General features: G+C 25.8%; 18 protein-coding genes and 1 long non-coding RNA gene across 33 annotated transcripts; 9 read left to right on the top strand and 10 right to left on the bottom strand.

The window, feature by feature from the left end:
- The first annotated feature begins 2,089 nt into the window (after window positions 1-2,089).
- On the top strand, window positions 2,090-5,232 carry LOC127291336 (uncharacterized). The gene is made up of 3 exons (XM_051320409.1): window positions 2,090-2,491; window positions 3,464-3,573; window positions 4,827-5,232. Exons 1-3 carry the CDS (start codon window positions 2,380-2,382, stop codon window positions 5,055-5,057), a joined length of 453 nt encoding a protein of 150 aa, XP_051176366.1. The 5' UTR covers window positions 2,090-2,379; the 3' UTR covers window positions 5,058-5,232.
- Window positions 5,233-5,235: 3 nt separating this feature from the next.
- LOC127291337 (uncharacterized) lies at window positions 5,236-6,226 on the bottom strand. The gene is made up of 2 exons (XM_051320410.1): window positions 6,049-6,226; window positions 5,236-5,952 (listed from the first exon to the last, which is right to left on the bottom strand). The coding sequence occupies exons 1-2, from the start codon at window positions 6,224-6,226 to the stop codon at window positions 5,804-5,806; spliced, it is 327 nt and encodes a 108-aa protein (XP_051176367.1). The 3' UTR covers window positions 5,236-5,803.
- Window positions 6,227-11,886: 5,660 nt separating this feature from the next.
- LOC127291339 (uncharacterized) lies at window positions 11,887-38,591 on the top strand. 3 transcript variants are annotated; one of them, XR_007844591.1, is made up of 5 exons: window positions 11,887-12,026; window positions 16,508-16,632; window positions 32,921-33,165; window positions 37,032-37,252; window positions 38,238-38,591. It is a non-coding gene; the product is annotated as an uncharacterized LOC127291339 (long non-coding RNA). The 3 variants fall into 3 exon arrangements; XR_007844593.1 differs by lacking the exons at window positions 11,887-12,026; window positions 16,508-16,632 and adding an exon at window positions 32,216-32,262; XR_007844592.1 differs by lacking the exons at window positions 11,887-12,026; window positions 16,508-16,632 and adding an exon at window positions 32,568-32,840.
- Window positions 38,592-43,028: 4,437 nt separating this feature from the next.
- On the bottom strand, window positions 43,029-54,377 carry LOC127291333 (vacuolar protein sorting-associated protein 51 homolog). Of its 2 annotated transcripts, none has more exons than XM_051320406.1 (10): window positions 54,210-54,377; window positions 53,995-54,129; window positions 53,679-53,900; window positions 49,813-50,408; window positions 48,781-48,994; window positions 47,705-47,929; window positions 47,137-47,471; window positions 44,975-45,152; window positions 43,420-43,532; window positions 43,029-43,325 (listed from the first exon to the last, which is right to left on the bottom strand). In XM_051320406.1, the coding sequence occupies exons 1-10, from the start codon at window positions 54,288-54,290 to the stop codon at window positions 43,214-43,216; spliced, it is 2,211 nt and encodes a 736-aa protein (XP_051176363.1). In that variant the 5' UTR covers window positions 54,291-54,377; the 3' UTR covers window positions 43,029-43,213. The 2 variants fall into 2 exon arrangements, with proteins under 2 accessions (XP_051176363.1, XP_051176362.1); XM_051320405.1 differs by having other exon boundaries at window positions 43,030-43,325; window positions 44,975-45,155.
- A 266-nt stretch (window positions 54,378-54,643) lies between these two features.
- Window positions 54,644-62,589, top strand: LOC127291334 (uncharacterized). The gene is made up of 2 exons (XM_051320407.1): window positions 54,644-55,757; window positions 59,982-62,589. Exons 1-2 carry the CDS (start codon window positions 55,069-55,071, stop codon window positions 61,321-61,323), a joined length of 2,031 nt encoding a protein of 676 aa, XP_051176364.1. The 5' UTR covers window positions 54,644-55,068; the 3' UTR covers window positions 61,324-62,589.
- A 1,592-nt stretch (window positions 62,590-64,181) lies between these two features.
- On the bottom strand, window positions 64,182-69,253 carry LOC127291342 (charged multivesicular body protein 3). Its single transcript, XM_051320415.1, has 4 exons — window positions 69,098-69,253; window positions 68,967-69,027; window positions 67,299-67,693; window positions 64,182-64,843 (listed from the first exon to the last, which is right to left on the bottom strand). The coding sequence occupies exons 1-4, from the start codon at window positions 69,140-69,142 to the stop codon at window positions 64,679-64,681; spliced, it is 666 nt and encodes a 221-aa protein (XP_051176372.1). The 5' UTR covers window positions 69,143-69,253; the 3' UTR covers window positions 64,182-64,678.
- An 11-nt stretch (window positions 69,254-69,264) lies between these two features.
- LOC127291341 (DCN1-like protein) lies at window positions 69,265-74,723 on the top strand. 2 transcript variants are annotated; one of them, XR_007844594.1, is made up of 6 exons: window positions 69,265-69,411; window positions 69,978-70,191; window positions 70,343-70,511; window positions 70,665-70,878; window positions 73,751-73,993; window positions 74,578-74,723. XR_007844594.1 is itself a non-coding variant. In XM_051320414.1 (5 exons), the coding sequence occupies exons 1-5, from the start codon at window positions 69,409-69,411 to the stop codon at window positions 73,913-73,915; spliced, it is 765 nt and encodes a 254-aa protein (XP_051176371.1). In that variant the 5' UTR covers window positions 69,265-69,408; the 3' UTR covers window positions 73,916-74,137. The 2 variants fall into 2 exon arrangements, 1 of the variants encoding a protein (XP_051176371.1); XM_051320414.1 differs by lacking the exon at window positions 74,578-74,723 and having other exon boundaries at window positions 73,751-74,137.
- Window positions 74,724-76,177: 1,454 nt separating this feature from the next.
- LOC127291340 (uncharacterized) lies at window positions 76,178-78,738 on the bottom strand. 2 transcript variants are annotated; one of them, XM_051320412.1, is made up of 5 exons: window positions 78,195-78,738; window positions 77,724-77,962; window positions 76,733-76,827; window positions 76,546-76,611; window positions 76,178-76,471 (listed from the first exon to the last, which is right to left on the bottom strand). In XM_051320412.1, the coding sequence occupies exons 2-5, from the start codon at window positions 77,725-77,727 to the stop codon at window positions 76,277-76,279; spliced, it is 360 nt and encodes a 119-aa protein (XP_051176369.1). In that variant the 5' UTR covers window positions 77,728-77,962; window positions 78,195-78,738; the 3' UTR covers window positions 76,178-76,276. The 2 variants fall into 2 exon arrangements, with proteins under 2 accessions (XP_051176369.1, XP_051176368.1); XM_051320411.1 differs by having other exon boundaries at window positions 76,262-76,471; window positions 76,733-76,894.
- A 2,559-nt stretch (window positions 78,739-81,297) lies between these two features.
- Window positions 81,298-82,375, top strand: LOC127291343 (uncharacterized). The gene is made up of 2 exons (XM_051320416.1): window positions 81,298-81,571; window positions 81,717-82,375. The coding sequence occupies exons 1-2, from the start codon at window positions 81,509-81,511 to the stop codon at window positions 82,023-82,025; spliced, it is 372 nt and encodes a 123-aa protein (XP_051176373.1). The 5' UTR covers window positions 81,298-81,508; the 3' UTR covers window positions 82,026-82,375.
- A 243-nt stretch (window positions 82,376-82,618) lies between these two features.
- LOC127291347 (NADH dehydrogenase [ubiquinone] 1 alpha subcomplex subunit 2) lies at window positions 82,619-83,498 on the top strand. The gene is made up of 3 exons (XM_051320423.1): window positions 82,619-82,831; window positions 82,927-83,033; window positions 83,256-83,498. Exons 1-3 carry the CDS (start codon window positions 82,749-82,751, stop codon window positions 83,342-83,344), a joined length of 279 nt encoding a protein of 92 aa, XP_051176380.1. The 5' UTR covers window positions 82,619-82,748; the 3' UTR covers window positions 83,345-83,498.
- Window positions 83,499-83,664: 166 nt separating this feature from the next.
- Window positions 83,665-91,135, bottom strand: LOC127291345 (pseudouridine-5'-phosphatase). 3 transcript variants are annotated; one of them, XM_051320422.1, is made up of 5 exons: window positions 90,919-91,130; window positions 90,381-90,432; window positions 89,495-89,713; window positions 85,472-85,704; window positions 83,665-84,061 (listed from the first exon to the last, which is right to left on the bottom strand). In XM_051320422.1, exons 2-5 carry the CDS (start codon window positions 90,394-90,396, stop codon window positions 83,882-83,884), a joined length of 648 nt encoding a protein of 215 aa, XP_051176379.1. In that variant the 5' UTR covers window positions 90,397-90,432; window positions 90,919-91,130; the 3' UTR covers window positions 83,665-83,881. The 3 variants fall into 3 exon arrangements, with proteins under 3 accessions (XP_051176379.1, XP_051176377.1, XP_051176376.1); XM_051320420.1 differs by lacking the exons at window positions 89,495-89,713; window positions 90,381-90,432 and adding an exon at window positions 89,213-89,431 and having other exon boundaries at window positions 90,919-91,135; XM_051320419.1 differs by lacking the exon at window positions 90,381-90,432 and having other exon boundaries at window positions 90,919-91,132.
- A 155-nt stretch (window positions 91,136-91,290) lies between these two features.
- Window positions 91,291-100,864, top strand: LOC127291344 (protein lifeguard 1). Of its 2 annotated transcripts, XM_051320417.1 has the most exons (6): window positions 91,293-91,530; window positions 92,890-92,949; window positions 93,340-93,492; window positions 95,164-95,314; window positions 97,171-97,441; window positions 99,028-100,864. In XM_051320417.1, the coding sequence occupies exons 2-6, from the start codon at window positions 92,901-92,903 to the stop codon at window positions 99,385-99,387; spliced, it is 984 nt and encodes a 327-aa protein (XP_051176374.1). In that variant the 5' UTR covers window positions 91,293-91,530; window positions 92,890-92,900; the 3' UTR covers window positions 99,388-100,864. The 2 variants fall into 2 exon arrangements, with proteins under 2 accessions (XP_051176375.1, XP_051176374.1); XM_051320418.1 differs by lacking the exon at window positions 92,890-92,949 and having other exon boundaries at window positions 91,291-91,530.
- A 2,519-nt stretch (window positions 100,865-103,383) lies between these two features.
- On the bottom strand, window positions 103,384-107,498 carry LOC127291348 (ras-related protein Rab-10). The gene is made up of 5 exons (XM_051320424.1): window positions 107,252-107,498; window positions 106,564-106,624; window positions 105,824-105,962; window positions 105,651-105,740; window positions 103,384-104,212 (listed from the first exon to the last, which is right to left on the bottom strand). The coding sequence occupies exons 1-5, from the start codon at window positions 107,376-107,378 to the stop codon at window positions 104,027-104,029; spliced, it is 603 nt and encodes a 200-aa protein (XP_051176381.1). The 5' UTR covers window positions 107,379-107,498; the 3' UTR covers window positions 103,384-104,026.
- Window positions 107,499-109,139: 1,641 nt separating this feature from the next.
- Window positions 109,140-114,317, bottom strand: LOC127291349 (diphosphoinositol polyphosphate phosphohydrolase 1). The gene is made up of 3 exons (XM_051320426.1): window positions 113,853-114,317; window positions 111,334-111,489; window positions 109,140-109,731 (listed from the first exon to the last, which is right to left on the bottom strand). The coding sequence occupies exons 1-3, from the start codon at window positions 113,949-113,951 to the stop codon at window positions 109,432-109,434; spliced, it is 555 nt and encodes a 184-aa protein (XP_051176383.1). The 5' UTR covers window positions 113,952-114,317; the 3' UTR covers window positions 109,140-109,431.
- Window positions 114,318-114,615: 298 nt separating this feature from the next.
- On the bottom strand, window positions 114,616-122,252 carry LOC127291350 (E3 ubiquitin-protein ligase UHRF1-like). 2 transcript variants are annotated; one of them, XM_051320428.1, is made up of 9 exons: window positions 122,173-122,252; window positions 121,933-122,061; window positions 119,827-120,398; window positions 119,325-119,679; window positions 118,969-119,175; window positions 117,746-117,902; window positions 117,315-117,513; window positions 116,827-117,225; window positions 114,616-114,926 (listed from the first exon to the last, which is right to left on the bottom strand). In XM_051320428.1, the coding sequence occupies exons 2-9, from the start codon at window positions 122,014-122,016 to the stop codon at window positions 114,707-114,709; spliced, it is 2,193 nt and encodes a 730-aa protein (XP_051176385.1). In that variant the 5' UTR covers window positions 122,017-122,061; window positions 122,173-122,252; the 3' UTR covers window positions 114,616-114,706. The 2 variants fall into 2 exon arrangements, with proteins under 2 accessions (XP_051176385.1, XP_051176384.1); XM_051320427.1 differs by having other exon boundaries at window positions 121,933-122,239.
- Window positions 122,253-122,849: 597 nt separating this feature from the next.
- LOC127291351 (E3 ubiquitin-protein ligase ZNRF1) lies at window positions 122,850-133,634 on the bottom strand. The gene is made up of 4 exons (XM_051320429.1): window positions 132,749-133,634; window positions 131,735-131,830; window positions 131,532-131,637; window positions 122,850-124,395 (listed from the first exon to the last, which is right to left on the bottom strand). The coding sequence occupies exons 1-4, from the start codon at window positions 133,119-133,121 to the stop codon at window positions 124,338-124,340; spliced, it is 633 nt and encodes a 210-aa protein (XP_051176386.1). The 5' UTR covers window positions 133,122-133,634; the 3' UTR covers window positions 122,850-124,337.
- Window positions 133,635-138,671: 5,037 nt separating this feature from the next.
- LOC127291335 (uncharacterized) lies at window positions 138,672-140,111 on the top strand. Its single transcript, XM_051320408.1, has 2 exons — window positions 138,672-138,952; window positions 139,354-140,111. The coding sequence occupies exon 2, from the start codon at window positions 139,354-139,356 to the stop codon at window positions 139,819-139,821; it is 468 nt and encodes a 155-aa protein (XP_051176365.1). The 5' UTR covers window positions 138,672-138,952; the 3' UTR covers window positions 139,822-140,111.
- A 1,106-nt stretch (window positions 140,112-141,217) lies between these two features.
- On the bottom strand, window positions 141,218-153,058 carry LOC127291352 (protein suppressor 2 of zeste-like). Of its 4 annotated transcripts, none has more exons than XM_051320431.1 (7): window positions 151,917-152,012; window positions 151,141-151,288; window positions 148,265-148,355; window positions 148,068-148,171; window positions 147,570-147,961; window positions 144,203-147,435; window positions 141,218-141,885 (listed from the first exon to the last, which is right to left on the bottom strand). In XM_051320431.1, the coding sequence occupies exons 1-6, from the start codon at window positions 151,932-151,934 to the stop codon at window positions 144,286-144,288; spliced, it is 3,903 nt and encodes a 1,300-aa protein (XP_051176388.1). In that variant the 5' UTR covers window positions 151,935-152,012; the 3' UTR covers window positions 141,218-141,885; window positions 144,203-144,285. The 4 variants fall into 4 exon arrangements, with proteins under 4 accessions (XP_051176388.1, XP_051176387.1, XP_051176390.1 ...); XM_051320430.1 differs by having other exon boundaries at window positions 151,902-151,949; XM_051320433.1 differs by lacking the exon at window positions 151,917-152,012 and adding an exon at window positions 152,047-152,308 and having other exon boundaries at window positions 141,219-141,885.
- A 50,010-nt stretch (window positions 153,059-203,068) lies between these two features.
- On the top strand, window positions 203,069-230,165 carry LOC127291353 (polycomb group protein Psc-like). 3 transcript variants are annotated; one of them, XM_051320435.1, is made up of 4 exons: window positions 203,069-203,216; window positions 219,171-219,303; window positions 221,884-222,476; window positions 227,968-230,163. In XM_051320435.1, exons 2-4 carry the CDS (start codon window positions 219,186-219,188, stop codon window positions 229,705-229,707), a joined length of 2,451 nt encoding a protein of 816 aa, XP_051176392.1. In that variant the 5' UTR covers window positions 203,069-203,216; window positions 219,171-219,185; the 3' UTR covers window positions 229,708-230,163. The 3 variants fall into 3 exon arrangements, with proteins under 3 accessions (XP_051176392.1, XP_051176393.1, XP_051176394.1); XM_051320436.1 differs by lacking the exon at window positions 203,069-203,216 and adding an exon at window positions 203,297-203,664 and having other exon boundaries at window positions 227,968-230,164; XM_051320437.1 differs by lacking the exon at window positions 203,069-203,216 and adding an exon at window positions 203,675-203,996 and having other exon boundaries at window positions 227,968-230,165.
- The last annotated feature ends 58,193 nt before the right edge of the window (window positions 230,166-288,358 follow it).

Below are 288,358 nucleotides of genomic sequence, written 5' to 3' on the forward strand. Positions count from 1 at the left end.
GAAATCGAGTTCACGATGGGTGAATGAATTTTTCCTGAAATTGATCAGATTAAAAATAAAATCAAAAAATAAATAAAAAAAGTAAAAAATGAAATAAATACTTAGAAGGCAAAAAAAGAAAACAGTGAAAATTTGAAAGAATCATATAAAAAATAATAAATTAAAAAATAAAAATTATTTAAAATGAAAAATGTAGTAACTTTTAAATGATCGAATAAAAATGAAATAAATAAAAGTAAATTGATAAAATTAAATAGTTTACTTTTAATTTTGAATCCGGTATTAAGGAATTTTTTTGTACTCAAAAAATGTTTGGATTTCATTTAAATTCTGTAATATTTGACATTTTTCTAAAGAGGCGTTTCATTTTTCATAGATACGCTGTACATGTTGTAGCAGATTGGCTTGTATTTTTTGTTAAATAAATTTCCGAAAAGCATAGATGAGGATAAAGTGAACAATTAAAATATTGATTATAAATATGAATGCGCGTGAAGACTTGGCGATCGGAATTTATTGGAGCAAAGATCTTCGCAGACTTCTGTTAATTCCGTAATGAATGAGGGAAATCAAAATTACTATTAATGTCACTATGAGGCTCCTAAATGGCTAACTCTGCTGGGGATCGAAACCTAGGCCCCATCAATTGCCGGTTGATTGCTCTTCCACTGAGGTACAGAGGTCCACATCCAACACATTTTCATAGCTTTACCGACTTATAGTCAAGATGTTTACCTTCTTCGGTTTTAGTTTTTTTTAAATTTTCCCGGAACTTGCTATGATTGGCAATTCTGTTTGTGAATAATTCCGGGAAAATTTAAAAAACTCCAAAAAAATTATTTTTTAACAAAACATTTATTTTCAAAATTTTCATTTTTCAAATTTAATATTAAAAATTTTCATTTTTCAATATTTTAAATCATTTTTTCAAAATTTAAGAAAGTTGCCCATGAAGCAATTAATTTATTTAAAAAAAATTTTTGAAAGGAAATTGAGTAAAAAATTGCTAGAATATACGCAATTCAGGGAATGTTCTTTATTATGAAAAAAAAGCATCATGTGCTCACTTTGCGGAACAGAGGAGAATTAAATGTTGCAGATAAAAACTGTAAACTATTCTTAGAGAAGATCACTTTCAGCAGCCATTTTCTAAAATTCTATTAAAAAACATTATTTCTAATTATTGTGAGTAATGTATTTGATTATAAAAAAATGTTATGTAATAAATATTTTTCTTTCTTTAAAAAAAATCTCTGAAATAAACCTTAAATTCAGTAGAATCTTCCCCTAATAAAAGAAATAATGCACCTTCTTCAATGTAATATGATGTTTTTCCATTTTTTTATATTACAGTGATATTTTTTTAGTTGTATTTTTAAAAAAAATTCACATTTTTCTTTAAAATATTGTAAATTTCACAGAAATAAATAAATGAATGTTTTGTTTATGATTTGAAAATAGTAAATGTCAGTTGTAAGGAATAAGTCATTAGTGGGCCAGGAATAGGGAAATTATTTGAAATGTATTATTTAGTTCTATGGAATGATACAACGACAAGTATTATAGAACAGAAGGACATCTTAGAAATTGTTCATGAACGCATAACAGTTAGATGGTATGGGAGATCCTATCAAGCGAAACTTATCGCTTTTAACGGTTAGTAAGACTTTCATCTTCTACAATTTAAATTTTGACCTTTTAACTATGAAAACATTTCCTTTTGCCTCTTGGTAAACATATCCACAGATTAAAAAGATTTAGACAACAAATAAAGGTATATACTTAAAATTGAATTCATCAAATCTTACAAATTTAAGCCAAAAATTGTTAAATAATATTTATTTATTTTTTTGTTTTTTATGTTCAAATTTACTAAACAATTATTTTTATTTAAATTTTATACACAAAAAATTATTCAACATAAAAAACAGAAATTTTGTAATTAATTGGGATAAAATTTTATAGGTTTATTTATCACATGAATAAATTATATTTTACTGAAGAATTTTTAAATATAGCAAAAAGAAATCTATTTGTATTCAGCGACCTTAAAATTCAAAAATAGAAAGTTTAGTAAAAATACAGAAAAAATTTTGTCAACACATTTTTGGTTATGAATGTGAGAAACCTCCTTGAAAAGCAAGGGGTTAATTGAATATGAATTTTATTCAACTATCATTTTACATAATTTACATTTTTTAAAGTTAATATTTGATTGACATTTGATTTGACCAAATTTTAAATTATTTGTATTCATTAAATAAATTAATTATACTTAAATAATTAAATTAAATAATTAAAATAAATTAAATAAAATAATTAAATTAAATTACTTAAATTATACTTAAATAAATAAAATAATTAAATAAGTTCAAAAATATGTTCATGAAATTCAACTATTATATATTAGAGAACAAAGAATGGCTCGAATCTTTGGATATAAACAAGACGGGAGTACTGTTTGGCCAAACTGAACAAAAGATTCCAAATGGTAATTTTTAATCTTTATGAACCATTCATTTTTTTAATCAAGTAACTTTTGGATCACGGCAATTAATGAATTCTGGATTGTTAATTGAGGGCATGTGATTTCTAATTTACGTGATCACTACGTAATGTTGATTTTTTCGTAACTATTTTCTGTAAATAACCATAAAGTTAGTTTCCAAAACTTTCAGAGATGTCTTTTTCGCGTACTAAAATTTTTTTATTCGGAATCAGTTGAAGTAAAATTTAAAAACAAATTAGGAACTTTTATTTAAATTCACAATAATTCTTGTGAATAAACTTTTAAGAATCATTGCAGTAACTTTTCGTAACCTATCAAAAATTTTTTTATACCTTTGCTTTCTGAATACCTTTTAGAATTCTAATAGAACAAAGTTTTTCTGACTAAGAAAAAACAAACCTTCTCTTGAAGTTTCTATTCAATATTAAAATTTTTTAGTAAATAAGTTTTATAATAATAAGTAAATTAATTAATGAATAAATTCTAAAATAAATTAAAATATTAACTACAAACTCCTATGTTAAAACACACCTGGGAAATTCCTGGTTAATTCTTGCGATTGAATATTCTGTATATTGGCGATTCAAACAGCTACACTAGCGCCACAGTTGAACTAACTTAAGCGTGACTCGCTCTGTAGCACTCAATGAGTTTTAAATTATTTTTTTTTATTTAACGCTTAAAAATTATTTTACAAACGCAATAAAAATATCAGAATAATTAAATAATTTGAAATAAACTGTCACAACAGAGACTGCTTTAGAGCGAGTCACGCCTAAGTTAGTTCAACTGTGGCGCTAGTGTAGCTGTTTGAATCGCCAATAAAACTATTGATAATTCTATAATCATTTTTCTGAAAGTCTATTTGAAATCAAATTTTGAGTTTCTTGGGAATATTTTCTCATAGGTTAATAGTGTTGTCAATTTTCATAAATAAAATATATTTTACATTAGTGATAATACCAGATGCGATTGACTCGATGGGCAACGACACACTTAATGTGACTGCTGGCGAATCAATTTCTGGCACTGCAAACGAACCAGCTTCTGCTGCAAATGACATAGTTAGTTATAAATTGAATATTTATTCATGTTTTTTATTCATTATTCATGTGAAAATATTTTCATAAAATTTTCATTTTTTTTATTGACATTCAAGGATATAATATAGCAGTTTTACCATCTCTGTATATTTGAATTGATAAAAGTTTTGTTCTTTCAAATAACGAATCAAGTTTTAAATGAAAAATTTGTGAAGATCGCTGTTATATCATTGCAATTTTCTTCATAAGAAAAAGACATCCTAAAACATTCATAGGGTTTCCATAAGATATAGAAACCTACCACCGTGTGTAGAATATCAGCATAATATAAATAGGACAAAAGTAAAATATCGATAGAATACCCATAAGATATTCCTGCGATATCTCAGAGATATTCACAGGATATATCAAGGTTATACCAAGGTTATCACGTAGATATTTTAAAGGTCATCATTGTTTACTAACTCGGTATTACGCCGGCAAAAATATTGGTACCTGGGGGTCGATTATGTAATTTCACTTTCACTTCACTTTCACTTTCACACCATTTTCACTCGACTTTCAATTTCACTCCATTTTCACTCCACTTTCACATCATTTTCACTCGACTCTCACTTTCACACCATTTTCACTCCACATTCACTTTCACACCATTTTCACTCGACATTCACTTTCACACCATTTTCACTCCACTTTCACTTTCACACCATTTTCACTCGACTTTCAATTTCACTCCATTTTCACTCCACTTTCACTTTCACATCATTTTCACTCGACTCTCACTTTCACACCATTTTCACTCCACTTTCACATCATTTTTACTCGACTTTCAATTTCACTCCATTTTCACTCGATTTTTACTTTCACACCATTTTCACTCCACTCTCACTTTCACACCATTTTCACCCCACTTTCACTTTCATCCCATTAGCACTCCACTCTCACTTTCACACCATTTTCACCCCACTTTCACTTTCATCCCATTAGCACTCCACATGCACTTACACCTCTTTTGCACTCGACTTTCACTCCTCTTCAAACCAATTTTCACTGCACCTTCACTTATGAGACGAAAATGAGTACGCGATCAAAAAAGATAGAGAAATTTTTAATTTCACTAAAATAGTTCCATCTTTCTTAGAGTGGATTCAGCATAAGATCATGTTAAAGCCGATTTAATTTTCTGCGAAAAATTCGAGTCCGTCACATCCTGAGTTAAAATAGAACTTAATTTGAAGCCCTATAAAATGAATTTTTATTAACTTTTTGTAAAGGAAATGACTGAAATAACGAAGGGAATTCCGGTTTACGTTAAAACATCGCAGTTGAGGACTTTTGAAAATTTGCACCACAAGCCAAGGGAATTGGCCAGGAGTTTGCTGAAGGAGCTAATAAAAGTTGACGAACTTAAACAAATGACGGCACTGGGCAGGTCAGGAAAAAAGGGGGTTCCTGAAGAAATTCGAAGAGCAATTTTTTGTAATAATGAAATTAATAATAAATAATCATAAATAAAAATAATAAGTCTGAATAAGTTTCTTTCTGCAGCTTACGTAGAGCGAAAGAAAACCGAAAATGTCAATTTCACCATGGAGGAGTGGATTACTGTTATTAATAACCTCATCCAAACATTGCGCCACCCAAAAATAAGGAAAAACTAATTTTATTCAATTTCATTTATTTTTCTGCAACTCTCGATATAATTTATAATAAATAAAAATGTCTGCTTTTTCAAAATAAATTTTTTTCAATTTACTCAATTATCTTTTATCTTCTATAAAATATTTTTAAGATCAATTCCTAAAATGAATAAGTGTTTCATATTTTTCAAATTATTCAAAAGATACAAAATAAAATAAAAATAATACATCAATAATAGCAAAACCCGCGCACCCTGCTTCGCGGAGCAGTTCATTGCGGGTTTTACGCATACATATGACAACACATACAAATAACTAACTCAGGATGGAGTCAGATTAATCACCGGAAATAATTCCTTTTTGACTTACTAGAGACATCGGAATCCTAAGTTACTCCAAGAACAAAAGGAAATAATTGTAACATTACATCCAAGTTTTGGTTTTCGATCCCATATTTGTGAAGTCGATAAGTTCAACATAAGATTTAAAATAATTTGGTACTAAAATACAATTTTTTCAAATTTATTAAAAATACTGCGATGTAATTAATTGTATAAATTATTATTCACCAATAAATTGAAATGTAAATAAAATAGATTACTTGTTACAAATCATTTTTTATCACTTCTAATTTGAACAATATGTTTTAAAAAGGAAAATGTTTCCAAAAATTTTTTGTCCTCCTCTGTCTGGAATTTTTTTCTGGAAATAATGCAATACTTGTTTCTAATTTTTTTAAATAAATCTTCGACTTTTCCGCCTGTAAGAATATTTATTGATTCATGATAATAATAATAATAATTATAATAATAATTTCACTTGTAAAAATAATAATATACATTTATGTATAATTTACCTTTTAACCAAAAATAACTTGGATCTTTATTTTTAATTTCCGCAGCTGTTTCCTCAAACGCATTTGTCACCAAACGACTTCGGTTAGAATATTGAGGAATTGTGAATTGCTTGTCGTAAATTATATTCCTTTTACCAATTTCTTCACCAAGAAGCTTAATTAATTTTCTATCCTCCATGTTTACACTTTTTGGTTATATTATATTAATGCAACTTGAAGTTGATTGTTTTAAAAACAAAAGTTAAGCGTCAATTACAGGTTTTTTTTACAGGGAAAGAAAAAAAAGTAAAATTTTTATTTAAACGAATGTTTTTAAATTTCAAATAAAAAAATTATTATTATAAAAATAAATATAATATTGATAATAAAAATACACCCGCGCACCCTGCTTCGCGGAGCAGTACATTGCGGGTTTATGCAATTGAATTTAAATATTTATAACAAATGGTAAGTGATATCGATTTAAAAAATAAATCAATATTTATAGCTATAATAGATCAAAAATATAATAAATTATAAAAATATAAATATATAATAAATTAGAAAATTTAATAAAATAATTTTGATATTGATTGTTCATAATATTTTTTAAGATGAATTCATAACAAATTAAAAAATAAATAGTGGTAAAGAAGTAAACTAGAAAAATAATTCTTTTGTTTTATTTTCATTTCTATCATCATTTGTCATTTTTTTCAGCCATTTTGACTGAAGTTTGACAAATTAAAAATAAAATAAAAATTTTCTAAGCAGTAATAATATTTTAATGAATTTTGAGAACATTGAAAAGGAAAGCGAGGAAGATATTCAGAAAAACGTGTAGACCGCCCCACCAACAGTGGATCTACCTGAGAATAAAATCAATCAGATCGAGTTCTGCTTTATAATTATACTCCAAGCTTTTTTGCTTTTCTTTCACTACGAAATTGCCTGTAAAAATGGAGCGAAACATTTTCTCAAATTTAAGCGGTAAGTGTAATACTTATTTAATTATTTACTGAATTGGCGAAATTTTAATCAATGGAAATTGATGTTGTTTAAGGTTCTCAATTTTTTTCTGCCAATATTGAGTATTTAAAAATAGAATATATTGTGAAAAGTTTAAAAATAATTTGCTTACAATTTTTTAAATAAAACTCAAAATTTTCCAAAAATCAAAATTAGAACTATTCTCACAATTTTCATTATTTGTCATTGTCGAATGTTTCATACACCTTTTTCATGGTTCTAAGTAATGAAATGTATGGATTTTGAAAACATTTTGATTTTTTCCAAAAATGAAAATTTTGAAAAATTAAAAAAATTTGTGAAATAGTTAAAAATAATATTTTTTTTATAGTGGAATGTAATTTCAGGTTTTGAAAAAAATGTCAAAAAAATTGTTACTCCTCAACGAGGTCAATTTGATCGATTTAAAATTTACTGTAATTTTTTTCAAAATTTAAATGCTTTCACAATTTTCCTCATTTTTCATCGACGAATTTCTTATATGCTTTTTTCATTAATCCAATCAATCAATTGCCTGGAATTTGTAAAATTTCAATTTTTTCAAAGTCATAAATTTTCTGAAATGCCCAAAATTAATATTTTCAAAATTTTAATAGTAATATAATAATTTTAGATCTTAAAAAATGACAAGAAAAGACAATTCTTAAGAACAATTATTTCAATCGACTAAAATTTCATTGGTCTTTCCCCTTAATAATAATAAAAATAAAATGATAATAATTTTTAATAATTAATAATAATCAATATTAATAATAATAATTAATAATAATAAAAATAAAATGATAATAATTTTTAATAATTAATAATAATCAATATTAATAATAATAATTAATAATAATAATTAATAATAATGTTTATTAAAATTTTCAGAAGTAAAGCGAGGTTTGATAATTGGAATGCATCAAGCAGGGAGTAGGACTGATGAAATTTCCCAGCAAGTCGGCTGCTCCATGAAAACTGTAAGGCTTTGGATAAAAAGATATGCACAGGGCGGACCCCTAGCATTGGCCGATCACCGAAAATACAACCATCCTCCGAGGAAAACGACACTAATTCAGGATGAAGTGATAAACGAATTCTTCACTGCTCATGATCCATTTTCTTCTACGAGACGTTTTGTAAACGTTGTTCAACCAGAAGTCTGCAATGATACCATCCGTAGAAAGTTGAATGAAATGGGGATTCGGAGCCGTCGCCCAGCGATGAAATGGGAGCTTACTGAGGACCATCGAACCCAACGTCGTGAGTACGCTGAACGATATCTTAACGAACCAGAGGAATTTTGGATAAATACCATCTGTGTGGATGAGAAGTCCTTTCAATCGTCCGAAGATGGTCGAACTCTGGTTTGGAGAAGCAATGAAAGCCGGTTACGAGAGAACTGCGTTGTGAGGAAGAACAGAAGCGGGCGCATTTCTTGCAATTTTTGGGGCAGCTCCTCTGTCTACGGAGTTGGCGTATTAAGGGACGTAGGCCCTAGATTCAATTCGCAGGCATACGTTGAATTACTAGAACAAGACTTTCTGCCGTACGTAAACCGGTTGTTCCCCGAAGACGAGTATGAGGAAGTGAAGCTGTTACAAGACAATAGCAGGATCCACACGGCCAATCGGACGATGAATTGGTTTGAGCGACACCCGAGAATCACCTTGCTTCCTCATCCTCCGCGTTCGCCAGATCTCAACCCCATCGAAAATTTATGGGCAATGGTGGTCAGGAAATGGGAATCAGGAGCTGACCGAAATTTGGAAGACCTGATGAACCACGCCTGGAGAAGTTGGCAAGAAATAGGAGATACGCCAGAAGTCGTTTCAAACGCAATTCTTTCTATGCCGAGACGACTACAGGCAGTCCTTGACAACGATGGAGGATGGACAAAATATTAAGTGTCTGTCTGTCTGTCAAGAATTCACAGAGGCCACCCGACAAAAAGGTGAGTTTTTGTATTTGAAAAAAAATATTCTTCTTTTATTATTTATTTTTATAAATAAACGAATATTACATTTAAATTGAAAGTTAATAATTTAAAAAAATATTTTCCCCAGCTTCAGAAAAAGCGAAAAATCCTTGCCCTCCAATCAGCACTTCTTATGGCAGAAATAGGTAACGATCTTAAAGGATGGTTGATAACGGTACTCCAAAAAGTCGACTCTTTAAAACGGCTATTAGAAGAAGAGCAACAGAGCCACGCAACTCAGATTTAATGCCTTCAAGATAAATGATGATGGAGACGAAATGGAATCAAACTTTGCCACCGTTATACACTTTTGAATATGTGTTTCATTCTAATTTAATTTTTTTATGGAAGAAAAAAGACTTTTTAAGGCAATAATCACTGTTGAATATTTTATACCTTATTATCAACCTTTTTTTTATCTCAATTTTTAAAACAATTTGTCTAATAAAACAATCAACTGTATGCTAAACATAAAACTTTTATTTATTACAATGATTTTCCATTCTTTCTACAATGAATTTTCTTATCAGGATTTGTTTAATTTGAGACTCAAAATAAGAGTTTAAACAATTTATCACAATAATAAAATTCCTAAATAAATAAATATATTTTTCAATAAAATTATCAATTTTTTTACTACTGAATAATAAAAAAACAAATTAAAATTACGTTGAACTTTTTATAATTATTCAAAATTGTTTACAGAAATAACTTTGCAATTGAAAACCGCGATCTTTCTGATCCCACGAATTTGGCGAGTTTCACTCCTCAGACTGATTCCACATTTACCGAGTCAACTTGGCCAACGTTAAAATTTCATAATAATATCTGCGTGATTGAAGAAAGATTAATTCTTTGAAAAATGGGGTTTTAATTTTCATTCTCAATTTAAAATGAGAAAAAAATTACCGATATTTAAGTTTTTTTTAAATTGAATTTTGTTTTTGTATTAAATATTAAATGATATTTAAATCTCTTAAGAAATTCATTCTTTAAACTTTTTATCGCAAATCTGAAATAATAATTATTTTTTCAAATTAAATTTTTTGTCACGGATTTTCGACGTTAAACAAGCATGATGTTTTGATTTTCAAAAAAGTATTTAATTTTTACAAAATTTAGAAATATTAAAATAATAAGAGGACTATTTATTTTATTTTCCAAATATAAAATATAATTATTTGTTATTGTTTTTATATTTTAACCTAAATGTTGTTTACCTGCAACCCCTGCAATTGATTGTATAATCCTTTTTTAAATCACAAATATTCAATTGCCAAACATATTTTATTAGTTTAACACTCGGAATGATTTCTTTAAAATCAAATTACGCACAAAAACTGCTAACCAACAATTTTCACTCACCAAAACAAACTTTTTCAAATGATGACCGATGATGACACCTTCTATTTTGACAGCTGATTTAGCACAGAATCTGAAATTTTAAGACTCACCGCAAACATTCATCTCTTAGCAGCAACTTCAAGTGGAAGGCATTTGTACGTTTTACTGTACAATGTATTTACATTATGAAGAAAATATTCTAATTAATAATAATAATAATAATAATAATAATACAATAAGAAATGGAAATATCGACTTTTCGTGATTTTTATTTATAAAATAAAGCGATTTTTTTGTTGTTGCATCAAGTCGATCCGAAATCTGTTTAAGTATACTGGTAAATAATTAAATATGTATATTTATTATTATAAATCCCGCTAAATATCTATATAAATTGAAAATTAAAAATATTATATAATTATATTTGTATTTAATTCAGACGTATTGAGTAATGTTTTCCCGGAAGTTGGAAAATCTGAAATTCTTTCGGCAACAACTAGATGGTTCTCTGGAGCTGCCGATAGAGAGGGTGGTAAAAAATTGAGATCCATGGATTCAAATGTCCTCCAAAAATCCGAACAAATCGATGATCCTTTAGCAGTTGCTTGGGCTTTCACTAAGAAAGAAGACGAGGAATATTAATAATTATTGTATAATACATAATAAATATATATGTATAACGTTGTATATAATTTAAATAAAGTTTATTATTGAACAGAAACAAAATTCCAAGGTGTATACAAATTTCAATAAAAATCAAATTAGTTTCAATATATTTAATTGAAATTAAAATCATTCTCTCTATATGGTGGATTTTACGTGAAATAAATTAATAAAATGATTTTATTAAAAAAAAAAAAAAAAAAAAAAAAAAAAAGTGTTAAATTCGAACGTTCAGAAAAATGTAATTATTTTTACATATTGTATTTTTTTTTTTAATATTGTCTCAGTAGTAAGATTAAAATTGATTCTAAAGATTTTAATTGAAAATAAGTAGGCACTTTGGAATTGAGGTTTTTTCTTCTTTTCTCTCTTTCTAATAATTATTGTGAAAAATTAATATCGTAGAACAAAAAAAGACAAGCCTCGGATTATATGACTTTTTTTTCAATTGCAAATTTTATGATTGTTTAACTTAAAAAATAATAAGAAAATTAAAATTCCAATTCAAAATCACTTGAAATTCAATTATTTTCAAAAATTTCAATTGAAAAATTTTTTTTACACAAGTTAAAAATACATGCAACAATAATTAATAAATTCAAATTTCAATTATTTTTAATGATTTATTTTATTGTCTTAGTTCGATTCTGAAATATTCGAAATAAAGCCTTAAAGTCAATCCGAGGCCTGAAACTATTATATATATATATATTAATTCAATTAATTTTTCTAATTGTTAATTTTTGTTTTCTTTTCCTATAGGTAATATCAAAATTTATCATTGATGACGGTGTGTGTCCCGACCCATTGATAAGCACTTGAGCAGCAGGAGACATGGTAATTCTAGTCCAGTCTAGTCACTCCTGCGGCACTAGTACTTAGGAACAGGACAGGATGTTGGAATTTCTTCAATATAGAAAAAAAAAAAAAAAAACAGAAGTTGGTTTTCGCTTTTTTTCTCCTTGGAATTTCTGTCATATGGATCTGGAAAATAAAACAAATAGAGGTAAATTTATTTATATAAATATTAAAAATATCATTTAAAATTATCAATAATAATAATAATAAAAAAAAAAGAGAGTCATTGCACATCTCCGAGGGGGTGAAGGGGGAGGAGGGGAGAATTAGTAACCAGTTAAAGAAATTAAGGAAATCCTAATAAAAGTCACTCCTACGCATTTACCAATTTAAAAGATGATATTAAATAATTGACAATGTACGCTAAGAATCAAGTTACTCTCACGATCCAGAAATGGCTCAATTCTAAAAATTCAATCTGTTATTAAATATAATGAGATAATTGGAATAAAATTATGACAATTTTTTTTTTTTATATATAAAATTTTATTACGAATTTTATTATGCTTTTAATTTTCAAATTTTTTGTACACTAAATTTTTTTCATTTTGATTATTTTTTTATAAATATATATTATTCTGATAATTACGTTCATAGAAAAAAAATTTCGTTTGAAACAACTAAATTTTGATTGAAGTTTAACGAAAAAAATTTATTTTTATACATACTTAAAACAAATTTTGTATAGTTGAATCAAGCAAAAGTTTTATTTAGCTCAATAAAATTTTTTCTTCGTTTGAAAAATTTATTAAAATAAACCAAACATTTATTTAGATAAAAAATTATTTTAAATATGAATATTTGTTTGAAATATCAAAAAAAAAAAAATTCTGTTAATACAAACTAAAATGCAAAATACATCAACCGAAAGTTTATTTAAATTAAATTCAGGCCTCGGATTAAGTTTAAGAAACAAAAAAGTCGTTTTAGTCAATTTATATTCCAAAAAAAGGCGATTTTTTTTTTATTTTAACAAAATTTAATTGATTAATAAATATTTTGCTTTCGAATATTTCATAATCGAACTAATCGTAAGACAAATTTTTAAAATTTTATTTAAGTAGGACTATTAATTTATTAAAAATAATAGTCAATTAGTGAAAAAATTGAAGTGATTAAAAAAAACAAATTTTTAAAAATTAATTTATTAAAAATTCAATTATTTGGAAATTTAGTAATTTTTAATTCCAATTCTTTAACAAATTCAATTTACATACAATTTCAATTGTTTCAAGAAGTTGAAAAATTTTGAAAATTTATTTATTGTGAAATTCAATTAATTTTTACGATGCTGAAGTACTCAACGTTTATGATAAACGATTAGAAATCAATTTTTATTTAACACGGAAAATTGTAAAATCGTTTACCTAAAAAAATATTTTTTTATAATTTGTTGATTAAGGCCATGTGGGAAATATACACGTGACTCCCATGCAAAAAATATGGTATCGTATTACCAAGTTTTTTCTAAAATGTTAAAAAATTTTTGGTTGAAATTTGGAAAATATGATAAAGAATAGCATTCTCAAAATTTCAACCCGAAATTTCTTCTCATTTCCGAGAATACTTGGAACTAGCAAAAAGTGTCTTTGTCTCACATGGCCTTAATAAAAACTAGGTAGTTTTTAGTTTTGACAGTTAAACAAAATTTCAGACAATACTTAATCAATTTTTACAGATTTTTAAATAAAAATTTTTTTTTTTAAATTATAATTTTGGAAGAGTTAATAATTAATAATAATTTATCAAATAATTTAAGGTAACATTTTTTTCAAAGTAACTGAATTTAGAAAGATTTACAATTTTGATTTTTCAAATTAATTGAACTGATTTTTGATTTTTAATTAAAAATTTTTGATGACTTCTGTTACTAAAAATTTTTCTTAAAAATTGCAGACAAAAATACAATAATTTGAAAAATTGTTAAGTGAAAAATGGTTTCAGATAGTTGAATTTTCGAAGAATATTATAAAAATAATTTAAAATAATTGAATTTCAGGAGAGTTATAATTGAAATTATTAAATTTGAACAAATTTTAAATGGAAAATTTTAGAAATAATTAAATTTTAGAAGCTTTTACATTGAAATTTTTGAAAATAATTGAATTTCAAAAGATTGTGTTCAATTTAAGACAATTGTTATTACAGTAAGAAAAATTTCTAGTGATTTCTGTTGATGAAGAATTTATTAGAAATCACATAAAAAAATGAATTTCAAAAATTTTTAATTGAAAAATGCTTACAGAGAATTTAATTTTTGAAGAATGTTATAAAAATCATTAAAAAATTGAAATTTTTGCAAATATTTTGATATCAATTGATTTTAAATTAAAAATTTTTGGTAATTTTATTTGCTAATTTAAAAAAAATTTTAAGCAATTATTAAATTTTATAAAAATTTTAATTAAAAAATAGTTTAAGATACCTAATTGAATTTGTGAAGAATTTCATTAAAATTATTAAAAATAATTAATTTAGTAAAGAATTTTATTTAAAAATTTGTCAATTAATTGAAATAACGTCGGTGAAGTTTACAACGTTTATAATCAACGATTAAAAATAAAAAAAAATATTTTTTACGCAAAAAATTATAATAATTTGCATAGAATAAAAATTGTTCTTCTTATTCATTAATCATAAACATTGTGAACTTCACTGACGTTTGAAATAAATAAAATCTGAAGATCTGCATTGTATATTAAAAAAACGTATTTTTTAAAAAAATTTTGTTAAAAAAAAGTTAAAAAAAAATAAAAGTCAAAAAAGTCGCATTTTATTAAAATAAGTCGAAAAAAGTTGGAAAAAGTCGTATAATCCGAGGCCTGTAAATTCTTTCGTCGTTCGAAAAATTTATTAAAATAAACCAAACGTTTATTTAGATAAAATAAATATTTATTTGAATCAAAAAAATTTTTTTTTGAAATAACAGAAAAATTTTGTTAATACAAAAAAAAATGATATATTTGGTTCCAATAATATTTCACATAGAAATTTTTTTTCTATTTCGTTATAAAAGGAAATTTGAAAGGTTTTTCAATTATTGAAGATATTTTGATATTTTTGCAGAAATATTCTTCAAAAAACAAAAACAAAAAAAAAAAAAAGAGAAAAAGAGAGTTAGCGAATGACAAACAGTAGCCCTCATTGAACTGACCTCGGGAAGTCATTAAATCAGCCTACCACCAGATTCTCTCTTACAGCATCTTTCTGTCTCCATCTGAAAATTCTCTCCTTTTTTTTCTTTCTTGCCATCTTGGTCAATTTACCGCTTAAAAGACTATAACATCAGCTTTGCTCTCATTTTCAACTAAAATTCATTTATATCAAGTGTACCAAAAAATATCATTTTTTTTTTATTAATTATAAAATGTTTTTTAATATTCAATAATTTGCAAATTAAATTCTAAGGATATTAACAATCATATATAAGAATAATGTAAGTAATTCAATTAATTTATAAAATAATAATTTTAAATTAGTTTAATAATATTGAAAAACAAATTTTTTTTGTGTGTGGTTTTAAATGTGAGACGAGAAAAAAAAATAAAATGAAAATTTACAATGATCTTTCGCATTGTTGAGAGTAAGACCTCAGCTTTATTTAATTATCCACTATAACCGTCTGACGTTACTTGACCTAAAAGTCGATTAAATTCTTCGTGACTTATATAGACATCCAACAGGAAGTAAATTTTATAATGAACAAGTTGTTTAAAATTACAAATTTACTTCTACTAATTTCTTCTTTTTTTTCTACTCGAGAGTCTCTCTCTCTTTCTCTTTCTATTTTCATTGACTATTCATTGAAAGTCTATATATGTTTCAGAAGTCTATATTTATTGAATTATCATGATTTTCATAATGTCTTAACATTTATTTTTCTTTTTCTTCTCCAATGCCATATAATATAGGGATGAAAGATTAGTTATTTCAAGGAAAACCCATTTGAATGAGTCTCTTTGTTTTATTCTAACTGATTCTTATATTTAACTATCTCTCTTGCTCTCTTACTCTCTGCAATATAAACATGTCTTTCAAAAGTGTATTAGGGAAAATTAAAAAAAAAAAAAATTTACTTATGTTGTATTTGCAAAATCAATTAAATTTTTTATGAATATAAATAGTACTTTTAAATGTAAATTTAATGTATATATATTTTCTTTTTATTCTTTATTTGAAAAATTGAAGATCAAGAGCAAGAAAACGATGTGCAAACAATTAAGTCTTTCAATCCCAGCTTATAGTGTGTCAATAGAATCCTTGTCCTGTTTTATATTGCGAATATAAGGTCTGAAGAATTTCAAATGATTCAGCCAATTGGTGACACACCCAAAGCTTATAATGAATTTATTGAACTCTCAATTTTCCGAATTGAAATGTTTTTTTTTTTTTTTTTGTTTTTTTGAAAAATATTGAGAAAAATTCAAAAATTTTGATTTTAAAATTATAATTTTTTTTTAATTGAAAGAAATAACTTTTTTAAATAACAATAATAATAATAATAATAGAAATAATACCTAAAAATTATTATTATTTTTAAAATTTTAATAAAAGATCTATTTCTTATTTTTACTTTTTATTTTTATTAATTCTTTTTCGTGTATTTAGATAATTTTTCTTTTATTTCAGAGTTCCACAACTGAGATCATTGAAATTTCATAATTTTTAAATTTATCGTCAAAATCTGTGAAAAGGCAAACTATCAAAACACAAAACAACTGTGACGCTAACTATACTTATATGAAAAAATTAAGGTATTAAAATTTTTATATATTATTTCAATAACTATAATTTATAATGAAAATAGAATATTCTCTCAATTTTATTTTTAAAAAAATACACTGAAAAAAAAATTTATTTAATCCAAATACTCGATTACTTGACTATTATCAGATAAATATTTACTTGAAACAAATAATTTTTATTTGAATTAAATAAATTGTATTTGAACGAATAATTTATGTATTTGAAACAAATCCCTTTTTAATTGGCTCAAATATAATAATTATTTGATACAAATAAATATTTATTTGATAATAGTCAAGTAATCGTGTATTTGAATGAAATACATTTTTTTTTAGTACAATAAAGAAAACAAATTTTTCATGGAACATAATTTTGAAGCATGATAAATTGAATATATTAATTTATTAAAAATTCAATTATTTGGAAATTTAGTAATTTTTAAATCCAATTCTTTAACAAATTAAATTTACATACAATTTCAATTGTTTCAAGAAGTTGAAAAATTTTGAAAATTTATTTATTTATTATTTATTTATTATTATTATTATTATTATTATTTATTTATTCATTACTCAACGTTTATGATCAACAATTAGAAATCAATTTTTATTTAACATGGAAAATTGTAAAATTGTTTACCTAAAAAAATATTTTTTTTTGTAATTTGTTGTTTAATAAAAACTAAGTAGTTTTTAGTTTTGATATTCAAACGAAATTTCAGACAATACTTAATCAATTTTTACAGATTTTTAAATAACATTTTTTTTTAAATAATAATTTTCGAAGAGTTAAAGTTGAAATTTTTAGAAATAATTGAATTTCAAAATATTTTTTGAATTTTCAGACAATAATTAAATTTTAAAGAACTAATAATAATTTATCAAATAATTTTAGATAAAATTTTTTAAAAGGAATTGAATTTTCAAAGATTTACAATTTAGATTTTTGAAATTAATTCAACTTCATGTGAATTTTAAATTAAATATTTTGATGATTTCACTAAAAAAGTTTATTAGAAAATTGTAGAAAAAAATACAATAATTTGAAAACTTTTTAAGTGAAAAATGGTTTCAGATAGTTGAATTTTCGAAGAATATTATAAAAATCATTAAAAATAATTGAATTTCCAAATAAGAGTTATAATTGAAATGATTAAATTTCAAAAAATTTTAGAAACAATTAAATTTTAGGAGTTTTTAAATTGAAATTTTTGAAAATAATTGAAATTATTAAATTTCAAAAAATTTTAGAAATAATTAAATTTTATATGCTTTTAAATTGAAATTTAAAAAAAAATTGTATTTCAAAAGATTTTGTTAAATTTCAGACAATAATTATAAATAAGAAAATTTTTTAGTGATTTCTGTTGATGAAGAATTTATTAGAATTCACATACAGAAATTGAATTTCAAAAGTTTTTAATTGAAAAATGCTTTTAGATATAATTGAATTTTTGAAGAAAATTATCTATAAAAATCTTTTAAAATAATTTAAATTTTTGTAGAAAATTAAATTTTAAGTGATTTTAAATTAAAATTTTTTGGTAATTTTATTTACTAATTTCTTAAAAATTATAAACAATTATTAAATTCATAAAAATTTTAATTGAAAAATAGTTTAAGATAATTGAATTTGTGAAGAATTTCATTAAAATTATTAAAAATAATTAATTTAGTAAAGAATTTTATTTAAAAATTTGTTAAATAATTGAAATAAAGAAGATTTGAAGAAGATCTGCATTGTATACTAAAAAAACGTATTTTGTTTAAAAATTTTGTAAAAAGAAATGTAAAAAAAAAGTCGAAAAAATCGCATTTTATTAAAATAAGTCAAAAAAAAAAAAAAAATCAGAAAAAGTCGTATAATCCAAGGCCTCAAATTATCTAATCATAATCTAAGAAAATTTTACATATAGAATATCTGGACATAAAATTAAAATATTTATATTATTTCACGTTTCGTGATCTCAAAAAGATTTTTCGTTCAAAAAATGTTTATCATTATTATTATTGTTATTTCAATTATTATATACGAAAGCAAAAAGAACTTAAGTCAAAGAAGATTATCCAAACAGGGGATTTTGCAGATCCAGCTGTATATATATATATATATATAAATGTATATCACATGTAAGTTTCTTTCTCCTGTATATAAAATTTCTCAGTTTCGCCTGGTCATTTTATATTGTACATATATCTATATATACGGTTGTCGGCCGCACAAGAGAAGATCTCCAATTAACGTTAATTCCAGCTAATGCGACTCTCCCCCAGGCCTGTGAAACAGCTTTTTTTTTTTTTTTTTTATTTTAATTCAAAAAAATGCCTCGTCTGAGTATTCAATCCTAAAAATTAAAACTTGAGTTGCCAAATATAAAAAATAATTTTTCTATAACGATTTATTCTAAATGCAAAAAAAAAAAAAAAAAAAAATACCCCGTGCTTCATATTTTAAAATCGTAAATTTAATATTGAGAATAAATGGAAAAATAAATAATATTTTTTTTTTAATTTGATTATTTATTTTTTTTTTTTTTAATAAAAATTTGTTTAATTATTGTGAAAATTGTAAAGCTTTTTAATGAAAATGAATAATCGCGATGATATATTTAATAAAAGCCTAAAAAACTTTTGATTCAAGAGGGAAGCTAATTTTAAGACTCCTTGACCGAAAAGCGTTCTTACATATGGTATACTTTTACACATATTTGCTGCTATATTACAAGAATTTTATGTCCAGATGTTCTCAATGTTAAAAACTTGAATATAACGCTTTTAACTGGAGAAATTAATTGAATTTTTGTATTCTCTTATTTCTATACGAAATTTCATTTATTAATTAAAAAAAAAAAAAATTGAATTCTCTAAATTGCTTGTTTATATATGTATATTGCAATTATAAATTACATTTTCTTTTTTCTAAATTATTTAATGAGCCAAAAGTTTTGAACGTTCAAATGAACAAATTTTTTTTTTGTAACTTCTTTAAGTACGAATTTTATTACAAAATATTGTTTTAAATATCTAAAAAGAAGTTATTAATTTAATATTTGTTTAATTTACTGTTTTATTTTACATTGACATTATAATTTCTACTAATTTATAGATTGCAAAAAATATTTTGTTCATTTGAACGTTCAAAACTTTTGGCTCGTATTATTTAGGTAAAAAAAACCAGTCTCTAAATTTTAATTAGTAAGAATACGTTAATTAATTCAGAAAAACAGAAATTTTCTCTAATTAGTAAAATATTACTATTTGATTTAGTATTTTTTTTTTTTTTTTATACTGAAGTTTTAGTAAAAAATAACTAAAAAATAGTAGAAATTTTTACAAATTTAAATTATTGAACTAATTAATTTATAATAATTTTATTTGTAATTTATATAATTTATATTAATTTAATTACAATTGTAACACAAAAATTATAATTAAATTATTTTTTTTTTCCTAAATAATTTAGAAGAAGAAAAAAGTAATTTAGTCATAATTATTGTTTGTTCAATTCATTGATGAAAAATATTGAACGATTTTCCAAAGATGCAATATTGCTATCAGTAAAACTTTTCATTTGCAAGTCATAACAGTGTTACTATAATATGTCTTTTCTGCTTGTTCTCACTACTATCAAGAAGGTCAAAGAGTCACTATTGATATCAAGACTCGAGCGAAGCTATTGGAAAGAAAGTTCATAATATATATATTTTCAGAACAATAAATTTTCAATTTATTGCAAATAATTTTTTATTCATTTGAATATTAATTCAAAAAATTACTCGGATTTTTTTTTTATTTATTTTGAAATATTCAAGAAATTTGAAGTATTTAACATTATTCCAAAACACTTATACAATCGAAAAAAAAAATTTTCTTCTCCCAAAGTTAAATAAATAAAATAAATTTTAAAAAAATTTATTTATCACAAACAAAATTTTTTATTTGAAAAAAATATATTTTATTTGTGACAAACAAAATTTTTTTTATTCAAAATAAATAGTTTTTATTTGTGTGCCAAAAAAAATCTTTTTTTTTTATTTAAAATAAATATTCTATTTGTGCCAAAATAAAATTTTTATTTGAAACAAGTATTTTATTTGGTGCCAAACAAAATTTTTGTTTAAAATAAATAAATATTTTTTATTCAAAATAATTTATTTGTGCCAAACCAAATTTTTTGTTTAAAGTAAATAAATAGTTATATTTTTTTTTAACTAATTGAAATATAATAAAAATTTCTTTGAATAAAAAAATTTTTCTTTCAGTTGCAATAGAAAAGTTTGATATCGATTTTTATTTTTTTTTTTAATTAAATAATAATGCAAATAAAATAATAATAAGCTTCTGATTGGGTCCAAAAGATTTTTTATTACATATTAACACGTCCTATTAATATACTGATGCAATCGTTATTTTGATAAAACTATGTTATGTTTATACAAATGATATTTCAGTATCAAAATCTTCTCTTATGTCTTTACATACAACATGTATATATATATATATATATCTGCATTTATTTTAGGAACAGATTGTTTCGCTCTTCTTTTATATATTATTGCTAAGAAAAAAAATATATTTCATCTCGTTTACCAAAAAAAAAAAAAAAAAAAAAAAATGTTCAAAAAGAAAAAAAATTTCAAATTCACAACTCTCGTAAAATCTTATCAAAAATATATAAGAAGATAAAATCTTTATTGAGATTATTGTGATTATGAAATTCAGAATTGGATATATATATATATATATACATTGACAAAATTTTTTTGTGAAATTCACGATGAAATAAAATTTGAAAAATTATTCAAATTTAAAACAAATAAATTGTCGATTGATTTAAATTAAAAAAAAAAATTGAACCATTTTAAAAATAGAAATAATTCATTCAAGAAACAATGCATTCTTATTCAAAGCTTTTGATCCAGATGAAAACAGAAGTTGTTTTGCTTATTCAAATATTTTAATATTCTCTTGATTAGAATAATTTAATTTTTTTTTTATTTAAATTTAATAATTTAATTTTTTTTATATCTAAATTTTGGTTATTTAAAAGAAGATGAAAAAAAGATTATTAAAAAAGATGTTTTAGTTCAAAATTTTGAAAATTGCAAAATTTTAATTAGTTTAAATTTGAAATTAAATACTTATTTTTTTAAAAAAATCTTCTATTTCGGAGTATATAGTGAAAACAAATCAGTTTTATATAAAGATTTTTATTACATTTTTTTTATTTGTTCTTTCTGAAAAATTAAAAAAAAATTTTTTTTTTTTTTATTTATTTATAATAATCATAAATGTGAGTGTTTAATTCTAAAAATACTCACCTATCAAAGAATTGTCTCGAAAATAAAACTTTTTAAATCCAAAAGTAAAAAAAAAATATAATTAAAAAATTATTTGCAAATATTTGAATCTTACATTGAAAATTAATGACGATGCTGAAGTCCACAACGTTTATGATCAAACGATTAGAAAACAAATTTTATTTATTAAGACGGAAAATTATAAAATTTATCTGAAAAAAAAAATGTTTTTTTGCACAACTTTTTGATTAAAATAAACATTGCAAAAAAAAACTTTGAGATAAAAAATTTCATACAATTTTTTGTATTGAAAAAAATATTTTAAAAAAATCATTGATCATAAATGTTGTGAACTTCAGCAACATCGGCGAAATTTTTAAAACGATTAAAAATAAAAAATAATATTGAAAATAATTTTTAAAAAATTTTTTCTACAAATTTTTATTTTGAAAATTTATTGATCAAAAAAAAAAAAAAACGTTGCAAAATTTACTTCTGACAAAAAATTTTAATTTGTATTGAAAAATATTTTTTTTTCTTCTAAATGAACTTCATTTGATGTAAATTACATAAAATAAATAAAAAATGAGTTTTTTTTTTTAATTTCTGAAAAAAAAGTGTGAACAAAAGGAAATAATGTAATAAAAATGTCTTTTATATAGAACTCGACTGATTTTGAATTCAAATGCGATGAGAATTTAAAATTTGATTCGATGGTAGTGTTTTGGAATTTCTCTCGCTAAACCATTCTCCCCAAAAAAACACACGTTGCTTTTTAACATTGAATCAGAAGATGAAAAAAGAGATTATAAGGGTCAGAGAAGTGATCGTGACACTGGATCGTTCAGGGAGCCAAAGATTTTTTTTTTTTTTTTTTTTTTAACTTGAAAGAATAAAAATGAAACCTGAGGTTCTTACCTTTACTCTTCACAAAAGATCACTCTCACTATATATATAAGAAAAATCTTGTTTACACAATTCAATGCTTTTTGGATTTTGAGACAATTTTTTTTTTTTTATCAATGAACGTGACAAAGTGTGAACTAACGCTCGTAGTAATATTTTATCTTAAAATTTTTTTTACTCCTTTTTTTTATTAGAAGTAAAAGAAAAAGGTAAAAATTTTATTTATACACTTTGAGGAACAAAAAAAAAATTTTTTTTTTGAAAAAAAATTTTTTTTTTGAAAAAAAATTGTTTTCTTTATTTATTTTTTTGCCTATATTTTTATTATTTATCTACTGATAATAAAAAAGAAAAAATAGAAATAAAAAAAAAAAATTGTGAAATTTAAAAAAAAAATTACGTTTATTTATTTTTTATGGTATATTTAAATTTTAATACATTTTTTTTTTTTTTTTTGAAACTGTAAGCATTGAAAATTCTAAAATTAACATTAGTCTTGCGAGAATAATAAATATCTACTTCATATTCATTGCCACAGTTCTCTGAGTCATGGACATTTGGTCCATGTGAATTGATCAACTGCAGATAACATTTATTGTCATATATTAAACCAAAATTTAGAAAACTATTTATATTATATATATTTATCTAGGAAAAAAGGTACAATGACCGGAAATCTCACGACCTTTAATCTTCATCAACTTCGACTTTTAATCGAATATCTTGAATTTTCAAATTTTAATATCTTTTTTTTTCGGCAAATTTTTTTTTTCATGAAAACTAAAATTTCTCTAAAAAAAAAAAAAAAATTAATTAAAATTTAAATGTTAAAATAATCTTTCGAATAAAAAATGAAGGAACAAAAATTCTTTTCGATAAATGTAAGTTTTTTTTTTTTTTTTTTTTTTTTTTAATAATTATTGATTTAAAAGGACATAATTATTTTTTTTAATAGAAAATAATTTTTTTTTATAAAGTAAATAAATATTTTCTCGTTTTGCAAGATAATTTTGATACCATATGAATAGAAATGTGTTTACAATTTTCAAATTATATACAAAACGAAAATGAAGAAACTTTTGCAAAAAAAAAAAAAACAAAAACAAAAATACTTGATTAACGTACACTGATAGTTCATTATCTCTGGTTAAAGTTCATGATTCGGATAAACACTAAAAATTAATAATATTCCCTTGTGTTTTAAAAAGAAAATAATTTTTTTTTTCTATTTAAGAATTGTTTTTCATTCATTTTTATCAATAAAAGCGAGAATTTTTTTTTAACTCCTGACAATAAAATTATACGTTTTTGTTTATATTATTTTTTTCTACATTCAGAAACATTTCACAAAGAAATTCCAATTGCCTGATTCAATGGTTCTCAGAATAAAAAATATATAATAAATTTAAAAAAAAAAAAATTTTTTTTATAAAAAAAAAGAATGGGAAATCAAAATTTTATTACTAAAAAAACTAAATTTTTAAATAAAAATTTATTAACAAAAAAAAAATAATTTTAAATAGAAACCCAATTTATTATAAATGAAAATTCACACTGTTAATAATAATGTACTTTTAACACTGTAATTCCTCAGTTATAAATCCCGGAATATTACAAGCGTCAGTCCATCACTTGTTCATAAAGAAATTCTATTTTAAAAAACGTCGCATCTTTAAACCACACGCGCGATTGGAAGTTAAAAAAATTGTAAAAATGAATCACTGATTATGTTCGCGATGTATCGTTAATTTTTTTTTGTCACCTTTTATTTTGGGTGTGATAAAAAAAAATAATTTCAAATAAAAAAAAAAAAAAAAAAGTAAAAAATTAAAAAAAAAAAAAAAAAAAAAAATGAAAATAGTTTTATTGAAAAATTTTGAAATATTCACAAACATTGAACAATGAACCGCGCGGCACAAGAGCAGATCCTCAACTGAATGATAAACTAGCCTTGATTGGCTTAATATAGTACGGCGAGGACTGTAATTGGTCGTTCTTTGCGCGCGGGAAATGATTGGTCAATTTAATCCTAGAACCGTGTAGTGCATTAAGCATTCAACCGGCGTTCACTCCCTATTAAACGTCTGCTTCAGCCTTCCTTGGTGAACATATTCATATACATATATACACACCACATAATAACAATATATATATATATATAGTAGTTGTTTAAAGCTCACTGATGTCGTTTGCTACCGATGATGTTCTTTCTTTTATCACTTTTTTTTCATCTTCTTTTTCTTTTTTTCCCTTTTGCCTCCGTTCTAAATCAATTTACCAATTGAAATCACTGCCGGACTCGAGCAATGTCGGTTACTGAATGGTTTGAGAGTTGTGTATGCAATGACATGAGTACACTAAACTTTCTGGTGAGGATAGTTTATCAAACCATTCACCCTTTCTTCTCGTGTCTTCTTTTAACTATGCGGTATTACTAGATATTTATATATTTTTTTAGAGACGTAAATGTACACTGTGGAATAAAAATTTTTTTTTATACAAATTTTTTTTTTTTTTTACCGTTTATTAAGGGGACTTTCTGGTTTAGAATTTCAAAAAAATCGATTTTTTTTTTTGCTTAAAAATGTTCCATAGTATCATAGAATTACTGTCCCAAAACGTTTTTTAAAAAATATGTACAAAAACAAAAGTTATAACAATATTTACGACGGTATGTATTTCAACATATTGTCATGAATATCAAACAACTTTTTATTACAACAGAACTTCGTATCCAGCTGTTTTTGGGGTCGCTGATTACGAATTTGATGTCCGTTTTGGAAAATCCAAAATGGCGGATCCAATATGGCGGACGAAAAAATAAAAATTCAACCGGATTTGCTTAAAACTTGTTACTCGGGGGTTTTTGGGGTCGCAAGTTTTAAGCAAATCCGGTTGAATTTTTATTTTTTCGTCCGCCATATTGGATCCGCCATTTTGGATTTTCCAAAACGGACATCAAATTCGTAATCAGCGATCCCAAAAACCCCCGAGTAACAAGTTTTAAGCAAATCCGGTTGAATTTTTATTTTTTCGTCCGCCATATTGGATCCGCCATTTTGGATTTTCCAAAACGGACATCAAATTCGTAATCAGCGACCCCAAAAACAGCTGGATACGAAGTTCTGTTGTAATAAAAAGTTGTTTGATATTCATGACTCAATGAATTATGTTATGAAAACTTTGAATGCGTTTTTCTCGAAAACTCATTTTTCAAACTGGTACAGAGCTTTTCTCGAAATCTACAGAACCGATTTTGAAATCCTAAAAATTTTTCTATTCTTTATTTAAAAAACTGGTGCCTAAACCTCTAAAAACTCATATTTCTACCCCCTGTGTTTTTATATGGAGGTAAATTGACCCAAAAACACGGCGTTTTTGCGAGTTTTTGAGAAAAATGTACATAAAAAATAAAAAAACCTTTAAAAAAAATCGTTTTTGAGGTTTAGGCACAAGAATAAATCCTTATGAAGAGATTCCCGTTTGGAACTTGAATTTATGTATTACAGGTTGCCCGGAATCTAACGTACCAAAAAAAAGGTATCTTTTGGAAGACGCCACCTACAGCTATGAAATTGAACTAAATACACTCAAACATATTTTTTAAATTTTCTCTACGCAATGTGCTACAATGTCCAAAAATAGTTTTTACAATTTCTCTAATACTGTTCTTACAATAAAAGTTTTAAAACCTTCCCTTTTTGTCAATTCTAAACCAGAAAGTCCCCTTAATATAATTTATTTACAAATAAATTTGTAAATGGGGAATTCATTGTCAAAAAGACAACTCCCCTCTCTGCCCAGAATAGATTTTATTAAAAAAAGCTCTATATGAGCTTAAATTACGGCAAATATTGTCTATTTTTTGATGCCGTATATGGCACTTTTTAAATATTAAACATGGGGGACCACAAATATTTTTTAAAAAAAAACCTTCAATATTATCAAAAAAAAGTAAAAAAAAAATTGTTAATACAAGGTTTAAAGTTATTTTTTAAAATAAAAGTCGATTACCGGCACAGAAATGTATATTACCGACTGATGGTAAAACAGTAAAATAAAAATATAAAAAAATTACCGACACAGAAATCTACATTGCCGACTGATGGTAAAACAAATTTGAAAATTCTTCCTCTTTACCATTAGGCGGTAATGTAGATTTCTGTGTCGATAATTTTTGAAATTTTCATTTTGCTGTTTTACCATAAGTCGGTAATGTAGATTTCTGAGCCGGTAATCGATTTTTATTTTAAAAGAATAAGTTTTAACCTTGTATTTAAAAGAATATTACTTCTTTCGCTAATATTGAAGGTTTTTTTAAAAATATTTTTGGTCCCCCATGTTTTATATTAAAATTTTTTTTTTTTTTTTAAATTTGCTGTAGTTTAAGCATATATAAAGCTTTTTTTAATTAAATCTATTCTGGGCAGAAGGGGTTGTCTTTTTGACAAAGAATGACCCAAATATATTAAAAAACAATAAACTTTATTATTTGAGTCGCCGGAAAGTAAAACCACACATAAAATTCTGACGGCCATGTTAATTCAATGGGAGTCAGAATTTTATGTGTGGTTTTACTTTCCGGCGACTCATTTATGACAAATTTTTATACCTATTTTATTTTTTTGAAAAAATTAAAAGAAAGAACTTTGAAAAATATTTAAAACTACCAGAGTTATCTCAATTTAAAAAATTGAATACAAAAATTTTCAATTTTGAATATTTTCAACAAATTTTGAAAATTTTCAAAATCATCTTCACTTTATCACTTAGTACCCTTCACATTAGAAGAAAAAAAAGTTTCATAAAAATTGCTAACAACACTAAAAAAATAATCGATCAGTTCACGTGAAATTGCTTCATTTCATTTTGTGATATTTTTCATTGTTTATTGTTATACCTCGCTTAAATAGGGTCAGTTGGGGTAAATCCGAACGGGGGGTAAATCCGAACGCTAATTATTTCAGCTTAATTAAAATTTTTAAAAATAAGTTCGATATGAGAATTTTTACCTCAGATCCTCTTGAAGAGATTCTAAGTATTATCCCATTTTTTGTTTGTTAATTAGCAACAGCATAAACAAAGATAACAAGTATTGCAAAAAAGATTGAAAATCAAAGATGACACTCTTTCAGTATTTTGTCTCGTATTTGAAGAAAAAGAAGCTAAAAATTCATTTTATTATTTATAATTGTTTGTTATGAATACTAGAACAGAAACTATATTTGATTTTTGCCTTCTGTAAAATTTTATTAATAATATCAGACCGTTCGTATTTACCCAAGAAAATTGGAAAACTGGGGTAAATCCGAACGGTATTTTTAATAATTTTTTTTTACATCAAAGCCACACAAAATTGTTTTTATTTGATTACACTATTATTTTAACATTATAAAAGTACATAGAAAAAAGTTTTTCTTTCTATACGTATCCTCGTTAGTAATTAATAAGCAGAAACTTAATCTCTGTTCTCTCGAAGGAGTGTTTCAATTTTTTTGCCAAATGGTTTGTTGAAAAAAGTTTTTCAGGATCTTAATAAAATTTGGTATTCTACGGTTTTTGGGGTCGCTAATTACCAATTTGAAGTCAGTTTTTCAAAATTCAAAATGGCGGACGAGAATTAAAAAATTCATTGGATTCGCTCGAAAATTGTTACTCGGTGGGTTTCAGGGTTAGCAAATTTGATCATTTTTAAAAATAAGTTTTAGGAAAGTCCGCCATTTTGAATTTAAAAAATTTGACTTTTATTTTTGTATTTACATTCAATCACTCCAAAATACTTTTTGTAGCAAGTTTTGCAAAAATCCGTTATGATTTGATAAAGTTATTGAAGGTTTTAATTGTGTAATGCATTTTAATTTTTAACCTGTTTGATTTTTGTATTTATATATGATGCATTATTACATAATAGGTTTATTATCGTATTTTTTTTGAGTTTTTATATAATAACAATTGCAATACTTTAAATTTATTTTCCCTAAGATTTTTCTGAAATACAGTGGCGTTCGTATTTACCCCCATATTTTAGGAAAGTTGCAAAGTATCGAGGTAAATACGAACGCTAAGTTTCCTGCGATTGTAATTTATCAAAAAATTTTGCTACCCCATAAAATTGTTCTATGAAAGTAAAGTAACAACTTCATGCACCAGAATACCGGAAGTATTTTTTTTTTAAAGAAAAAACTTATGTTATTGTTGAAACTTACTAAAAGCGTTCGGATTTACCCCAGTTGACCCTAAACAATTATTTTTATTCAAAAAATTTCGTAATGGAAGGGAACAACTAGTAAAAAAGTATGTTATTAAAAATTTTGCACAGAAAGAAAGTTCAAAGAAAATATAAAAAAGTGACAGAAATAAAGATTTTACAGGTTAGAATTTAGAATAGAAATTTTTAAAAATAGAATTTTTCGTAGTTCTATTGTAAATTTTGGTGAATAATTTTCGAAATAATCCAAATCAGGATTTAATGAGTAATTAAAATTAATTAAAATTTTCACTATTAGATTTAGTTGTTAACCCAAAAAAAATTGTTATTAATTTCTAATAAAAAGAAAACGTCCAAATTTTGAATTTTTTAAAAGTGATTTATAATTATTTTTATTAATTTAATTAGTCATTTACTATGTACATAGTATACAAGAATAAATTACTACTACTACTAAAAAAAAAAAAAAGAAAAAAAAAAAAAAATTAGCCATTATTTTTATTAATTTAATTGGTTCTCATTTTTATTAATTTAATTTACCCATTATTATAATTAATTTAATTTATAATGAATTAAAATCATTATTTTATTTACTTCAGTGTAAACATTTTTTGACGTTGTTATATTTTATAATTGAATGATTTATGAATTTCCATATATAATTTGAAAATTATCATCATAATTTGAAACTTTATTAAATTTCAATCTATAATATATGCTACATTCAGCCAAATTTTGATGAAAAGAAATAATATTGATGATTAATCATCTTTGCGTGCAAAGTAATCGTGTCGAGGTGAATTTTAAATCCATCACCTACGGCACTACTACTTAGCATTCAAATCCGATAAAATTTGAAAGTCTTCCGCTCACACCGCACACATTCGGTGAAAACTTACTAATGTTTTTCTTAAAAACAAAAATATCCTTCTTTATTTTAAAAATAGTTGCACCAGGAAGGATTAATACTCAAAAATATATATATATACGAGAAAAAAACTGATAAAGTTGAAATTTTGATAAAATAATATTTAATTATAGTTATTTTACTCTTTATTTAAATTCTCGTAGTATAGCATTAGTCATTATTTGTCAAAATGCAGACATTATTATATCTGAAGGACAAAAATTTTTTTTTTGGTGATTCACACTATTTTTTGAAAGATATTTTATAGATAAGTTAATGTAATGCTGTTTGTTTTTCAAATATTTTGTTCCGCACAGTTAAAATGATAATTTATTTTTCCTATATTTGAATTTTCGATTCTAGTTTTCTTATGTAGTTTGTAATTCTTTTTATCTACAATCGAGAAAATAACTGCAATGATTATTTTTGTGATTTTTTTCTGTTGATAAAACTTAAGATGGTCCGACTCTGTGAACGCAGCAACAAGCGGTTTTATTGTTCGCCTATTGTTGCGGTCACAAATCGAAACGTCTCCAAAATTTTTCTTGATTTCACTCGTAAACAATATTCAAAAATCTTCTTTTACTGAAAAAAAATCAGAATTTAATAATTAATTTCTGTAAAGTAATTACATTTTTTTTAAATATTTTTCATAAATATTAGTTATTTATTAGAAAATTTTAATTTACAGTTTATTTTATTTTTTATTTTAATAATTTTGTATTTTAAATTATATATATATATATATTTTATAATCCAAATTAGAATTTGTGAAATAATATAACTACTTTATTTACGTGTTTAAGGTTATTTGGGAACCTCCCACGTGACCTCTAGTATGGGAAAATGTGTTTTGGTAGTATACGTTTCACTCTAAAATGAGAAAAGATTTTTGTCTAAAATTTTGAGGGATTATAGATTAGGGTACAAAGAATCTCGCTGTTCTCCGAAAAATACATAATTTTGAGTAAAATTATTAAAAAATGATGTTTAAAAAGTGGCATTTTTAAACAAAAATGAAAACAAAGATGGCGGCGCATATACAGACGTTACTTGAGTGTGTCAGTGCTCCAGTAAACAGCACCAATTCAAGGGAGTGGCCGCTGAATGAGCTATCCCAGATAGCACTTAAGCTTGTAGCAACCTTGCGGTAAGCTTGCCGCGCAATATTGCCAACCTTGCATGGCAAGTTTGTCGCAAGCTTCAAATGTCCCACCGAACCCAAGCTTACATGGTAAGCTTGCCAAAAGATTACAGTGTAAGGTTACTGCAAGATTGCACAGTAAGATTATCACAAGATTGCTCAGTGAGCTTGCACGGTAAGCTTGTGGCAAGATTGCTGCAAGGTTGCCAAATAATCTTGCTAATCAGCACAGAAGGTTGCAGCAAGCTTGCCATGCAAGTTTTATCGGCAACCTTATGGCAAGCTTTGCGCAAGCTTGCGGAATATAACAAAAAAATTTTTTTTGGGGGGGGAGGAAATTAATTTTTGTACATACATTGAGCACCAGTTCCTGGGAGGTCAAAAAAATGTACTGCGCAGCCGTAAGTGCTTATGATTGCAAGAACGCATAGTCCTTATTTTCAATGCAAACTTCTCTGCTGATTGGGCAAGGTTATTTGGCAACCTTGCACTAACCTTGCAACAAGCCTACCGTGCAAGCTTACTGAGCAATCTTGCAATAATCTTACTGTGCAATCTTGCAACAACCTTACACTGCAATCTTTTGAGAAGCTTACCATGCAATCTTGCGATAATCTTACTGTGCAATCTTACAGTAACCTTACACTGCAATCTTTTGACAAGCTTACCATGCAAGCTTGGGTTAGGTGGGACATTTGAAGCTTGCTGCAATCTTGCGGCAAACTTGCCATGCAAAGTTGGCAATATTGCGCGGCAAACATGCCGCAAAGATGTTGCAAGCTTACCTGCTATCTGGGATGATTAAATACATTATTTTACTATTTATTGCTTTATTTTTATTATTTTTGCGTTAAGTTATGGTAAATGAGTAGAATAGCGAGATTCCTTGTACCAAACAAAATCATTTCTCCAAAATTTTAATCTAAAATCATTTTTTATTTCAGAATAAGTTTCAAACCACAAAAAAACGTCCTTTGCCCACATACCCTTAAAGTGTGCTAAACTGTCGATTATTTCACGTAAAAGAATGTAATAATAGAAGTGAATGTGGCGCCATCTCTTAGTGCAAGAAGCAGTTGAGTGGCAAAGTGTGCGCCTAATTGTAGTGACCGCGTACCTAACCTATTTTACGTATTCAGAATCAGACAGCATTCCTCGTTTTATTTCAGTGATTGTAATTTATTGTGACTGTTATTAAATTATCACTGTTTATTTTAAAAAATAAGCAAAAACACTAGTTCATTAAATTAAAATTTTAGTATAAATTCATATCATTTTAGGACATTTAAAAGCCATTACTATCGTTTCCAATTTTAATCGCAATTTTTTGATTTATTTATTTCAGTTTTACCATAATTTATTAAAAACTTTTATTTGTATTTTGGAAATTTTTGTATTTTGGAACTTTTTTACATTTGAAATTTTGTATTTTGGAAAAAATATATACTTTGGAATTTTTAAACTTTGGATAATTTTAACAATCAATTTTTTTTTCTTTCAATATTTTGCAGAAACTTATTTTGGTTACTGTAGGAGTAAAAAAAAAAAACAATTTAATATTGAAAATTAAATTTGCTACTTTTAGCTAATTTGAAAAATGCTGTATTATATTAATTAATATTTTATTAAAACTCTATATTTATATACTTATTGCAGACCTTGAAAAAGTTTTTTTCACATAATTTTGCAATTATTAATTTCATTAAAAAAAAATAAAATTGACTTTGATTGCTTGAATGGACAAAAGTAAAAGTAAATGAATGAGAGAAAAAAAATATATTTATTTTCCGGTATCGCTTATATGATTCTTATTCCTATTCACATAACTGCAGGCACGAGAAAAGGATCGCCATTCACAAAGCAAATTACGGTTTGAAGACTATGAATAGGTCCTCGTTGGTAAATTGGCAAACAATGAGGGTGTGTATTGGAGCAGTTAGTTTGACGGAAGAAAAGGGCAGTTTGTTGATTAATGGTACATTGGCTATATGTGAGCCCCCATCGTCGTCATCATCATCATCATCGTCATGGAATTCTCCTGTGTGAGAGGAGATCTCTCGTGATCAAGGAAGGAGAGGTATCAAGACTTTGTATTTTATAATATATTTAATATAATTACAATGCTACATCTCACGAAAAAAAAAGTTTCTATCAATGTTTTCTCATGCGGGCTCACACTCCGAATCCCATTAAAAATTATTTTACCCTATTCCGGTTCCGCTGTGAATGCCCATACAATATATATATTTGTATATACCATATACTATATCCCTTTCTTTCCCCTAACAAACGAAAATTCACGGTCAATAAACTTATTCATATATTGTGGTGTTAAAATTCTATTAATATCCATTTAAAAGTCAATTTTTTTTGTGACTAAAGGAAATATATATTGAAATTTTTAGATACAGTCAACCGAGGCTTGTGCAATTTTTTTTTCTATCGCTGAACCAAAATTCAAAAATTTATTTGGAAAATTTTTAAACTATTTAGTCGTGTTGTGAAGATTTTCTCAGGGCGTATATGATTATCACATAAAAATCATTAATTAAAATTTTCATTTTAAAGAATTTTATTAAAAATTATTATTGTTTAGACGAATTTTCATTTTTCAAATTAGCATTTGATAGAATTTCTTTTTATACAAATTTTTACTTAAAATTTTTAGCTAACGATTTTTTACCAGAATTTTTATTTTAGAAACATTTTTTTTATATGAATTTTTATTAAAGAGAATTTTAATTTAGCAAAATTCTCATTTTAATCAAATTTTATGTTATTCGAATTTTTAAATGACAGAAATTTCAATTCACCCAATTTTAATTTGTCCGAATTTTTAAGACGCTGAATTTTTATTTGTCCAGAATTACAAATAGCTGAATAAACAATCGACAGAAAGATTTCGGTGCAATTTTTAAAATTGACCAATCACAATTTTCTTGATAATTTCTAATTATTGGTCAATTTCAAAAATTGCGCCAAATTCTTTTTGTCGATTGTTTGTTCGAACATTTGTAATTTCGGACAAATTAAAATTTGACGTCTTAAAAATTCTATCAATTAAAAATTCGGAAAAATTAAAAATCAGTGAATTAGAATTTCTGTCATTTAAAAATTCGTATCATAAAATTTAATTAAATGATAATTCTGCTAAATTAAAATTCTCTTTAATAAAAAGTCATGTAAATTAAATGACGAGAAAATAAAAATTCTGTCAAACAAAAAGTTTGGTAGCTAAAAATTTTTGTTAAGTCAGGGTAATCAATTTCAGGGAAATCAAGGAAAAATCAGGGAATTTTATAAAAAGTACTGGAAAAATATCAAATTTCGAAAAATGCTATTAAAATTATAATTTTTGAAATTTTCAATTCAAATTTTTTCTTCTAAAAATTTTATTGTCTTACATTTTTTTTTAATTGTAGGCCTCGGATCGTCTTTTGAAAGCAAAGAAAGTAATTTATTAACATTTTACAAAGTCTCTGTCCATTTTTTTATTTTCAATAAATTTAATTAGTTGATAAATATTTTATTATTATTATCAATTTGTTATTAGAAATTAAATAAAATTTATTAATTCCTTAATAAAAAGTGTTTCACAGAAATATTTTTAAAAAAATTTTTGTTTTTAAACCACCGAATTAAACTGAGACAAATTTTCAAGATTTCAATTCAGTTTCAGAACAAATTTTCAAAAATAATTTAAAGTTACATAAAAAAAGGAAAATTTTTTCAAGTCTGATTTATGCACATTATTCGAATTCAGAATTTCGAAAAATATTTTAAATAACTAATTTTCAAAGAATTTCATTTAAATATTATAGAAAAATAATTAATTTTAAATGAAAATTTGTAAAATAATTGAATTTTTGAAAATTTTTTAAAAATAATTGAATGTAAGGAGACTTTCAATTGAAACATTTATAAATTTGAATAAATCAAATTTTTTTTACAAACTTCATACAATAATTAAATTTTAGATAATTTTCAACTGAAATATGTTCTAAATAATTAAAATTTGATGAAGTTAAAATTAAGATTTTTAGAAATAATTGCATTTTTTTGAGATTTAAAAAATTATAATTTTATTGTAAACATAAAGAATTAATTGAAAAACGATTTAAATAATTGAATTTTTCAAAAATTGGATTAAAACTCTTGAAATAAATAATTAAACAAATAGAATTATAGGGTCAGTTGGGGTAAATGGGGACAAGAGGTTTTGGAGCTTAATTTACAGTTTTAAAATGAAGTTCAACGTCAATATTTTAACCTTAGATCACCTGCAAGAGGTTTTGAGTATTGCCAAGCTTTTATCTTGACAATTGGCAGCAAGATAAAAAAAGTTATCGCTCAATGCATAAAAACTTGAAAATCAAAGTCAAACTGTTTCAGTATTTTGTCTCGCATTTTAAAGAATACAGACTTAAAAATCATACACATTTTTTTTTTATTTCTTATGATTCCTATAACAGAAATTCACTTAAATTTTTGATTTTTATCAATTTGTTTAATAATGACAAAAATTAAAAATTCAAGTGAATTTCAGTTATGGGAGTCAGAAGGAATAAGAAAAAAATTTGGTATGATTTTTAAGTCTGTTTTTTTTTCAAATGCGAGACAAAATACTGAAATAAAAAAAAAATAAAAAAATTTCAATTGGTTCAACTATTATATATATCTACTACAAATTTTTTTTTCAAGATTTTTCATCCCTTAATACAGAAATATACTTAAGGAAACTTTTTTCTTAAAGTTTCTTAGAAACTATGCTGTACCCATTTACCCCAAACTTTATGAAATTTTCTAAATTTTGGGGTAAATGGGGGACAGTCAGTTTCATGCGTTTAAAGCTTATCTAAATTTTTTTCTGCTGCATAAAATTAATTCTGGGAATGTAAATAACAACTTAAAAAAAATAAACCCGCAAATATTACCTTTTAAAGGAAGAAACTTACGTAATTTGTGCAAAATAGCGATTTTGTCCCCATTTACCCCAACTGACCCTATAGATACAAATTTGGGGAAAAAATTCAATTAATTAATTAATTATTAATTGAATTTGGAAGAGTTCGAGTTAAAATTTTTTTCTAAGTAATTAAATTTCAGAAGATTTTAAATTGAAAATTTCATAAATTTTTTATTGATAAATTTTTTTTACAAACTTTAAAGATTAATAGAATTTTAGAGTATTTTTATTTAAAAAATTTCTTATTTCCCTGAATTGTTGAAAAATTGTATTAAAATAATTTTAAAAAATTAATTTAGCGAATAATTTTAAATAAAATTTTTAGAAATAATTGAATTACAGAGAATTTTCAATTAAAATTTTAATAAATTTGAATTATTGAAATTTTTTAAAAATTATATAAACAAAAATTTAATTTTAAAGAATTAATAATTTAAAAAACGTTTTATGTAATTGAATTTTTTGAAAAACTTGATTAAAGTTATTAGAAATAATTCAAAAAGAAATTAAAGTTGAAAATTTTAGAAATAATTGAATTTTGGAAGAGCAATAGTTAAAATTTTTGTATCTAACTAATTGAATTTCAGGAGATTTTTAATTCAAATTAAACTTTTTGAGAATTTTGAATTGGAAAATATTTTAAATAATTGAATTTTCGAAAATCTTGATTAAAATTTATAAAATTAAATTATTCAACAATTTCAATTTTAGATATAAAATTTAGAAATAATTGTATTTTAAAAGAAATTCGAGTTAAAAATTTTAGAAATAATAATTGAATTTCATAGGAGATTATTAATTGAAACTTTCATTTTGAATTGGTAAAATTTTTTTTATAAAAAAATATGAAAAAAAAAAATAAAAGTCTCAATTATTATAATTATGATTGTAATTCGATTTGATAATCAAATAAATATGCTTTTTTATAATAATAAAATGTTCTTATTTTTATAATAATAATGTAATACGATTTTTAGATGACAGAATTTGAAGAAAAAAATGCAAATATTGTTTAAATTGATGATGTAAGAAAAGAAGGGATTGCCTATTGCGGAGGATCATCGTCCTGAGCAGTAAGAAACTTTTAGTGGAAACATGCGGGTATAATTTTTGCTCGAGGGACACGTCATCATATATATATTCACTCACAAATGTTGGGTTAATTGATTAATTACTCGACTCGAATCGCAACACGAAGGTTTGTGATCTCTTTTCTTATTTTATTGTAGGTAGCGATATAGAATTTTTTTTTTTTCTCTAAATGTTGCATTTCAACCAAATACGAAAAATTAATGAAAGTATTTCATGATTATTAAATAATAGTTAATATATTTTTTGATATTACTATAATAGTATTGTTCTTTTTTTTAATAATTATTAGTTTAGAGATTAAAATTTACGTTTTCGATTTAACTATTTTTATTTTTTTTATAAATATTCAGATTTAATCAATGAACCAATGTTTTAAATGTGAAATTAAATTTTTAAATTTGGAAGTAAAAAATACAATTTTCTAAAATAAATAGTAATATAATTATGTTTGACAAAATTAACTAACATGTATTTAAATGTATATATTATCTTGTTTTACTATTCTTCAAGTTTACATTCTGATAGTATTAGTGTTGTAGATAAAGTTAAAAATTTCTAATTTTCATGTAGAAAATAGAATTTATTGTAAATTTTAAAAAAAGGAAAAGAAAAAATAATATTTTTCTGTCTTTATAAATAATAAGTAAATTATGATATGTATAATATTTAAAATTGAAATTGCAATTAAGGAATTTTAAATTTATTTTCTTTTAAATAATATGTTTTCTAATAATTATTTTAAAATTATAATTAAAAAGCAAAAAAAAAAAATTTTACACTAAAATTTTTCTAGATTCGAAGAGTATGTAATTTATTTTTTTTCTTATCACTAGTACCAAATATTTTATGAGTTGAGGTTTTTTTTTTTTTTTAAACACTAAAATTACATTGTATTACTCAACAATATTTATTCTTACGTTATATATACAGTGACAAATTTTAGAAAGTTTTTTCAAATAAATTATCAATTGTTTTTCATCTTATTTAATTAATTATTGAATTAAATTTTAATTTATTATTTCTTTGGAATATAATTTTAAATGTATAAATAAAAAAATTACGCTCTTTATTTATTTATTTTTTTTTGATAGGGAAAAAAAAAGAAAAAAATGATTTCTTACCTTATATATACTTAAAATGTAATGTTGGAAGTATCTATGTGGCAGCTTACGTTGGAATGGATGTCATTGGAAATTCACTCTTCTGAATGTACAGAGTACAGAAGATTCACACATGCACAGGTGTTTTTCTGAGATCACGTGTGCCATATGTTTCTTGTGCTACATTGGTCTTTATTACATGAATTTGTCTCCTCACTTTATTTCGGTATTTATTTATAAATTAATAGTTTTTTTTTTTAAATTTTAGTCATACTTTAATTTTCTTATATATATTTGATCAATTTAAACTACATCACATTATCTTTATCCTTTGGAATTGTCAAATTTTTCATTGCATAATTATTATGTTTTGTTTGCATAATATATTATAATTATTATCATTCTTATAATTTATAATAATAATAATAATAATAATAATAATAATAATAATAAAAAAATTCGATTTTTATGTTTATTGATATTTTAATTTGATTTAGGTAAAAAGAAGATTATATTATATTTAATGTGTGAATATGTAAGATATAAGTCGGAAATTCGTCCGAAACCGAAAGGTGTGGACTATGAATAAATAATAATTAATAATAATAATAATAATTCTTTGTTCTTACAAATTTTTAATTATTATTCATTCATATTATTATTATAGTAATAATAATATGAATTCGTATTTTAATAATAATTTATTTATTTACAAGTAAACGGATTTACGAAAAAAAAGAAAAATTTGTAATGACAAAAAAGAATTATTAAATAATAATAATTAAAATATTTTAATAGATAAATTGATAAAAAATTGATTTGTTAAAAAGTGGTCAATTTAATTTTGATAAATTTTAATTATATTTTTAAAAAAATAATTAATTACTGCTAAAGACATTTTTCTCTGGATATGTTCAATTATTATTTTATTATTATATAATTATTTATTAAGTATGTATTACTGTTATTATCTTCGAGTATGGAATAGATGTTAAATTTTGATTTATCAATTTGATAATTGTTTTTTAATTTTTTTTTTTTTTTTTTTTTTTTTTTTTTTATTATTATGAGAAAATGAAAGTATTTATTTGGTGTGATAATTTGAGGGTGATTCTTGTGGATTTTTCATTGAAATTCATTTGGTTCTCGACATAGCCTCGAGAGTAATTTAGAAGACTTTATTAAATTGGGTAGCAAGCGGTGCGTAGGCTTACGGGCTACGCCGGATACTCGGAGAATGAATCTCATCCAACGAGAGAGGAAGTTTGAATTAACTGAAGCCGCGCCAAGGGGGTACTACGTGAAACACGAGCTGTATCCTTTTTTATTTCATATATATATTTTTTTATTTAAAAAAAAGTCTTTGTAGCATTTCATATTTTTATTGAATATTCGTTTGTATATAATTTTTTAAAAATTATTAATTGTTTTTCTTTCAGAAATCTGTTAATAGCTGATAATATTTAAAAAAAATAAAATAATAATCTTTCAACACATTTTTGAAATTATTCGAAATATTTTCAAAATTTCTACTTTTGTATAATTCCAGAATTGTCATTCAAGTTATAGAAAATCTTAAAAATGGAAAATAAACGACGTGAATTTATAGTTGAGGAGAAAATTTTCAAAAGTTGATAATTTTTTAAAAAAGAGGAGATAAATGCAGATTTAATATATTAAAGACGTCACTAATCGATCTGTCACTGTTGAATTTAGGAAAAAACATTTTTTTAAACAAAGAAATTTCAATTTTAAAACATATCTGGCTTTGACCAAGATAATTTATAATTATAATTTTTCTTTTTGCTAGAAAAAATTAGCAAAACCTTAAAATTCTCCAAAGATTTTAATTTAAGAGTATACGTGGGAACCTCCCACGTGATCTAGCATGGAAAAATGTGTTTTAGTAGTATCCATCTTACTCTAAAATGAAAAAAGATTTTTTTCTAAAATTTTGAGATTCTTTGGGATGATAGATTTTTTGGTACAATGCATCTTGCTGTTCTCCGAAAAATACATAATTTTGCTTTAAATTATTCAGCAAAAGATATAGTCCTAGAAATATGATTTTTTTTTGATAAATTAAACCTTCAAGTAAAAAATTTTTAAAGTTCAATATAAATAAAAATAATTGAAATTATAATAAATTAATAAAATAGAATTAAATATGAAATTTAGAATTATAATTACAAAATATTTTGAATATATCGACGCGATTTTGGGATTTTATTACCTCTTTATACCTACATTCCGAGATTTTTGTTTATATTGAAATACAAAGGTTATCTTAAATTAAAGGTCATATAACAATTTTGGGATGGTAAATCCTAAAGGTAATTAAATCAGTTGCGATTCGTGTATTAACCTGTTAAGACGTTGTCAACGTGAGTGTAAATTTTGTAATTTCTAAATAAGAATTTAGTTCTGTATTTTTTTACCAGGAGTGTACGAAATTCTTAAAATCGCAATCGATTAAATTTTTAGAAAAAATATTTTATTTTTTAATTTAAAAACATGGTTTCCGCTATGTTTAAAAAATTTTAAATCGCCTGTGTTTCTAGCACATTTTATCATATGACACATCAGTTGCAGACTAAGGTTAGACATATATTATTTTTTTACAAGTATTAAATAATAATTTTATGTAATTGTTTTTCTACTAAGAAATTTTTAAATATTACATTAATTTTTTTTTTAAACAGTTGCAACGATATTTATTTATTTAATTGCGTTTTAAAGGTGCGATAGTTTTTTTTTTTGTTAGTATTACATTTTGAAATGAAGAAAATAATTTTTGCTATTTTGTAAAAGCAAATTATTGCGCTTTTATTATTTTTTATAAAAACGAAAAAAAATCGGTTTTCTTTTTCCAAATTGAGAAAATTGTTTTTTTTTTTTTTTGTTAATTTTATCAAATATACTAGAATTACAATGAAACCGTTTATGGAAGAAAACTGTCTCAATAGATAGTATAGAGGATTAGATATGAACAAAAATAGACGAGCAGTGATGTAAAATTAATCTTAAAAATTGAATGATACATTCAAAAGTCCAATGTGTGTTAGAGTGTTAAGGATGATTATTAAAATCATTTGACCTCACTATAAATACCATATTTCTATTCTTAATGGTTTTACTTTAATCGGGTATAAAAAGAGTGAAAGACTTATTTATCTTGTTGAAGAAAGAGGGAGATGACGAAGAAAAGTATGTGACTCCATGACATTTAAATTATATACTCTGACACTGTATTCAACCCCTGGTACCTCGACCTGCGTGGGAGGTCGAGACAGACGTACCAAAGTATCAAACAATTTTACAGGAAGCGTAGACATAATTTTTAATTGCTATTAAATTTCGATTCCAGGCCTCGGATCGACTTTAAAGCACCAAAAAAAAAGTCGTTTTAGTTGATTTATATTTTAAAAAATATCGAAAAAGTCGATTTTTCTTATTTTAACAAAATTTAATTGGTTCATCAATATTTTACTTTAAATAACTAATTTTATTAGATATATTAGATTTATTTTATTAATTCTGTAATGAGAATAATTCTATAATGAATATTATCAAGAAAATTTATTTCGAAATCGAACTAATTGTAAGTCAAATTTTCAAAATTTTATTTAAGTACGACAAATTTCTATAAAAAAATTCTTAAAGTTCCATTTTTTAAATTTTTTCAAGTCTGATTTAATCAATTTATTCGAATTTAAAATTTTGTCATAGTTTTTAGTTTTTTTTCTTTTTAGTAGTAGTAGTATTTTATTCTTGTATACTATGTACATAGTTTAAACATTTTCAAATCCCTTACATAAATATAAATTATGTATAAATAATTTTAAATTTAATAAAAAAAAAAAAAATTTTTTTCATAGTTTTTAATTTTGATGGTCAAAAAAAATTTCAGGCAATATTTAATCAAGTTTTACAGATTTTTAAATAATAACTTTAGAAGAGTTTTGAAATTTTTAGAAATAATTGAATTTCAAAAGATTTTTTGAATTTTCAGACAATAATTAAATTTTACAGAACTAAAAATAATTTATCAAATAATTTTAGATAACATTTATTAAAAGCAATTGAATTTTTAAAGATTTGTAATTTTGATTTTTGAAAGTAATTGAACTTCAAGTGATTTTTAATTTAAAATTTTTTTTATTATTTCACTAAAAAATTTATTAAAAATCGCAGACAAAAATAAAATAATTAAAAAACTTTTTAATTCAAAAATGCTTTCAGATAATTGAATTTTTGAAGAATATTTTAAAAATCATAAAAAATAATTAAATTTTAAGTGATTTTGAATTTAAAATTTTTGGTAATTTTTTAAAATTATAAACAATTATTAAATTTCATAAAAATTTTTTAATTGAAAAATAGTTTAAGATAATTGAATTTGTGAACAATTTCATTAAAATTATTTAAAAAAAAAAATTAATTTAGTGAAGAATTTAGGATTACAGGTCATTCGCCCGAATCCACTCACCCGAATGTACATTCGCCCGAATGCAAAATTCCCGAATTTTTTTTGCCCGAATACATTTACCCGAAAAATTTGTTAAATAATTGAAATAAAGAATATCTGAAGAAGATCTGCATTGTATAGTGAAAAAACGTATTTTGTTTAAAAATTTTTTTTAAAAAATATAAAAAAAAAGACAAAAAAGTCTCATTTTGTTAAAATAAGTCGAATAAAAATCGTATTTTTGAAAAAAAAAAGTCGGAAAAAGTTGTATAATCCGAGGCCTGCGATTCATTTATAATTTCCCAAAACTGAAAATATCTTTTTTTCTTTAAAATTGCATTTCTTATTTATTTAACGTAATTTTATAAATATAATTGTTTTAAATATAAATTTCTATTTACAATATTTTTAAATGTACAATCATTTAAAAAAAATTGTTTTATAGGGATAAATATTTGAAAATTTAATAGTAATATATAATATTAATTCTAGTGGACAGTTAAATTAATTTCTCGCAGATTATATCAACGACACTTGGTTCCATGAGGACAGCTTCTAGGCATCTGTGTGCGGCGCTTTCTAAAATTTCATCAAGCAAAAAGTACACCAAACTGAAAATAAAAGAGAATTTTTTTTTTTTTTTTTTTTTTAGAAATTTTTTTGAAAATTAATTAACAAACGTATAGAGGAAAATAAAAATATTACTTTTCATCGGCAACAAATCTCCATAAATATAATTGCAGATAATGTGTATCTACTTGAATTTGTTGTAATCCATATTTACTAAAAGTTCGTAATCTGACGCATTCGAGGAAAGTCTGAAACAGTGGGGAAAAATCTTTTAAAATTTAATCATTAACAAAAAATTTAACTTATAAACTTCAAAAATTTAATTAATTAAAAGAAATTTAACAAATTTCTCCGAAATTTCAATTATTAGCAAAAGATGTAAAACATCTACATGTAAAACATGTAGCATCAATGAAATAAATCTTATCTATCTTTAATTATTAGCAAAAAAATTTTAATTAAAAATTCTTTAAAACTCAATTATTGTTAAAAATTAAAAAAAAAATCTTCAGGAACTCAAATTTACAAAAAATTTCAAATCTTCTGAAAAATTAATTCTAAAAATCTTAACAGGAACTATTCGAAAATTTAAGTATTTATCAATGTTTATCTAAAATTCTTCGTCAAATCAATAATTTTTCAGTAATAATAATAATAATAATAATAATAATAATAATAATAATAATAATAGTTTTTCAAGAATTTGATTGTTTAAAGAAATTTTTAATTAAATAATGTCTAAAATTTAATGATTTTTGTAATTCCTAATTCAAGTCTTTTTCTCGGTTTTTTCCTAGTTTTAAAAAAAAATTTCAAGGTTTTTAAATTGAGATTTTATCACATAATTATAAATTAGTATTAAAACGAGGCTTATTTTAAGTGTTAAACAAGAATCTAGTATTTAAAACGATAATCATTTTGTTTAATATCGTTTTAAAGTTATAATTTTTTGTTTAATGTCGTTTATTTTTATACTATAAAAATTGCGTTGAAAAACCTAAGATTTGACTTAAAATTTCAAAAAAAAAAAAAATCTTTTTTATGGTCTATATAACAATAAGCGTAAAAGAAAATTGAAATTTTTTTTTTAAATATTTGAGAAATTAAAAAAAGTTTTAACAGAAATACTCTTGTTTCTATTTAAAAAAAAAAAAATTAACATTTGCGCTGTATTGTTACTTGTAATCTATTGTGACGTAAATTATTTTTTGAAAAAATTCAAATTTTACCAAAAATTTCGAAAGAAAATATTTAATATTTAGGACAATTAATCACAAGTTTCAATTTAAAAGAAAAGCAAAATGCGAATTTAAAAAAATAATTTCAAGGTAGAATTAAAAATTTAAAGCGAATTCACGGTTTTTTCTAAATTCACGTTGTTTTAAATTCCCTGACTTGTGGCAACCCTGTAATTATAAAAATGTGAAATAAAAAGAAATTTAATATTAAAAAAAAGAAGATATATATAAAATATTATCCTGTAGAATTGGTGCAACGTGAATCGAAATTTTAGTCGCGACAAAATAATGTTATCTCCACGATACAAAGTGGATAATGATCAGGTTATTTTGTCATTGTGCAGCATCTGCACCGATTATGGTATCATCACTGCCAAAAGTTGAATGTGACGCAAAATATAGTTTTTCAAACGAGAACTCATTTAAGCAAGTGTTTAATGAACGTTTATTACCTTCAAACTAATTTTGATAATTCCCGTTAAAATTGAAGCTTTATTAAATTGAACAGATGAGAAAATTTCAATCCTTTCTGAGAATAATTTGTGAATATTCGTCATCAACGATGAATCCAAATGACTCGATGTGAATGATGACCAATTTGAACGAAACTGATGTCTCGAAGTGGTACTACTACTGAAATTTAAATTACAGAAAAATTTATAAGATTAGGAAAAGAAAAATTAATTATTCAGTATAAAGAAAAAAAAATGTATATAAATAATTTAGTATAAAGCAGGGTTCACAGTGTTTTCCTTTTTTTTTCTCTCTATTTTAAAAAATTCCCCCTTTTTTTCACTCATTTCCCCTAGTTTATGTGGAAACTCGAATAATGGGATATTTCATAAAAATTAAAATTTGAACAAAAAAATTGCAAGCCTCGGATTGCACGACTTTCTCGATTTTTTTCAAGGAATGCGACTATTTCGACTTATTTTTATAAAATGAAACTTTTTCGCCATTTTTGAATAAAAATATACTTTAAATTTACGAAAATTTTGATTAAAAATCTCCTGAAACTCCTTTTTTTTAAAAAAAATTGTAACTGCAACTATTTTAAAATTTAATAATTTTTCAAATTTTTAACTTAAATTCTTTGTTGAATTAATTATTTCTGACAACCTTAATCAAAGTCTTCAAAAATTCCATTAATTAACATATTTCTCAATTAAAATTTTTTTTAAATTCAATTATCTTCTGAACTTTGTAAAAAATCTTCCTCAATTCAAATTTACCAAAATTCTTTTTGTATATTTTCTGAAATTTTAATTATATCAGAAAAACTTAAATATACCTCTTCCAAATTCAATTACTTCCAAAATTTGTATCTAAAATTTTTCGCTAAATTAATTATTTCAATCATTTTAATTCAAATTTTTTAAAAATTCAATTTTTTTTTTATTAGAAATTCTTTAAAATTCAATTAATTTTTAAAATTTTGTCAATAATTTTCAGTAATTCAAATTTACAACAATAAATTAATTTTTTTTTTTTTTTAATAATATTTTAATCAATTTCTTTGAAAATTTAATTATTTAAAATATTTGCCAAAATTCTGAATTCGAATAATTTGTACAATTACTTGGAATTTTTTCTTCGTTTAAAGTAACGTTAAATTATTATTTTTCAAAATTTGCCCTGCTGAATTGAAATCTTGAAAATTTGTCATATGTACTTTAATTCTTGAAGTAAAAAAAAAAAAGTTTATGGAAATGTTCCTGTAAAAAATTCTTATTATAGAATTAGAAAAAATTTATTTAATTTCTAATAATTAATATTAATATATAATAATGAAATATTTATTAACTAATAAAATTTATTAAAAATAAAAAATATTGACTTTTTCCGATTTTTGTTGTAATGAAAATCGACTTCTTTCTATATCTAAAGTCAATCCAAGGCCTGAATTAGGAAAATTGGAATTCTTTTTTTAACAGAAAATTAATTTTAAAATTGAATTTAAACAAATTTAATTTAAATAAATTAAAAATTTTAGTTTCCTTGAAAAATATGAATAAAATCAAGTTTTATTTATTTTACAAGACGGTTTTTTGTTTGATAAAATGAAAAATTATTTGCATTTTTCAAGAAAAAAATTAGTTTAGAAGTAATTTTCATTCTGCGGAAAATTAATTTTAAAATATGTTTAAAAAATAAAAAAAAGCGTTTATTTATTAGATGTATGCAATTCAAATTTTTATAAAACATTTAAAATGACATTAAAACAAACAAAAAAAAATTACTATACTTGGAAAATTTTTCCTTTAAATCTCACTTTTATTTATAAATTTATCATCTTTTAAAAAATTTGGAAAAAAATGTTGGTTTCTATACTTTCTATGTTTTAAGATGTTTTTTATTCATCAAAAAAATGGGTGGTCTCAAAATTTTCACCGGTAATTTAATTTAAAAAAACTTTAAAGCATTTTTAGTTAAGGAAAATATACATTTAGATTTTACCCTATTTTTCCCCTTTTTTCAAATAAAATTTCTCCTATTCCTATTTTCTTTTAGAAAATTTTATTCTGTAAAGCCTGATAAAGAGTATAAAGTAGAATTAAAAAGAAAAGAAATTGAAATAAAGAAAGCAAATTTGAAAAAATTGCATGAAAAAAACCTGTGAGCTTTTCTACTGCTATCGCTACTTCTGTCCATTTGAACATCTGAATCTTCATAGAGGGCAGTAACTTGAGATTCAATTGCCGTAATATCCTCAACAATTCGTTTCATAACGGCCCTCACATTACGTGGTTCAAGTGTATGTAACCAATCTCTAGTTTCAATAGATTTTCTCAACATTTGTGAAACGGCTAAGCCTTGAAGACGAACATAATGATTCAATAATGTTTGAGCAGCATTTTGGAAATTTTCACAAATTTCACTCTCTGGAGTTATAATATTACCAGTGCCAGAGTATTCTTCAACACTGAACATTTCATCAGCAGCAGCAAGCTAAAAAAAAAATATTTAATTAATTAAAATTATTAAAAATATAATTTTAATTCTATTTTTCTACAGGAAAAAAAATATAAATTTGAAAAAAATTAAATATTACTGGATATTAAAATTCAAATAAAATATCAATATGTACTTTTAGATGAAGATATAAGAGATTTTTTTTTAATTTGATAGTGTAGAAATATTTATTTAAAACAAATGAATGAAATAAAATGAAAAATATTTACCAAATAATTAACGCTGTTGTCTTTAAATTCCAAGCACATTTTGCTCAATAGTAACAATAATGTTGGAGGGAATTTAGGAATGTCAGATCCAGTACAAAATCCACTTGCCGTCGCTGTTAAATGATGTAAAAATCCAACAACTAAACTTTCTCTCACTTCGTCTACACAAAAGCTTTGAAGAAATTGTGGCTTTAAACTAAATGACAAATCTGATTGTAGAAATACCTAAAAAATTAAAAATTTTCCTTTTAATTCTTTGATAATAATATTGCAATTAAATTATATTTTTGTCGTTAATTTTTATATTTTTATTGTATTTCTAAACTTTTTTTTGTTAAAGAACATTAAAATGAATATTAATATTAATATCTCGTACATTGTAATTAAATAAATAAATAAATATTCAGGCTCTGGATTAAATTTAAAAAACACAAAAAAAATTGCATTACAATTACCGTAAATTACAAATAAATAAATAATCAGAAATCGTAAAAAATTTATATTTTTAATTTTTAATAATTAATCAAAATAATTCTTAAACGAATTTTTAACGGAACCGATGATATTTAAAATACTTTCTCATTTATGATAAAAGTGTAAAAAAAAATTCAGTTCTTTATCTATGTAAAAGCTTGAGTTTTGAAAATTATTCTAATTTAGATTTTTGGGCAAAATTTTTAAAACGAAATAAAAACAATTTTCATTTTTAAACAGATTTACAAAATAATTGTTTAAATTGTAAATAAATTGTAATAATTGTAATTTTTGAGTTAAAATAAATTTCAAGACTTAAAACAATTTTTTTTTTAAAGTCTAATTAAAAAATATATTTTCAAAAATTAGTCAACATTAATTATTTTTCTCTGTTAATATATATGTATTTTATAATTTCGATTTTAAATTAAAAAAAAATACTTTTCGAACTTAAAAAAGTAGATTCGCTTTACTATAACATAAAAATCGAATTTCTTTCCTTTAGTCGATAAAATCGCGACTTCGCACCCTGAATGTTAAAAAATGGAAATTTCTATTATCTAGAATTAGAATCATAAAAAAAAAATAACAAAATAACAAACCAAGAGATCTTGAAGTACGCCTTTGACTTTTTCAATAATTGGCATCACGAGTGTAGCTTGAAGTTCAGCTAATCCACCATCTCCTTCTTGAATTGTTTTTGTTGCAAGAATTTGTCTCACCTTGACTAAAGCTTCATTTAAATGTTGCTTCAATGAATGTAAATGATTACGACACTGTCTTCTTCCAGCGTTAATAACAATATCGACACTCGATCTAAAAAATTTTATCACAATCAAATTAATATTCATAAATTATTTTTTAAAAAAATAATATTAGTTGCTTTAAATTATCTTTTTTTTTTTCTCTAATTACGTCAGTGAAGTTTTTAACGTTATGATCAACTATTTAGAAGAAAAAATTTTTTTCTGTTCATAATATTATAATCTTTTGTCTAAAAAAAACAATTTTAAAACGTTTCTCGATAATTTTCAGAAAAAAAATTTCTAGGCAAAAAATTAATTATTTTCTAAAAGAAAAAAAAATATATTTTTTTTTTATAATAGTTACAAACTTCACCGACGTAATTAATGGAAAAAATAATAATTTTAAGAAAATGAAAAATTACATTTTCAACAATATGACAATTTACAAATCAATACGTGTCGGTGAAGTTCACAATGTTTATGATCAACGATTGAAAAAAAAAAAAAAAAAAAAAAAAAATTTTTATTCGAAAAATAATAATTAATTTTTCTTTTAAAAATTGATGGCCACGGATCGACTTTAAGGAATAAAAAAAAGTCGAAAAAATTGATTTTTTTATTTTAACAAAATTTAATTTGTTAATGAATATTTTTCTTTAAATAACTAATATATTAAATTCATTTTATTAATTCTATAATGAATATTATCAAGAAAATTTATTTCGAATATTTCATAATCGAATTAATTGTAAGAAAAATTTTCAAAATTTTATTTAAAATTATTATTCTAATAATAATAATTCTAATTTTATTCTAAATCATTAATATTATAATAAACGCATTGTGAACTTCATCGAAGTAAATAGTAAAATTTGATAAAATAGTTACCTAGCAAAATCAGTTTCACTGCAAAGTGAATTCATTGCTTGTAATCGTCTATGAAATCTATCGAGTGCTCTCACTAATATTGCCGTGTCTGTTACATCCTCAACACGTTTTCCAATTAATTCAAAATAATTTTTCATATTATTCATAATAAATGTATTTAAACGTGAAACAGCTTTTGTATCAAAATCATCACTAAATTCATTGTCATCAAGTGGCTGTCTATTTATAAACATATCATTATAAGATGCAACAATTAAACATAAATCGCTGAGAAATCCTGAACTTCCCATATCGACAAATTCAATAATATCATTTTCACACATATCACTAAGCAATTCCAATTGACCCGTTAATCTTATTTCGGCATATTTTAAAAATTCAGCACACAAAGAATCAGCTGGTTCATTTAATTGTAGAAGAAGATCAACACATTCAGTTAATAATTTTGTTGATGCATCTTTTTTATGAAATTGCGTACGTAATTTTGATTTTAATTCCTCAACTATTTCTTCGCAATCTGTTTGAATTCCTTGAAATGATGGCATATTTCCATATTGATTTAAAACACGTTGTGCATGCATATAATCCTGTACTGCCTATAATGCAAAATTTGCAATTTTTATTTTAAAATAATTTTCTTTTTTTAATATTGGTGAATTTCACCCTCTCAGGTTTATCACACTAATTTTTTTTTATTGAATTTGATTTGGCTGTTCTTTAGTAAATTAATATAATTAATTAATTATTTCAACAAAACAAATAAATATTTTTTCAACAATTTAAAAATCTACAAATACAAAAGAATTTTCAAAATTTTTGCAACTTTTTTTTTTTTACTGTTATTTAACTTTGGTTTTAATTAACCGATTTTAGATTTTCAAGAAAGAAATTTTTTATTTTAATCATATATTTCTGATTAAAATTAACATCGAAGAAAAAAAGTGAAAAGTACTTTTTCTTTTTAATAATTTCTATAAAATAATAAAAATCCATTTTTTAATAAACATCACCATTAATTTTTTTCAAAATTTTTACTAAATCTCTGAAACTCTTTGATTATTGAAAACTGTGTTTGTTTTTTTTAATAAACAGGATTGCCACAAGAATAAATTTTTTAATTTTAATTAGAAAAACGTGTTTTCATACTATATTTCACTGTTTTCACTAGATCAGGGATCATAGTACCTTTTTTAAAAATATGTAAAAAAGTGAATTATTTACCAAAAACAGATGACAAAAAGGTGAAAGAAAAATCAATTAACGTGAAACTTAACTAATTTGTATCCCATTTAAATTTTTAATCAATAATTGAAACATTAATAGTCAAAATTTGGGTAAATTGAATTTTCAATAAATTGAAACTTATATCAATCAAAAATTTGGATAAATTAACATTCGAATAATTCGAAAAATAGACCAATTAAAATTTGGACAAATTGAAATTAGAATAATTTGAAATTTAAATCAATTGAAATATCAATAAATTATAATTCGAATAATTTGAAACTTAAATCGATTAATCTTTAGATATATTGAATTTTCGTTAATTTTTCGTTTCGATCTATTGAATTTGCATATATATGGTAAATAAAAAATTAGAATTGATTGAAACTTGGATTACTTGAAATTTAAATTTCAATCAATTAAAATTTAAATCGAATACAATTTAATTAAATTGAAATTTGGATGAATTAAAATTTGAACAGATTTAAATTTGAAGTAAATTGAATTTTTTATTGATTAAATTGATGGTTGATTAGAATTAAAATAAATTTAATTTTAAATAAATTACAATTTTAATCAATAAATGCTCTAACTAATTTAAATTTATTGAAATTTGGCATAAATAATTTTGAAATTGATGAAATTTTTTTTTTCATAAATTCAAACTTGAGTCAATTAAATTATTTATGTAGAAAAGATAAAAATCTGTAATTTTGTATTTTCTAAATTAATACAAGTTTAAGAATATTAAACAAATTATTTTTCAACATTTCTGCGCATAAATTAATGTTTTTACATTGTAAGTTTAATAATTATATTTTAAATATTACATCCGCAAATTTAATTGAATCCTGAGAAAAGATTTTTTTTTAATTTCAGACAACAATTAAATTTTACAGAATTAAAAATAATTTATTAAATAATTTTAGATTACCTTTTTTTAAAAGTAATTAAAATTTTAAAGATTTACAATTTTTATTTTTGAAATTATCTTAACTTGAAGTGATTTTTAATTTAAAATTATTGATGATTTTTCTGTTACTAAAAAATGTAAGAAATTGCATAAAAAAATACAATAATTTAAAAATATTTGAAGTGAATAATGGTTTCAGATAATTGAATTTTCGAAGAATATTATAAAAATCATTAAAAATAATTAAATTTCAGAATTGAGTTATAATTGAATTTATTAAATTTCAAATAATTTTATATGTAAAATTTTATAAATAATTAAATTTTAAAAGCTTTTAAATTGAAAATTTTGAAAATAATTGAATTTCAAAAGATTTTGTGAAATTTCAGACAATTATTATAATAAGAGAATTTTTTAGTAATTTCTGTTGATGAAGAATTTATTAGAAATCACATACAAAAATTGAATTACAAAAATTTTTAATTGAAAAACACTTTCAGATAATTGAATTTTCGAAGAAAATCAAAATAAAATAAAAAAATAAAAGTTAAGGTTTCTAATTCCCATCATTGAAATTTGATTATTTTCAAACCTCCAAAAAGCTGAAATAAAAAAAAAAAACAATATTTATCATTGTTTTGTCACGGATTTTCCAAAAATCTCAAAATTTCAAGTAAATTGCTACTTCCTCGACTTGGAAGCAATTTTTCTCGTTTGATAATTATTTATTTCAATGCTAAAAGCCTTTTAAAAAACAGAAAAATTGCTTCCGAGGCGAGGTAATAGCAATTTACTTGAAATTTTGTAATTTCAAAATGATAAAACAATGATAAATATTGTTTTTTTTTTATTTCAAGTTTTGGAGGAGGGTTGAAAATAATCAAATTTCATTAATGAGAATTAGAATCCTTAACTTTTATTTTTTTTGTTAAATCAACGTTGGTAACTTCAGTTTCATAAACAAATTTCCATAAAAATTCTTAAAGTTCCATTTTTGTAATTTTTTGAAGTCTGATTTAAGCAATTTATTCGAATTTAAAATTTTATAATAATTTTTAATTTTGATGTTCATAAAAATTTCAGGCAATACTTAATCAAATTTTAAAGTTTTTTAAATAAACAAATTTTTTTTTTAAATAATAATTTTGAAAGAGTTAAAGTTGAAATTTTTAAAAATAATTTGAATTTCAAAAGATTTTGTTAATTTTCAGACAATAATTAAATTTTACAGAACTAAAAATAATTTAACAAATAATTTTAGATAAAATTTTTTTAAAAATTATTTGAATTTACAAAGATTTAAAATTTTGATTTTTAAAATTAATTGAACTTCAAGTGATGTTGAATTAAAAATTTTTGGTAATTTTATTTACTAATTTTTTTTTTTTTTTGAAATTCTAAACAATTATTAAGTTTTATAAAAATTTTAATTGAAAAATAGTTTTAAGATAATTGAATTTGTGAAGAATTTTATAAAAATTAATAAAAATAATTAATTTAGTGAAGAATTTTATTTAAAAATTTGTTAAATAATTGAAATAAAGAAGATCTGAAGAATATTTGCATTGTCCAATAAAAAAACGTATTTTGTTTAAAAATTTTGTAAAAAAAATGTAAAAAATTTTTTAAAAAAAGTCGAAAAAAGTTTGAAAAAATCGAAAAAGTCGTATAACCCAATGTCTGTATAGACAAATTATTTTGTACCTTTATAGATGAGAATTAAACAAACCTGATTATAATTTCCAGCATTCATTTTATCTTTGAGATTACTGGGCAATTTAAAAAGAAATTGTAATTTTTTCAATAAAGCATGAACGGACGATAATCGAGAAATTTGTTGACGTGTTCCATGTAATGTTGATGATATTTGCTCTGAAAATGAAGTGATACTTTCCATATTTTTAGCTAATAAATCCATACTTTCTTCCATTTGATTAAAATCACTCTTCATCTAAAAGAAAACATATAAATAAGGAAAAAATTATATAAAAGCATAAAATTTTCTTTTTTTTGTGCCGTAAATATGTCGGGAAACAAAAAATTACCTTTCGAATTGTATCCGTGGCTGATATAAATTTATTATAATTTTCATATACCAATGTTTGCATATCTGAATGTAAAATTTGTGTATTTTTTATTATTTCTGCCTCATGGTCCATTATTTGTTTAAGTGAACAATCCTTTTAAAAGAAAATTAATTAATTTATAAAATTATATTGATAAATTTAAACAAAATTTAAATAATATTTATTAACTAAACCTTTAATAATTTCTGCAAATACATATCATGATTAAAATTCTGTCCATTTAAATCGAACGTATTATTTATATTATCTGTCATTGTGAATTTTTTGTTTACAAAACTAATTTTTTTGACAGATATTTACGATACACTTCCCACAGTCCCACTTCTGTCACTTCACTTTGTATATATGTATTGTATTTTGGTTGATTGGTGGCGTTTTAAAAAATGCGGGTAAATTTGAATATGACTATTAATTTTTGAAAAAATAAAATACTAAGATGAAACTAATTTTATTATTTACAGTGATTTTGCAATTTTAAATTTGACAATAAAATCTAGATTTTTTATTTAGAATTAAAAAAATATTAATAAATTTCGAAGAATCCATTACAAAGATTAAAAAGCGAAAAAAGGTGAGGAGGACGCTACTGCAGCTTAAACATAACCTAGTAATCTTAAAAGTGAAAAAAAGAATATATTTTCAAAAGAATTTTTTTGAAAAATTGTTCTATATAAAGTAAAAGTTATTTTAAATATCAATATTAAAAAAAGAGCCAATTTTATTTATAGCGTGAAAACTAAAGTGTATGAAGTGAAAAATTTGCGAAAATTTTTTTATCAAATGTTTTCTATATATATATATATTTGCGACGAATGTAAAGAATAAAAATTGATTAATATTTACAAAATTACGTGCTTTATCGAAACAATATAAATAAACATTTAATGAAGTGGAAACATTACTTATGTAAAGAGTGAAAAAACGTATATAATATATAACTATGTCAGTGAATTTAACCTAAAAATGATATATTTTTATTTATTTTTTATTATTTAACCCAGAGAGACAAATTATCAAAAAAAAAATTAAAAAATGCCTCATCCATGTGTAGTTTGTGGTCGTTCACGAATGAATCCCAATAATCGTGAGGAAGAATATATGTTTTTTGGATTTCCTGTTAATGATGGAGCTCGCTGTGGTAAATGGTTAGAATTTTGTTGTCGTGAGGATCTTTATAAATTAACGAAAAAACAACTTCTACAACGTATGGTATGTTCAAAACATTTTGAAAGAAAAGATTTTCTAAATGATTATTATGATCGTTTAAATTGTACGGCCGTACCATCTTTATACGATCCAAAACAAAGTTTATACAATATATCATGTGTATTGTGTGGTCGTTCACGTAAAGATCCACCCGATGAAGATTACGATGGTGTGACATTTCATCATTTTCCTGGTGAAGAATTTCGTTGTCTTGAATGGCTTGATTTTGTTGGTGTTGATTCATATTATAGACTAACAAGAAAAGAAATTCTATTTTGTTATATATGTTCAAAACATTTTGATACATCACAATTTATGGAAAATTATAAAAATAGACTTAAAGATCATGCAGTGCCAAATATACGATTTTCCGATCAGGAAGGCGAAGAACCATTTATTATGGAATTAATTGCCGAACCAAATGTTGCAAAAGTCAGTGAGAAATTTAAAAAATTTGAACCATTGCCGTCTATTGTTTTGGAGAGTCAAGCGTGTGCCGCTTGTGGACGATCGAGGTTTTTATAATTTTTTTTTTTTTTTTAATTTTAATATAAATTATATTTTTAGATGCAAATTCGTGAATAGAATAATGTATTTTTTTAATTATTAATTCAGAATGACAAGCCTCGGATTATACGACTTTTTCCGACTTTTTTTTGAGTTTTTTTTTTTTAATACAATGCGACTTTTTCGACTTTTTTTAAACAAAAAACTTTTGTTTTTTTTTACAAAAGTTTTAAACAAAAAACGACTTTTTTTAGTAGACAATGCAGATCATTTTCAGATCTTCTTTATTTCAATTATTTAACAAAATTTTTGCTAAAATTTTCCAATCAATTAATTATTATTAATAATTTTAATGAAATTCTTCAAAAAAATTCAATTATCTTAAACTATTTTTCAATTAAAATTTTTATGAAACTTAATAATTGTTTAGAATTTAAGAAAAAAATTAACAAATAAAATTACCAAAATTTTTTAATTCAAAGTCACTTGAAATTTAATTATTTGCAAAAAACTTCAATTATTTTTAATGATTTTTATAAAATTTTTTGAAAATTCAATTATCTGAAAGGAATTTTAAATTAAAAACTTTTGAAATTCAATTTTTTTTATGTGATTTCTAATAAATTCTTTATCAACAGAAATCACTAAAAATTTCTCTTATAATTATTCTCGAAAATTTAACAAAATCTTTTGAAATTCAAATTATTTTTAAAAATTTCAACTTTAACTCTTCCAAAATTATTATTTAAAAAAAAAATTTGTTTATTTAAAAAACTTTAAAATTTGATTAAGTATTGCCTGAAATTTTTATGAACATCAAAACTAAAAATTATTATAAAATTTTAAATTCGAATAAATTGCTTAAATCAGACTTCAAAAAATTACAAAACTGGAACTTTAAGAATTTTTATGGAAATTTGTTTATGAAACTGAAGTTACCAACGTTGATTTAACAAAAAAAATAAAAGTTAAGGATTCTAATTCTCATTAATGAAATTTGATTATTTTCAACCCTCCTCCAAAACTTGAAATAAAAAAAAAACAATATTTATCATTGTTTTATCATTTTGAAATTACAAAATTTCAAGTAAATTGCTATTACCTCGCCTCGGAAGCAATTTTTCTGTTTTTTAAAAGGCTTTTAGCATTGAAATAAATAATTATCAAACGAGAAAAATTGCTTCCAAGTCGAGGAAATAGCAATTTACTTGAAATTTTGAGATTTTTGGAAAATCCGTGACAAAACAATGATAAATAATGGTTTTTTTTTTATTTCAGATTTTGGAGGTTTGAAAATAATCAAATTTCAATGATGGGAATTAGAATCCTTAACTTTTATTTTTTTCTTTGAATCAACGTTGGTAACTTCAGTTTCATAATTGTTTGTCCTACTTAAATAAAATTTTGAAAATTTGTCTTACAATTAGTTTGATTCTGAAATATTCGAATTAAATTTTCTTGATAATATTTTCATAGAATTATGTATTCTCATTTCAGAATTAATAAAGTGAATTTAATATCTATAAATAAAATAGTGTGAACTAATAATTTTTCTACATAAGAACACATGACGTTCTCAATAAATAATTTTTTTCAACTATATATATATATATATATTTATTTATTTATTTAAATTTTTTTATAATTTTTTATTATTACGATGAATTTTTATGGTACGAAAAATTCGCAACGACGAATAGCGAAAAAATTACATCTTGTCGCATAAAATGAAATTTTGTTTTTTTTAATTTTTATGACAATTGAACCACAGGAAAAAATTCAGCTTCACAGCGACAGTCGCTTTTTTGTTTACGAATTTTTCGCCACATGAAATTTATAAAAAAAAAAAAAACTTCAGTTATAATATTATATTATTTTACTGTTTCTACCAAAAGCAGGTGTAAAAAGTGAGGTTTGCAAAAAATTTGAGTGATTTGCTTTTTAAAATTTTAATAAATTTTTAGTAATTTAGATAATAAAAAATTAATATAACAAAAAAAAAATCAAATAATTTTTCATACTTTGAAAGAAATTAATGAGTTTCTTTACAAAAAATAGAAATTTGCCTTCCTCACCGCGCTTTAATATTAATTAATTTCGATTTTCAAGATATGGAATTTTATTTTTTAAAACAGAACCGTTTTCTATAAAATTTTAAATTCAAAATTTTTTTTAACCCCTCTAATTGACATCGTGTAATTTTTTGCTTCTTCTCCTACCGAGAAACTGTAAAATTTAATTTTTTTTTTTTTTTTTTTTGATCCAAAAAAACTTATTTTTCGCATTGAAACGAATTAATTAACCTATAATAAAGTTTATATTTTACCTAAAATCTATAAATTAATTCATTTTTTAATTTTTGAAAAAAAAATCATTTTTCGTATTTTTTGAAAAAACCTTTTTCTTTATGAAATTTTTTAATAAATTTTGTCAAAATTGTATTCCTGGCATCAAAATAAATCGATTGATATGTATATGTAAAGTTTACATTTCTGCCGTGTTTTCTAAAAACTTAGGTAACTGCAAAAAAATCGAAAAATGAGTTTTTTATATCGTTGGAATCGTGGAAAAAAGATACACCTGTTAATGCAAATTATTTTTAAAAATTGTTAATATTATTAATAATAATTTTTGCATTAATAATTGAAAATACCGGTAACTGCAAAAATTGATGAGTGATAATTTGAGAAACTTAGGTAACTGCTATAAAAACTTGGGTGTCTTTGGGTGTTGTGACGTATTTTGTAGGTCGTGATTTGAAGAACTTAGGTAACTGCACCAGTGCCTAAGTTTCTCAAAACACGGACCTCATTTTTCGAGCCCTCGTCGCATGGAAAACTTAGGTAACTACAGAGTGCTATCAGAGCACTGTAGTTACCTAAGTTTTCTATGCGACGAGGCCTCGAAAAAGGAGGTCCGTGTTTTGAAGGACCAAGTAACTGCAAAATCTTATACATTTCTTTAAAATTACAATGTTTTTTGTGCAATTAATAATTTATAATGACAATAAATAATGAAATAAAAAACTCCAATACTATATATATATATATTTATATATATATATATATATATATATATATATATAATTATACCTAAATAATAATTTATCAATTATTGAAAAATTAAGTATTAATTTTAATAAATAACATAAAAGCATTAATAAATTAAGAAAATGAAGTTCAGTAATATGTTTATTTCATGATTAATATATAATTAATTTAGTTCAATTATTTAAAAAATTAAAATCGTTTTTAATTATTTAAATAAACGTTAATAAAGCAGCGAACTACATTACCTACAATAATTTGACTTTAATATTGTATAATTAAAATAAATTCAATCATATAGTTTAATATTTGTAAAAAACAATAATTATAATGATAACTTTCGCATCTTATTAAATAATTACACTTTATTATTTATTATTTTTTTTATTTATTTTTATTTTATTTCATATAATTATTTAATATATTTTTACTATTTTTTAATTTAATTTAATTTATTTTTTTAATTTTTTTTATGTATTTTATTTTATTTTATATTATTTTTTAATATATTCTGAGTTAATACAATATTTGACTCTAATATTGTATAATTAAAATAAATTTAACCATAAAATTAAATATTTGTAAAAAACAATAATTATAGTGACAACTTTCGCAGCTTATTAAATAATTATAGTTTATTATTTAATATATTTTTACTATTTTTTGCCCAGAAAGATGAAAATTCTTATATATTCCCTGCAGTTACCTAAGTTTTCTGTGCGACGAGAGGCCTAATACGGGCGCTCGTAGCACGAGGGACCAAGTAACTACCAGTTACCTAAGTTTCTCGTGCGACGACCCTCGAATCAGCATACCGGTAACTACATTTTTAATAATTTATTGAATGTTTAAACAAATACAACATTTATTTTTACATAATTAAAAAGAATAAATTTAGACGAATCGAAGGAACAAAACGGCATTTAAAAATTTTAATTAGGCTTTGCGGTACATATCAATGAAGTTTAAACAGTTTTTCGCGTTTTTCTCGAAATCTTTCATTCTGCAGTTACCTAAGTTTTTAGAAAACACGGCAGAATTTAACCAATATTTAGAAAAATTAATCGGTATTATTATTTTTAACAAAAAATTGAAATTTTGAATTTTTTGAAAACTAATAATATATATATATATATATCATAATGAGAAAGCTAAATGAACAAATTTTTAATTTATTTTTTCTAGATCCGATCCAAGGAACAAAATTGAAAGGTACAAATTTCATCCCTTTCCAGCCTATGAAATTGGAAGATGTTTACGTTGGTGTCAATTTCTTGGTCGTGAGGATATTTTAAAAATGTCACCAAATCAAATAAGAAAACTTGTATTGTGCTCAAAGCATTTTCAAATAGGACAAAATATTCACAATATTGGACCATGTGACGCGGTACCAACAATAAAAGATATTCACGATTTAACACCCGAGGAGGCATTAGAGCAAATGGAAATGGAAACTGATGATATTGACGATGTGTGTAATAAAATTGGTAAACGTGGTTCACGTCCATTGGTATCGAGTAAAAAACCAAAGATCGATAATAAACCAGCGCCATTGGCAAAAAAACGTGGTAAATCAAGAAGGCCAACATTAATAAATATACCCAAACCAAAACCATTGAATTTTGAAACAGAAGAATTTATTAAAAAATTACCAATACCAGCGTCAACTAATTGGAAATTTCAATTTGGCAATCAATTTCAACCAATAACAATTGGCAACAATATTACGCCAAATTTACCAAATAATATTTCGACTGATATTAAAAAAGTTATTTTACCATTTACTGGTGATATTTCAAAATTGGGAGCACCAATTCCTGTGCATAGTCTTTCGAGTATACCGCCTGGTTTACTTATTAAAATAAATCTTCCCGAACAATCTAATAATAAAGTGGGAAAATCAGGACGTGGACGTGGTCGAGGACGAGGAAGAGGACGAGGTCGTGGTCGTAGTCGTGGTAGAGGAAGAAAAACAACGCAAAGTGAAACGAGACGTGAAAAAATTAATAATTCGAATATTGAACAAATTGAAAATGTAATACCTGAAAATTTTCAACAATTAAGAACAATTGAGAATATAGAAAAAATTGAACCAATAGGAAAAATAGAACCAGAAGAAATTGAATTTGATGAAGATTCAATGAAAATGTCCGATTTATTATCATTTGCAACGGAGGAAGTTGTTGAGGAATTTGTCGATGGTAATATGGAAATTCACAATAATGACGATGAAGAAGAGGATGAAGAAGAAGAAGAAGAAGAAGAAGAAGTTACTTTACCAAATGTTGAGAATTTTAATGAAAATCAAATACAAATGAAAAGTGAAATTATATATGATGAATTGATGGTAGAAGAGGAAGAAAAAATAATTCGAACTTCATTAAAAACACGTCGTACATTAATACCAATTAGAAATGAACTTTATTATTTTCTTCGGAAATTAAAACCACAATTGCAAAAATTGCCGAAAAATTCACGAGCCAAGGTGAAGCTTGCAATTGTCAATAAGGTGATTGATTTTTTGTAAATTTCTTCTCTTTTTTTTTACACTGTATTGTATTTTAGTTTTTATGTTTCACATAGAAGCAAAGATTTTGTCATTTGAAGATTCAATTTTTTTTTTATACGTTATCTTTTTTAGAGAAATTTTTTTGGAAATTCGACGGAACTACTCAAAAGATTAAGTGTGAATTAATTTTAGAAATTATGAAATATAAAGATTTTTTATTTTTAAAATAAAATATTTTCAAATTAAATTTTTAAAATTAGATACACAATTTTTTGTTCACTGTTTATTATTTAAGATAAATTGGGAGTATACTTAATTTTTTGAATAGTACAAAATTAATAATTACAACACAGGACAATAAAATTTGAGAATCATCAAAATTTCATTAGTTTTGTCAAAATTAACTTGAATATACATATAGAGAGAGAGGGTGATTTTAATATTCCTTACCACCTAAAAAAAAAATTTTTTAAGGGGTCCGAAATATAAAAATCACACTATTTATATACATGAAAAAAAAACGTCGGTGAAGTTTACAATGTTTTCTTAAAAAATTTTTCAAAGTTTCTCGATCAACAATTTTTAGGAGAAAAATTTGTGGACAAAAAATTAATTATGATTTTTAGAGTGAAAAATATTTTTATTTTCAATCATTGATTATAAACGTTGTGAATTTCATCGAAGTTTAAAAAGAAAAAGTAAAATTTGGTTGTGAAAATGATAGAAAAATTGAGGATTTTACAAAAAATGTGTTTGTTATTGATTGAGACGGAAAATTTTGTTAATCATTTTTGTAATGTATTTTGTGTTGTTTTTCATTTTTTTTTTTTTATATATACTTTAATTTTGAAACTTATTCAAAAGAGGTAAAAATTTATGACATTTATATTTTATACATCTGAATTGATGATGTATGTATAGTTATATATATATAATATAATATAATATAATGTAGTTAAGTGATAAGTAAAGTTTTAGAACAAATTAATATTCTTATTGTACATTTGGAAATTGTATAAAATAAATAAGACACAGTACTGTTTGCAAATATTAAAATAAAACTAATAGATATAAATGTTATAAAATGAGAAATTATTTGGTTTGAAAGTGTAAGTCACATTGTGTGATTTTAATTATCATAATAATAATAATTATTATTATTAATGTTAATAATCCTTCCAATATTTCTTTATCAAAAATGTGATTTATACTATTAAACTGAATGACTTTTCAAAAAAATTGTTTTACGAATTCTGAATAAATTTTTGATTAATAAATAATAAATTTTTTTTTATCGTAAAATTATTAATTATTTTAGCTAAAAACAATAATAACAATAATTTTAATTTATTTAATTTATTGAACTAAACTAACTGGAAAAGGTGAAGATTTTTTATTATTTTTTCCTCTATATATATTTTAAAGATCAAGTAAATTAATAATTAATAAAAAAAATATATATTTTAATTCTGTGACCTAATGGCTTTTTTATAATTGCATTTATAATTAATATTTCAAATCTTAAAATATATATATATTTTTTTTAAATGTCTTCAAGCTATTTACAATGGCCACCAACCGGGAAAACTGAGGAAATTAAACTGAAATTTTATAGATTGGGAAAAAAGTCGGAAATTATTGTCAAAAAAAGAAAATATATTTTCTAAAAAATAAATAATAATACTTCCTTAAAAAAAAATACAATTTCTAAAGTGGGCAAAAATTAGATTTTTTTGGTCACATAAATGTTTTTAGGACCCAAATAATGCCAAAAAAATATATAACTTCCTTCAAAAATCTTACTTAAAAAATAGATTTTTTTAATAAATAATATTATTTTAAATTATTGGTAAAATTTTCATTTTCTTAAAAATAATCAACAAAACTGTCACCATTATATTTTTCGTTTACAATGTGCGATGAAATTGAAATTGAAATTGAATTTAAAATTATAATTTCATAATTGTATTCTAAATGTATCGAAAAGATTTTGGGATTTTATTACCTTTATACCTGCATCCCAAGCATTTATGATTACAATTAAATTGCAAAGGGTAACTTAAATAGTCATAAAAATTTGGAATGGGAAATCCCAAAGATAATTAAAATAAAGCAGTTAAAATTTTTGTGTTGACCTATTTAGACGTGAACAACGTGAGTGTAAATTTTTCTAATTTTGAAAACAAAATTTATTAGTGTTATAAACATATTTTATTTATTGTGTTTCTCTTTCTTTGTTCCGGGAGTTTTCGAATTTTTTAAAATCGCAATCGGTTAAATTTTTAGAATTTTTTTTTTTTTTTTTTTTTAATTCAAAAACGTGTTTTTCATCTTTGCGTTACAATAAGGTTAGTACCATTTTCAAATTCACAAAATTATTTAAAAGCATTAATTAAATTTTCAATAATTTTTCGAAATTTAAATAAAAGATTCTTAAATTTCCCTTACTGATTTTTTTTTTTTAAATTTCACATTTATAAAGGAAGTATCGGAAGTATTCATGTATTTTAATTTAATAAATCAGAACTTTTTATATTTTATTAAACAACTACAAAAGCCAGCTGAAATACAGTCATAATATATTTACATTGAGAAATAAAATTTTTATTTTGAATTGTGATTTTACAAAAAGTTAAAAAAGCTATTACACTGAGAAAATTATTTTGATCTGCCAACTTTTTTGTATACATCAGTTTCTCTTTTTTCTTTATAAAGCTATATTCTAAAATAGTAAAATATTTATCATTGTTACTCCTGCTAAATTTCTAATAATAAAAATTATAATACATTAATCATCTTATAAATTAATCTATACAATTATTAAGCTTTGCTTTTTTTTCTTTTAGTAAGGCTACAATACTTCTTTTTTTTTAACAAAAAACAAAAAAAAAAAAAGATTTTAAATCTCTAAATTAATTTTTTATAAATAAAAAATTATACACGAACATATGTACAACATATGTTTTTAATTTAATGCGTTTTTGAATTTTAATATTATTTAATATCTCCTTATAGTGCTGTATTATGTAAATCGGTAAATACTTAAATTTTTCACTCAACTTCAAAAAAAAGCTAGTGTGAAATAAATTATTTAAGCAAAAAAAAAAAAAAATATATATATATATAATACGAAGATAATTAAATTCTTTACTCGGTAATTAATTAATATACTTTAATTATGGTGTTTCAATAAGAAATAAATTATATAAATTAACTTTCTGTACATTTGCAATATATATATATTTTTTGTTTCTACTAATTTGAGATCCTATTTAGATTGATCAACACATTATTGCAAATGAAAATTTTAGCTTGAGAAAGTCGATTTTTTAATTATTACATAATTAAAAATAAAAAAAAAAAAATAATTAACTTAACTTCGTAAACTTTGTAATCGACTTTTCATTTCTTCTAATTCTTTTTCGTCGATATCTTTACCGGCTTCCTCCTCTTCTTCTTTGGATGTTGATGGACCTATTGTATCCGTTACAACAGCTGGCGCTCTTCCCATTTGACCCGCAGTAATTTCCCATAAAATCTGTGAAAAAAAAATTACGAAATTTTAATTTCAAGTTGTAATAATTCAGAATTCAGAGCTCAAAGAAAAAAATATATTTGATGTTTAAAATAATTAAAATATTATTATTTATCTCCGCTGGTACATCAGATACCAATTTTCAAGGGAAAAAAAAATAATAGAGACTTACAAATATTATTTATTCATAATTTTGCAATCGCTTTCTGGAATTTTTTTAAAATCTTTTGTTTTAAATGAATTATTGCTTATTCTGAAGAAAATTTTTTTTAACATCGTCACCACTGGAATTTTTAAGCAAATTCACTGTTTTTTCTAAATATGGTTATTTGTTTAAAAAATAATTTTCACTTTTCTTCATTTATTTTTTAAACAAATAACCATTATTTAAAAAACAATGCACATGTTTAAAAATTACAGCAGTGATAATGTTAAGAATTATTTTCTGAAAAAACTAAGCCATCATTCATTTAAATCGGATCATTTTAAAAAATTATTCAAAAAAACGATACTAAAAATTTTGATAATAAATGAAAAATAAATAATTTTTTTGCAAATTTTAAATTTTTTTCTTAAAAATTGGTATCGTTTTTACAGCGGATATTATTATTATTATTATTATTATTATTATTATTATTATTATTATTATTATTATTATTATTATTATTACAGGCCTCGAATCGAATTTAAGAAACAAAAAATTCGTTTTAATCGATTTATATTCCAAAAACAATCGAAAATACTTTACTTTCAATAACTAATGTTATTAGATATTGAATTCATTTTATTAATTCGGCAATGAGAATAATTCTATAATGAATATTATAAAGAAAATTTATTTCGAATATTTCGGAATCGAACTAATTGTAAAACAAATCTTCAAAATTTATATAAGTGGCCAAATATCTAAAACAAATTCTTAAAGTTCCATTTTTATAATTTTTTAGTCAGATTTTAGCAATTTATTCGAATTAAAAATTTTGTCATAGTTTTTAGTTTTGATGGTCAAAAAAATTTCAAATAATACTTAATTAAGTTTTACAGATTTTTAAATAAAAATTTTTTTTAAATAATAATAATTTTGGTATAGTTAAAGTTGAAATATTTAGAAATAATGGAATTTCAAAAGATTTTGTTAATTTTCAGACAATAATCAAATTTTACAGAATTAAAAATAATTTATCAAATAATTTTAGATAGGCAATATTTTTTAAAAGTAATTGAATTTTCAAAGATTTACAATTTTGATTTTTGAAATTAATTGAAATTTAAGTGATTTTTAATTTTAAATTTTTGATGATTTCACTAAAAAAATTTATTAGAAATTGCAGACGAAAAATACAATGATTTGAAAACTTTTTAAGCGTAAAAACTGGTTTCAGATAGTTGAATTTTCGAAGTATATTATAAAAATCATTAAAAATAATTGAATTTCAAGGAGAGTTATAATTGAAATTATTAAATTTCAAAAAATTTTATATGGCAAATTTTAGAAGCTTTTACATTGAATTTTTTGAAAATAATTGAATTTTAAAAGATTGTGTTAAATTTCAGACAATAATTATAATAAGAGAAATTTTTATGTGATTTCTGTTTATATAGAATTTATTAGAAATAATTAAATTTTAGAAGCTTTTACATTGAAATTTTTTAAAATATTTGAATTTTAAAAGATTGTGTTAAATTTCAGACAATAATAAATTATAATAAGAGAAATTTCTAGTGATTTTTGTTCATGAAGAATTTATTAGAAATCACATTAAAAAAATTGAATTTCAAAAGTTTTTAATTGAAAAATGCTTTCAGATAATTTGAATTTTCAAAGAATATTATAAAAATCATTAAAAATAATTGAAATTTTTTGCAAATAATTAAATTTCAAGTGATTTTAATTAAAAAATTTTTGGTAATTTTATTTTCTTATTTTCTTTAAATTATAAAATAATTATTAAATTTCATAAATATTTTAATTGAAAAATAGTTTAAGATAATTGAATTTGTGAAGAATTTCATTAAAATTATTAAAAATAATTAATTTAGTGAAGAATTTTAGTTAAAAATTTGTTAAATAATTGAAATTAAGCCATCATTCATTTAAATCGGATCATTTAAAAAAAAAATTTCAAGAAAGCGATATTAAAATTTTGATCATAAATTAGAAATAAATAATTTTTTGTAAGTTTTAAAATTTTTGCTTAAAAATTAGAATCTTTTTCCAGCGAATATTATTATTATTATTATTATTATTATTATTATTATTATTATTAATAATAATATTAACAATAATTTTATTGTTTATTAATATTAAAAAATTATTAAATACCTAATAATTTTTTAATCGTAAATTAAATAATTTTTTATCTGTCATTTCTGGATATAAACGTTTTCTCAATAATTGCGTAGAGAAAAAAAAATTGTGAAAATAAATGAAAATTTTGTAAATATTAATTATATATACTTTATCAACTTCCTCATCGGCTTCTTCCTCCATTTCTTCGGAATCTTCCAATGATTCCATTGTTTCATCCATCATTTCTTCAATAATTCCTGCTTTCATCATTTCTTTGGATAATTCACGCATTGTCGCTGCAACTTCTGGTACTTTGACAAGTGCTTGCATTGCTTGCATTACTTCAGTTGATTTTGAAACAGAACCAGCAACTCTTATTGTTGCTAATTGATTTTTTAATTGCATTGACACAGAATTTAAATGTGCTTTCGATGTATGCAATTTTCCACATGTTTTACGTGCTCTAATTACTTCTTTGGCTAAAATTTTACATACATCACGATCACCCTTTTTAGCTGCTTCCTTCATACTTCGTTTAACTTTGTCCTCTTCCCTCTGAATTGCTAAGGATTAATTTATAATAATTATATTTAATTATTTTTTTTAAAAAAATTTGTTTTCAATTTCCATAAAAGGTGCGTGAATAAAAATAGAAAAAAAAACATTCACTAATAGAAGACAATGTCGTTTTTCAAGGTTTATATTGTCACTTCTTTTTTTTTTTTTTTTTTTTTTTTTATTTAAAATATGAGTAAACGATAAGATTCTTCAATATTGACCTTCAGAAATCTTTATCTTACTGATTTTATAGAAATCTTTTTTTAAAATTCTATTTTATAAAAGAAAATTTGATTTTTATTTGAAAGAAATTAAAAACTAATATTATTATTTTGAAAATATTTATTTTCAAAATCAGAAAAAACTAAATACCATAAAAATATACTCTAAAAATAGAAATGATCAATGGGAGTGCCATTTTAAAGAAATTGACATAATTCTGCAAAGTATATAATACTAAATATTATGCGAAAAACCAAATTATTGTATAAATTCAAAAAATTTTGTAATTTTTTTTTTTTTTTGGAAAATTATAATAAATTTACCTACATTTATTTTATATATTTTAGCAATATATCTAAATACATAAATTAATAAAGAAAAAATTCGGATTAGATATTAGAAATTTAATTTTATATTTAAGAACAAGAATTTTTTTTTAATTAAAAATCTTGCAAATAGGGAAATTTAATTAAATATTTGACATATTTTTATTATTAATCAATATATATATATATATACACGAAGTAGTATAAGGAGCCCCCACTGCATAGGCAATTTCAGGAAAAACATGTTCTGAGTTTTCCGACTGCCTTTCAATTTGGTAGGATAGCGATACTAGCGCGATTACCGGGAAAATTGTTGCAACTCAACTGGATAATGGCGGAAATGTATGTTTGTGACAGATTTGTCGTCTGCACTCGACTCTTCACGAGCAGATACGAATCATCACGAAACATACATTTCCGCCATTATCCAGTTGAGTTGCAACAATTTTCCCGGTAATCGCGCTAGTATCGCTATCCTACCAAATTGAAAGGCAGTCGGGAAACTCGGTACATATTCATTTTGCATAGTGGGGACTCCTTATACTACTTCGTGTATATATATAATAATTATTACACTCATAAAATGTTTCTCAAGGTTATGAGGTTAGGTGTACATAAAAATTTTTTGATTTATCAAACACAAGATCTTAAAAGAAGTCTCAAAATTATCGTTACACGAAAAAATAAATCAATTAATGATTAATTAAAAACTTTATAACAAATGACTCACCTCTAACTTGTCTATCTATTTGATAACCTTCTTTCCGTAATTTTGATGTCCATTCTTGAACCTATAAATTTTACAGTTAAGAAAATATTACTATAAACAATGTTGCATAATTTTTTAAATTATATTCTAACCATTTCTTTGGGATTTTTCTCCTGTGACTTTCCAAATAGACCCATTTTTGTGGAAAATCCAGATAAAAATTATAAATGATAACACAGTATAGATTTGACAGGTGCGATTTAGTAATATAAAATGTTTGTATGTGTTTGTAATATGACAATACTATCTACTTTATCATTTGAGTTCGATTTAGAGTCGCTCAGGTCGCTCTTGTAGTAGTTGTTCTTTTTTATCATTTGAGAACAAGACATGCGCAAGTCAAGTCAAGTGTGTGGTGTAAAGGGAAAATATTTTGGCTTTTAGGGGCCCAGAAATTATAAAAATGGTAAGATTTTTGACAAATTCTAAAATTCTAGATATATTTAGAAAAATTCCCTTAATTCTAATTAAAAATCATATTTATGCATGTCTATATTAAACAATTGATTTGAGTATTATTTCCAAATGCTAACCTTATTTTCTCTTCTATACATCTTACAGTGATTTCACTAATCTTACGTTTTATCTTGCATCATGGTTATTTAGAATTTAACTTTCTTAATTTAATATTTCAACTTTTATTATAATTGATTTATTATAATTGACAATTTTTTTTAAAAATAATTTTCTTAAATTTGGAATTTTAAACTTGTATACATTTAGACCATTTCAATTTGCTTATCATAGAGTATATACTTGATAATGGAATAAAAACAATCATTATACCATTTTAGAAAATATAAATTTCCTATTTATTGTTAAGAATGGTGTTGAAAAAAAAATGACAACTTTTTTTTAAATAACTGTTATTATTTTTTGTCAAAATTTTTTAATTGCACGTTCATGAATTGATTTTTATTTACCAAAATTTCATTCCAATTGTAACATTTTTTTTTTTTTTTAAATTTCCAGCATAAACTAAAATTTTCCCAACGGGATAAAGTGAAAAAATTCATAACCTTTACACAAACAGGAGAACAAACAGCAATTTATTGCTTAACTCAAAATGACTGGAAATTAGATTTAGCCAGCGACAATTACTTTCAGAATCCTGAGGCATATTATAAAGAGCCTAAAAATTCAGTTGACAAGAAAAAACTTGAAATATTATTTAGTAGATATCAAGGTAATGTTAAAGAAACATTTATTCTGGATAATTTAATTTAAAAATTATATTCTCAAATTACAGTCAATTTTTTGTAATTTAAAATTTTCTTTATTTGTATATATTTATATATATTTGAAAAAAAGTACATAATGTTAAATTTCTTTTTTAGATTCCTCGGAATCTGACAAAATAACAGCAGATGGTATAATGAAATTTCTAGACGATCTCGGATTAAGTCCAGAAAGTAAATTAGTTTTGATTATTGCCTGGAAATTTCGGGCAGAAAAACAATGCGAATTTACACGTGATGAATTTATGAATGGAATGATGGATTTAGGGTATGAATTATTGAATTTTTATAAAATTATTTATTTAGAAAAGAAAAACGGGGAAAAATCCCTTTCATACAAAATTATAAATTAATTTACAAATATGTAAAAAAAAAAAAAAAAAAAACCAGTGAGAAAATAATTCTCTTTTTTTCTTTGCAGTGTTGACAGCGTTGATAAACTTAAGGCTCGTTTAAGTAGTTTAGAAAATGAAATTCGTGATTCATTAAAATTTAAAGACTTTTATCATTTTACATTTAATTATGCCAAAAATCCAGGACAAAAGGGATTAGATTTAGACATGGCTATTGCATATTGGAATATAGTGTTGGATGATAAATTTAAATTTCTGCCCCTTTGGTGCCAATTTTTACAGGTAAATATCTATTTATTGTATAAAATTGACGATACTGAAGTCAGGCCTCGGATTATATGATTTTTTCGGCTTTTTCCAACTTTGTATTCAAAAATACGACTTTTTTCGACTTATTTTTAAAAAATGCGACTTTTTCGATTTTCTTTTTACATTTTTTTTTACAAAATTCTTAAACAAAATACGTTTTTTTTGGTATATAATGTAGATCTTCTTTATTTCAATTATTTAACAAATTTTTAACTAACATTCTTCACTAAATTAATTATTTTTAATAATTTTAATGAAATTCTTCACAAATTCAATTATCTTAAATTATTTTTCAATTAAAATATTTATGAAATTTAATAATTATTTTATAATTAAAAAAAAAATAAGCAAATAAAATTACCAAAAATTTTTTAATCAAAATCACTTGAAATTTAATTATTTGCAAAAATTTCAATTATTTTTAATGATTTTTATAATATTCTTCGAAAATTCAATTATCTGAAAGCATTTTTCAATTAAAAACTTTTGAAATTCAATTTCTTTATGTGATTTCTAATAAATTCTTGATGAACAAAAATCACTAGAAATTTCTCTTATTATAATTGTTGTCTGAAATTTAACACAATCTTTTAAAATTCAAATATTTTCAAAAATTTCAATGTAAAAGCTTCTAAAATTTAATTATTTCTAATAAATTCTTCATAAACAGAAATCACTTAAAAATTTCTCTTATAATTATTGTCTGAAATTTAACACAATCTTTTAAAATTCAATTATTTTCAAAAATTTCAATGTAAAAGCTTCTAAAATTTGCCATATAAAATTTTTTGAAATTTAATAATTTCAATTATAACTCTCCTGAAATTCAATTATTTTTAATGATTTTTATAATATACTTCGAAAATTCAACTATCTGAAACCAGTTTTTACTCTTAAAAAGTTTTCAAATCATTGTATTTTTCGTCTGCAATTTCTAATAAATTTTCTTAGTGAAATCATCAAAAATTTAAAATTAAAAATCACTTAAATTTCAATTAATTTCAAAAATCAAAATTGTAAATCTTTGAAAATTCAATTATTTATAAAAAATGTTATCTAAAATTATTTGATAAATTATTTTTAGTTATGTAAAATTTGATTATTGTCTGAAAATTAACAAAATTTCAACTTTAACTCTTCCAAAATTATTATTTAAAAAAAATTTTTATTTTAAAATCTGTAAAACTTAATTAAGTATTGCCTGAAATTTTGATGAACATCAAAACTAAAAATTATTATAAAATTTTTAATTCGAAAAAATTGCTTAAATCAGACTTGAAAAAATTATAAAAATTGAACTTTAAGAATTTTTTTTAGATATTTTGTCCTACTTAAATAAAATTTTGAAAATTTTTCTTACAATTCGATTCCGAAATATTCGAAATAAATTTTCTTGATAATATTCATTATAGAATTATTCTCATTACAGAATTAATAAAATGAATTTAATATCTTATAACATTAGTTATTTAAAGTAAAATATTCATTAACCAATTAAATTTTGTTAAAATTAAAAAAAATCGACTTTTTCGATTAAAACAATTTTTTTTGTGCCTTAAAGTCGATCCGAGGCCTGAATTGACGATACTGAAGTTCAAAACGTTTATGTTCAACGATTTTTAATAAAATATTTTTTTTGAATGAAAAATTCTATGAATTTTCGCTTCTGAAGATATTTTACGAAGTTAAAGTACGCAACAGTTATGATAAACGATTTTCAAAGAAATCATTGTTTGAAAATGTAGAATACTCTAATTTTTCTCATAAAAAATATTTTTTGTTCAAAAAATTATAAAAAAAATATTTTTTAGGCAAAAAATTATTTCTTTAAAAATTGTTTATCATAAACGTTGCGTACTTCAGCTTCGTGATATTTCTTTCAATGTTTATTGATCAAATAAATTAGAAGACATTTTTTTCGATAAAAAAATGTTATAATTTTCCATTTTTAAAAATATTTTGTTTTCTAATCGTTAATTATAAACGTGGACTTCAGATTCGTTAAACTTGTTATTTTTTTTTTATTTACTAATAATAGTGAGGAAAACAGTTATTTTACATGGGATTATTACCTATTCAATTTTTTTTTTACCTAATTCACATATTTTGAAAAATTATCATTTGTTTCAGTTGGCAAAATGAATTTGTTTATTATTGTCAAATTTCATTTGGTATTTTATTGTTTCTCAGGAGAAAAAAAATTATTTTCAATTTTTTCTTTAAAAATCTCTTAAATTCTCCAATTTTTATAATATTTCTAGTGTTATTTCTTGGGTCACTTTAAAAAAAAAAAATTTAACACTATTTTTTCAAATACATATTGTCAAAAGTAGAGAATGTTGATTAACCAGAATATCTCATTTTTTTGAATAAATAAAAATTTTTAAACATTTTTTGGTAGAAAATTTTTTTTTTGCAGGAATAAGTTTTGTTTTTTATAACACTGAGAAAATTTAAGCTGCAATTTATGTTTAAAGTTTACAATATGCTAAACGTTTTAAAAGAAACGTGATAAAAATTTGATTTTTGCAAAAAGAAAAAAATACCAAATGAAAATTTTATGATAATTCTGATAATATTTTCTGAAAAAGTATTTAAAAAAATGAAACAATAAGCCTAGGAACAACTAATAGCTTGAAAATTACATAAGTCACCAAATTAGTTAGGAAAATCAGGGAAAAGTAACGAAATTTTTTTTCAAAGAAACTACAAATTACATATGAAAATTTTACTTCTTTAAATAATCGCAGAAAATTAATCAAATCTTATCTGTAAAGAATTTATTGTTTTTTTTTTAAATATTTTTGCTGTATAATTTTATGGACAAATTTATGAAATATTTCAGGAGCATCATAAGAGGTCAATTCCAAAAGATACTTGGAATTTATTATTAGATTTTGCTCTTATGATTAATGCAAATATGACCAATTACGATGAAGAAGGTGCTTGGCCTGTGTTAATAGATGATTTTGTTGAATGGGCACAACCACGAGTTCGTCAAGCTCTTTAACATTTTTCACTAGAACATTCGTATCCTGTTTAAAAACTATTTATTTCGTTATTACACCACGCAATCTATAATCCCTTGGTAACTTTTGTTTGTCTCTCATTAATAATAATAATAATAATAATAATAATAATAATAATTATAATTATATTGCTTTGTACACAGAAAAAAAAGAACCCAACATTTATAAATAATAGTAGCTTGACATATATTTTTCTACTTTTTTTGTAATAATAAATTAAAAATTAATTTCTTTTTATGTAAAAAAAAAATGTATTTTACTTTATTTATTTTTTTATTTATAAGTTGAAAATTTAAATTCAACTATATAATAAAAGTAGAGACTAGCGTGAATATAATATATAAATATATAATATATTAATATGTATAAAAATTTATGACACTAGTCGATTCAGATACTTTATTTTTTAATAATGTATAAATATTTGAATAAAAAAAAAAAAAGAATATATATAAATTTATATATTCTCCTGTGTACAAAACAATATTTTCGAGTGTATAAAAAAAAGAGAAATGAGAATACAAAATTATTGCTCAATTATTAAAGCTGTACAAAGAGTGTTGCTTAACAATATTTCTATGCAGCTTAGAAATTTTTTTCGGTAACAAAAAATAAAAAAATTTGATTTATAATTTTTTTTCAGATTATGATTGCTGATATCGTATATACTATAAAAGAAATTGAAATTTCGTTGTTTTTTTTTATTATTTTGTACTATTTTTTTTTTTTAAAAAAAGTCTTCTCTTTCAATAGATTCAATCGAATTATAAAAGAAACAAAGAAAAATGAAGACTTTTATAAAAAGTAATTTTATTGTTTAATATTTAGATATGAATTTTTTTTATTTAACACAATTTTCGCTGCAAAATTTTCATGAAAATTGTTGTCCTCTCTGAGGAACCATTGTATAAATTATTAGAAATGTAAAAAACTAAAATACCACTTAGAAGCTAAAAAAAACTAATTTTTCCTGTTTATATTTTATCAAAGAAAATGAATTTTTGATAAAAAGATAAAAAAAATATTCTCACAATTTTATGTCTTTATAGGGATCACTCAAAAAAAAAAAAAAAACTGCATATATCGATGTCATTTTTCATATAGTGTATAAACGTTATAAACACGTTCTATCAGAATTTTTCTTGAAACAAATTATTCAATAATTTTTCAAGCTCTTTAAAAAATATATAAAAAGCAATATATATATTTATAGATTTAGAATTGACCATTTTCATAAATATAGTGAGATATAATCTATCTCTCTCTCTCTCTCCCCTCCATGAATTTCCAATATTATAGTTTTATTTTTTTAAAATAAAAAAATAAGTTTTTAACGATACATGAGAAATTGATAATTACAGAGAGGTAATTTGCATTTTTTCAAATGTGTGATATTTATTCGTCAGAAGACAGTATTTTTCTTCGAAAACCGAGACAACTGTGATTAAAGATTAATGCGTGTGTTTTAATAATGAAATAGGTATATTTCTGAGTATATTATTATTACTATACGAATGTAATTACAGAATTTTGAAAAATGATGAAATTTCTCAAAAAAAAAAAAAAAAAAAAAAATAGCAACTTTTTTTTTCTCAATTTTAAATATGAACAAAAATTGAAAAGTTCAACGAATTTACAGAAAAAAATATTTTCAAAATCATTCCGTCTTTATTTCTATAGAATTAAATAATTCATCATTGCGCATTTGGGAAGTAAAGAAAAAACATATTATTTTATGTATGAATCTTCATTTTAAAAAAAATTGCAAACATTTTTCTTTTTTATGGCTGCAAAAAAAATTTATACATGTAATTTTTTTTTAATATAGATCAGTTTAGTGTAACGGTAATATCAATTTCCGTAGAAAAGAATTATTGCAATTTTCGAAATTAATTATAATGTCTCATTCATGTTTTTATTTTACATATACTCTTATTTATACATTTAATGAAAAATTTCAAAATGTTTTTCCCGATAAATGCCTTTTTTTCTTTTTCTTTATAATAAAGTTAAGAAAAAAAATTTTTAAAAACTGATATTTCTTTTAAAAACTTGCAAAATAATATATATGTATAATATAAAAATTAAAATGGGAAATTTAGAGTTTAATTCCCATTTCGACATTGCTAGAAATTTGTAGAGTTTAAAAAAAAAAAAAGAAGGGCATAGTAAAGTTTGTAAATAATGTAAATAAATTCGTCGTTATATATATATATATATTAACCAGGGATAAGTTATAATATTATAGTTGATTGAAATAAATCAATTTAGAAAATAGAAAAATGTTTCTAACAATTTTCTTTTTTTTTTTTTGAAAAAAAACCCAGTGCATTTTATTTAATTTATTTATTCATTTTCTTTTTTGTATCTAATTTATGACCTCTATTGTTGCAGTTACATGATTTTAAATATTGTTTTCCATTTTCTCGTTCATATAAAAATGCTAATTCATATTGATTTGAAAAAGCATAATAACATCCATGCAAAATTGATTCAATATACCAGTGACATAAAACTTCAAAATTATCTATTGTAGTCTAAAATATAATTTTTTTTTCCATTATCGATAGATTGAAATTATTTTTCTTTTTTTTCTGTATAAATTTTTTACCTCCGCAACAATCAATCCAAATTTATTTTCAAAATTATTATGAGCATGTGAATCGAACAATAAAACCTTGAGCAGTAATTAATGATAAGATAATAAAAATAATAATTAATTTTTAATAATAAATAATAATAATAATAGTAATTAAAAAAATACTATTGAAAAATGTAAAAAAAAAATAAACTTATACCTTGTTAATTTGATTTTGAAAAATAAAAATAATTGTTCGACCACATGTGATAAGAAGCATAAATAAATTTTCAGATCTCGGATGCTTATACCAATCTTCAAGAAAATTTTTTATATTATTACTCAAGCCTTTCTCAATTTTTTCATGAATTACGCGAAATTTCTGTGAAGCACGATAAAAATATCAAAATATATAAATTGTTATCAGGAATCACATTTTATCATCAATTCACGTATTTTTAAAAATTTAACATCTATTTTGATAATTTGTAACCTTTTTCACCATATTATTTTTATTATTACTATTATTATTATTATTATTCAATTAATTTTCAGATGTAATATTTCAAAAATAATTAAATTTACAATTTAAAAAAATATTTTTTTACGCTCCTAAATTTAAAAAAATAAATAAATTCGTTTAAAAAGAATTTATTTCTAATATTTCTGAACTTATATTAATTTAAGGGAAAAAAAATTAAAGATTTTAATTTTTTTTCTATAAATGATTCAATTGATTCAATTTTTGAATTTAGTAAAATTTTTTCATCGGTTCAAAAATAATTTAGATTCAATTTGAATAAATCTTAATTCAAATTAGAGTTGAAGCATTATTATTGATTAAAATTGTAATCGATCTTATGTTAAATTCATATTATAATTTGAATATTAATAATAATTAATAAATCCAAAATTAATTTTTATTAAAATTTGAATCTTTTCAAATTTTAAATCATTCAAATTTCAATGTAATTAAATTTTATTCGATTCAAAATTTTAATCTATTTGAATTTCAATTTAATTTAACTTTTAATTTAAATTTTAAGTCATCCAACTTTTAATGAATTCTAATTTTTATTAATAATAACAAAATTGCAAATTCAATCGATCTTGAAAATTAAAAGGTACTGTGATCCCTGATATATTAAAAAAATAATTAATATTATATTAAAATGCGCATATTTATAAATTATGAAAAATAAAAACAATACCCATTCTTTTAATTTATTTAAATTATCCCCTCCATAAACGAGAGCTTCGACTGTATTCAAATATGGATGTGAAATTATTCCTTTATTTAAAATCAACGAATGCATTTTATTCCCTTCAATTATTGCTTCTGCCATTAAAATATTTAATTCTAAACATTTTTCTACTCTTAAAATTTTTAATTTTCTTTCACTTATCCGTTGAGCTAGAAGTAAACAAATTAAAGTACAAGCTTCACTTTCTGTAAAAAAAAAAAGAAAAAAAAATTAATTATGTTGTATCTAAAAAAATAAATTTTTAATTAATTAATTTTTTAAGTTAATTAATATATATATATATATATATATTAATTAACTTTATGAATAAAACAAAGTAAAATAATTAATTACATAAATAAAATGCCCAAAAAAAATATTAATAATGCCAATGTTTATATTATACAAATTACCAAATTAAAAAATATATAAATATACTTTTTTGTCCCGGTGGATATCGACTTTGAGAAAATTCAGGATGATACCAAAAAACACTGGTGCAATTATCTATTTGCTCTTTAATAAAAGAGGGGAAGCTCTCATTGAATAAAGGAGGAAGGTTCATAATTAAAAAAAAATTTATTTCATGTAAAATTTCCTTTTCATATTAATTTTTTTTCGAAATATTTGCTCCATTTTTTCAATGAAAAATGTTTTTAAAAAAATATTGTTTATCTAAAAATATATCTAAATTGTTTTAATTTAGCTCGTGAAAACATTATAGAAAGTTAATTTAATTTCAAGAATGTAGCCAAAAACTTAAAAATAATGACATAAAGTGAAGTTTGTCTTTTTACAACAACCTTCAATAAAGATCTTTGCGAAATCGAAACAAAAATATAGTAATTGTTTTCCCGGGATAAATTTAAAATGAAACAGTTTCACCAATTCACCACCATAATGAAGAAAATAAAATTGAAAAATTTATTTTTCTGTCACTCAAATCTAATTGTTATTAAATAATTAATTTTCATAAATTAGTTTATAAAGGTGCTTATATACCTCAAATTTCGATCAGATGAACATTATTTCTGGACCGTGAAAATGCGTGAAAAGTCATTTTCACGCCCGGTATTTTTGAATTGTTTTAAACAAAAAATGTTTTTTTAAGAAATATAATATTAAATAATTGTTTTAATATGTAAGAACACTTTAAAATAGTGATAGAGAGATGATTTGATTAAAAAATTTAGCAAATTTTGCTTTAAAACGTTTTCTACTACAAGAAAGTGTAAAATGACGATGTTTGTGAAATGGTTTGTACAGTGCTTCTTCCTTGTTAGTGTCTCTCAGAGTTTTGTTTATGTTATGTCGGTTCTTTTTAACTTGTAATAAATAATGAGTGCTGAAAATAAATCGGTAAGTTGAAATGTTTATCAAATAAATTTAAATTCAACTAATTGTTTCGAATAACTGAAAGAAACATGTACACATGTACACTGTACAAACCATTTCACAAACATCGTCATTTTACACTTTCTTGTAGCAGAAAACGTTTTAAAGCAAAATTTGCTAAATTTTTTAATCAAATCATCTCTCTATCACTATTTTAAAGTGTTCTTACATATTAAAACAATTATTTAATATTATATTTCTTAAAAAAAACATTTTTTGTTTAAAACAATTCAAAAATACCCGCCGTGAAAATGACTTTTCACGCATTTTCACGGTCCAGAAATAATGTTCATCTGATCGAAATTTGAGGTATATAAGCACCTTAAGTACACAAATAAATTAATCATATTTTAAATCAAAATAATCCATTATTATGTTTTATACTTCCCAACCCTGTATTCAATGAGAATAAAGGCACTTTCACACCTTTTTCGCTGCTTGCAGGTTACCATGGCAACGCATGAGAGTGAGTGCGACAGAAAATTTAAAAATTTGAATATTCAAATTTTCTGTCTCACTCACACTCGTGCGTTGCCATGGTAACCTGCAGGCAGCCAAAAAGGTGTGAGAGTGCCTTTAGGTATTTCACTTTCAAATATGGCTGCCCGATCAGCTGGAAGCCTGGAGGGACAACAAATAATTTTACTATAGTCCATCTACAGTTGGTAACGTTGAAAACTTCAAAAACTTAACCTCAAAATCACTTGTTTGACAGTTCTTCATTGTTTTTTTCGTTTGTTGTCCCTCCAGGCTTCGACGTCATCAGCCTCTGACGTCACAAGGTAAAATACCTAATAAAAGAGAGTAAAGGTACGGTCATACGACTTTTGGAAAAACCATTCTTGTCTTTCTCTCTCCTAAGACAGAGGCATAAGATTGTCTCACTCTGCATTTTCTTACATTTCCCAAAGATGGAAAATGCAGAGTGAGACAAACTTATGCGTCTGTAATAGGAGAGAGAAAGACAAGAATGGTTTTTCCAAAAGTCGTGTGACCGTACCCTAATGGAGCATTTACACCTTTGGTAAAAAAAATTTTTTATTTTGATTTTCGGAAATGCAAAGATCTGATTGGTTGTCCATTATCAATCAGATTGTGAACAACCAATCAGGTTTGTGTATTTCGGAAAATTCAAAAATAAAAAATTTTTTTACCAAAGGTGTAAATGCTCCGAAAGAGTATACAATTTGTCAGTGATGGGTTGTGACGCATCACACGAAGTTTTGTACGTATAATACGTTTTCGACGTAATATACGTATAAAATGTATAAAAATGTATAAAAATGTATCTCTCTTACTCTTACATGGTTGCCATTGGCAACTGCTCCTGCAGGCGAGGTGTGACCGCTCCATGACATTTTGACATCTATATATGATCCTCTGATTTTTGCAATAACGAATTTTTCTTATCATTCTATTTAAGGCCATGTGGGAAATACCCACGTGACCCCCATGCAAAAAACATGGTATCGTATTACCAAGTTTTCTCTAAAATGGTAAAGAATTTTTTGTTGAAATTTGTAAATTATGATAGAGAATAGCATTCAGAAAGGCGCTGTTCTCGGTTTGAAGCAATATTTTGCGTTTAAGTATTAAAAATAAAAGTTTGAAAATTCCCATTTTTGAACGAAAGTTGAAGTCAACATGGCGGGGGTACACACAGACGTTGCGTGAATGTATCAGTGGTCCAGGAACTAGCGCCAATTCGAGTTAGTGGCCGCTCAAAGAAATAACAAAAACCTATTAATTCCACTATTAATTACTTTTTTTTAATTATTTCGCATTCAATTACAGTAAATAAGTAGAACGGCCCAATTCCTTCAACCCTTTTTTATCATTCCTCAAAATTTCAACCCGAAATTTCTTCTCATTTTCGAGAATACTTGGAACTACCAAAAAGTGTCTTTGTCTCACATGGCCTTAAATTAAAGTCTTAAAATAAAATAGAAATGGTCAGAAAAAGTAAAAGAAAATCTTTTTTAAGAGGGTTTGCCCTGGGAAAAAATGGAATTTGAGCGGATGAAAGAGCTATAGGCACTGATAAAAATGTTGCTAAATGTTTAATTTGTCAAAACATTATGAAACACTGGTTTTTATTTAAAAATTGTTTATTTTGGGAGATACCAAACGACTAGACTGACAATCACGAAGTAGTATAAGGAGCCCCCACTATGCAAAACGAATATGTTCCGAGTTTTCCGACTGCCTTTCAGTGTTTGGTAGGTTCGCGACACTAGCAAACCTATAGTGAAAATATAGAAACATTGAAATTATCGTCTGCTATTTGACGCGATTACGAATATCACAACATTTATCAAGCAACTAAATGTTGAAACGGAATTGTAACAAAATTGTGAATGTTTTTTAATGTAATTCATAATTTACAAGAAAATTACACTCCCATAGTGTTGTTCAAAGCAGTAAGTATATGTTTAATGTAAAGTATTGAGTATAATGTGTCATTTTCAATATTAATTATATACGTATTTAGATTAATTATTTATAAACACAATTATGTATAATGGAAATTGATACTAATAGTTTAAATTGAATTTAATTTTATAGGTCAGAATGTCAAAATTGAATAAATGTGATATAAAAACGGATGTTTGTACGTTTGAGTTTTTGCAAACAAATATTGATTCAGTGAAACGCCCTTCAAAAAAATGGGTTTTTACAAAAGGAAATAAATCATTTTTCGGATTTCAACAAGTTGAAGATAATGGATTTGTTAGAAAAAGAGTTGCAGTACTACCAGAATGTAAAATAAAAATTTTTGTCGATGATACATTGATACCATTCTGTGAATATATTCGAATAATGAGTATTGATGAATTGGAAAGCATTTTGGATAAAGTGGATAAGTACCCCTAAAATTTGTAATTGTAATTAATACATTCTTAAATTGAATATAAATATGTATATAAAAATTGAAGACGACAACTTTTACAAGCATAATTTATTAATTTATACTGCACGTATGATAAATAAATATTTTTAATAAAAAATATTGTGTCTATTTATTAATCACATTTTTTTACTACTTTAAAAGTTAAAAAACCATTGTCAAATAAAGCACATCTTGTTTTTAAAATCATATCTTTTTGAATCATATATAATTATTATAAAATTAAATATATTATTGCTGGCGTTAACATCTACAGTAACATATGATGAACGTGTTGTGTTATATTATCTCTATTCCTCTTCATATTCCTCTTCCAATCTTCCAATCAACTTTCTCTTTCAATAGTGTAAAGTAATGAATGATGTATTTTAATGAAGAATTTAAAATTGCCGCTCTTAAATCACGTGATCAAATGTAATATACATCGTGTAGAAAACCTGGGACGTAATATACGTAGTATTATACACGTAGAAAACCACGTATTATACGTACCCATCACTGCAATTTGTCCAATTCATATCTCTTCATCTCTTTTCAATATATGTATATATATATATATCGAATTTTATCGAAAAAAATAGCAGACGACATAAAAAGCAGAAGTCAAATATTTTCCTAGAGAGAAAATCAAGACTACTATAATTTATATTCAATTGTCAATAATAAAATAAATATTATTTAAAAAAATAATGGCTGCAGTGAAATTTGGGCCACATTTAAAAGAATTACGAATTTTACTTTGTCAAACATCAAAGTCGAGTCAAGGTGCTAGGTGAGAAATTTTGACATAAAATAAAAATTCATTTTTTTTATATATAGATAAAATTTTAAGTTATTGAATATTATAAATTTTTATTATACTTTTAGAGAATTTATCGAACAACAATATGTGTCTTTAAAAAACAACAATCCTTATTTTCCAATTTTAATTAGAGAATGTTCAGCAATTGAACCCAAATTATATGCTCGTTTTGGTAAGTAAACAAATGAAAATCAAAATACATTATTTATTATTCAATTGTTTTTTTTTAATTATTCATCAAATTTTTAATAATAAAGAGTTAACACATTGACTTTAATGGTTTTTTAAACTTAAATTTTTTTTTAAATATTTAACTATTACGATAATATTATCTTCTTCTTCTGTTGTTTTAATTGCCTCTTGACGATAATATTATCATTTTTTTATTTTACAGAATATGGAAAAGAAAAATGTGTAGCATTAGCAAATTTAAAATCAGATGATATTCTCAGTAAAGTTAAGGAATTTAATGTTTCTCAATAATAGAGATCAACCATAAAGTATATAATTTATTTAGTTTATTGAATGCCTGTACAAAAAGTATGTAAGTTAAAGCAAAATTATTAAATTGTTTTAAACAAAAATATATAAACTTGTAGAATTTTTAATTAAATAGAAAATTTAAATTTTAATTATATTTATATTTTAAAAATTTTGTTTTCGTCTAATTTTACAATATAAAATTTTTTATATAATAAAATATATATTTTATTATTAAAATTAGTTATTAAAATAACTTGGAATTTGATAATTCAGATAAAATTTACGTTTCTTTGGGAATTTAAAAAAAAAGTAACTTTCAATTATATTTGAGATAAACTTTTTCTTTATTTACATATTTTTTTTTTTTTGTCAACTATATCCAGTATTGAAAAATAATTTAATTAAAAGTATTTATTACAAAATAAAGGTAATAATTTTGTTACTTTTTTTATATATATATATGTAGGATTATGTGACAATGTATTACAATATTATTTTGTCTAATTTTTTTTTATTAGTTTGTGAGAAAAATTTGTTTTAATTTTTAAACGGTGGTAGACCAAATTCTTCAGGTTTAAAATCAATTAGACTATTTATTACCATTGTTGCTTTTTCTGTAAATCTCTTTGGTAAATTTGGATCTGGCACCATAACAACTTGCATTCCTGCAGAAATTCCTGCTTCAACTCCGTTAGGAGCGTCTTCGAAGACAAGACACTTAAAAAAAAAGAAAGAAAATGACAAAATAATCAATTATATAATTATATTTATAATAATCTGACTTTTATAAAAATTTAAATAATTTAATATAAATACAGGCCTTGGATTGACTTCAAAATGCAAAAGAAGTGGTAATTTTAAAGGGAGGGACCGATGAAATTTAAACTCATCGAAATTAATGTTGTTAAGGGGTGTCAATTTTTTTTCTGACATTATTTGAGATCTAAAATTATTGTGAATTATGAAAATTTAAAAAAAAAATGTTTTAACCATTTTAGAAATTCTATTTTTTTAAAATATATTAAAATTTTTAAAAATCGCTACGATTGATTGTTCAGAATTATGAAAAAAAACCTACAAAAAAAATTACCGATAAAAAATAATAAAAATTGTAGAAGAAGTTGTAATTTTTAAGGAATAATTAATAAAAATTTAAACCAAACATAATTGGTTTGGTTTAGGGGTAGCAAATTTTCTTTTTTTAATTTTTTTTTTTAAATCTAAAATCATATTTCACTATGAAAAATAAAAAAAAAGTAATTTTTCACAATTTTACAATTTTTTTTTTATTTTTCAGAAATTTATTTTTTTTTTTAAATTTAATTTTTTCAAAATCCATACGATTGATTCTTTACAATCATGAAAAAAGTGTATAAAAAAATTAGCAATGAAAAATAATAAAAATTGCGACAGAAGTTTAAATTTTTAGTTTTTGAAAATTTCGAGTTTTATTTAAAAAAATTATTAATGAATTAATTGTTTTTCAATTTCCCATTGTATATTATAGTTTTAAATATTCAATATTAAAAGAAAAAAAAAATTGACAACCTTAAACGGCCTTAATTTCGAAATGTTAAAATTTCAGCGGTCCCTCCCCTTAACACTTGTAACTAATTTTTTCGACCCCAAATATTTGAACCACAAAAAATTTGTCTGATTACTTTTAACGTAATCATTTATCTACCAATTATTTGAATATCTTTGAATTTTCGAAGAGTTATAATTGAAATTTTTAGAAATAATTAAATTTCAGAAAGTTTTATATTGAAAATTGTAGAAGGTTTAAAATTGAAATTTTAAAAATGTAATTGAATTTCCAAAGATATCAAATTGAAATTTCTAAAATTTTTTTTTAATTACTGTGAATAATTAAATTTTACAGTAATTTTTTTTTAAAAGAATTAAATTTTGGAATGAATTATATTAAAATTTTTTTAAATAATTAAATTTAGAAAAGTTACATTGTATACTAAAAAAAATTGTATTTTATTTTTGAAATATTGTACAAAAAAGTCGAAAAAATTGTATTTTTGAAAAAAAAAAGTTAGAAAAACTCGTAAAATCCGAGGCATGTTAAAATAAATTATAATTCAATAATATATTAAAAATGTTTATTAAAAAATATACCTTCGAAGGATCTGGCTTATCAGGAAACCGATCAGCCGCAACCAAAAATATATCGGGATTAGGTTTTCCCTTTTTTACATCAGGATCAGAACCACCTAGAACTCTATGATGAAATAAATTGAAAACGTCTGTTAATTTTTTTGTTTTTAATTCAAAACTATCCTTGCTTGAACTTGTTGCCAATGCAATTGGAATATTATTTTCTTTCAAATGCATCAAAAGTCTTTCTGCGCCTATTGAAAAAAAGAATTGATAAAATACAAACATTATTTAACATATATATTTACAAAATATGGTATTTAATATCAAAATAATTTTATATAGGGTTTATAATTCAATTTCAAAAATCCTAAAAAAATTTTGTTAAGATTTATTTAGAAATTTATAGATAATTAAACAAAATTTAAACAATTATACAAAATTTCTATAAAAATTAAAAAAAAAATGGGTAAATTTTAATCAAATTTTACAATAATTAAGTGAAAAAAAAAGAAAATTATATCAGATTTTTGAAATTAAACCAAAAATTTATACTTCGGACATTCTACATGAGAAGTATGCAAAGAAAATTGTGTATTAAGAATATTGATAAAATCAGATTGAGTTTTCATGTTTAGAAAATTTTTCTTTTTTACAAAAAAAAAAAACTGCAATTTTTTTTTCTTAAGAGCTTACGATAAATTTTATCTATAAGACAATAAAAACTAATAATATTAACAAAATATTTATGAAAATTTAAGAATAAAATTCATGATTTTTCCTAGTTTTAAAAAAAATTTCAAGATTTTCTGAATTATGATTTTACTACAAAAGATAAATAAATATTAAAAAATAAAAATTTTCTTAATGTATAATTTTTCAATTCAATTTTTTTTTCTTTTAAACATATTTTACGTCAGTGAATTAAAAAAAAAAATTATAGCCAGTAATTATTTTTCGCATGAAATTTTTCTTTTCTAAAACGTTGTGGACGTAATATGTTTAAACAGTTTTTTCAAATTAATATTATTATTATTATTATTATTATTATTTTTTGAAAAATGTAAAAAGTTAATTTACTTTTTATTGGTATTAAGCTCCAATAAAAATTAAATTATCTCCCCTATCAGATAAACTTAAAGTTGTTATTCCCGTATTTGCAGTTTAATGAAAGAATCTTATTACATCATAAAAGTGTAAATTTCCTGAAACTCAGTCTGATTTACAGATTATAAGTGCATGACAAACAGCAATATACAATAATATATATATGTATAATAGTCAAACTAAAATGCAAATGACCATTAAATGTGCATTGATTGTGCTTTTCATTTACACATATAAATAAATGTTTTTGTTTTATATAATATGATACCAATAGAGATGATAATATGATTTATGTTCTTCGGAAGTCTCAAAAGATCATAAAAATGAAAAAATTTAAAAAAAACAAATTAAATATTTCGTTGCAAAAAAAAAAAAAAATTCTTTTAGGAGAAAAGAAAAATTAAAATAATAAAAATTTGTTCATTTTAAAAAAAGGAAATAGTAATACCAGGCCTCGGATCGACTTTAAGGCACAAAAAAAGTTGTTTTAGTCGATTTTTTTATTTTAACAAAATTTAATTGGTTAATGTATATTTTACTTTAAATAACTAATCTTAGATATTAAATTCATTTTATTAATTCTATAATTAATATTATCAAGAAAATTTATTTCAAATATTTCAGAATCGAACTAATTGTAAGACAAATTTTCAAAATTTTATTTAAAAAGGACAAATTTCAAAAAAAAAAAATTCTTAAAGTTTCATTTTTATATTTTTTTAAAGTCAGATTTTAGCAATTTATTCGAATTTAAAATTTTGTCATTGTTTTTTAGTTTCGATGGTCAAACAAAAATTTCAGGCAATACTTAATTAAGTGGAGGGACCGCTGAAATTTCAACTTTTCAAAATTAAGGCTGTTTAATGTTGTCAATTTTTTTTTTCTTTTAATATTGAATATTTAAAACTATAATATACAATGGGAAATTGAAAAACAATTAATTCATTAATAATTTTTTTAAATAAAACTCGAAATTTTCAAAAACTAAAAATTTAAACTTCTGTCGCAATTTTTATTATTTTTCATTGCTAATTTTTTTATACACTTTTTTCATGATTGTAAACAATCAATCGTATGGATTTTGAAAAAATTAAATTTAAAAAAAAATAAATTTCTGAAAAATAAAAAAAAAAAAAATTGTAAAATTGTGGAAAATTACTTATTTTTATTTTTCATAGTGAAATATGATTTCAGATTTAAAAAAAAATTTAAAAAAAGAAAATTTGCTACCCCTAAACCAAACCAATTATGTTTGGTTTAAATTTTTATCAATTATTTCTTAAAAATTCAACTTCTTTTATAATTTTTATTATTTTTTATCGGTAATTTTTTTGTTTTTTTCATGATTCTGAACAACCAAACGTATGGACTTTAAAAAATTTTAATATTTTCAAAAAAAACAATTTCTAAAATGGTCAACAAATTTTTTTTTTATTTTGATAATTCAGAATAATTGTAGATCGCAAATAATGGCAGAAAAAAAATTGATACCCCACAACAACATTAATTTCGTTGAGTTGATAAATTTCACCGGTCCCTCCCCTAAAGTTTTATAGATTTTTAAATAAAATTTTTTTCTAAATAATAATAATTTTGGAAGAGTTCAAGTTGAAATTTTTAGAAATAATTAAATTTCAAAAGATTTTGTTAATTTTCAGAAAATAATTAAATTTTACATAATTTATCAAATAATTTTAGATAACATTTTTTATTTTACAATTTAAATTTTTGAAATTTATTGAAATTCAAGTCATTTTAAATTAAAAATTTTTGATGATTTCACTAAAAAATTTATTAGAAATTGGAAACAAAAATATAATATTTGAAAACTTTTAAAGTGAAAAATAGTTTCAGATAGTTGAATTTTCGAACAATATTATAAAAATCAATAAAAATAATTGAATTTGAGGAGAGTTATAATTGAAATTATTAAATTTCAAAAAATTTTATATGGAAAATTTTAGAAGCTTTTACATTGAAATTTTTGAAAATAATTGAATTTCAAAAGATTGTGTTAAATTTCAGACAATAATTATAATAAGAGAAATTTTCAGTGATTTTTGTTGATGAGGAATTTATTAGTATTCACACACAAAAATTGAATTCCAAATGTTTTTAATTGAAAAATGCTTTCAGATAATTGAATTTTCGAAGAATATTATAAAAATCATTGAAAATAATTGAAATTTTTGCAAATAATTAAATGTCAAGTGATTTTGAATTAAAAATTTTTGGTAATTTTATTTGCTAATTTATTCAAAATTATCAACAATTATTAAATTCCATAAAAATTTTAATTGAAAAATAGTTCTTATTGAATTTGTGAAGATTTTCATAAAAATTAATAAAAATAATTAATTTAGTGAAGATTTTTGTTTAAAAATTTGTTAAATAATTGAAATAAAGAAGATCTGCATTGTATACTAAAAAAAAAAAAACATATTTTGTTTAAAAATGTTGTAAAAAAAAAAGTCGTAAAAGTCGTATAATTCGAGGCCTGTAATAGTCTGAAAACTATTTTTTGAAATGAATATAATGATAAGATTTTTAATAAATATATTATGACTCTCTCGCTCTCTCTCTCTCTCTCTTTCTCTAAACGAAAAAACTAAAAAAGCCACAATTTTACAACATAATACACTTTTGTTTTTTAACCTGGCATCATATTAACATGTACGAAAAGTTCTCGCTGTAATCGGTGATAAATATCTTGAAATTCAATAATAGTTATAGGTAACTTGTAATGATTTATTATAAGATCGGCCCCTACAACTTCCGGCCTTCCGAGAACTTGATAGGCCAAATCACCTCCATAGGTATGTCCATATTTAGATACTATTGTTTGATATATTTGCTTGTATACACTTTCTGAATCTGCACAGTGCAAAATAAATATCTAACGTTAATTATGAAACAAAAAGAAGAGAATAATATCACCTGGTAAAAATTGTGATTGTGGAAATAATTCCTCGTATAATTTTAAAAGTTGTTTTTCAAATTCATTTGGAGTTATTGGCAATTCCAAATGTTCAATTGTCCACAATGAGACTTCTCTTGTTTTAAAACCCATTGTTTGTGCCTTATGTTCCCATGTGAATTGTTTTCCATGAGCATTAGTGATACGATTAAATGCTTCAGTATATAGCCTTTCTGTGTCTGCGTGGAATTTTCAGTCAACTTATTTCATTATTATTCCAAAATGAGTTTCGCGAAAGAAAAAAAAACAAAAATTGTATATTACAAGAAATTTAAGGAAGAATCGAACGCAGTCAAAACAAAAATTAATCCATATCGAATTTTTAAATAAAAAAAAAAAAAAAAAGAAAATTTGACAATTTTTTTTACACTCGTTTTTCATTTTTATTTAAGTATTTTTTACATGGCTTTCAATGATAATTATCATCATTATTAATATTATAATTATCCTTTAAGGCCATGTAAAAAATAATTTTAAAAAAAAATTATTTAAAGTATACAAAAAATTATAATGGACGAATTGAACTAACTTTCGTTTCAATTGTTTGTTCGATAAGCATAAATACTCTTCAAATTTTGGACAATGAAAATTATTTTCAAATTATTTTTTGTGATTTATAAACAAAAAAGCAATAAAAAAATTTCCTTTCACCAAATTATATATTATAAAAATAATTTATTCGCTCACCAAATGAAAAACATGCAGCAAATATTAAATAGAAACCTTGTAAATTAATTTTTTTTTTTTAAACTAGTGTAACAATTTTTTTTTTCATTTTTGTTAATTAAAAATAGATAAAGAATTTACAGCGCAGTTAAAAGAAAATAAAAATACAAAATGCCAAACCTTTTACGGTTCTCATCAAGTCTAAAAATTATTGTATTCTTATAGGAAGAACCTATAAACATTCAAAAAAAATTCATAAAATATAAATATTTCACCTGAATTAGGTAATCACAAACTGCAATAAAATTGTTCGCAATGTAAAAAAAATATAGATAATAATTTTTTTTAAAGCACTTAATAGAAAATGACACAATTTAGATACAAACATCATTCACCTTGACATTGAGTAGTTTATTTGTTTCACAAAGACGAAAAAAAAATGATAAATAAACGATAAATTTTCAATTAATTATTAAATTAATATATTGACACTACATTAAATTATAAGGAATATTCTATATCCTGAAAAGTTATAACCAAATGTCATCATTCTGAAAAATTTCAAAATTACATCATCCGATGAAGAAATATTTTTTTTAGACTTTAATTCACAGAATTAGAAAATAAATTTAATAGTTGCAAATTTGTCAAATCAATTAAGTATAATACATGTGTCCTTGAAAAGAAAAATTTTAAATGACTCAATTTTTGAACTTACCAAGGAGGAGTCCATCCATGTCAAAAATACAATGTGTCACGTGTTTATAATTACAAGCCATTTTAAATGAAATTTTCAAATTTCTATTTTAATAAAAAAATTTTAATTTAATTTAAATAATAAAATCAGAAGTTCCGGTATATAGTCAGATCAAAGTCGTTCGATCCTGATTAATAATGCGTCGCGTGGGCAACGTTAAGTTTTTATCCATATATAAATGCAGCGTTGGGTAGCATTGTATTAAGAAAATTGGACAAATTTCATTTAACCAATCAAAAATTGGTTGCATTCCTTGTATTATTGAACTGTGTTTCTTATCTATAACTTTTTTTTATCTTCTATGACAAAAATCAGGTGTTCCTCTTCAGTCAGTTATAATCTTATAATTACGTGTTCGTGTACGTGCTGCTATAATACAGTTTCCGTTTACAGTACACATACTCTTGAAAAGAAAATATTTTCTTTAAAAAATAAAAGAAAACAATTTATATTCATTTATAAATAAACTTGTATATTCGCCGGTTGTTCGTTGATTTTGCAAATAAAATTCATCACAGTGATTGAAGATATTGCATTTAAATTTGAAGTAATTCATATATACAGTTTTCAAAGGTAAATAATAATTTCTATATTGTATATACATACGAATGCATGCATGTGTGTATATCGATTATACCTATTTCCAGAATGTACGAATGACGCATCACATTGATAAGTAAAGTTGTAGGCCAAATTTATTAACAGTTAATTTTTTAAAAACTAATATATTTTTTCGGTTTTTTAAAGAGAAAAAATGATTCATAAAGATATATATATATATATTTGAAAGTACCACGTATTTATAGATAATAGTCTTATCATTTTACAGTTTAATGACTGTCTTGTTAAATAACAAAATTATAATTTCACATTCATAAATACAACTATAATGAACGTGACTTGATTTTTTTATTTTATTTTTCTTTTTTTTTTTACAAAATTCTCATGTTACAATTGAATTTATAGAAAGATTATTATTTACATAAACGGTGAGATCATCTACAATTTTGATAAGAGATTAATTTTTTCTTCATTTTGACAGTATTTTTTTTTTTTAATTTTATACATTATGTTTAGATAAAAAAGAAAAACGAATGTATTACGTCAGTTGTATGTAATATATCGTTGATTATTTTTATTTACGTCTCATTGTATTTTATTATATTGACAATATATTTAATTACGTTTTTTATTAACTAAGTTAATAGTTCATGAACGAAGCCACACCTTGGCTAATTTCCAAAAGAAAAATTTAATATTGATTTCTTTTTAGAGGCAATATTCAGATTATTGAAGTGTAAAATGTGTTTCTTTTATGTTTTTTTTTTTTTTTTTTTAAATATAACACTTATTGTTTTTATTAAGTTACACGATATAACGCAATGTTTTCTTTTGACGTGAATAAATTGTCATTTGTTTGATTAGTTTAATTTTGCATTTACATAAATTAATAATTAATTAATTAAAGAGAAAAATCAATTCCTCTTTTTAATTCATTACATTTTGATTTAAACTATACAATTTTTTAAGAACGTTAAATATACATTTTTTTTAAATTAAAAAAAAATTTCAAAAAATTATTTATACATTCTATTAATCATGAAAGATAAGGAATAATAGATAAATACATAATGTATTTTCTGATTATCATCTTTACAAATAATTATTGATTCATTATTGACATAATGATTAAAAATTTGAAAATTTTCATCGGAAAATTTATTTCAAAATTCATTACTAATTAGATATCTATTTGTGTTTGTTTTTCTAATTTATGAAATTCGATTTAAATTACGCGCGTAAAATTTGTAAAAGTTTCGATTTATTTTTGTTTCTATTTTCTTTTCTTGCAAAAAAAAAAAAAAAAAAAAAAAAAAAAAAGAAAAAGAAAAAGAAAGTGAAACGTGGTTATAACGTTAGGTTCTTTTTCAGCAAAACCAAAGATGACAACTTGGCAGAACAATCCAGGTGGTGGATATCCAAGACAAGAAGGTCTAGATATATTTTATCTTGATTTTAAATAAATTTATTTAAATGGCAGTTATTAATTAAACACAATCAGATAAATATGCCACTATTATATTCTCATTTTGGTCGATGAACAATATTTTTATCGTAACATTATAAATATATAAATTATAATATATAATTGTTATATGTTTATAAATGTCTGTATATTGTAATAATAATTATTGTGATAATTTTCACACAGATGAGTAAAAAATATTCATCACAATTACCTTCATATCATGGATGATATATATATATAATTAATTTTTTTTTTTGTCCCTCACACGATGAAACAAGTGCGAGAGGTTAAAATGGAAATTAATTTTGAAATTTACTTTTTTTTCACTTAAACGTTGTAATTAAACTTTGCAGATCAGTATCCGAATCCAGGTTATCCGGGATATCCACCAAATCCGGGTTATCCACCAAATCCAGGTTATCCACCGAATCCAGGATATCCTCCAAATCCAGGATATCCTCCAAATCCAGGCTATCCAGGAGCATATCCAGGAGCAGCTCCACCAGGTAATTATTACATGAAAATACTTCTTTGGTACATTCAGAATTCGGTTTTAATGACTTTTTCAATTTTTTCTTATTTTTATCAAAAATTTGGACTATTTTCACATGTTTTACATAATTTTAAAATAAAATAAAATACAATTTTTTTAGTATACAATGCAGCTCTTCTAAAAATTTAATTACTTTAAAAAATTTTAACTAAAATTCTTCGCTAAATTACGAAGCTAAAGTACGCAATGTTTATGATAAAAGATTTTTAAAAAAATAATTTTTTAAAATGAAAAATTCTATAATTTTTTGCCTAAAAAATATTTCTTGTAGTTTTCATTAATCAACAAATTATAAAAAAATATTTTTTAGGCGAAAAATTACAGAATTTTTCATTATAAAAAATTATTTCTTTAAATATTGTTTATCATAAACGTTGCGTACTTCAGCTTCGTGCTAAATTAATTATTTTCGAAAAGTTTAATAAAATTCTTGAAAAAAAATACCAGTTATCTGAAAATATTTTTTAAATTATATATTTTTAAAAATTCAATAATTCAAAATCAATTAAACTGCAATTATTTCCAAATATCGAAACTTAATAATTTAATAATTAACAATAATTTCAACTAATAATATTCATAAAGTTTTTCAAAAAATAATTTATTTAAAATATTATTATTTTGAAATTTAATTACTTCTAAAAATTTCAATTTCATACTTTCGAAAATTTAATTAGGTACCTATTTCAAAAAATTTCAATATATTAATCTTTCTAAAATTCAATAATTAAAAAAAAAATTACTATTTTTAATTATTCATAGAAATTTAAAAAAAAAATTCATCAATTAAAATTTTCAGTAAAATTTCAATTTGAAATCATTTTAAATTCTTTTCCTTCTCAAAAATTTCAATTTAAAACCTAAAATTTTCAATATAAAACTTTCTGAAATTTAATTATTTTTAAAAATTTTCAATTATAAAACTCATCCAAAATTCAATTATTATTTTAAAATGTTTCAAATAAAAATTTTCAAAATTTTAATTGTTGTCAGAAATTAAATAAAAAACTACAGTAATTCAAAATTTCAAAAATTTATTTCAATTTTAAATCTTCTGAATATTAATTATCTAAAAAAACAATTCAATTAAAAATTCTTTAAAACTTAATTATGGTATGTTTCCATTTAAACTAAAAAAAAAAAACATCTAAATAATTGGTAGAAAAGTGACTACATTAAAAGTAATCACAAAAAATTTAGGGTTGAAATATTTGGGGTCAAAAAAAATAGTTATAAGTGTTAAAATTACCCATTGTACCAACGGAAAAGTAAGTAGCTTCTTATCATATAAATGGATAAATAGGTAGTTAGAGTGTCCATTATAATAGAAAAAATCGTTATTTTATCGATTCTATTAATAGCTACATATATTTTGATTATTTTTTATTTAAAAGAAAATTTTTTTTCTTTTAAATCCAGAATTGTTTTTCGTCTTTTGTAAAAAAAAAAAAAAAAAAAAAAAAAAATTATTTTCTATTTTTTTACTCTTTTACAATAATTTCCCTTTTTTGGTAAAAAAAAAAAATGCTCCTTTTTGGATTTTTAAACAAAAAAATAAAATTATCGTTATTACTTTATTTTAAAATTGTGATTGTATCGTTAAAAAAAATAATTTTTTTTTTAGATCCAGGCTTTATTCCAGCCCAAAGTGCATTTGGCCATCAACCACCACAAGGACCAGGAATGTACGGGTCAAATTATGCCGAGGATCCTATGCATGATGAAATCAAGGGTTTTGAATTTAATGACGAATCCATTCGAAGAGGTTTCATAAGGTAAACTAATAAAAATATTTCAATTATTCGAAATTTTGAGAAATTTAAATCCAAATGATATTTCTCACATAACCATTTAATCCCTTCATTGTCAGCAACACATACGCTGTGTCCAGGCCTCGGATTATATGACTTTCCGACTTTTTTTTTCAAAAATACGACTTTTTTTTGACTTATTTTGATAAAATACGACTTTTTCGATTTTCTTTTTACATTTTTTTTTACAAAATTCTTAAACAAAATACGTTTTTTTAGTATACAATGCAGATCTTCTTTATTTCAAATTATTTAACAAATTTTTAAACAAAAATCTTCACTAAATTAATTATTTTTAATAATTTTAATGAAATTCTTTACAAATTCAATTATCTTAAATTATTTTTCAATTACAAATTTTTATGAAATTTAATAATTGATTATAATTTTAAAAAAATTAGCAAATAAAATTACAAAATGTTTTTAATTCAAAATCACTTGAAATTTATTTCTTTGCAAAAAATTTCAATTATTTTTAATGATTTTTATAATACTCTTCGAAAATTTAATTATCTGAAAGCATTTTTCAATTAAAAACTTTTGGAATTCAATTTTTCTATGTGAATACTAATAAATTTTTCATCAACAGAAATCACTAAAAATTTCTCTTATTGTAATTATTGTTCTGAAATTCAACACAATCTTTTGAAATTCAATTATTTTTAAAAATTTCAATTTAAAAGATTCTAAAATTTAATAATTTCTAAAATTTTTTAAAATTTAATAATTTCAATTATAACTCTCCTGAAATTTCTAATAAATTTTTTAGTGAAATTATCAAAAATTATAAATTAAAAATAAGTTGAATTTCAATTAATTTCAAAAATCTAAATTGTAAATCTTTAAAAATTCAATTACTTTTAAAAAATGTTATCTAAAATTATTTGTTAAATTATTTTTAGTTCTGTAAAATTTAATTACATTATCTGAAAATTAACAAAATTTGTTGGAATTCAATTATTTCCAAAACTTTCAACTTTAACTCTTCAAAAATTATTATTATAATAAAAATAAAATTATTAAAATTCCTACTAAAATAAAATTTTGAAAATTTGTCTTACAATTAGTTCGATTCTGAAATATTCGAAATAAATTTTCTTAATAATATTCATTATAGAATTATTCTTATTACAGAATTATTAAAATGAATTTTATATCTAATAACGTTAGTTATTTAACGAAATAAATTTTGTTAAAATCTTAAAATAAAAAAAATCGTCTTTTTTCAGAATAATAAATCGTCTAAAACGACTTTTTTTTTGTGTTTTAAAGTCGATTTGAGGCCTGAATTTGACCTTTAAAATAAAAAATTCAAAATGACGAACATAATTTTTAAAATTTTAACGGATTTTAATCCGAACTTGATTTTTGCATAAATTAAAAAATATATGTCCGCCATTCAGCCATTTAGCGACCCCAAAGAGTCTTATATAAAAAATTTTATGAAATTCCCCATAAATTAAAAAAAATGTTCGACATTTTGGATCAGCCATTTAGAATTTTTTTTGAGGTCATATTTGAATTCAGAGACCCCAAAAATCCTTATATACTAAGTTTCATAAAAATTTGTCGACCAGAATTTGTTGGAAATTTTGGAACCACAGTATCAATTTTTTTTCTGTAACAGTGAAGGGGGTTAAGTCAATTTTAAGGAAAAAAATTCTAATAAATTGCATTTATTTTGCCCCTGGAATGATTCTTGTCACTTTCGATAAATTTTATCTTGCTGATTACGAATCTGCAAAAAAAAAATGCTCTAGCAACTTTTCATATTTTAAATTTTTCTTATTATTATTATTATTGTGAATTTTTATTTACAGAAAAGTCTATTCAATATTGATGAGCCAACTTCTTCTCTCAGTTGGTGTAATTGCATTGTTTTCTTATCATGAACCCACTAAGAAATGGTTTGAAAGAAATCCAGCAACGGTTTGGGTTGCACTTGGCGTTACATTTGCTCTATTAATATGTATGGCATGCTGTTCAAGTGTTCGTCGTAAGGCGCCAATGAATTTTGTTTTTCTCGGCATTTTCACAGGTGCCGAATCATTTTTATTGGGTGCAATTTCTTCAAGATATGACAGAGATGCCGTAAGTTTAAAAAAATAAATAAATAAATATATATTCAGGGTTGCCACAAGTCAGAAATATGTCAGTGAATTTAAAAAAATAAGTGCTAGAAAAAAATAATTAATTAACATTTAAATAATTAAAATAATATTTTATCAATTGTACTTTCTAAAAGAAGAAATATGAATTTTCAAGAAAAAAATTTAAAACCTACAAAATTTATGTTTATACAATTTGCATATAGAATAAAAATTTTTTGTCATATCGCTTCTACAAAATTTTTTTAAAAATGATTCAATTTCAATGTATAATGTGATTTATTTTCTTCAAAAAATGATTCTCTACAACTCCACCGAGGGGGGGGGAGGGGATTTTCAAACAAGCAAGCCATTTTAAAAAAGAAAAATTTTGATTCTTTTAAACAAATAGCCATATTAAATGTTAATTAATTATTTTTTCGAAGGTCTGCATTTACGTGGTTAAAAGTTTTTAAATTACTTTAAATTTTAAAACAAAACCTTGAATTATTAAAATTTTATAAAATATTTAGATTGTTTAAAATACTATAAAAATGTCAGTTTTTAAGAGAAAAAATTCAAATCTAAAGAATTAAATTTGAGGAATTTTAGATAAAAATTTTAAAATACGTTTAAATTTTCGAATTGTTTCTATCAAGATTAATTAGAATTAATTGAACTTCAAAAGATTTGAATATGGAATTTTTTGTAAATTTGAATAGCTAAAGATTTTTTTTTTTACAAATTTTAAACAATAATTGAGACTTAGAGAATTTTTTAATAAAAATTTTTGCAAATAATTGAAATTTCGAAGAATTTTTCTTAAAATACTTTAAATTAATTAAATTTTCGTATAGATTATAGCAGTTAAATTTTTTGTTAATGATTAAATTTTAAAAGATTTTCACTTGAAAATTTGGAAAATATTTTTTTTTTATTTTATTATTATTTATTTGGTTTCATATGTATGACCTTTCGGCCTTTTACATTTCCCTTACATAAAATACACTATTTTAAAAAATACTCTTTAAGTAACTTAAAACTAAATTTATAAAATTTGGAAAATATTTAAAAGTATAAAAAACTTTATAGATATAAATTTTTAATGTAATGAAATTTTTTAGAAAGTTATATAAATTTTTTACAATTAAATAAATTTTGTAGAAATTAAAATTAATCGGTTAAAAAGCAATAATTTTAATTTGGTATATATTATAAAATACATATAAGTTTTTTTGAAATAATAATAATTTAAATTATATTTTTGAAAATATTTGAATTTTCGAATATTATTGAATTAAAAGAATTGTAAGTAATTGAAATTTCGTAAAAGTTAATTGAAAGTTTGGAAAATAATTGAATTTTTAAAATGAATTTTATTAAAACTTTTGAAAATATGTAATTGATTTTTTTTTTTATGAATTTTAATTGTTCTTTATACGATGTCAGGGAAAAAATACAAAATATTGTTTTGGAAGTCGGAAAATTGTAATGAAATTTTTGTGGCAACTCAATATTGAAAATAATTTTTTAAATTTTATAATTAACAATAATTTAATTTTTCTTTTTCTTCTTCTTCTTCAAACACAGGTGATTCTTGCTGTTGGTATAACTGCTGCAGTATGTTTTGGATTGACAATTTTTGCATTTCAAACAAAGTTTGACTTTACGGCATTAAATGGAATTCTTTTTGTTGCATTAATTGTATTTGTCTTATTTGGATTGATTGCTATGTTTTTCCCGGGTAAAACAATGTCACTTGTTTATGCATCAATTGGTGCACTTTTATTTTCAGTTTATCTTGTTTACGATACACAAATGATGATGGGAGGTAAACATAAATACTCGATATCACCCGAAGAATATGTCTTCGCTGCACTCAATCTTTATTTAGATATTGTCAATATCTTTTTATATATTTTAACTATTATTGGCGCATCACGAGACTAGGATTAATTTTAGTTACAGTGTAGCTAAAATTTATATTATTTGAAAGAGCTCGCTGTAACTTTCATCAATCACAAAAAATAAAGTCATTAAGAAAAAAATTTAATTTATAAAAAAAAAAAAAATTATATAAAAAGTATTTCAGGCTTCTTTATAAGTGTAAAACTTTTTGGATAATCGAACCAAGAAAACAACGAGCGATTATGAAATACGATTTTTTTTTTTTTTTGATTACTTCAAATTCGAAATAATTTTCTCTTTTGTTTATCAAAATTAATCAAGTGTAGTGTCGTTGCATTAAACGGATATATTGGATAGCTTGAGGATACATTTTTTAGTCATTAATTTTCTTAATTTATTTTCATATACTCGATCATATTTTTGTATATTTATAACTCTTTTTGAAAGTATTGAAAAAAAAAGTGAGTAAGAAAAAAAAATACAACAAACTTTCTAAGTATTATACGTCAATCAAAAAATTTTCTGTATACAATAGAAAAGAAAAATCAATAATTTAGAAATTTTCTTTACTATTGAGTAATAATAATAATAATAATTTTACTCAGACAATAAGTGATTAACAATATATTTCATAATTGATTTAAAAAAATTTCTCAATGAATATTTGGAAATTTTTTTCAAAATCCAGGAAAGTTTTCTTTCAAAGTTTAAAAAAGTATTTCCATATTCTACGTAAAGAAAAAGAAATTCAATTTATTTTCTAAAAACTACGTATATTATATAAGTTAAGAAAAAAAAAAAAAACAATTTTATAGCTAAATATTTTGTAGAGTCTGGGTTAGAAAAAAATATTCTTACATAATTTAATAATAGTTATTTCATTTTATTTGAAAATACCAAATATTTGTTATTCTTTGAAAAACACATTAATGCAAAAAAAAAAGTTGTTACAGTTTAATAATATTGAATATTATGTATTAATTATATACTTTTTTTTCACTTCATTTTGAAAGCACTTAATTGTCGATTTACTGAAAAATAATGTCAATTCTTTTACAATTGTTAATATAGAGAATTAGTATATATATATATATATAGAAAAAAAAAGTTGTGAATTTTTGCAGTAAATCCTTAATTAATTGTTTATGTAATTTTTTTTCCATTTATACGAATGAATATTAATTTTAGCTAGTGAACTGATGGCAAATGAATAATAATAGAAAATGTCGCGTGCATTACACTACAATTACCTTCCCTCCCTCCCTCTCTAAATATGACAAGTCTGATGAAAAAAAATTCTTGAGAAAGTAATTATTATTTTTTTGTTTTTTAAATTCCTTTGACAGTGGATTTTTTTTTTCCCTACAATGTATTGTAGCTATTATTATAAAAAATAAAAAATGTTTCATCGGGCAATTAATGATATATTATTCTTATATATGAATCGAAGAGTTGTATCGCATTGATCGTCAAATTCTATATAATATTAATAAATTATCTATACTGTTTTTAAATAGAATTATATCTTGTCAGATTGTTAATGTGAAATTTTACCTAAGAATGTGTACAAATGTGTCTTATATATATGAAAACAAAAAAAAAAAACAACAAAGCAATATTTATCAATTTTCACCATCTTTTTCCGATAAAAGACAGCTTCGCTTGCTAATTTTTCGAAAATTATTGTTTCATTACGAATAATTGTTTAAATTACCATAATACTGTGCATAATATAACAGAAAAAAGTATCTATAATAAATATTATTATAAATACTTTTATAGTTGTTTAGCTAAAATTATATAAAAAAAAAAAAAATAAAAAAAAACCAACTTGCTAAAACAAATGTATTTTTTTTCTGTTCATTATATGAATTTACATTATTTTACTATTTTAGCTTTAAATAAAAAATGTTCCTGTTCCTTGTAAATTTAATTTGTATTTAAATAAAAATATTTGAATACCAAAATTGATTTATTACAAATTAGCGATATAATCCTCTCTCACAAAATTCTAGTTGTACTTATTAGGGTTAATATTTATTTTAATGCAGTTTTTTATATGTGTTAAAAAAATTCGTTTTTTTAAATATCCTTAATCAGAGTTGCCACAAGTCAGGGAATTAAAAAAAAAAATGCTGGAAAAAAACCTTAAAAATATTAAAATTCTCTTTGAATTTATTTCTTTTACCTTGAAAATATTTAAATCACTTTGAATTTTTTTTAAAAAAACCTTGAATTATTAAAATTTAATAAAATAATATTTATAGTTTAAAATACTATAAAAATCTCAGTTTAAGATAAACGATTAAAATTTAAATCCAAATAATTAAATATGATTTGAAAAAAATTTTCATCCTCCAAATTCATTTAAATTCATACAATTTTGTTACTAAATTTCTTATTTACAACAAAAACAATTGACACATTTTTTTACAATTTATTAGCACAGAAATGCGTACAAATTTTTTGAAAATGTATCAAAATAATTGAAGTTTTGAATATTCACAGGTGATATTTTTAGAAATAATAGAATTTTAAATTAAAATTTTTCTTTAAATTCATACTCCTGATATTTTTTTTATACAAATTTCAGATAATAACTAAATTTTAGAAAATTTTTTATTAAAAACTTTTTTATATGATTAAATTTTTGAAAAACTATTTAAGTTAATAAAAATTATTGATTTAGCTAAGAATTTTAGATAAAAATTTAAAAATACTTAAATTTTCGAATAGTTTCGTTTCTAATTAAATTTTAGAAAATTTTTGATTTGAAATTTTTTCAAATAATTACATTTTTGAAAAACTATTAAAAATTATTAAAAATTATTGATTTTTGGCAAAAAATTTTAGATAAAAATTTATAAATAACTTAAATTTTCAAGATTTTTAGAATTAATTAAATTTCAGAAGAGATTTGAATTTGGAAATTTTTTGTAAAAAAATATTGAATATTGAATAATAATAATAATTTAAATTATGTTTTTGAAAATATTTAAATTTTCGAATATATTGAATTAAAAGAAATGTAAGAAATTGAAAATTTGTAAAAGTTGATTGAAATCTTTCAAAAAAATTGAATTTTTAAAAAGAATTTTATTAAAACTTTAAAAAATATGTAATTGAATTTTTTTTATGAATTTGAATTGTTTTTCATTACAATTTTTGTTTAAAACAATTTTCATTTGATAGAATTTTCATTTATTACAATTTTTTAAAAATATATTTCACATTTGATAAAAGAAAAAGGAAAAAATACCAAAATTTCGGGGAAAAACACAAAATATTGTTTAGAATTTAAGGAAAATTATAATAAAAATTTTGTAGCAAATAATTAATTTATAAACAAATTCATGGACACATTTTCTGTAAAAACTAAAGAAATGTAAAAAATTATTCTCATTTTTTTTCATGAACCTTTTTTTTTATTGCATATTATATTAACTTCAGCTGAAATTTTCATATCTAGAAAGTAATATAAATATAATATTCGTATCAAAGCTTAAATTCTTAAAAATGATATTTTAACACATTGATAACAGCTTCGAAGTAAATAATATTTTTATATTTCTTCTAACAAATCACAATGTTTTTTTTTCTTTTTTGCAGAAAGATGGAAGCTGTTATCTTTCGATTTTTTTTTAACTATATAATAATTATACACACTTTCCTATTTCTTATTCGGGTGATGTAGGAATTTTTTTTTTTTTTTTTTTTAATGTCTAAATTAGAAAATATAAAAGAACGGCACGTATTTCTAATTTGATAATAATTCGACTCTCGGCAATTTTACATATACACACACATACACATAAGAGAAATTGGTTCATTTTAGGTTTAATTTTTTTTTTCCTTTTTTACCAATACAAATTGAAAAATGTCGAAAATTGTTCTTTTCTTAAATTATATTTATAGCAGTTATTTTTATATTCAAAATAATGAAATAAATAAATTGTATTAAGTAGAATGTATGGCCTTATGTCACAAAGAAAGTGAATTAAAATTACAAGTTTTAGAGAGAATGAAATAATGTCAGTATTAAATCGAAATATTATATTTTTTTTTAAAAGGTGCTTATCACACGTGTCAATAAACCCTCACGATTTTATTAGCGAAGAAACAAAAATTTATATATATATATATATATATATATATAATAAGCTAATAAACTGACCCTACTACGATAAATTATCGCATGTTGTTTTTTTTTCAAGTCCAAGTCGAGAGAACAAAGACAGTCTTCGTGTGTAAAATATTTGTTATTTACTCGTATAAAATAGGTATCAGTGATGAAATTTTTATAAAATCACGTACAAAATTTTCTATTCTCATCGAAAAATGATGAGATAGTTTTTCATTTTTCTATTCAATAAGATTTGAATAACATTAGAGTGTATTAATTTTTAATTATTTTTTTTTTTTTACTTTTATATAGAAAGTTGAAGAAAATCTAATAATTACATCGCGAGAACAAAAATTATTTTTTTTTTTTTCTTAGGCAGTGCTTCATATATATGTTTTATATTATATATGATCCGTCACTGATTATACAAAAAGCAGTACGAGGTAACACGATAAAGCTAATGCTATCCACGAATACAGCCTCATGGACATAGACGAAAATTGCTTATTATGCGTCCACAGAAAAATTATTATTATTATTTTTTTTTTATTTATAAAATTAGCAGCACCGATTGGAACTTCTTTCTACTCGTCGATCGACCGTTACTCGATCAGGAGCATCTTGTGGCTCTTTACCATGAGTTTTCTCCAATATTGCCTCAGCTAATTCACTAAACGCTCGATCTATATTAATATTTGCTTTCGCCGATGTTTCCATAAATTTAATTCCATGCTCTCTCGCTATCTATATAGAAAAATCAATTTTCAATCAAAATTTTAGTTTTTAAAATCATATTTTATAATTAGAACAGAGAAATTGTAAAAATTATTAAAAATCATTTTTTCAGTGTGTCTAGCAACCTGAAATTCCTTGAAAATCTGAAAAAGTCCTTGAATTTTATTTCTACCTGGAAAACCTCAAACAATTCTTAAATTTCTCATTGGGTCCTGGAATTTTTTATTTCGTGTAAGAATTTTTTTCCAACCTCGTTTATAAACACGAAATTTGATAAAATAAAAAATACATTCGACTTTTTTCAATGTATGCGACTATTTTCGACACATTTTAATAAAATATGACTTTTTCAACTTTTTTTAAAAAAACATTTTTTAAACAAAATACGACTTTTTTTACTATAAAATTGACATCTTCAAAAACTGAATTATTAAATGAGTATTAACTAGAATTCTTCGCAAAATTAATTTTATAATACAATAATTTTAATCAACTTCTTTAAAACTATTATTTAAAATATTTTTCAAATCAAACTTCTTATAAATTCAATTATTTGTCTAAATTTTTGTAAAAAAAAATATTCAATTATAAAATTTATGAAAGTTTCGATTTAAAATCTCCTGAAATTCTAAAATTCTTCGGAAAATTAATTATATACAATAATTTTATTCAAGTTTTTTTAAAAATTCTATTTAAAATATTTTTTGAATAAAAGTTTTTAAAAAAATCCAAATTATTGCCCAAATTTTGTAAAATTCTTCAGAAAATTAATTACTTCTAAAAAATTTAATCAACTGTTTCAAAAATTTAATTTTTTAAAAAATATTTTTCAATTCAAAATTCTCTAAAATTCAATTATTATTATCAAAAGCTTATAAAAAAAAAATTTTATTTAAAAATCTCAAAAAATTCAATTACTTCTATAAATGTTAACTGCAGCTTTTTTTAAATTTCAATTATTTTTAAAATTTTTTCTATAAATTCATTTTTTTCAATAATACTTTAATAGAGTTCTTCGAAAATTTTTATTTATTTAAAACATTTTCTAAACTTCTGAATTCGAATAATTTGAAAATTAATAAAACTTATTTAATTTCTAAGAAAAATTTGTTTAAATATTTATTATCTAATTGTATTAATTAAAAATAAGAAATCGACTTTTCTTGTAATGTAAATCGAACTAAAACGTTTGTTTTCTACCCCTAAATTCGATCCAAGGCCTAAAAATATCAAAAATTAAATGTATTCACTAATAGATTATAATTAAAAGAAGAATAAAAATAATTTAATTTTGTATATTTAATGTATTTTTGTCATTTAAATTTAATAAAATATTAGGTGGAAAAAAATTTTTATCCTGAAAAAGTCCTGGAATTTTATTTGAAAAAAGTGCTAGACACCCTGAAATTTTAAACAAGAGGAAAAATGAAATATTTCACAAACTTACAGCCTCTCCTCTTTCTGTGCTCACAACCCTTTTTTCATCCATATCACATTTGTTTCCTAATATCATTTTCTCCACGTCCTCATTTGCATGCTAAAAAAAAAAGAACAAAAAATTGATCAATATTCTTAAATACTTTTATAATATTATTTAAAAAAAAAACAAAAACTAATTACTTCGTCTATATTTCTTAGCCATTTGACAATATTTTCAAAGGTCTTCTCATTTGTAATGTCATAAACTAACATAATTCCCATAGCACCACGATAATAGGATGTGGTGATAGTGTGAAACCTTTCCTGTCCAGCTGTATCCCTGTAATATTATTTTAAATATAAATCTGAATATAATATTATATTATTTATGTGGTAATAATTTAAATTTAAATGAAAATTATAGACAAGATTAATCTTTACCAAAAAATTTGTTTATTAAATAAATCTCTTTTATTTAAATATTAATTGGAAACTGTAAACCATTTATTTATTATATGAAAAATTCAAGAGGTTTAGTTTCTTCATCTTTTTTCAATTTTAAGAAAAAAAAAAAAAAAAAAGGAATTTGCAGTGAAAAATTAAAAAAATAAATAAATAAAAAATTACCAAAAATGTTAAATGAAAATTTAAGAAAATAGAAAATCGTAGAAAAAAAGAAACTGAAAGAAAAATCGATAATTCTAATAATTTCCCAACAAAAAAAAATATTTTGTTTTATGAAAAGAAAGATAAATTATAGTAAAAACATTTTTTTTTAATAAAATTCCCGGTTTAACGGAAAATTCCCGACTGATTCCAACATTTTATGAATTTACTAAAACACTCTGAATAAATTATTTAGTAATAATAATATATATATATATATAATTACAACAACAGACTTTAATATTAAAAACAATAAAAATCAATTAATTTCTCACCATATCTGTAATTTAATTTTTTTTCCTCTCAACTCGACTGTCTTGATTTTAAAATCAATACCTATAAAAACAAATGTTACTTCAATTAATTTTTCAATTGAGTAAAGTGACTCAATAATTGAAAAGTCGTCAATAATAATAAAAAAAAAAAAAGAAAAAAATAAAGTATACTTATATAAGAATTCTTAAATTAGAATCAAACTTGTTTGTGACCAAAAGCAGTATATAACATAAATAAAATTTCATAAATTGTTATTTTCAAAGAAAAAAGTAAAATTGCAATGTATAGCAATTTATTTAAAAGAAATTTATCGAGACATTCTTAATGATAGTTAATAAATCTTTGATATATATATATATATATATATGTTATATATATGATGGGTTAAAAAGATACAAGCTTTTATTAACCCAAATAAAAAAGAATTAACTTCTTCAGGACAGTAGAGAACAATAGATGAGTCATTATGTCCAAAATAAATTACTCGTAAAATAAAAAGACGGATAAAAACATTTAGATATATATTTTTAATTTTTTTTTTAGATATATATATATCTTTGAAAAACAAACTAACCTAGAGAGAACAATATCATACACGCAAAGTAAACAATTACAGCTTTGTTAATAACAAATGAAAAAAAAGTCGATTTAATTAGATATATAAACGATAATTGTTATTTTTCTTACCTATTGTAGAAATAAATGTAGTGGAAAAAGCATCGTCTGAAAACCTAAATAATATACAAGTTTTACCAACACCAGAATCACCGATAAGTAACAACTTGAATAATAAATCGTATGTTTTTTTCGCCATTTTTGAGTACGCCAAATAAGTACACTAAACACACTACTTATGTATTATATATATTTAAAACAAGAAAACAAAATTCAGTGGTGGGGTTAAGGATTTGTTGAGAAGAGAGATAATAATAATAAAAGCAATGAAATAATAGAAGATAGAAATCTATACTTACAAAGAACCTAAAAAAAAAAACTTGTGTGTCTTCTTCTAGTGGTCGATTCAGGAATTAGACCGTATCTACTGCTAACTTCACTTCGTACAATTTTAAATTTATAAATAGAGAAATAATTTCCATTTTTTTTCCTAATTTTCCTTGAGAAAATACATTTGTTTGCAAATTTAGAACATGATAAATTTTAAATGTATTTTTTCAACTTCTTCATTGTATTTTATATTTAATTATTTTATATATAACAAAATCCTTACAAAAATCAATCGTGCTAAATACAACAAAAATTTCTTGTCATTAAAAAATATTTATTGATAAGCATTTTTTTTTAAATTAAATTTAATGAATTTTAATAAAAATATAATTTAATTTACTGTTTTCACTAGAGCAAGGAAATTAAAATTTCGATAAATGGATAAATTGAAATTCGGTTAAATGGAATTTCTGTTAAATAATAATAATAATAATTCGAAGAAATAAAAAATTCGGCTAAAATTAAATTCTAAGAAATGAATTATTTTCAATTAATTTGTTTATTTATTTAATTTTCAATTAAATTTGATTTTAATTTAAAACTTAAATTATAATTAAAATTTTGTTTAATTTCCCAAATTTTCTTGACAAACAATTTTTTTTCCCCTAACATTTCCCTGGCTTTTATGAAAAAAAAAAAAAAAAATTTCCCTGACTTGTGGCTACTCTAAATAAAAATTGTAAAAAATTCTCAACATATTGTCTCCTATTTTTAAAAAATTATAATTTATTTAGCATTATACACTTTCATCTTAATATACAGTTTATCTGTGAGATCCGTAGAAAGAATCTTGCATGAAAATGTATCAGTTACATACATTTTAGAATGTATCTTTTATTTTTTTAAAAAATCGTTTTCAATAGAAAGAAGTATATTGTAATTGTCATAGGAAAATTTATTTGTTTTGTTTGTTTGTTTTTAAATTAAATATGACAATTTATTTCAACTATTGAGGTAATATGATAATTTTGTTTTCAACTTAATAATAATAATAATAATAATAATAATAATAATAATAGTAATGTGCATGTACATTTTTGAAAGAAATAATAGACCATTTTTTTCAATTAAAATAAGAATTTAATTTTTGCTAAAAACGATGTCAATTTTGTTGTCTTTTTTTCTTTTTAATGTATAAACGAGTTTTATTATAATTTGGCGCTTAATGTATTACTGATATTTTTCCAAAAAAAAATCGACAATTATAAACTCAGAAACAGTACACTTTGAGTTTTTTTTTTTTGAATGTTTCTCGTCAAAATGATGAAATTTCTAAAAATTTACAAAAATCACTTAATTTTAATCATTTTTCATAGTGAATACAGATTTTTGGACTTACAAATTTTTTTAAAACTAATTTTATTTCCAATTATGCTAATCGCTTTGAAAATCGTCACAATTATTTCTCTCTATCTCTCTCTCTTTCTCTCTCTTTCATTTATTTTTCAAATTTTCTTCACTTCTCATTTTTAAAACGTTATCTGAAAAAGTAGACGATCATTTTTCTTAATTTCTCAGATGGACGTTTTTACATACACAAAAAAAATTGTAAAAAATTTGCTTCATTCGGTTATTTTTTTCTCTCTCTCTCTCTCTTGTTTAGGGGGAGGAGGAATCAGTTATTTAAGAATTCATTATATATTAATTAATTAATTATAGCGTACCTCATTATCAGTTATTACATGTATAAAATACAATAATAGTAATTAATTATTATGATTTTTTTTTTTCAGTGAGAAGCAATATTAAGAAAGATCTGATTCGGATGGAAATGTGTTTTTCACTCTCGGAAAAAAAAATTAAATAAAAATTAAAAAAAAAAAAAAAAAAAAAAAAAAAAGATATATGGATTGTCTGCATTATTAGCTATGTTTATTGAAATGAGGATTGCTACTAGAATTATTCATGAGTTGAATGGGAGTTGTTGGACTGTGTGTATGGTGTGATGGATTTGTATTCGGATTGTTGTGTCGCGGATTTGTATTGTGAAGACTGTGCAAATAAGAACGCTGTACAGGTTTATGTTGGGCGAGTTGTAACAATGCATCCGGTATTGAAAACCATTTACGTTTCCTGCCAATTGCCCGTGAATCTTCCCATTCAGGCAATTCCTCCGTAACGCGCATCACCCACACTTGTGTTCGATGTTTATGCTCTGCACTCTGTAAATTAATTTTACATCATAATTTAATAAATTATTTACATTAAATAAATACTTTAAATTAGGTACGATAATTTCTAACTCGATGTCACAAAAATTCTTTACGAATAGATAAAATCAAAAATAAACTTCAGTAAAGGGGGAAAAAATTTGTTATTTTTTTTTTAATAATTTACTTTAAAAAAATAGTATATCAGAATTGCCTCAAAATTTTCATTAAAAATTTTCTCTGACATTTCCTTGAATTCCAGATAAGGAAATGTCTGGAAATTGTGTTTTTCCCTGACATTATTATTATGTTAAACAAACATTGTTTGTTTAAATTCTCTTTAAAAATTCAATTATTTTCAAAAAAAAATATAATTTAATAAGATAAATTATATTTTTTTTGAAAATAATTGAATTTATAAAGAGAATTTAAACAAACAATGTTTGTTTAACATAATAATAATGTCAGGGAAATTAAAAATTTTTGTTATTTAAAAAACTGAATTATTTCATAATTCTTAATAAATTCTTCAATAATTATTGAATTATTTTTGAAATTTTTAGTTTAAAATCTTAAAAAAATGAAAAAGGTCAAAAATTTTTAATTGCAACTCTATTGAATTATTTTTATTAAATCCACGTAATTATATAATTTATCAAAAAAAAAAAAAGTTAACTAAAACTTTTTTGCAAATTTTATCATTTTAAAAAATTTCAATAAATTTCTTCAATAATTTAATTATTTGAACAATTACCAAATTAAAATTATTGCTTTTAATACAATAATTTTAATTTCCGCAAAATTTATTTATTTTTGAAAAAGTTATATTATAAATTTTTCCAAAATTTCATTGTATTATTAAAAACTTTAATTGCAGAACTTCCAGATATCAATTATTTACAAATATCGAAATTAAATGTTTACAAAAAATTTGTATCTATATAAAGTTTTTTATAATTTTAAATTGAAAATCTTTTAAAATTTAATTATTTACAAAAAATTTAAATGCTAAACTTCAAAAATTTTATTAATTTAAAAACATTTTAACAAAAATTCTTCAAAATTTGAAATTATTTACAAAAATTTGTAAAAAAAATATTTTAGTAAATTCAAATTTACAAATAATATCAATTTCAAAACTTTTGAGATTTAATTAATTCTAAATATATCTTTAATAGAAACTATTCGAAAATGTAAGTATTTATAAGTTTCTATCTAAATTTCTTCGCTAAATCAATAATTTTGAATAATTTTAATAGTTTTTCAAAAAATTAATCATATAAGAAAATTTTCAATACAAATTTTTCTTCTTAATTTTTAATTTGAACCGTTTATCTTAAAACTGAGATTTCTATAGTATTTTAAGATATAAATATTATATTTTATTAAATTTTAATACTTTAAAGTTTCATTTTAAAATTCAAAAGAATTTAAATATTTTTAATGTAAAAAAAATAAATTCAAGTAAAATCTGTTTACAACATTTTTCCAGCACTTTTTGTTTAAATTCCCTGACCTGTGGCAATCCTGTATTATAATTTATGGGAATGGAATTTTTTTCTTTACTATAATAATTATTTTTTTCAACTGTACTTGGATATAATTTAAACATACTTCAAATACTCCAAGACATCGTCCAAGTTGACCCAATACTCCAGCCTCTTCTCTTACTTCTCGCAAGGCTGTAACTGCTGGTTCCTCTTCGGGTTCAACACCGCCACCAGGAACTATCCAGCTATCAGGTCTGCGACTGGATGTCACTAGGAGTACCTACACATAAATATTATTCAATTAATGAAAAATTTTCTCTCTTTCAATATAATTTAAAAAAATATCTTATCATTTATCTATGATTACTTATAAGAAATTCTAATTTTTGCAAAAGATTTTACAAAAAAAAAAAAAAAAAAAAAATACGTCTATATAAATATAAATAATACTTTTAGATGGTTTTTTTTTTGGTACGAGATCACATTTTCAAAAAAAAAAAATTTTCTAATCTTTTTTTTCTAAAAAAAAGGCTTTTCTAAAAAATATTTGTAATATAAAGGAATATAATAATTAATTATTAATAATTATTATTATTAATTAATTATTTTAATATATTTAAATTCATTAGTATAAACTGAATTGTTTTTAGAAAAAAAAAAGAAATTGAACTTTGTTAGAAAAAGAATTTTAGAAATAAAACTTTGTTAAAAAATGTTAAAAAAAAAAATATTAAATTATTTTTTTAGAAAAAATGTACCATAAACGTTTTTTTTCTTATAATTTCTATAATTTCCTCCTTTTTTGATTTTCTTTATTATTTAATAAAAATTGATTTCTCAAATTCTCTTGCGAACTTGTGAAATTTCAATCATAGTTAAAGTAATAAAAATGCTAAAGTTATAAATTACTATATCGACATTAATAATAATAATTATATTTTCTTGTTTTTCTTCATATAAACTGAAATGAAGCTTACGTAATGATCCTCAATTTTGGCAGACGCCACTTATTAGTATAAGTTAAAAATATATATAAGCTAAGAAAAATAATAGTAATGAGACGTTTTGAAAGTATGTTCAAAATTTTTTTTCTTCTTTTTTTTTTTTTATCAATATTTGTGTCTCAATTTTAGAATATTCAAGAATTTTAAAATAGAATATTTTATAAAAATACTAATTTAATAATTTAAAAAAAATGTTCATCTATATATTTTGTTAAATATTCTTAAAATATTTCTAATTTTTTAAATACATATTACATGTATTACAAAATAAAACGAAATATTTGTAATTTAATTTGAATTCTTGACAAAAACATTTTTCAATATTAATTTTAATCACAAAATTTAAATCCTTTTTTTATCATTATATTCATAATTATTATTATTATTAAATTATTTATTATCTTTGTTTTTCTTGATTTGTTATTTTACGTAAATGTGAAAATATAGTCGAATTGAAAATTATATATTTTATTTAATGTTCATGTCCAACTCAAAAATGACAGGTGATCCGTGTCTAACAATGCATCTTGGCACAAAGGCAAAATATTTTTAAATACCTATTTGTCACATTATAAAATAATGTAGAAATATTTCATGAATCTGACTATAATTTTGTTAATATTATTTCAAAAAAAAAAAAAAAATATTTCTAGTACATTCATGAATTAAAAATTATGTAAATATACAAATATTTTGTAAATGAGATAAAATTTATTACAAAAAATAAATACTACAATAAAAAGTAAATAATAGATAAAAAATTGTAATTTGATTTTTGTTTATACAAAGTTTTTTTTTGTAAATTACGTAATTAAACCATTTAAAAATTCTTTTTACAACCTATTAAAAACTTGAAGAGTAATTTGCAGATTTTTTTTTTTTTTTTTTTAAATCTTACATAATTACTCTCGTGTTTTAATTGAGAGGAATTATTTTCCGTTTAAAAGATGAAAATTCTCTTGAAAATCAATTATATTTTCAGCTATGGTGAAGAAAAATAATTGTTCTTATTGATTATTCTTACTAAATAATAAATGTTATTGTTTTCAATACATAATATTAAATTTCAAATGCTTTTAACATTGAAATATATCATTATTGTCTCGAGGTTTGAATTACCCTATACACAGTGAAAATTAATCAAGGCTATAATGTTATGATACTTTACAAATAGAATCAAATAAAGTTTATATTAAACACAGACAGAATGTAATTTAAAACCATATTTTCGATTGAAAAAATTATATATAAAATTTTTTTTTTTTTTTAATCATTTTACATAATAAGAATTATAAAATGAAAAATCTAATAAAATTATCGCTAGGAAAAAAAGAATTAAATATATTTTTTTTTCTTCTAAAAGAGAAATAAAAAAGTGTAAATAATGATAAATTTTCACATTTATATATATATGGAATTTTCTAGGGTCATACGAGGACAAGTCTCCTTTTTGGAGCACAGATTGCTACGCAGGAGGGGAAACCATCTTTAAAATTGAATAGCTCGTTTTATATATATATATATATATACATAAGAGAAATTTAAAATACACATGCAAAAGAAAAAATAGAAAAAAAAAAATGAAAGCATAGTTAAAAAAAAGGGAGGATATTGAAAACCTGCCCTCTTGATTACTTACCTCGTCCTCGAGGTCGTTCTTGACGCAGATACATGCCGCTCTCCGTCTATAACCTTCAGAGTCATATATACGAATAGAATTTGGTTTTTCTTTCACCATTTTTTTTTTCTTTTCCTTCTACCACACCTAATTTAATTCAAATAAATCATAACCGAATACAAACTCAATTATTCGTCAAACATCCAAAACGGCAATACCAAACTCCCGCATTGCTCCGAAAAAATAACTTGAAGCCGACATTGTTATCGACGTTAATCGCAAACTTATAATATCAAATACTTTTTAAGTATCGGCAATTATCACAGACATTATCTTTCCAAAAAGGACGCGATTCTAATTGCTTGATTGGATCTTAATGAAAAAGATCCAACTGACAATTTTTTTTTTTTTACGTGATGCTTCTAACTCGCACCACACAATTCTCGTTATACACTTGCGACAAGATTTTTCGGAACTAACCTCAAAATGTTTGTTCTCATTAAGGAGAAATAAAGCTTCGTTTACAGGGTGTGTGCTTACTCCCATTGATTTATTATTTGTAACCAATCAAAGAAGAATTCATTTTCTCATCAACCAATCATAATTAACTCAAGTAATTTTAGGAGGCTTTTTTTAAAGTCTTATTCATTATTTACCAAAAATTAAAAAGAAAAAAAAAAAAAAAATCTAGAAAAATGTATGCAATTTTATTACAGGAAAATTTATAAGAGATAATTTTTTTTTTTTTTCTAAAATTCTATGTACAATCAATGAAAAGGCGATATATTTGTAAAAAATTTAATAAATATTTTTTAAATACATAAATAAATACATTATATGACATGTAACTTCTGAACACATTCTTTTTTAATATTTTATCTACATTTCTCGTAACCCGGAAATAGAGTTTCTAAAATAACCGATAAATTTTTATTCACATCCATTTTATAATTGGCACCCAATGTAAAGCGACAATGGGGACATGAATATATTTCGGCTTCAAAACTTTGTTTTAAACATGTCAAACACGTGTTATGAGTACATGGTGTAGTTATTGGTTTCAAAACAAGCTCCTGACAACATACGCATGTAAATCTATTTTTAAAAAAATTTAATTTTTAGATTATTTAATAATCTACAATAATATATAATTAAATATATCAGGGTTGCCACAAGAATAAAATTTTAATTTAAAACATAATTTTAAAATATTATATTATTATTTTCAACTTTCCTCACATAAATTTTTTTATTAAATTTAATAAATTTTAATAGAGCATTTTTTCTTGATAATAGATGAAGAGGTGAATTATTTACCGAAAATTGATTAAAAATAATAATAATAATAATAATAATAATAGTTAAAATCAAATAATTTGTTTCTATTCAAATTTTGGATAAATTGTAATTTTAATCAATTTAAATTTGCATAAATTGAAAGTCGATTAATTTGAAACTTAAATCAATTAAAATTTGAATAATCTAAAATTCAAATAATTTGAAACTTAAATCAATATAAATTTAGTTAATTTAAAATTTAAATCGATTAAAACTTTGACAAATTGAAATTCTGATAATTTAAAATTGAAATTTGAACAAACTAAAATTTGGATAGTAAACCAGTAAAAATTGTAATAAATTGAAGTTCGGAAAATTTGATACTTAAATCAATTGAAATTTTGTTAATTTAAAGTTTAAGTCGATTGAAAATTAGAAACATAAATCATTTAAATTTAAAAAAAAATTGAAATTCAGATAATTTTGAAAAATAAACCAATCAAAATTTAGAGAAATTGTGATATAAAATTTTATTCATTAATTTAACTCATAAATTAAAAATTTTAATTATAAAATAATTTTTTTTTAAAATTATTATTTAAATTATTGGTATATTAAATTTTAAAATCAATCAAAATTTCGACAAACTAAAATTCAGATAATTTTAAACATAAATCTATTTAAATTTAGATAAATTAAAATTTGAATAATTTGAAACATAAATCAATAAAAATAAATTTGAACAAATTATAATTTGGATAATTTAAAACATAAATCAAACAAAATTTGGATAAATTAAAATGAAAAAAAATTTATTTATTTAAAGATAATTTTAAACTAAAATTAATTAAAATTTTAATAAATAGAAATTCGAATAATTTAAAATTTAAATTGAAATTTGAATAAATTAAAACTCGAATAATTTTAAACTTAAATCAATTAAAATTTTAATAAATTGAAATTCGTATTTTTTAATTTTATGTTTTGGATAAATTAAATATGCAATTGATAAAAGTGTTAATTAATTAATTTATTTTGATCAATAAAAATTATAATTGATTAAAAATTAGATCATTTGAAATTTTAATTAAAATTTAGATTTTGAATGAATTAAAATTTGGATAAATTGAATTTTTGTTTGATTGAATTGATGATTGATTAGAATATTAAAATGATTTTAAATTTTGATCGTTTTCAATTGCTTTAACGTGTTTAAATATTTAGATTTATTCAAATTTATCATAAATAATTTTTAACCTTTTGAGAAGCAAATTTTTTCTTAAGAAACTAATTAAAGTTTCTTGTCGAAAAACCAGAATTTGAAATTAAAAATTTACTAAATTAAATGAAAAACATTATTTCAATTTTAAAAATCATAAAAGTTATGTATGAGTTAACAAAAAAAAAATTCAAGCTTGGGTTATTTATTGAAAAGATTTTGTGTATTTTTGTGTTCTCTAAATTAATGACATTGTAAGTTTGATTATTTTTTAAATATTAAATCCGAAAATTAATCGAATCGTGAAAAAGGTGAAAAAAGTAACAAATTATCAAAATAAGTGACAAAATTTTAAATAGGTGAAGAAAATTGAGTAGATGTTAACCCTGAATATTTAATAATTGTAAATTATTTCAATTAAAAATTTAAATATATATAATTTGTAATATCTAATTTTTTTTTTTTTGAAAAATTTATTATCCATGAAAAACTACTTACGTGTCTGTGACGTCTTTTAAAAATTGAATTCTACTCTTAAAAGAACGTAAACAAAATTCCTCCCAAAATTTCTTATTTAATTTATCCTTTTTGATAATTTTACAAATCACATCATCCAATTGATAATTCTCCAATTTTGTCCTCTTATTATTAAATTGTTCCTCATTATTTGTAATTGCTTTACGTTTTTTTTTAATAGAATTCTTTTTTGTTTTTTGAAATTCTAAATAACCATCAGGATAAATCATTTCTATGCCAAGTGATTCAATTCTTTTTTTACCCTCCTCTGTCCACGGTGATGGTGTAGGATCATCACGTCTTAAGAAATATCGCCAAACTTTGAATCCACTTTTTCCCAATTCGGGATAATATTTCACTACCTTATAAAGACCGTCGTATCTAAAAAAAAAAAAAGTAAAAACATGTGTTTATAAATTGTATCAATAATTTGTTTCATTGTGTTTTTTTTTTGTTTCACAATTATATACCTAATGCCTTCTTTTGGAGCAAATTTACTATGCTTGGCAAGCTTACAAGAACGCAAAACACGAACAGGTATTCCATTCATCCAATCGTCAGACGTTGCACCTCTCGTGGAATCGAATTCTGCGTTACAATTTAATGCCAATGCTTTGTTCGACAAAGTTAGAACTTGGTCGCAACTTTGAACTGCCGTTCTTTTGTTACCTATTGCGAAAAGAAACAACGGTCTTTCGATTAAATTGATTAATAGTTGTATTTAAAGAATTATTAATTTGAAAAATATTACGCACTTATAAATATTATAATAATTAGAATTATAATTTTAAATAGAAAATTTTATAAATTTTTGAATAAAATTGAAAAATAATTACATATAAATATTGATATAGTTTTATGTTTAATTAAGAAAAGTATATATATATAATTTTAATTATACCCGTCAAATCTCTTCCCCCAGAACCAGTGTAATAAAATTCTTCGCCATTGTCGACATCGTCTTCATATCCACCAGATAATACAATTGAATATGCGCAATCACTTTCTCGTCCATGTATTCCAGAAACAGGTGGTCTATGAACACCAGCCTCAGATGCCTAAAATAATAATAATTTAATTTCACCAGATTATTTAAATATACTTCAGGGTGTCTAGGACTTTTTTCAAATAAAATTCCAGGACTTTTCCAGGTACTATTTTAATAAATTTAAATGGCAAAAATACATTAAATGTGCAAGATTAAATTACTTTTAATCTTTTTTCACTATAAACTATTAATGAATACATTTAATTGTTGATATTTTTAGGTCTTAGATCGAATTTAGGGGTAGAAAAAAAGACGTTTTAGTCGACTTACATTACAAGAAAAGTTGATTTCTTATTTTTTAATAAATACAATTAGATAATAAATATTTTACTTTTTTATCAATCAATTGTTATTAGAAAATTAAATAAATTTTATTTTAATTCTCTAATCAGATTTATGCAAATTATTCGAATTCAAAAGTTTAGAAAATGTTTTAAATAATTAAATTTTCGAAGAACTCAATTAAAGTATTATTAAAAAGATGAATTTAGACAAAATTTAAAAATAATCGAAATTTGAAAAAACTGCAGTTAACATTTATATAGAAGTAATTGAATTTTTTGAGATTAAATAAGATTTTTTTAAATTTGAATTGATGAAGATTTTTTTTTTTAATAAGCTTTTGATAATTATAATAATAATTGAATATTAGAGAATTTTGAATTGAAAAATGTTTTTAAAAATATTAAATTTTCGAAACTATTAATTACATTTATTAGAAATAACTAATTTCCCGAAGAATATTAGAAATAATTAAATTTTTGAAGATTTAAAGTTAAAATTTTTTAGAAATAATTGAATTTTAGATTTTAAATCAAAACTTTCATAAATTTTAATTGAATTTGTTTTTTTTATAAAATTTAGACAAATAATTGAATTTAAAAGAACTTTCATTTGAAAATATTAATATTTTTAAAAAGTTTAAAAAAATGTAATAATAATTAAAATAAAAATACGTGTTTGTTTTTTTTATGCATGAAAATAGATATGGTAATTATTTATTTTTTAGAAAAACCTTTAATATTTCTAAACTAATTATGAGCGATTAATTTGAAGAAATTAAGTATTTTACTAACTTGTATTCTATAGCGCCAGCACATGCCAACTTCTACATTTGGAATTGCACCTTTATGATTTTCCGGTACAATCGTACAATGTTTCGTTCGACCCACACAAGCCATTCCTTTTCCCCAATCTCTTTTTTCTCTATCTTTATTTTTTCTATCTTCTTTTGCTGCGATTCTATTTTTTTTCTTCTTTGAATCTCTCAATTTATTGCCAGCCTACAATCAATTTTTTTTTTCAATAAGTTACAATAAAAATTGATATAAATATTTATAATTTATTAAATTACTTAGTAGTAGACGAAAAATTTTTATAAGATAGAAAATATATTGAAAATTTGTTTAGTTAAATTATATTATTAATTTACCATGACAATTTCGTTTTCATCATTTTTACACGATGGACAATACCAATCATCTTCCTCGGGCACTTTAGAAAGTGGTGGATTTAAACATTGAAGATGATATTCCCCATTACATTCATCGCAAAGTAAAATATTTTCTGGATTTCCTCGTTCACCGCATATTTTACAAGCGCATTTAGTACAATTTTGTTTTAAATCATCCATACAATTATCACATTGTATCGGTAATCTTCTCCTCGTATTTTGCAATTTTATTGGCGAATTTTTATTTCTATCCTTTAAGAATTTTGGTTCTTCTATTGCAAATATTTCATCCATTCGAGGATGAACTTTGCAATTTTTTACAGTCTCATAATCTCTGAAACAAAAAAAAAAAAAAAAGAAAAGAAAATTTTTACACTAAAAATATTAATCAACAAATAATAGAATTAAATTAATTATTTAATATTAATTAATAAATAATAATTAATTAAATAAATTAAATTTTAAATTAATGAATTTTTACCGTCCAATATGAAGTGATCCTGTTATGGATTTAATTGATCGCGATATTTTTTGAATTGTAAAATCGTACCAAAATCCAATTTCTTTTGGTTCTTCAATATTGTAATTGATCATTATCTTTTGACCTCGTTTAAGATCATTAAAATTTATAATTCTATATGCACGTGGTCTTATAAAATTCTCCTCAACAACAAATGGCTCTTCACGATCGCCAAATTGCCATTTTACTTGATATTGTATTTTTCCATTCATATTAAATATCCTTTGAATAATTGCTTCATACCAAGCACCACAAATTTGATCAATACAATCAATTGCATCTCCAATTTTATAAAATAAACTCTCAACATCGATAATCACTTCCTCTGGTATATCAACAATATCATTTTTCTCTTGTACTTTAGAATCAGATTTTACTGGCACATTGTCAACATTTATTTTCACATTTAACAATATTACATCATTGACATTAACATTATAATCAAAAAGTTTATAGCCATTTTCCAATTGTTTTCCACGATAAAACAATCTTTGTAGTTTAGGTTCAATGTCAAAAGATTTTTTAATTTCATTCTATAAAAAAAAAATAACGGTAAAAATAATTTAAAAATTATAAATGACCGGGTCAATCAGGCCTCGGATCGACTTTAAGGCACAAAAAAAAGTCGTTTTAGTCGATTTATATTCTTAAAAAAGTCTATTTTTTTTATTTTAACAAAATTTAATTGATTAATAAATATTTTACTTTAAATAATTAATGTTATTAGATATTCAATTTAATTTATTAATTCTGTAATGAGAATAATAATTCTATAATGAATATTATCAAGAAAATTTATTTCGAATATATCAGAATCAAACTAATTGTAAGACAAATTTTCAAAATTTTATTTAAGTAGGACAAATTTCTAAAAAAAATTCTTAAATTTCCATTTTTATAATTTTTTCAAATCTGATTTAAGCAATTTATTCGAATTTAAAATTTTGTCATAGTTTTTAGTTTTTATGGTCAAAAAAATTTCAGACAATACTTAATCAAGTTTTACAGATTTTTAAATAAATTTTTTTTATAAATAATAATAATTTTGGAAGAGATCAAGTTGAAATTTTTAGAAATGAATGAATTCAAATAAATTTTGTTAATTTTCAGATAATAATTAAATTTTACAGAACTAAAAATAATTTATCAAATAATTTTATAGATAACATTTTTTTTTAAAGTAATTAAATTTTCAACGATTTAAAATTAAAATTTTTGAAATTAATTGAACTTCAAGTGATTTTTAATTTAAAAAAATTTGGTAATTTTATTTGCTAATTTTTTTAAAATTATAAACAATTATTAAATTTCATAAAAATTTGTAATTGAAAAATAATTTAAGATAATTGAATTTGTGAAGAATTTCATTAAAATTATTAAAAATAATTAATTTAGTGAAGAATTTTAGTTAAAAATTTGTTAAATAATTGAAATAAAGAAGATCTGCATTGTATACTAAAAAAAACGTATTTTGTTTAAAATTTTTTTTAAAAGTCGAAAAAGTCACATTTTACAAAAATAAGTCGAAAAAAGTCGTATAATCCGAGGCCTGGCCAATTAATTATTTTTCATCTGTAATCGTTGCGAACTATTTTTTTTGTAAAAATTCTATAATTCGTTATCATCATTTTTGATGTCCGTAACAATTTATTTTTATAATTATTTGAGAAAATTTTTTATATTTATTTAACAATTTTTTTTTTAACAAAATTGACCAAAAAACATTTTTTATATAAAAAAAAAATACTTTTTCTTCTAAATCGTTGATCTCAAACGTTATAAACTTTCACCAAAGTTTTTTTTATTCATTTTTACGTCTGTCAAATTAACCTTTTATTTCTCTGCAACTCATATTCAAAATTCAAATTTTAAGGTAAATGTATAAAATTTTATTAAATAATTATCAAAAAGAATTGTACACATATCATTAAAAATTATGATTAAGAATTATAAAATTTTTCTAAAACTATATAGGCCGCAACGACTTTAGATAAAATACAATGGATTAACAATAAATCATGAATTCCAATTTATAAACATTTATAAATATAAAATACAATGAATTACCTTTAAATCTTCTATAAATGTTAATTTAGAAACAGTTAAAATTTGTTCCTTTTTTCCATCCACTGTTCTCACTCTTATGTACATATTTTTTGAGGTTATGCACCGTTCGAAAATTAAATAAAGACGCACCTATATTAATAAAAAAGAAATTTAATAAATTAATATCGTTTTAATTCACTTCTGATTAAGACCAATGTAATAAAAGCATTGAACTTAATTAAAGAATGCTATTTATATTACTTTAAGTTAACAAAATAATTCTCTATAACCAAAACATTGAGTTTTTTTTTTTTTTTTGACTTTTTGTTTACATTGTTCCCAAAAAGGGCGGGAAATGTTATGGATTTCATTGGTTCCATATACGCCGCCAATGAAGAGGCGGGAAATGATTACAAAATTTGAAATTATTTTATTAATTTATTTATATTAAATAAAATAATATTGAAGAAAAAAAATTAAAACAACATTTCAAGATTCTCGCGATTTGAATTCATAAATTTATTTTTATAGCAGAAAAATTAAGTTTTTAAATTATTTATTTATAAAAATATCAAATTTTTCTTCAGATAATTGAAATTATCTCCAAATAGTCAATAATTGAAATTATACGCATTTTATATTATGAAACTTAAAATAAGTCGCAATTTTTTTTTTAAACAAAAAAAATATACAATCCCGAGCCTTGAAAAAATTTTAATAATTAGAATTTTAGTAAATTTTACTTTTTTTTACTGAATTTGAAAATTTCCTTCACATAATAAATATAATTATACAAAAATATACAATAAAGGCTCAATGAATAAAAAAAAGTGACAATTCTTCTTCTTCTTCTTTTTTTTTTTTTTAAAAGGGTAAATATAATTGTAATTTTATTTACAATTTCTAATCGTAAATGAAAAAAAAAAATCACCACAATCTATTATACAAACAGCAGATTATATTTTTCTCCAGTTTTTAAAATTTCATTTGAGTAAACATAACCAGCATTGTTCAATTAATCTCGAATATATAATATAGTATACTACTTTCTAATAACACAACCTTTTTTTTTTCGTTTGCTAAACACTGCCTGATTTATAATGAAAATCCATCAAAATCATGAAATAAAAACAATCATCAAGAAAATTTTCAACGTAATAAAAATCAATTTCAAGAAAAGAGAAAAACAGTGTCACTTTTCAACAAAGAAAATAATAATACTTTCTCATACAATGAGAATGTATTTAATAAAAATGTTTTTCATTAATAAAATACTTAAAACAAAAAAATTGACAATTTTTAATCATTTGTCGACATTAAGATTTGTTTTAGAACGTTTTTTTTTTTTTTTTTTTTATACAATTGAAGTCACTTAATTCTTATACACAAAAAGCGTAGACTTTATATTACATCCTGCTACTTCGACATTTTGTTTTGTTTTTTTTTTTTATTTTCTCATAAAGATGTATAAAAATGTAAATTGTCAGAAACATTAACTTTCCACTAACAATAAGAGATGTAGTACTAAATAAATTTTGAATTAGTGTGTTTCAAAAAATCAGTACTTGTTAGAAACACAAAAAATAATGATGAAGGTTAAAATCAGAACCTTTTTTTTTTATTATTTTTATTTTAACTACAGCATTATCGCTTGTCCTTCGCTTTGAAACTCTTTTTTTCATTTTAAATTACCATTCTTTCCCCCATTTTATGAAAGTATCAAAAATATCCTTTCTAGTTACTTTTGCTCCAGCAAACAACATAAACAATCATTTTGTCTTGGTTTATTAAAATCATTAAAAAACTAACTTATCTATATATAAGATGATAGAAACCCATCCAATGTTTCAATTAGCTGATTCTTTCCATTTATCTTCACATTTCATCAATCCCCCCCCCCCAATCATTGAAAGAAATGACAAATATATGAATCATAAATGATAATCATCGCGGAGTTTAACGCAATATCGTGATGTAAAAACGTTAAACAATTTTTAAAATTTATAAATATCGTACAATTGAGTTTAAGCGATTGAACAGTAATAGTGCAACTATAGATACGTGTATTTTTAATAGCATTGTATTTTGTTAATCTTATGGCGATAGTTTCTTTTTTTTTCTTAATTTTTTTGTTTTTTTTTTTTGTCTCTTTGCTTAATAATACAATAAAAGGTCGAATTTTGGATTAATTGTCCTTAAATGTTCGATTCACTTGAGTTTCGCTCAATCATACGATCATCATATACACAAATCACCATCACGGACTAGCGGCCACCTTGACTAGTTTTTTTTTTTTTTTTTTTTTTTTTTTCTTTTTTTCTTTTTCTTTACAATCTGCCATTTCATTTATTTCGGTTTTCACCGACGCTAGCATCCTATATGGGTCAGTAGTTGATTTCACATTTATTCCAATTTCAGAGTACAAATCAGTCACCAGGATGTTCGGGGCAACTACGATTTACTTGAAACCATCTATCAATGCAACTGTAAAAAAAAGAGATATCAAAAATTAGACGCACGAATGTAAAATAGAGATTTTTTTAAAATTATAATTATAGTTTTAAAAAAAATGTATTCTAATACCAAGTGTTCAATTATAAAATTTGGAAATAAAATTTAAGATGTTTTTTTTCAGGGTGTCTAGCACTTTTTACAAATAAAATTTCAGGACTTTTTCAGGTATTATTTTATTATTTTACTATTTATTTTCTATGGCAAAAATATATTAAATATACAAGATTAAATTATTTTTAATCTTTTATCACTATAAACTATTAATGAATACATTTAATATTGTTGGTATTTTTAGGCCTCGGATCAAATTTAGGGGAAGAAAAAAGACGTTTTAGTCGATTTACATAACACGAAATGTCGAAAAAGACAAATTTTTAATTTTAATTAAATTTAATTAATTCCTCAATTTTAATCAAGTAGGACAAATTTCTAAAAAAAAAAAAAATTCTGAAAACAATTCAATTTTAGAGTTTTTATTTGAAACTTTTTTAAATACTTAAATTTTTAAAGAAATATTAAAAATTATTAAACATAATTGAACTTTGAAATTTTTAGAATTACAAATATCAAAAATTTTTGTTAAATTTCAGACGATAATTAAATTTTACATAATTGAAAATAATTTAGAAAATAATTTTAAATAACATTTTTTAAATTTTCAAAGATTTAAAATTCAGATTTTTGAAATTAATTGAACATATAAAGTGATTTTTAATAAAAAAATTTTGTGATTTCTGTTAATGAAGAATTAATTAGAAATTACAGACAAAAATTGAATTTTAAAAGTTTTTAATTGAAATATGCATTCAAATAATTGAATTTTTTAAGAATTATTATAAAAATCATTTAAAATAATTAAATTTTGCAAGAGTTATACAGTTGACATTTTCAGAAATAATTAATATTTCGGATGAGTTATAATTTTAATTATTATTAAATTTCAGAAAGTTTTAGATGGAAAATTTTAAAAATAAGTAAATTTTAAAAGGTTTTTAAATTGAAATTTTTTGTAATTTTATTTGATTTTTTTTAACAATTGTTGAATTTCATAAAATTTTTAACTAAAAAAAAGTTTAAAATAATTGAATTTTGTAAAGAATTTCAGTTAAAAATTTATTAAATAATTGAAATAAAGAAGATTTTAAGAAGATCTGTATTGTATACTAAAAAAAGACGTATTTTGTTTAAAAATTTTGTAAAAAAAATGTAAAAAAAAAGTCGAAAAAGTCGCATTTTATTAAAATAAGTCGGAAAAAGTCGTATAATTCGAGGCTTGGTAATTGAATTTTAGGAGATTTTTAAATAAAATTTTGTTAAATTTAAAATGCTGAAGATTTTTTTAATAAGCTTTTGATAATTATAATAATAATTGAATATTAGAGAATTTTGAATTGAAAAATGTTTTTAAAAAATTAATTTTTCGAAAATGTAGATTAAATTTATTAGAAATAATTAATTTATCGAAGAATTTTAAAAATAATTAAATTTTTTAAGATTAAAAAGTTTAAATTTTTTAAAAAAATAATTGAATTTCAGGAGATTTTAAATCGAAACTTTCATAAATTTTAATTGAATTTTGTTTTCATAAAATTTGGCCAATAATTGAATTTAAAAGAACTTTCATTTGAAAAATATTTTAAGTAATAGAATTTTTAAAAAAATTGATTAAAATTATTAAATATAAGTAATTTTGCGAAGAATTCTAGTTAATATTCATTTAATAATTCAGTTTTGGAAAGTGTAAATTTTATACTAAAAAAGTTGTATTTTGTTTAAAAAATGATTTTAAAAAAGTCGAATTATTTTCATTTTTTTTTAAATGTAAATTCAATTATTTTATTGTAATATAAAATTTTTTTCTTTAGAATTCAATAATTTTATTATTTATCAATGACAGGTATCATCCAGATATTAAGTAGAAACTAAATACATACATAATATTCAGGGTTGCTACAAGAATAAATTTTTTTAATTTCCCTGACATTAAAACCAAAAATAGATAAAATAATAAAAAATTGACGTGTAACATAACTAATTTATATATATTATGTTATTATTTATGTGGTCTTAATTAATAAATGAAGATTATAGGCAATTTTTATAAATTAATTTGTAGGTATATATGAAGGGTAGAATGACAAAAGGGGTCAAGCGCCAATTTATCGAAAATGAGGTTTTTGCATAAAAAAATCAAGAAAATTCATTTACACATTTCTGTAGAAGGATTTCCTTTTTTATTGCGTATTTAAATCAGTTTTTAATAAAAATTAAATTAATAAAATAGCCTCAAATTTACTTTATTGCAACTTGATTGAAAAACAAAAGAAAGTGACGAGTCAATAATATTATCAAAATAAAAAAAAATATTATTTTTTTAGGTTTTATTTTAATATTTTATTTTAATTTTATTTTAATTAATAAAATTAATAATAATAATAATGTATTTTCAATTTTAAACAATTTTAAAATCATTTTGTTATTAATTTTTAAATATTTTTATGGTTATACTAAGTGAACAATTGAATTTAAAGATGAAAGTATTGCTCAATTCCAAAGCAAGCAATTAATTCGTAATTTTCTTGAAAACAAACAATTTTTTAAAGGAATTTTTTTTTCTATTCATTTCGTCGATTCCATAGAAAGAAATTAATTTTCCAGTTTTTCTTTAAACTGTATATTTTTTTTATAATTAATGCTTAAAGAAAATGTGCGCAGTTGATATAACCTCAAGGCACCACAGTTTTTTTTAATTTTATCGTTAATATGTAGGTTTATTTCAACAAATTGTTGTTTATTTATTAAAACATACTAATATATCGAAACGGTTTTCTCAGTTTTTTTTTAAATGACCTGCAAAATTTTTAAAAATGTTTTTTTTACTTCCTGTAAAAACAGTGAATTGGCGCTTGACCCCTTTTGTCATTCTACCCTTCATATATTCACTTATCATCAATGATTGAAACATTAATAGCTAAAAATTTGAGTAAATTGAAACTTAAATCAATTAAAATTTGGATTATTAAAAATTTAAATGGGGCATTCCATGGGAAATTTTCATTCAAAATTTTTTTTTGCCCGAAATATTTTTTTCGAAATCAATATTAAAATTAAGAAAATACGTAGTTTTTTTATTTTTTATTTGATAAAATGAAGGAAGTTATAGATTTTTTAAAATTGAACGTCATCAAAGGCAGTGTATTTTTGAAACATTTTTTTATCTATTGTACTAATTAATGTACTTACTTTTTAAATTTAATTTCAACATTTTTGTTGCTTTCGTTATAGGTACATTATTTTTGAGCACATATTATATATGTTTTTGATATAAAATTTTGTTTATTAAAAATCTATAAGTTTATTATTCATAAAATTATAATAGCTGTCTATTAACCACAGGTATTAAGATATTAAGTAGAAACTTAATTCAGAATATTGAATAAAGATAGATGTTAAAATACAAATACATATCTAATGAAAATAAAAGTATAAATCAATATATTAAATATAAAAAATGTTAAAATTAGACTAATAATAAAAAATAATAATAATATTATTATAATGTTAAAAATACTAATATTAAAGATAATACGGTTAAGTATTTTTAAATCAAAAATCAATATTTTTTCTTTGACTTAAAATAGAAATTTTTTTTTTAAATAAAATTTATAATAAAAGATTTATAAGATATTTTTTAATTAAAAGAACTACTTTTTTTTTTATTAAAAGCGTGATAATATAGACAAAAATTTTTAATTATAGATGACAGTCAATGATCTGTTATTATTTTCATATTTATTATATTATAATTTCAATTATTCGCATTTTTATTGAACGAATTAAAAAAAATGAAGAAATTGCAATATTGAGAATTGTACCGCGAAAAATGCAAAATTAGTTGGAAAAAAAAATCCAAGGTTCATTTGTAATTTTGTTTCAAGACAGTAATTAAATTCACATCGTTTTCCAAGAATTCTCGCAAGAATTTCAAAAGTTATAAATGAAGAAAAAATTCTTTGCAATTTAACAATAAATGGTCTATTAATTAGATAATAAATTAAAGAAAGAAAAACACGACAAATATTTTGATAACGTCTTATTATATACGTCTCATTATTAATCTCCTTGAAAGGTCATTGAAAGTAAACATTGACGCAATATAAGAATATTTTGTTGAAGAAAGTTTAAAAAATTTATAATTAAAATTTTGCAACATTATTCCAAGGATATTTCTTAATTATTATTTATTTATTAATATACACTGTTTGCTCTTCGTACCTAAATTTTACCAATCCCCCTCCCCAAAAAGATTAATTTGAAAATCTACTCGGACCTTCGCTATAAATAATTCTGACAGTGTACAAATCTAAAATTAAAATGATCATAAAGATTAAGTCTGATAACAATAAATTACTATTTTAAGGAGACTTTTAAAAGGTGTATTTTTTAAAAAACAATTTTTCACTTTGATATTACTCAACAAATGTTTTTGGAACATTTAAGATTAAGAAACAATTGTTTGGCTATTGTTTATGTATTTAAAAAAATACAAAAATTTACCTCCATGAAGTTGGCATCGACGCTCAGCGCCGAAAATTATTTTTCATAGAACCACAAATGTCAAATTATTTCTTCTTAAGATTTTCGTTCCAAAGAATGCCTAGAGAAATACTTTTCAAGGTATTATGTGGACCCAAGAACTTTTTTAAAATTATTTTATATTTTTGGTCCCGTGAAAAACAATTTTCGACGCTGAGCGTCGACGCCAACTTCATGGAGGTAAAATTTTAATAATATTTACATAATTTTGTACAAATTGAGTTTGTTTTGTAATTTTTTTAAGAATTCAAAAACAGAATAAATATACGCGTAAAACTTTCAGAAACATTTGACGAGTGGAATATAAAAAATAAAGTAATTATTAAAATTTATCATTTTATACCTTCCTATAAAAAAAGAGTAGTTATTATTATTATTTTAACAACATCCAGGCCTCGGATTATACGATTTATCCGACATTTTTTAAACATTTTTTACACATTTTTTAAACGAAATACGTCTTTTTTAGTGTGCAATGCATATTATTTTTAGATCTTCTTTATTTCAATTATTTCACAAACTTTAAACTAAAATACTTCTCTAAATTAATTATTTTTCATAATTTTAATAAAAATCTTCACTAATTCAATTATCTTAAACTATTTTTCTATTACAAATTTTATAAAACACAATAATTGTTAAATTTTTTTTAAAATTTATTTAATAAAATTAACAAAAGTTTTAATTCAAAATTATTGAAATTCAGTTATTTTGAAAACATTTCAATTTAAAGCCTTCTAAAATTTAATTATTTCAAAAATTTTCTATGTCAAACTTTCTGAAATTTAATAATTTTAATACTTCTTTAAAAATTTAATTATTTCAAAAAGTTTCAAATCAAAACTCAAAAATTGAATTGTTATTAGAAAAAAAAAAAAATACGGCAATTAAAATTTTTAAAAATTTAATTCAATTTCAAATCTTATGAAATTCAATTTTTAAAAAAATTTCAATTAAAAACTCTTTCAAAATTAATTATTGTCCGAAATTTTTTTGACCTTTAAAACTAAAAAGTACGCCAAAATTTTCAATTCGAATAAATTGCTAAAAATAAGACTTCAAACTTTAAGAAGTTTTTTTTAGAAATTGGTTCCACTTAATTAAAATTTTTAAAATTTATCTTAGTTCGATTAAAAAAAATTCTAAATAAATTTTAACGATAATATTCTTATTGAGGAATTAAACAAATGAATTTAATATTTTACAGGCCTCGGATCGACTTTAAAGCACAAAGAAAGTCGTTTTAGTCGATTTACATTCCAAAAAAAAGTCGAAAAAGTCGATTTTTTTATTTTAATTAAATTTAATTAGGTAGTTAAAAAGTATTTTACTTTAAATTATTAATATTATTAGATTCTGACAATTCAATTTTAGAGTTATTATTTGAAAATGTTTAAATAATTAAATTTTTAAAGAAATATTAAAATTATTAAAAAATAATTCAACTTTCAAAGAGTTATAATTGAAATTTTCAGAAATAATTAAATTTCAAAAGATTTTATTCAATTTCAGACATCAATTAAATTTCATAAAATTTTTACAGACAAAAATTGAATTTCAAGTTTTTAATTGAAAAATACTTTCAAATAATTGAATTTTTGAAGAATATTATAAAAATCATTAAATTTTGGAAGGTTTTAAACTGAAATTTTTGAAAATAATTTTATTCAAGTTATTTGAAAGTAAAATTTTTTTTTGAGATTTCTGTTGCTGAAGAATTTGATTAAAAATTAAACGAAGCTGAAGTACGCAACGTTTATGATAAACGATTTTTAAAGAAATAATTTTTTAAAATGAAAAATTCTATAATTTTTGCCTAAAAAATATTTTTTTTATAATTTTTTAATTAATGAAAATTACAAGAAATATTTTTTAGGCGAAAAATAGAATTTTTCATTTTAAAAAATTATTTCATTAAAAATCGTTTATCATAAACGTTGCGTACTTCAGCTTCGTAAAATTAAAGACAAAAATTGAACTTAAAAATTTTTTAATTGAAAACTAATTTAAGATAATTGAATTTGTGAAGAATTAACATTAAAATTATTAAAAGTAATTAATTAATTTAGAGAAAAATTTTAGGTAAAAATTTATTAAATAATTGAAATAAAGAAGATCTGAAGAATATCTGCATTGTATACTAAAAAAAGACGTCTTTTGTTTAAAAATTTAGTAAAAAAAAAAAAAAAAAAAAATGTGAAAAAAAATCGAAAGAGTCGCATTTTATTTAAATAAGTCGAAAAAGTCGTATAATCCGAGGCCTGTATTTAATAAAATTAGTTATTTAAAGTAAAAAATATTTTTTTTTTTTTGAGCCTTAAAGTCGATTCAAGGCCTGAATATCTAATTTTCTGTAAAATCTATTTTCAAATTTTTCCCTTATTAGATTTCTTAAAGAAAATAAATCAAATTATAATAATAATTATTATTGTTTCCCTACTATTATATTTTCTCTTTTTATTTATATCTATATTAAAGCAACTAAAAATTTGATAATAAAAATAACATACTTTTTATGATATATGCAAAGACAAGGCAAGCGGGCTATGACATCTCCAGGTTGTAGATCCTCAAGACAAATGACACATTCGCCTTTTTCATCTGCCAATATGTCCTCTAAAATATTTTAAAATTTATATTAGAAAAAAAAAATTACAAATATTTTAAAGATTTGTTAAACTAAAATTAAAAAAAAAACGAAAAAAAAACTTACCGTTGTAACTAAGACGCGGTTTGGTCAGGCACATAACCAAATGACATTCAATGTCATCTGGCAGGATGAATTTGGAGCACACTGGACATTTTAAACCTTTAAAAAAAAAAAATAAATACATTAAATAACTTAACAATTTAATTAATTAGTTTAAATATTAAATCTATTTTTATATACAATACCATACAATACTCTTCTAATAGTGTGTGTTGGAACAACCTCAGTTTCCGTGTCATTTAAGCATGAGCTCACAATAATTCCCATAGTAATCTTGACCTAACCTAAGCCAGATCCATCCCACGCATTATTCCCTATTGTATTAACAAAATTCGCGAATCGAGACATAACCTTTTGAAATTTCCAAGAATTGAAAAGTGAATATTTTTTTTTTTTTTATAATTTTTTTATACACAATTTAAAATTTACACTTCATTTCCAGCCATCATTGATTGTATAAATAGTTACCAAGCCAACCATACTACTGACATACGTCAAAACAAACAAATAATAAAGAATAAAAACGCCCCCTATTAAATTCCCGATAAAATAATGAACTATATGCGAACTTATTGTATTAAAAAAAAGAAACAAGCTAGAAAAACGTGTATGGTAGTAAACCTAACCTATGTTTTTAGCACTAGTTCTATTTTAATGTGTTCTATTCCAAATATAAGGTTATGAACTCAAATTCCAAATGAATATACACACAAAATTCACGTCATCGAAGCAATTATATTGCAAATAGAAATGTTTTTTTTTTTTTTTTTTTAAGGGAAATTTAATCACGTGATAAAAACAATTATGATGACACATTATTGAAATGATAAAATGACATTTTTTTTTTAGAAAGATTATTCTTTTATAAATTTTGCAAAAATTTATATAACTGCGTAAATTAAAAATAGAAAATTTGTAATATTCAAAATAATAAATAATTAAATTTAAAGAAATTGCAAACTAGAATTGTATTATACTCTTTTAAAAATAATTTCTTTGTTACAATAATACACGTACCATTTAAAGACCAAATGTGCGAAGGCAAGCTGTGAGCAGCGTAGACTCTGCCGCTTTCTTCGTCAATGTCATCAACATCAAGTTGTGGTAGACCTAGTGTTTGTCCAACACCAACTCCAACAGCCGATGCAAGAGTACTAGATTCACCAGATGAAAGATCAGGAACAGAGCTTAATGAACGAGCTCTTTGTCTACTATCGCCAGTAACTCGTGATGTTTGCGATTGATTTCCCTGTTGATGTTGAAGTAATCCAACACCACCAGGAAGTGAGCGTAAAATTGAAAAACCTTGCATTGCTGTTTCATTGTCCCCTGTGGAAGATTGGCCATTGCCCCCTGCAGACTGTGCAACAGTGCTAGCTTTTGCTCCCATTCCAATCACCAATGAATACTATATATATATATAAAATGATGACAGTTTTTCGATGAGCAAAAAAAAAAAAAACAAAATAAAAAAACAAAAAAATCGTTTAACTATAATATAATAATTTTATTTAATCGCGAAAAAATTGCACACAATTTATACACATTCACAGTGTGCTTTAAAAAATATTCACTACCTCTCGATATTTTTTTTTCTTTCTTTTATTATTAAACATATATAAAACGAGAGAAGTTATATACGTGTTTCAAAGTTCGTTGATTACACAAGAAACTTTTATAACACTTTGAAATTAAACTTAGGCCGGATTATCGTAAGCAACAAAGAAGTCATTTCCATCAAAAACATAATAACTCATCGCCCAAAACATTCCCCGACATCTTGCGATAAGTTGCTTTTAGATGTACCGGATTTGGATTTACACACTGATTTACAATATGACGATTTTCACTAACACATTTCAATATATTCACATGTATTTGTATTCAGCTGATACCAGATGATGATTGGTAGAATTTTAACATCACAACTTAAAAACTTGTCCTTGAAATAAATGAAAATTCATATGTAATTTTAAAAGGTTAGTTCATTCGTGTCAACAATGACAATGGACGTGGATAATGTAGAATATCCGAAATGTAAAATATTTGGGAAAAATCATTTAAATCACTTTTGCCAGAAAAGGAAAAATTTTTAAAGAATGATTAGAACATGCACTGTAAGGGAGAGTCCAGAACACGGGTTTCTGAACGTCGATGCGTTGATAGCGACGCGTCGGTCTTATGGGACATCAATGGGAGAGACAAAGACAGAATGATACGTCGACGTTCAGAAACCACTTATTCTGGACTCTCCCTAACCATAATTATATCTCCGTCATCTTTAGAATGTGAGATGAGCTTAAAAGCATGCATGCAGAAACATTTGTCCGGTCACACTTCAACGAAATCTAGTGAATGTTTAGTAACTTTCTAGTTACAACCGAAATTTTTGGAAAATTACTAGAAAGTTACTAAACATTCACTAGATTTCGTTGAAGTGTGACCAGTCTGCAAGCATGCATAGTGCATGCATGAGATAGTGTGACCGCTCCATAAGCCTTTAAATTCAATTTTAGGCAAGGATGGGTAAAAGTGCTTTTCTGGAGGTTTTCAATGTATAATACATAAATGACGTATTATACGTATAATACTGTAGAAAACCAGGTTTTTGACATTGTAGCCGCATCAATGGCAACATAACCTCTTTTTGTTATTTACTTTGTGGTTTATTGTTGGTAAATAAGTATTAATTAATAAATAAACTATTTAAATATTGGTCAACTGAGAACATTCCGTTAAATTAAATAATATTATCTTATTTGCTATAATTTCGTAAATATAAGCTGCGGCCCCCACCCGACTTTGTCCCCCTCTCCAAGGTTTTCTTAAAATAAGCAAACGAGTTGGCCGCGTTAAGTAGTGTTTTAAAATTCTCGGTAAAATTGAAACCTGAGAAGGTAAGAAAGAAAATTGCGGTAAATTACCGAAAAAAAGAGAATTTATGAGAATATTCATTTAAGTGATTGATAATTGCCTTTTTTAAATCTAAATATGTATTTTTATAGTATGTAAGTTATAAATAAACGACCAACATGTTATTAAATGAATAATTTGAACAATGAATATAATAGACTGTAAGGGTGCAGTCCCATGTAGCAGATTAGGAGAATAGATTTCAGCCAATCAAAAGTTAGTCTCTCGCGGCAAATTTTGCATTTCCGTTAGAGACTGTTTTTTTATTGGTCAACGTCTAATCTGCTAATCTGCTCCATGGGACTGCACCCTCATTTTCTCTGTGTTCTTACTGACAAGATGACAGTCGGGTATATATGCCTGCACTTTTATCATTGTCTAACATGTGCGTCGTCATGACAACATGTGTGTTAGACAAGGATAAAAGTGCAGGCATATAAATGTACCTGATTCAATATAATAATGTAATATTATATCAATATTAATATATTAATATATATATTATATATTGTAACAAAGATATTTTTCATTATAATAATAATTGTACAGTCAGGAACATATGTCTGTACTTTTATCCTCGTCATACACGTTGTCATGACAACGCACGTGTCAGACAAGGATAAAAGTACAAGTAAAAATTCTCATAAATTCTCAGAGAAAAAACGATCCGGTAATTTACCGGTAAATTACCGTAATCTTCTTTCTCTTCTTGACGTAATTTACTGTCTTTAGAACACTAGCGTTAAGTTTCGCTCGTTTACATATTTTAAGTTGGTTCTACAATAGGCGCGTCGGACGTGGACGTGAACGTGTACCTAATAAAGTCAGCTCTACAATGAACGTGTACGTGAACGCGACGTGTTGACGTCACCCATTTGATTAACATTGTGACGTCAGGACATCGCGTTCACGTACACGTTCATTGTAGAGCCGACTTAAGAGAGAGGGGTATAGATGTATATCTCCGTACCCCTCTCTCTCATTAGGTACACGTTCACGTCCACGTCCGACGCGCCTATTGTAGAACCAACTTTAGGCCCTTTCCAGAATGGAGCTAAACAATAATCAATCCAATAAGGGCAGGCCTGAATAAGGGGTTATGTTTTGCTGCACTCCGAGTGTTTATCAGACGCCATATTTAAAATGTAAATTACCCGAGTTTTTTTACAGTTTTCTACGTAAATTACTTATTTTACGTAAACAACGTCAACAACCTCGAGTTACACGTAACTGCACAACCCTGAGCTAAACGCAACGCAAACGCGACGCATCCCCATTTGCTTAAGGCCTAAGCAGAATAGATTCTTGAACGGGAACGCAATCGTGAACGGAAACGTAAGAATTGGTGAGAGAAGAATAAAGATATTTGCTATCCTTGTCTTACACATTCTTACGTTTCCGTTTACGATTGCGTTCCCGTTCAAGAATCTATTCTGCTTAGGCCTTTAGCATTGCGATGCGTCAAGAAGACTAGAATAAGGAAGTCTAACTGAGGTAGTGGGGGTATGGTAAGTATACGTGTGAAATTGGTAGTTGCAGTAGGCGGATTTTCGAGACGCCTACTTTTTCCTCAATTTTTAAATAACCGAATTTTTAATTAACATAATTTAAAATTACAAAAGTGTTAATAAACCGAATTTAAATATTTCAGAATTTTTAAAAAACCGAATTTTTATAGTTCCAAATTTTCAGTTTACACAATAAAAAAATAATCGAAATACCATTGGTTATAATTTTTATGTTCTCGAATATTAAAATTACAGAAAATGAAAAGAGCAGAAGTTTCACTTGACAGACTTTCTGTTCAACCTAATTGCGATCGGACAAAATTTTAAGAGAACAGAAATATCAGTTAACATAATTTCAATTTTGCAGAATTTTTAGTTAACATAATTTAAAATAAACAGAAATGTCATTTGACATAATTTTTATGTTCTCGAATTTTAACTTTTCCGAAAATAAAAATAACAGAAATTTAACTTGACAGACTTTCTATTCAACCTAATTGCGATTGGACAGAATTTTTAGATAACGGAAATATCAGTTAACATAATTTCAATTTTGCAGAATTTTTAGTTTACATAATTAAAAATAAACATAAATGTCATTTGTCATAATTTTTATGTTCTCGAATCTGAAATTAACCGAAAATAAAAACAGCAGAACTTTCATTTGATAGAATAAATCCATTGTTGATGATTGTTTAAACAATGAATACACAATGGATTTGGTATGTCAAGTGAAACTTCTGCTGTTTTCATTTTCGGTTAATCTGAGATTTGTGACCATAAAAATTCTGACAAATGGTGTTTCGGTTGTTTTTCAATTCTGTAAATTAAAAATTCGGCAAAATTAAAATTATGACAAATGATATTTCTGTTTTCTTAAATTTCTGTCCAATCACAATTCGGTTGAACAGAAAGTCTGTCAAGTTAAATTTCTGTTATTTTTATTTTCGGAAAAGTTAAAATTCGAGAACATAAAAATTATGTCAAATGACATTTCTGTTTATTTTAAATTATGTTAACTAAAAATTCTGCAAAATTGAAATTATGTTAACTGATATTTCTGTTCTCTTAAAATTTTGTCCAATCGCAATTAGGTTGAACAGAAAGTCTGTCAAGTGAAACTTCTGCTCTTTTCATTTTCTGTAATTTTAATATTCGAGAACATAAAAATTATAACCAATGGTATTTCGATTATTTTTTTATTGTGTAAACTGAAAATTTGGAACTATAAAAATTCGGTTTTTTAAAAATTCTGAAATATTTAAATTCGGTTTATTAACACTTTTGTAATTTTAAATTATGTTAATTAAAAATTCGGTTATTTAAAAATTGAGGAAAAAGTAGGCGTCTCGGATTTTCGAGAAAGGCAGAGTGTGTGGTAGACTTCTGCGCATACCAATACATACAAGTTTCAGTAATTCTTGACAAGGCAACAAAAATGTATATGTATTGGTGTGCGCAGAAGTCTACCGCACACTCTGCCTTTCGGCCTACCTCGAAAACCAATTCTTTACGTACCCCCACTACCTGAGTTAGACCTCCTTATTCTAGTCTTCTTGGTCTGCGTTTAGCTCCATTCTGGAGAGGGCCTTAGGCTGCAGTCCCATGGCAGCGTTTTGCGTTGCATTTTGTCACTAGACCCTGAGTGTAAACATAGCAAACATATATCTGCATCTCTTTTACACTCATGGTCTAGTGACAAAACGCAACGCAAAACGCTGCCATGGGACTGCAGCCTTAGGCTGGTTCCACAATGGGCTCGACGCAAGGTAAACGCAGCGTTGACGCTACGCATCCCTATTTGATTAGCATTGGGTTGCGTCTCGTCAACGCTGCGTTTACCTTGCGTCGAGCCCATTGTGGAACCAGCCTAACATTGTGACTTGTGAGGTCAGCACGTTTACGTTCACGTACACGTTTGCGCAGCCAATGTAGAATCACGCAAACGTGAACATGCTGACGTCACAATGTTATTCAAATGGGTGACGTCACACGTTCACGTACACGTTTGCGCAGCCAATGTAGAGTCAGCATTAAAGTTGGTTCTACAATAGGCGCATCGAACGTGGACGCGAACGTGTACCTAATGATAGAGAGGGGTATAGATGTATATCTCTGTACCCCTCTTTATTCAAATGGGTGACTTCACACGTTCACATTCACATACACGTTCGCGCAGCCAATGTAGTGTCAGCATAAGGAAACCTTGGAGTGGGGGGAATCGGATATGGCCGAAAGTATTCTGCGGATAAAGGCCAACGCAGAATAGGAATGTAACCGGAATCGCAAACGCAACCGGAAGAATGAGTTAGAGAATGATAGACATATTGTTTGTCCTTCTCTAACTCATTCTTCCGGTTGCGTTTGCGATTACGATTCCGGTTACGTTTCTATTCTGCTCAGGCCTTAAAGTCGGGTGGGAAAAAAGTAAAGTTTTTAAAGGTAAATATTTGAGAGAATTTAAATGTCGCGCGTTAATTTTTATATAGTTGGCATCACTACCTGTTACATAGTGAAGACAACTTCTCTCTTTACGTACCTATTATGCAGTTTAGCCAAAATTTCGAGTAACCAATTCAATTAGTCGAATTTGACTGTATTTTTTTAAATAATTTTTTTTTTATTAAAAATTAGAATTAGTTCCTTTTTACTATAGAGTAAGTCGAGAGAGATCGAAAATTCAAATATTTTTCAGAATTTTCTGCTAGATGTCGCTTATTAAAAGTTAGGTTAGTTCGCATTGTTTTGTCTTTGTGACAACATAATCAAAAGAAAAAACTTGACGAAAAATAATGAAAAAGTAAGTAAAATCATTATTTATTATTTTGACTAGTTCTGAAAAAAGATAATGAGTTCACGTTCCTCACTGGTGTTATATTATTTTATAGAATAATTTTGAATTTTTTGTCATAACCTCAAATTTATCTAAGAATTTTATTTATTTAAATATTAGTTCTGTCAATCTGTCTTCTAACATTAGAAAAGATGGTCTTGTCTTCTTTTACTTTCTATCGTGGAAAATGTTATTATTTTTATTAATTTTATGCTCTTTTTTAAAAGAAAATTAACTGATTCAAAAAAATTCTCGAATTTGGGTACTTTTCAATTATTTGCTTATTTGTTATATTTTATTTATATAATTTTGCATTATTATCTTATATATATTTAAATTCATTTCAGTTTTTCTATCTTTTTTTTTAGATGCCTAATCAATATAAAAGGAAAAGTGATAATATACGAGGCAACTGGAGTGAAGAATCACTAAAAACAGCCATAGACGCTGTCAAAATTAAGGGTATGTCGGTTTTAGCGGCTTCTAAAACATATGGAATTCCGAGGAAGACCTTAGAAAGGCGCATTAAGAATAATAATGATAAAAAAGGACCTTTAGGTCCGTCTTCTATTTTCGGAATAGAAAATGAGAGGAAACTAGCTTTGCATATTATAGAAATGCAAAAGAAAGGATTTTCTCTAACTAAAACTGATGTTCGAATAATCGCATATAGTTTTGCAGAGCATTTGAGTTTAAAGCATAGATTTAATAAGGAAGAGAGAAAAGCAGGCTACGATTGGTTGAACTTATTTTTGATCAGGAACAAAGATATAAAATTAAAAAAGTCAGGAAGGGTCTCCTTAGCTGAAGACAAAGCTGTGAACGAATTGGAATAAAAAAAAGTCAACTGAAAAAATAGTTGATATATGACATGAATTTGTCACCTTTGGCTTCATGAAAATTGCACTGAATTTATTGATAAATGAGAAGACATTAATCACTTTAAATTAAGAATTCTGATAAAGCAAAAAGCCAAAGAATGATTTTATCCCGGACGCCTATTACCAACTTCTCCGGACTGAACCTAATAATTAATTTTTTTAAACAAATTCTACATTTTAAGGGTTAAAATAAAAAAAATTGTTGAAATCTTTTCATGAATAAATAATACTTTGATTTTTAAAAATTCATGATTTTAAATATTAACATTTTGCAGAGTAGGTTTTTTTTTCTACTATACCCCATTATATAATTTTAATTTTTTCTTGTTAAATTTCTTTCAAACTGTTTTTATTATAAATTTGTTAATGATGTTTAGAGGCCTTTTACAGTATTTAAGTTTTTTTTTTATTTATTACAGATTTTGTTTTACTTACGTGTTTGTCTTATGTTTGTTATACTTATACTTATTTGAAAAGTGCATTGACTTACCTGATGAGGGCTAAATAGCCGAAACATGTAAAAACTGTAAAAGGCCTCTAAACATCATTAATTAATTTTTTCTTGCTACAACAAGTATAAAATTGTAAAAATGTCATCGTGTCCCTTATCCCTATTTACATTTTAAGATTTAAAAAAATTTTAATACAATTTTTTTATTATCTAATTTAAAATTTTTGTATAATGTATAAAATGTAATGTAAGAAAGTGGTAAGTATTTTTATAACCCTAAATGCGAAATATAAAGAATTTTCCACGTGTCCACGTACATATATTTACCGATTTTTCAACTGGGATAGTAATTAAATGTTTTTAAACTATGAAGTACGATGTTAATTTGATAATATGTTAGCATAGAGAAGTGTCAAAATTAATTAAAAAATCAATAAAATAATATTTTAATAATTATATAAAAAAAACGTACATCTTCTTTTTGTCATCGTGACCTTAAGTTTATTTTAAAGGAGAACATTTTTAAAATGTAAGTAACGCATAAAAACATTTTCTAGCTTATGCATATTATTTGTGTAAATGTGCAATAGAAACTAAATTGAAGTTTTCGAGTAATATCAAAATTAAAAATTAATTAAGATTTATTAATTTATATTAATTAATAATAATATTAATTATTTCTAAATATTATATTTACAAATCATCTTAATTAATTAAAATTAAAAATTTGTCTTTATTATTTTTGTCATCGTGTCCCGTCAGACATATTTTTTTTTAAACAGTGAAGTCAGTCGTTATTAAAATAATAGAAAGAACGTTTTTTTTTTTGTTTTGTATAGTTTTTTTATATGGAAATTATTTAAATATGTGATTACTAGAAAAATTTTTATTGAGCAGAGAAGTGTTAGTCTCATATTGACGATTTTTTGATTTTTACCCTTAAATATATAGTAAAATAATAGGAATATGTATAAAGAAATAAATAACGCTATTTTTTTTTTATTTCAAATGAATGTATTTCGATTCTACTGTATAATTTCAAAAAGTGAAATTGCAACTAAATCAGTACATCTATGAGATTTGTTAGGCCAAAATTGAAAACTCAAAATTGGATTAGTGGATTACCTTAATTATTAAATATATACAACTTATAAAGGAGTAAATATAATACAAATACATGTAGGCGTCATAACAATTGTACGCCTTTTACACAATAAAAGTTTAACAGAATATAAAGTAAAAAATAACATTAATACCACTGTAACATTTAAGTTAACATAGCTCCCAAAACAGATCATATTATAATACGGAAATATTTTTAGTACATATATAATAGTCCACATTTCAGTAAATTAAATTTATAGCATTGACTCTTAAGTACTTCTTTAAAGAGTGTAATTGTTTATAACAGTTATTTTTCAAAAAATATACAACTGTTATTTGTGATTTGTTTTCTTTGAGACTTTGTAAAAAATCGCACTTTTATTATAATATGGTGAGGCTATAAGAATACTGCAAGACATTTATTCACTTTACGTCGACGAATAAGAGGGGAAATTGACCTCTTTCTAATTAAAAAAAAAAAAAAAAAAAAATTAAAAAAAACTTATTTTATTCTCTTTTCTTCATTAACTTGTTTGCAATGTAAAACATTTTGTATCAAGTTTCGCGAGTCAATTAAAATGAATTGATTACAAGAAGGTACACTAAAGAAGAATTTACAATTTATAAAATTATTATTAATGACTGCCAGTTGAAAAATTTCACCCCACTTTTTTTTTTCTTTATTTATAATTAAATACTTTGCGAACAAGTTAATACAGTAACACTGGTGTCGTTTCAAAGATTCTTAAAGTAATTATAACAATTATTTTATTATACCCTTGGTTGTGTTAAAAAATATATACGTATCATAGGTAGAATACGTTCTCAAGAAATATTCTTAGTTGAAATTTCGTGAAATTAATGTTTTTTTTTATGTACAATAATGATTGTGAAAAATTCTTTGTATTAAAGTTATGAAAAAAAAGTGTCAATATTTGTGCTTATGTAATTCTTAATTTCATCAATATTGTTTATATCTTGAGCACTATTTCATAACTTTGTTAAATTGATTTTAAATTAATTTTTAGAAAAACATATATATATATATATAACACATTCTATTTTATGAAAATAGAAATTAAATTTAAAAAAAAAAATGTTTATATGTACCAAATAAAATTAAGTGACTTAATTAAGACAGGATTATGCATTTTTGTAAACAATAATTTAAAACAATTCCTGCATTGAAGTAACATTATAATATAGATAAAAACGACAAAAATGATTTTCTTAGTCATATGTATATATGATTAAGAACAATTATGCTTAACAGTAATGTTCCTATCCCATTAATTTGGTACATAATATTTCATCACGGTGTATTGTAATTAACTTCAAATTAATGGTGTTTGCATTTTTAGAAAATTGATAAAAAATGTTCGCGAGTCAAAATTTCTCTCAATAACAAAATTGATTACTTTTAATTTCTTATATAAATCTTGGTAAAATTCGATTTTTAAAGAAATCTACCTTAAACTTTGATGCTCGGTAACTTCGAAAATTGTTGAAAAATGTTTTTCATAAAGATTTATTTTTTATAATATATTTTTACCAAGTTTCATAAAAATTAAAAGACCTCTATTCAATTTGTGTATTTTTTTTTTGAAAAATTTTGATCCTTTTGTTATTATAATTATTATTATTATTTTAGGCTAAATATAAGAAAATTAATCTGATTGAATTTTTTTTTTTTTTTAAACTCAGTAACATTTAATTATTGTAAAATAATTTTGCTTTCATTATCTCAGATAAAATTTGAATAAAAATAAATAATAATAATAAAAATAAAACCGAAGCACATAAAATTTTCGTACAAAACGAAACAAATTTATTGGTTTTATATAAATGTTAACAAGCAACATTTTAATTAAAAATTTTATCCTTTAGATTTTGTTGTTGTAATTTTTCATTTTTAAGAAATAAATTTGTTACACTTAAAAATGTAATAAATAGATATATAAAAAAATCAATAAAATTCACTGAATATCAGAGAAAAATTTGATTTTACATTAAAACTAACACTATATATAAATTTAATATAACTTAAATTTAGAAAAATTTGGATACAGTCTATTTTTTTGTTTATTACATTTTTACGTGTAACAATTTTAAAAATATTTAAAATGTATTAGTCAATTAGTCACATTTTTTTAAAGTCGAAAAAACTATATTTATAAAATTTAATTCAAATAATCAATTATATTTGACTATCATTAAATAAATTTCATTTGTTAATAGTCAAATAACCAATTATTTGAATTAAATACACTAGAAAAAAATTTATTTGATTCAAATAATCGGTTACTTGACTATTATCAAATAAATATTTAATTTAAATAATTAATATTTGTGTCAATTAAATTAATTAAATGATAATAATCAAGTAACCCATTATTTGAATCAAATAAATTTTCTTTTTCAGTGTAAATATTATTTTTTTCATTGTATATTTTATAAATAAAAAAATAAAAAACAAAATATAAAAATATGCAAAATATTATGCTAATATTTATGCGAATAAAAAAAATAAATAAAAAAAAAGTATATACACATAAAAATTATAACGTTAATAAATTATTTATCATCAATTATCAAGAAAATAAATAATTTATTTAATAATTATTTTTCAATAATTAAATATTTAAAACTATTTTCTTTAAATATTTCAAAAAAAATATTTTCATTTTCCAAATTATCGATATTTTTGATTTAAAATAATTATATTATTTTCAGCCTAAAATAATAAACGAAAAAAAATAAAAAAAAAATTGTAAAAATTACCTTTAGATATGAAGTCAATATTGTAATCCGTATGAAAATTCACATTTCAAATATTGTGTTTGTAAAATTAATTTCTTTCCAATTCAATCAGTTACTTCAACATTAGTTTTCGGTAAAATATCTTTTACACATTTTGTTGTGATAATTTCCTTTGTTTCTTTTGACTGATTTTTTTTCTCCCCTTGATCATCAGTTTGCATTGATGTTAAACTTTTCAATAAATTTCCTAAATGCTTCGCAGCAATTGGATTATTGGCCCATTCATTCGATGGAAATGCAGCCAATAATCTTTTTTGGAAGACCTCAGATGTCATTTGTTTAACATCAACTTTAATATTGTTCTCAATTTTTTTCTCATTATTACCATCATTATCATCATCATCATCATCATTATTAGTAGTCGTGTCACCAACTTTGTCATTTTTTTCCTCGGAAATTATTTCTTTTTCAGTTGTTACGGAATCTTTAGAAATTTCCTTAATTTTCTCATCTTTCGATGATGGTGCTTGATCATCAATTGGTGTTGTTACTATCGCCGCTGTTGTTGTTGTCGTTGTTGTTGTTGGTGTTACACTAGAATTTGAATTTTCATTTACAATTGAACTTGAATCGGGACTCTCAGGTGATTTAGTGCTTGTAACAATAACTTCGGATTTATTAGAAGATATTGATCCCGATGATACTTCATCTGTATGGGAAGAATTAATACTGTTGTTAATAACTGGATTCGGTGGTGGCGATGGAGAAACTGTTGAACTAACTCTTGGACTTGCCGCTTCTTGTGAATTTGAATCAATACACGATGATGTACTGGCCGCCTCTTGTTTTGAATTTGACGTTATTGGACTAGATTGTTTTAATTTTTCAATTTTCTCCTGTGTTTCTTTTGTAAGAGATGAATTTTGAATGTTATCTTCTTTTGTTTTAATTTTTGTCAATTCGGTAGTTTGTGTATTGGTAAATGTAATTGGACGTAAAGGTGGCGATTGCTTAACTATAGGAACTGCTAATGAGGCAAAGGAAGACCTTGCGGGTTTTAATGGAGCGCATTGTGCTGCCAAATGACTTTTATTAGGACCATTGGAAGTTGTACTTTCCGGTTGTTGTGGAAGTCGAAGTCGATTATCCATTTGAAATTGTTGAAGATTTGGCGCTTGACTCAGAGCATATAAACTTTGTAGACTTGGAAAAACAGAGGAAATATTATTATTGGTAGTGGTAGTGGTGTTACGATTGTTACTATTGTGTGAAAAACATGAGGGTGCATAAACAGGACCACGCGATGGTGGTGTTTGTGGATAATCACTAACGCGATGAACTGCGGGTGTTAATGAACCAGGTGGTGCACGATAATATTTTTGTCCACCTGTTAATGTTACAACTTGATGACTAGATGCCGTTGGAAGAATTGGTGATTTACTTTTAAATTTTGACACTGGTTGAGGAATTCTTAATGGATGAATATCCAATTTTCTTGTACCGCTTAAATCTAAAATATCGTCCTTCTTTCGTTTTACCGGTTGACTACGTTCTAAAATTGGTTGTTGTTTCATTTTTTGTCGACTCGATGCAACTGGCATTCGAATTTGACCTGTTTTTAATGCTTTCAATACACGTGGATCAACTGAACGATCGTTTAATGTAATACTGGGATTAACTTTGCCGGAAAGTATTGTTTGATTGTCCTTGAGATTATTGACATCTGTGGAGGATGATGATGCTGAAGATGATGATGTATTGTGATTTGGTGATTTTGGTGCTGTTAGAGTGATACTTAGACTAGCAGGAATGTTTAAACCACAACCATCAAGTAAATTTCTTGTATTATCGGAAATTGCTGTTGTTGTTGTTGTTGTTGTTGCGGGAGGTTTAATTGGAATTATATTTGATTGTGTATTATCTTTTATTGCAACTCGTTTTGAATAGACATTGTCTTGTTGTTTTTTGGCAATTTTCACTGGTGTTGGATTTGTTTTTTTACGTATTTGTCCCTGTAGATGTGGTCGTTTTCTACCCATTTCAAAAATTGGTAAACCCGGTGGACATTTTCGTTTAACAGCACCGGCTGGAAGTGTTGGCGGTTCACTTGGAAATGCATAGACATCGATTTTTGATTCATTTGTATCTAAATCTTTTACAATTCCATTGAGAAATCGTTTTGATGTTTCGGTTTTCAATGATGATGATGATGATGATGGTGGTGATAATTTTTCGGTATTCTTATTTTTTATCGAATAAATTGTATTACTATCATTCTGATTATTTTTCTTGTTCTCTTGTTTCTCGGGACTCTTTATTATGGTGTTGTCAATAATTTTTACTGTTTTATTTGAATTTTTATCATCGTTCCATGGTTGTTTGGCAGTTAGACGAAAACCGTGAAGAAATTCTTTTTTATCAGATTGTTCTGTAATTTTTTTATTTCTATCAATTTCTTCATTAATATCTTTCACTTTATTTTCTATTTTATCAATAAATGTCACTTTACGTTTATGCTTTTCTTGTTTTTCAATTAAATCTGCCTTTTGTCGATTTTTTTCGTGTGATTTTAAAATTTTTTCCGTCTGTCCATTTCTCATTAGAACATTGCTGACAATTTTTGGTTTTGATGACGATAATCCACTACCGGGTGAACATTGTTTTAATGTTATTTTCACTCCATTTGAATTTGGTCCATCGCCAATGCTTACAACGCTAAATTCTGGACTTGGAGTTTTCTTTTCGTTTACATTGCCAACAGTACGTGATGATTCAGGTGATGTTTGATTATTTGACGTTCTTAATACTTCGTAACGTCCTTCGGAATTTTTCAAAATTTTTATAGGACTTTTAATTTGTTTTGTTTCATCGTCAATTGATGATGTTTGATTATTATGATGGTGATGATGATGATGATTATTATGATGATGATTATTCACTTTAACTGCTTTGGCACTTTCTTTCGAAATGGGAGATGATGGAAGTTTTTTATCAACTTTAACACTGGTATTTGTAGAATTTGTCACTGTTAACTGATTCTTGATTTGATCATTTTTCTTTGACACTTTATTTACTTTAAGGGATTCTTCTTTTTCAATTTGTACTTGATTTTCGTCACTTTCATTTTTATTATTCCCATTATCAACTGCTGATAAACTTGCACCAACACCGGGAGTTGATGGCCTATCATTTATTGGGGCTTCCAATCGTTGTTCCTCTTGCATTATTCGATAGAAAAATCTCAACGGTGCATTCTAAAAAGAAAATTGTTTTAAATTAAAAAAAAATTCAAAAACGATTTCAAGCTCCGCTGGACATTCAATATTATTATTATAAAAATAATTGAAATTATGAAAACTAGAAAGATTAAAAAAAGAAAATTACTTACTCGTTTCCAAGCATAAATGTATGCAACGTCCATTAGAGTCCAATGTTCGGGAAGTGGTGCACGCCTGTGACAAATCTCAATGCAATATCGAGTAACGTCAACACTATATTTAAGAGCCAAAAATTTCTTCAAATGTGCAATTGTCACTAAAGCTGGACACTGCAAATACCTTCGACTGCAATCATGAGTAATTGCATCTTCATTTTTATTATTTGACTGGGTATTATTTGTATTTGACTGTATTGTGTCAGCGTCATTGGTACTCAAAATTAATGCTAAAGGATCTGCACCAGGTGGAAGATATTCCAAGCTTAAACTTATTGCATCTTCTGGTACAAAAATCAGTCTTCCACTAACATCTTCACCTCGTTGTTCTGGTGTTGCAGAATCGGCTATTAATGTGATAAAATCAAAATTTTGTAAATAAATTCCCAAACTATTATTTAAATTATATTATATATCAAAAGACAGAAATTAAAGAAAGAAAATTTTATTTACCATGTTCTGGATGTTTTTTGTAAAATTCTCTTCGTTTTCTCATTTCTTTATGATAAAGTCCTGGTACGAGTTTGTATACAATATCTTGTAAAGCTTTATCAGCTCTGCGAAAAAAAAAAATAGAATTCATTAGTTTACTGTGTATCTATTTTACAAGAATAATTATTTCAATAGTTATATTATTTATTTATACTCACTTAATGTTAGGCTTAGCTTTATTTAATAAATGTAAACAGGAAGGACATTGTGCTTTTGATCGAAGATGTTTTAGAATACAACTTCGACAGACTGGAAAAAAAAATTTTTTATTTAGGATCAAGTACGTGTAATATGATTAAACAAATTTTTATACTTAATTTAAAACTTAAAAAATAAACAATTTATTCTTGGTCAAAAATCAAAAACAAATTCATGTAAAATTTTCGTTTGAAATTTTCAAAATTTTGATTCAATCTTAAAATTCACGAATTTGGTGTAAAAAATATTTAAAGTGTGGAAAAATTTAGTTATAACAATATTTATATACGCGATGGACTAACTTTTTATAAAGGATTTTAGGAGAAAAGTGTAAAAAAAAAACAGAAAGTTCAGAATATGACGGATGTTATTGAACTTCTAAACATTCAAATAAATGAAATTATTCTTTTGGGGTATTTAAATTTTTTTTTCTAAATTATTATAAAATTACTAAACATGAATATTAATGTATTTTTGAATACAGAAAGCAACATTTTGTAATAAAATTTGAAATTAAAAAAGAAGTTAATAAATTGTTCGTTCATTTGAACGTTCAAAAACTTCAGGTACATTATGAAGGGGCTATTCTGATACAACATTAAAGTAATTATGTGAAACTTCATTTCATAATAATTGAAAAAGATTTCTATGCTTCATTCTTATTTTTGTATCTGAAAATTAAAATTAAGTCAATTAATTACGTTATATGCGAGGAATACAACTTAACTTCAAAAAGTAACTTTTTTATGTTAATATAATTAATATTTATATGTTTTTTTAAATTAATTTAAAACCTATTTGATATAAAGTGGCTTAAAAAGTTATTTTAACCAATATTAAATCGTTTAATATTAAATTGTTCTCTACAGTAACTATACAGTAAAAAGTTTAGATGTAGCTTAATAATAAAAAACAAATATTTTATTTTGTTAACACAAAAAAATTTTATACCAGAATAGCCCCAAACGGTAGGTCTTTTATGATACAAACGTACTCCCTAAATCTGAATCAGTTAAAAATAGTTAATTTTTAGTAAAATCTTGACTAACTTTTTGCTTCAGCAATTAGTAAAAAAATAACTAACTTTCAATGGAAAAATGACTGAAAATATAGTCAAAACTAATTGTAATAGTTGGCAATAATTTTAGTTATTTTAACATAACCTAAAAGTGAATTTAATAATAGTTATTTTTCTACTAAAATATTAGTAGAAATAGTATTATTTGAATCAGAAACTAATTTTTTGCTATTAAATTAGTTATTTTTTACTAATAAAAATTTATAGAGAATATAGAGGTAAACGGTACAGTCGTTATCCCCCTTACAGTGATCCCGATAAGAAGACTTTCATTAAAAAGTATTGGAATTATTCAATTCCAAACAATTTCTTTTTTGTCCAATTTTTTTTAATTCCCCAAGAAGGTATCAAAAAAAAAAAAAAAAAAAAAAAAAAAAATTTCAATTCCTCTCTATGGCAGATGTAATTGAAACATAACCTCGATTTCGACTTGATTAATATTTTAGTAAAAAAAATTTTCTCACAATTTGGGAATTAAAGTTATATATGAACAAAAAGGAAATTCAAAAGGATTTTAATTCTTAAGTTGATATGATGATGGGATGAAATTTTCTGAATACTTTTTAATACAAGCCTTCTTACTGCGGGATTGTCCACATTACCATAATTTCAAAAATATTTAAAAAATACTCTTATAATATTTTGTTTTATGTACGAATCTAAATTTTATACATATTTTTTTTTGTTTATGGTGAAAAAAGAAAGACATCATTCGATACTTTAATAATAAAATCACGAAGTAGTATAAGGAGCCCCCACTGCATAGGCAATTTCAGGAAAAACATGTTCTGAGTTTTCCGACTGCCTTTCAATTTGGTAGGATAGCGATACTAGCGCGATTACCGGGAAAATTGTTGCAACTCAACTGGATAATGGCGGAAATGTATGTTTGTGACAGATTTGTCGTCTGCACTCGACTCTTCACGAGCAGATACGAATCATCACGAAACATACATTTCCGCCATTATCCAGTTGAGTTGCAACAATTTTCCCGGTAATCGCGCTAGTATCGCTATCCTACCAAATTGAAAGGCAGTCGGGAAACTCGGTACATATTCATTTTGCATAGTGGGGACTCCTTATACTACTTCGTGAATAAAATATTAGCATTTTTTTTTTTTCGAAAACATTGCCAATAACCTCAAATTCTAACGTTAGTACATAACTCAATGTATTTTCGCATTATTATTGATTTGTATTATATCTAACAAAATATTATTCCATTTTTAAATTTATCAAAGTACTACGTAATCATATATTTCAAGATTACAATGTTGGCACTGCGGTCTAATTATGTTTTTCTTTCTTGTAATTCGATTACTTTTGTAACATTATTATTCAGGTACCTATGTACTCAAAGGTTACATCCCGTTTACAATTTCTAAATAAATGAATTTTATGATAATTATGGAATTATTTATATTATATAATTTATATATATATATATTATTATTTATATTATTGCATTAAATAATATAAATATCTCTTTTAAAAAATGTATTTTATTTATTTCTAGTTAGTATTACCAACTTAAAATCGAAGCAAAAAAAAAAAAACTTCGTTCAAATGGTATGTTTTATAAATGTCATCCGAAATGGTATGTTTTATACGGCTTTCATGAGTTGGTATGTTTTAAAACAATTTTCTGAAATGGTATGATTTTCCACTAACCCGACGAAGTATAGAATATAAAATTTGTTTTTTTGTGATCTTTGTAATTTAAATAATAATAATAATTATTATTATTGATATACTTACAAGAATGTAAACATTCAACAACAGTTGTTGCATCTATTAGATATCCTCGACATAATGGGCAAATCAAATAGGGATTAACTTCCCTAAGATATGTTCTCTTACTCATTCCCGTCATTTTGGCAGTTAATTTTTGTCTCATAAGACAAATCTGAAAAAGATACATTTTTTTTTTGATTAGATTTATATTGATTATAATTTTTAAATTAAAAAAACAAAATCACATTTTTTTTCCTCTCTTCTAAAAATTAATAAGTCGGTAAAGTAGATAGTTTTCACAAAATGTAACTTGAAAACTAATTCTAGCTTTTTTCATAACACCCCTCTCCTAAACCCCTCTTAAGTTATTTATAATTCACGTGGATAATTGCAAAATCACTTCCCTTTAAAGTACAATCGCAAATATACATATTTATTTTTAAATGTTCTACTTTTCGCTGTGTCGATAAGTCACAATGTCGTTTATTAAAGAAAAAAGAAAAAAAAAAAAAACGGTCACTACATGTAATTCTGCAATATTTCTTTGAATAGATTTAAACTTTGACATTTTGGACTTGTTATATAAATACGTGAATGGATTATTTAAAAAAAAACACAACTTTTTTAAAAGAGAAATTAAAATTTTAACATTACTAGAGCAATAAAGTACAATATTGTAGTATTTAAGATTTCTATAAATTTTCTCTAGAACCACTTTTTCTTGTATTTATACGAAAAAATTATTGAAATATTTTTTTTTGTACATTAAAACAGAATAATACTACTCTTCTTAAAAATACCAAGAAGGAAACCTGCATCCGCGTCTCATAATCGTTTCCGTTTTTGAAGGGCTCACCCCACCTTTCATGGATTATATAGCATGTGGTAGTTTTCACCACTGATGCAACGATGTGTTACAATTCAACTTACTTCCGCATGTTGAGTTGCTTTTTCGTATACCGCGCATCAAATTTTATCAAAAATTAAAGAAAAAAAAAAAAAATTATATTTCACTGTATATTTAGGAATGATTTTCTTTTTTAAAGGGCATGTACGGGTTCGTTATAAAGAAAAAATTGGGCAAAACTAAAATTTGGAAAGAAATACTTCCATTTAAGAGAATATCGTAACACCCGGCTTTTTCGCACACCCTAACGAATTTAGAATCATTTTCCTATCCGAGATATTGCACCGTGCGTTTGATACGTCGTCGTCGTCCCCCCACCCTTTTTTTTTGCATGTATGAGTAACAGAGACATGTATAACTCACCTATGTGAAGGCGGGTTAACCTCTGTACGCATGAGCCTACGTACGGAGGCCTAATGTTATTCCCTCTGGCAGTAGAGCATTTTACTCTTGGCTTTATCTCAGCCGGCTCTCTCTCTATCTCTATATACACCTCTGTGTTACAAGTACAAAAACTGCTACAGGATAGTCACACACACACACCGTGTACACTATATTACAGTCTCGACAGACTGATCCTCTTTGTGTGCGCCGACCTCGCTCCAGACATCGACATAGCCGGGCGGCCTGCAGTAGAACGCCTCTCTTGCCTTGGCCAGCAAGTCGCAAATTTACCCGATTGTCGACTTTTTCCCCCCTCTCTCTCTCTCTCTCTCACTTTCGTTACATCTATATGCTACTTTTCTAAAAATTCACTCATTTTTTCACTATAATTCCACTATAGTCACTCAATATCACGAGAAAAAAAAAACACAATTCCCTAATCAAAAACTTATCTAATTATATAGTTTTTTATGGGCAAAGCACACCACAGAAAATCCAAGGAGAGAAGCGAGACTGATGGCGCCGTTTGTAAGAGCGCGGTATTCCGTTGTACTAGAAAATCAGCTAAGGCGTCTTTAAAATACAACGTGAAATACGAACGATATAAACCCACTCTTCACAAAGTGTAAAGCTGAACTGAACTACTGAAACCGAACTCCAAATGGAACGAGAACCTCCCTCCCATAACCATATAACCTCTCCTCTTGCCCCTTCTTTTATCCCCTTCTCAACAGTGTATTCGTATTGCTCTCTCTCTCTCTCTCTCTCTGCCAGCGTACTTTTCTCCCCTCCCCCCGTTCACCCCTCTTTCAAAGCAATCTTCCCCTATATGTCATTCCCCTACTCTCCCACCCTCTTTCTCTTCATCTCTCCCCCCTCCCCAACACACCCCTGTAACGTACAACTCGAACGAACTTTTACCCCACCTTGTTTCTATATATCTTTTTCTCGATCCCTTACTTCCCTTCATCGATGGTGCTCAACACACGTTTGGACTTCTCCCTCTTTCTCTATTTTGCCTCACTTTCTCTCGGTCTCTTCCTACTATATATCTAAAACTCACTGTAAATTGTGTAAAAGCATAGCAAGTTACAAAGAGAGGGAGAGAATATCGCGATTTCTCCTTGCGGTGAGAAACAAAAGTTTCTATTTTTTAATGTTAAAATGAAAATTTTTTTTTTTTCATATTTCTTAAAAGTTGAAAGGAATATTTATTTTACAAAGTTTCACAATCTTTAATGCAGTGCAAAAAAAAAATCTTTCTAAAAATCGAGTTTCAAATTTACACAATAGAAAGATTGAATTTATACACTGCAAAAATAAGTGACTTATTTGGTATCTTACAATAAGATGTAATATGGAAAAATGGTATCTTCCATCTTAAAAAAAGGTATTTTGTATAAAGTATCTTATTAATATTTAAGATGCTTTTTGCATTTTAACAAGAATTAAAATATTTCTTCCATCTTAAAATGTAAGTTACTTCGGTAAGTTTCTATAAGTAACTTGAATTAGGGGCCATTCATTAATTACGTAAGGGTCCTTAGGGGGAGGGGGGGTTTATAAAATCTCTACATGGTCTTACGTGGGGGGGTGGGGGGTAGAAGCTAATCTTACGTAAGATTTTGCCAAGTATTTTCCATTTGTATTATGATGTAATTAATTTTTTAATTACATTAATATTGTTAAAAACTTACGTAAGAAGGGGGAGGGGGGGTCCGAAAAATCTTATGTATCCTTACATGGGGGTAGGGGGGGTCAAAATTAGCCAAAATCGTCCTTACGTAATTAATGAATGGCCCCTTAAGATATTTGTGGGGTCATAAGATGTTTAGAAAAAAGATGCTTGTAAATTCTAAGATACGTCAGAATTTGAAGTTACTATAAAATATAAAATACATTAAGCATCTTACATAAGAGGCCATAGTTAACCTCAAAATTTTTTTTATTAAAAATATGTGAAGCACTTTGGCAAAGATATTATTAACATCTTAAACTAAGATATTTCAAATAACTAAAAATTTACTACCAAAACATCTTAAAAATGACTATACCACAACATCTTACATTAAGATACTTCTTTTTGCAGTGTATAGTTTCATAATTTCGAAAAGTGCGAATATGTTTTTATTTCATTGGCTTAAAGTTTTTTGTCCAACCAATAATGACATTATGCAAACATATTCACACTTTTTCAGGTTGAAAATATATTATTTCAATTTTTTTAATGTAAAGTTGAAGCACGATTTTTAACAGTATCACTGTAAAAAAATTAGGGAGTTGGGAGTTGAATTTTTCAAGTTAAAAATCAACTTAAACAGGGAGTTAATAATTAAATTAACTCCTTAAAACTAACTCCCTTCGCTTCAACTCCAAATAAAGGGTGGGATTTTTATAGCATCCCCTAGGGAGTTGAAATTCAACTCCTTTTTTTTACAGTGTGTACCTATATATGTGACCTGGACAGTTAAAAGGGACCTTTTGTCCGAAAAAATCGATTTTTTATTGATTGGTGATTCTGATAGAAAAAAGTTTTCTTTTATTGATTGGTGTTTCTGATATAGAGAAAACTTTTTTCTATCAGAATCACCAATTAATAAAAAATTAATTTTTTCGGACAAAAGGTCCCTTTTAACTGTCCAGGTCACATATAGGAATTATTCGTGCACTGAAAAAAATTCTTATAACCCCCGTATACCAGGAATTGACTAATTTGCCTGCGGTTACGAGAGGAACCCACTAGGCAATCTTGGTCAAAGTTGATTTCGACAATTAGTCGGAATGACTATGGGGAAGCTTATCAGAATAACCAGGTATCTTAGTTACATTGGCTATAATCACTTTGACTAATTAACCTTTAGCAAAATTGACTATACACTGAAAGAAATTTTTCGTAATTACTGCCATAATTCTTGCTGTTTCTGTCATATCGTATAACTGAATTAACATGGCACTGCGTTTCTGCCATACAGTTTGGGTAATCTAACCAAACGAATTGTACTTCCAAAGAGCAAGATGTCTGAATCAGACTTCACATGGCTAATATAACCTAACTTACCTGCCAATTTGACAGACTGCAGTATAACCAATTCAACCAGAAATCTCAACCATAAGTTCATATGGCTGAAATTTCAATAGCATTTCTTTCCGTGTAGATACATGCGATATTAACCAAACACCTTAGTTAATATAACTATAGGAAACAAGGGGTCAATTCTACTAAATCGACATTGACAATATTAACCATAACTAGATTTAAAGTTACTATGGTTAATAGTTATTAATGCGAAGCAAATTTTTTTCAGTGTGTATAATTTGTAGTTTTAATAAAATTTGTGAAATTGCCATTTTTAATAAGGTTATATATATTCACACTTTAAATATGATATAGTTTTACACTTTTTGGTATTTTTACCACTTTCAAAGTCAGTAATATTGGTTTAGGGCACATAGTGTGGTTAAAAGCACTTTCATAAGACAAAATTCTGCCGACATCTCAAAAGTTAATCGATTTTAGTTTACTTATTTAAAAAATACTCTTAAGGAGTTCCGGTATAGAGCCTCAATGCAAAAAAAATTGCAGTTCTTTAAAACTAACCTAAAAAATATCATTAACTTTCAGGAAATTCAAAAAAATTGCATTTGACAAGTAGAATTAGTCTTTTAGTTATTTTCTGAAACTTTTTTAAGGAAAACGCGGTCAAAGTGTCCAAAAATTGCCCTTTCGTCACTTTTCGAAGCATTATAAAAAATTATGGAGGACAACTTTTTACCCCGTGCGCACAGCAATTTCAATATGGAAAGCAAATTTTTAAAAATTAATGGACTTTCTTGGAATTTTGTAACTATTTCACAGAAAATTAAAAGGCATTAAAATAAGCTGCAACGCTTATTATTTTAATCTAATTTTGCTTATTTTAATCCATTTTGGTATTAAAATAAGCAAAATTAGATTAAAATAATAAGCGTTGCAGCTTATTTTAATGCCTTTTAATTTTCTGTGTTTCGATACCGCAAATTATGAATCTATACAGTCAGTCCTTAAAAATTCAAAATGGCAGATTCAATATGGTGACAGAATTTTTAAAAAATCAATGAATTTTCTTAAAATTATGAATCTAAGGATTCGACATCCTATATTAGATCCACCATTTTGAATTTTTAAAAACTGACTTCAGATTCGTAATCTGCGGCATCGAATACCTCTATAGTTACAAAATTTAAAAAAAGTTAATTAATTTTTTAAAAATTTGCTTTCCACATTGAAATTGCTGTGCTCACGGGGTAAAAAGTTGTCCCCGCAATAAAAATTTTGTAATATTTGCCACACAGGTTTGGCGTTTGAAGATTATAATGTTGAAGGTATATATGTCACATTAATTTTTTAGAGTGCTTCGAAAAGTGCCAAAAAGACCATTATTAGACACTTTGGAGTAAAAAAAAACAAAAAGAGTAAAAAATTATTAAAACAATATTTTATTATAAGAATAAGTTGTTTTTTAAAATCATTTTCCTTATATGTGCGGCTCCAACTTTTAATTGTACCTTCATGAAGATGGCTTCGAGGAAAATTTTTTTCACAGGACCAAACAGATTAAATCATTTTAAAAAAGGTTTTAGGTACCAAATATATTCTTGCATATAAATATATTTAATTTTTTTGATCCTACGAAAGAAAATGCATTTTGAGCGTCGAAGCCATCTTCATGAAGGTTTCGGAAATAGTGAAATTATTTTATATACTTTGTAATTATTCTATTGAAACTGACTCTGATCCCGTATAGAAATTTGTTGTGGCCTTATCTTAGTTATATATATATATATATATGGACTATATACTAGTGGAGAGTTTTTGTCGTGAAAAATTATTCTCCAATATTTGTCCTAGCCCCGGAAAGTTAATGTACATAGTTTTTATGCAGTTTTCCCTCTGAGACGCTTGTTTTACCTCGAACAGTCCCTGAATGGCAAAATGTCGAATCTTTTTTTTTAGGTGCGAGAGTTTATACTCTTTATGTATAGGATATCCTATACATAAAGAGTATAAATTCTCGCACCTCAAAAAAAAGATTCGACATAAAGAGTATAAACTCTCGCACCTCAAAAAAAAGATTCGACATTTTGCCATTCAGGGACCGTTCGAGGTAAAACAAGCGTCTCAGAGGGAAAACTGCATAAAAACTGTACATTAACTTTCCGGGGCTAGGACAAATATTGGAGAGTAATTTTTCACGACAAAAACTCTCCACTAGTATATAGTCCATATATATATATATGTCTATAAAATGGGTTAAAACTGGGCGGGTAATTTGAAATATCGTTTGTGTTTTCAAATTACCCACCTAGTTTTAACCCATTTTATTGACTTCCTATACATAGAGGAAGGTTTCCTATAAACCTCACCTCAAAAAAAAAAAGATTTCATATTTTGTGTCTATTCGAGTACAGGGGAAAGGTGTGTAAGTTCGCGCGGCGGATAAGTTCGTCTTTCTTAATATCTTTTTTAAAAATAAATATTACGTATAACCGTTTTTAAGAATGGAGTATTGTATATATGGTAACGCGATGGTGTCTAAAAAGTTTTATTGTAATCGGTGTGTTATTAACAAAAATATTAAACAAGTATGAAAAAGATGCTTCTAATTGTAAATTTTTTCAATTTTGAATTTTGGAAAAACGTATTTATTATTCATAGAAATTGGTAATTTTTTTTTTTATTATAATTCTGGAACGCATTACACTTCATGAAAATCATGTTTTGAAAATTAAAAATAAGTTGTAAAATTAAATAAATAATAAAATGTTTAAACTATTAATGTCGGGTAAGTTCGTGCGGTTAAGTTCGTCAAATCACAAGTCGCGCAAGCAAGATACGTATAAGTTATAGGTATACGGGACATGCGCAATTGCTCAGAATGTATATAGAGACATGCAGCAGAAGACGAACTGATAGATTTCTACAAATGCAGGTAATTATTTAATAATAGTTTAATTTAATGCTGCAATAACAAGTACATTTTTATTTATACTTTATTATTTCAATTTTTGTTTCGCTTTTAATTTTCATTTATTGTAGCAGAATCAAGAAAATTACTATTATGCATAACCTAGCTCAATTATATATAAATACAATAATTCCTTACTGAATAAGTTATTGTAGATAATAATAATTGTAATATTTTTTTGCAAATTAGAAATAATTAAAATATTATTTAATAAATAAATAACAAATTTTTTTGTCATACAGTGTCTGTTTGTACAGTTGACTGTAATTTACACAATTTTTGTAAGAGGGGAAAGAGAAGGGTAAATCGTTAAATAATTGTTCAGAAAAAAGAAACACACAAAAATTTACATTAAATTAAGTTTATTAAATCACTTTAAGATAAAACGATATACACTGCGAACGATTAGATTACGAGACTCGTGAATAATATTGAATATGAGATCCTTTGTAAAAGAAAGAGAGTACTCTGGAAGATTCGTAAGAAAGCCTTGCAAGTTAGCGGAAAAACTCAGAGGGACTTGCAAGGGTGAGAATGATTCGGTCTTACGAATGATTTATTGCACTTATCCAGAGCACCGCAATAAGGAAAAGGATCTCCAATGAATTTGATATTGTGTTAATAGACTGTTCTTAAATTGAAGGCAGGCGTTCGGAAAGTATTCTATATCTTAAAGGCGAGATTCTTTAAGGAAAACGCGCGTGCTTCTATTGAATTTGCAATGCAGAAGCGTACTGACTCGGGTAAAAAGGGAAAAAAGGGTCTTATCCTGTCTCAGGATGCTTGAAGTCCCAAAAGGGAGTGGGGGAATGAACATGCTGTGGAAATTTACCAAGTTATTTTTAATATTGGTTAAAGGTTTTCACGAGCGGGTGAGATTTCACCCGCTATGCTATCTTTTAGTCGAGCGCAGGCAATGTAATAAAAAAAGGGTCGACTCGACTCTGTCCAGCACATGGATACCAGACTTTTTGACAAAAGATGAGAAAAAAAGGGAAAGTTTCAAATATGAAAATTATCAAAATAAATCGTGAGAAAATTATTTTTAAGAAACTTTTTAACTTGCTTTTAAAGATTTAAACATTTCCGCCCGCCTTCGTCAATTTAATTGGCGAAAATTTCATAAGGATTCTACCTTTACAGGTAATAAACATAGTTTTGTAATTGGTCGTTTGAAAGTTGAAAGTTGAGTTTTCACAGTGAAAACTCTGGACAGTCCATCCTTCCCTGGATGAGCTTTCAAAATGCGGCCGAGTGGCCACTTTGATGGAGGATACCGTTCGTCAATTATGAGAACCAAGCAGCCAGGTTTAATGGAGTCAGTAGATTGACTCCATTTGCTTGTAGTCTGATAGCGTTGAAGACATTCTTTGGACCACCTATTCCAGAAGCTGTCCATCATCTGCCGTAGAAGTTGCCACCGTGATAGCCTTGCTGTTTTTATGGTTTCGAGGTTAGGCTCAGGGATGGTCGTCAGTGGTCCGCCAATGAGGAAGTGCCCTGGTGTAAGGGCGTTGATGTCGTCAGGGTCTTCCGTGAGAGGAGAGAGCGGTCGTGAGTTGAGGACAGCTTCTACCTGTAACAAAAAGGTATTCATCTCCTCATAGGTGAGAAGATGATTACCAATAACTCTTCGAAGATGGTGTTTCACAGATCGGACACCAGCTTCCCAGTGTCCACCAAAGTGAGGAGCAGCAGGTGGATTGAATGACCATTGCGTCCCATCTTTTGCAAGGAGTGATGCCATCACTCCAAGTTCCTTAATCGACGAGGAAAGTAGAGCGCGAAGTTCCTTGTCAGCGCCAGTCAATGTGGTCCCACAGTCACTTCTCAAAGTAGAGCAAATTCCTCTCCGTGCTGTAAATCGTTTATATGCTGCGATGAAAGCATCAGAGCTGTAATCAGTACCTAGCTCCAAGTGGATGGCAGAAGTGGCTTCACATATGAACAAAGCAATGTATGCTTTGTATGTGCGAGCTGCTCGTCCCTTCCAAGTTTTCAGCAGCAGCGGTCCGGCATAATCAACACCAGAATGGAGAAATGGCCGTGATGGTGTTACTCGTTCAGCAGGAAGTTGTCCCATTAATTGTTGTGATCGGATTTTGCGATATCTGGCACACTTAACACATTTCCAGATAAACGAGTTCACTGGAGAACGCCCTCCTAATATCCAGAATTGATCCCTGATGAATGATTGCGTTTTTTGTGTTCCTCCATGAAGAGTACGTTGATGAGCGTCTAATATGATGAGGTGGGACAGTGGTGAATTTTTCGGCAAAATGATGGGGTGTTTTGAGTTGAATGATAGAAAGGATGAATTCAGTCTTCCTCCTAATCTCATGAGTCCTTGAGAGTCGATGAATGGAGTCAATCGTGCGAGATGATGTGATGACGGAAGCGATTCTCCGCTCGTCAGCATCTTAATTTCCTTCGAAAATGCACTTTGTTGCACAGAGCTGGCCCAGAATTGTTTTGCATCATTTAACTCTTGTGTGGTTAATGGAATTTTTGAGGTTGACTCAGCCTTTCTTCGTAGACGTTGAATGAACCGTTTGCATAGCGCGGTGATTCTGAGAAGCTTGTTGAGGTTAGAATATTTTTTTAGTAGATTAAATGTTGATTCTCCTTCCTGATTTGAAGCTAGAGGAGTGGTTACATTTGTTGAAATTGGACGTTCTTCCAAATTTTCAGTGGTGGTGGGGACTGAAAATTGGCTGGGCCATGAGTCAGAAGATTGTCGTAGCCAGTCTGGACCAGTCCACCAGCTAGAGTTCTCAGACAGCTGATTTGGAGTGAAGCCTCGAGTAGCAAAGTCAGCGGGATTTTCCTTTCCAGGTATGAAGTGCAACTTTGCTGATGGTAAAGTTTCCTGGATGAAGCATACTCGGTTGTGAATAAAATCTTTCCATCGAGAAGGATGATTATTTATCCAAGTATAGGTGATTGCAGAATCGGTCCAAAGATGAACCTGCATTTTCTCGAGATCCAACACTTTTTGAACATGATTCACTAATCTTGATCCTAAAACAACAGCAGACAATTCCAGGCGAGGAATTGTGAGACGTTTAATAGGAGCAACTTTCGTTTTTGCGCAGATAAGAGAGGTGTTGACTTGTCCATTTAAATCAACAGTGCGGAGATAAACAACGGCAGCTAAAGCGTATTGTGATGCATCACAAAAGGCGTGAATTTCAGCAGATGTTGTTGATGTGATGCCGATCCATCGTGGAAATGAGAGAGTGTTGATTGCTTCTAATTGCTGTATAAATAAATTCCATTTTTCGACCAGGTGAGAGGGAAGTTGATCATCCCAATCTAATTTAATTGTCCAGAGATCTTGAATAAACAGTTTAGCGGTGATAACTATAGGTGCTAATAGTCCAAGAGGATCATAGAGTTTTGCGATTGTTGATAAGGTTGTCCTTTTCGTCACCTTAGATTGAGATGGTACTGCAGACGTGAAGTGGAAGGTATCTGTTGAGGGATTCCAGTTCATACCAAGGGCGTGAATCAATGTTGACTGATCAATGCATTTAGTGGTTGAAGGAAGCTTCTTATCATCAGGTAGGTTTTTTAGGATGATCGGCTCATTGCTTGCCCATTTTTGAAGAGGGAATCCGCCCGCCATGCACAAGTTATTGACTTGATCAACTACTTGTTGAGCCTCTGAAATGGAATGAGCTCCTCCAAAGGTATCATCGACGTACCTTCCATTGATCATTGTTGGAATAGCTAAAGGAAATCTTGAGCCTTCATCTTCAACTAATTGTTGAACTGTTCTAAGAGCAAGAAACGGAGCACAAGCTAAACCGTAAGTCACGGTAGTCAACTGATAGTCGATGAGATTGTTGGAATTTTCACTCCACACTATTCTTTGAAGATCTCGATCATCAGAATGCACTTCAATTTGTCGATACATTTTCTCGATGTCAGAGGTAAAAACGTATCGGAACTGACGAAACCAAAGAAGCACGTTGATGATGTCACTTTGCAATTTTTCGCCAGTATGAACGATATCATTGAGAGAAGTCCCAGTTGAAGTACGGCTAGATCCATTAAATACAACTCGAAGCTTTGTTGTTATACTGCTTTCCCGAATAACTCCGTGATGAGGAAGGTAATAAACCGGATGATCAATGTTGTTTAATGGAGCTGGCTGCATGTGATTCAACTCTTCGTATTCCTTGAGAAATGCACAGTATGCAGTTTTGAGCGAAGGATTTGTCTTCATCCGAGCCATCAACCTAGAAAGCATTTTTAGTGCAGCATCTCGTGAATTTCCCAAAAGTGATGGTGATCCCTTTAATGGAATCCGCACTATATATTGTCCGTTGGGTTTGCGAATATGTGTAGCCTTGAAATGGTCTTCACATTCTTGATCATCACGAGAGCGAGTAGATTTTGTATAAGTGGGAATTTCATCCAATTTCCAAAACATAGGGATCAAATTATTTAATTCTTCATCGATGGATACATGATAACTCTGAGTTGAGTGGATCGCATCTTCCTCCATAGATAAATGACAGCCCTTTGATGTGGTTGCGGAAACTGAGGAATTAGATGGTCCAAACAGGATCCAACCAAAGATTGTTGCTTGAGCTGTTGGAGAGGAAGATGATCCACGGCGAAGCCCTTCTTCAAGAATCAATCCATAATAATCTGCTCCAATAATGATGTCAATTTCGCAAGAAGATGTAATGTCTGGATCAGCGAGTTGAAGATCACAAAGGTGATTCCATTCTTCTTTATTTATCTTGGCAGATGGAAAACGAGCAGTCAACTTTGGCAGAATGTAAGTTGTCATTCGCAGCTCCGTTGACGAATCAAAGTGAGGACTCAAGCAAAGAGAAACAATGCCTCGAGTCCGACCGGCCTTGACAGCACCAATTCCTACTAACGGAATTGAAGTGTGTTGTCGAGAGAGTTTTAAAGTTTGAGCGAGTCTCTCTGAGATGAACGAGATTTGAGAACCAGGATCAACCAAGGCTCGGACCTTGAGTTTTTCTCCATGATCAGAGGCGGCAATTAATTGAATAGTAGCGAGAATTGTTCTAGATGGTGAGGAACTAAAATTAACAGCAACACAGTTGACTTGAGCACTTGTTTCCGAAGGGGCGATTTTTTTTTCATTTGATGTAGGTTTGTCCGATTTTTCTAATTTATCAGCAGGATGTATGCTCGTGTGATGTTTTTTCCCACACTTCATACAGCGATTGGTGGAACGACAATCGTTTGATCGATGTTGTCCGAGGCAGTTGAAGCATAAATTGTGTTTTTTCACAAGATCATACCGATCATTTGAAGTTTTATTTTTATATTCCGGACACTTTGATGCATAATGATCAGCAGAACAAATCGAGCATTTCGGAGTGGTGGTTGATCCATCAGAAGCCAAATGAGCCTTTACTGATTGTTGTTGAGATGATCCATGATTTTTCCTTGATTTCTCAACTGCTTTGAGAGTTAATAATCTTGTTAATAAAAATTCAAGAAATTTACGCCATGTCGGAGGTTCCTGAGAGGGTCCAAGATGATGCTCCCACTCCTTAACTGAATCAGGATCCAATTTTCTCACAATTGAAAAAACCAGCATATCATCCCAATATTCTACTGGACGACCGAGAGTTTCGAGAGATCGATAGATTTGAGTCACAGTAGCATAAATGCTTTCAAGTTCCGAGGATGATTCCTTGGTTATGCGTTTGATTGAGTATAATGATTGTAGAGCGGAATTAACTAATAATCGCTTGTTTTCATAAAATGTGATAAGAGAATCCCAGGCTTTCTGAAAATTATCGCTAACCAAAGTAGTATTTTTTAGAAGATGAGAGGCGGTACCAGTGAGACTTTGTTTCAAGAATTGCAATTTCATAATCGGGGAGAGATTATTGTTTGAAATAATCATTGAATCAAACAGATCCTTGAATTGTAGCCACTCACTCGGATTTCCATCAAAAGTGGGAAGTGTCAAGGATGGTAATCGTGGAACGTGGTTAAAAGAATTTGGAAACATTGAAGCTTGAGAGTTTGAATTGACAGAAGGAGAGCGATATTCATTCCGAAGACGATAGAGCATTGAGTTCATTGTTTCTAATGCTTCTAGATATCCTTCTTGAGTAATTTTAAATAAATTATCTTTAAAATAAGAGAGTTGCAAAATGTGATCCTTATCCCGAATATTTAATTGTCTTACGGCAATTTTAATCGCATCATTCTTTACAGTGAATTTGTCCCACTCATCTTCAAGGGCGTCGCGACGCGTTTCAATTCGATGTGATGACACATTAGACACACCGACACTATTTAATTTAGACACTGCACTTAAGATAAAATCAATATGCGATGATTGATCATCGATGCGACTTTTGATATGATCAATTCTCATTTTGAATGCTGAACACAGAATTGAACACAGAATTTGATACAGAATTAAACACTGAATTTGATGCACAAATTAAACACTGATCACTAATCCGGCTCGAAGGACCAAAAATGTTTGTACAGTTGACTGTAATTTACACAATTTTTGTAAGAGGGGAAAGAGAAGGGTAAATCGTTAAATAATTGTTCAGAAAAAAGAAACACACAAAAATTTACATTAAATTAAGTTTATTAAATCACTTTAAGATAAAACGATATACACTGCGAACGATTAGATTACGAGACTCGTGAATAATATTGAATATGAGATCCTTTGTAAAAGAAAGAGAGTACTCTGGAAGATTCGTAAGAAAGCCTTGCAAGTTAGCGGAAAAACTCAGAGGGACTTGCAAGGGTGAGAATGATTCGGTCTTACGAATGATTTATTGCACTTATCCAGAGCACCGCAATAAGGAAAAGGATCTCCAATGAATTTGATATTGTGTTAATAGACTGTTCTTAAATTGAAGGCAGGCGTTCGGAAAGTATTCTATATCTTAAAGGCGAGATTCTTTAAGGAAAACGCGCGTGCTTCTATTGAATTTGCAATGCAGAAGCGTACTGACTCGGGTAAAAAGGGAAAAAAGGGTCTTATCCTGTCTCAGGATGCTTGAAGTCCCAAAAGGGAGTGGGGGAATGAACATGCTGTGGAAATTTACCAAGTTATTTTTAATATTGGTTAAAGGTTTTCACGAGCGGGTGAGATTTCACCCGCTATGCTATCTTTTAGTCGAGCGCAGGCAATGTAATAAAAAAAGGGTCGACTCGACTCTGTCCAGCACATGGATACCAGACTTTTTGACAAAAGATGAGAAAAAAAGGGAAAGTTTCAAATATGAAAATTATCAAAATAAATCGTGAGAAAATTATTTTTAAGAAACTTTTTAACTTGCTTTTAAAGATTTAAACAGTGTCATGTTCATGGGTCTCATTGGATTGTTAAATCTGATTTTTCGTCCAATACTAAAAATGTTATTTACACATTGCTAAATATTAATAAATAAATTATCTTTTTCATTGTTATTCGCATTCATTCTTCCTTTCATGTTTAAAAATCTTTTAATAGACAAAATGCATAATTCAATAAATTTATAATAACAAATAATTATTTGAATGAGAGTTATATACGTACTTTATATTACGTATATATATAGCTATACTTTCTCCTCCTTTAAAAACTAGTTTTGATTGAAAAATTAAATTTGACAAAAAAAATGTATATTTCATTATAATACAGTATTAATTTTTAAGACATTCATAAGATTATTGATTAATAAAAACAAATACAAAAAAATTTGACACATTTACTTCAATTTATTCATACTTTTTGGAAGAAACAGACCTATCCTATACGTAGTCAAACTTACCCGCACCTCAGATCAATTCTTCATTTTCACCATCGATATTTTAATTACAATTTATTCAATATTTTCATTAAAAGACAATTTAAATAACTATTCTGTTTTATTTCTAAAGGTTGTCTTTGTACTATGAAAGGGTTTTTATACTCAAACATTATAAAATTAAGTAACTTTTTTTATACTCTAAACTTTTTTTGGGCGAACTTACCCATATCTTTACCCTACGTCTATTGGCACATCGACGTTTTTATCATATTCGTCGTTTTATCGATTAGACGTTTTGTCCGTTCGAATATGTCTCTTGGCGTTGGCTTTTAACATTTTGTCCATTCGACGTCTTTGCAATTCAACGTTTCTGTCTGTTCGACGTCTTGGACCATTCGACATTTTGTTCAAACGACATCTTTATTCTTTCCGAAGTTTTGCTTTTCGATATTTTGTCATTCGACGTTTTGTCTGTTTGACGTTTTGATCATTCGGGGCAAGCACAAGCGCCTATTTTATTCCCTATATTTATTTCGTGATATGAAAATGCTTGTTTTTATATTTATATATATATATATATATATATAGAATTTACACGGAGAGAAATACTATCTAGATAGTACCAGGTACCACTTTCTAAATTTGAATTAGCTAAAATTTCACTGTTTGAATCAACGAATAAAGTTTTCACTGCAAATCAGCGGATAATACAGCTAATAAAATAGCGAAACACGAATCGGCGAACGTCGGTCATTTTCGTGGGAAGATAAATTTATTTTTAAAATGGAGTATTCCGCTGATTGAAATAGTATTGTTATAGTCGCTGATTCGCAGCTGCATATACTTATATAGCTTTTTCAATCAGCGACTATTCGCTGCCAATCAGCGGATTTTAGCTGATTCAAATTTAGAGAGCATATATTCCATCTTATACATATACGGACAGCTATCTAGATTCTATCTGTTACTATCTAGATTGTATCATACTTTTTGTAACATCTTTGATAGTACCGAGATAGCATAATGATGGTACCGGATAACATCTACTTATAGACAGTATATCTATAAGATAGTGATTTGAAAATTTAATAGAAGTTAATCGTAATCACGTATAGACTGTCTAAATCTTAGCCTGGTTCTGTCTAGGTTACTGACTGCGAAGAGTTTACTGCAAATTCCTGCAGAGGTATATGTCACTTTTTCGAATCCTTTTTAGAATTCAAGTATAGCAGACGAAATCAGTTTTTGACATAATATGCGCATATATGTTATTTTTCATTAAATTCATGTAAAAAAATTACAGTTTTTTTTATAAAGTATATTACATATAGTTATGGGATATTTAATTACATTTTTTTTGCTAGTAATTTAAAGATATTTATATAGATAATAATTATTAACATAGACATGAAAATTTCCTCTTTTTGGAGAATTTTGCCCATATATGCCAATCCACATTTTTTATTGAATTATATCTCTTTTGGTGCCTTATGCATCTGACAACTCAAATGATGGCTATATGATATTATAAAACTCGTCAAATCGATTATTGCTTATATATATACTGGGAAACCCGTTTTGCAGTGCTATATAGAGTTTATTTATATGGTGTATATAAGTTTTAATATATATAATATATAAATGAGTTCGATATTATATGGATAACTAATTTTTAGTTATATGGTATAGGGTCATAATTAACGCTGTCACAGCAACTATGTTTAATATATTGGATTTAGTTAAGTTATAACTATATAAATATTATAGCTAATAAGGTATAGCTATATATAACTTTTTTCTCCGTGTAGCGGAAAGTATTATATATATAGAGTTATATGCCTTACGAAGAATAACACAGCCCCACAAAAAAAAAAGCGTTATGTACTTTTGACCGAAATACCCTAACCTTATGTATTTTGACGCGCTCAACACGAATCCGAAGTCCGTTTTGCTCCATCACGTCAGGATTTTTTTCTAACCTCAAAAAACATGTCGGATTTTGAGAAGTAGGCGATTTTTTAAAAAATTGATGTATTAACTTCAAACTTGGTATCTGGAGGTTTTTTGTGTCGATGATTATGAATCTGAAGTTAGATTTTCAAAAATATTTATATAAGCAACCAAACTATTTGGTTGAGTTAACCAAAATTTTTTGTTAAGGCAAAAAAAAATGTTTGTTTAATATACATTTTGTCGCTTTTGTCCATTTTCTCCAATTGTAGAGGTTGGATGTACTATTCCGGTCAATAATGAATCGTCAATATGATTAGGACACAAAATAAATGCGACGCAGATTCCATGATTATAAATATCATCATGGTCGCTCTTATATATATATATCTCGCTGTCATTCAATAAGTATATATACCATTATATATTATATATATATATATTAGAGTTATAGGAACAGGCTTGGCGCTGGTTGGGTAATTATGCATTAAAGTTTCTGAACGGATGTTAGGAGGGTCCCCCGGTCGTAATCCCAACGTATATTATAAAAGAAACGCCATTTAATATGTATTGTGATAGTAAAGATTTCAAATTGATTAATATGGAATGTTTCCGGTTGAAAATTTTTCATGCACTTTATTTGAAAAAGTGTAAATTAACTTATATTCATTTTTAAGATGAAAAATTCCTCTCTATATATAAAATAAATAAATAATGCATATACATATACATACATATAGAGGACAGTGAGGGAATTGGAGCCTCTTAAGGAAAATAATTATAAAAAACAAATTATTCTTATAATAAAATATTGTTTTGGTTATTATTTACTCCTTTTATTATTCATCTTTAATTATAATTAATTATAAAATAAAAAAACAAAAGTAAATTTGCAAAAAAAAAATTTTCTAAAAAAAATGTATTTTTTCCTACACTGAGAAAAATGTTTAGCATCATCTACCAAAGTTTGGTTCTCTCTACCAAATTTTTTATTTGATATATGTGCAACTAATCCGTTTGGTTCGGGCTACTAAATTTTTTCGTTGAATCATTTTGTTCGGTCTACCAAATTTTTTGTTTTGCACAACTAACTTATTGTTTTTAAGCAAACAAAAAATTTAGTTAAATGAAAATTTTTTTTTTTGTTTTCTCAACCAACTTATTTTTTTGTTTCACCCTTTTCTCTTTATATAACCTACCTATGCCTACTTAAATTAATTTCTATCGCGGAAAAAACCTAACACTGCTGGGGCTCGAACCCTCAGACTACGCAACGCTAGTCGAGAACGCTGACCACTACTCTACGAATCCTACTAACAATTTGAGATTAAATCATTTTCACAATGTATAAAAGCTGGAAAAAAACTTTCGTTCTTGTAACAAGTTTTATTTATTTATTTTCACCACACAAACTTTTTTTTTTAAAAAATGTCTGAAAAACATAAAAACTTCAACACTGAAACTTCACGACGCGAACGACATATGGTTAATGTTGACATCCCGTGAATGGGAAGCGACGCCATATTTACGAGAAGAGCGCGTGCGCAATACAGCATGTCAGCTATTTAGTACTGGGAACCAAACTATTTAGTTCGTAAACATGAAAGCTTCAAATATATTTTTTGGTAGAGCCAACTAAACTTCCCGATTTATTGCCACTTTCTATTCTGTTGTGACAACCATATTTTAGTAACGCCAACTAAAAAAGCTCAACTAAATTATTTTCTTATTATTATGAAATTATTTTTCTCAGTGTATACTTACAGTTTCTTTAGTATTAAAATATCCAATAATAACACATTTTAGACAATAAAACAAAAATATGGATTCTTAGCAATTAACTATGAAATAATATTAAATTTTATAAATGCATCTTTTTCAATTTTCAAAGAAATAAGAATAAAGCCATATATTGAGGTAACGCGAAACTCTGCTGGCTGATGACACAATTCTCCCATTACCCTAAAGAATTTTCACAGGCCACAATTTGAAAAAAAGAATAGAAACATAAACAAATTTCATTATTACCTCTATTTTTATTCATGTATCCAAATCTACACTTATTTATCTCTAATAAAATCACAAAACATAATGAAATAATAAATTTTTAATTATTTATTTTGATCTCTATTAGAAATATTTTCCATTTAAGAAGAAAAACTTGAAAACTTAATTTTTCCTTATATAGTTTCTAAAAATATCTGTCAGAAATGTGACCATTTGTATCACATACAGGAAGATTGACCAAAGGTTTTCCGAGTTATTTCCGAGTTATTTCCGAGAAATTAAAAATCTCTAAGTATTTGAAATTTAAAAGCTCCCATTACCCTATATACCTTTCCCTTAAAAAATATTTATAAATTTTCATATATGATAAAAAGTTCATAATATTGCAAACGCGCATACGCACCTGATAGACTTTTCATTTCAAAAATTAATATAACGTATATATTTAAAAATAGGGACATTTTTTCGTACTATTTTAGGACCAGTTTCACCAACTCCGATTAAAAGTTAATCGCAGTGATTATAAATCCCTAACCAAACCAATCATGAGCGGTTAAATTGGCTTAAATTACTAATTAACTTTTAATCAGAGTTATTGTGAATCTGGCCCTTAGTAGTACTATCCCTAATAACACAAGATATCTTGGGATATATTGATAATATCCCGCAGACATCCTAGGGATGTCCTATGGATATCAAAAGGATCTCTTAAGGATATCCAAAAAATCGGCGGTTTGGATATCTCATGGATATCTGAGGATATCCACAGGATATCTTCTGGATATCTCTATAGACTTTCATAAATGTCCTCCAGATATCCCATAGATATCGTCAGGATATCCCACAGGTATTTTCAGGATATTCTCAGTATATCTTCTGGATGTCAAGAAGATATTCTCAGGATACTGTTTTTAAAGTCATTATATGAGACTACGAGTGAGAATATTCTGTGAATTAAATTTTATATAAATAAAATAAAATGCAACTTGTTTTTCGAGAAAGTTGTTTAATTTGAAAAATTATTAACTAATTTTTTTCTCATTCGTGATTTATTCCTTTATTCATATATGCTTAATATTGTCAGAAAATAAATTGGATTTAAACAAAATAAATTCTTCCCCGCAAATAACGAATAACTATTAATATTAATTATACATTAAGTGCATGAGTTTATTTAAAAACTTTGAAAAATGCGTTTCAAATCTTCATTTAAAATAAATTAGAAGCTCATAAGATTTTTGTTTTTATTATATTATTATTATCATTATATTAGCTTAACAATTTTAACCTTTAAAAATATATGTTGAGATATTAAATATCCAGTGAATATCCTAAGAATATCCCACGGACATCCTGAGGATATCCCATGGATATCCTGCGATATAATATCCAATAGATATTTTGTGGATGTCTTAGGGATATCCTGTGAATATCTTATGGATGTCCTGTTGATGTCCCACAGACCGGCGGTTTGGATATCCTAGGGATATCCTATGGATATCCCAAGATATCCTGGGGACCATTCTAGGATATCGACCATTGATATGGATATCCTATGGATATCCTATGGATATCTTTTTGTTATGAGGGATAGTTTCTATAACCAAAAAAAATACTGAAAATTAATATGGTATCATATTAATAAGTGAAAAGTGGGTCACTGATTTAAACACAGAAAATTAAAAGGCATTAAAATAAGCTGCAACGCTTATTAATTTAATCCAATTTTGCTTATTTTAATACCAAAATGGATTAAAATAAGCAAAATTGGATTAAAATAATAAGCGTTGCAGCTTATTTTAATGCCTTTTAATTTTCTGTGAAATCAGTGATAAATTCACTGGGAATAAGTTAAATTTCACTGATTCAAACAATGATCTTCACTGAAAATCAGTGAAATGTGAGTCACTAAATTACAATTATAGTATGAAGATCTCACTGATTCAGATTAAGAGAGAAACAGTATACGACTAAAGGACATCAGATTTATAACTCAATAAATATTAAAAAATAAAATATTATTTTGTTATAGAAACTAGTACGACTGAGGGCCAGATTCACTAATAACTCTGATTAAAAGTTAATTAGGTGATCCATACTAATTTTCAGTATATTATTTGGTCAGAAATTGGTATTACTTACATACGACTATAAATATAAAAAACAGGTGTCAATACATTATATGTATATATATGATATGCGCTCTAAAGAAAGGGACATATATATAAGAAGCAAAAAATTATAGGTTAACTGATTTTAATGTTCCTTAATTAAAAAGAAACTTTTAATCAATATAAATCTATTGTTAACATAACCTATAATTCGTTTGCTTCTATAGTTCCTTTCTTCAGAGCGCATCACATATTAATTTTTAAAATGAAAAGTCTTTCAGTGTAAATTGAAAAAATTAATGATACTTTGTTTTTCTTAATTAGTAAAAATATGTTTTATTGAAAGTAAAATTATATATATATATATAGCCAAGAAGTCAAAATAGTTCACTAAGTCTAGTGTGACAAAGTTTAAAAGTCATAAACCGAACATGCGGGTTTGTATTCAATTTGAATAAACTCGAGCTTCCTGACCCGCATGCGCAGTTTATTTAGGTTTTCTCCATATTTGAGTTTCCGCTATACTTTTTCCATTTGTATTTGCCTGTGGCTTATCAAACACTGTATGGTTGTAAAAGATCCATAAATGTAGTGCGGTTGCCACAACAAGAATATAAATTGTAAAATATGGAACAAGAATATTTATAGTTGTAGAAACCACACTGTTATGTTTGTGAATAATATTGTTGTTAGAATTTGACTTCAATCAAATCTGCGCGGTTAAGATTGCAATATATAAGAGACGCTCATCACACAGAAAAAACTTGGACTCATTTTTGTTGCAACTCATTTTCTTTTGGGTATCGAAATGAGTATGGGACAAACTTCATGTTATTCAAAATGATATTGGCTGGAATTTCAGATTTCTAAGTTGGCATCATAAGCAGAGTAATTTTGTATTTCAATTATTGTTTCTAATATTTCAACAACACCAGAAAGATTATTTTGACCAGTACGAATATTTAGAAGTTTTTAAATAAAAATTATTTATTATTATTTACGTAGATAATAATTAATTTCATAAGTTTTTAAATTTACCGCTATTATTTAAGTTGGTAGTACCGTTCCTGTTGTCAAAACACATGTTTTCATTTTTCTAACCTAAAAACATATTTCCTTTATTATTTTATTACGCGATTACAAGCAATTTTTAATCAAATATATTAAGTCTAGCGTGTTATTTACTTCTTTGTAATTATTATATTTCATGTTTTTGTGCAAAATTATTCGTTATTTCACAATATTTTTCCATTTTTCTTTTTCTCAAAATGAAACTTGCCTGTTTCATTTTGATACTTTTACCTTAGAACTCGAAATGAAACAACCAGTTTCATTTTTGTTGCGAATCAAATTGAGTATAGAATCTATACTCAATTTGAATTCAGGTTTTTTCTGTGCATTTGGTACTGTCTCAAAATGAGGAAAAACTTTTTGTATATTGAAAATTGTTATACCAGTGATATAAATTTAGAAAAAATAAAGATCAGAGACACCTAACCTATAAATACCCATACCCAAAAAAGCTAATCAAAAAACAAATTTTTATATACAAATATTTTTTTAAAGTTTACTCGCCATATTAGATCCGTCGTTTTGAATTTTGAAAATTTAATATTAGATTTGTGTTTAGCGATACAAAAAACCCCTATTTACCAAGTTTTATATAAATCCGTCATCCGCTGTAAAAATTCTGACTAATTTGATAAAAAAATGAACCATGTAGCTCAAAAATTGACCGAGATATAGCTTTCGCAAAAAAAAAACCATTTTTTTTCGAAATTTTATGCCAAAATCAGGTATTTTTCAGTTTTTCCAATATAGCTTTGAAACAAATGATTTGTTGAAAAAATCACCAACAGGAAAGTTAAAGCTGACAAAATTCCTGACAATTTGCAAAAAAGAACAATGCAATAGCTCTAATAGTTTCCGAGATACATTCTCTCAAAGTTAACCCTTTTGAGATTTTATATAGAATCTCATTCTATTACAGCGCATATTGTATGTAAAATCTCAAAAAGGGTCAACTTTGAGAGACTCTATCTCTGAAACAATTAGAGCTATTGCATTGTTCTTTTTTTGCAAATTGTCAGGAATTTTGTCAGCTTTAACTTTCCTGTTGGTGATTTTTTCAACAAATCATTTGTTTCGAAGCTATATTGGAAAAACTGAAAAATACCTGATTTTGGCATAAAATTTCGAAAAAAAAATGGTTTTTTTTGCGAAAGCTATATCTCGGTCAATTTTTGAGCTACATGGTTCATTTTTTTATCAAATTACTCAGAATTTTATACATTTTCTTTTTTATAATAACTATTTTTTTGCTAAAATGGCATGGAAGGCGGCAATTTGAAAAAAACTGATTTTTTGCACCTATTTCTTAAAAAATTTTTAGGTTCTGCTAGGAGTTTGAAGTACCAAATTTAGGTATACTTCATTTTTACCCCAAAATGAAGGGTTTGAGCAAAAACAAAAAAATTGAGGTCCTGAGTTAAAACATGATATGCCTTGTTTTTCAACTAATTTGACTGACTATATATATATATATCTATCAATCTTTAAAAAAAATCGTATACCAACGAAACCAACAAGTATCCGACATATTTTTTGAGGTTAGGAAAAATTCTGACGTGATGGAGTAAAACGGTCTTTAGATATTCGTTTCATTTTCTTAAAAGGCTATTGGATATATGTATTAGTTTCTTATCAAGATCTATACTGACCACTTTCTAAAATCTATACATTCATCTTTTCGATAGCAGTAGTTAAATTATAACTTATTGTGCCAGTTAATTTTGAAATAGAAATATTGTTAATGCTATACATAATGGAATTCTCGAAAATTTCGTTCTTCACTTTTGGATAGACGAAAAGTTAAAAAATCTTTCATTAACTTTTTCTAAGATGCCACAAAATTTTGATGTCTTATAAAAAAGTATATAGTCATATATGAAAGATTTTTTAACTTTGGGACTTATATCCAAAAGTAGAATGAATAAACCGCAACTACCATATATTCATTGCAAAAATAAGTGTAATGCATCTTAACACAGAAAATTAAAAGGCATTAAAATAAGCTGCAACGCTTATTATTTTAATCCAATTTTGCTTATTTTAATACCAAAATGGATTAAAATAAACAAAATTCGATTAAAATAATAAGCGTTGCAGCTTATTTTAATGCCTTTTAATTTTCTGTGAAAATTAGATGTTTAGGATGAAAACTTCTAAAATTGAGACATTTCTTGTTTTGCAATGCAACTGTGAAAATCAATTACTTTCACGCAGATTCAAATATATATTTGGAATTCAGCCAAGAAAATAGATCAATGAATTTGTTAATGAATCAGATTTAGCTGTTCAAAACATCTTCAAAATAATATATGAAAGACTTTTCATTTCAAAAATTAATATAATGTATTTCAAAATGGAGACTTTTTGTACTATTTAGTGTCGTATGAAACGTACTAGAGTTTCTAACCAAATCCAAAAATAATTATGCACCATATTAATTTTTGATTAGAAATTAGACACTAAAAACAGAAATGTCCCCATTTTGAAATTTAATTTTTGAAATCAAGAGTCATTCAATGCACTACCACTAAATCAATTAATTAACTATATTCTAAACCAAAGAGAGGAATTTAACTAATCGTAATGTCACATAATGATCAAAATCGTAATTAATACGGAAGTACAAAGAGCGAGGATTAAACGTATAGCTTAAATATAAAAGATCAACAATACTTGGAATGAATCAACTTATAGAACATCGTAGTTCTTCTCTTGGTGAAATATATTCTTAAGCTAAAATAGAAGGAAACAAGAGAAAATTGATATTGAAGAATCGTTTTTTGATTCGCCGCCCCTATATGAATTTACCGCCCTGACTGTGTGTCGCTTGGCACACAGGTCGAACCCTCAATATAGTAGTAGAGAGTGTAGACACGACTGAAATCCCACTGCTATCCATTATACACGATGCGTTTTCACTCGACTAATATAAACCGCAGCACCAGTTAAATTCTCAGCTTTCGAGGGTCGAATAATCCCCATATCCATTCAATATAAATGCTCCAATGAATTTGAAAAACGAAAAGGGATAAATTGCAAACTGATGATGAAACATCATTAATATGATGAAACATCATTAATATGATAAAAATCATAACCCTATGAATGATTTGCGTTTGGTTATATATTTATCAAGATGATAAACAAAATCTAATCGAAATTGTAAAAACTGTCAATTAGAATTACACTAGTTGATCATCAAGTAACCAAAGTTTGTTACAACGGAAACAGGAAAAAAAATTATCCAAAATAAATAATAATATGTATTAAAAGTGAAGTTTGTTTTTTTTCAAAAGTATAAAATAGCTTCAAGAAAGTGGTGGATATTATTAGTCAAGGTTTTCGCTAAAAATATTCCACATCTATATAATACTGTTTCTTCGTTGTGCACATCTTGTAACTGAGACTTTTCTTGTTACTTGTCCCCTCTTTGCCTCAGTTGGTGGATTCATCACTACTTGGAATATAATGCATGTATGTGTGTGTGTGTGTATGTATGTATATGTATGTTTGTATGGGTTTATCAGATTGTGTGAGTGCGTGCGCGTTTGAAAAGGGAGGGTCAGCCAATCGAAATCGAGCTGCCCGTAGGCACGGCGAGAATTCTCCCTCACCTAACTTAGGTCGAAGGTACACCATTTGCTGTAGGTGCCGCTTTCTACGGCTCTTTTCGGGGGAGTTGGTTTCCCTTGATAGCATTGCTAGAATGCTAGCCCGACCCCCATAGTAAAACACGTTACTGAATTGACTAGCAATACTGCTATATATACATGTATCATGAGCTTTATAACCAACCTGTGATATTTGCTAGAGAGCGAAAAGTGGGGGGTAGCGTGTCTGGGTTTGATGCTCTCTTCCAGAGAGAAAGAGAGAAAAAGAAAGAAAGAAAGAGAGAGAGAGAGAGAAAAGTACAGTAATGAAAAGAGAAAATCGATTCTTTTGAGGATGCCAACAGTCGTGCGCCTAAAAACTTTCTGCTATCTTGATATATATTTTTTTTTGTGTGTGTGTGTGTGTGTATTTCAACTGTGGCAAACATGCAAAATCAATCGATATATCTGTAATATGTATACACATTTCACGGAAAGAATAGAAATAATTGAGATAACCCTAAAAAATACCATAACGTATATTTTATCAATTTTGCATATATTGCAACATCCACTGTAAATCTGAATCAGTGAAAATTTCACTGAATTCAAATCAGTGGCTCAGTTTTCTTTAATTCACGTACAAGTGGAATTTCACTGAGAATCAGTGGTTTTTACTGATTCCCAGTGAAATTTCACTGGTGAATTAAAGAAAACTGAGCCATTGATTTGAATTCAGTGAAATTTTCACTGATTCAGATTTAGAGTGTCCATTTTGCAATTTTTATTCCGCAGTTGACATATATTAATTCAATGAGCATATTACTTAAAAATGACACTGTAAAAGAAGGCATCTTACAAGATACGAATAAAAATAGTATTGAATCAAGAAAATCTATATATGTACTTGTTCTGTAATTGATATACAATATATTTCACAGCAAAACTAAAAGGTATTAAAATAAGCTGCAACGCTTCTTATTTTAATCAAATTTTTCTTATTTTAATCCATTTTGGTATTAAAATAAGTAAAAATGGATTAAAATAAGAAGCGTTGCAGCTTATTTTAATACCTTTTAATTTTCTGTGTTTTTGATCCAAAAAAATTTTGATAGTTTGAAGTAAATTTTATTGAATTAAGAAAATTAGTGGATCAAATATGAAACAAGTACATGTGTCTACCATATATTTAAAATGTCGACTTTTTGAAGTTTTAATCAAATAAAAGTTCAACACCATATATATTTATGGCGTGTCGATCATTTGGAATTTCCATCACTTTGAGTTTCTATTTTATCGAATATGTCGATTATTTAAATTTGTCGTTCATTAAAAATTGTATAGCGACTACTTAGAATAACGACCATTTAAAATTTGAACCTTTAGATAAATTTCTACTATATACCTATATATTTGAATGATCGATCATTTAAAATCTTGATTTTTTGAAGTGTCGTTCAAATAAAATGCGTTGATCATTTGTATAGTTTCTATTGGTTAAAATTTCGAACATTTATATAGAGTATAATTCGTTTGTCAATTCAAATACAGTGGACTCCGCTTATAACGAACTTCAAGGGACCGTTGAAATTTGTTCGTTATAGCCGAAGTTCGTTATAAACGAAGTTGAATTTAAAATTAGAAAATACGTGGTAATACATATAAGTATATAATTAAAATTTTCATAATATTGTTTTATGTATTTAGTCATTAGTTGGTTAAGATACTAAGATACATATTATCAATTAATTTATCAAAATAGTTATTATTATAACAATTTAGTAATTCAGGAACTTGTTTGCCTATTGAGATAATGAAGAATCGAAGATTGTCTTTTATTAATATTATATTAATCTTAATATTATAGTTTATTAATATTATAGTTTTCAAATTAACTTCTTCTGACGCTTTAAAATTTTTTTCTTTATTCTTCCATATAGTGGATATACCGTCGAAGATTTTAAATTAAATTTTTTGCACACTGATGCATTCGAGTTCCCTTTTTCTAATTCTTTTAAAATATCAATTTTATCACTTACAGATAAAATAGTTCTTTTTCTTGAAATCTCCATTTGGCAATAGACAATGTTAGTACGAGGGAAAATTGAAACAGACTGCCCAATAAAGTATAAATAAATTTGATATGTTCGTTATAACCGACTTTATTTGGCAACAATGTTTACAATTTTTGCTCGTTATAACTGAATTGCTCTCTATATCCATCTCGCTATAAACGATGCTTCTTACGTTTAATTAACATTGAAACCAACCAGTTCGTTATAACCGACCTCTCGTTATAATATATTATACTTTTAGGTTACTATTTATTTTTTCCATATAATTGACATAAAATTTTAAAAACTGTGTCTTTATATATATGTATATAAATATTATATGATTAATAGTATAAGCTTTTAGCTTTCTATATATGATTAATTTTCCGTTTTCTGGTAAAACAGCACTTATTTGTTTAAAATGACTTATAGGATTTTCTCGAATTGCTTAGTAAATTCGCGAAATGCTTATGAATCTCTATAGGAAATTCGAATAATTTCTGAAAAATTTAGGTATATGTTTCGAATTGACTGATGCGCACTGAAAAAAGAAGTATCTTATTTTAAGATATTTTGGTATAGCGTTTTCAAGACATCAAGATATCTTAAACATCTTATAATGTCTTAAAAACGCTACCAAAACGCATTTTAAAATAAGATATACTTCTTTTTGCAGTGTGTTATAGGCATTTTGCGGCGATATGTCTGAACTTCGGGTTTTGCAGGTAATAATAATATGCACTAAAGAAATTACATAAATTTTCTTAATTTAATACCGCATTTTTTTCAGTGCACACAATATATAAAATTTTACAAATCAGATTCGATGGGATGAAAGGTCCTTATAAAAAATTTGCGCGATAAACCTTAGAAGGGACTAGATTTGCTTCTGAGAAAACTATATTATCTCTTATATATCTTTTCCACCTATCTAATCTGCGCCCTAAAAGTATACTGTGAAATCTTATATATATATATATGTAAAGAGGCTGATGTCATGCACCTAACTCAAAATTCCTATTTTTAAGTGTCTGCAATTTCATTTTATATATACTTACAATATTTTGGTTCATGTCAGGACTTTTTTCTAACCTTAAAAAAAGGAACAGAAAAAAAGGAATACATATATAGTTGGAGCAACCATATTATATAAATTGATAAATATGGGATATCAATATTATATTGTTACAACTTCAATTTTCTTAATTGACAAATCTATATTTGTGACCGGGTCTGGAAAACGGTGCTTATATCGACCAAATCAACTTTTCGAGAAAAACTATATATATATATATATATATATACTAATTAAAATATAGATTTCTTGAAACATTTATATATTTCAAAGGACCTAGATAAGTTTTCCTTATGTATTTTTTTATGCTGAACACGATTTTTATGGTTAAATAATTTTTGGAACTTCAGTGTTATTATGTTATAAACAATTTGTTTTGCAAACGTCAAAATATGAAATTTAAAAATTTAATTTAAAGGACTTGCTCATGTCCTAAAGGTCTAACATTTTTTATACAGCTTCAGAACTGAAAACCGCACAATAATCCGCATGGTTATTTTTTACCTATATATATACAGAACCAGGTTGCCAATGATGGGTATATACTTAAGGATCTTCGTCGAGAATTTAGCTCCAATTTTTTGTTAATGGTTTTGGCATTCATATGACAATAAGATGCCGGAAGCACATGAGATTTAAAATTTTTTTAATTATTATAAAAAATAATATAATTTTTCTAAAGATATAAGCGAACGCGCGATTTTAAGAATTTCGAACACTCCGGGAACAGATAAAAACAATAATAAAGGGAAAATTTTTAATACAGCCAAATTTTGCTTTTATAACTACAAAATTGATACACTCACGTTGACCACGTCTGAACAGGCCAATACACGAATTGCAACTGATTTAATTGCCTTTAGGTTTATTACAACTGGAATAAAATATATTGGTTAGAGTGATTAAAATTTAAATATTATGGTTCAAATGATTAAAACTTGACTATTATCAAATAAATATGTATATACCTACTTGAACCAAATAATTTTTATTTAAAATTTCAATCAATTATTTATGTATTTGAAACAAATACCATTTATTTGTATCAAATAAAAATTATTTATTTCAAGTAAATATTTATTTAATAATAGTCAATATATTGAATCAAGTAAATTTTTTTTCAGTATATATATATATATATATATGTATATATAATATATCTTGACAAAAATTAATTTTTAAAATACTTTCTTATAATTATAGATTTAACAGAAATTTAAATGCAATTGATCAAAGAAGTTCAAAATTTGCATTTAAATAATAAAAATAACTTTTTAAAAATAGCTTAAATTTTAAGATTCATTTAAATTAGTGAGGTTACTTCGGAATGTGCTAAAAAAAACTCATATATATATTATATACATATATATATTTAAAAAAAAGGATATATATTCCGAACATTATAATGTTTTGTTGAACTCAGATCATATCGGAATACATGTATCAGAAAAATTTAAAATCAAAAATGAATCACACGATGTTAGATCGAAACAAGATTTGAACTCCAGGTCCGATTTGAATTAGCTCAGGTATGGACTCGTTGGCGCCATGTGTTTATCTCAGTCTTAAAAGACACTATGTAGATGAAATTTTTTGCAAAGGAATTCCGTATTCTAGTTTCGATCAAAATACCAAAACAGTTTTAACGCAGAATTTTTTTTTTATATAAATTTAAAGCCTATTTATATATGAACATTATAGCTTTAAATTAGAATATAATATAAATTTATTTGGGTCATTCCATTATATTTCATCTGAAGTCGTTGCGGCTTATTTTTAGAAAAATCTGATAATTTGTAATAATGATATTTAATATCCGTACAATTCATTTTTGGCAAATTTTTTATAAAATTATTTGTATTTGCTTTGGAATTTTAATTTTTAAGTTGAGGTGCACGGAAAAAGGTTATTTTGACAGCTTTGGAAATTTAATCAAAAAACACAAAAATAATTTAGATAGAATAAATTTTTTGTTTGATATATATTCAAAATAGTTCAATTTACTTATATTAATTGATTTCTATGTTAAAAAGTCCAAAATATTATATGAAAATTGATTTTTAAACTTGCCTGTCAAATGCCAAAATTCACCATATTTTTATTACATTTTTCTAGAAAGTTAATAAATATTTAAAAAATTATTACAGCTTAATATTAAGTACTTTCAATGTACTTTCATATGATGCGCTGACTTTTTAATATTATGTAGTAGAAATAGGAAAAATTTTACTTTGAATGTTGAACTTTCCAGGATTTTCGGTGATTTTGAACACTTGTATCTCCTCAGGTGCAAAATAAAAAAATCCAATTTTTGTCTTAATATTTAAGTTAGACCTTGTTTTCCATTCTGTCAAATTTTGGCGATGGATTTCGAGCTATTTTATGGTTTTATTCATTTTTGAAAATCAGCTTCGAAAAACGAAATTGAAGGTTAAAATGCAAGTGGTTCTGCGATGACTGAAGTTGGCTTGAAACTCTTATGAATGACATTTAAAATTAAATAATTACTTCAAAGTAAATTTTATTTAAAAAATTTATTGGGAGTTAATTGTGAGGAGCAATTAATAGTAATTGTCATATATTAAATACTAAAGTATAACTCCCAATAAATTTTTTAAATAAAATTTACTTTCAAGTAATTATTTAATTTTAAATGTCATTCATAAGAGTTTCCAATGATGTAAAAAATAATAAAAATCAAAATTTTATTTACTAAGCAATTTTTAATATTATATTTTCTTTAATGATTTAAATAAATCTTATAAATAATATTTTTAAAGAATTATTATGAATTTTAATGTTCAAATCTTATTTGCAAACTTAAATTTGAATTTAATCAAATACATCGATATCAAGACAGCCAACTTCAGTCATCGCAGAACCACTTGCATTTTAACCTTCAATTTCGTTTTTCGAAGCTGATTTTCAAAAATGAATAAAACCATAAAATAGCTCGAAATCCATCGCCAAAATTTGACAGAATGGAAAACAAGGTCTAACTTAAATATTAAGACAAAAATTGGATTTTTTTATTTTGCACCTGAGGAGATACAAGTGTTCAAAATCACCGAAAATCCTGGAAAGTTCAACATTCAAAGTAAAATTTTTCCTATTTCTACTACATAATATTAAAAAGTCAGCGCATCATATGAAAGTACATTGAAAGTACTTAATATTAAGCTGTAATAATTTTTTAAATATTTATTAACTTTCTAGAAAAATGTAATAAAAATATGGTGAATTTTGGCATTTGACAGGCAAGTTTAAAAATCAATTTTCATATAATATTTTGGACTTTTTAACATAGAAATCAATTAATATAAGTAAATTGAACTATTTTGAATATATATCAAACAAAAAATTTATTCTATCTAAATTATTTTTGTGTTTTTTGATTAAATTTCCAAAGCTGTCAAAATAACCTTTTTTCCGTGCACCTCAACTTAAAAATTAAAATTCCAAAGCAAATACAAATAATTTTATAAAAAATTTGCCAAAAATGAATTGTACGGATATTAAATATCATTATTACAAATTATCAGATTTTTCTAAAAATAAGCCGCAACGACTTCAGATGAAATATAATGGAATGACCCATTTATTATTCACTATACTGATATATTGCTAATATATACTCTATATACTTCATACACGTATATAACTGACGCGCAGCGTGGCGTGGGTAAATAGTACAAGTTATTTTCATTTCTTATCACAACTTGCTTATCGCTCTGAACCTCGTTTGCGTATATAGCTTTCTTTGCTTTTATACATATATACCAACATTCAAGACAAAACTATCAGGCGTAAATTGCGGTGAAAATATATATATATAGACTTAAGAATTGATAAATCGAATAAACTTTAATCAAGTTCTTTCCCGTGTATATAATCGTATATATTGAATATGAAATTACCCGAGGAGAAATTTAAGGCCTACTTTACAAGGAGTAAAGTAGGGTTAAACAGGCCCTCCTTAGTTTCCTCAACTAGTCGCAAATTTTCCTTTCTTCCACGTTTGGATTTAAAGAAGGGCCTAAAAATTTATTAAAATATTGAAAATTTTGAAATTTCTCTAATTCTATATTAATTTTTTTAAAATGCTTCAAAATATGTTAATTTCTGTTTTTAAAGTGTAATTAGAGAGGAATTGTGCGTGAAAACAAATTTCATTTTGCTTTAATCAAAATAATTAAAAGAATATTTTTTGGTATTTTTTAAATCGAACTAGCCCCTTTTTAGCTTCCTCAACCAGTCGCAAATTTCCCTTTCTTCCACGTTGGGATTCAAAGAAGGGTATACGGGAGTCTACAAGATCCAAAAGAGGACCTATTTAGGTTCTAAGGAGGGGAGTTAAAGAGGATTCAAATTTCGCCTCGGGTAAATATTTTAAAGAAAAAAAAAATCATATTTTAAGGGAAAAATAATTAGTTATACATATGATGCCTAATAATCCCTTACAAAATTCCATTTAGGAAATATAAGGGGTCAAAGTTGACCATGTTCAAAATAAACAAAAAATAGTAATTTTAAATTTATACTCGAATAATAATGTTCTAAAAATTCAGACAAAAAATGATTCCTGCAAGATTTTTGCACTGAAAAAAATATTTATTTGATTCAAATATAACCGATTATTTGAATCAAATAAATTTTTTTCAATGTGGTTGTTGATTACGAATCTGCGATGTCAGATTATAAAAATTGAAAATTACGCATCCAATATGTCGGACGAAATTTAGAAAGATGGTCGAATTCGCTTAAAACTCGTCACTAGTTGTTTTTTAAAAGGAAAGAAAGTTATAAAAGTATTTTGACTCGTATTGTGACAAAATGACACAAAGAGAAATTTTGATATCAGAATTACTAAACTTTAAAAAAACTTCTATGAAATTTAATAAAGTTATATATATATCTATAGATATAAACTAATTGTATAATATAAACTAATAATATAAAATATTTTTTAATATAAACCAATTTTAATATATTAAAATTTGTTAAACTTATTTGATATACCTAACTTTACTAAATTTCATACAAGTTTTTTTAAAGTTTAGTATTTCTGATATTAAAATTTTGCTTTGTGGCATTTTGTCCTACAATTGTAAAATATACTTTTATAAAATTTGATACTAACATTCTTTCCGTGTGTGCGGGGTGTCATTGATTACGAATTTCATGTCAGTTTTCAAAAATTCAAAATGGCAGATAAAATATGGCAGACGAAATGTAATTTATCGGATTCACTTTTGTAATAACTCATCATCATTACTCGGGGGTTTTCGGGGTCGCTGATTGTGGCAGCGAATATTTTGTTGTCACAGTAAACTTTGCTCGGTAGGGAGTCAAAAGTGCTAATGCCGAATTTCCAAAATTATACTATTTTTCCATTTGACGTTTTTTCAACAATTTTATTTTTTCCTAAAAAAATTGGAAAATTTGAAAGTCAACTTTCATTAGTGCAACTTCCCAATCAAAAATTTACTAATGGCGCAGTACTGGCGCAGTACTGACAAGTACTGGTGCAGTATTGGCGCCAGAGTTGGCGTAACTTTGGGATAATAACATTTTACCAGTATTAGCTATACCAGAGTTGGCACCAGTATTGGTAACCACTAATGGTTCAGTACTGGCCGAGTACTGGCAGTTTTGTAATTTATTGTATACGAAAAGAAAGCTTTAACTGTAACAGAGATAAATTTCACTCCAGGTAATACTTTTTTGGTATACTTAGGAAAAAGTGTCTGAAATTTTTAGTAACCCAACACAAATTAAATATTAATTAAATTAGTCAACTAACTATAAATTAATATTTTATTATATAAAATCGAAAACACAAAGAATTTTCATTCCTTTCTTATAATATATATTGCAAATTATTATTTTAAAAAATCAAAAAATAAATATAAAAATATGTTTATTATAAAACCAAAAAATTTTATGATATATAAAAACAGTTCAGTAAAAATAAAAATGTTTATAAAATAATTATAATGTATATAATTATGCAATTAACTATTTAATTATTTTATTATTCACTTTAATTTATTAACTATTATATCAAATATAAATAAATTAACATTGAATTCAATTAAATTTACATAAAACAAAATTAGTTTACAAATTAACTCATCACAAATATAATGATTTAATAAATAATGAATATACTAAATTCCTGAAATTAGGTAATTATTAAAAAAATATCTAAATTATTTTTAAATTAACATTAAATTTTTGTTTATAACTCACTTTTGGAAAAAAACTGAAGAATAACATCCAGAAACAAATTACTTGAAATATATAAATTTGTATAGGTTTAACTATTTTTTATAATTTCTATTAAGAAAGGTTAATTATTATATATATTTTATATTATTGATAATATAACATTTGTGCAATTTTACTTGCAATTGAATTTAATTTTTTAAGTTAAATTTATTTTATAAATTTTATTTTAAAAAATATTAATTTTTTATAAACAAATTTATTCATTTTTAGTTTGATCGTTTAAAATTTTTTTTGGTTTATTGCATATCTGAAAACAAAAAGAAAATCTTGGAAAAAAGTTTTAGACTTGGTCTCAGGAAATTTTTTGTTTAAATAATTTTACCCACAGAAAAGCAAAATAAAGTACATTTTAATTTTGAAAAATAAAATCAAGTTGAAAAAATTTTGATGAACAAAATACAGACTGCCCAGCCTCGGCAGCAAATACTGAACCAGTACTGCGCCAGTAGTCAACTCTGGTATAATACTGAAATTTTTGGTTGGGGATGGTAAAAAGTATAGTTGTTATCCGGTACGTACCATCGTTATGCTACTCGGTACTATCAAAGATGTTACAAAAAGTATGTTTATGTTACCCACTACAATAAAGATGTTACTCCGTAGAATCTGGATAGTAATTATATTGATAGAATCAAGATAGCTGTCCGTATATGTAAGATCAAATATGGTACCTGGTACTATCTAGATAGTACCCCATACCATCTATTTCTCTCCGTGTTTAATTAATTTTTTAATTTTTTTTTTTTGCTTTTTTACACGCGCCACGGCTAAGTTTTTTTTAAAACATGTTAGTTGATGCAACAAATTTTGTTAGTAAACGTTTAGTAGTATCTGCAGTTAAATTCACTCTTTTCCATGTAGATTCAAATTTTGTTTGACAACTTTACACATGAAAAATTATAATTTTAGTTTCAATCTCGAAAAGTGCGAATACTTGAATTTTACTAGGGGTCGTCCATAAACCACGTATAGCACTTCAAGGGGGAGGAGGGGGTCGAGCTATTGTCTACGATAAGAGGAAAAAATGGCGCTAATACATGTAACAGCGTGCTACATGGGGAAGGGGGGGGGGGTTTAAAATTTCGAAAAAATGGGGCTACGTAGTTTATGGACGACCCCCTAGATTAAAGTTTTCAACCGCAAATCGCACTTTTTCAAATTGAAACTACAAATTTCAATATTTTTGGTGAAAATTTTTATTCCGATTTTCAACAATACATGTTTAACGACAGATCAAATATCTAAAAAAATAAAAACTGCAAACAATTCGAAAACATATGGCCCTACAGTTCTTTGCAAGAAAGATGTTTTTTCCTTCACTTGAAAAAAATAAATTCAATATGGATTTTACGCACGGAAAGAATTTAAGGCGATCAGATGCACTGGTATTCGCATTAGACGCATATGTATATGTATATCATTCATTCAGCGCACGTCTGTTGTGTCTTCTCGAGACAGACGTCCTGCGGTTCAGGTTATGGTTTTGGTTGTTTGCTTCTTGTCCATATACGTAGGTCAAGAGTAAATTTTATATATATAAAGTTCGGATCACAAAATTATCACTTAATCATCACGGTTTGCCTTTGAATTAGTTAAATTTTACTAATTCAAAAGCAAAAAGTGAGTCACTAATTGAAATTAGTTAAAATTTTTAGTAATATTTAGATTTAGAGAGCAGACAGAACAACTTATTCAAGGAATACCTTCCAGGAATAAATTCTTAATTAAAATTTCTTCTACATAGAAAGAAAATAAATATCAAATTTTATAAATTTTCAAATTTTGTAAACATTTATTGCAAATGTTCTTAAATTAGTTCTCATAAATATGCTTAATTTGAAAATGTTACAAAATTTGTTAATGTAATATTCCAAAAGCATATTTGTATGCAAAAAAAAAAAAAAATAAATCTTGTATATTCCCTTTGAATATTTTCACTAACACTTTCTGATTATTATTCCAAGAAGATGTAAAAAAAATTTACAAAAATATTCCAATAATATTTAAGAAAAAAATTAAAGAACTTAATGTTCCCAAGAGGAATATTATTAGAGGAACATTTTTTTTAAATGATTCAGGAACATTCCTTTGGCCCATTTAAATCAGGGCAGACATTTTCCTTCTTCCAAGGACCATCTAAGAATAAGTGAAATTCCACTTAATTACAGATTATTAACTACAGAGAATATATTCTAAAGGAATATTCAAATATTCCATTGGAATATTCGTCAAAAATTCCTAAAATATTTTGTGTTAACTGAGATGTTGTTTATAAACGAGCTGAATAGAATGATAAAAATGATGTTTTACGTATATTTCTAAAAAGTTATAAAAAGGATGTAAGCTTTAATGGCTCCCTAAATGGAAGCATTGCTAACATCTTGTTCTGCATTTTTGTGTCGCTAACTATGCGCGCACTCCTCCAGTCAAGGTTTTCTTTGCTGTCAAACCAGGTACTCACATCTGGCACAGCATTTCATCCATAGACATATTTGCCTTGGCTAGAATAAACTTTCTGCACAAGAAAAAACTATACCATATTTATATTTAAATTTTAGAAAGTAATATTTCCTTTATATGTGACGCGTCGCGAAGAAAGGGACCTTATTGAAGCAAAAAATTATAGGTTATATTTTGAAATTTTAAAGTGAAAATACACAAAGCGGATTAAATTTTAATGCAAACCAATGATGTTTAAGTATTAATAACAATAAGCGTTGTAGCTTATTTTAATACCTTATAATTTTCTGTGATTTCTTTTACGCAAACTATAAAAAAGAGACTTCTCTTATATCACATTTAAAGCAACGAAATTTTTTGTTGAATCAACTAAATATTTGGTTAATATTAAACAAAATTATTCAATTGTACATTAAAGGATATTTCACGACACTTCAGATAATTGAGAGTACTTTAAGGTATATTTTATGATACTGAATTTTATGATAATTTTTAGGCATGATATTCCTATACAGGGTGTTCCAAAAGTATAGAAACTTGCAAATATCTCAAAAAGTACGCATTTTCGTGAAAAATATTCAAAATAAAAGTTGTTCCCAAAAAAAAGATCTACATTTTTGAAGCCAAAAAATTGGTCCCGGGACCCAACAGTGAAAAAAGAAGTGTCACGAAAATGCGTACTTTTCGAGATATTTGCAAGTTTCCATAATTTTGGAACACCCTGTATATATAACCTTAAAAACCGTGAAAGACTTATCTCTGGCGTTGAAGGATCCATAGCTATGAAATTCAATTGGTTTTGTCAATTAAGAGAATTTTTTATTGAAGACTGTGGTTTGGTGGACGTGTGACGGGATTTGAGTCTCGAAGTGGATTCTCTTGATAATGAGCCTATCTTTTAAAAAGTTAATTTCTCGAATCAGGCTGATTAATATCCACGTTTGCAGAATTATCTATGATAAATGTAAAATTTATCGATTTTAATTTAGACTAAAATTGTAAATTCTGCGCATCTGAGAATGAGTCTTTAATTCATATCACAGAAAAAACTTGGACTCATTTTTGTTGCAACTCATTTTCTTTTGGGTATCGAAATGAGTATGGGACAAACTTCATGTTATTCAAAATGATATTGGCTGGAATTTCAGATTTCTAAGTTGGCATCATAAGCAGAGTAATTTTGTATTTCAATTATTGTTTCTAATATTTCAACAACACCAGAAAGATTATTTTGACCAGTACGAATATTTAGAAGTTTTTAAATAAAAATTATTTATTATTATTTACGTAGATAATAATTCATTTCATAAGTTTTTAAATTTACCGCTATTATTTAAGTTGGCAGTACCGTTCCTGTTGTCAAAACACATGTTTTCATTTTTCTAACCTAAAAACATATTTCCTTTATTATTTTATTACGCGATTACAAGCAATTTTTAATCAAATATATTAAGTCTAGCGTGTTATTTACTTCTTTGTAATTATTATATTTCATGTTTTTGTGCAAAATTATTCGTTATTTCACAATATTTTTCCATTTTTCTTTTTCTCAAAATGAAACTTGCCTGTTTCATTTTGATACTTTTACCTTAGAACTCGAAATGAGACAACCAGTTTCATTTTTGTTGCGAATCAAATTGAGTATAGAATCTATACTCAATTTGAATTCAGGTTTTTTCTGTGATATTCTGTGTGGTTGTCTGGCGTGAACACGGAAACAAATTTTCTGTAGAATTTACAGAAACTCCTGCGCCATCTATACTGATGTTTCTCCAAATAGAGAAATTTGTAGAATCATTGGCATTAAAATCTGTTAATTCTACAAGTTTGAGCTACAGTTCTTAAAAACTGTTGAGTGACCAAATTATGTATACTATATGGGGATAATATATACACAGAAAATTAAAAGGCATTAAAATAAGCTGCAACGCTTATTATTTTAATCTAATTTTGCTTATTTTAATCCATTTTGGTATTAAAATAAGCAAAATTGGATTAAAATAATAAGCGTTGCAGCTTATTTTAATACCTTATAATTTTCTGTGTATTTGGTAGAGTATTTCTTATAGGTTATATTCTCCTCCGAATACATAAAATTCGCGGAACATTATTGTATAAATTAGTATAACTTCTATGTAAATAAATTCATCCTTCAATAATTTTCTAACAAAAAAAATGAGGAGCAAGTTTTCAAAACTTATGATAAATCCACTTTTTCTTATGTCGAGAAATTGAAACAAACGACTTTTCTCACTTAATCACTACAGTTAATTTTAAAATAAAAAATTTGTAATAATTTATTTGTATAATAATGTTTATATACTTAAGACGTTTCCTTTTTAATTAAACTTTCTTGCCGACACTATGATAATAATAAAAACACTAAATTCGCCTTAACCTCTCTCACTCAATCGTACTCAGCCTTAGTCGAATCACTGCATTGTTTTCGCGCATGCGTTAAATCCTTACAGAAAATATCTGTAGAATTAACAGCTTTAGAAACATGTAAAATCTCCAAATCGATGTTAAAGAATTACCAGAAAATTTTTTTCCGTGTATAAACGAGGAGCAAATTTTCAAAACTTGATAAATCCATTTTTCAAAAAAATGGAGATAACCATAAATTTAATATTTTAAAGACCTTACAAATCGATCTGACACTGTTAAATTTAAGGAAAAAAATTTATTAATTACAAATTTTTAATTTAAAAACTTATTGACATAACTAAGATGATTTACAATATTAGAAAAAATTATCAAAACCTGTAAATCACTCAATTATGACAAAGTTCAATTAGAAACATAACGTCTTGAATATAAAAACATATTGTTATAGAAATAAATTATTATAAATTTTTTATTTTAAAATTAACTCTCTAGTGCTTATGTGTGGAAAGTCATTTGTTTGAATTTCTCGAAATAAGAAAATATGGATTTATCAGGTTTTGAAAACTTGCTCCTCAAATATATTTGTGAAGCTATATCAATTTCCTGCTTTAAATGTACGCGACAACAACTTGGAATTTTGGTTAAATATTTTGTCTTCACATGACTTTAAATCTTTAAAAAGCATTGTTTTTTTAATTAAGAAAATTTTATCTGATCGTCAAGTTGTATAAGTTGTTGGTATGTTTTCATATTGCTTTATATTAATTTTTTAATATTTTCTTATACGAGCGGATTCCTCGCTTGTACGCATTATTATATGCATAGACAAGTGTAATAAATAAATAAAATAAACAATTGTTCTACCACCCAAGAAGCACGTAATATATCCTCAATATCAAGGTAATATTACACGTGAGATTCGTAATATAACGCTGTAATATTACAGTAATCTTACAGTGATCTTAAAATGTCCGCCTCAAGGTAATATTACCGGTAATGTTACTGTAATATTAACAGTAATATTACAGTAATATTACATGACTGATTTGAGTTATTCATAAAGCATATAAAACGTAAATATATTATAAGTCAATTTGGCTTGTTGGTAAAACTCTGGACTCGTGTGCTTTGAGTTCGGGGTTCGATTCCCTGGATGGATAGATTTTTTTCGTAAAGAAATGTTCCCATAATATTACTGTAATATTCTCTTGTAACAGTACCTTAATATTACGGTATAATATTACTGCAATATTACTGTAATATTACCTTAATATTAGCGCGTAATATTACAGTAACATTACCGGTAATATTACCTTGAGGTGGACATTTTAAGATCACTGTAAGCTTCACAGAAAATTAAAAGGCATTAAAATAAGCTGCAACGCTTCTTATTTTAATCCAATTTTGCTTATTTTAATACCAAAATGGATTAAAATAAGCAAAATTGGATTAAAATAAGAAGCGTTGCAGCTTATTTTAATGTCTTTTAATTTTCTGTGTTACTGTAATATTACAACATTATATTACGAATCTTACATGTAATATTACCTTGTTTTTTTGGTTATATTACGTGCTTCTTGAGCACATATAAGGCAGTAATTTTTTTCTATTTTCATCATATACGATAATACGCGTGATTTAACTTGTTATAATGAGTCATTTTTAAGTAGATTAAAAATAAATCAACTACGCATCTGAAAACTTTGAAAAAACCGATTATTTAAATCAAAATAAATTTTGTTTCCAGAGTACACTGGAACTCATTTTGAATTGTAACAAAAATGAGAACAGCTTTTTTTTGTGATAAAGATAATTTAAAATTAATGATAATACTACTTCATCTTGAAATGAAAGTATGCCCTTATGTGTCTGAATATATAGTTAAGCACATAACTATATACTAGACAATCAAACCGCGCGTATGTTCCTCTAATGTACTACGAACCTCATTGGTTGCACGGGTATATTTCGACCTATCGCGTTACTTAATTCTCCTGGACCAAGAGCGTAAATAATTCCTTTTCTTCTTTAGGGTTACTATTATATGACTATATATTATATGAATGATTCTCCGCGTGACACACAATTTAGACACACTGATATATTTAATATATGTATATATGCAACTGATTTCTTAAAAAAAATGAGGGACATGAAATTGTGCGCAATGTATAGATGAAATAATCACCCTATATATTTTTATACAAGGAAAAATATTGCAATTAATTTTTGTTTATTTAATGCACGGAAAGAAAATAAATATCAATAAATAAATGATAATAATAATACCTAATAAATAAATATAAATTTATAATAGTTATATATGCGGGTGATTCTCCGCGTAGCGCACGATTTGGTCTTTGAAACTTTAAAATTATTTTTTTATCGAAATGATAAATATCAATACATATTTTTGAAGATAAAGTGTCAAGAAATAAATATCCATGGTGGGACGGAAAAATTTTTTATAATTTTTTAATTTTTTTAAACAAATTTAAAAAAAAAATTCTTTGCTTTTTGAATTCTATAAAATAGTTGAAATTTTATTTAAAATGTTTATGGAAATTTTTGGGGTAATTCACAAAAATATATATATAGCGCGAAGGACAATTAAAAATTTTGATTTCGATAATTTACCGAAATTTTCCAGATAATTTATGGAAATTTATACGGTAATTTATAGAAATTTATTTGGTAAGTTATAGTAAACTTTTACCAGAACTATGATAGGGTAACTGCACCAGTGGTGGATCAGTTAAGCCCCTTAACTTTCTTATTTTGACTTTGAAGTTCTGTATAGGTTGCTTTTAGACAAATTCGAGGTTATTCTTTATAGTATTATGGACCAGATAGTTCCAATAGACATTTCCTTCAAGGTTAGACTTGATTTTGACACCTACGTTTACTTTAATGCTCCATCAAAGATAATTTGTCAATGATCCTATTCTGGATCACTGTTTGCACCAGTCATGGTTATCGATTGCTCCAGTGGTGGATGACTTAAAAAATCATATACTAAAAAACATTGCATTTCAAAATTACGAGACTGAGACGTTTTGCAACTTTTATAAGGCTTTACGGACAGATTTTCAAATTCACTTTCCTATCCATATCCCCTCCTCTTTCATTTCTATAGGTATAATGTGACTAAATGTTAATTAATCATCTTTTTATTAGAATTTTTGCTAATCAATAAATAGAAACTCTTAAAGCTTCAGTTTCAATGATAAATAACATTTATTAATTCTGGGTATTTTAATTCAACAAAAATTTAACAATTTGAAATCAGGTATTAACAATTAATAAACATTTGAATTAGTGTTAACTAAAATTTAACTCATAAAATTTTCAATAAAACAAAACTAAAAGTTAAATTAACGTTAAAAATTTTAAAAAAAAATTAAATTCACAAATTTTTTAATTAAACAAAACTAAAATTTGAATTTATGTTAAAAATTTTAGAAGATAATTTAATTCATAAAATTTTCAATTAAACAAAATTTAATTTTATGTTAATAATGTGGAGCGTCCACAATGCGTCAACAGGCGAAAAGTAGGACTGATCCACCACAAGATTTTGTTACTTTTTTGGTTCCAGTCGTGGATCACCCCAAAACAATGGACACGCGCTACTTAAAGACGTAAATATATTGTTCTCAGGGCTCTATGGGGATGAAACGAAATGCCTCCTATTGTGAAAAGAATTAAAAATTGTCCTAAAATGGCTCCAAAGCTTTCTATTCCAAAATATACTCTTAACTTACATGCTAAGGAAAACTCTTGTTTTCTGTCACCACTTTAGTAATTGTTGTCCTGCTTTCTTCGCGATGAATTTAAAAATTTTTTTAAATTGTAATATTGATCTGTATAACTTTCTTAACAATTACCGACACTTGCGGTTCATTTACTTACAAACGTGTAAACACAAATGACCATTTTTCTCGCAGTTGATCCACCACTGGTGCATGATCCACCACTGGTGCAGTTACCCTAGTTTATAATAAATATTTTTAATTTCGTTTGTTTCATTGTGTATTAAACTTGCACTAGTGACGGTCGGAATTCTGTGGAGGGTGGAGACGCTGGGGTCGGTGGAACTGGCGTTAATAATTTTTTTTCTTTTTTTGAGAAAATTGTCATTTATTTTTAATCGGTTTCATATGTTTCACATATATATAGACTAAAATAATATAACTACACGTTATTTAACCTTTATTATTTAATCAAATTCTATTTTTTTTTAAATATTGAAGGGTCGGTAGATGCCGATGGAGACGATTTTGTGATGCCCTGTACAAATTTGAATCTTGAAATGTGTAAAAAAAAGGATAAATCAATTAGAAAATTGATTACTTTCTTCATGGATCAACTTAAGGAATAATATAACTTTTGCTGTTACTGATGTAGAACTATATTAACATTTGACTTTTATTTAAATAATTCAATGTTTAATAACACTGTAAACTTGATGGTATCATTTTGGAATGCAACGTTTTGATTCGATATAAGGTATTAAATTGATCCAAATATTTGGATCATTTTCAAGATATGATCCAGAATATGGGATCATTTTTTGATACCTGAATTGGTATCAAAGTATAACTGTCATGGCTGGCATGCTCTTATTGACAAGTTTATTAATTAATTTATTCACTGCACTGAATATTCAGATATTAAAAATACTTTTATTATGAATTTTAAGAAAGAGATAAGCGAAAACTTATAAATTGCGAGCAATTAAATAAGAAAAAATTTATTTCGAAATAAAATGAAATACACTAACCTTTATTTATGTTTATCACATAAGATTTAAGTTAAGTTCACAATCACAAAACTTAAAAATTTTTAATTATTTTTATGGTTCAAATAATTATCAATAATTTATTTATTATAAATGAACAAAATTTAAGCAATGCACGCTTGATAAATATTTCTAATGCGTTGTCAATTAATGCAATTAATAATTTCCTATTAATCTGTAAAGTTTATTTTAAACATATTTGACTTCATCCATTAATTATATAACACTTTAGGGAGGAGGGGAGGTCAAGAAATTTGTGACATAACCAGGAGAAAAAATGGCGCTAATGTGAGTGTGACACAAGGAAGTGGGAGGAGGGGGTTAAAAAGAGGTAAATAGAGCATGACTTTATATTTATGTACGGAGAAAAATGGAAAAACGAATAAAGTATAACTTTTACTATATATACTTTAAAAGTAAAACTGGAATTGCCCGCAGTTTCTGCTCATTTTTGGATATTTTTCCTCCAGAAATAGTATAAAATTTACTCCTGAAATAGTAAAAATTATTCCGTAAATAGTAAATTTTACTATTTTTTATGAGTAAAAATTGTCAGAAATACGCAGAAACTGCCGTCAGTTCCGGTTTTTCAATTTTTCTCCGTGTGGACGAAGTTTTTCCCAATTTTATTTTAATATAGATGAAATATTTGCTTTACATTACAGTTGATGAAAATTTTTTGAATAAATCTTATTCAAATCATTTTCTCCATGTATGTGTATATGTGGCTGAAATATCCATAATAGGTTGTTATGCAAGGCACAAAATACATAATAATTGTCATACGAGTACAATATATATGTGGTCACATAATCTGACGTCATGCTATGTGCACGCGTACGCTGTTAGAGGAGCTAAACAGTAATATAATACAGCATAAATATAGCTTTAATTATGTCAGAGTATACTTTCAGATAAGTAGTTCTTTATCGTAAAATATATATATATACTGATTGCAGCGAAACTAGAACAAACACACCATAAGAGAATTGTCTATCAGGCATATATGCTACTGTAAAATGAAGTGTTTAAGACGTGTGTATTATTGTCATTCTGAAGATGTTTTGGTAGACTTGTATAGTTATTCATCAGTAAGATCACAAACGTTTATGATCCACTATTGAAAAAAAAGTATTATATTCATTCGGAAAATAATAATTAACTTTCCTAAAAAAAATTTTTAACAAGAAATGTAAAAATTACTAATAAAAAAAAATGTTTAATTAAAAAATAATAAAAAATTATAATAATTCGCACAGAAAGATATTTTTAGGGTTCCGTACCCGAAGGGGGAACCCTATTAATGAGATTAGTGAAGCAAGGCATGTACCCCCCCCCCCTAGCGGCCACACGAATTTATCTAGAGGGCTGAAATTTGGTATACATATGTATTTTGGCGTGTAGATTACGGGAAAAATATAGCGAATCTCAAAGGAATTAATTATCATAGCGTTGTCAAGGAAAAACCATGAATTTTTACGAAAAATCCCTAAAAATGACTATGTACCCCCCCCCCCCTGGTTGCCACATCTTTTTACATAGAGAGCTCAAATTTGGTACACTTATGTATTTTTACGTGAAAATTACAGGAAAATTATAGCGAACATGATTCGGATTAATTTACATAGCGTTGTCAAGGAAAAATAAAAATTTTTGAAAAAAAGCGATTAATCCTCCTAGCGCTCACAATATTTGACCAAGACAGTTTATATTTGGTATACTTACGTATTTTTGCGTGTAGATTACAGGAAAAACATAGCGAGCACAATTGGAGTTGATGTTCATATTGTTTTTAAAAAAAAACTCATATTTTTTTTTTCAAGGAAAAACTGATAATTTTCGATAAAAATCATGATTTTTCCCCAAAAAACGAAGAATATTTTATCTAAAGAGTTTCAAATTTATACACTTTTACGTATTTTTGCATATGTAGATTACAAAAAAAATATAGCGAGAACTCCAATTGTGCTTGCTATATTTTTTTGTAGTGTTTTGCCATTCTTTATAATTTGCCATTTTCTTTTTTTACCATTTGCTATTTTTTTATCTTTTGACATTTTTTATTTGTTGATATTTTTATTATTTGGTGAAATCTAAAAAAATCATAAAATTGAAAATGTTAAATGATAAAAAAATTAAAAAAATTTTAAAAACTTATGATATGTATTTCCATGCTCACATTAAAAGAAAAATTAAGCAAAATTGGAATTTTTCCATCGGCCTTCACACTTTAAACCCCTCAAATTTTAGGATTAGGGGTACGGAACCCTCGGTTTTTATGCAAGTGTAACTCGCACTTGTCCGATTTTTTTTTCTTAATTGCGTTGATTAAAGTTCACCATTGTCCCAAGTGTCAATCACGGATCGACTTCGGCCTACAATTTTCTTTTCAGAGAATCGAAAAATATTTGACACGTTTTTTTTATTTGGTCAGAGTTAATATATATATATATCACGCAGTTAAAAGGAAGTCTTATTTTAAGGCATAAAAAGTGCCTCATTTTAAGATGCAACATTTTTAAGGCAGTCTTTGCTGAATTTTACGCAATGCATATACTTTCCATTAAAACAAGTTGTGCTAATTTTAAGACTCATATCTTAAAATAAGATTTTCTTTTTACTGTTATGTTTTAAGTGTTAAAAAGCCAATTTTATAACTTAATAACACCTGAAATTAACAATTTTTTTGTTGATATTTCAGTTGTTATTACAAAAAAAATCTTAAAATTTTGAACTCTGCAATTTCTCTATAGAATTGAAAAAAACATATATTCTAAGACCTGAAGAAAACTTATACCTTCAACACAATATGTTGTTTATTTTTTTAAAACACATAAATGTAATATCACCAAAAATTGTTGATGTCAGGTGTTATTAAGTTATAAAATTTACTTTTCAACCTTCAAAACATCTTCTCTGACAAAACAAAAAAATATGTGTCAAATATTTTTCAATTCTCTAAAAGAAAATCGTAGGCCAAAGTCAATCCGTATAATTGGCACTTGGATAGTGTTAGGTATACGTATATATGTTATATAATAGTTATTTGAAATATCTTACTTTAAGATATTTAATAGTATCTTGATAATAATAGTGCGTATACATATATATTTTAAAAATGATATCTTCTATATTTTATATATATATATAGAATAAGATATTTTGTAAAGTATTTTATTAATTTCTAAGATATACATTTTATACGTTTTATCAAAAATTAAAATATTTCTTTCGCGAATCTTATAGAATGTCATCAGTTACTTCGGAAAGATTCTTAAATTGTGATTTTATTGAATATTTTAGATGTATAGATTTAAAAATTAATAGTTTGTATATAAGAGTTGACCCTCTTTTTATGGTATTTTCACTTCAAAAATCAAATATAACCTAAAAATTTTAGGAGCTTAGGTATATATATTATACCTTTTGTCGCGGAGCGTCACAAATAAGTAACTAATTTACACTGCAAAAAGAAGTATCTTATTTTAAGATGTTTTGGTAGCGTTTTCAAGAAATCAAGACATCTTAAACATCTTAATGTCTTAAAAACGCTACCAAAACATCTTAAAATAAGATACTTTCTTTTACAGTGTACATTAAAATGTAAGTTATTAAAATACAATAAAATACATATATGTATCTTATAGTATCTTACATAACAGATCACAGTTAACCGCAAAATTTTTTTCATCAAAAATATATGAAGCATTTTATCAAAGATATATATCTATTAACATATTTAACTATAAGATATTTAAAATAACTAAAAAAAAATGACTACCAAAATATCTTAATTCCTGCACGCATAGAAAAAGTTTGCTGTGACAGCAAACTATATGCTGCAAATTACGTTATAGCTATAAATATAGGGACAGCGAACAAATTTGTTATGGGATCCAAAAAGTTTGCTGAGACAGTAAATTTTTTTAAAAATTATTAAAACTGATATTGTTTATCACAGCAAAATTTTTCGTTGTCATTGCAAAAAATTTAACTGTGGTTACTAATTGTGATATAGATCTGATAGCAAACATTAGTTATAACATCATCTGTAAGCAATTCCTTTTTTCGTGTGTTATAAAAGACTTAAAGCATTTTAAACATTATATATAGTAAGATACTTTTAAAAACTTCTTAATCTAAGATGAAAGATATATACCTTTTAGGCTGAAAAATTTAACTATTATATATAGTTGCGACTGATGAAAATGAAAGTAACTAACTTTTTTACATTGAGAAAAATACTTCATCTAGTAAAATTAGAACTTTTTTTTAATGTCAGGGTGTCTAACAAAGATTGAGAAAAAGATCCTCCCTGATATTTTTTGATTTTTCCCTGACTTTTTAATAACCTTATTTCTGCTTTTTTTTGGACAAAAATATGATTACTGACATATTTACCAATAAATTAATTTCTAATGGTAGTAACAAATGGTAATAAAAACCATTCAAGTTTTTTTAGATTTAAAAATTTTTACATTCACAAAAAATTTTAATTTTTGTAGAAATTTACCTGACTTTGAATCAAATTTTCTGAAATTCCCTGACATTTCCTTGACCAACAAAATTCCCTGACTTTCCCTGACCGTTAAACACCTTGAATGTAATTAGTTTAACTCTGTGTGTGTAATTAATTTAACTATTTCACTGTAAAAAGAAGTATTTTATTTTAAGCCCTCACAGAAAATTAAAAGGCATTAAAATAAGCTGCAACGCTTCTTATTTTAATCCAATTTTGCTTATTTTAATCCATTTTGGTATTAAAATAAGCAAAATTGGATTAAAATAATAAGCGTTGCAGATTATTTTAATGCCTTTTAATTTTCTGTGCTAACAGTAACGGATATTACAGGATATTCTATGAACGTCCTAGTCGTATTCGGAAATTTGGATATCTTTAAGATGTCCTCCGGATATCTCTGGGACATCCTATGGATTTTCTATTTCCGGATATCCCTAGGACGTCCATAGGATATCTTGAATATCCGGATACTGTTAGGGAGATGTTTTGATAGCGTTTTTAAGGGTTCATACCACTTTACACGCTTGAAAATGAAGCTATTTTCTATAATTTTTTTTACGATTCCTAAGGATTATATTGATCTGCATTTTTTTTTGGTTCAATAAATACACTCTTTAACTTTATAAAAAACCTCATTTTATTCAAAAAATATTATTTGTTTATATATAATTTAACAATAATTTTAGACCTGCTAAAAATACCGATGCCAGCTGCGGGATTGATTTCTCAGGTTAGAAAAATCTAAAACACAAAATTCAAGTTGATTTATCTTCAGTAGGACTGCACCTATCGCCCGAACTAGAATTTTTAATTTTTATGCAAAAATGACAAAATGGCGGCTATTTAAAAATTTTTTTTCGAAAATGAAGGTTTTTTTTGGCAGTTTTAGGGTTTAAAGAAAAGTAAAAATGAATATTTTTTCATAATTCTAGTTCCGGCGATACCCACTTATGTGACGAAGATTTTCGTAAAAAAATGTTGAGAATCGGTCCAGTAGTTTCCGAGAAAAACATCCCGCGGTATGAAAAAATGTTGTTTTGAGAAAAACGAATTTAAAGTTTCGTATGAGTAACAGGCGCCAATGTACGCTCTCAAATAAAATCGTAAAAAATATACTTACACTGCTCAGATCTTTCTGCAATTTTTACACAACATTCCTGGAATGTCCTTCTTTCGAAATCCGTAAAAAAAAATCGATTTTTTGAAGTTGACAAAGTGGTATGAACCCTTAAGACATTAAGATGTTTAAGTTTTTATGGAATTAACAATTAGCAGATAATTTTACTTAAAAATATATAAATCAACTACATAAAATGAAACAACTACAATATCTCATTTCATCAACTACATTCTTAGCTCTTTTAACTATATATATAAGCACTCTAAATTTGAATTAGTGAAAAAGTCACTGATGTCAAATAAATTGCTAAATTCCAACTATATTTGAATTAGTGGTTTTCACTGACAAACAGTAACATTTTAGTAATGAATTTGTGATTTTTACCGAAGATCATAGTAAAATTTAACTGATTCAAATGGCAGGAATTTAGTGACTAATCTGACATCAAATGAATATTTCACTTATTCAGAATTAGAGAGTACTTTCTGATAAGTGGTCATCCATATGTACACTATATATATTTACGCATCTCTTCAAGGGGAAGGGGGGGGAGTCATGTTATTTGCTACAACAGGAAAAAATGGCGCTAATGTATAGAACAGTCTGCTACATGAGGGGAGGGGGTGGGTTAAAATTAAAAAAATGCACTGCAAAAAGAAGTATCTTATTTTAAGATGTTTTGGTAGCGTTTTCAAGACATCTTAAACATCTTATAATGTCTTAAAAACGCAACCAAGTACATCTTTTTGCAGTATATGATATCTATTAGACATATTGAAATAAACCCTATAATGGAGGTATTCTATATACCATATTTTTCTTCCTTCATTTTACAGTATACATTTAAAAACATTCAAAAATTTTTTTTATATTAATCCTACACAATTATTGATGAATACCCCTAAAAATGTATCCTTGTTGGCTTTTTTTTTTACATAAATCTGCAAGTCTTTTAAAAACAGTTCACTTCCATTTTACGAGGTATAAAAAGACCTCATAAAATGCCTTTGAATTGCTCAGGGGTACTTTAGATATGACCCAGTCCCAGTTGATTATATTTTAAAATCCAAAAAGCTGAATTTTTAAGGTTATACCCTCTTCATCCCTTAATTAGTTCTGTTTTGTAATCTATCATTTTAGACACTATACTAACAATTATAACTTATATATATATATACATCATTCCCAATAAAAGTATAATAACAATTACAATAGATTCTCGATAGTACATCAACTTTTTTTTTTTTTCTCAGGTGGGCGACAAGGGACAATATATATAACATTTTACACACACACATACACGCAGTTGCAAAAAGGGACGAAATTCATCATCGAAAAAAAAAAAGGAAAGGGCGAAGAATAAAGAGGTGGAATATAGGTGGAGGTTGAAAGAAGAAAACGTAGCATAAAGTAGAATCGAGAGAGTTCGTGAATGTTCGTGAGGTTTCGTGAAAGCGAGGCGGGGTTTAGGCGGGGTCGATACTGACAACCGTGTCTTCTCTTCGTTTCCGTACAGTGTCGTACAATCGCACTGTACTAAACCGAAAAACTATCTTTACGGTCGCGTACTTTGGACACAATTATTACAACAAAAACACGTAAGTACATTATCAAAATTATTGAAAATAGAATCAGTTTAATATTAGAAAAATGAATTTGTGATAGAAAAAATAAAAAAAAGAGGAAATAAATGAGGAAGAGAGGAGAGTAAAACTTGGAAATACGAGGTTTATGTATGTGTATGTGTATATGTATATCCACCGACAGGCGATTGCGTTGTCATAATGTTAGTTCGTGCGTGGGAAGCGTGAACGTAATGGTACGTCCTTGCCAGGTATCGGATCGCATTCGAACAGCAACAGCAACGACCAACGGGCTTCGTATCGCGGGCCTTGAGGCGGTCGACGTTGCGGCGGTGTTGCCACCTCTTGTACATTGCATCCCAATATTTAAACTCTACGAGCCAAGAAAGAACCTCGTTGCCACGTCTACTATACTGTTGTTTAGCCGCTGCCAACTCGTATCGTCTATCCTCTCACCTCACCGGTAAGCCATTGTGTGATGATGATACAGATCGTGAAAGGCAATGACTATGTTGAGAGCGGGCCAAACTCTCCTCTGTCCCTCTGTAGGACGTATTTGTTTCTTTCATGGACAAATATGTCATGTGTGCGCCGACTGTCTGTACCTACCATTAAGCATCTACGCCTACAGAGTCACAGAGATAGAGATAGAGAGAGAGAGAAACAGAGACGTGTGCAGGAATGACAACTAGAGAGAAATAACTTGGCACGCGCATTCTACATACACGATGTACCGGGAATCTATAAGTTCACTTGAAAAAATTTCAAGGCGTTTATATGTTTTAAATCTCGATAGTGAGTTTAAATTCATTGTCTCTACAAGTCTAGTTACATATATACATACAAAACATGATATCGCGTGCACTAGAAAAATTGGTTAGTTCATTGACCGATGGAATTACGTATATACGTTTCTTTTCTCGATATACAGTGTCTTATTTTTTTTTTACGTTTCCATTTTTACGGTGTTATGCAAAAAAAAAAATACGTATCTTGTTTTAAAATTAAAAAAATTAAAAAAAAAAAAAATCGAATAGTTTTTGTGTATTATAAGCAGGTAAATGTATTCATGACAACCGGATGAATGAATAGCACGTGCCAATTTACCTTGAATGTTAGAAACTCTCCACTTCATGCGCACTATACCTTCTGTTCATTATTCAATTTGGGTCTCTTCTATTCAATTTGGTTCTTATAAGAATACAATAGGTTTTTTTTTGTGATTCAGAAAATATTGTTATATATATATACGACTTATATTGAGAAATATTTTTACTAGTTTTTGATTTTCTGATTTAATTCTTTTTTTGTATTTTTATATTAAAATAAAAATATGAGGCATTTCATTGCAAATTGAAAATTTTGAGATATTTTTAGGGGTGCATGATGATTATTCCATAATATGAATTAGAATTTTTATTTTATAGCATTTTATTATATATAGATAGAATTTTACTTTTTATTCGAATTTATATTTTTCGAATTAATATGTTTTAATAGAATTTAAATTAATCAGAATTTATACTTAATAGAATTTCTATGTACTCAAATTTTTATTTAACAGAATTAAATAAAAAAAAAAAACCTACAAAATTTATTTGTTTATACAATTTTGCATGGGGTAAATTTTTTTTGTTATTTCGCTTCTACAAAATTTTTTTAAAAATGATTCGATTTCAATGTAATATGGCTTATTTTCTTCAGAAAATAATTCTCTACAACTTCACTGTGGGGATTTTTAAACAAGCAAGCCGTTTGGAAAATATGGCTATTTGTTTAAAAAAAAATCTAAATTTTTCTTTTAAACAAATAGTCATATTTTTCAAACGGCTTGCTTGTTTAAAAATCCCCACAGTGAAGTTGTAGAGAATTTTCTTTTCTGAAGAAAATAAGCCATATTACAGTGAAATCGAATCATTTTTAAAAAAATTTTGCAGAAGCGATATAACAAAAAAAAATTTTACCCCATGCAAATTGTATAAATAAATAAATTTTATAGGTTTTAAATTTTTTTCTTGAAAATTGATATCTCATCTTTCAGAAAGTGCAATTAACAATATTATTTTAATTATTTAAATGTTAATTATAATTATTTTTTCATAAAGGTCTGCATTTCCGTGGATAAACGTCCCTTATAACACGAACTTTATCAGAATTCTTATTAAATAAAATTTCGTCTGAGTCAAATTTTGAAATGCCAGAATTTTCATTATAAACCAAATCTTTATTTGTCCGAATTTTCATTAACATGAATTGTCATTTAATATAGAAATCTTAAAACTCAGAATTTTTATTTATCCTATATACATTGTAAATGGTCGGATAATTAAACTGCAGAAATATTTCGGCGCCAATTTTAAAATTGGCCAATTACATAATTTTCTTAACAGTTTCTGATGGTCAGTTTTAAAATTGACGCCAAAATATGTCTTCCATTTTTGATTATTCGACCATTTGCAATGCAGGATAAATAAACATTCTGAGTTTTAAGATTTTCATTAAATGACATTTCGTGTTAATAAAAATTCGGACCAATGAAGATTTGATTTAATGAAAATTTTTGGCATTTCAAATTTCGACTCAAACGAAATTCTGTTTAATAAGAATTCTGATGAAATTCGTGAGTGTTTATAATCAATCAAAATATCAAGTGTGCGTTTAATATTTTAAAACGGAATTTCTTTATGAAATTGTGAGAAATTAAAAAAAAAAATGTTAAGATCAATCGAAAGGTTGTTAAATTTTCTTTCGAAATAGTGTGTAACATTATATAAATCATTTATTTTTTATAGAAAAAAATTAACATTAAAAAACTATCTGGTAACGATCGTCTTTTGAAGGTGGAACGGTTTGAGATAGAATGCTTCAAATGAAAACTAGAATATTTAAACTTTCTTTGGGGTCATTCATAAAGCATGTGATACATTTTTTCAAAATTTTAACACCCCCCCTCCCCCTTGTGATGTTTTTTCCATTAACCCCTTCACTGTCACTGATCTCTATAGCAGCACAAAAAAGTTGTGCCCTGTATGTCACTGACTGCTATAGCAGCATAAAAAAAATCATTCAAAAGTTAACAAATCCAGCTGAAAATGCTTACTCGGGGGGTTTTGGGGTCGCTGAATTCAAATCTGAAGTCAAAAATAAAAAATTCAAAATGGCGAATCCAATATGGCTGACTATAAAGTTTAAAATTGATGGCACAAAAACTTCATTTTTACTGGACTGCGAAGAGGTTAACGATTAACATGCAGCGTGATATTTTGCTGATCCCTACTTTATATAAATTATACATAATTTAAACAAAAATTCTTTTTATCATTCTAAAGTTTAGAACTTTCTCTTTAAAAACTGCTAATAACGAAAATAATTTGATTTTAATATGTACTGGAGAAATAATTATATTTTAAAAATTGTCTCATATACTGGAAATTGTTTGCTAGGGGGGGGGGTCATTTTGGAATGCATGGAAAAAAATTTTCTGTAGAATTTACAGAAACTCCTGCGCCATCTACTGATGTTTCTCCAAATAGAGAAATATGTTGAATCATTGGCATTAAAATCTGTTAATTCTACAAGTTATTGAGCTACAGTTCTTAAAAACTGTTGAGTGACCAAATTATGTATACTATATGGGGATAATATATATTTGGTAGAGTATTTCTTATAGGTTATATTCTCCTCCGAATAGGGTAAATGCACCAGTGGTGGATCAGGCACCAATGGTGGATCAACAGCGTTAAAAAGGTTAAAATAAGCTATTTCTAATTGAACTAAATGTTTCAATCGTTTAGGGGAGGTGTATAGATAAGTTTTATGAAATAAAATCATTTGAAAATATTTAGGAAAACAAAGCAATACAACAATTGTTGATTTTATGCTTTTTCACATGAAATCTTAAAAAATAATTGTTTAGTCTAAATTTTTTTAATTTTTAGAGTAGAAAGTAATCAATTCTTTCCATATAGAATACTTCTGGAAAAAAATTTACATCATTAAGTTATTTTTGTGTAGTGTAAAGAGGTAAATGATCCACGACTGGAGCAATGTCATTTTATTGTTGAATGGGGGTGTGAGGGGGTGTAAACGTTACAAGCAGGTCGAAAACTACACGATAGTGTCCTTAAAGACTTGTTAATTCATACTATTGTAAAGATTACCCTATATTTTTCATCTGAAAAAATCTGTACACCTTTAAAGTCAAAATAATAAATTTAGTAGGCTTAATTGATCCACCACTGGTGCAGTTACCCTACATTAAATTCGCGGAACATTATTGTATAAATTTGTATAACTTCTATGTAAATAAATTCATCCTTCAATAATTTTCTAACAAAAAAAATGAGGAGCAAGTTTTCAAAACTTATGATAAATCCAATTTTTCTTATGTCGAGAAATTGAAACAAACGACTTTTCTCACTTAATCACTACAGTTAATTTTAAAATAAAAAATTTCTAATAATTTATTTCTATAATAATGTTTATATACTTAAGACGTTTCCTTTTTAATTAAACTTTCTTGTCGACACTATGATAATAATAAAAACACTAAATTCGCCTTAACCTCTCGCACTCAATCGTACTCAGCCTTAGTCGAATCACTGCATTGTTTTCGCGCATGCGTTAAATTCTTACAGAAAATATCTGTAGAATTAACAGATTTAAGAACATGTAAAATCTCTAAATCGACGTTAAAGAATTACCAGAAAATTTTTTTCCGTGTGGAATGCCTCATTCTATCACAGAAAAAACCTGAATTCAAATTGAGTATAGATTCTATACTCAATTTGATTCGCAACAAAAATGAAACTGGTTGTCTCATTTCGAGTTCTAAGGTAAAAGTATCAAAATGAAACAGGCAAGTTTCATTTTGAGAAAAAGAAAAATGGAAAAATATTGTGAAATAACGAATAATTTTGCACAAAAACATGAAATATAATAATTACAAAGAAGTAAATAACACGCTAGACTTAATATATTTGATTAAAAATTGCTTGTAATCGCGTAATAAAATAATAAAGGAAATATGTTTTTAGGTTAGAAAAATGAAAACATGTGTTTTGACAACAGGAACGGTACTGCCAACTTAAATAATAGCGGTAAATTTAAAAACTTATGAAATTAATTATTATCTACGTAAATAATAATAAATAATTTTTATTTAAAAACTTCTAAATATTCGTACTGGTCAAAATAATCTTTCTGGTGTTGTTGAAATATTAGAAACAATAATTGAAATACAAAATTACTCTGCTTATGATGCCAACTTAGAAATCTGAAATTCCAGCCAATATCATTTTGAATAACATGAAGTTTGTCCCATACTCATTTCGATACCCAAAAGAAAATGAGTTGCAACAAAAATGAGTCCAAGTTTTTTCTGTGATCTAATAAAAAATTACATGTATGTATTTATTATGTTTAATAGTCATAGTAGAAATAAGAATTTTAAACATTGTTTACAGCTTAAATTTTAGATTCACTTATACAAAAAGAAGTATATATATATATATATATATATATATATATATATATATATATATATATATAGCATGTAATTGTTAGGTCCTCAATGATAATTTTGTCGACAACTTTACTTTTAAAATATTGAATGGATTGATCTAAATTTTTGTGGAGATGTCCAAAATATGATTAGGAATAGCTTTTATGTGTCAAAATTGTTATATTCTGTTGAATTTATTATTATAATATACTTTTATAAAGTTTTAGAAAATGGAAGGTTTTGTATGACGTCACTATAAAGTGTATATTATAATAATTAATTCGGCAAAATATCACAATTTCCCTACATAAAAAGCATTTATATTCATATTTTAGACATGTCCAAAAAAAATTCAGATTCAGTCAAAATTAACATTGTGGATTTAACAATCACATGCTGTTAAAATTTTAAATTAATTTTAAGATGTTTTTGATAACTTTTTGAAAACATCCTAAAAGTTTTAAACCCGCATATTATAACTACAGTAGCTATAACATTTATACCAAGCGATGGATATAGATTTAAGCCGATATTCGGTTTCGTGGCTAACTTCAATTTTGTATAACTGCTCATTGTTTGAAATTAAACTTTTACTGAAGAACAGTTTAAACCTATATATATATATATATATATATATATATTGGTCTAATTTGTGCTGCATTTTACAATTATAACCTCTTTTCATTTTTATAATACTTATTTTTTCCTCTGTAATAGTGTTGTATCTTATTTTAATACACACAATTTTTTGTATAATTATTACATATTAAAATCAGAGAATTTTGTTTTAAAAGAAGATACACTGTAAAAAAAAGGAGTTGAATTTCAACTCCCTAGGGGATGCTATAAAACTCCCACCCTTTTGGAGTTGAAGCGAAAGGAGTTAATGCTTTGCGAGTTAATTTTATGCCTAGGGAGTTAGTTTTAAGGAGTTAATTTAATTATTAACTCCCTTTTTGAGTTGATTTTTAACTCGAAAAATTCAACTTCCAACTCTCAGTGCAGTTAATAACTCCCTAATTTTTTTTACAGTGTAGGATAGTAAGAAGAGAAGATATAGTCAACTGATTATCAGCACTTTTTATATGATGAATTGAAGATAATTTTTTAGTTTACACCTTAAATTAATCCCATGTATTTTGCATAAGTATCTGTCCTTGTCTAATTGCTCTTTTAATTTGAATCAGTGAAATTTCACTGGTAAAATAGCAAGAAGTCGGTTACGAATTCATTTAGTGAAATTTTCACTGGAAATCAGTTATATATATATATATATATATATATATATATATATATATGACTGATTTTCAGTGAAAATTTCACTAAATGATTCAGTAACCGACTTCTAGCTACTCTCTAAATCTGAATCAGTTATATTTCACTGATTAGCAGTAGAAATCTACTAACTGACATAGCGAGAATTGAGCAACTGATAATTAGTAGAAATTTACTGATTCAATTATAGGAATATACTCAAGGTTGGACACCGTTTTACCTCCATGAAGTTGGCATCGACGCTCAGCGCCGAAAATTATTTTTCATAGAACCACAAATGTCAAATTATTTCTTCTTAAGATTTTCGTTCCAAAGAATGGCTAGAGAAATACTTTTCAAGGTATTATGTGGACCCAAGAACTTTTTTAAAATTATTTTATATTTTTGGTCCCGTGAAAAACAATTTTCGACGCTGAGCGTCGACGCCAACTTCATGGAGGTACCGTTTTGTACTTTGTTTATAATCTTTTTTTAAAAAAATTAATTCAGTCAATTGAGTTATATTGTGAGAAAGATATACAAAAGACGAACACTTTTGCTGAAGATCGTAAATTGATTATTGTCTAAAATTAAAAAAGTTCTGATCATTTAAAAAAAAATCTAGTCAGGGTTGGACATATTATACTCAGGGTTATAGACACTTTATGAAAATCAAAGTGAATTATGAGTACAAAAATAAAATAACATTTATAACGTTACTGAAAACGTTTTTAATGTTTATTTTTCATTTTTACATTATTATTATTATTTATAATTGACAATTAATATTATTGATAACGTTACTGAAAACGATTTTTAAGTTCATTTTTTCATTTTTAACGTTATTATTATTTTTCTAATATCATTGGCAGAATATATGCTGTGTGTGTGCAGATGTGTGTGCGTTAATGTTTATTTGTATCTTTATTTATAAATTGTGTCAAATTCATAATTAACAAAGTGTCCAACCCTGAGTGTATAAAGTGTCCAACCCTATGTAGAAGTAACATTTCCGAATTGTGTTATAACCATAACATGCAATAAACTTACCTTGCCGATTTCTTGTTTTCTTTATTAATTTTTTATGTTTAATCACATCGCTCACAAAACTTTTTTCGTTCCTACAAATGCACCGACGTCACAGCAGACGCTACTTTTGATCCTCCAAAAATGTTATTGCACAAAAAGTTAGGTATCACTATACAAGAAGCTTCTCCACGTCCGTGCATAAATGGCGCTAGTGTTCTTATTTCAAGAAAAGTAAAGTGTCCAACCCTGAGTATATACCCCTATAGTAAAATATCAATTACTAATTGAATCATTAATATAAATAAATGACGGTCGCCGTAAAATCTACTGATTTAATAGTTAATTTTAAAGGTTTTGTGAAATACAAATTACAAAAAAAATTGTTAAAATGGGATTGTTATTATAACTATTTGAATTGTTCGGTGAACAAACAGAATTGCTTGATGAACAAAGAAAATTATTATGCAACAGTTGAAATAACAAAACTAAATTGTTAAATCGGCAATACAATTTGTTGTATTAAGAAAGCTTTGATCCGTCTAATACAATTTGTTCAGTTTCTTTGCCTTCTAAAATAATCGATAGCATATTTTCGTAGGTCATATTACCAGTTTCATTTGCATTAAAATCTGTGGAACATGCGGCATCTGAATCAAATTCTTTGACTTGAAACCAAAAAATTATTTTGAGTTGAAATTTGTTGCTAAGTAATAATTTAATATGCATTTTGTTTGCTTTAAGGTGAGGTTATGTTCAATAGTAACTGAGTATAACTTACCGATAAACGATGAAATTGTCTCTTCATCTATTTACTATATATACACTAAGCAATTGATTTTTCACTTTAACCGGAATCATTATTTAACAGCACTTTGTAATTTAAAAACAACTAATAATAAAAGCAAAAGTGGCACATGTGCCAGAAGCAATAAATGACGCAACGATCTGCACGCTAGTTTGTGAGAATTCAAGATGACCACGTGACATGGAATAATAAACTTGTCAGCTGAAAAAATCCGGATTGTTCCATCAGCAATCGACAGAGAGTTTGCTTCTGCAACTGTACAGAATTGCAAACTGAACAAAACTAACAACAAAAAATTCGTATTGTTGTTCAAACAACATACATTTGTAGTGACAACAATCCGAATTGTAATATTAATAAACCTACTGACAACAATCCAAAAATTCTTTGCACCACAATCCCATTTGTCTCCGTGTATAGCTTGTATAAATGAAAAGTACTAATTGAATTATTATTATTATCTTAAAACAAAACTTAAACTGTTTATATACCCTTATATATAGTACATTATTAAACTTTTAGTTGATTTTAACTTAATATATTTAACAATTTTAAAAATAATACTGTGAGGCTCCACTAGAGAAAAGACATATCCCCGAAATAATATTAGGCTCAGTTTCTCGTGCACTGTACATGAAAACTAAGCCTAATGTTATTTTGGGTGTAGGTCCCTTCTCTCGTGGAGCATCATGTACGTTAAAATATAATTTTGATCAAACATTTTTTTGTCTATATATGATAAAAAGGTAAATTTAAATCCAATAGCATTTTCTCTTTACAGTATAATATATATATATATATACTATGAATTCTTTCCTTTCATTGCATCACAGCTGAGAAATTAAAGAAAGTTGTCAACATTATAGTTTGCTTAAAGTAGGAAGACGGCTATAAAACTATTATTACTGTTGTATATATCTATTTATATAACAAAAATAAACAATATTCAATTCATCATAAAGAATTAATGGTAAAGCGTTTAATATTTTTTTTTTAAAATAAATTATCTTAACCTAATAAACGTCTTTCTACAAAGGAGAAAACGTTTTGTTTTAAGCCTATAACTTTGAGCTTTAATCGAGGTACTATACATAAACAAACGCGGCTATAGAGACGGAGCAGATTTATGCAGAAGTAATGTAAACAAGGAAGACAAAAAAACTAGCCTACAACACAAACTAAACTTTTTCTCCTGTGTAATGTTTCTCCAATCTAAATTAAATGACAAAACTTTGTTAATTTCGAAATTGCATCTTTATCAGAACTTCTTCGAAACAACATATAGGGATCACTCCAGCAAAAGTCATCTAGACTGGATTGCTTCATTATTTTTAAATAATCTACAATCAAAATATATAATATTCCTATGTACTCTCTAAATGTGAATTAGTTTGACTAATTTAACTGCGCTGATGCGTTCATTAAATTAATTAGTAACCGTCTTAACTAATTCTTAGTCAAAAAGTACTAATTGCATTACTAATTAATTTATTAAAGTTTACTAATTGAAGTAGTATCATTACTAAATGAATTAGAAGTTTTCTACTAATAACAATTAGTTATTCTTGATTAAGAACTAGTTAAAATGGTTACTAATTCATGTAATAAACGACTATTGAATTGATCAATTGGCAATTGAATCAATCAAAAATGACTAATTCAGATTTAGAATGTATGCTTATTGTTTACACAGGCCTGCGTAGTTTTTTTATTTTCGATATCAAAGTAGATTCCAATGTATTTTTGTTCGCTGAATACGATCTCGGTTCCCAAATTTTGCATAGTACGTTAGGATTTTGAAAAAAGTGTAAATAAAGGCAGAAAAAAACGTGTTTTTAAGGGTTTTACCCCCATTTATCCAAAAAAAAAAAATCTTTCTATTTCTGATATCGGAGTGGTTTTCAACATACTTTGGTGTGCTGAACACGATTCCGGGTCCAAAAATTGTCTAGCACGTCAGGATTTTGAGAAATGTGGGGTAAAACCTTCAAAAACATATGTTGTTTGGGGTTTTACTTCCAACTTTCTGAAAATCCTGACGTGCTAGACAAGTTTAGGATCCGGGATCGTGTTCAGCACACAAAAGTACATTGAAAACCATACTCCGATATCAAATATAATCAAACAAAAATTTTTTGAGATAAGTGGGGGTAAAACCCCAAATAACATATGTTTTTGCGTGTCTTGTTTCTATACACTGAGAAAAATGTTTAGTCAGTGCGACCAAAATTTGGTTGGGCCAACAAAAAATTTTTGTTGGTATTTAAGCAACCAAACTATTTGTTTGAGTCAACCAAAAAATTTGGTTGAGTGTTTTTTGTTGGCATACCAAAAATTAGGTCAACCAAATTTTTTTTGTTAGGTCAACAAAAATGTTTGGTTGATCAAACCAACAGTTTTTTTTGTAAAATTAAAAATTTTATTCTAGCTTATCTCTTTTCTTTTTATCTTTTTTTTATTTATTTCATTATTTATTTATTATCAATTTAACATTGAATTTATATTTATCCAATTGAAATATTTGTGGACTTTCAAAAATCTCATCTCCGCCTGGGATTGAACCTCGGTTTTAAAACTAAAGGTCGGGAGCTCTTATCATTGGACTACCCATCATTGTGAGAGCTATAAACTAACTGTTCTCTTAAGCTATAAGCTGAGAGCGAATCAAATTATTTGGTTGTCGCAACCAAATTTTGGTTAGGACAACAAACGATCATTTTGTTCATTAGACCAAACTATTTTGTTGTGTTAACCAAAATATTTTGTTGTCGTAACCAAATTTTGGTTGGAATTTAAAAATGTTCAATCAAATAATTTTGTTGTCCTAACCAAATGTTTGGTTAAAGATAACTCTTCGACTTTGTTTCAGCCAACCAAACATTTGGTTACAAGAACCAAAATTGATTAACCAAACAATTTTGTTGCAAACACTAAATTTTTTTTCTCAGTGTAGTAACCTATTAAAATTTAAAAATTTTTTTCTCAAAAAATGAAAGTTATTTTAGTAAGAAAAAAATTAATTTTAACCCATAACTGAAACAATTCCGCGATCGAACATAAATGGCACAACGGGTTTACTGGACCCGACGTATTCAAACGTGTATTGTACAGCTGGTATTGAATATTTTTGCACAAAAATTTAATCCGAGGTAGCTTATGATGTTTTTTTTTTTAAATGTAATTAGTTTTACAACAGCAGGATTTGCAAAAAAGGTATTTATTTTGCAGAATAAAATGTGACTTTTTAGGTTAAAATTAAAAATTTATAATTATTCATGTTTGAAGCTAATTTATTCTCTTGTATCGAATTAGTTGTAATATTAAAAAACTGAGAAAATTACTAAGAATATGTCAAACTAATATATTAAAATATAAAAAATATTTAAAACACAGAAAATTAAAAGACATTAAAATAAGCTGCAACGCTTATTATTTTAATCCAATTTTTCTTATTTTAATCTATTTTGGTATTAAAATAAGCAAAATTGGATTAAAATAATAAGCGTTGCAGCTTATTTTAATGCCTTTTAATTTTCTGTGTAGCTACACATTCAATTAATTTGAGCTCGAAAAAATCTCGGGTCTACCTTAACCCATGGTACGAGTTAAGGGTTAAAATTGTTTCCACTTAAATTATTTGATTTGTTTAGTTGAATTATAAACAAATTTCTCCATTTTAAATAAAAATAATAGATTTTTATAATCAACAAACAGCTAAAGAGAATTTTTAAATGCATTGATATATATATGCAAGATTTATAACTATAAAAAATGATACTATCTTCATGATCCATATGTTGTTGTAATAAATTATATAGATGAAGTCGGCATAAAATATATATGTGCTGACTGGAGAGTGAAATCTCACTGCACTCAATTCTTGAAGCAGATGCGTCAAGTTAGCAAAATGTATAGTGAAACATATATATGAGTTATACAAAAGATCACTTGTAATATAGTTAAACTCTTTAGGAAAGTTTTAAATCTTTATAACAAATAACAAAAGATAAATTTATTTGAAAGAGCTAAATAAATACATTGCTACACACACACACAATTGACTAAACGTTTAGTTAATTCAACCAAATTAAATACTTTTATCTGAATGGAATAATAATAATGGTTTATTTCATTGGACGAAATTTTAATCGAAACAAAAATTTGTTCAAAATTAATTTTCTTGGTTAACTAAATTATTATTATTTTTATTCGAATGCTCTCTAAATCTGAATTAGTTAAGAAAAATAAAAGTAAAATTTTTGCTTACTTTTTGTTTCAGTAACTAATTTTTAATAGAAAAATAATTGAAAAAATAATAATTTAAATAATAATAAGTCACAATATATAAATGAACATATGTAATATTTTTTTTTTTTAAATTGTGTGATAAAATTAAAAATGTATTTATAAGGTTTTTTGGGAAAATATAAGTTATAAACATAACCTGCACACAACAGAAATTTATTTTTTTTTTCCTTTTGGCACGCCATCGACTTATTAGTTTAAGTAAACAAATAATAGAAAATACTTTTTTTATAAATGTTATTTTGAAAATTAAACTGGACGGAAACTAGGTCTTAGGTGGACGGCAACTGGGACATCCACGGTATATGATAAAAAGACACAATTATAATTCACTCATTTTTTTACAATTATACTAGACACAAACAATCACATAAAATAAATTAAATTCATTTATCGATTTCTTCATTGATCACGTTAGGAGATCACGTGTACACAAGAGATAGAAATGTACTGTATACATTTAATTTGACATCGATTACACGCGCATGCGTATACGCATTTATTGGAGATAACCAAATAATTTTTGTTAAATGAAACAAATTTTCATGAAATTATTTTTAACTAACTTGGGCAAGTTATATAGTGACAAATTTTTATATTAGGTTGGTAGACCTTGTTAAATAATAATTAAATTACACAGCAACACAAAAAAAAAGTACCCGGGCCGGGGAATGAGACCACCATTTCTTGATGTATTTTGATGCGCTGAGCACGAATCTGAAGTCTGTTTAGCTCCATCACGTCAGGATTTTGACATAACCTCAAAAAACATAGCTGATTTTAAATGACAGGAGAAATTTTTTAAATAATGGCAGATTTGCTTGAATCTTGTTACTCGGGGGTTTTTGGGGTCGCTGTTTACGAACTTTACGTCAGATTTATAAAATTCAAAATGGCGGATCCAATATGGCGGACGAATTTTTAAAAAGTAGTTGGATTTTTACGAAAATTGGTATCTAGGGGTTTGGGAGTCGCTGATTACGAATTTAACGTCAGATTATTCAAATGTAAAATGGCAGATATAGTACGGAGGTGCCCTGGATGCAGACACATGTAGAAACATAAAGATATTTGACCACCGTACTATATCTGCCATTTTACATTTGAATAATCTGACGTTAAATTCGTAATCAGCGACTCCCAAAACCCCTAGATACCAATTTTCGTAAAAATCCAACTACTTTTTAAAAATTCGTCCGCCATATTGGATCCGCCATTTTGAATTTGAATAATCTGACGATAAATTTGTAATCAGCGACTCCCCAAACCTCTAGATACCAATTTTCGTAAAAATCCAACTACTTTTTAAAAATTCGTCCGCCATATTGGATCCGCCATTTTGAATTTTATAAATCTGACGTTAAATTCGTAATCAGCGACCCCAAAAACCCCCGAGTAACAAGATTCAAGCAAATCTGCCATTATTTAAAAAATTTCTCCTGTCATTTAAAATCAGCTATGTTTTTTGAGGTTATGTCAAAATCCTGACGTGATGGAGCTAAACGGACTTCAGATTCGTGTTCAGCGCATCAAAATACATCAAGAAATGGTGGTCTCATTCCCCGGCCCGGGTACTTTTTTTTTGTGTGGCTGTGTTAATTATCAATGATATAATAATTCTGAAAAAATATGGAGTAGAAACCCTTTCCGTGTCAGCGATCCAATGTTGGGTCGTGAACAATATGGCGGACGACTTTTTTAAAAAATGAATCCAAATGGTTTAAAACTTGTTACTCGGGGGTTTTTGGATTTTAAATTTTGATATCAGATTTCAATTCAGCGACCCTAAAAACCTCCGAGTGACAAATTTTAAGCAAAATCCGGTTGATTTTTTTAAATTTTTGTCCGCCATATTGAATCCGACATTTTGAATTCTTAAAAAAACTAACATCGAATTCGTAATCAGTGACCCGCAAAACTCCCGAGTAATAAATTTCAATCAAATCCGGTTTATTTTTAATTTTTTATGTCTACCATCTTGGATCCGTCATTTTGAATTTTTTTTAATGTCAAATTAGAAATCAGCGACCTTATAAACTCTTATATACTAAATTAGAAAAGGACAAAAATATACATTTATGTCCTTCTCTATCTCACGTATGGTTGTTTCAATTGTCCCCACTCGCCATTTGTCCTAATTCTCGTCAACTATACCGTACTCTGCTCTAGTAAAACTTGAGAAATTTTATTGTCAAAATTTTAAAGTTACTATAAAATTACTGAATTTTTACTAGAGCAGGGTGCGGTAGTTGACGAAAATGACAAATAGCGAGTGGGGACAATGGAAACCAACCGAAATTTTATTGACAAATATAAAATAGTCAGTGGAACGTCTGAATTGTGACACTTTGCAGGGAATAGTAACTCTTTTTCGGTACAGGAAGGGGAATTAGTATAGAGAAAAGCAGAGTGAGGCAGGTGTCAAAAATATAAGAATCTGTCATATTTCGAAAGTTCTACTATTCCATAGTGGAAATTTACATACGCCCATATTCTAAACTAACCCTTAAGTTTAAATATCAAACATATTATCATTTTCATTCAAACAAATAATATTTTTAAATGAAAGTGATATATATATATTTTTTTTCCGTTTATTAAAACAAAAATTACAAACAGTGTTTTAATCAAAATCGTTTGTTCTCTATATTTAAATTAAGAATTCGTTTTTCTAAGTTATTATGATGAGCCAAAAGTTTTGAACGTTCAAATGAACAAAAAAATTTTTTTTGTAACTTCTTTAAGTAAGAATTTTATTACAAAATATTGTTTTAAATATCTAAAAAGAAGATATTAATTTAATATTTGTTTAATTTACTGTTTTATTTTACATTGACATTATAATTTCTAATAATTTATAGATTGAAAAAAATATTTTATTCATTTGAACGTTCAAAATTTTTGGTTCATGTTATTGTGAAGAGATAAGGTTTTTAGTTCAAGAATTGTGTTACTATTGAATAGAAGAAATATGGCATTGTAATATATATAATAACTAAAAATTTATTTTTCTCAGCTATTGCATAATATTTATTGAAGGTGACAAGGTGTGCCATTTCTTTTTTTTTTCTAGGACCAAAAAGAAGATATGGATGTAAACGAGAGGGAAAAGCCGCTTGTAAAGGACTTAAACGAACATATCATATGTCCTCTGTGTAGAGGCTACTTCGTAGATGCAACGACCCTCGTTGAGTGCCTACATTCTTGTTAGTACTTTTTCTTCATCGCATCATTAAAATAGATATGGGGTCAATGCACCAGTAAACCAAACACTTATTTTATATCTGAATATATATAAACTTTAAACTTTTTTTAAATACATCTTTTAAAACTTTTTTTTTATCCAATATTCTATATATACGCTAAATTTAACAAAAAATTAGTTATAGAAGCTTCAAATGAAATAGTATACATATGTATATATATATATATATATATCGTTCATGTGATAGTGGTTGCACGTTCTGTGGCATATTAAACATTATAGTTTTATCTTATTTATATATAATTTTATATTTTTTTGCTTCGTTGCGAGGGATTTTGGACAAAAAGCTTATTTCATTAAAATTGCTGATACTAAATGGTATCCATATGTCTTATGTTTATTGTACATATTTTGTAAATAAAATCATAAAAATTAACTCACAATGATTTTTTTTTACAGTTTTACCCGCAAAGTATTTTCATATTAAAAAAAAAAAAATTAAAAATGCTTGGGATTATATTTATATCATTAATTCATATTAAATATATATACATATATATCTCCCAACCGATTTGTCTGGCGCCCCTTTTTCTATCTGCATGTGTATATAGTACAAATTAGCTGAGCAGGAGTGGCGCAAAAAGTATATATATGTACATATAAGAAGCAACTGTTAGTATATAGAGACACACTGGATGTAGTTCATTCATATTATTTTCATTGCATGTGTTCTTGTCTAATTAATGTGTTGTCCTGATGCTGATAAATAAAGCCAAACAAGTCTGTAACTTTTTTTTTATCAGCATCTCAAATTATTTAAATACATTCTTATCATTTTGTATATATAGATATATGCTAAGTTATATTGCAATCATACATTTATTTTAGGGGTGCACTATATTTGAGTTAATTATTTCACTCTACTAAAATTTTTTGGAAAATTTATTATTCTAATCGGGATGCATGAATTTTTCATTAAAATCAGCAGTTAAATTGTTTTTTTTTTTCTAAAGAATTTTAATAGATAATATTATTTAGTCGAATTTTCGTTCTTCGAAGTAGCATTTGATATTTTTAAACTAATTTTTACTTAACAGATTTTTTAGGTACGAAATTTTTAACGTATAATTTTCATGTTATAGAATTTCTCTTAACACAAATTTTTATTTCAGGTCGCTTCCACAATAGGTTTTAGGTGAACGATAAACCGTTGATTGTGCAACGTTTCAGCATCGACGCTCAAATAGAAGCGCAGTACTGCCAACTACTGAAAAAAACAATGTTCAATTTTTTTTTTTAAGTTTTTGTTTTGTTTACAAACTGACACATAACTTCCAAATTTTTTTTGTAGTTCACGTTTTAGTAATCTGATTAATCTTGCAACCACAAAACAGATTTGGAGGTTATGTGTTAGTTGGTAAACAAAATAAAAAATGGAAAAAATTTGAACATTGTTTTTTTTCCAGCAGTTGGCAGTACTGCTCTTCTAATGGAGCATCGATGCTCAATCGTTGCACAATCGATGCTTTATTGTTTATCTAAAACATAATGTCAGAATCTGTAAAATATATAAATTCTTTTAAATGACTATTCTGTCTAATGAAAATTCGAGTAAATAATAATTCGGACAAATTCAAATTCGACTGAAATTGAATTTTTAATTTTCTTTCTGCAAAATGAAAATTCGTTTAAATATAATAATTCTGTGATATACTATATCTAAATCTGAATTAGTAGTTTTCTACTAATGAAAGAGTGCGTACACTGAAAAAAAAGTATTGAATCAAGAAAACCTATGTACTTCATCGTATTTTATACCAATATTTTCTTGATCCAAGAAATTTTTATTAGTTTGAAGTAAATTTTCTTGGATCAAGAAAATATTGGTATAAAATACGGTCAAGTACATAGGTTTTCTTGATTCAATACTATTTTTTTCAGTGTATTCGTTTACCAATTGAATTAGTAACAGTTTTGACTAATTTTTAGTAAAAAAAAAACTACTAATTCATGGGGTAAATCGGCTTACTAATTTGAAATAGTAAAAAATACGACTTACTAATGAATTAATAGTTTCCTACTAGCAATTAGTTGTTTTTTTTACTAAAAATTAGTCAAAACTGTTACTAATTCAATTGGTAAATGAATACGCACTCTTTTATTAGTAGAAAACTACTAATTCAGATTTAGAGAGTAGAAATTCTGTTAAATGGAAATTCAGTACCATAATAATTCGAAAAGTTAAAAATTCAGCTAAAAGTAAATTCTAAATCATGAAATTCTGTTAAATAAAAATTCTAACAAATTAATTTTAGAACTTATTCATGCGTCTCGAAAATATATGAACATAAAATTTCTAGTATTACACTCAGAGAAAAGATTTTTTTTCTTTGTATTAATGACAACTTTGTCAAAGAAATTTTCTTTCTGTGTATATTTTACAAGAAATAATAAATTTCCAAATCCTTATAATAGTAGAGTGAAATATTTGTAAAAAAAGAAATGGCTAAAAGATGAAATTGCAAATTAAAAAAAAAAAAAAAAAAAGAAGTGCAGCATCGATATCGCGTTTGCTCTTCAGTTTGCAGAGGCTGCATAGTGAGACGACTGAGTAACGGAGTTAGAGCCTGCCCTGTCTGCAATGTACCCACCTTACCCCCACTCTTCTCTGATATAAGGCTGCAACGATTAGTCTACCTCATTGTTCCTGGTCTATTTCGATCAGAATCAGAAAAGAGACGACATTTTCGTATTGTCAATCCCCAATGTACGCCACTATTGCCGCCTTTAGGCTCACCCGAATTGACATACGACGATCCAGTTAGTTTGAGTATATCCGAAATTGGTAAAATAACATCATCAATTGACGATGGTATTAAATTGAAAAAGGGAAATAAAGAGAGAACGAAACAATTGAAGAATAAAACATTTTATGAAATAACTGGCAAGACACGCTATTTGAAATGCCCAGCTGGCGTGACGGTGAGACATCTCCAACGACTACTAATGCTAAAGAGGGGATGGGACGATATAGATGGAACTTCTTCTTCTTCAACCTGCCATCGGATAGAAATTATGTACGAGGTGGATGAAAGCGAAACGGAAAGCCGGTTGCAAATACTTGAAACATCATGGACCCTTTTGGATCTTGCTTGCATTTTTGAATGGAAAAATGTAAGTATATTTTATAAAGTATAAATTGGAAAGAATATTTTTAGAATTGAGTTATATTTTCTTTAGATAAAAATACTTTTTTAAAAAGTCGTTCAGTTAAATGAAAAAAGAAAATCTTATTTTAAGATGAGTCGGAAATTCAGCACTGCTAAATCATCCTGTTAAAAGGGTTCATACCACTTAACAATGCCTTAAAATTAAGGGGCACATGATTACCCAATAAAAATCAATTAGAATTTTCATTTTCAATAATTTTATTAGATATATAACACAGGTACAAAAAAAAGTTGTCTGTTTCTATAGAACTAGACATATACCTTTCGTATTATAGTATTTTGGCCTGCTGAAAACGAATATGAAGTCAGAATTGGTCCATCACCCACAGTTTTTTTTTTTTAAATTGAAAAAACCACACTTAATCGGACAAATTCAAACTTAGAAGATAAAAAAAATTAAATAACAGATTACACAGCCCCACAAAAAAAAGTGTCATGTACTAAACATGCGCTGAACACGAATCTGAAGTCCGTTTTGCTCCATCACGTCAGGATTTTTTTCTAACCTCAAAAAACATGTCGGATTTTGAGAGATAGGCGATTTTTTAAAAAATTAATTTATTTACTTCAAACTTGGTATCTAGAGGTGTTTTGGGTCGCTGATTACGAATCTGATGTCAGTTTTCAAAAATTGAAAATGGCGTATCTAATATGGCCGATAGAAGTCCATGTTGGATATGCCATTTTGAATTTTTGAAATCTGACATCAGATTCGTAATCTGCGACCCAAAAAACCCCTAGATACACTATTGAACATTAATTTTTAAAAAATTTCGTAAAATAATGTCCCCCTCCCCCCCAAAAAAAATCAAGGGGTAGTTTCCCGCCTTAAATCAACTTTAGGGAAAAACAAAAAAATATGTGTCAAATTGTTTTCAAAAAAACTACAAAACTGCCAAGTTTCAGAAAAAACAACGCACGGCACTTCCCTAGTGTTACTTGTTAGCAACTTAGAAAACCTGTAGATACCAAATTTCATAAAAATCTGACAATTTTTTAAAAATAATTTCTTAATATTTAATCAGACATATCGAATTTCGGAAATCTGAAATCAGATTCGTAATCAGTGACCCAAAAAAACCCCTAGATACCAAGTTTGAAGTAAATCTTAAAATTTTTTCAAAATTCGTCCGCCATATTGGATCCGCCATTTTTGATTTTGAAAATCTAACTTCAGATTCGTAATCAGCGACACAAAAAAACCCCCAGATACCAAGTTTGAAGTTAATACATCAATTTTTAAAAAAATCGCCTACTTCTCAAAATCCGACATGTTTTTTGAGGTTAGAAAAAAATCCTGACGTGATGGGGCAAAACGGACTTCGGATTCGTGTTCAGCGCGTCAAAATACATAGGGTTACGGTATTCCGGTCAAAAGTACATGACACTTTTTTTTGTGGGGCTGTGTTATGTGTATGTAATTTATTCAAATTTACTTTGTATTTATTTTCAATAAATTCGTAATAAGTATACAGTCAACTTGAGGAATGATAAATAACATAAAGCTCTTGTAAGCGTTACAAAAAATATCCACATATCCGAACAGTAATGTTCTATACTATTGTAATCAGTACCAATAAATTTTTCTCCATAACTTGAAAGAACATACTATAAATCAAACTTAATTTAAGTTTCCATGCACGGAGAAAAAGAAAAAGTAATTTTTACTACTTTCAGAGTAAAACTGGACCAACTCGAAGTTTCTGCGCATCTCTGGCAATTTTTACTCCAAAAATAGTAAAATTTATTATTTCTGTAGTAAATTTTACTGTTTCCGTAGTAAGTTTTACTATTTTAAGAGTAAATTTTACTATTTTTGGAGTAAAAATTGCCAGAGATGCGCAGAAACTTCGAGTTGGTCCAGTTTTACTCTGAAAGTAGTAAAAGTTACTTTATAAAAGAAATCTTTTTTCTCCGTGTGGGTATTCTAAAATTTTTTGGGTCGCTAAATTTGAATTTGATGTTAAAATTAAGAATTACAAAATGGTGGAATCAATAGGGCGAAAGAAAAGTATATAGAAATTGACCAGATTCGCTTAAAACTTGATACTCAAAGGTTTTTTGGAAATGGGATTTTATTGTATACTGCTGTTTAAAATTGTCTTTGTTGAATTAAAACAGATCTAGATCAATATATATAATTTATAGGAATCGTAGAAAAAATTTGAGAAAATAGTTAAATTTTAGGATGTTTAAAGTGGTATATCCTTAAATTAATTGCATATTTATAGTATAAAGGCTGCCTTAAAAATGTTTCATCTTAAAATAAGAATTTTCTGCTTTTAAATAAGACTTTTTTTTTACTGGTAATTTATAATTAAATTAACTGCAAAAAGAAGTATTTTAATTTAATGTTTATTTTTCTCTATAAATTTAAAGCAATATATGAGATTTTACTGATGAAATAATTAAAATTTAGAAACAACAATTCAGTGAGATTTACATTAAGTTAATTAATTAAGGTAAGTTACAATTTACAGAATAAAGTTAGGAAAATTTATTTATTTTATTATTTTATCATTTATATTATTTTTAATTATCAATTTTAAGAGACTTAGCCGCAAACTTTTTTTTGGGGTCATTTTGACCCCTTATGATCTTTACGGGTTAAGGGGTCTTGTAAATTTTTATTTATTAGTATATTGGAGTTTTAGTCGTTAAAGAAAATTCCACAGAAAAGAATGCAATAAGAATTTTTAAAATCGGTTGTCGTGACTTATGGCATAGTTTCAAAGATAAAAATTTATACTGCGTGTGGCGTAAAATATTTTTGTTTTGCAACAAAGATATGCAATAATTTCTCGTTCTGAAAATAAAAATGTATATTAATTTACATATAATAGATTAGAAAAAATAATTAGGGTTTTAGTATTTTCCATTTGTCTTTCAGTGTCACCGCAGTAATTTTTACTAGAAATTTCATATTCCTCTTTTCATATATAGATCAAAGTGATGCACTCTATTTCTACTTGGCTCGCGGTATAGAGGAGACTATAATTTAGTTATAGCGATAGAATGGATTTTTTATGAGTTCAAGAATATACGCTTTCTAAATTATCTAATATTCGTAGCGTATATATGCGGTGATAGATTAATTGCGGTAAATTATGAAATTTTGCTAAATTTTGTTATAAGCTATATATATATGATCGTTTTTTTCCTTTAATTTATAAATGCATTTAATATTAGAGTTATTATATATATATATATATATATACCTTCGTGTATTTTTTTATATAAATAAAAAAGAAATTTATGCTTTTATCTTCTTTAAATTTTTTTCTTTATCAGTCTACGATAATGTCAAGAAGATTTATATATTATATCTGCATGAAGAAAAATGGAAAACAAAAATAAAGTGTAAAACTTTTACCACTTCGAGTCAGTATTATTTTGACACAAAATTTTTCATAATAATTGTTATATTGTACAATTGGTAAAAAATTAAAGATGGTTATTTTATTTCTCTTTCTGTAAGACGTTTCTACCCTAATATGGATCATCTTCAGTTTTTTATTTTCTGTAAAAGTATATATAGTTTCTAGACTCTTTGTCTTCATTACTTTTCAATTTACTTCTTAGCAAAAGTGCAATTTCCTGGCGAATATCTTTCCAAATGTGGAACAAATTATTTCCCTTATTTGGAAATATACAGTTGAATTCAATGTTTATCTGTTTATAAAGAAATTAAGTATTAGTATCTATTAATAAAACTGCATCAATGGTTAAGACGTTTCTATTGGCACAGGGAGAATTAAGCAAAGCGATGCTATCGATATTTTTCGAAAATATTAGAATAAAATTGTTTGGCATTATATTGAAATTATATTCTCTTACCTTAAAATTAATTCACCGGAAGGAAGGTTATAATAAATATTTCTCACTTCACAAAAACTACATGGATGCTGTCGTCTTGAGATGTCGATCACAACTAGTTGACACATCATGTCACGCTGCGTCGTTACACGATGCACAAAACGTTTTTATTTAAACATATTAAATTTTCCCTATTTCATTATTATTTTTCAAGAAATTTTTGGCTAAAAATAAGTTCAAAATAAGTATATATTTATATTCTTTTTGTAAAAATACCCAGATAGGTTAAAATATTTACTGCTTTATACAACATGTGAAATATACTTTCGGAAGTACGTTTAATCTTTTTCATAATCGTGAAAATTGTTAAAAGAAAAATTATTTTTACTATGTTTGATTTCACACAAAGTACTTAATATAAAGACATTTTTTGATAGATCTATTGCGGGAAACTTACTTCAAAAACATGGGGGAAAAGCGCCTACCTGACGAGCAAATATTCCCATTCTGCAAATCACTTTTTCAAGCAATGCACTGCAAATCTTCATTTACTTACTCTGGAAATAATTGTTTAAACTACATGCATTTTGTAGCATTATGGATTTGACTGTTTCCTCTTTATTTCGAACTATTTACTTTATTTTCTATAATATTTTATTGTTTGTAAACCGCATTTTATACGAAAGTATGTATAATTAAAATTGTTAAATTTAAAAAGCATAAAATCACACATCATGAATTTTAAATTTCTCCAAGTGTAACGCAAATTTTAATATCAACGTCAAGTAAATTTTCAAAGTTAGAGTTTCTACTATGTAAGCATAGTTATTTTTAATTTCCATATATAATTTCTTACTCTTTTTATATACAAAATGCTGTTAAAGAATTATACCAAACTCCCTGTCATTTTATACTTTGTTTTTATTACCCTGTTTTCTCCGTGTAGCCTACGCTCGAATCTGCATCACAAGTTTTGGTTCCTATGGAGTTAAAATTTTATAATTGTTGACCAAATTTTAACATATAGTTGATTCTTATCGTTTAACCAAAAATTTCAAAATTTTAACACTGCAGTGTCAAAACTTGTGATGCGCAAATTCGAGCGTAGCTAGGCCCTTTTAAGATCAAGAGCCTATAAATTTCACATTACATTTAATTTTGCGAAAAAATTGTTTAAATAAGATGTAAAGACAACTTGGTTGTTTTATTTTAAAAACAGAAAACTATTGTAAATCTATAATAATAATTGGCTCACCCATTCTATATATATTTCAAAAATTTTGTTTGTTAAATCACTTAGTTTTTTTTGGTAACGTTGCATATAGATAAATGTATTTGGTAAAATTACACATTTACTTGTGTATTTGAAATTGCGACTAAGAATTATAAACTTACACTAAACTTGCATGGAATTTCATTCAATTCTTCCATGATCCTAAATACCACAAAAAATACTGATACTTGCGTATAATTATTTCAGCAAAATGAAATCATTTCTTTCACTGTAGGAATAAATGTTTTTTTTCTTCCTTTCGTTATACAATGGAATAAGGTATATATATATATATAAATAAAGGGCTATAGTCGGTGTCATGGATCGGATAAAATTTCTGTTCCAGGAATCTCCCATGAAACTATACTATTGTTTTGTATCAAAAGAAGAGTTGGATCAGGTCCAGATAGCGACTTCTTGTGGGGAAGAAGCCAGTAATAAGGAGTCGACTGAAGTGATAGAGAATATACAGAGGCCGCCTACTCCACCGCCTAGTCCAAAGCCGCCGATCTCGCATACCGATGCGTCCCTCCCACTAGAGAAAGGTCGATCACATACTTCAACGAACGTCGAGTGTGGAAAGGAGCCAGAGGTAAAAAAGCCACGCTGTGAAGTTACACCGGTGATGAGGGCGCCCGATCCGCCAGGAAACAACAACAACAATAATAATAATAATCATCATCATCTTCCAACGGAAAATGCCGCCAAACCGGACAAGGTCGCTAAGCTTGAGCATCACAAACGAAGAAAACGAAGAAATAAACGTGTAATTGCTGAAATCACAACCACACCAAGGGAGGATTTACTCAAGCTTAAGGTTAGATTAACGCCATGTCCACCGCGTATAACTTCAAGCACGAATAATCAAACCAAAGAAAAACTTCTTCAAATGAGGGCTGTTAGAAGAGAGAAAATTAAGACTACATCAAGTAATAAACAGCGAAATAATTCAATTCGCGAAGAAAATTCCATGGAAAACACTACTACTACTACTACTTCTACTACTACTACTACTAGTTCTACCAATACTTCTAATATTTCTAATACTTCTACAACTACTTCAACTACCACCAATTCTTCAAAAACTGAAGAATCAATTGAAGAAATAATTGACGGTATACCGGATGAGATTGTCAAAATTGCTCAAAATATCAATTCACAAACAAAAGCAATAGACCATCCAGAGGGGCATAAAAATGAAGAGTCAATGAATAAAGAATCAATTGAAGAAGATAAACCAAAAGATGAGGAGGTACTACGACGACTTGGTCTTGTGGCAATCAAGGAAGCGAATAAGACGCATCGTGATAAGATGAAGATTTCGCAGAATAACACCGAGAAAGAGGAGTCTCTCAATCGAGAGAAACTTGAACAACAATTGCGTGAGAGTAAGGCCAATAGAGTAAGAAGTCTTTTAGCTGAAAAACAAATGCGCGATGCCTTAAAGAGTATGATGTCAAATTCAAAAGATAAAGGAAACACAAATACAATTGGAAATAATAATAATATTAAACGAAAGGGTCCCCCACCATTGGCACCATTACGTACAACAAAGAGAAATAATAATATTGCAAGTTATTCAAATTCATTTACGCAAAAATGTGAAATTCCACTTGATTTAAGTAGTAGTAGTAGTGGTGGTGAGAGTATGAAAATTGCAAATATTTTAGATTTATCATCGTCAAATCATCCGGGTGGTAGTAAGACAAAAAGTAAAATAAATAACAATGAATCGCGGGCCAGTGCAATTGGACTTTCTGGTAAATCCAAGGATGAACGGAAGTCACAGGATTTGAATTTACGAACATTGTCCGATGCCGCAGTTTCCTTGCTGAGCGATTGTGGTGGTGGTGGTGGTTCGTCGGCAAAGTCAACAACCTCGGAAACCATCATTACTGGCAGTATGAACGTCGGCAGCAAAGTTGCCTTAAGGATACCTCAACCACATCAGAGGATCAGCGGATTCGGTATGAAAATTAGACCAAACTTAGGCATAAGGCATATACCAAATCCACAAGCTGTGGTCGCGTCCCAATATAGAAATCAAAGAGCAGGATTTTTTAATGTTTCCAATCGTCCTTCTTAAGATTCTTTCCAAATTGATAATTATTTGTTTTCTTTTTAAAATGAGAAATTAAAACTTGTTTTCGTATTTTCCAAATCGCTTATCTGTATATAAATATCATTTTTTAATGCATATATTTCTGATTGAAGTATATTCTTTTTCGTGTATATATTTTCACTAAATTATATATTATATATTTCACTAATTATATTATATAACTATTATAAATTGAATCAATTTAACAGTTTTTGTCATGAACAATGAAAATCCTAACGTAAATTTTGACGCTGAATTTTAATCTTTCACACATCAGAGAAATTTTTTATTTACGTTTATTTGAGAGGTGAATAAAATTTATTTTGAATCAGAAAAAAATATTTGTCTCAGTGCCTATAATAACTATTTTATTTGTGTCAAATAAAAAATTTAATTTACCACAAATAACATTTTATTTAGAGCGAATAAAATTTTTATTTAAAGCAAATAAAATTTATTCGAAATAGAATATATATTTTTTAAAAATTGTTCGAAATACTTTAAAACTCGTTACTCTCTGATTACGAATCCAATGTTAGTTTTTCAAAATACAAAATGGCGGACAAATTTTTAAAATTTATTTAATTTACTTAATATTTTTTACTATATGCGAGGTGTTTTATCAGTCACAAACGGTTTTAAAATTACTTCGACCTCAATATTGAATCCGTAATTTTGAATTTTGAAAAATTGACATCGGCGGATTTTGTAACTTGAATTATATCTCCGAGAAACAATAGATTTAAGTAAGAACCAAACGATTTTAAAATTTTCGACTGCTATATATATTTGAATTTATTTTTAATTTTGGAAATTTGACATCAATGTCGTAATCAGCCGATCAGCTGCAGTTGTTTAAATGTCCAGTTTTTCCTGATGGATGCGTGTAACTTAAATTTGTACACTTTTGTTTCATATTTTCTTTTATTGGAAGCAATTTGTTTTAAATCGTGTATTCTCTTTGAATTGGAGAATTAAAATTTATTCTAATTAAATTCATTTATTTTCCGGTATTTCAGCGATCACTCGATTCGACACCCTCTCGTATCTCTATCAATGTTTATCATACTCATCGCTCCCTATTTAACTACATATATATATATACCTCTACACTCTTTCTCTCTTTGTATATATATATCTCATTCATTCACCTCGTTTTTCTCCTCAGCCCCTTTTCATCTACCTTTATATTCATCCCTTCTATTTTTATCCCCCATGCCAATTCATCGCAATTTCCTCCAATTATTCCTGCTCTTGTCAACGTTCCACAACACCTTCACTTATACTGTTTTTTTCCCTTTTTGCATTCATATTGCATAATTATAAAATTACGAGAAAAAAGATTCACGAATATATGAATTACTTCAATCAGAATAAAATGAAAAAATTTATTATTATTTTACTAATATTATTATTATTATTATTATTATATTTTATTAAAAACACTGGTTCAAAAATATTTCAAAGGATACATTCAAAAGCTTGTTAAATATCACGAATTTTATTTATTTTTTTGCTCTTTTTAGACATTTATATCGTTCTAATGGAATATAATATATATATTTTAGCGAATTATATATATATATATAAATGAATGTAGAGAGAGATGAGAGACTTTAGGTCTTTTATAAATAACTGATGCATGTTTCCTAACTTATTATTTCACTTCATTTTAATTTTTTTTTATAAGGAAGATAAAAAAAGTGTATTTAAAAAAATAAGTTGCGATAAAACTCACTCAGACGCGCGATATGCTTTGTTTGAATAAAACCGTGAGAGTATAAAATCAGCATTCCTCGCGGAATAATTTCGTCCCTCGAGCGAAACCTTTGTGACTCCACAGAATTTGAATGAAACTTATTGCCGTGAAAGGAAATTAACTGGTTTGAAAATTCTCCTTATATATATATAATATAAATAAAAAGTCGTATAAATTAACTTTATATAATTGCATATTAAAGTCATAAACATTTATAAAAAAAATATATAGGTATATGTATACATTGAAGTTCATGAATTTATTCATTATATAATAATTTATAATGTTTATTTATACATAAATAGGTTGAAAAAAATAATTAAAAATTTTTTAATTAGCGTTTAAATTTAATGCTGAATTTAAAGTAATTAATTCTTTAAAAAAATTAATCTCCTCTTATTACAATCCTCTTAAAAAAAGAAAAAAATTACTATCCGTTTAAAAGTATTATTCTTGTTTCAAGTATAAAAATTGGAGACGATTTTAGAGAAGGAATTTTCTTCTTAAAACAAGAATTTTTTTCTGTGTGATAATTGGAATTTAGCAACTGAATTACTTTAGTGAAATTTCCATTGAAATTCAGTCACATTTATAACTGAAAATCAATTGAATTATTACAAATTAAAATATAGTCAAATCTGCATTATCGTTAATCGTTAAAACAGATTTAAATGTTTCAATCGGTAAAACAGATTTTAATGTTTCAATAGGTAAAGAATTGTACTAATTTTCAGTGAAATATGACTGAATTTCAATTGAAAATCTTACTAAAGTGGTTCAGTAAAAATTTATACCTCAATACTTTCAAAACTAATTCCAATATAATTTCAGACACATTTTAAAATAAGTTTTTATATAAATATACTTTGAATTAAAATCCTGAACTTCTCCTTTTTAAACTGATATTAATAACGCATATGACAAAAAATATTTTGGAATGACTAAAAAAAAAATTTTATTTATATTTACGTATAATAAAAATTTTCTCACAAAATTTGTAATGTTAAATTTAAATTAAATTAAATTTACTTATCAATTTAACATTTAAATTTCAAAATTGTGCATTTTTTTAAAAAAATTATATTAATTCAATTTAATTGAAATGTTTTCGTTTGCGTTAATTAAATACATATTACATGGGGCATTCCATGTGAAATTTTCATTAAAAATTATTTATTTATTATTTTAAAAAAAAATTATTTAATTCAAATAATTAGTGACTTGACTATTATCAAATCATTATTATTTGAGTCAATTAAATGATAGTTGATTCTTCAAATAAATAAATATTACCAAATAAATATTTATTTAGTTTAAATAAACATTTATTTGGTTTAAATAAAGATTTATTTGATTCAAATAAATATTTTTAAAAGTCAATAAGTAACCGATTATTTGAATCAAATAAATTTTTTTCACTGTATTATTTTTCATAACGATTTCGAAAAAAAAGTTCCAGTCAAAAAAATAAATTAAATAAAAATCTCAGATAAAATGCTCTATTAATGTGGCAATTACTATATTTAATGATTTATTAAAAATGCAAATAATTATATAATGTCTAATTATTTGAAAAAAAAAAATGATAATTATCAGATTATCAAAGACTAATTATTATTATAATCATAAACAAAAAAAAAGTGAAAGAATCAAAGGAAGGACAGATAATAATAAAATCATTTAAACTATATAGCAGTTATTATATCCGAAAAATGCCTATTTATAATAATCTAAATAGTGATGCCAAAGAATATCATATATAATTGAGGACGCGTGCAATAGCAATTATATAAAACTGTAGTGCAATTTTAAATATACTGTCAGTGAAGTTGAGTTATATATATATATTGGTTATATATAATAAATCGACATTTTATTATAAAGCTTTTTAAATATGTATACCTACAAGCAAAAAAAAAAAAAAAAGTTGTAGGACCTGTGTTATTTAGATAGAAATTCGAGTAAAAAAAAAATTGTGGGAAAAAAAATCACTTGACTCAAAGTCAACGTCTAAACGAAAAAAAAAAAAAAATCACAAAAAAAAATAGAAAAATGGGTTATAGGGAATTCTAAAAATATATATGTTTTATTTTCAGTTGTTATTTTTATTGGTGAAAGTTTTCTCTTAATTATTAATATTTAATTATTCTGTAATAATATTGGTCATATTAAGTTTTTAGATTTTTTGAAAAATATACTTTTATTATTATTATTATTATTATTATTATTATATTATTATTATAATAATTATTATTATTTAGGATGATTTTTTGAAATTATATTTAAAATTCAATAAGTTATGGAAAAAGTTTTATTATTATAAAAGTTATTTGAAGGAGTCACGAACTCTTCTGTCTTCTGATACTTTGTTACGCGTCAGTGGAGATATAGACCGATATATGGGAAGGGACTGTGAATGTGTCGAACTTATGTATTCGACCGAAACAATATGTATATTTGGACACAACATATGTATTATAATATGTTTAAATCTTAAAGTTTCATTTCAAAATCAATTAGTGTTTTTCAATTATATACGCACTGAAAAAAATATATATTTGATTCAAATAACTGATTATTTAAATCAAATAAATTTTTTTTTCGCAGTGTACATAAATATATATATATATATAGATTGTAACACACCCTTTTTTTTATATATATTTAAGAAAAAGGCCAGTCTCTTCCAATTTTGCGCCAGTTTTAGTTTTATAAATGTGTTTGGTGTTAGTCAAAATATTCTTCCTCCCCCAAATATGTTTTTACTTTTTTCATAAGTTAAATTATTAATAAAACAAATAAACATAAGAATAGTCTTCAAATTATTAAAACTGTATTTGAAAATTATTCATATTTATAATATGTACAATAGATAATAAAAAACATTTTTTTTTTTTTTTTTTTTTTTTTTTGGTAGTATATGAGGGATTTTATGTGAAACTCGCATTTCGTAAATTCAAATAAACATTTTTTCAGAATTACAATATTTGTGAATAAGTAGTCAAAGTGAAAATTTTGTTACTAAGATTTATGATAAATAAAAAATTTCCATAGGCAATTTTATTAGAATTTTAATATACAGGGTGATTTTTATGTTCCGGACCCCCAAAATATCTTGAAAGGAAATAGTTTTTGAGAAAAATGTTGTATACAAAAGTTGTCGGGTGGAAAAAAATCTATTAAATTGTATAATTAAAAAACGGGCCCAGGGCCTTATGTGGGCCCTACAGACAAAAAAGTAAATTTTTTAAATGGAACCAAGTATTTTCAAACTCAGATTCTTGTAGCCAGTGATTTCCTCTTTTCAGACATGTGGTAACTTGTGGGCCCAAAGTTAAATTTGGGCCCAAAATTCGATTTTTTGTGGATTTAAAGGTGATTTTAGTGTAACTTAGTTCCAAGGGGTTTTCGGGGTCCCTGATTACGAATATGAAGTCAGTTTTTAAAAATTTTCAATAGCGGACCCAAAATGACTAATTAAAAATGAAAAAAATTAAGGGAAATTATGAAACTTCTTATTTCAGACTTATCTAGCCTTCTAATTGTTAATTAAATGTTACTTTTATTGCTTTCAAATTAGTATCATAAACCTTGAGGTAGAAAATTAGATTTTTACAAATTTTAAATTTAGGGGCTTATAAGGCCCAAAATTCGATTTTTTGTGATTTTAGTGTGACTTAGTTCTAAGGGGTTATTGGGGTCCCTGATTACGAATCTGAAATCAGTTTTTAAAAATTTTTAATAACGGACCCAGAATGACTGATTAAATATGAAAAAAATGAAGGAAAATAATGAAACTTCTTATTTTAGACTTATTTAGCCTTCTAATTGTTAATTCAATTTTACTTTTATTGCTTTTAAATTAGTATCATAAACCTTGGGGTAAAAAATTAGATTTTTACATATTTTAATATTTAGGGGCTTATAAGGCCCAAAATTAGATTTTCTTTGGTTTTAAAGGGGATTTTAGTGTGAATTAGTTCTAAGGGGTTCTTGGCTCTAAATTTACTATCCTTTGGGGGCAAAAAGGAAGATTGGTTTATTTTCAAATTTAAATTTTGGGGGCTTATGGGTTCCAAAATTGGATCTTCTGTGGTTTTAAGAGTTATTTTAGTTTAAGGGAACTTTCTGATTTAGAATTGAAAAAAGACACGTTTTAAGTATTATGACGTGTGGAATAACCGGTACACTTAACCTGATCTTAAATTCAATTGATCTAAATTTTAATCTATTCACATTTTAAACTAACTAAATTTTAAGTTGTGTAAAAGTAATGTGCAATTATCAATCAGCAGGCTAAATAAGATTAAAATAAGAAGTTTCACAATTTTTCTTAAGTTTTTCATTTTTAATCAGTCTTTTTGGGTCCACTTTTTTGAATTTATAAAAACTGGTGTCCGATTTTTAATCAGGGACCAAAAAATCCCTTGGAAATAAGTCACACAAAATAACTCTTAAAACTACTGAAAATCTAGTTTTGGGCCTTATAAGCCCCTAAATATTAAAATTTGAAAAAATCTAATTTTTTACACCAAGGTTTATGATACTAAATTAAAAGCAATAAAAGTAACATATTGTATTAACAATTAGAAGGCAAGTCTAAAATAAGAAATTTTATAATTTCCCTTAATTTTTTTCTTTCTTAATTAGTCATTTTGGGTCCGCTATTGAAAATTTTTAAAAACTGAATTCAGATTCGTAATCAGGGACCCCGAAAACCCCTCGGAACTAAGTCACACTAAAATAACTTTTAAAACCAAAGAAAATCTAATTTTGGGCCTTATAAGCCCCTAAATATTAAAATTTGAAAAAATCTAATTTTTTACCCCAAGTTTTATGATACTAAATTTACAGCAATAAAAGTAACATTGAATTAACAATTAGCAGGCAAAGTAAGTCTAAAATAAGAAGTTTCATAATTTTCCTTAATTTTTTTCATTTTTAATTAGTCATTTTGGGTCCGTCATTGAAAATTTTTAAAAACTGACTTCATATTCGTAATCAGGGACCCCGAAAACCCCTTGGAACTAAGTTACACTAAAATCACCTTTAAATCCACAAAAAATCGAATTTTGGGCCCAAATTTAACTTTGGGCCCACAAGTTACCACATGTCTGAAAAGAGGAAATCACTGGCTACAAAAATCTGAGTTTGAAAATACTTGGTTCCATTTAAAAAATTTACTTTTTTGTCGGTAGGGCCCACATAAGGCCCTGGGCCCGTTTTTTAATTATACAATTTAATAGATTTTTTTCAACCCGACAACTTTTGTATACAACATTTTTCTCAAAAACTATTTCCTTTCAAGATATTTTGGGGGTCCGGAACATAAAAATCACCCTGTATATATATTTTTTTTTTTAAATAGCTTTTTAATTTTTTTTTTCTATTTCTATATTGACATCTACTATACGGAAAAACATATACGTAAGTGACATACTTACATATGTTTTTCCATTGTACACCCAGAGAAATATTTTATTGTCATTTATTTGAGACAAATAAAATTTATTTGATGAAAATAAAAATAATATATTTCTCTCAGTGCTTTATAATAACTTTTTATTTGATTTAAATAAAAAAAATTTATTTAGCGTAAATAAATATTTATTTAATTCAAAAAAATTTTCATTTGATTTAAATAAATTTTTAATTGATTTAAATAAAAAATTTTATTTACGCCAATAAATAAATGAGCTGCAAGTAGGCTCTGAAACAAATAATATACGTTTAATTAACTCAAATATATATTATATTTGGTTTAAATAAAACATTTCTCTAGGTGTACTCTCTAAATCTCAATTAGTAAACATTTTTACTAATTCAGATTAAGAGAGTAGGGCAGAGTATACTTAACTCAAATTTTTTCATAAATTTATATTTTTTTCAAATTTAAATTATAACATTTATAAATCTCTTTCTTTGTAGAAAAATTAATAAACGCACGAACATATATAAGTATAAAAACATATTAGTAAATAATACAATATAACAGTTGAAGTAAAAAAAAAAATTGTAGAAAAGCTTCTTTCTCATTAAAATTCATATATATATATATATATATGAATATTATATCAATTTGACTATTTATTTCATAATGTATTTTAAATTATTAATAACCATTTGTATGCAAGGGACCGAAAATTATTTTTCTACCGTATATAACATTCGAAGGAATGTATTCGTTTTGTATAATCATATATAAGTAGTATATGATTACAGTATATACAGATTTACAATAATCTTCACGTGTACTATTATAGAGATCATTTTCACGAGAATAATAATATTTAACATTATAAAATAAATTTACAGAAGCAGATTAGCAAATTTCTTACAAAAAAAAAAAAAAAAAATATTATACAGTGTATGTCAAAGGATGTGAGTAATATTTTATCAAAATTTGAGATAAGAAATTTATATTCCCGCGCACGCTCTCGATAATTTAAATTAGTGAAGATGAGTATATGACTTTGGAATTTTAAATTTCTTTTGCATCAGTAAATTTTTATTAATATAAACTTTTTATTGCACAATTCGTGAATAACTTAAAATATAAAAAGAAATATTAAAATGTATATTTATTTTTTAAGAATACACATTCCGGAAATATGAATAAAATATTAAATTGAATTTTTTTTTTTAATTCAAAAATCAATAACTCAATTTAACTAATTAAAATTGAGAGTGTCATAAATATTGAGGTGCATGAATATATTTCCCAAAATTAAAATTAACTAATATTCATTTGACATTTCACTACGAATTATATAGTTAAATTTAACTATACTCAATTAGCAAAAAATAATTTTTTTCAAATCGGGGTAATTATACCCAAGAAAACTCTATTTTTTACTTTATAAAATTCATAATTAAAAAAAAAAATATGTGCACGACAAACAAAATTTTTTTACCGGAGTGTAAATTACTAATTCAAATTAGTAGAAATTTCCACTAATTTAAATTAGTAAACAATAATGATCTCTGCGATTCAAATTTAAAGAGTATAATAACCCCTGAGATGGTATATAATTACCCCGGTTTACAAAAATTGATTAGTTAAATTTTATATTATTATAAAGACTCAGACACTTTAGTTAAAATTTTTAATAATTCTTCATATTTGGAGAATATGTTGAATGAAAATTATGTCAAATGAAAATTATGTTAAATAAAAATTATGTCAATTATCAGAATTATATAGGCATAATGAAAGTTATATATATATACATCAAATTGTATATATATATCGCAATTATCGAATATAAAATCAGTCATATATAAACATATCGCGTTATCAAACTATAAAAATTAAAATGAAATTAAATTGTCATTTGTTAATACTTAGGGATATATAATAAATAACGATTCATGCATCTCATGTGCAACCAATAAATTTTCATATATACATATATATGACATTTTATATAGAAAATAAATTTGTAATCAGCTATTTAAACTTTATGAGCGCATAAAATTTAATGAATAATATAACACTTACTTTTGGCAATTCGAAATAGCACGCAAATCATTAAAACTGCTTCTGATATGGTCTACAGAATATCCACAAATTTATTTACAGTATATATATATATATAGGTATATATTTCCTATATTTACAATTATATATGGTATTATATATATACTGAACGACAGTGAACTCTATATAGTAATCCTATATACCGTTTGCGGTTTCACTTCAAAAGAGGGAAAAACTGATCCGTAAACCAGTTACAGAAACGATCACAAACTAATCATGCGTATAATGTATGTGCAAATTTATAATATACATCTGTATAATATGTGATTATTATATGTAGAAAATTCGTGAATAAAGTCTATGTTCAATTAAAGAAAAAATTAAAATTTCAATAATTATAGATATATATAGAATCACCTTTCTAAATATATGAATTATAGTTAAAATTTACTAATTGTTAACAAAAATATTAGCTGACTTTTTGTTTAATTAATCAGTAAAAAATAACTAAATATTAGCAAAAAGAAACTAATTATTGGTAAAAAGTAACTATCACAGAAAAAAACTAGTCCCATTTTTGTTGCATCTCAAAATGAGCCAATGCACTGAAAAAAAAATTCTGGTTAGGCTATATTTAACATTACTTTCTAGTTATGTTAACCAGAATTCTAGTTGAATTAACTAGAATTCTCGTTAAAATAACTAGAATTCTGGTTAACCTAACCAGAATTAAAATGTTAAATATACCCTAACTAGAATTCTGGTTATTCTAACTAGAATCTTTTTTCAGTGTGCTAAACGACATAGACAGTGGCGCCACCAACCTGATTTATTTTTGTTGCACTTCAAAATAAGTATAGCGTACACTACTCATTTTGAGACCTGGTTTTTTCTGTGTACACTGCAAAAACAGATGTCTTATTTAAAGACACTTTTGTACTGACTTTTACACTCTAAATCTGCGAATCAGTGAAAATTTCACTGAATTCAAATCAGTGGCTCAGTTTTCTTTAATTCACCAGTGGAATTTCACTGATGGGAATCAGTAAAAAAACCACTGATTTTCAGTGAAATTCCACTGGTGAATTAAAAAAAACTGAGTTACTGATTTGAATTCAGTGAAATTTTCACTGATTCAGATTTAGAGTGTAAGACATTTTTATAGTGTCTTAAATATCGGCCAATGACGTAACGACTCAGATATTTTCCTAACCAATGAAGCAATCTGAATCCGAGGTCTGCTTAACGTTGCCATTAGTTCAGGATTTTGACATAACCTTAAAAAACTCTAAATTTGAGATAAAGGAATCCAGTAAAAAAAAATTTCTTTCCAATCTGAGGGTTTGACAATGTTTATTATATATATTTTTGGGTTATCCGAATCCGAGAGTCATTTCTCCTTATCACTTCATGATTCCGCCATAACCTCAAAAAAATGTGTTTCTAATTTATTTTTTTGAGGTTATGGTGGAATCATGAAGTGATAAGGTGAAATGACTCTCGGATTCGAATTCATAAAAACATACAGTAAACATAATAAGTCCCCCAAATCGAAACTTTTTAATTTTTTTATGTATGGCTGGTTATTGGTTAAAAGTAACTATAATTACTGCTAAAAAATAACTAATAATTAGTTATTTAATAACTAATAATTATTATTAGTAAAAAAAGTAATTAATTAATAGTAAAATGTAACTTTTTTATAGAAAAATAATTAAAAAGTAGATATATATATATATAGTTAAATTCGAAAAATTCAATTAGTTACCAGAAATTTTATAGTTGTTTTGACATAACCTCAAAGTGAATTGAACTCATAAATAGTTATTTGTAACTAATTGATTAGTTGAAATATTATACTATTTGAATCAGTAACAGGTATTTTGCTATGAAATTAGTTAGTTTTAACTAATTCAAAGTTAGAGAGGATATCCTATGATAATAATTGACTCATCTATTATATTTTTTTTTATAAAATTCAGTGAATATATTTATAACAAATTAGAATCTAATTTTTTTTAATACACAAGATATTGTTCTCTAAATAAGAATTTGACTTGAATTTGATTTTAATATATATATATATATATATATATATATATATATATATATATATATATATGTGTCATTAAGCTGCGCTGATTTGTTATCATTAAAAGCGAATTAGTAACCGCAATAACTAATTCTTATAATAGAAAACTACTTACTAAACTACTTACTATTCATTTAGTAAGGGGACTATATATTTAGTATCTATACAATTAAGTAGAAAAATTTAAAAACCGAATTAGTAGTTTTTTTTACTATCAATTAGTCTAATTTTTGACTTAAAATTAGTCATTTCGGTTACTAATTCATTTCATCAAAAAAATGGGTGAATTAGTAAAAAGTCTTAATTCAGATTATAACACAGGCAAAAAGAAGTATCTTATTATAAGACACATTAGAAGCAAGTTACCAACAGTATCTTCCTATCTATCTTATATCTTAAGAAACTATAATGCATTTTAAGATGTTTTTGATAACTTAGAAGTAAGTTGTAAAAAACATCTTAAAAAGGCGACAAAAACATCTTAAAATAAGATACTTCTTTTTGCAGTAAAGAGAGTAAAATATATTTTAAAACCAAAAATGGATTTATCTTGAACAGGTGAATATTTGCACTATACATGCAATATAGAAGGTTTTTACTATAAAAATGTAAAAACGAATAAAGTAACTTTTACTATACTTTAAAAGTAAAACCAGAACTGTCCGCATTTTATGTGAATTTCTGGCAATTTTTTCACCATAAATAGTAAAATTTACTTCTGAAATAGTAAAAATTATTCCGAAAATAGTAAATTTTACTATTTCTGGAGTAAAAATTGACAGGAATGCACAGAAACTGCGGACAGTTTCGGTTTTGCTTTTAAATTATAGGCGAGAGTAACAAACAGTGCGGGACAGTTTAAACAGTAGGACACTTTAATTTTCAGAAAAACTACTTAAAGAAACTCGACCAAAATTTAAATGTAAACCATGTTTATGACAACACACTATCTCCAAAAATTTTGAGTCACATTGATTCATTATTTACAAAGAAAATTGAAAAAAACTGTTTTTGACGTACCAGAGTAAATTTTTTCTTGAAATACAATGCTGATTTTTATATGGATATAGGACAGTTTTAAAAAAAAGTGTAATTGTTACTTCGTTTACTCATGTTTTTAAGTATAATATCCAATAATTTAAAATATTTTAAAATTTCACAAACAATTTTTATTTAAATAATTTGTTGTGATTGCTTAATTTAAACAGTGGGACATTCAACACTGGGACAGGCAAAAATTTAAGTTTATGAAACGTGGATTTTGGCAACACTGATTATAAGTTGTGTCAGCTATATGCATGCGCATTTATACTTATACACAGCAAATAATAAAAAATTCAAAATTAATCATTAATAATTATTACACTGAGAAAACTGTTTGGTATCATGTATTAAAGTTTGGTTTTCCCTACCAAATTTTTTATTTGATATATGTGAAACTAAACCGTTTGGTTGGGAGTACTAAATTTTTTTGTCCAAATGTTAAATTTCGCTCAATTGAATTATTTAGTAGGTGTAACCAAATAACTTAGTCTACGTAATAAATACATTTATTAGAATGAAAAAATATGTTCTGTTGACGTAAATAAAATTTAGTTATTTCAACTTACCGTTTTCGTTGATTAAAAAAAATTTTTTGTAGAAATAACTAAATAATTTATTTTATCTAAAATAGTTTCTTTGGTCAGTTTTACGATTTTGCATAAAAAATAAGGTATTTTAATTCAAGAGAGATGAGATTAATAATATAACTTTATTAAACTCATTATGCTTAGACATTACAAAAATAATTTATCTTCCCGTAAGTACACACTACGCGCGTTTCATGAAATACATATCTCAAAATGATATCGCATAAAATTGAGGAGCAAGTTTTCAAAAGTTGATACAGAATGCCACGAGGCATTCTAACCCCCATTCTCTTAGCAAACGTTTTGTCACTTCGTCAGCCATTCTTTCGAAATAAAAGAAACACTTTCAGTACACTTTTAAAAAATAAATATTTATAAAACTTTAATGACACTGCTACGATAATAGACCAGCCGAACAATAAAAACACATGACATAAATGATCGGATAAGCATAACGCGGAAGAGGTCCACGACTGACTAGGCCCTACGACCGACGCCACATTTTCGAGAACAGCGCGTGCGCAATTCTGCGTGCCAGCGATTTAGTACGGAGAACCAAACTGTTTAGTTCGTAGACATGAAACCTTCAAAAATATTTTTTGGTAGAGCAAACTAAATTTTTCGATTGATTGCCACTTTCTTTTCTGTTGTGACAACCATACTTTAGTAAGGCCAACTAAAAATGCTTAACTAAATTATTTTCTTATTATTACGATATTATTTTTCTCAGTGTACAATTATTGTTCGACAACATTTAAAAAGTAATACTTGATAAGAGAACGACTATTCAAATTTTGCTCCAAATTGTTTTTAGGTTATGACCAAATTATGACGTGTGATCAGCAGTACTGCAAACGTGAAAAAAAAATAATAGCAATTTTTTATATAAAACTTGACATCGTATTATAAAAATATAAAATATTATTAAATTATGAGTGTTTTGCAACATTTGTTAACATTATTTAATGCAAAAAATATATTTTATAAAATATGAAGCAGAATATTATTATTCAAATAATTATTCGGTTCTTAATAATTTGTCCCACTGTTAAACACAAACCTTCAAAACAAGAAAAATGTATCAAGTTTGAAAAACTTCAAATTTTTTTTATTTAATCACAATATAATCTTAATAGAATATGTGCATTGTGTAAAAAAAGAGTTCAAACTTTATAGTAATACCAAAAAGTGTTCAATAATATATAAAATTGACATATTAATATGTCTTTGAAAAAAAAGTGTCCCACTGTTTATTGTCACTCATCTCCCCTATACGTTTCTAAGTTAAATTTATGAAAAGTTTGCAATTTTAATCTTTGGATGCACGGATTACTTTGATCCGCGTTGCATCTTATTTTAATCTATTTTGGTATTAAAATATAATACAGCCCACAATTTACTGTGAATATCTGTTTTAATATATTTATAACTTCAGATATAAATATATTTTTATATCTATATATTCCATTAAATATGTGTCAACTGTTTTAAGGTAAATCTATATATTTTTTGTCATACAATGTTGAAAATATTGTTATGTATATATTCACTATATATATATAAATACACGATATATATTATTACATATAATATTACAAATCCGTTGAACCGATTCATTGTTTTTATATTTTATGCGTTAAAAGTAGCACAATATTGATTTTGTATTATGGATATTTTTTCACAGTATAGGTATATTATATATATGTTGATATGTGTAATTTAAAATGTATTTTCATTTTATTTTATTTTTTTGCAAAAGGGAAGAGTGTGTATATACTCGAAAGAGATTTAGTTTTACGATTCCCTGTCTGCATTGTGGTTCGTGATTGGAATGTTCCCTAAATTTGATTTTTTTTCTTGGGCTCCTGATTTCTCGCTCCCTTGCGCGTGTCGCCTGAAGGCAGGTGCCTCTTCACCTCCCTTTCATTTCGTCACAGCGGATGAGCCCAAGCAGGCTTTGACCTACTCCAAACTACTTCCAAGTTCTCGTAACAAACTTCATACATATACATAAGAACTGTGTGAATGAACACTTATCCTATATATATATGTCGCCTATTCTTTTACTATACATATATATATCTATGTATATTATGTAATTATTTTTTTTTTGTACAAAATTTTAGTGTCTCATTAATTTGCATTCAATTATTTCTATTTCTATATCATTATTTTTTTTAAATTATTAATTAATTATTCTATATTAGTAAAACAATAGGAAATAATTTATATTGAACTTGGTTTCTTCTTCTTAAATATTAGCATACTATTGTATATATTGATTATACTATTAGAATCGCTGATTACGAATCGGATATCAAATTTTCAAAATTCAAAATGGCTGATCCAATATGGCGGATTTTTTTTTAAATTGATCGAATTTGCTTGAAATTTGTTACCCGGGGGTAAATTATATAGGTTATGTTTTGAAATTTTTAAGTGAAAATACACAAAAACGTTTAACTCGTAATGTAAACTATAATGATATTTACTCTCTAAATCTGTATAAGTGAAACACTTAGAATGTTTCAAAAGTGTTCCACGTTAAAAATGAGTATGTATATGCACTCAAAAATAAGTCAAGTTTCACTTATTTTTAAGTGCATATATACACTTATTTTTCTACGTGGAAGACTTTTCAAACAATCTAAAGTGAAACTTTACTTATTCAGATTTAGAGAGTAGGTCTTCATTACATACAAAATATTCAATAAAAACTGATTTTAGTTTTAAAAAATCAAAAATAAACTTTTAGTTCGAGTAAAAATGTCCTAAAAATAACCTATAATTCATATTTGCTTCTTAAGGTCCCTCTTTCTTTAGATCGCGTCACAATTATAAACCTGATATTAAATTTGTAAATAGGAACCTGTAAAACCCCCAATTAACATAATAAGTTACAAGCAAATCCGATCAAAGTTAAGTAAATTTTTCGCCATACTGGATCCGACATTTTGAATTTTTGAAATCTGATATCAAAACCCTAAAAACTTCAGAATAACGAGTTTCAAGTGAATCCAACCAATTTTTTTAAAAAAATTTGTACGTTACATACAAAATCTGACATGTTTTTTGAGGTTAGAAAAAAATTCTGATTCGTATATTCAGACAGCGCATATCAAAATTCATGGGAGTTGGGTACTCGGGTTAGCTGCACATGATATACTTTTTTTGTGAGGATGTGTTATCAATGAAAATATATTAAAATCATAAAGATTCAAAATTCACATAAAATTTTAGAGTGCAAGCAATTTTCATTTAAATCCATTTCAGGCGTACCGTGATTTATTTTTTTTTAATTTTTTTTTAACACATTTTCTCTAAATTGTAAAATGCGTATAAGGTAAATGTCCCAATTTGTGTCCACTTGCACATTTATGCACGAAATAAAATAAAAAACAATTTAGAAAAATATTCAAAAAAAATATTTTTTGAATATTACATTATATATCTTTCGTGTGGATTTGCATTTAGGGTCTTAGTATTCTTTAATAATTATAAATTAAATTTTGAAAATTTGCACTGCCGCCCTCTCTGCCAAAACGAGGAAAGTATGCCGCCATCTTATAAAGATTGTCATTAGACAGGTTAACAGAATGTTGTTAGCACAGGATAATTAACGTCTAATATTGAATTAAATTGTTAAGTAAATAATTCAAGATAATATAGTTTTACTGTTTGGAGGTTTTTTTTCATGCAAAGATAAGTTAATTTTTATGTATACCTAAAAATACAAATACGTACACTAAAATGAGAATGATCCTATTTGTGTTTACATACAATAACACAACTTTAATTAAAGAAATTATTACATTTTTCTGAAAAATACTTCATTTATTAATTCTATAACTCTTAATTTTGAAAATTATTGTGAGAGTTTTTATATTTTAACCTAAAATTATTTAAATATGTGAAAAATGTGACAGTGTAAGAACATCGAGTATTTTTTAAAGACACTAATTAGGACAAAGCATATTTTTATGTTTGTGTACCAAATAGTGAACATCTATTTCCTTTAGTTAGTACTAATTGGTACACCTCAGGTCACAAATAGGGGCAACCTAAAATTCGTCGGACACAAATTGGTACAATAACATCACTTTAAAAAAAAAAAGAAAATTTAAAATATTTTGATAATAATACTCAAATAAAAATTATTTTCTGCTCAAAAAATGATTACCTTTATATTAATGTGAAAAATTATATCCATGGAAGAATATAAATCGAGTTTTTTCTTTATTAACTAAAGTTAAATTCTTAGTAGGACACTAATTGGGACATTTACCTTATTTTTATTAAAAAAAGACATACTTTTTTTCAAATACTTTTGTTAGGTATAATATTCAAAATAAATCTTTATTCTTGTTGATTTTATATTTATTTAAAGGAAAATATGTTGATTTTTATATTTTTTTACGTTATGTACTAATATTTATTAAATTCATTTAATTTTATTTGTTTAAACACTAAAAAGAAAAAGAATTTCTACATATAGAATACATTTATCAGGTCAACGGATAAATAAATATAATATACAGATGTATAATTAAATTTGAAAACTGTAATTGGGTAAACATATTCAAAACCATATATCATCCCATATAGCTTCCACCGCTGGGCATCGATTGCACGAGAATCTGTATCACGACGCGCATCTCTTGCTCTCATATATATACATCCCAGCGGTTTGCTGTTCCCAATATTACCATTTAAGTGCAATCTATTGATTTTGAAATGTTTTACGCGTGGCCTGTTGCGTTCCTTTTACCCCCCTATATTATTAATACAATTTTTCTAATATATTTTAACATTCTTATATAGACTGGTCATGGTTATTATTTAGATTTTTACAATTTTCATTGTCTCGTTGATATATATATACATATATATTGTTATCTGTTTGTATATTTATGTGTAGTAATTATAATATATAAATATAGAATATATATCATTATAGATGACGCCAAAATAAACGGAACAATTTTCAACGGTTTTAATCATGAACCAACGGACAAAAAGCTTCCCTAAAATAGATAATGAGAATAATCATTATACAATATTTCTTGTCACATAATGATGTTGTAAATATAAACTTTTCATATATATATATAAATTGTAGCTAACTGTGCTGTGTAATATCTAATAGAGATATTTTTAACAAGTGTGACAATGATTTATTGTTAGTTTAATGATCTAGTATAGACTATATATATAAAACATAAATGTCTCCATATTTTAGGGATGTCCCCGTACCGGTGGTTCATTTTCAACGAATATTATATAAAATATCATTGGCAAAATAACTCTGTAGTTTGTATACTTTAAGAGACCAAGCTGTAAAATTAATTTTAGGTATATCAATTTTATCCATGCGTATATATATATATATATACAATAATATAACGTCGAATTATTTGTAAATTTCTTTTTAAAATATATACTATATTAAAATAAAATAAAAGAACAAAAATTACATCACATAAAAATATTTACTAAAAAAAAAATTATTTAAATTTCATTTTATGTATAATTTTATTCGGCTTGTTTTTCTTTTATCCTTCATGTTCATCACTGTATACCCGCAATAATTATACTCATGAATAAATTGTACCTATAATACATCAATATATTCTATTTGTCTTTATGTTCATTTTTTACCCTATATTCGATATAAAAAATTCCTCTGTTTTTATATATAACTGCGTCAATTTAATTTAAAAAAAAAAGCTTAAATAGAGTTTTTAATTTTTATTTTAAATCACAATTATAACTAAATTTAACAAAGTAAGCAAATAATAAGATAGGACAAAATTTTGGCCAACTTCAGAACCAAGAACCCGTGTAGAAATTGATCTATAGTTAAATCCTATTTGCTATCTGGCCCTGCGGGACCTGATAGGGTCATCGACTACAAAAATCATTTTTAGAAAAAGTAATAAATGAAGTATTTGGTATTTCTTTTTTTAATGATCACATTCAAGTAATAAAAATAAATGTCAGATTGTCAGTGAATGTCTTTCCCCGAGGAGAAACTTAAATAAGGAAATCGTAAGGGCCTTGTAATATTTCCCTATTACTTGTATGATTCTGATGTGGAAAAATGCGGATTTCTGATTAGGCCCAGAGGTTTCTTGTGACGCTTGATTTTTTATAAAAATGATTCATAGTACCCAATAGTGAGAACCCTACAAGAACCCTACGACCGTTTTTCGATTACTTTCAACTTACTATCATTTTTATTGAATGATAATTTAAGGTTATATTATTTATTATAAATAGTAGAAAATTTGGACCAGTATCATTTTAACACGAAACTTACAATTAAGATTTTCATATTGTGCTACCAGGAATATTGTTATTTTGTGCATGTGCTGAAATCAAATAGTTAGTCTAATAATTAATAAATTACTTTAGTGAGGTTCACAACGTTTCTAATCAACGATTTAGAAGAACAAATATTTTTCTATTTAAATGTTTACATATTTTTGCATAAAAACTATTTTACTTAATTTTTCGATCAATAATTTGTAAAAGAGAAAATTATAAACAAAATATTTTATTGTTTTTGTCAAGAAAAATATTTTTTTTTCTTTAATATAAGGTATAATTGCCTCAGTCATTGGCGGCCTTCTATAATATTAAGCAATACGAAAAACTAGCATATTTTGCAGACGATTATTAAATTTTACAACATTTATTACAAAAATCGAGTATTGAAATAAGTACTACTTTTTATTTAAAAAAACAAGCTGGGTGCCAACCACTAAGAAAGTGTCAATGACTGGAGCATTTATACCCTATTTGGTAATATATTAATGTTTAATAAAATAATTTTTGTATTACAAAAACATCACTATTAACCATTAAAACTAATTTTTGAGAAAAACAAGCGTCACCAAAAACGTCAGGACCTAACCAGAATTCTGCATTTTTCCCTATCAGAAACTTACCAAATTTTAGTTTTCGATAAGGAAACTTAGGGAAACTTCTCCACGGGTCCTGAATGTTTAAAATAAAGAAGTGTTACAATAAAATGGCAAAGGAAAAAAGTACAAAAAGAGTGAGGAGATATCGATTTAAAAAAGGACTTAAAAATTTAATGCAAAACACTAAAGAAAGTAAGTAAATATTTTTAATTAAGATTTTCTAACAATTAATTTTAGAAACTTCTATAATTTTTCTTTATCTAAATATCATGTTGCAAAGTTAAATTACACTATAATTATCTATGCGGCTCATTTCTATATGACTGCAAAAAATTATTTATTTTTTAAAACATGTTTCTTGAAATTATTTCTCTTTAAGTTAATGATACCTTTTGTAATTTTGCAAAAAGTTATTTTTAAACGAAACAAAATTATTCAATTTTTAAATAAAATATTTCAAAAAGCTTTAAATTTGCATTATATATTCCTGAAATTAATATTGCTTAAGTATTTAACATTTTTTAAATTACAAATTGTTGAAACTTTTTAATTTTCATATCATTAAAAAAATAATTCTAATAAGTAATTATATAAACATATAAAATTTTATTTTATTAAAATTTAATCGATATTTATTTATTTATTTATTAAAATTTCGAATTTTTTTTAATTATTCCAAATGTACTGATGGAAAAATTCAACTTAAGCGAAGACAGCGTTTTAGGTCTCTTCGCAATTGCGATTAACAATGCAAAAAATTGGGAAGGTGGACGCAAGATGAGGATGAAGTTAGATTTTTAAAGTTCATTTCTGTTGTGTTACTTTTTTTTGTTTATATATTGTATCCTCTATAATCTCATTTTGTTTGAAAAAATAAAAATTTACTAACTAAAATGAAAGGGTTAACAATTTTTTTCATTTCAGTATTTTATTTCGATTTTCAATAATTAATAGTAAAAATAATTTATATAAAAAAATTATTACAAAAGTTAATTGTATTAATTATAAATTATAAATAATAGTTACTATTTTAATATTTTTATTATAATGTTTTTATTCATAAACCAGATATATAATAAAAGAACTGATTTAAAACTTTACCAATTAGAAATTAAAGTAAACAAACATTTCTTTATATAAAATTTATATTTTTCAGTCTAAGGAATCACTAAAATTTCAATTATTAATTATAATTTGCGATTTAATTATCTTTATATGATTAAAATGTTAATGTTGAGCAGGAAGAAACATTGTAGTTTTTTTTTCAATACTGTCAAGCCAACCTATTTTTTTGTAATTTAAACAAAATGTTTTACTTACTATCAATACATCATAATTTATATAATTTTTGTTCACTTAGTTTGTAAAATCTCAAATATTTTTAGCATGAACGGCACTTTATCAATTGCTGAGCTATAGAAAATACATGCAAACGTGTCTTTTTTTTAATGATGTTAATGACAGGAAAGAGGTTATTAACTGAATTAATTAAACAAAATAATGACACCTGTGGCCCCCTTGATAACCCTATTTGGCCCTTAATTTCAAAATGTATTTTGTCAGGCCCAGTTCAGGTAAGGTGTTTCATTTTGGCAAATCTGACCTCAGAATTGACCCGGCACGTTAGGTTTTCGAGATATTCTAACCTAAAACTGCAAAATAGACGTTTTTTGAGCAGAATCTGAAAGTAAGTAACTATTTTTCACCTTTAAAATACGTTTTCAAACTTTAAAAAATCCTTATTTGGCTCTAATTTATCGTCATTTGAATTTTCTCAATATGGTGAATGTTTCAATAATTGAAATGACGATAACTCCAGAGCCCAAATAAAGATTTTTTAAAGTTTCAAAATGCATTTTAAAGGTGAAAAATATAATATATACTTTCAGATGCTGTTACAACTTTTTTGAAAAACAAAATTATCTTTTTTGATGTTATACATGACCTCAAATATGCTGGTTAAAAAACGTCTGTTTTACACTTTTAGGTTAGAATATTTCAAAAACTTGACATGCTGGGTCAATTCTAAGGTCATAGATTCGAATTCAACAAATCAAAATGCGCTTCGGAAAAGTATAATCTGGTTCTTGGTTCTGAAATTATGGCTAAAATTTTGTCGTCCTTTGTAATTAGTTTTTTTAAATTAAATTTTAATTTACTACACTTTTTTGGCAGTCAATTGTTTATTTTAATGGCTATTGTATAAATAAGATAAATAAATTAAAAAAAAAAATTTCTCTTCTATGTATCAGTATCAAACACAAGTTATAAATTCTTATGGAAAGTATTCTTTACTTTGATAATAGAATTTAAATTCAAAAATTTTTAGTAAAATAGCCGCCATTTTGTTATTTTTAAATATTTATTAATTTTTCTACCGGATTTTTAAAGAGGAGTGAAAGTTTTTTTGAGGTCAAAAAAGAAAAAATTAAATATCCCGATTGAATAAAAAATTATCAACAACAATAATTTGACAAATTATGTCAAATTCTTGACGAACATCTACAACGAGATTTCTTATTATGGTAAGTGTTTAAAAACCTATAAATTTTTATAAATAATAATAATATTAAAATATAATTATTAAAAAATATTCAAGTTAAAAGGTTAATTAAATTTTTGTAGATACTCAAAAAATTACTTTTTTTTTGTTTCCAATTCACAATAATAAATATTTCGGGAGCGAATTACTTATATATATTGCAAATATATAATTGCATTCATTTATTTTAACATTACCATTTATTTTCTATTTTGAGTATCATTTTTTTTGTGAAAAAGATTAAAATGAAATTAGTTAACAGATAGAATTATTTAAATTTCAAATCTTTTTCAGGGTTTCCATAGTATACATATATATATATATATAGAAATCCCTCGCATATCACAAATTTTCAATAGATCGCGGAAGCAGTATCAAAAATTTAAAACTCAAATAATTAAAAAGTCCTTATTTTTAAACGGAATCGATAGAATAGGAATCTTATAAAAATATATCTTCATCTTATATCTATCAAAACTTCGTCTTTTTAAATAATAAAATCTAAATATGAAAGAAATAAATGATAATGTATATGCTTTTTATAAATTTGAATTATAAGTGCGCACCAATTGTCGATAATTGAAGATATGACTTCTATATTTACATTTTCTTTCACGGAGAAAAATTCAGGTTCACGTTATTACACGCAGAGAAATTCGATTTGAAATATTATTCTTCAATACTAGTAATTTAAATCTCATTCCTAAAGTATATGGTCTATACGCTCCACGATGAGAAATTTAGAAATAAATGATAAAAGGGGAAAAACACGTTAATAGACTACGTATTAAGGTTCATATGCTTACTTATAGACGATGCAAAGCAGAGATGAACATATCGATATAGGCGCTTCTGGAATAAGTTCTACTCGAGTCTAGTACTGAGTCCTCAACGGGACTATAATCTGAGCAAAGCGGTGTGTATAGATCGTTTCACTTTAAACTTCCCTAGTAGAAATTTGTCATGGAAGCACTATAAATACTCTAGTAACTTGCCAGTTTTTCTCGTGGACGCTGATTCTAGACAAACGAGACAATTACTGTAAAGTTACTTGACCAACAGTCTTAGAAAACATTCAAGTTGAACTTGAAATTGGCTAGATTCAACTTTTGTCCAGTTGCTTGAATGGCACTGTCTAGTGTCTCTAGAAATTATACTTTCGTCTTCTTTCGTGGCAGCAGCGCTGCAGTACATGTCTAATAACTAGACAAAAAAGTGCTAGAAATCTGTGTTAATGTAACTATTATATTATTTCATTATTTTCTTAAATAATAAAATTCTAATTAATTCAGGTAAATATAAATTAACATAATTTATTATTATAATATAATAAATAAATAAAATCTATATTCACATGTTTTCTAAATATATTAGTATTTCAAGTTTTATGATATTTAGTATGTTTTTCTTTTTTATAAATTAAATTATTCTATTATCTATTATTGGCATTTTATTTATTGTTCCATTTATATATCATATATTTTATTATTAAGAAAGTTTATTCTCAATTGATATTAAAAAAATGTGTAATTTAGAAAACCTAACCTATAAATTCTATCCTTTAATATTAAAAAACAATAAAAATTACTGTTTTCGTTGAGTTTTTCACTTAGAAAACAATAAATAATAATTTTAATAGTAATTATTTTTAAAAAATGTCAAAATGCAATAATAAAAATATGCCTTGTTACATAGATAGGTTATATTTTATTTCTCTTTTTATTTTTTTAAATTAAAATGCTTTTATGCCTTAAATTTTTAAAATCTTTTTAAATAAAATATATAATTTTAATAATAGATGGATTAATAGCTAAATTAAAAAAAAAATTTTAATTATAAAATATTAAAATTAAGTTGTAAAAAATTAAATTTAAATTTTTAGAAAATTTAAAATATCTATTGTTTAATACAATATAATGGTTTAATGAAATTTATTTTTCAGTAAATTATAAAAAATTAAAATTTTAAAATATGTATTTTGGCAGATAATAGTAAAAATATTTATATAAAGCATGCAATTTCTAGCTACAGCACTGAACTAAAATATATCTGCTATATTTTTCGTTTGATGGATATCGTTAGTATAGCAGATTGCGTACCTCGCGCCCAGCGGACCCGTGTTCGCTCCCCGTTACCGCCGAGATTTTTCGTTGAAATTGCGTTCTCTTCGTGTTTAAAAGTTGATAATAATAATTGTATAATAAATTACTAATACAAAAATATTTGATTCAGTCGTCATTACAGTGCAATCAAAAAGTGAATGTTTCAGTGTACCAGAAAATATTTGTGATCCTTTTACACAAGTAAAATTTTTTTTTTAAATTAAAAATTAAACAGTATTGACAAATATTATGCTTTTAACAATTTACTATACATTATATTTTCTTCAAATAATTTAGATTATAATTTAAAAAAATTAATGTAATTATATAATTTATTATTGTATAATTAGTTTTAAATCTTAATATTAGACAAATTTTGAGAATATTTAAAAGAAATAATTTGTCTAGTTTTTCTAACGGACCGTTGATCAGAATTTATCAAGTTGGGCTAGACAATAACTATAGACGAAAAAAGCGTGACATTCCATTCGAGTAATTAGCCAGTTGCAGTGTTAAGTTACTAGACAGCTTCTAGCGCAACTGTCCAGTGCCACGATAATTACTGGGACAAATTTCTAATAGTAATGCAATAACTGAAATCTTTTTATAACCTAAATTTTTATATTTATTAATCAAAACATTCACATACAACTTCTTAAATATATTCTCCACAGAGTGACGTAGGATTTTTTTATTTGGTTAATTTATGGGTGAATCTCTCGAAAAGGACAAATGCTGAATTAAGAAAAAAAAAAAAAAAAAAAGTTCAAAACCACTGTTATGACTATTGCTATGTGAAGAGAAGGACCTAAATAAGTCTCTAAAATACGTTGTTACGATCTTTATGAACATTATTGTTTAAAAAATAATTGTTTAATATAAAATAATTGTTTAATATTTTGTCACCGATACAATGATCGAATCCGTTTAAATCTTGTTACTCGAGGGTTTTTGGGGTCGCTAAACACGAATCCGGTGTTAGTTTTTCAAAATTCAAAATGACAGATCCAATATGGCGGACGACAATTTCAAAAATCAGTCCAATTTACTTGAAAATGGTTATTCGGGGGTTTTCGGGGTCGCTGATTACGAATTTAAGATCCGTTTTTAAAAATTCAAAATGGCGGACGACAGATTTAAACATCCATCCAATTTACTTGAAAATAGTTACTCAGGGGTTTTTGGGGTCGCTGATTACGAATCTGGAATCAGTTTTAAAAAATTCAAAATGTCGGACAATTATCTTTTAAATCTATTTAATTGGCTTCAATATCGTTAATTAGGGGGTTTCAATAACGGTGAACACAAATCTGAAGGTAACCCAAGTAACCATTTTCAAGTAAATTGGATTGATTTTTGAAATTGTAGTCCGCCATATTGGATCCGCCATTTTGAATTTTGAAAAACGGACCTCAGATTCGTAATCAGCGACCCCAAAAACCTCCGAGTAACCATTTTCAGGTCAATCGGATCGATTTTTTAAATTGTTGTCCACCATATAGGTTCCGCCATTTTGAATTTTTGAAAACGGACTTCAAATTCGTAATCAGCAGACGAAAATCTTGAAGGAACGATTTCGTTTGATTTTTTTAACATTATTATTCGATAATATTACATGTTCTTTTTTTTGACATGGCCCCCTTTGACCCCCTGTAATTCCGAAAGGGGGCATATGCTCATCTTGAAATTTTGCAGGGATTATTGGGTCATCATATGTTACCATTTGGCATAAAGAAAGTTTCAAAATTCGAGGTACGAAAAAGGTGCATTTTTTGCATGAGGCTTTATAATCGATGGATGTGACTAGCGATCACGGAGGGGAGTTTTCTTCCTTTAGGCGTAGCCAAAATTTATTGATTCTAATATAAAAATAATAATTTTATAAAAAAAGTAATAATAGTATTCGCGATATTTAAAAGAATATTCTAAAAATTATTAATAATATTTATTATTTATTTATCAAAAAACTAAATTTAAAGTGGTCACGGAGGGGAGTTTTTTTGTGTCGACGAACATTGCGAAACTGAAAATCTTTCTGACACTTATTGTTTTCATTTCTTTCATGATGTTGTGTACTGACCAAAACAACATCGTCACTGTAAACACTTTTGAATTCTTCATTTCTCAATTATCATTTTTTTTTCATTTACTCATTATATTTGTAATTGGTCACGGAGGGGAGTTTACTTTGCGAACAAAACTTATTTAATTCTAGGAAAAAATATTTTACAAATATTCTGTTTTACACTTTATAAATCAATTATAAATAATGTAATTAGTAGATGTTACTAGACAAAAGATGTTTTCCTATTGCAGTATGAATGCAATAATTCTTCTTTAAATAAAACTTACTTCGCGAACGGTAACGGAGGGGAGTTTTTACACTATATAAACATGATTATATTCAATTATTTAAAATTGTCAATTTTTTTTTATAAAATCTTATTAAATTCTGTTGACTTCTATAATAAGGCCCGCAATATTTTCAATTATTATAATTATTCATTAAAAATAATGTCATGAACGTGTCATTTGTCCTTTTTGTGAGAATGACCCTTATAAAATAATTTTATGAACTTTTTTAACTGTTTATTTCGATCCCGAAAGAATTTTTTTTTTAAGTGCTCCCAATTGCATAGAAATTTTTTTTAATAATAACGGCTACGTCACTCTTTGGGGAATATATTTAAAAAGTTTTTTAAATTTTCAACACAGAAAATTAAAAGGCATTAAAATAAGCTGCAACGCTTCTTATTTAAATCCAATTTTGCTTATTTTAATACCAAAAGGGATTAAAATAAGCAAAATTGAATTAAAATAAGAAGCGTTGCAGCTTATATTTTAATGCCTTCACAGAAAATTTTAAGGTATTAAAATAAGCTGCAACGCTTATTATTTTAATCCAATTTTGCTTATTTTAATACCAAAATGGATTAAAATAAGCAAAATTGGATTAAAATAATAAGCGTTGCAGCTTATTTTAATGCCTTTTAATTTTCTGTGTTTTAATTTTCTGTGAAGTCAATCGGTCAAATATTTTTTTGAATTATCATACTCACACTGAGAAAACTGTTTGGTATCATGTATTAAAGTTTGGTTTTCCCTACCAAATTTTTTATTTGATATATGTGCAACTAAACCGTTTGGTTGGGAGTACTAAATTTTTTTGTCCAACTGTTAAATTTCGCTCAATTGAATTATTTAGTAGGTGTAACCAAATAATTTAGTCTACGTAATAAATACATTTATTAGAATGAAAAAAAATGTTCTGTTGACGTAAATAAAATTTAGTTATTTCAACTTACCGTTTTCGTTGATTAAAAAAAATTTTTTGTAGAAATAACTAAATAATTTATTTTATCTAAAATAGTTTCTTTGGTCAGTTTTACGATTTTGCATAAAAAATAAGGTATTTTAATTCAAGAGAGATGAGATTAATAATATAACTTTATTAAACTCATTATGCTTAGACATTACAAAAATAATTTATCTTCCCGTAAGTACACACTACGCGCGTTTCATGAAATACATATCTCAAAATGATATCGCATAAAATTGAGGAGCAAGTTTTCAAAAGTTGATACAGAATGCCACGAGGCATTCTAACCCCCATTCTCTTAGCAAACGTTTTGTCACTTCGTCAGCCATTCTTTCGAAATAAAAGAAACACTTTCAGTACACTTTTAAAAAATAAATATTTATAAAACTTTAATGACACTGCTACGATAATAGACCAGCCGAACAATAAAAACACATGACATAAATGATCGGATAAGCATAACGCGGAAGAGGTCCACGACTGACTAGGCCCTACGACCGACGCCACATTTTCGAGAACAGCGCGTGCGCAATTCTGCGTGCCAGCGATTTAGTACGGAGAACCAAACTGTTTAGTTCGTAGACATGAAACCTTCAAAAATATTTTTTGGTAGAGCAAACTAAATTTTTCGATTGATTGCCACTTTCTTTTCTGTTGTGACAACCATACTTTAGTAAGGCCAACTAAAAATGCTTAACTAAATTATTTTCTTATTATTACGATATTATTTTTCTCAGTGCACCGTTCCAAAAAGCAAAGTCTCACAAGAATCAACATATCTCCGCCATTTTTTAATTTTTTTTAATGTTCTTTGATTTTTTGAAAACTTCAATATATTGTATATGTAGGGGAGGATGGGGCAAGGATATAGTTAGTGGCTCTATTGCCTATACGGCTTGTTCAAAAATGGCACTATTCATCATATATTTTTGTTTTAACACCAAAAGACGTCAAGCCCCAATAGTGGGGCAAGGATAGTTAAATTTTTTTTTTTAATTTTCCGCTAATATCCCGAAGGCATTGCAATCCACAGCAAAATAATGTATTACAAAATTGTAGCTAAATAAACAGGCTTTCGAACGATAGTATTCTTTTTTCGATGCCTGTTGAATTTTAGTTGCTAGATCCAAAAATGTCTTACCTCACTTACCTTACTTACCTAACTGTCCTTACCCCATCCTCCCCTACTTTATGCCATTAGTGCATAAAAAAGTTATATCTTTAACAGTTTCGTAATAAAATTCCATTAAAACCGTAAAAATTTTTTGCGTTCAGGGTGGCGTATAACCCGGCTTAAATATATCTATAAAGGTAAATAAAAATCTCATTTCAAATATTCAAACTATATTCTAACATTTTTATTTATTTGATTCTAGATTTTTTTATTGAATTTCCAATTGAATATTCCAATAAAATGATAATTGCTTCCTCATGGAAGAATATTCATCAATTTCAAAATACATTTTTTACAATACACTTCTTACAAATTATATGACTACACGAGGAAAATGTCTATATATATGACGTAAGGCCCGTTCTGGCATGGGTAAGCAACACACTGACGTAAGAGCATAACGCCAGCGCGTCACAGATTTATTGTTGTGCCTCCGATTGAACTCTTAACTGCTTATAGAAATGAATCTAAAGACTAATAATCTAATAATTGAAAAACTAAATTAAAATAAATGTAAATGTAATAATTGTACTTAATTTTTTGCAACTCATAATTCATTACTTTTTCAAAGTATTAAAATATATACACAATTATAATCCGACCGCTAATATATCAACTTCAATTAAAATTATACATTTTACTCTAGAACACGATCATAAAATTTATTTCATAGTAATTCCTTTACAAGTTAAAACAAATCACCTGATAACACTTATACTTAAAGGAAAATATTAACATTTTCTAAGATGTTTAGAATTCATTTTAATTGCGATAATCATTATTAAACTTTTTAGGATAGAAACCTAAAATTTTCTATTTATTCCTATACGGTAATAGAAATTATTCCAATTGTTTCATACTCAGTCCGAAATCTCAATTTTCATTTTTCTCCGTGTAGTTAGTATAAATTAAAACAATGTTACTCACAATGAATGATTAATTTAATTACACAGAGAGAAATAGATGGTAAGAATTTATGATCTTAAGATATGGTAAAAAGTAGATGTTATCCGCTACTATCATTATGCTACTCGGTACTATCAAAGATGTTACAAAAAGTATGGTTATGTTACCCACTATACAATCAAGACGTTTCTCCGTACAATCTGGATTGTATATAACTCATAGAATTTAGATTGCTGTCCGTATATGAAAGATCAAATATGGTACCTGGTACTATCTAGATAGTACCCCGTACCATCTACACGGAAAGAAAGTTTGTAGCAATATTTGATATTATGGTGTTACTTTTTAGTATATTTGGTTACAATTGCGGAACATTTTGTTGAACGTTCGGAATTGCCCGATCCTCACCGAGTGGTAACGAAGACTGACGAAGCTCTTTAGACAAGCCCCTTTTTACCATTATCTTGATACAGACCTGAATTTCTTTTATATAATTAATTTCGAAGATTTTACAATAAATCAGTAAAAAAAATTGTTCTCCAAAAAATAATAAAATATTTAATTATTTCCCAATAAATAATGATTTTTATTTATATTTTTAAACATGTTTTGATATAATTTCACCTTTCTCATAAGCGGTGAAAAATATGTCTGGTTAGTATATAAGAATGGTCACATCAGTTTTTCACATGAGCGTAAATTTGTATATGAAGCGTTATCCTGCGAATGTTATACGTATTATCGTTAGTATAGGTTAGGAATAAAAATAAGCCAATCGATGTAAAGCAATGCGGTGTATGAGTGTATGTGTGCATTTAAAAGTTCATATCCTCGTCTATCCTCGAGATGAGAAAGAGATAAAACTTAGGCGTAGAATCTATTGGTGTTTCTGTCGTCATCTGTCACGACTGAACCACTTCGAATTTTTAGTATAGTTTTAACAAATTTCGAAATAATCTTTCCAAATTTTCATATAAATTTAGTAAATAACGAAGTGAGCGTCGGTTTAACTTACTTCTGGTTTTTCGTATAAATTTATCAATTTACGAAATAATAATTTCAATTTCTGGAATATATTTACTAAAAAGACTATTGGTAAAAATATACCGATTTTCGTTATCAAACCCAAATGTTCCGCGTTTGAAAAAGAGAATACTAAAATTTCCTATCAGATTTATCAAATATTGCTACTAAATTTCTTTCCGTGTATTTCTCTCCATGTAATTATTTGACGTTATGAGAATTCGAAACCTGGTCTATCGTTTTTATACGAACTATATACCTATAACCAATCTACTGAATACTTTTAACGCACGCGGCTACACGTATATAAGTCAAAAATATGTCAGTCAAGCAGAACAGCACAATATAATCCCAAGTGGCAAACACATACATATACAACACTAAACTCGCGCGATCACGTGATTATCCAGGAAGAATTTTCCAGAACTCTAATGGAGTATTTGTATAGCAGTGCAAAATTATAAACAATGTTCAATTTAGATTGCACTAAACATTTTCTCAAACAACAATTATGATTGTGTACTTATTTTAAGATGTTAACAAAAAAAGGTTGGAACACCTGAAGTTCAGCTTATCCCTAAATCGAATTGAAAAAAAGTTTCTAAAAGTTCTTTAAATAATAATAAGCTAATATTATGATCTCAATTTATAGATTAGAATCAGAGGCAAAAAAAATTAATGAGAAAATGTAAAAAATAAGAATCTATCTATATATATATATATATACCCAATCAGCACGAAAACTTGCAGGAATCTTGCCGTGCAAGATTGCAGGCAAATATGTTTCTTAAAAATATAAATATTATTCTATTAAATTATGCTGTATTAGACAGATTATCCACTATAAAAACTAAATAAAAATTTCTTAAACATCGACCGTGACAATCATTTATCGATCCTCGGACAGAGGCGCAGTGCACAAGCGCGTCTATATGGCTTTGTTATTAATGTTCAAAAAGGATTGAAAAGAAGTTTTATATATAAGGACTTTTCCCAATACCTCAAAGGGGTTTGTTAATTAAAGTTTCACTTTTACGTAATAAGAAATTTTATATAATTATTTATTTAACAAATTTAATAAAAATTGTTATTGCTTTAAGCTTTATGAAAAAAGTCTGTTATTACTGTTTGTTTTTTAGTTGTGCAATTTTGAACATGATGTTCAAGCTCATTTTTGTCAAAAATTGATTCATTAATGTTATTATATTCATTTTGAAACTAAATTTTATTTTGTGTGATAGGTATAATTGTAGTTTGAACAAAGAGCCTTTGTTCTTACACGCGTCCATTATTTAAATTTTAATTACTGTTTATTAATTTCATATTGACTTTTAGAAAATTATAATATAGAAAAGATTCTCATAGAGGTTTGAAAAGCGCGCTTCTCTCAGTTACAGTATAGTCTATAATCAAAACAAATGATTCTCACTTATTAGATTCTCACTTATAGAGGTTTTTGAATGTAAAAATGACAGGACCTTAAAAATTCCTCTCACTTATAGAGAGGTTTCTCAGTTAGACAAGTCTCGCAGTTATGGAGATTCGACTGTATACACAGAAAATTAAAAGGCATTAAAATAAGCTGCAACGCTTATTATTTTAATCCAATTTTGCTTATTTTAATTCCAAAATGGATTAAAATAAGCAAAATTGGATTAAAATAATAAGCGTTGCAGCTTATTTTAATGCCTTTTAATTTTCTGTGTAGTTAAATTCATTATACTCTCTTAATCTGAATCAGTAAGAAAATCTTCACTGATTTTAATTAGTAACCCACTTCACACTGATTAAGCCAGTGATTTTCATTGATTCTCAGTGAAAACAACTGATAATCAATGAAAATCACTGGTTCATACAATGAAAACTGGGCCACTAAATTGCAACTAGTGAAATTTCCACTGATTCACATTAAGAGAGTATATACACAGAAAGAATTAAACTATAACTAAATTAGTTACTTTAACTTCTTTCCAGTCAACTATCCAAAGGTAGTTGAAGATCTCAGCTAAATTTTTTTCAATGTTTTCTTAAATTTAAAAGAAAATATTTTCATATTTAGTCAGAATGAAGCACCTGTATATCACAGAAATACATATAACACGTGCTATTATAATCCAATATGTATACAGAATTGGAATATTTCATATATGATGTTATATGCACTTGCATAATCATAGAAAATGCGCGCTTGAGTTGAACGTTCAATAAACGATGGTATAGGTTTACAGTGGTTCAAGAAAGCAAGGTCGGGATGTTTACGAATGGGCTTAATGCAGGGAGCAGGATCAATAAAATACCAGGGGCTCCCACGCACCGCACAAATCATGTGGAACTTTAGAATCTACGCATGCTTGCACGTGTATGCAATTTCTTAAGTGCACGCCCTATTTACCAACACGTACTTGCCAGTGATTCGTCGAAAGTGCATACTATGCCCATAATTAAACAGCGCTTAATATGTAAATGCATACCTTAACATATTTTTATCTCTGTGATAGTTAGGTGCTTTTCGTTGTGCGGCTTGCATGTGTTCATGTTGCGCGCGCACATCGCGTGAAATGCGCCCGCAGCAAGTAATATAGCACCGCTTCGAAAAATTTCACTTCACTCTCCAGCTCTTTATATGACGACGCCTTATATGAAAATTTACTTTTCAAACATATATATATATTTTTCATGCTTACAGGTTATTATCATTTAGAATTATTTTTCATATATTTCAATATATATGCGATCTATACATATATACAAGATTTTTTAACCAATATATTTATAATGAAAAAATTGTTAATTATATAAAAATGTTCATGATCAGATTGAATAGAATGCGATATGCAAATGAATGACAATTTATTACTCGCCCCCCCCCCCCTCCCTCCCTCTCTCTCCCTCTCGTTATTGCATATATGGGATAAATTACAACCTTGATCTGTAATAACTTATGCGAGAATATTAGGGGAGAGAAGAAAAGATAAGATAATCCGCCAGCTTATATACTCCTGTATAACAGGTAGGTAACTATATATAATTATATCTATCCAAATTATTATTTCAACGAAAAAATATATAACACGTAAATTAAGGTGTTCAGTATTGTAAAATATATTATTTTTAAATATAATTATTATTTAAAAATTCGCTTTAACATGCAGTTTAAACACAAGTGTTTTTGACGAAGACATATATACTTGATTCTCACTTTTAAGATATTTTTGGTATGCTTTTGCAAAAATATGGTGCGTCTTACGATAAGATATATAAGATGGAAAAATTATATCTTCTATCTTAGAATAAGATGTTTTTTTAATGTATTTTATTAATTTCTATGATACTTTATATGTTTTATAAAAAAAGCTCATAGTTAACCTCAAACTGTTTTTCATCAAAAATATAATACCGTCAGAAATTGTTTGATATATATATATATGAGTGGAAATTTGATGCTGACATTAAAGAAAGATAATTTAAATTAGAAAAAAGTTAGAGAGTTGATGAAACTTAGATGGTTGAAAAGCTGATAAAATTCTGCGTCTGAATGTACACAGTAAAAACAAAGTCATAAACCGTTTACACCTTAAATTCAGCCTCAAAAATAGTCTGATATCAAGATTTCTTTTTTAGTGTATATATATATCAAGAATTTTTTTTTACATTTTGAAGCGATTATATAACACCGGAAATGATTCGAGAAAAAAATATACAATTTTCCTACTTTCGTACTAATGTTTTTGACTCCCTGCATAATCTAGAATAATGTATGGAAAATTTGTTAACTTTTACAATATAATCTTTAAGATCTTAGCTTTAATTTGCTTTTTTGAAACCTAAAAAATGTTTAGTGGTTCCTGAAATATGTATATGTTGAAAAAGGTCCGAGCATGTTTTTCTTAACTCCAGTCATCGATCATCATTTTTCGTCTCCTCGCACTGCTAAGTTGTAGAAAAACATACTCAGTCAATTTTAAAAACTTTTAACGCACAATTTCAAGAACCACAAAACATTTTTTAAATTTCAAAAAAGCAAATTAAAGCTAAGGTCCTAAAGATTATGTTGTAAAAGTTAACAAATTTTCCATACATTATTTTAGATTATGCCGGGAGTAAAAAACATTAGTATATATACGATGAAAAATGTACTACTTTTTTCTTGAATCATTTTCGTTGTTATAATCGCTTGAAAAAGTAAAAAGAAATTCTTGATATACATATTCAGACGCAGAATTTTATAAGCTTTCAAACCATCTAAGTTTCAAGTCTATAATTTTTTGTCTATAATTTAAAATATTGCTTTACAGTAGTCAGCATCAAATGTCCACTCTATACGTATATATATACGCACGTCAAGCAAGCATTTTGGCAAAGATAAATTATTATATATACTTATAACCTCTAAATCTGAATTAGTCACTTTTGAGTAATTTAACAGTGCCGATTCATTTATTAAATGAATTATAGTTTTAAATTGAAATAATTAAATGAACTGTTTTGACTAATTTTTAAAATGACTAATTGATAGTTATAGAAAACTACTAATTATTCATTTATTAAAGTTTACTAATTGAAATAGTATAACCTTATACTAAATGAATTAGTAGTTTTCTACTAAAAATTAGTCAAAACGGTTACTAATTAATTTAATGAATGAATCGGTGCAGTTGAATTAATCAAACGTGATTAATTCAGATTTAAAGCGCTTGTAAACTAAGATATTTCAAATAACTAAAAAGTATATGATAAAATATCTTCAAAACATCTAAAATTATAAGATACATACACAGAAAATTAAAATTGGTATTAAAATAAGCAAAATTGGATTAAAATAATAAGCGTTGCAGCTTATTTTAATGCCTTTTAATTTTCTGTGTATATATATACACTGATAGAAATAACTGCATGCTTATAATATTGCCAGAATTACCATATACAAAATGATTGGAGGCTGAAATCCATTTCAAAACGTACAGGCCGACCACCTTCAAGTTGTAGATTTTTCTGTCGATGAAATATGTTATTCTACATGAAAAATAAAGAGACACGTATTTTTTTATTTTTCATAAAAATTATGTTTAACGAAGTTATGGTCATTTGAAGTTTGAGTGGTAAAACTCAAAAAAACAATTAAAAAAAATTGTTTCGCCTGTAATTTTTTTTCTAATGAATGCAATCAAATTATTTTTCATGGATCTTGTAGGGGGTATATTCCTCTTTAAAATCCCATTTGAAATTTAAAAAAAGATTCAAAATTAACAAAACAGAAGATGATTTTCTAAAAATCATTAAAGTCAATTTTCTCAAAAACCCAACTTTTTTTTTCTCTCAAATTTTTACCATAAATTCTTACCAATATGAAGAACCAATCCTAGAAGTTTCAAGCGGGCTAAACAATCCTGGTAGTAAGGAGAAATTTTTTTCGAAATAATTTTTTTTACGAAATTTGAAATGGCTGACGTGCAGTTTCAAGAACAAATGAACTAACTGAAGTGAGTCATTTTATAACCAACAATTATTGGTTGGTGTAAATGTAATTTGACAAATAGAACACTCCAATCTAATCTAAGTATTTATGTATTTGATTTCATGTAATAATAATTTGCAGCGTTTCAGAATTTAATTTGAGTGAATTTTAGTTATACATCTTCCTTTTTATAATTTGAAAAAATATTTTTTTAATATTTGAATTATTATAAAATAAACTATATCTTGAATTTTTACTTATTCAATTTATTTTAAAATAAAATTTGCAAATATTAATTTCCAAATTGAAAATTAAAACTTTAAGTTTTTTAAAAAATTTTTGAATGATAATTTGAATTGGAAAATATTTCAAGAGTATATTACTGAAAGAATCACAATATTTATAAAAAATATTTTTTCTTTTTTCACCTTTTTATTAATTATATATTTATTATCATTGGTCTTAACGATACTTAAAATGTCAAATTATAAATTTCTTTAAGTTTAGAGAACCTGTTTGAAAAAAGTGATTTTATGGTTATTTTCTATACATACATTATTGTTGGTTATAAAATGACTCACTTCAGTTAGTTCATTTGTTCTTGAAACTGCACGTCAGCCATTTCAAATTTCGTAAAAAAAATTATTTCGAAAAAAATTTCTCCTTACTACCAGGATTGTTTAGCCCGCTTGAAACTTCTAGGATTGGTTCTTCATATTGGTAAGAATTTATGGTAAAAATTTGAGAGAAAAAAAAGTGGGGTTTTTGAGAAAATTGACTTTAATGATTTTTAGAAAATCATCTTCTGTTTTGTTAATTTTGAATCTTTTTTCAAATTTCAAATTGGATTTTAAAGAGGAATATACTTCCTACAAGATCCAAGAAAAATAATTTGATTGCATCCCGTGCAGAAATTTCCACCCTTCTTCCCGATTTCCGACCTGGCCCCGGCCAGATTATCTGGTCCGGCCCCGGGTCAGTAAATGTTAGTGGCCCCGGTCGTGGCCAGGCCGGGTTGCCCCAATAATAAGATAAGTAAAAATTAATTTTTATAGAGGAGTGCAGAACTCAAGAAGGCTATAGAAACAGGAAGTACACGTTAGGTATTGGGGGTACATGACAATTTGGTTTTCTGAAATGGGCGGATAAGTTGCAAGAAGCAGTAGCCTCCTGCGCATATTACAAACAGGTGATAATAAAAAAGCAGATATTTATTTTACCGAAGCATATACGTACGTATAGAATCAGTGTTAATATTTTATTCTGAATTACCGCCAGATGGTAAGTCAACAGTTAGTCTGAGCAGAAGGCTACCGCGACTTGCAACTTATTCTATTGCTCTGCCTATTTCAGAAAACCCTTTTTCTTACGTATTCGTACGGTACCTCCTATTTCTAGTCTTCTTGGCCTAACTTTTGTTTTATTTTGGATACACAAATTATTTATTTCTGTGAATAATATGCCAAAACACAAAAGTACGAAACGTGTACGGAAACATCGACTGTCAACCCAATTTTCATCTCTGCCGAATATATCAAGTCGTAAGTAAAAAATATTATTCACATGATATTACATTACCAAATAAAAAATAACCTAAAAATAGAGATTTTGTATTCTAACTTTATAAATATTGTTTTTATTTTTATAGTTTTACAAATGTTCTAGTAGTATTCCTTTGAAAAAATCCCGAATTTAAGTTAAAAATTCTTTTATTACATCTGACTTCTTATATATTCTTTCACATTTGTTATAATAATAATATGTATAAGTATGAATTTATCACTCGATCGAAATTAGTTTTATAAGAATGATCTTTCTTTCTTATATAATAATAATGATAACAACTATTTTCATGTATGTTAAATATAATTCTATGCCTTATAGCTTCAGATGATTCAAATCATGAAGATGCGAATGTTAATGAGAATATCAGCTCACAGCTAGGACAACAATATGATTCGCTTAGTTCCCATATGGAAGATTGTCTCACACCAGGCGACATTGATTCAAACTACGAAATTAATGAATCTGAAGACCAAATCAATATCCACTCTAAATTGTTAGGCAGATGACTACTGTATGGTTTACCATACCACAAACATTTGAATGGTGGTCAAATCGGGAAAAATTTGATGGCCCCGGTCGGGTCCCCAGCAGGGAACCAGATCGGGCACCGAGCCATGGCCCCGGTCGGTTTTATTGTTTCATCCAGGCCGGGGGCAGGCCAGATTTCCCGAAGTGGCCCCGGTCTTGCCCGGTCTGGCCCTGGCCAGAGCCCGGTCAAAATTTCTGCACGGGATTCATTAGAAAAAAAATTACAGGCGAAAAAAGAATTTAAATTTCGACTCGGGAAAACTATATGGCAAGTGCCATTTCACAGCCTTACTTTAAATGGAGCTAAATAGGGAAATTTTTGCACGCATCTGTGATAAAAAACTTAATTTAAAGAAAAAATTTCTTTGATTCAAAACCTGTTCAAAATTTTTTTTTCGTAAAAGCAAAGAAAACATTTTTTTAATGTAGTGATGGGCGATACCGATGCGATATTTTTGAGATACTCGATACCGATATTTGCAAGGTTGATATATTTGAGTATCGATAGTTTTTTTTTAAGTATCGACGCATCGATACTAACATGATTATTAATGAATATATGTTCATTTAATAAACAAAATAATGTAGATTTGAAAGCTGCTGTAATTGATAACAATAGAAGAAGCCGCTTGAAGCCCGAACGTTTATCAAAATTATAGTTTTCTTATCTAGTATTAAAGAAGAAGATTGCGGTTTCTAACTCAACTTGATTTTTCATTAACTTTTTAAAAGGGATTATTAGTTTGTTATTTTAATAACTAAGTGCAATTTTCACTAGTCCATGAAAACCAGTATTACAATTAAAATACATTTTTTTTTTAAATACAATGCTGTAAAGCAGTATTATTGTAGCAGATACGGCTTTATTAATTAAATTAATAAAAATGTTATATTGTATAAAGTTTCGAATATTTTAATATATATATATATATATATATATATATATATATATATAAATTTGAAAATAGAAACTCAAGAAACAATTCATTTTAACAAAATAACCTAAAAAAATGAAATGTTCCTTTTTAATTAAAAATATGACTTTTAAAATTATATGCATATTTAATTTTTATAAAAATGTACACCGATACTTCGGTATCGATACTTTTTTGATTGATACTATATCGGCATCGGTATCGTTTATTTACTAGTATATCGATACTAACATATCGATATATTTTTTTTAAGTATCGCCCATCACTATTTTAATTCAAACTTTAATCTTTGATTCAAAAAGTACACTGTTAGAAATTTCTGTCGGAATTTTTTGTAAATAGCAACTGAAGTTTTATGCTGTTACGTGTTACGAAAATTTTGTTACCATTTCGGAATTTTCCGAAACATGTATCAACATAAAAATTCAGTTGCGTGTATGAAAATTTTGTTACAGTTTCGTAATTTTCTGCAACATGTAACTGCATAAAACTTCGGTAATACGTTTCTTAAAATTTTAATTGTTACAGATTCGTAATTCTCATGATTGTTGCTGAATAAAATTTTAGTATTACGTAACTAAAAATTCATTACTGTAATAATATTTTCAGTGATGCTTTATAGTTATACTTTTATATAATTCAAATTAAAGTGCGTACTAGTAAAAATCCTAAAGCTGTAACATAAAGTTTTGAGAAAATATTAAATTAATCCAATAAATCTTATTTTGGGTAAATTCAATTTTTTAGACATTTTGTTTTTGGTATTAATATAGGTTATATTTAATATATATTCTTTATATGACAGAAAAAAATAACATATGTTATTGTATGATGTATATATAATTCCAAGAATAAATTTTTTAACACTTTTCTTTACTATTTTTTATTAATTTTAATATTTTTAACTATTTTACACTACTCACTCAAACTTCACAACTATATATTTTCACAGCGCATTTTCGGTTATGGCAACTTAGAAATCAGTTACTTATTTAGAATTTTCAGTAACATTTTGTATTTTTAAGTAAAGTTTGGCAAATTTTCGTTAAAAGTAACTGACTTTAGCTTTCAGTAACAATATTTTGAAAATTATGATACTTTTGTATCTTAATTTTGATGGAAAATTCAGAACATTTCTAACACTAGTGTTAAAAAAACAATTTATTTATTTTAATGAAATCTTTTTTCTGCGGGTGTGAAATCTCAGTCTAATGACTATATGCGGCTTAAAGAAACGATAATGATGAAGTTCACAACACTGTAAAAAGAATTAAGGTACTAAAATAGTACCGATTTTAGAAATCAAAATAGAACCAAATAACAATTTAGTACCTATAAAGTCGGTATTAAATTAATACCTTTCGTTTTACAGTGAACGTTTATGATTAACAAATTTTAAAGAAATATTTTTTTCAGTGAAAAATTCTAGAAATTTTTGTCTCAAGAATATTTTTTGCAATGTTTATTCATCAAAAAATTATAAAAATATTCTTTTAGATATACCTATAGAAATTTTTATAATTTTCTGCCTTAAAAAATAATTCGTTTTCTAATCTTTGATCATTAAACGTTATGGACTATACGCAATATCGTTACAACAAAAAAAGTTCTATCAGAATCACCAATCAATAAAAAATCGATTTTTCTGAATGTAAAGGTACCTTTTAACTGTCCAGATCACAAATATGTAAATTGTAAAAAAAAAATTAAAGAAAGAAAAATGAAAAAATTCTTGCCTCAAAATCAGAATTTTCTTGTCAAAATAAACGTAAATTTTTCCGTTTATAAAATATATTCAGCGATATATATACTCTACTTAAATTGTATGATAAAATTATTCAAAAATGTGCGTCTAAATAAACGTATTTTAAATATATATATAAAGAAAGAGTGGACGCATGCGGAAAAAGAACAGCTGAAAATGCCAGATGTTCTTATAAACATATAGCGGAAATTGAAGATTTCATTTCTTATATATATATGAAAGTCCGTTTTAAAGACAAGACATGCGCGCGTGCGTCACAGAAAATACTTGAGTGAAATTGTGTGTCCATATATTCATAGTCCCTCTATAAACGCCTAAACGTAGAGGGGACATATATAACTGATCAAGAATGGAAAGTCGTTTACGATTTGAATCGGATCAGGCGACCTAAAGAAATACATTCAACTGGTCAAATTGGATTAAATAATGATTATAAATGACGTTTTATTCCAGGTCAAAAAATTTTCATTCACGAAATATATGATCTTTCTGTTATAATCTAAAAATAAGCGAAAATATGGATATCCTTATGACGCTCTACGCGGTAAAAGGAATCTTAGCTGTAAACAAATTTTAGGTTATGTTTAGTAATATAGTTTTACCTTGATTAAACACTTTTATTTTTAATTATATACTCTCTTAATTTGAATCAGTGAAATTTCACTGATGAAACAGCTAGAAGTCGGTTACTGAATCATTTAGTGAAATTTTCACTGAAAATCAGTCATATATCACTGATTTCCAGTGAAAATTTTACTAAATGAATCAGTCAATCTGTTTTACCCATTACCGATAATACAGATTGACTGATTCATTTAGTGAAATTTTCACTGGAAATCAGTGATATATGACTGATTTTCAGTGAAAATTTCACTAAATTATTCAGTAACCGACTTCTAGCTATTTCACCATAGTGAAATTTCACTGATTCAAATTAAGATGAGAGTATGTAAAATCCAAATATATTGAATATTTTGGATTTAATGAAAACATCAGTGGTTTGTATAAAGAGTTTATAATCATCTTTTTGTATAGTATAATCACTCTAAAAAACACAAGCATATAACCTAAAATTTGTTTGCAGATAAGGTCTAGAGTTTTTGGTACAAACTATTATTTCTTAATTATTTATTAGATGCAATATTTTCAGTAAAAAATGCTTTTGATGTTAAATAATCAAAAATAAATCTTTAATAAAACAAACTGTATACAGAGATTCTGCGCAGACGCAGAATATATTATCTATATATAATGCCTTTAACCTCTCGGAAGATTAAATTCATCCATACGGTGAAAACGGCCTCTATAGCGAAATTTCACTAATTTACACAGTAAAAACAAAGTCTTAAACCGTTTACACCTTAAATTAAACCCATATATTTTGCATAAGTCTGTCCCTTTTTAATTGATCTGACTCCGTTTACACCTTAAATTCAGCCTCAAAAATAGGCTGAAATCAAGATTTCTTTTTTAGTGTGTATATTATTAGCGCATATATACTAATTAAGCACGGAAAAAAAGTTAGCTGATATAGCTATAACTCTTAGCTTTTTTAGCTACTCTTAACTGATTGATGATAGCATATGGATATTATATGGATAGGAATTTTATTATAGTTATTTTTTTGCTAAGGGGGCATCAATATAAACTATATAGTTGTACTCTCTAAATCTGAATTAGTAAAAATGTTTACTAATTTGAATTAGTGACTCACTTTTTTCTTCTGAATTAGTAAAATTTTACTAATTATTAGTAACTTTTACTAACAATTAGTAAAATTTAACTATAATTCAGAAGCAAAAAGTGAGCCACTAATTCAAATTAGTAAACAATTTGTATGTATATACATTACCAATTTTTCATTCTTTTTAGACCCCTTCCCCCACAAAATAGGTATAACGTATAGTTTATGGATGGCCCCTAACTGCTGTTAGCTCTAGCAGTAACTACACTGCAAAAAGAAGTATCTTATTATAAGATACATTGGAAGCAAGTTACCATAAAAGTATCTTCCTATCCATCTTATATCTTAAGAAACTAATGTATTTTAATTTGTTTTAGATATAACTTAGAAGCAAGTTATAAAAAACATCTTAAAAAGGCGAACAAAACATCTTAAAATAGGATACTTCTTTTTGCAGTGTAATATAGTTGTCAGTTTGGATATACCTCATAATTTACCTAAAGTAACTAACATCGAACGCAAATTACACTGGTCGACAAAATTTAGGTTTTTTTTTGCCACAAGAGTAAACGATGGTGATTCTTATAGGATTTTTGACGTAGATTACGAATCTGTAAATGAAATTGTCCCATCACGTCTCAATTTTGAGAAAAACGGGCTCAAAGTGTCAAAAAATCGCATTTTTGGCACTTTTTGAAGCACTATAAAAAAAGAACGCGACGTGATAAACGGCTCAAATATGGCTTAAATAAGAACTAGTACCCTCAACTTTAACCTCCAAAAGCAAAAAACCATGTACCAATAACTCAAAATTGTGGGCAACATTTTTTTTACCGCGTGCGCGTCCAGCAGATATTGTTCCCACGATAAAATGAAATAAATTGCTGAAAACGTCGTCAAAGACACAAGATCGATTTAAATTAACTTCAAATTGGTTACTCGGGGGTTTTCGGGGTCGCTGATTACGAATCTGATGTTAGTTTTTAAAAATCCAATATGGCGGATCCAATATGGCGGACGATTTTTGGAATAACTTAACATATTAGTCTGAAAATCGTTACGCGGGGGTTTTCGGGGTTGTTGATTACGAATCTGATGCTTAAAGATTTTATGGTTTTTTATTAAATTGAGTATATAAAAAGTTTTGAGATTGCAAATTATGAATTTGACTTAAAAATTTTTAAATACAAGATAGCGAATCGAATTTGGCGAGCGAATTTTTAAATAGTTCTTGATTTTCGCAGACTTTAGTAATTTTAGTAATTATTTTCATGCCTCCACGTCATTTATAAGAGGAAACAGTTTTTTTTAATAAAAAATGGTTACTAGGTTTAAAATAAATTTAATTAATTTTTGTTATATTGTCAAACAGATTTAATTAATACGGCGTGAAAATGAAAACAACAGAAAACATCAAGCTTCATTTTTAACGTCTACTTTTTTCGTCCACAAAAAATTAGAAACAAACTGACAGCGAGCTCATCAATTGAACTCCTTGAAAATGTAAAAGAAATAAAATTAAAATCCTTAATGGTGCAAAATAAACGAAACGTCACATTTTTATCTCAATAAAGTTTTTTTTATATTGGATTAGTAAAAAGAAGGTTCATGTAACTGCGTAAAAAAGAAAAAATTAAATTATTCATTAAATAACTCCTTTCAAAAAAATTTGTAGTAATTTAATAGTCAAGCCATGTTAGTTCCGCCATATTGGATTCTGAAAAACTAACATCGGATTCCTATTCAGCGACCCCGAAAACCCCCAAGTAACGATTTTCAGACTAATATGTTAAGTTAATCCAAAAATCGTCCGCCATATTGGATCCGCCATATTGGATTTTTAAAAACTAACATCAGATTCGTAATCAGCGACCCCGAAAACCCCCAAGTAACGATTTTCAGACTAATATGTTAAGTTATTCCAAAAATCGTCTGCCATATTGGATCCGCCATATTGGATTTTTAAAAACTAACATCAGATTCGTAATCAGCGACCCCGAAAACCCCCGAGTAACGATTTTCAGACTAATATGTTAAGTTATTCCAAAAATCGTCCGCCATATTGGATCCGCCATATTGGATTTTTAAAAAATAACATCAGATTCGTAATCAGCGACCCCGAAAACCCCTGAGTAACCAGTTTGAAGTTAATTTAAATCGATCTTGTGTCTTTGACGACGTTTTCAGCAATTTATTTCATTTTATCGTGGGAACAATATCTGTTGGACGCGCACGCGGTAAAAAAATGTTGCCCACAATTTTGAGTTCTTGGTACATGGTTTTTTGCTTTTGGAGGTTAAAGTTGAGGGTACTAGCTCTTATTTAAGCCATATTTGAGCCGTTTATCACGTCGCGTTCTTTTTTTATAGTGCTTCAAAAAGTGCCAAAAATGCGATTTTTTGACACTTTGAGACAGTTTTTCTCAAAATTGAGACGTGATGGGACAATTTCATTTACAGATTCGTAATCTACGTCAAAAATCCTATAAGAATCACCATCGTTTAATCTTGTGGCAAAATTTTGTCGAACTGTGTTATTATAGCTGTAAAATGACCTTTGAAATTTTTCAAGCGCTATATCCCAAAATTCCAACCTCAATCTCACCTCGATAAGGCACATATGGTCCTTATTAAAAAAATTTTTTTTTAATAACAAAAATTACGTAATTATAAAAATAAATTTATTTTTAATATTTTCTTTTAATCAAATGCACTAGTTCTTCATTCAATATTTTTGAATAATAATATTTGACGCAAAGTAAAACTGGCGTCATCCGCGTAATGCCAGCCGGATACGGGGTAAACATGCGTGCTAGTATTAGCTTTAATCCTTAGCTGTGGCAAATATCTATTAGCTGCAGTAGCAAATAACTTATGCCTTATCCAGATAAATCATTATAGCACCACCAGCTAATTGATTACAGCTAATGCATATTAGCTGCTAATTTTCTTTGGCGCTTAACAACATTCCCGAACATTCCGCTTAAGGGGACATTCCAGTTCAAATAGGGAAAAAGAAGGTTTTTTAAGGATGTATTTCTAAAAAAAACATCAAAGAAAATTAAAAGGCATTAAAATAAGCTGCAACGCTTATTATTTTAATCCAATTTTGCTTACTTTTAATCCATTTTGGTATTAAAATAAGCAAAATTGGATTAAAATAATAAGCGTTGCAGCTTATTTTAATGCCTTTTAATTTTCTGTGATGACATTTATTTAGAAATTTTTGTTTACATGTTATAAATAACTTATTAAAGAATATGAAAAAAAAAAATTTTTTTTCACTTGTATAGTCCAAGATGGCGATGTACAACATTTTCAAAAATATTCATTTTTCATGGGGGGATTGATTCCAGATTTCTTCTTCGAAAACATTTTCTTCGTTAGATATTTCTTTATGGATAGGTACCTTAAAGAAAAGAAGCTTCTTTTTTCCCAAAACTTGAAAAAAACACATGTTTTTATTCAATATCTATTAACGAAGAAAATGTTTTTTATTTTATGTCTCTAATATATAGCTGTTGTAGAAATTTTAGAATCGATCTCCTCATGAAAAAACGAATATTTTTTGAAAATGTTGTACATCGCCGCCATCTTGGACTATAAGTAAAAAAAAATTTTTCATATTCTTCAATAAATTATTTATAACATGTAAACAAAAATTTCTGAATAAATATCATGTTTTTTTAGAACTGCATATCCTGAAAAAGCCTTATTCTTTTTCCCCATTTTGAACTGGAATGTCCCCTTAAGTGGCGCTTTAGTACACTGAGAGACCTTTTGCACCGCATCAGAACTACGTGTGTGACTGCAGCGCCACTATAGGTTTTGGTGCGCTGCATTCTAAATTTTGTATCGTGACTGCCCAAAAATGAAAATGATCCTTTCGGCCGTCAATTTTTTGGACAGCTACGCTCCAAAAATTGTACGGCTGCAGACCAAAAACGTAGTTTCATAGCTGACCGCTAGAATGCTCCGCAGCCGTCTGTCGAAAGTCTGTTACGGTGCAAAAGGTCTCTCAGTGTATATATAATTGCGAGAGTATCAATGCATCAATAATCGGACGAGCGCTTGGACACACGCTCTGATGGTAGTCGGGTAGCAGTGAGAGAGCCATTGCCGCTCACTGCTACCCGCGACTACCTTCAGAGCGTAAGCTTAATTTTTTGTCAGATTGATATAAACGCAGCAATCCTGAAAATCCCTGCGAGTATAAAGACTATATATGTATATATATATATAGTTTATATCATTACTATATTATAAAAAGATATCGCCGCCGCCGCTGATTCAAGAATTCTTGACCTAGGAGGGGGGAGTCCCCCCTGCTAAATTTTGAGGTTATGTTCGTTTCAAGGCTCTGAATATAGCCGCAAGTCCCCCTCCCTCCTCTCATTTCCCCTCCATCGCCAAAAATTGACCTAAATTTTGAGGGTATGTTCGTTTCAAGACTCTGAATATAGCCGCAAGTCCTCTCCCCTCCCCCGACAGAAATGACCTAAATTTTGAGGTTATGTCCGTTTCAAGGCTCTGAATATAGCCGCAAGTCCCCCTCCCTCCTCTCATTTCCCCTCCATCGCCAAAAATTGACCTAAATTTTGAGGTTATGTTTGTTTTAAGACCCTAATAAAGCAGTAAGTCCTTCCCCCTTCCCTCATCTCTCTCTCTCTCTGTATTTCCTGCCAAAAATGACATAAATTTTAAGGTTATGTAAATTTCAAGACTTTCAATATAGCCGCAAGTGAAGGTGGAGTTTCCGACAAAAATGACTTGAATTTAAAGGTTATGTTCGTTTCAAGACTTTTTAATAATTTATTGGTTGTTAGGCAATTTCATTGAAATTATTTTTAAAAATAATTTCTTAATGTCGATTTTAATTTATTTAATTATTTATTTATTATTAATTTAATTAATTTATTAATTAAAATTTAATAATTTTAATTTTAATAATATTTATTCAGATTTCAATGAATTTGTAATAATAATTCTTTGAAATAGGTGGTTCATTTGGAAAAATAAGATCAATGGAAAATTAAAAAAAATGATTAAAATAGGGGGGTTGGCGCGCGAAGCGCGCAGGGGGGCGTAGCCCCTCTAGTATATATATATATATATATATATATATATATATATATATAGTTTTTAGTATATAAATCTGATAAATTTAAAAAAAGTCTACTACATATATATTAAATCCGTCATTTTTGAATTAAAAAAATCTAAAATCAAATTCTTAAATCGCATAGCAACCCTAAAACTTTATTTTAAAATAAAATATATATCTGAAACTAAAGAAACGAGCGATGTTTTAGCTGATCTGTATATTTATAACGCTCCACAAGAGAAAGGGACAAAAAAATGGTAGGTTCTGTTTAGTGATATAGTTTTTACTTTGATAAAAAGTCTTTTTAGTTAAGGTAAAATAAAAATTAATTTTTTTTTGTAATCGAGACTTAAACATAAATGTTTTAAGAGTTGAATTCTCTCGAAGTATTTTCACTTCAAAAATCACAAACATAACCTCAAATTTTTGTGACGTATTAAGGTCCCTTTTCTCATCGTGGAGCACGTCATATATATATATACTTATTGTAAAATATACAGTGCTGCTAAAACAGCATCTCGTAAATAAGTATATATGTGTCTTATTTAAATGCGTCTTTATACCCGAGTTGAAATTTGAATCATATATCTTTAGCCTTCTTAGAACCTAAATAAACCCTCTTTTGAATCTTGTTTAGACTCCGGCCGTCTCTATACTTTGAATCCGAAAGTGGAAAAATTGCGCACATTCAAAGCAGCTAAAGAGGGTCTGTTTAACTCTACTTTATACTGCTCCTATATACCTTAAATTTCGCCTTGGGTATATATAGTTTCAGATATATTTATAGTGCCTTATTTATATATACAAAAAATGTCTTGAAATGAAGTTACTTTAGGTGTCTAAGACAAGTTAGAAGACGTGTCCGATTAGACACGAAACATAACTTCTAAATGAACTTCTTTTATAAAAATGAAGAGAAATTAAAAACTGTCTTAGAAATATAAATTTTCTACTCCTAAATCTAAAATTTTAATCTCGATTTTAACAGATGTTAGATCATTGTATCTAATTTCCTCATTGTAAATCAGTGAATTTCTCTCTCTTAATTTCAATCAGTGACTTTCACTGCTATACTCAGAAGTATTACCAAATCAGTGCGGAATTTCACTAAAACAATCAGTAAAATCACTGATTTGGTATACTTATAACTGATTAGGGGTCATCCATAAAGCATGTGATACATTTTTTCAGAATTTTAACACCCCCCCACCCCCTTGTGATGCTTTTTTCAATACCGATTAATATGGAGTGTTATATTTTGCTGATCCCCCCCCTACCCCCTAAAGTATCACATGCTTTATGGATGACCCCTTAGCAGTCAAAGTCACTGATTCAAATTAAAGGAGTTATCAAAGTTATAACAATATAACTTTTATGACATTTAAATTACGAATGAGTAAAGTTTATTTAATCAAAACTTTACCCTTATATTATTATTAACAACTATAGTAATAGTTACTTTAAATGTCAAGAAATTATTAACTCTGCATAATATATATATGTATAAAGAAATATATAAAAGTAATTGATCTATATGCAATATAATACAGCAAACTGGGATACGCTTAAAGTGACGTCGTTTTACTGCACAAGCATTTTATTATGTTGCCTATCCTGAGTTGGGCGTTGGTTCCTGCCCTCTCCTGTTTTCTCCTTTTCCATTCCCCCTCTGTCTGCGCACTCAACATTAAAGCTAATTCTGCGCGTCGTTCCTATACATCAACTACAAGGGAACTCTATTCAGCTCAGGATTATCGAAAATTTCCACCGAATCATTATTACTGTTTCTATGAATAATATAGTATATTCACTATACCAAACTTATAACTAATTCATTAAATACTCAAAAAAAATGTAGAAACTATCTCAATCTACTAATTAAACCTTACATATTGAACCTAAAAAAAAACAATTGAATTCCATTTACAAACCTCCCAAGGTATAAAAAATCATTAAATCCGCATAGATTTAATAATTGACATTCAAGAATAACCTTAGTCAATTGTTACATAAAGGCAAATGACCGACGCTTATATATACTTGAGTCATGGAAGGAAAAGACGCTTTCAACTTTTATCAGCTTTCATTCTTAAATAAATTGATATAATGGGCAAAAATTTCCTAAACAGTGATATATAATCTTCATTTTATTGAAATTCATGTAATTAATGGTATATTTTTAATTACCACATGATGATAACTTCATTTTATGTATACTACATTTTCTTAAGCATCATTTGGTATAGTAAAGTGCGAGGCTTCACGGCATCACAAAGGCTTCCCCCTTTTTTTTACAGTAGGCGGAGCTAAGGGCGATAACAAAATGGCGATAGGCGCCGCCCTCAAAGTCGGATCCAATCAGCAGCAATGTCGCTGCCGAACCCCTCAGTGCTGTCGTTTCCGCTCATTCGCTGATGGTTCGTAATAAAGAAATCTTAACAATATCGTACCTTAATTTAAAAGATAAGGGCAAAAATTAATGGAGTATTACTCTCTTTCCTTCACAGCATTTGATGATTGTAATTGTCAAAAAAAAGGATCAACTTCCTATCTTGTAATGAGAAAAAACTAATATAATAAGTTTTCCTATCAAAAATTGACTATAATACTGGCGCAGTACTACCAGTGTTGGCGCGATAGTGCGGTACCAGTACCGTGCCAGTAGTGAACTCTGACAATTTTTGATAGGGATTAAATGAATAGCATCAAGTTAATGATGCTATTTCACGTTTTACACAAAGACGTTCAACTCGTAACACAGAAAATTAAAAGGCATTAAAAAGAAGCTGCAACGCTTATTATTTTAATCCAATTTTACTTATTTTAATCCATTTTCGTATTAAAATAAGCAAAATTGGATTAAAACAATAAGCGTTGCAGCTTATTTTAATACCTTATAATTTTCTGTGAATGCACACTATAATGATATTCATAAGTCTTTATTACATCTAAAATATTCAATAAAAACTTACAAAAGCAAAAATCAACTTTTAGTTCGAGTAAAACTGTCGTAAACATAACCTGTATAATTCATTTGCTTCTAAGGTCCCTTTTTCTTCAGATCTCGCGTCTCTCTAAATCTAAATCATATTTTGCACTAATTTACAATAATATAAGTATACCACTAATTATCCAATTCACACGAAAAAAAAGTAGAATTTTTACCCCAAAATCAGTATAAAAATTACCTGCAACAAATTTTATCCTAGTTGAGGGCGCCACCGTCTATGTGAATTAGCATTGGTTAAAATTACCCGCAACAAAATTTACCCCAGCGTTTTTTCTGTCACAGAAAATTAAAAAGCATTAAAATAAGCTGCAACGCTTATTATTTTAATCCAATTTTGCTTATTTTAATCCATTTTGTATTAAAATAAGCAAAATTGCATTAAAATAATAAGCGTTGCAGCTTATTTTAATATATATACCTTATAATTTTCTGTGGTGTTAGTGATCATATATATATATATATATATCTCTACCTATATTACAAAAAGATATCGCCGCCAACGCCGCCGTCGCCGCTGTTCCAAGACTCTGAATATAGCCGCAAGTCAAGAGAAGGGGGCGAAAAGGGAGGGGGGACTTGAGGCTATATTCAGAGTCTTGAAACGATCTTAACCTTTAAATTTAGGGTTGGGGGAGAGGAAAAGGAGGGGAAGAGAGGAGAGGGGATGGGAGTTGGCGCGCGAAGCCGCTGTTCTAAGACTCTGAATATAGCCGCAAGTCAAGAGAATGGTGGGGTAGAAGAGAAGGGGGGGGGGACTTGCGGCTATATTCAGAGTCTTGAAACGATCTTAACTCTTAAATTTAGGGTGGGGGAGGGGAAGAGAGGAGGGGGGACGGGGGTTGGCGCGCGAAGCGCGCAGGGGGCATAGCCCCCTAGTATATATATATATATGTGGAAAAAAATTTGAGAGGGTTTTCTTTAATTCACTATGGGAATCCGTCAAATTTCACTGGAAATAAGTGAAACTTCACTGATTCAAACAATGATCTTTACTGAAAATCGCAGTGAAAAGTATATAAATCACTAAACTGCATAATCATGTGAACGTACAAACATAACCATATATACAAAACCAGAATTGCGCGTTGACAAACAAAGCCACCAAGCGCAGCTGTTCGTCACGCGCATGCGTCAAGATATATATTTCATGTATCTCACATAATTAACGTCTTATTTTGAGAAGTGTAATTATATTTCGAATATAAAATATATTTTAAATTGGGTGCCAAGTATATGTAATATATATTCTAAATTTCAGAATATTTTTTTTTGGTGTATAGTAATATTATTATACTCTCTCTATATAAATTTAAATTAGAGTATTATAAGGAATAATTCGTTCATTAATTTAAATTAGTAAAAATTTTCACTAATTTTTTAGTAAAATATAGGTACTATACTATATTTGATTTTTTTTAAACTAAGCTTTTATTGAAAAATGACTAAAAATTAATAGAAATTTTCACTAATTTAATTTATAGCCAACGAATTTTGAAGCTTTTTTTGATTATATGAAAAATATATGATTTCAGATTTTATTACAACAATACATCAGAAAAAATTGTATTCTAAATTTAAGAAAATATTCTTGGCGCCTATTTAAGAATATGGTATATGCCATATATTTTATTCTTATATACATATACTCTCTAAATTTGAATTAGCTAAAATTTCACTATGTGAATCAGCGAATAAAGTTTTCACTGCAAACAGCGGATACAGCTAATAAAATAGCGAAACACGAATCGGCGAACGTCGGTCATTTTCGTCGGAAGATAAATTTATTTTTAAAATGGTGTATTCCGCTGATTGAAATAGTTGTTATAGTCGCTGATTCTCAGCTGCATACTTATATAGCTTTTCAATGAGCGACTATTCGCTGCCAATCAGCCGATTTTAGCTGATTCAAATTTAGAGAATAGAATATAATATTCTTAAAATCAGAAACATTTCTTAAATTAAAAAAATTCTATAGTGTGACAAAAGAAAATATTCTTATAATTTATAAAAAGTGTTTCTTATTTTAAGAATATTATATTCTAAGTTTAAGAATAAAATGTAGGCGGGAAATATTCTTAAATATAGGCGTCAAGATAAGATAGTCGCTTAAATATATATATAGAATATAATTTTTTCAGTGTATATATATATATATATATATATATACTAATTGAATTTAAGATATATATAAAATATTTGAAAATAGGTGCCATTAAGTATATATATATATATATATATATATATATATATATATATATTTAAAATATATATATATGTTTTTATATTTTCAGTAAAAGTTTTCTCTTTTAAACAAAAAATTTCTTTAACGGAAAGAAATGCAAATGCTAACGAATATTTACTGAAAAAATTGTCTGCATATAAAACGTTTGCTAAAAAGTTAGTTGTGACGTGTAAAAAACCAAAAAAAAAATCAAGAATTAAAACCCAACAGCAAACTTATTCCATACTATATTTTCCGTTCCTATATTCGTATTCTTATATATATTTATATATACATAAAAAAATCCTGAACTCAAAATACACGGAAAGAAAGTTTGTAGCAATATTTGATATTATGGTGTTACTTTTTAGTATATTTGGTTACAATTGCGGAACATTTTGGCATGATAACGATTTTCGATACTATTTTTAAGAATGATTGAGATTAAAATAAGAATATTTAATATAGTTGGAATGAAAATTTGATATAATATTTACGAAATCTGAAATCTTTTTATTGAAACACAAAAATGTCAAATTTTAATAAGCTCTTTATCAATTTTTCTAACCAAATATTTCAAATTTCGTAATTAGAATTGTATAAAATGATATAATTATTTTAGATTTTGATATATTTGATATGAAAATTGAAAAAGAAATATCAAAGTTAACGAGATTCGACGAAATTTGCCGAAGTTGAACGTTCGGAATTGCCCGATCCTCACCGAGTGGTAACGAAGACTGACGAAGCTCTTTAGACAAGCCCCTTTTTACTATTATCTTGATACAGGACCTGAATTTCTTTTATATAATTAATTTCGAAGATTTTACAATAAATCAGTAAAAAAAATTGTTCTTCAAAAAATAATAAAATATTTAATTATTTCCCAATAAATAATGATTTTTATTTATATTTTTAAACATGTTTTAATATAATTTCACCTTTCTCATAAGCGGTGAAAAATATGTCTGGTTAGTATATAAGAATGGTCACATCAGTTTTTCACATGAGCGTAAATTTGTATATGAAGCGTTATTCTGCGAATGTTATACGTATTATCGTTAGTATAGGTTAGGAATAAAAATAAGCCAATCGATGTAAAACAATGCGGTGTATGTGTGTGTGTGTGTGCATTTAAAAGTTCATATACTCGTCTATCCTCGAGATGAGAAAGAGATAAAACTTTGGCGTAGAATCTGTTGGTGTTTCTGTCGTCATCTGTCACGACTGAACCACTTCGAATTTTTAGTATAGTTTTAACAAATTTCGAAATAATCTTTCCAAATTTTCATATAAATTTAGTAAATAACGAAGTGCGCGTCGATTTAACTTACTTCTGGTTTTTCGTATAAATTTATCAATTTACGAAATAAGAATTTCAATTTCTGGAATATATTTACTAAAAAGACTATTGGTAAAAATATACCGATTTTCGTTATCAAACCCAAATGTTCCGCGTTTGAAAAAGAGAATACTAAAATTTCCAATCAGATTTATCAAATATTGCTACTAAATTTCTTTCCGTGTATATTCTCTAAATCTGAATAAGTGAAATTTCACTTAGAATGTGTCAAAAGTCTTCCACGTAGAAAAATAAGTATATATATATATATATGCACTTAAAAGTAAGTGATTTTCACTCAAAAATAAGTCAAGTTTCACTTATTTTTAAGTGCATATATTATATACAGTTATTTTTCTACGTGGAAGACTTTGACACATTCTAAGTGAAATTTCACTCATTCAGATTTAGAGAGTATAAGTTCAATTAGACTCAATATAAGTAAAATAAAAATGAGTCAGTAAGATGGCGCCACTTTCTATGTCGTTTGGCTCATTTTTATTACACTTCAAATTGAGTCTGATTCAACTTATTTTGAGTTCAGGTTTTCTTTTTATGTGTACAAAAAGCAGCAAAATTTGCTGTGACAGTAAAAATTCACTGCCACAGCTATATGTGTTGAATTAATATAAGAAAAACGTATACATATATATAACTTTTCATTTGTTATAATATAAAGTATAGAATAAATTATCTAAAACAAGAAAATAACATTCTTCTAAATGTAATTGTTAATTAAACAGTATCAATATCTCAATACTCGCAACTTCTAACAATTATAATATTATCCTAAAATTGAAACATATTTTTATCTTATTTTATCTTTTTTTTTCAAATATTAAAATACAAAAAATATCAAGCAAATGGATTAGTAAAATAAAGATATGTATATATTATTTGAAATTTCATAAGTGCAAATAAATAAAGTAAACCAAGGAGACATTAACACAAGGTTGTAATGACAGAATTTTTAAAACATACATATATATAAAAAGTTGTTGGCCTTCGATTCACTCGTTCTCTTCGCAACCTCAAGGCGCATGCGTCACAATTTATATATATATATATATATATATATAGGTATATTCTGTAAATGTATACAATATATCTGATTTTGTGTGAAAGTTGCCTGATTATTTCTGTTTCATGCGCGTTACGGAGATTTAAAAGAACAGCGAGATAGTAGTATTCCGACTTCAATATAGGGCCGCGGCAAGAAAAAGGACATTTTCGAGATGGCGCTACTTTCTATAGTGATTTATGTCCTGCAGGGCAAATGAAAGGAAAGACGCTCAGGGGCGTAGGAATAAAATTACCGCACTATCACTTCCAAATATATTTGTTTGAAAAATACCAACAACTATAATTATTATTATTATTATTATTAATTTTATTTTTAAAAAACTACCACCAATTTTAAATCAATTATTCAATAATGTTACAATAGTTATAAATGGTATATAAATATTATCTATTATTGTAAAATTACTATTTTATGACATTGTTATACACTATTTATTTTGTTACAACTATTTTGCGAATGTACAACTATATTATTGTTTATAACTATTTTCGGTTAAGTACTATAACTGATTGCAACTATTATTAATATTGTAACTATAGGGTAAGTCCGGGGGAGATGGCCAACTCAAATATTTTACTGAATTTGTTACTAAATATCACTAATTATCGATATTCAAATTATTATTCAAATTATTTAATAGTTATTGTAACTGATATTTCAGTAGAATTTAACTATTTTCAATTAGTTGCTCAATTCTCGCTATTGAATTATTAGCAGTTTTCTACTAATTCAAATTTAGAGAGTAATATAATTCTTAATTAAAGAATATTTTATAGGGTCAGTTGGGGTAAATGAGGACATGAGGTGTTGGAGCTTAATTTACAGTTTTAAAATTAAGTTCAACGTCAGTATTTTAACCTCAGATCACCTACAAGAGGTTCTGAGTTTTATCTTGACGTGACAGCAAGATAATTCAAGTTATCGCTCAAATGCATAAAAACTTAAAAATCAAAGTCAAACTGTTTCAGTATTTTGTCTAACATTTCAAAGAAAACAGACTTACACTGTAAAAAGAAAGTACTAAAACAGTACCGATTTTAGGTATACCAAATGACAATTTAGTACCTGAAGTCGGTATTAAATTAATACCTTTCTTTTTACAGTGTAAAAATCATACAAAAAATTTTTCTTATTCCTTATGACCTATCCCATAACAGAAATTCACTTGAATTTTTGATTTTTGTCAATTTGGTTAATAATGACAAGCTGTCCCCGTTTACCCAAAAAATTTTAAAACTCAGGGTAAATGGGGACAGCTTGTTATTATTAACCAAATTTAACAAAAATCAAAAATTCAAGTGAATTTCTGTTACATGAGAGTCATAAAGGAATAAGAAAAAATTTTTGTATGATTTTTAAGTCTGTTTTTTTTTAAATGCGGGACAAAATACTAAAATAAAAAAATTTCAATTGGTTCAACTATTATATATATATATATATATATATATATATATATATATATATATATATATCTACAAATTTTTTTCAAGTTTTTTCATCCCTTAATACACCCAAGTAGAAATGTGCCACTGGCATAGTACTGACCCAACACTGCCAGTCAGTATAACGGTACTGACTGCCGTACTGGGCCAGTAGTGGACCAACCCTGGCTGGTAACGCTGTCCAGTACTGATTTTGTCCCGCTCACCAGTACTAACGTAGTACTAGAATAATACTGGCATAATACTGGCAAAGTACTCATCCGGACTTAAAATCTCACTTTTTTACAAAATGCTAAAACACGCTTTCCAATGCAAATTTCATCCTTATTAGCTTATTACTCCCATTTTTACCACGAACAGGTAATGTGAAGCCAATAATAGTTAATGTTATTTAGAATATATAAAATATTATTAACAATAAATAATTAAAATAATAATTATCATTTATATTAATTAAATTATTTTATTTTTAATAAATTATTTTACAAAAAATAATTTGTGTTGTAAATTTTTTTATTTTTTTAAATTCATAATATTTAATTTTTTTTACTTTGCACTTATACTTAATTTAATAATTATTTAATAATTGATATTACACATGAACAAATATTGTACTTATAACACTTAAAACTAAGAACGAAAAATCTCGCACGCATGGGGGATCGAACCCTAAACCCTTAGAACGCAAGTCAGATACGCATACCGCACAGCCGCGCTGGCTTGAAGTGCTGACTTGAAGTAGTTCACCTAATACAAAAGTTTTGATTTCAAAGTTTGTATTATCTATTGATCACGAAAATAAAATGAATTTATTCTTAAATTTTTTAAACTCATAAAATTTTTTCAATTTTTACAAAGATTTAATGAAATAAAACTGGATATCAATTTCAGTTAAATATTTTTAATAAATTATTTTTACCGTAAATAATATTCAAACAGACAAAAATGATTGATGAATTACATAATTAAAAATAAGTTAATAAAAGACGACTGTAAAATATGAATGGTGAAAAATTTTTTAAATTTAATATTTAATTATTAATAATATTTAAAAATTACAGTGAAAAAATTACATTTGCTTTATTTTTAAAACTATTAGAAAAAAATTCTCAACTTATTGTTATTGTATGCATGATAAATAACTTAATGCACATATTTCAATGAGTACTAAAATAACTAAAAAAACATAAATATATTTTATATAGGTATATAATAATACATTACAATTACATCCAAAATTTTGAGGGAAAGTATTCGAAAGAAATTAATATACATTTTTTTAAATAAAAAATCATCGTTTTCTACCTATTGGAATAATTTAAAGACTTTTTCATTTAATGTTTTTTATCACCGACATAGTACTGATTCGGTGTGAATGACAGTGTACTGCCAGTACTGGTTTTAGTATTTTTTTACCTCCGACATAGTACTGATTCGGTGTATTAGTTAGTACACTGCCAGTACTGAAAGTCAATACCGACAGCCAGTATTGGATCAGTACCATGCCGGTGTTTAATTACGGCGAGCTACGGATATTTCTACTTGGG

This window comes from Leptopilina boulardi, unplaced genomic scaffold (assembly GCF_019393585.1).
Source record: "Leptopilina boulardi isolate dan_hultmark-lab unplaced genomic scaffold, ZJU_Lbou_2.1 LbouV2_132, whole genome shotgun sequence".
Lineage (NCBI taxonomy): Eukaryota > Metazoa > Arthropoda > Insecta > Hymenoptera > Figitidae > Leptopilina > Leptopilina boulardi.

What these genes read in the sequence shown, in the direction of transcription:
- LOC127291352 (XM_051320430.1), bottom strand. Translation starts at nt 151,934, where the DNA reads ATGCAGGTTTCCTTCTTGGTATTTTTAAGAAGA. An exon ending in TCTTGGTATTTTTAAGAAGA is followed by an intron (nt 151,289 to 151,901) that starts GTAGTATTATTC and finishes TATCTTTTTCAG; the next exon opens with ATTTGTCTTATGAGACAAAA. An exon ending in AAAGCTAAGCCTAACATTAA is followed by an intron (nt 148,172 to 148,264) that starts GTGAGTATAAAT and finishes TTTTTTTCGCAG; the next exon opens with AGCTGATAAAGCTTTACAAG.
- LOC127291333 (XM_051320405.1), bottom strand. Translation starts at nt 54,290, where the DNA reads ATGACAGATAATATAAATAATACGTTCGATTTAAATGGACAGAATTTT. An exon ending in GCGTACTTCAAGATCTCTTG is followed by an intron (nt 47,930 to 48,780) that starts GTTTGTTATTTT and finishes TTAATTTTTTAG; the next exon opens with GTATTTCTACAATCAGATTT. An exon ending in ACAACAGCGTTAATTATTTG is followed by an intron (nt 47,472 to 47,704) that starts GTAAATATTTTT and finishes TTTTTTTTTTAG; the next exon opens with CTTGCTGCTGCTGATGAAAT.
- LOC127291343 (XM_051320416.1), top strand. Translation starts at nt 81,509, where the DNA reads ATGTTTTTTAATGTAATTCATAATTTACAAGAAAATTACACTCCCATA. An exon ending in CCATAGTGTTGTTCAAAGCA is followed by an intron (nt 81,572 to 81,716) that starts GTAAGTATATGT and finishes TTAATTTTATAG; the next exon opens with GTCAGAATGTCAAAATTGAA.
- LOC127291337 (XM_051320410.1), bottom strand. Translation starts at nt 6,226, where the DNA reads ATGGAGGATAGAAAATTAATTAAGCTTCTTGGTGAAGAAATTGGTAAA. An exon ending in AAGTTATTTTTGGTTAAAAG is followed by an intron (nt 5,953 to 6,048) that starts GTAAATTATACA and finishes ATATTCTTACAG; the next exon opens with GCGGAAAAGTCGAAGATTTA.
- LOC127291345 (XM_051320420.1), bottom strand. Translation starts at nt 90,979, where the DNA reads ATGGCTTGTAATTATAAACACGTGACACATTGTATTTTTGACATGGAT. An exon ending in CATGGATGGACTCCTCCTTG is followed by an intron (nt 89,432 to 90,918) that starts GTAAGTTCAAAA and finishes TGCACTGTGCAG; the next exon opens with ATTCAGAAAGTGTATACAAG. An exon ending in ACATGTTAATATGATGCCAG is followed by an intron (nt 85,705 to 89,212) that starts GTTAAAAAACAA and finishes TTTTTTCAATAG; the next exon opens with GCGCAGAAAGACTTTTGATG.
- LOC127291340 (XM_051320411.1), bottom strand. Translation starts at nt 78,321, where the DNA reads ATGAACCTTCCTCCTTTATTCAATGAGAGCTTCCCCTCTTTTATTAAA. An exon ending in ATATCCACCGGGACAAAAAA is followed by an intron (nt 77,963 to 78,194) that starts GTATATTTATAT and finishes TTTTTTTTACAG; the next exon opens with AAAGTGAAGCTTGTACTTTA. An exon ending in TTCAAAATCAAATTAACAAG is followed by an intron (nt 76,612 to 76,732) that starts GTATAAGTTTAT and finishes TTACTGCTCAAG; the next exon opens with GTTTTATTGTTCGATTCACA.
- LOC127291335 (XM_051320408.1), top strand. Translation starts at nt 139,354, where the DNA reads ATGCCTAATCAATATAAAAGGAAAAGTGATAATATACGAGGCAACTGG.
- LOC127291342 (XM_051320415.1), bottom strand. Translation starts at nt 69,142, where the DNA reads ATGGGTCTATTTGGAAAGTCACAGGAGAAAAATCCCAAAGAAATG. An exon ending in AGAAAAATCCCAAAGAAATG is followed by an intron (nt 69,028 to 69,097) that starts GTTAGAATATAA and finishes TAAAATTTATAG; the next exon opens with GTTCAAGAATGGACATCAAA. An exon ending in AATAGATAGACAAGTTAGAG is followed by an intron (nt 67,694 to 68,966) that starts GTGAGTCATTTG and finishes ATTAATCCTTAG; the next exon opens with CAATTCAGAGGGAAGAGGAC.
- LOC127291348 (XM_051320424.1), bottom strand. Translation starts at nt 107,378, where the DNA reads ATGGCGAAAAAAACATACGATTTATTATTCAAGTTGTTACTTATCGGT. An exon ending in AAAATTAAATTACAGATATG is followed by an intron (nt 105,963 to 106,563) that starts GTGAGAAATTAA and finishes ATAATATTACAG; the next exon opens with GGATACAGCTGGACAGGAAA. An exon ending in GCACAGAAAGAGGAGAGGCT is followed by an intron (nt 104,213 to 105,650) that starts GTAAGTTTGTGA and finishes TTTTCTATATAG; the next exon opens with ATAGCGAGAGAGCATGGAAT.
- LOC127291351 (XM_051320429.1), bottom strand. Translation starts at nt 133,121, where the DNA reads ATGGGAGCAAAAGCTAGCACTGTTGCACAGTCTGCAGGGGGCAATGGC. An exon ending in GCACATTTGGTCTTTAAATG is followed by an intron (nt 131,831 to 132,748) that starts GTACGTGTATTA and finishes TTTTTTTTAAAG; the next exon opens with GTTTAAAATGTCCAGTGTGC. An exon ending in CTTTGCATATATCATAAAAA is followed by an intron (nt 124,396 to 131,531) that starts GTATGTTATTTT and finishes TTTTTTTTACAG; the next exon opens with TTGCATTGATAGATGGTTTC.
- LOC127291344 (XM_051320417.1), top strand. Translation starts at nt 92,901, where the DNA reads ATGACAACTTGGCAGAACAATCCAGGTGGTGGATATCCAAGACAAGAA. An exon ending in TGGATATCCAAGACAAGAAG is followed by an intron (nt 92,950 to 93,339) that starts GTCTAGATATAT and finishes TAAACTTTGCAG; the next exon opens with ATCAGTATCCGAATCCAGGT. An exon ending in CAAGATATGACAGAGATGCC is followed by an intron (nt 97,442 to 99,027) that starts GTAAGTTTAAAA and finishes CTTCAAACACAG; the next exon opens with GTGATTCTTGCTGTTGGTAT.
- LOC127291341 (XM_051320414.1), top strand. An exon ending in ATTATTTAGTAGATATCAAG is followed by an intron (nt 70,192 to 70,342) that starts GTAATGTTAAAG and finishes TTTCTTTTTTAG; the next exon opens with ATTCCTCGGAATCTGACAAA. An exon ending in TTTGGTGCCAATTTTTACAG is followed by an intron (nt 70,879 to 73,750) that starts GTAAATATCTAT and finishes GAAATATTTCAG; the next exon opens with GAGCATCATAAGAGGTCAAT.
- LOC127291347 (XM_051320423.1), top strand. Translation starts at nt 82,749, where the DNA reads ATGGCTGCAGTGAAATTTGGGCCACATTTAAAAGAATTACGAATTTTA. An exon ending in AAGTCGAGTCAAGGTGCTAG is followed by an intron (nt 82,832 to 82,926) that starts GTGAGAAATTTT and finishes TTATACTTTTAG; the next exon opens with AGAATTTATCGAACAACAAT. An exon ending in CAAATTATATGCTCGTTTTG is followed by an intron (nt 83,034 to 83,255) that starts GTAAGTAAACAA and finishes TTTATTTTACAG; the next exon opens with AATATGGAAAAGAAAAATGT.
- LOC127291353 (XM_051320435.1), top strand. Translation starts at nt 219,186, where the DNA reads ATGGATGTAAACGAGAGGGAAAAGCCGCTTGTAAAGGACTTAAACGAA. An exon ending in CGTTGAGTGCCTACATTCTT is followed by an intron (nt 219,304 to 221,883) that starts GTTAGTACTTTT and finishes TTTGCTCTTCAG; the next exon opens with TTTGCAGAGGCTGCATAGTG. An exon ending in GCATTTTTGAATGGAAAAAT is followed by an intron (nt 222,477 to 227,967) that starts GTAAGTATATTT and finishes TTTCTGTTCCAG; the next exon opens with GAATCTCCCATGAAACTATA.
- LOC127291350 (XM_051320428.1), bottom strand. Translation starts at nt 122,016, where the DNA reads ATGTACATAAGAGTGAGAACAGTGGATGGAAAAAAGGAACAAATTTTA. An exon ending in GGATCACTTCATATTGGACG is followed by an intron (nt 119,680 to 119,826) that starts GTAAAAATTCAT and finishes TTTTTGTTTCAG; the next exon opens with AGATTATGAGACTGTAAAAA. An exon ending in TTAAAAGACGTCACAGACAC is followed by an intron (nt 114,927 to 116,826) that starts GTAAGTAGTTTT and finishes TTTTAAAAATAG; the next exon opens with ATTTACATGCGTATGTTGTC.
- LOC127291349 (XM_051320426.1), bottom strand. Translation starts at nt 113,951, where the DNA reads ATGGTGAAAGAAAAACCAAATTCTATTCGTATATATGACTCTGAAGGT. An exon ending in AGAACGACCTCGAGGACGAG is followed by an intron (nt 111,490 to 113,852) that starts GTAAGTAATCAA and finishes ATTTATGTGTAG; the next exon opens with GTACTCCTAGTGACATCCAG. An exon ending in GATGTCTTGGAGTATTTGAA is followed by an intron (nt 109,732 to 111,333) that starts GTATGTTTAAAT and finishes ATTAATTTACAG; the next exon opens with AGTGCAGAGCATAAACATCG.
- LOC127291334 (XM_051320407.1), top strand. Translation starts at nt 55,069, where the DNA reads ATGCCTCATCCATGTGTAGTTTGTGGTCGTTCACGAATGAATCCCAAT. An exon ending in GCCGCTTGTGGACGATCGAG is followed by an intron (nt 55,758 to 59,981) that starts GTTTTTATAATT and finishes TATTTTTTCTAG; the next exon opens with ATCCGATCCAAGGAACAAAA.
- LOC127291336 (XM_051320409.1), top strand. Translation starts at nt 2,380, where the DNA reads ATGTTCATGAAATTCAACTATTATATATTAGAGAACAAAGAATGGCTC. An exon ending in TGAACAAAAGATTCCAAATG is followed by an intron (nt 2,492 to 3,463) that starts GTAATTTTTAAT and finishes ATTTTACATTAG; the next exon opens with TGATAATACCAGATGCGATT. An exon ending in CTTCTGCTGCAAATGACATA is followed by an intron (nt 3,574 to 4,826) that starts GTTAGTTATAAA and finishes CTTTTTGTAAAG; the next exon opens with GAAATGACTGAAATAACGAA.